General features: G+C 45.6%; 2 protein-coding genes across 5 annotated transcripts; one reads left to right on the forward strand and one right to left on the reverse strand.

The window, feature by feature from the left end:
- Positions 1–11,341: 11,341 nt before the first annotated feature.
- PPARGC1B (PPARG coactivator 1 beta) lies at positions 11,342–167,203 on the forward strand. 3 transcript variants are annotated; one of them, XM_064278095.1, is made up of 15 exons: positions 11,342–11,450; positions 100,791–100,964; positions 108,917–109,144; positions 113,316–113,417; positions 115,404–116,547; positions 117,589–117,625; positions 118,213–118,286; positions 119,662–120,442; positions 124,387–124,462; positions 126,616–126,737; positions 130,267–130,421; positions 131,356–140,235; positions 140,432–140,514; positions 146,588–146,698; positions 167,039–167,203. In XM_064278095.1, exons 1-12 carry the CDS (start codon positions 11,373–11,375, stop codon positions 131,454–131,456), a joined length of 3,072 nt encoding a protein of 1,023 aa, XP_064134165.1. In that variant the 5' UTR covers positions 11,342–11,372; the 3' UTR covers positions 131,457–140,235; positions 140,432–140,514; positions 146,588–146,698; positions 167,039–167,203. The 3 variants fall into 3 exon arrangements, with proteins under 3 accessions (XP_064134165.1, XP_064134159.1, XP_023406353.2); XM_064278089.1 differs by lacking the exons at positions 146,588–146,698; positions 167,039–167,203 and adding exons at positions 142,279–142,388; positions 145,495–145,606; XM_023550585.2 differs by lacking the exons at positions 146,588–146,698; positions 167,039–167,203 and adding an exon at positions 145,495–145,597.
- PDE6A (phosphodiesterase 6A) lies at positions 143,848–242,072 on the reverse strand. Of its 2 annotated transcripts, XM_023550591.2 has the most exons (22): positions 241,566–242,072; positions 227,917–228,069; positions 227,242–227,331; positions 226,485–226,625; positions 211,897–211,971; positions 200,305–200,369; positions 188,359–188,425; positions 184,851–184,898; positions 179,513–179,662; positions 178,906–179,049; positions 176,240–176,305; positions 175,906–176,052; positions 174,514–174,621; positions 173,113–173,222; positions 171,458–171,545; positions 171,185–171,285; positions 170,488–170,595; positions 153,332–153,395; positions 152,972–153,046; positions 148,230–148,313; positions 145,455–145,602; positions 143,848–143,927 (listed from the first exon to the last, which is right to left on the reverse strand). In XM_023550591.2, the coding sequence occupies exons 1-22, from the start codon at positions 242,037–242,039 to the stop codon at positions 143,848–143,850; spliced, it is 2,586 nt and encodes an 861-aa protein (XP_023406359.1). In that variant the 5' UTR covers positions 242,040–242,072. The 2 variants fall into 2 exon arrangements, with proteins under 2 accessions (XP_023406359.1, XP_064134177.1); XM_064278107.1 differs by lacking the exons at positions 226,485–226,625; positions 227,242–227,331; positions 227,917–228,069; positions 241,566–242,072 and adding an exon at positions 212,057–212,161.
- Positions 242,073–249,868: the final 7,796 nt, after the last annotated feature.

Below are 249,868 nucleotides of genomic sequence, written 5' to 3' on the forward strand. Positions count from 1 at the left end.
TAGCATGGTTTATTTTTTTCCTCTCACTTTTTTTTTATTGTACTTTAGGTGAAGGTTTACAGAACAAACTAGCTTCGCACTAAATAGTACATATATTGTTTTATGACATTGGTTAACAACCCCATGACATGTCAGTACTTTCCCTTCTTGACCTTGGGTTCCTTATTACCAGCTTTCCTGTCCCCTCCTGCCTTCTAGTCCTTGCCTCTGGGCTGGGGTGCCCATTTAATTTGGTTTTGTTTTATGGGCCTATCTAATCTTTGGCTAAAGGGTGAACCTCAGGAGTGACTTCATTACTGAGTTAAAAGGGTGTCTGGGAGCCACACTCTTGGGGTTTCTCTAATCTCTGTCAGGCCAGTAAGTCTGGTCTTTTTTTCTGAGTTAGAACTCTGTTCTACATTTTTCTCCAGTTCTGTCTGGGACTTTCTATTGTGATTCCTGTCAGAGCAGTCAGTGGTGGTAGCTGGGCACCATCTAATTGTACTGGACTCAGTCTGGTGGAGGATGTGGTAGTTGTGGTCTATTACTCCTTTAGACTAATCTTTCCCTTATGTCTTTAGTTTTCTTCATTATTCCTTGCTCCTGATGGGATGAGACTGGTGGAGTATCTCAGATGGCCGCTCACAGGCTTTTAAGACCCCAGACACTACTCACCAAAGTATATGTAGAACATTTTCTTTATAGACTGTTACGCCATTTGAGCTAGATGTTCCCTAAAACCATGGTCCCCATAGCCCTCAGCCTAGTAATTCAGTCCCTAAGGGAGTTTGGATTTGTCCATGGAGCTTCCATGACCTTACCCTAAACAAGTTCTGCTGGCTTGCCCAGTATTGTGTCTGTCTTACCCTTCATCAAATTTACCACTTACCTGTTGTCTGTTTAGTGTTTTTCCACCTCCACCCCTCTCTTCCCTCGAAATCATCAAAGATTGTTTCTTTTTGTGTGTAAAACTTTTCATGAGTTTTTATAGTAGTGGTCTCATACAATATTTGTCCTTTTGTGATTGAATTATTTCACTCAGCATAATGCCCTCCAGATTCATCCACGTTGTGAGATGTTTTGTAGATTCATCATTGTTCTTTATCATCACATAGTATTCCACTGGGTGGTGTATGTACCACACAGTTTGTTTACCCATTCATCTCTTGATGGGCATCTAGGTTGTTACCACCATGGTTTATTTTTGCCTTATATACTTACCATAATGAACAACACTGTCGTGAACCTCCTTGGCCACTGTTTTCTGTGCACATGTGTAGCTTTCTGCATTACCTATAACTAGGTGTGGAACTGAGCTGCTATGTCTTACTAATACTGAGGTTATCTCCTATTTTTTGCTTGACACACATTTGCTCCTCCTGCAGTTCTTCACTTGGATGTTCCACAGTCATCTCAAAACTCCCTCCAAGGACTTCTCCCCAAGTCATCTTTTCTCTAGACCCCCCTATCCACTGAAACCAGAAACTGGATATCTTGACCCTTCCTTTTTACCCCCCACCCCTCTTCTTACCCATCACCAAAGCCTGTTGATACCCACTCTAAATATGGCTTTAATTCATCCTCTCCTCCTTATTCCTCTTGTTACTGCCACTGTCTTGGCTCAGGACCCTCATCGCTCCCCTGGCTCTTCTCTCAGCTCCTAACTGGTCCGTCCCTCACTCCAGCCCCCAGCCCCTCAAATTTCTCCATGGAAGAACTTGTTACATCCTACAAATTGCCTATCAACTAGTCTCTCCCTGCATATTGTGGGAGTTATGTGAGAGCAAAGATTATATCATGGTCACAATGTGTAGGCCTGTAATACAGGGCCTGGCACTCAGCAGATTCTTAAAAAAATTTTTTGACTCAAAGTATGTATCAACATCATGCCTTGGTTTGCCAATCTTTTGAATCAGACCCTTGGGATAAATTCTCGGGAACATTACTGATGACTTAGGATAATGAACGTAGTGCTCAAAGCCCTATGTAAACTGAACTTAATCTACAGAAAACTCGAGTTCAAGTAGGACTGATAAGATGACCCTCACCAAGAAGTGATTTTCCCAAGGTCTCAAAGCCAGTAAGTGTCAGAGTCTAAAGGGCAACAGGTACTTGGGAATTCTTTCCCTCTGTTTGTCTTATTTGATGGGGATACTAAATTAAGATATTGCCCCTTTATGTTAGAAGACCATCTATTTCAATATTTCTGTTCTGGTATATATATATTTAATAAACTGCTAGAATTTACCCCACATCTCTGGGCCTTTGTTTCTCCATCTATCAAATGGGCATAAAGAGGGCCCTGTGTCTCAGATCTTCTGCTCTGTGGGCAGGTGAAGAAAAAGCACATGTTTTCACCCCATCCCTGCTTCATTATTCCCATGCTTGGTTCACAGTCATTTAGGTGCCTGGGGAAGGGGCAAAGAAGACCAGCACTTGCAAAACTGACAAACAGTAGTATCTGACTTAAAAAAAAAAAAAAAAAAAAAGCCCATTGTCATCGAGTCAATTCCAACTCATATCGACCCTATATGACAGAGTAGAACTGCCCTATAGGGTTTCCAAGGAGCGGCTGCTGGATTTCAACTGCTGACCTTTTGGTTAATGGCTGAACTCTTAACCGCTGTGCCCCAGGGCTCCATATAGTTGACTTAATAGCTGCTTAATACCCCTCACCTGGTGATTCAGAAGGCTTTAATCATTTGTAGCATATGAAAGAGAAAGTGATTTGCTAAAGGTATCCCCAAATGTAGTGTTGGTGAGTTCACAGGTTAACTCTACAGGAAGAAGGGGGCATTGCTCAACACAAAGACATGTCTTGCTTAAAATGGGTTTTCAAGTGCAAAAGTCCTCTTGCCCAACTCTGAGACACACAAATGGCACCATCTACATGATGCCTTCCCAAAGGATCAGTCATGAGAAGAAGTTCACCCTGTGGGTGCCACCTGCCCACTCCACACAAAATCTGGAGTCCTGGCTCTGCCTCCGAAGGTTGTATGACCGCGGGCTGCATTCTTCTACCTGTACAATGAAGCTGGTGGGTGTATTTGCTCTCCACTGCCCCTCCACAGTTCTAAAGTTCTCTCATTCAATGGAAGGTGGAGATGGCTTTCAGAATTAGCAATGCAAAGCAGGTACCTTTTAGTATCTCTTGGCCCAGGTTCCTGCCTGCTGGACTGAAGCTGGGGAACAGGTGAATGTCTGGCTCCCTGGCTTGGGTCACAGAATCACAGAGTTGTGGGTGGCTGGCAGGAAACCTCAGTGATTATCAGGACCTGTGTCCTACCTCTTGTTATGCTGAATATGGGCAGGGATGGCAGCTCTTTGGTTCACTGATTTATCCTTGGCACCTTGTGCAGTGCCTGGCACGTAGTAAACCAAACACCAACTCCATTGCTGTCAAGTTGATTATGACCCATAGCGACCCTATAGGATAGAGTAGAACTGCCCCATAGGGTTTCCAAGGAGTATCTAGTGGATTCGAACTGCCGACCTTTTGGTTAGCAGCTGTAACTCTTAACCACTACACCACCAGGGTTTCTGGCACATAGTAGGTGGTCATTAAACACCTGTTGAATGAAGAGTGGATAGTGTCCTGGAGGAGCCTATTAAATGCAGATTCCTGGGCCCACCCTGTTGTCGCTGTTAGTTTCTGTTGATTCTGACTCTTGGAGACCCCATGCGTACACAGTAGAAATGCATAAGGTTTCCATAAGGTTTTCAAGGCTATGACCTTTCGGAAGCAGATTGCCATGCCTTTCTTCCAAGGCACCTATGGGTGGGTTTGAACTGTCAATCTTTTGTCTGGTACTGGAGTGCTTAACTGTTTGTGCCACTAAACCAAAAAACCAAACCCATTGCCATCAAGTCGATTCCAACTTACAGCCATCCTACAGGACAGAATAGAACTGCCCCATATGGTTGCCAAGGCTATAATCTTTCAGGAAGCAGGTTGCCACATCTTTTTCTCACAGAGCGGCTGGTTGGTTCAAACTGCCAGCCTTTTGGTTAGCAGCCAAGTGCTTAACCACTATACCACCAGGGCACATTTTTGTGCCACTAAAAACAAAAACCCATTGCTGTTGAGTCAATTCTGACTCATAACAACACTATAGGACCGAGTAAAACTGCCCCATAGGGTTTCCAAGGAATGACTGGTGATTTCGAACTGCTTACCTTTTTTCGTTAGCAGCTAAACTCTTAACCACTACACCACCAGGGCTCCTTTGTGTCACTAGACATACTGAATCAGTGTCTCTGATTGCCAGGGCCCAGTTGACCGAATGCCCTCCAGTGTTGGTGCAGCGCAGCTAGAGTAACTGAATAAAGCAGTCTCCTATTTTCAGAAGGGAGAAAACGCTGATGTTTTTACTTTTGGGCATTTGTCGGTAGTGGCTAAAAGATTCAAGTCAAATAGGTTCATTTTGTTGTAGCCATTTCTGTGGAGCCTGGAGGAGCTCTGGGCTTCAAACTGGGTATGTGCAAGGTTCATTGCGCTCTTGGGAAAGGCAAGGCCGGTAAAAAGGCAGAGAAGTTAGGAGACCGGCCACGTGAAGTCCAAGTTTGGCATTATTATTGCCCTTCACTTGGAAGTTATAAAATGAGAAATGTGCCGCTGTTTCAGCTTGCCTGGAGTGGTTTGCTGGTGTGAGGTTTTTCTCAATCTTTTAAGCAACTGCTGCTTGAATCATGCAGACTTACATACCCCACAGACCTGGGTTCAAATCTCAACTTGGTCTTGGGCTAACCACTTTAGCCCTTGTTAAGCTTTAGTTTCCTCAGTCATAAAATGGACATAATAACACTGACTATTTGGGGTTGTTGAAAAGATTAGGGATGATAGAAGCTCTGTTATCTGGCACATGCTCAATACATGAGAGCTGCTAAAATCTGGCTGATACCTATAGACTGTCACAATACCTGGTCTGGAGGGGTCCGTAGAGGCCCGTCAGCCTAACTCTTTCATTTTACAAGTCCGGAGAAATAGCCTCAGAGAGGGCAAGCAAATTACGTATGATTTTTTGAGAAGGAATCCGGGGCTTTTAATCTCCATGAAAAACTTCAAATTCCTCATGAACTAGAGAGGCTGAGACTGGGGGTGGCCCTTGAAGGAATTCTGGGGACAAGATGCATTTGAAGAGAAAGCTAGATATCTCAGGTGAGACATTTTCTTGAGGGCTCCTAGCCAGCCAGAGGCCAGTTCTAAGGACACTAAGATGTGAAAGAGTCCCGAAGGCTGGACAATTTGTAACTTTTCTATCAACACTGGGATTTTAGAGACAAAAGGCTTTGGAGCCAAGGTCAGAGTTCTCTCTCTGAAGGGAGGAAGGAAGTTGAAGCAAGAGCTATTGAGACTTCCCTGGTGAGACCTTGTCTGGTACTGCAGTTCTGCAAGCCATGGCTAGAGCTGTCTGGCCTCGGGGACCCTCCAAATCCCACCTCTGGGCTATAAAGGGCATAAAAGTCAGTCAAGGGCCAGGCTGGATCTGGCAGGGATACATCTGGCTATAGGAAAGACCTCTGAAAACTGTTCCACACAGGGCCTGGACTCTGGTATTCAGGGACAGCGCAAAAAGCTCAGGAGAGCTGAGAGCTCATCTTTAAAGATGGTGGTGATAATGTTAGCGATGATGATAGTGATGATGGATAACCTTTACTGAGCACTTCGTATCTGCCATGCACACAGCCAAGTGATTACATGCATTGTTTCATTTAATCCTCACGAGAACCCTGTGTGGAGCAGTACCATTGTTATCTCCATTTTACAGATGAGGAACCTAAGATCAGAGAGGTTAAGTAAATGACCAAGGACACACAGCTAATTAGCACCAGGATTCAAATCCAGATTTATTGAACTCCAGAGTAAACCAAAGCACTGGAGGGAAAGAAAGTAACATTGGCCAGTGCCTCCAAAAGATATATATTTTATCCCCATTTTTATAGATAAGTGTTACAGATTGAATTGTGTCCCCCAAAAACATGTGTTGTAAATCCTAGCCTTTATGCCTGTGGTATTTCTGTTATAGCAGAACTAGATAACTAAGACAATTTGGTACCAGAAAAGCGGGGTGCTACCCTAACAGATACCTACAATGTGGAGGCAGTTTTGGAAATGGGTAATGGGTAGAGGCTACAGAAGTTTTAAGATGCCTAGTAGTAAAAGCCTAGACTGCCTTGAAGAGACTGTTGCCAGAATTATAGATCTCAAAGGCAATTCTGGTGAGGGCTCAGAAGGCAGTGAGGAAAGCTATGAACAAAGTCTGTTTTATCTTAGAGAATACATATGGCGACAGCAACAGAATGTGGCTAGAAATGTGGACGTTAAATGCGCTTCTGGTGAGGCTTTAAAAGAAAATGACGAACACGTGATTGGACACTGGAGGAAGGGCAATGCTTTTTATGCAGTGACAAAGAACTTGCCTGAATTATGTTCAAACGTTTGGTGAAAGGTAGAATTTAAAAGCGAAGAACTTGGATATCTGGCTGAGGAGATTTCTAAGCCACTTATAGAAAATGTGAGAGAAAAGAGATGGACTTAAAATGAACTGAGAAAAATGAAAATAGAACTTAAAGATTTGGAAAATTCTGTTGTATGAATTAAGGGTACATATCCTAGAATGTTCACCAAAGGCATGGCTACACAATCTTTTGTGTTAAAGAGATTAAGTCTGTGACTGATGGATCTAACCAACTACCACAGCAGAAAACCCCAGCAGCTTAGACTGAAGGTGGCAGAGAAAGAACAAAAGGAAAGAATGCTGTCTGCCTCTTGGAATTCTACAGGCAGGAAATAGGTCAAAGGAGCTACATCTGTTGTCCTCCAATAAAAGGAAAGGACCTTCCCTGTAGCAGCTTGGAGATCAGCAGAACTGTTGGAAGGAGCATGGGGAGCAGGGCCTTCTTGGACTCAAACGGTGGGGCCACGGTGTCCTGGATGTCAAAGAGTGGGGCCACAGCTTCCTAGGTTTCAAAGAGTCAGATCTTCGTTAACTTGGTTCTGGAGTGTGTGGCTGCTGTTAAGGTGTGCCGGGGGGATGGTCCTGCAGCCCATGGGGCAGAAGAACAGGGCCTGTTGGGGCCAAAGGGGTGGGGTTGCTACTCAGAAGGACTAGGAGAATGGGGCCACCCAAAGCCGAAGGAACAAAGTTGCTGTCCCAGTGGGCCTGGAAGGTGGGGCGGAAGTCCAGGCCTGAAGGGTCTCCACCCAGAATCCAGAGAGGGTGTTCAATACCCAGAATCTGGAGAACAGAAGATTATTTTCAAGCCTTGAGAGCTAATGCAATTTGTTCTGCTGGGTTTTGGACTTGCTTGGTGCTCATTATCCATTCTTTTCCTCCAATTTCTCCCATTTGAAATGGAAATGTCTACCTTGTACCTGTTCCTCCATTGTCCTTTGGAAACAGACAACTCATAGTCTAGATTTCACAGGTTCACAGACAAAGAGGAATTTTGCCCAAGGGTGGAATATGCCTAAAGTCTTACCCATATTTGATTCAGATGATTCAGAAAATGAGATTTTAGACTTAAAGTTGATTTAAGATTTTGGGGACGATGCGATGGGGTGAATGTGTTTTGCATGTGGCAAGGACATGAATTTTTTTTAAAGGGTAGAATGTTATGGATTGAATTGTGTCCTCCCAAAATGTGTGTTGTAAATGAGACTAAAGGGGCACACCCACCCAGGAGCAAGGACTAGAAGGCAGGAGGGAACCAGAAAGCTGGCAATAGAGAACCCAAAGTTGAGAAGGGAGAGTATAGACATGTCATGGGATTGTTAACCAATGTCATAAAACAATATGTGTACTAACTGTTTAATGAGAGACGAGTTTGTTCTGTAAACCTCATCTAAAAAAAAAAAAATTTTTTTTTGTAGTATAAAATAATTTTTTAAAATGTGTGTATTAATGGGTTGTCTTTCTTGTGTTAATAAGGTAAGAAGATGAGTGTAGAGTGTATCTTGAGTCCATCTCTTTTGAGATATAAAAAGAGATTAAATAAGGGAGCAGAGATGGGGTAGGATAGATCTCAAGACACATGGAGACCTCCAAGGAATCAGGAAACAGAAGCTGAAAGGCAAGGACCTTCCCCTATAGCTGATAGAGAAGCCTTCCTCTAGAGCCGGTACCCCGAATTTGGACTTCTAGCCTCCTAAACTGTGAGAAAATAAATTTCTGTCTGTTAAAGCCTTCCACTTGTGGTATTTCTGTTATAGCAGCACTGGATAACTAAGATAAAACATCAGAGCAGAGAGGGGAGGAACTTAGTGTTTTCCCCATGAGGTCAGGCACTGTGCCAACCACATTATATATTTTATCTTGGTCATCATAATATCCCTGTGAAGTAAGTGATTTTATGATCCTCATTTGTGTGGATGAGGAAACCAAGGTTTCAGAGACAATGACTTGCCGGGATTTGAAACGAGGCAGTCTGATTCCAGGGTCCATGCTCTTAATTTCTTGAGTTGCCCAGAATGAGATGTGAAAGGGGCTGGACTCCCAGTCTAGTGCTCCAAGGCTAGATGTGGGCTCTCGGCTGGAATGCATTGTTCCTTAAAAGTGTGCTGGCCTAGGCCCAAGGAGTGAAATCACACCCTGCGGTTCTGGGAACCTCAGCCTGGAGGACGAGGAAGCTCTTGCTCTGGTGTTCAAGTCTGAGCAGGTGTGCTGCGGACTCTCCCTCTATTTCCTTGTCTGGTGGGAGGGAACCCACGCAGGGTGGGTGAGGTTGGGCAGCCATTCTGAATGCAGGGCGGGAGGAGGGCAGGAGGCAGACATGTCCAATAAAATAGGCCTAAACCTTCCCGCCTTCTGCCTTTATCCAGGTAGTGCCCTCATCTCCTGCCTGTCAAATCGCAGGTGTGATGCTGAGTTCAAGGTTGGAGTCAGGAGACTTGAGTTCTAGTTCTGGCTCAGGCACTCACTTGATGTGCCCCCTTGACTCTGGCCAGTCAGTTTCCCTATCTGTACAATGTGTGTGTTATGGAGGTGGTGGAGGGGGGATCTCAATCCTCCAGGTTTTCAGTTAACACATTATTTATTAAGCATCTATTATGTGCAAGAGAGGAGCCCAGTGGCTAAGAGCTTGGCTGCTAACCAAAACATCAGCAGTTCGAATCCACCAGCCACTCCTTGGAAACCCTATGGGGCAGTTCTGCTCTGTCCTGTAAGGTCGCTATGAGCCAGAATCAACTCAATGGCAAACGGTTTGGTATATGCCAGAGAAGGGGCCCTGGCGGTATAGTGGCTAAGTGCTGGGCTGCTAAATGAAAGGTTGACGATTCAAATCAACCAGCCACTCCTTGGGAGAAAGACGTGGCAATCTGCTTCTGTAAAGATTTATAGCCTTGGAAATCCTATGGGAAGCTTTACTCCGTTCTATCGGGTCACTAGGAGTTGGAATTGACTCGATGGCAACAGGTTGTTTTTTTTTTTTTTAATGTGCCAGAGAAGTCCCTGCATGGCATAAATGGTTACGCACACGGCTACTAGCCGAAAGGTTGGCCATTTGGAAGACAGGCCTGGCTATCTGCTTTCAAAAGGTCACAGCCTTGAAAATCCTATGGAGCAGTTCTAGTCTGCACACATGGGGTCCCCATGAGTTGGAACTGACTCCATGTGCAACTAACAAGATCAACATGCCAGGCACTGGAGATAAAAAAAAAAAAAGGCAACAAATAAAACAACCAAACCTGTTGCCATCGAGTAGATCCCGACTCATACCCTATAGGACAGAGTAGAACTGTCCCACAGGGTTTCCAAGGCTGTAATCTTTACAGAAGCAGACTGTCACATCTTTCTCCTGCAGAGTGGTTAGTGTGTTCTAACTGAAGACCTTTTGGTTAGCAGCCGAGTGCTAAACCACTGCACCACCAGGGCTCCTCACCAGAGTGCAAAAGCAGACTCAGGCCGTGTTTTCATGGGGCTTAGATATCACTTTGAGGACTAAGGTGTGCCTGACCCAAGCCATGGTATTTTTAATTGCCTCATATGCATGCAAAAGCTGGACAATGAATAAGGAAGACCAAAGAATTGTTGCCTTTGAATTATGGTGTTGGCAAAGAATATTGCATATACCATGCACTGCCAGAAGGACAAACAACTTGTCTTGGAAGAACTACAGCCAGAATGCTTCTTAGAAGTGAGGGTGGCAAGACTTCATCTCATGTACTTTGGATATGTTATCGAGATGGACAAGTCCCTGGAGAAGGACATCAGGCTTGGTAGAGGGTCAGCGAAGAAGAGGAAGACCCTTAATGAGAGGGACTGACACAGTGGCTGCAACAATGGGCTCAAATATAGCGACGACTGAGAGGATGGCGGGCAGGACCAGGCAGTGTTGCTTACGTTCTGTTGGGTCACGAAGACTCGCTGGCAACTAACAACAACAGAGTATAGTTGGCAGAGAGACAAGGACCATATCATTACTGACACAAATGTCATTGCAACTAAAACCAGAGTTTTAAAGGAAAGGCGCTAAGAGCTAAGGGAGTCCATGACGGAGGGAGGAGTGGAAGGCTAGCAATCTGAGCAGGGGGAATGCTTAAGGATGGGGTCACTCGGTGAACGGTGCTAGGGTGGAGCTGTGGGAGAATACTCCATGCGCAGAGGCCTGTTGTGAGAGGGTTCATCTGAAGAACTGGGAGAAGACCAGGGGCCCTGGGGAGGCCTTTAGGGTTAGGCCATTTCCAGGCATTGTGAGCCATGGTAAGAGAAGTTATTGAAGATTTTTTTTTTTTTTTCTGGGTGGTGGAGGTGGCTGAGGGGGCTGCCAGAGAGAGAGAGAGATTGAGAATTGATCAGGTTTAACAGAATATGGGTCAATGCATCCTTCAAAGCACAGATAAAAATGACACCTCCTTCTCTAAGCCTTCCCTGATTTCTCCCACGTTTGCCCTGTGCTATTGCTCCCTCCTTCTCTGATCTTCCAGCCTGTCTAAAGAAACTCAAGCTTTCCAGGTAGTCAGTCCTGGGCCTCAGTTTCCCCAGCTGTACAGAAGCAGGTTGTCTCGAAGGACCCGCCCAGCGCCAACGCAACGTGATTCGCTCTGGCAGGAGCGGGGGGCTGCCCGCATTGCTGCGCAGGAATAGGGCTGCTAGCTGGGACACTGCCACTGGACTGCTGGCGCTTTCCCCGGGGCTGGGGGCTGCGGGCGCGGGTCGCGGTCCTCCTGGCTGCGCAAGAGCGTGGGTGCGCGACCCCCGACTCTGGCAGGCGCGCGAGGCCCCGCCCCCGCAGCCAGCGGCCCTGCGGCAGCCCAGGGCAGGAGCTCCGCCCTCCACCTCCTGCCGCCTCTTTCTCTCCTCCCCCCTCCCTCGCTCTCTCGCTCGCTCCCTCCCCCCCCTCCCGGCCGGCTCGGCACTGACTCCGCCGCACGCTGCAGCCGCGGCTGGAAGATGGCGGGGAACGACTGCGGCGCGCTGCTGGACGAAGAGCTCTCCTCCTTCTTCCTCAACTATCTCGCAGACACACAGGTACGGCAGGCCGGGGCCCAGGAAGGGGGTCCTGAGCTGCGGGGGCTGCCGCCGTAAACACGGAGGCGGGGATGCAGAGGTGGGCGCACTGGGGGATCGGAGGTTCCAGGCTGCAGAGCCCCCCTTCCAAGAGCCCTGCGATGCGCTCCGATACGGGGGCAGGGTCCTGTGGGGGTCCCCCTGAGCTTGCCGAAGCGCTGGGGGCGCTATAGTCATTGGGGGAGGGTCTAGCTTTGGCCGCTTGGAGTCCGCCCCCCCGCGGGCAGACTAGGGGTACCGCGCTTCCTTGGGGGAATGGAGCCGCGCCAAGATGTGGGGGACCCTAGGGCTGGCGTTAGGCGCTGGAGGCGCGCCCTTAGCGCCCGGCACTTGCTACCGTAGTTTCACGTGGACTTGTGGCTCCGGCACAGATGCCTTCCCCAGTCTCCGGAGCCCCCTCGTCCTCTAGCCTGGGGTTTCCTGAGTGCTGCTGCTGGCCCCCCGCGGCTCCCCAGCGGCGCCCGCAGCGCGGAGTTTCCTGCCAGTTGCCGACTGTAGGCAAGGGGTCTGCGGGGCACGTGGACATGCGGGCGGGTATAGCGCCTTCCTGGTTTCGATACTCAGCGGAGCCCCAGGGGGGAAAGCACGGCAGGATGGGGACAAGAGGACTGTCTGGGGGCGCCTAAGTCCCCCTGGTGCGCGCGGCCCTGGTTCTGCAGGGGGAAGGGAAAGCAAGGCGGCGTCCCGGGCTCCGGCTGCGCCTGGGAGCCCCACCAACGACACGCGCGTGACAGGAGAGAGTGCTCTGGTGTGCCGGGGAGGGCCAGGGAAGCTGGTGGCTTGGAGACAAGGGGGTGCTGCTGTAGCAGCCGCCGAAAATGCCTGCACAAGGCGGGAGTGAGCCTCCCACCCTTCCCCCATTATTCCCACCCCATGCCTGTTGCAAGCGTAAAGTTTGGCCCCAGAGTTAGGGCTTTTTCTCTGGGCGCCCGGCTGCCGGCCGCCCGGAGGCTTGGGGATGCGGCCGAGCTGGGTAGGAGACCCCGGATGCGGGCGCACGCCTGGGTTGGGAGAGGGGCCGCCGCACGGAACCGGGCGCGGCTCGCCGGAGCTGGTTTGGTACCTGGAGTGGAGGCGCCGGTGCCGGCTCGTTTTGCATAACACGGGGTGGGAGGGGGAAGCTGGGGGGCGGGAGGTGGGAGGGAAGAGAGGGAAACTTTGCTTCTTGTTATAATCTGCCTGTCTTTGGGCGGCAGCAGCTGTCATGGGACTGGGTGGGCGGGGAGAAGCTTGCAAGCTGACTCCTTGCGGTGAAACGCGACTTGGAGGGGACGCAGCAGCCGAGACGTTCAGCTGCGGGCGGACTCCGGGTGGCGACTCCGGGTTGGCGACTGGGACGGCGTGGCGTGGCGGGGTGTCGCTGAAAGGAAGCCCGCCGCGAGCCGGGAAAGACCGGCCCTCATCCGCAGCAGACGCTGCTGCGTCGGGGAGCGGCGGGGCCGTGTGGTTGGTGGTGGGCGCACTCGGGTGGGTTCGGGGTAGGGGCCGAAGGGGCAGGTGGCGTGTGATTGCGTTTTGCAAGACCGGCGGGAGCATAGCGAGCGGGCTGTGCTCGCGAATGTGTGTGTGTGTGCACACGCTGCGCGCTCCGGGCGCGTACCTTTACCTCTGACGAAACTGCGGTGGAGCTCCCGCCGCCGTCACCGGGTGCGGTCACAGGCCCCACGCCGGTGTCTGCGCCGAAGGCCGGTCTCAGCCCCAGCGCCTCCTGAGCCGACAGCCTGGGGCCAGGGTTACTTGGTCTGGGCAGGGCAGAGCTGCCTCAGGGAAAGAGTAGTCCCCGGCGCTCGTACTAGGGGCGTCACCAAACCTCTGGGCTAATAGGCGGGTGCGGGAGGCCTGAAATAGCCTGGAGACTAGTTAAGAAACCCATAGCAAGAATTGTCCACGCTGGATTTGATCCTGGATTTTAACTACGTCTTCAGTGTACTGTGGCTCACCAATAATTATTTGTTTTTTCTAGCCGCCCAGTGGGCCTAGGTAGCAGGGCTATTTCACTCAAGGAAAGTAGAAAATTGGGTAATCAGGTATCACCAGAAGCAATGCAGTGAAAGTTAATCTGGGACGTTTGCTTTTTTTTATTTAACCACGTGACAGGCCGAGGATCTCCTGGTGATCTTTGCCGGTCCAACTTGGGAAATGTAATTGATAGGGCGAGCTTTGTAGCCGCCCCTAGAAGGCTCATCGTGCAGAGCCGGAAAAGGACGTGGGCGGGTCATCGTTTGCCTCCTCATTTTACAGTTGGGGAAAGAGGCTGCGAGGAGTGAGTGGTTTGTACAGGACCATGCAGCCAGCGGGTGACAGAGCCACCCAGGGCTCCTGACTCCAGGTCCTGTGTGTTACCTCCAAATAGCACTGGACTTGGAGTCAGAAGGCCTGAGTGGAGTCGCCTTCCCCACTCTCTGGCTGGGTGACCCGGGGCAAGCCATTTGCACTCTGTGAGCCTGGTTTCTTCATCTGTCAAATGGGGCTGGTGGTGGCTGCATGAGAATCCAGTGGCAAGGTGGCAGGGTGAGCACTGTTTGCATGTGAGATGCCTGCTTGTTCCTGCAACCCCCTCTCCTCCTGCAGCCCCTCCCTGCTGGCCCCTCTGCCACCTCCAGTCTGTCTGCCTAGCCCCTTTGGGAGGGGTGGGGGAAAAGTGGTTGAAATGGTAATTCAGTGTCTTTGTCCGGAGACTTGTCTTTGGTGGCTAATCCGGGTTAGATAGAGGGGGGACTTATTGTTTAGGAGACTTAACTTTTACCCATTTGGGCCAAAGTACAGAAATTCCCCAAAATGGGCATTGTGAAAGGTTTGGGGCATGTCTCCCAAAGGACTTTGGGTTTGCTTCACCTTTGCTCAGGCTGTGCTCTTTGCCTGGAGTGTTCTCGTCCACCCGTCCTGCATGGCCTTTTCTCCAACGGGCCTTCGCAGCCCAGCCTGCCCTGCTTTCTCCCTCCTCTGGTTTTCTTAGTCTGTGTTATACAAGCAAGCACTTTGTGTATGAGTCCAGTGTCCTAGTAAGATTCTGGAGCTAGAGTTGGGCCTTTTATCTCTTTGTGCCTGCATGACACCTGTCACCATGCTGTGCCTTGTCCCTTTGGTCAGCCCTTGGCTAGGGACATGGATTACAGACAGTACAGCTGGGCCCTCCCCTGCAGAAAGAAGCCCCCAGGCTGGCGGGGGAGACAGCTGGGCCACAAGTGTGGGGAGAGAGGAATGCAGAGGGCTGCAGCTGTGGGCAAAGTCTTAGACTCCAAAGGCCACGCAGTAAGCCCACACTAAATATGGGTTGTTTGAAGTTACTTGGGACATCAATCATCAATCATAGATGTCCAAAATGTCAGAGCTGGCAGGAACTTTGTAAATCATCTGCTTCAACCCCTTATCATTAAAAAATTTAGTTATAAAAATGATAGAAAGTACTGGCAAGTATAAAAAAGAAAATTAAAAATAGGCAATAACCACTGTTAATTTTTGTATATACTTCTAAGCTTTTTTCTTTCCTATTGATTCATATAGATTACATCTTTCTTACAAAAATGGAATTGTTCTGTACAGACTGATTTGTAACTGGGAATCACACTGTTTTGTAACTTGCTTTTTTCTCCTCCAAACAGTATGCTGTGAACATCTTTCCCCATCAATAAATATTCTACTTTATTATTTTAATGTTTGCATTTTTTGAGGGTTGAATCAAATGTATTTAATCAATCCTTTATTTTTTTCTCCAATTTTTCTCTTGCTATTGTAAGCAATGCTGACATGAATATATTTGTGCACATGTCTTATTTCCTTCATTGAAATTCCTAGAAGTGAAATTGCTCTGTCAAAGGAACTGTACAGGCATTTGGTAAACACATTTCTGGATTGCCTTCTAGACATTGTGCTAATTTACACACTCACCAGCATTATGTGGAAATGCCAGGTTGCCTGTACCCAGATAGCTCTTGGCTTTTTCATTGTTTTTAATTTTTACCGCTCTGTTCATCAATAAATTATGTTGCCCTTATTGTTTTAATGTGCGTTTCTTTGGGTATCATTGACGCTGAACCTTTTTTCTGTGTGATTATGGGCCATTTGTGGTTTGTTTGGTGGAGTCCCATGTTTGTGAACTTGGCCCATTTTGCAGTTGGTGTCCAGCGCATCACCGTTCTACAGCTGGATCTGGGCATCTAGAAGGGGGTCCTGCCACCTGGAGAACTGGGAAAATTACTTCATGTCCCGGTGTTCAGTTGCCCAGTCTGGAATATTGCTGCCTCCATAGCGCTTGAGGCCAAGGCCTAGTTCTTTTCCAAGTCAAAGTTCTAGTCAAGTTGATGGGCAACTGTTGCTGGATGCATTTGCCCACCCTTTACCTGTGTTGAGACCAGGGGGAGTAATTTCTTCACTTCAGCCCAGAAGGGGGCATGTTTACTGGCTTTGTTCACAAGAGGCCTGGGCTCTGTTTTCTCTGGGGCTCCCTGGCTGGTGCTAATGAACGAATGGGATGCCTGTGAAACCCAGGAGAGGCAATGGCCCAGCAACTGGGCCCAAGGGTCTGTATTTCCCCCTCACCTAAGACCCTTTTCTCCCCAGCTGGTGCAGGACAGCCAGAAGCTCCACCATTGCCAGGATGTGAGTCACCCTTCTCCTTCTCTCTCTGGAAGAATAGAAGGAACACTGGTTTGAATCAGAAGCAGCCTTGCAAATGGGGACTTGGAGCTTGGGAGTAAGACCATGACAAGGGCATTCTGGGGTTAGCAGCTTTCTTTGCCTTCATCATCATCTTCGTCATCAACATTTATTGAGTATCCTCTAGGTGCCACTTTGCTAAGTCATTCATTTGCATTATCATATTTCATTCTATTAAAAATTCTACCACATATAGGTGTTGCTCTTACCCCCATTTTACAGAGGAGGATTTTACCATTTCTGAGAACTCGCTAACTTGCTGAAGACCGTCCCTTCAAGTAAGTGGTAGAGCCAGGATTAGTGGGTTTGCAGACTTCCTGACTCCCAGCGCTATAAAGACAGGGACGACTCTTTTTGTTCACCATTGTATCTGCAGCACCTTGAGTAAATGAAGGCACATTATATAACGAGCAAACAGAACTCATAAGATCTTCCACTTCTCTAGACCTCAGTTTCTCAGTCTGTAAAATGAAATAATAGGCCCTAACTCTCAGGGCTGGGAATTAAATATTTAATGTATATAAAATGAGCATTGACTTGCCACTCATAAAACATGGAAATCTTATCACTTTAAAGCACTTTGGAAGGGCCGGACCAAGCATAGAGCTAACCCTGATACATGCATCTTTTTATGTAAAAAAGGGGAGTATAATTCCAGTTATGTGAGGGTGAAGGGGGCAGCTGGGTAAAGAGAAGAGAATGAGCAGGTTCAGGTCCTAGCTCTCCTCCAAGGTAAGTTGAGTGTCTCATATCTATCCTATGGATATTCAATTGATGCAAAATCAATTGGACTAGACAGTTAGTGGACCTGACCTTTTAGTTTCTCTCCCCCCTCTTCTGGTCTAGAGCCTTGTCCATTTACCACTGGATATCTGCAACTACTATCAAACAGATCTTTGTCACACCAGGCTCTGCCCTCCCGTTTGTCCTTGGCCCTGGTGACAGATCAGTCCTCTTTAAAGTACATGTCTAATGTCACTCCCTTGCTCACACATTTCCCAGGGCTCCCCAGTACTTTTGAATTAAAGCCCAAACTCTAAGCTGGTGTTCAGGGGCCCTCAGGTACCCTTGCCTTTATCCTGCTTTCCCTGTGGGGTCTTGGCCCACCCCAGAATATGCCATCAATTTTCCTCCTGGAAGCTTAGGGTCATGCTGGTCTTTTCTGTTTTCTCTATCTCCATTTCCACCACTTCCATTACTCATCCTCTAAGACCCAGTTTGCCTGTCATCGTTTTGGTGACCTCTTCTCGCTCACCTCCAACCACAGCTGTTCCACTTTGGAGTCAGCCCACCTGGGTTTGAATCCTGGCTCTGTGATTTGCTACCTGAGAGACCATTGATGGGCCACATAACCTCTCTGAGCATCCATGCCTTCATGTGTGAAGTGATAACTAGTACTTCCCTTTTGAGATTGTTGTTCAGAGTCAATGAAAATCAAATGACACAATGGATTTAAAGCACCTAACACAATATCTGGCATTTAATAAGCACCAAATAATAGATATGTCTCTTCTAATATACATCACATTAAGTGTTATATTTAGGAAATCACTCCAGAAATATGAAGCTCTATGAAGGCAAGGATGTTTGCCTTTCATCCACTATTTTTTGCACAGTGAATGGACTAGTGCCTGGAACACAGTAGACACTCAGTAAATCTTCACTGAGTAAATGAATATGCTAGACTATCAGCCTCTTCAGGGCAGACACTGCTTCTCATTTTGTATATTCAGCCTTTGTATACATGAGAAGGGACGGACTAAAAAGTGGCTTCTTCTGTGCCTCACTGTTTACTGGAAAAGGCGAGGGTGGATTTGAGGCTCTCCAAAGGCCCTCCTATAGGGTCACTGTGAGTCGGAATTGACTCAACGGCAATGGATGGGGGTTTAGAGGCCCTCCCATGGCTGGCATGAGAGGGAGCTACTCACAGGCTGGGGTTCAAATCCCGGGTCAACCATTTAGTAGCTGTGGCACCTTGAGTAACTCACCTAACCTTTCTGTGCCTCAGTTTCATTACCTACAAAATAGGACAGAATAAGCCTTGTAGGGTTGTTGGGAGAAATCCCAATTTGTGGTAGTATTTAAAAGTCAAAATCCTCTCCCCATGGTTATCCCCACCATTTTAATGTATTCATAGCCTATGTGAACTTCAGTTTCCCCCACCCTCACCTGTCATTTCTAGGAAGCCCTTAAGGCTCAATGTCTTCTGCCTTTACCACTGACCGGAGTATGCCACTTACTGTCCTGTGGTGTCTGAGTGTACTTTTATCCCCACAACTAGATTGAAACCTCTGGAAGAACAGGGATAATTATTTTTATCCCTGACTAGCATTGTTGCCTAGTAAGTAGACAAATTTTTGAGCAGAAGACTGTTTTATATATTTAGGTGTCAGGTTCTCAGAAAACTACCTTGTATTTTAAACATTTTACTATGGGAAATGTCAAACACATACAGAAGTAGACAGTAGCAAGAATAGTATAGTGAATCTCCGTGTCCCCATCACTCAGCTTCAACCATTGTCAACTCATCACTACTCTTGTTTTCATCCATCGCACACACTAGTTTTCAGTGTGTATTTGTGAAGAGTCTGGAATGCTATCATAAGTTGAGATTTCTCTGAACAACTCTGTGAGGCCGGTTCTGTTCTCCCATTTTGTACATGATGAAACTGAGGCACAGACAGGTTAGATGAATTGCTGAAGGTCCCTCAGCTAGCGAGTGACTGACTCAGGCTTTGACTCTTGATCTGTGAGCAGTTTCCTGTCCTGCCAGGCTGGGGAGGGCCCTTGGAGAGCATCAAATCCCCCCCCCCAACCTTTTCCAGAAAAGGGGACACTGAGGCACAGAAGAAGAAGCCACCTAACTGGAGGAGGCTTAGGTCCCTGACTCCCTGACCAGTTCTTTTCCAGTGTCAGGAGTTAGAGTGCGCTAGGGTGGGGCCTTGGGGGAGGGGCAGGGTGGATAGCCCTCTGAGAGACTCTATTGCCCTGGGTGGCTGGGTTTTGCAATGGCCATGGGACCCTGAAAGAGACCTGGTGGTGCAGCGGTTAAAGTGGTTGGCTGCTAACCAAAAGATCCGTGGTTTGAACCCACCAGACGCTCTGCAGGAGAAAGATGTGGGAGTCTGCTTGTATAGATTTACAGCCTTGGGAACACTACAGGGTAGTTCTACTCTGTCCTGCACGTCGCTGTGAGTCAGAATCCACTCTACAGCGGTGGGTTTGGTGGGACCCTGGGGTAAGGTCCACAGGATATGCTGCATTTACTTCCTGTTCTCATTGTTCCTAAATACCTAAGACTCCACCACCTGGACCCCTTGCAGGGGGGGGGCGGGGAGAGGGATCTCTCATTAAATGCCCAGGAGCACCCAGTGAAGAGGTGGGATCAGCAGCCTGGGTTGACAGAGCTCAGAGAGAAGGGGCCTGGTCTGAGGTCACACAACAGGTTGGGCATGGGTCTCTGGGCTCCTGGTGGCAGCTGAACTCCTGGACTCCTTGCCTTTTTCTTTCCTTAGAGCAGAGAGTTGCTGCCCAGGTCTATAGTTGGACACCGGAGAGATTTTTACAAATGGGAGAGCAAAGTCATTGATTAATTACCCCCAAAGGCTTATAATTACTGCTGGGTCTTCTGGTAAGAAAACAAGCATTTGCCTTAATTGTTTGTTTAGTTGGCTAAAAGAGCTTTGAATCCTAGGATTGGGCTCTGCTTGGGGGAATCCCAATGGTTTGGCACAGGACTTCTCTGCACCTCAGTTTTTTCATCTAGGAAATGGGGCTGATAGTAACACATAATTGAAAGGGTGTTGGTGAGGACTAGGTGAGACAATGCCTGTAAAGTGTTTAGAAGTGCACAGTCATTAGTAGCCCACTGAGCTCTGGGTCCTTGATCTTGTGTATACCCTGAGATATTTTCTTTTCCTTCTGGGCTTTGGAGTTTCCTGTGGTTTAAGTCCATTGCCGGTGAGTCGATTTCAACTCACAGTGACCCTGTAGGACAGAGTAGAACTGCCCTATAGGGTTTCCAAGGAGCACCTGGTGGATTTGAACTGTTGACCTTTTGGTTAGCAGCTGTAGCACTTAACCACTACATCACCAGGGTTACAGGGTCACCATGAGTCAGAATCGACTTGATGGCACGGGATTTGGTTTTTGGTTTTTATGGTTTAAATCAGGGCTCTACCACCTACTAGCTGGGTGATCTTGACCAAGTATCTTAACCTCTCTGATCTCAGGTCATATGCAAAATTGGGGGTAATAATAGTATGTTCTTCTTAGAATACCTGTGAGGATGAATCATTGCCTGACATATAGTGAGCACTCAATAAATGGGAACCACTAAGATGATGGCAATGATTAAAATACATAAAAGCGAACTCTAGTGTTCAGGGAGTTGGGAATGCCTTAGAGACCATCTTGTTCAGTGTTCCCACACTGAAATGAAAAACAGGCTGGGAGCAGACCCGGGGATACCTTTGGGTCACACAGCAGAGGCAGGACAAGACCCCCAGCTGCTGTCTGCTTGGCCATGGCTGGCTTTGCAGGGCAGGGACTCAACTGCCTGGGACCCACTGTCTGGGAACTCAGCCGGGTGAGCCCTGCCTGGCTGAGATGGATACTCCCCGGCAGCTCTGCAGTCGTATTTTTTCCTTGTGATTGCCTGGCAGAACACAGTCATTTAGCAGAGGGAGAGCGAGGAGACCTTAGAAACCGGGCCCGGAGCAGTTGCAGCAGCCGGCCCACGAGTGGCTCCCTGATGTTGCCATGGCAAACAGCCTTGGCAACGTGGCTGCTCAAGCCTTTTTTTTTCTGGTCTCAGGCTCTTTGCGGGGAAGTGTAGTACTCAGGACACTGGGGAGGGCCTTGCCCTGACTCTTTGGCACTTAGGGTGACCTGGCCTCTAAGCTGCTAGGGATCACAGGCCACAGCAACTCTTGCTCAAAACATCTGTAGGCCCACCCTGCACGACCTGCAGAAACAGACTCCTGGGTATGGTATTATAGTCCTCAAGTGTCCAGCCATATCCACCCACCCATCCATCCATCCATCCGTCCGTCCGTCCGTCCGTCCCATCCGTCCCATCCGTCCCATCCGTCCCATCCGTCCCATCCGTCCCATCCGTCCCATCCGTCCCATCCATCCATCTGTCCCATCCATCCATGCACGTATTCATCAAATACTGTATGACCATGCCACACTGACCCGCTGCTGCAAGAGCAGAACAACATATTTTTAATATGGATCTTGATGTTTGGTACTCCCAGTCTGGCTTTATATGCAGTCATATCCTTCAACAATCATGATGGTGATAACAGTTAACAACCACTAACGTTTTCATGCATTACCTCTGCCTGGCCGTAAGCTAAATTCTTCACAAGTACAATCACATTTAATCTCACCAACCCCACGAAGTGGTTCCCCACTCTTATCCCCATTTGACATCTGGGTAGACAGAGGCCAGCCCTGGAGTTTGTGCTCTTAATCATGGTGCTGTTGCTGTTCTGCAGTCCCTCACTGTTCCAGGCAACCACCTGGGCCCCTGCTACGCAGTGTTTACCTCCCTTCTCCACTCCCCCAATCTCCAGCTCCATCCGTCAAGGCCCAGCTTGAGTGCCACCTCACTTAACTGCCCCCTTGCAGAAGTGTCCCCTTTTTGCTCTGTGGTCTCACAGCTTGTTACCAATATCTTGTGTGTCCTGCCGTCACTCTGAACTCCGCCACCCTGTGAGTTGACATCTACCTTCCAGACACCCCCAAAGCAGAACAGGCAGGGGAGACTGGCTAAAGAGGAGACCTTTGAATAGGCAGGGGAGACCTTTGAGGGGTTTGGACTTTTACCTGCAGACAGTGAGGAATCAGCAAAAGTTTTGATTAGTAATATTAACAGTAATCGTACAAAGTAGCTTACATTTATTTGACCACTTGGTATGTGGCAGACACTTAAGCCAAGATCCTTAGATGCAATATCTTGTTTATTACCACAGGAGGTTGGTACTATGATAGTTAAGAAAACTGAGACTTAGAGAAGTTTAGTATCTTGCCCTAAATCACCCAGCCAGGAAGTGGTAGTGCCGGGATTTGAACCCAAGTCTTCCTGGCTTCCAAACACATGGTCTTAACCACTGCAATGTGGCTAATCTGGCTGAGCACATGGAAAGGATTGGAATGGGGAGTGATGAGTGGCAAGGAGGAGCCATCTGTGATGTGGTCTGGTGGGGGGGCAGTGATGGGCCCACCCTTGGCCTCAGCTGTGGGAGTCGGTGGAAGTGAGCAGGATGTGTGTGGGCGCGGGGGGCTAACAGCGAGGCTAATGGGAGAGAAGGTACAGATAGGAGGGGGTGCAGAGTGGCTCAGATGGGGTACAGAAGAGGATTTGTTTGGGGAAGACATCCATTTATTCAGGACCTGCCATGGGCCAGATTCTGTCCCTCTCCCCAGCCTTCCCTGGAGCCTTGTTAAATGCAGAACTCTGATTCCTGCCTGTAATAACCTTTATTTATGTGTTTACTCTTTACTGTGCTCTCTTCTCTACCCAGTCAAGACCAAGCTCCCTGAGGACAGCCAGGCTGTCAAGCTGGTTCACCATCCCATCCCCTGGTGCCTTACCTATACAGTGGCATACTGTAGGCCCCCAGTAAATATTTGTTGAATGACTGACTGAATGAACAGATGATGTTTGACCTTCCAGAAAATTCACCTACCATTCGCCAGGCCCCCGGCCTAAAACAGGATTTTGATTTCAACCCTCAAATTAGTTTAGAGGCCCCTTCTCTGTGCTTGGGCGTGTGATAGGGTGTACAGGTGAGAGAGGTGCAGAGGTATTGTACCAGTCTCCAGAAGCAGCCCACTGCCCTTGTCTCCAAGATAAGACTTGTACATAAAGGAACCAAAGACAAACACTTTTTGGAGCCTCTGGAGCCCACTATCAGCATACACCTCCAGTGGGCAGGTCTGTGCAATGTTAAACCACTGTTAGGAATCCAGCCAGTTACAGGGGACTGCTCTGGTCCACCTGGGCAGGGGCTTGGAGTTCCAGGGATCTTGGTCCCTATAGGGAGGTGTCTGCGTGAATGAATCTGAATCTTCCAGATAGATTGAAACCAGCGCCTTACATGGGCCTCGTGTCTGTTGCCCGATCACTTATTCCGGAGGGAATGGGCAGGCTGGCTTCCACTCAGGAGGAAGAAATGGATCCAGAGAGGTGAAGGGGCTACGGAGAACTCTGGGACCAGTGACCACAGTCTCCAGCCCAAGAGGATTAACTCCATGCCTAATCACTCTTTGGTTCCCAGGACTCAGACCATTCCACTTATGATCAATGCTCACCCTTCCTACTTAGAGCCAGTTTGCTCTTGGTTTGCACACAATTGTTACATGCTTGGTTTTGGTAGTCATGCCCGGGCCTCGTGACATTAGATGCAGCCAATCAGTTCTGTTAGTGTGTGTCTGTGGAGGCATGTGAGTGGGGGGTGAGGTTCTACCAGAGGCACACACGTGGACTGCAGCCCTGAAGGCAGCTCGGGGCCATTTAACAAAGGGTCAGGGAGCCCCAGCACACCTCAGTTGTCCCCAAACTCTGTGAAAGTACAATGCTAATTGGTTATAAAGTTGGTGTATCATCCCCAAAGACAGGTATGTTCTGTTCAGTGTTCTCTGCTTGAAGAACAAGGAAGTGTGAAGAACGTTTTGATACTGCCATTGCAAATAGGAAGTCTGTCAAAAGCAGGAGTAAGTTTTGGCATTCAAGATTATCTATGAACTTTGTTCATTGTGAGCACGCATCATTCCTCCATGATGCCAGATAAGTAAGGAGTTAGTCTAGCCATAGAAGTCTCTCTGAAAATTACTGCGGTCTGCGACAGGAGGTATTGTCTTTTGTGTTTCCAAGGCTGCCAGGTAGTAAAAGCAGTAGGTGGTTGGGTGTTAGGCAGAGGCTGATTGGCCTCAAGAGATGGTGCAGCTTAGTGACTAATGAGAGCTTAGGCTTTAGAGTCAAATGGTCTGATTCAAATCTCAGGTTCATGATTTATTAGCCTTTATTAGTCGTGTGATGGAAAGAGCTACACAACTGCCCTGTGCTTTAGCTAGCTAGTTCCCAAAATGGGACTATTAATAGGACCTACCTTCCAGATAAGGAGCCCTGGTGGTGCAATGGTTGAGTGCTCAGCTCCTAACCAAAAAGTTGACAGTTTGAACCCACTAGTGGCTCTACGGAAATAAAACCTGGCCATCTGCCCCTGTAAAGAATACAGTCTACGAAACCCTATGGGGCAGCTCTTCTCTGTTCTCTAGGGTTGGTGTGAGTCGGAATCGACTCGATGGGACGCAACAGCAATTCACCAGATTAAGGCGTCTTGGTGGCACAATGACTAAGTGCTTGGTGGTTAACTGAAAGTTCGAAAGTTTGAACTCACCCCCCACACTAAGGGAGAAAGACCTGGCAATCTGCTTCTGTAAAGATTAAAAAAACAGCCTAGAAAACCCAGTGGGATATTTCTGTCCTGTCACACGGGGTTGCTGTGAGTTGAAATCAACTCGACACCACCCAAAAACAAAAGCTTCCCTGATGGCACCCTTGCTTTGGTCCTAACAAATCAGATAATATTTGTGGAGTATCTGATATTGTGTAACTGTTGGTTCTCTCCCCTCTCTGTTTTTCCTTCCTCAGCTGGGAGCACAGGGTAACAGTAAGTGTAGGAATGACAGAGAGCAGTGAGAAAGCCCCTGTATAAAGCAGGGCCCCTTCCTTATCTGGCAGGAGAGAAGTTGTCTTTACAGATGGAGAAATGGAGGCACAGGGAGTGACTGAATAAGATCTTGCAGCTAATCAGATTTCAAATAGTTGTCTTTAACCCTTTATATGCCCTCTTTGACCCTCTACTACACACTCACTCACGTAGGTGGGGTCACGATTATCTCAAGAATCAATTATCTCAAGAGCCGGATGGGTTGGAAGAGAGGGGAGGGGGCCTAAGGGAAAGTAAGTTATCTAAAGACCCTCAGACCCGTGATCATTTGAGAATCAGAATCCTTAAAGATCAGAGGGTGCTGCTGGAAACTGTCCCAATCCGTAGAGCAATTTAGAGGTAGCAACGGGACGAGAACCCACTTCTCCTGATGCCCAGTTCACTGCCCTCCCAGCTTTATGTGCTGCTCCTATAAAGTAGGCAGGGCGTGTCTCAAATGATAATAGAAGTAGTCCCTGGGCTAGTGTCTGGAGGCCTTTGCACTTGCTGTTCCCTCTGCTGGGAGTGCTTTTCCCAGGCATGGCCATGGCTTGCTGCTCTGTTACCTCCTTCAGGTCTAGTCACACGTTACCTCCTCAGGGAGGCCTTCCCTGACCACTCTGTCTGCCCACTTTCTATCGAAGGGGCCTATTCTATTTTCTTTACGGCATGTACCAATCCCAGGTATTTTCTGACTACTTAGTACCTCCTTGACCATTGGTCTCCCCTCTGGGAATAAAAGCTCCACAAGGGCTGGACATTCCCTGTCTAATTCCCACTATATACCCAGGACCTAGTCCAGGGCCTTGCACCCAGTTGACGCCTGCCAAATGCTTTGTGAATGAATGAATGAATCCATTGAGCCTTCAATCTGCCCTGAGCTCATTTAATCTTCCCAACAGCCCCAGGAAATGACTACTATCAGCCCCTTTCTGCAGATTAGGGACCTGAGGCTCCGAGGGTAGATGGTTGGGGGAGGTATCTCCTGTACTGACTGAGCCATGCAGGGGCCCTCAGGGGCTCAGTGGCCAGGTGTGACCAGGGCTCTGCCCCAACAAGTCATGCCCCAGTGCCCTAGTGACCTCCCACCACTTTCTCCCCAGAGTTGGGCAACAACTTCTCCCTGTCCCCTGGGTGCAGCTATTGGGTACCTGCTAGCAGTGCTCTGGGCCTCTAGCCTCCTTCAGCACTTGCTCTTTGTCCTAGTGGCGGAGGGAGTGGCTGCCTGGCTTGTATTTTCAGGATCAGCCCCCAGTAGGAATGTGGCAATCCCACCCTTAGCTTGCAGCCCCATCTCTGGGGTGGGGAGGGGGGGAGGGAGGGCAGGAATAGGGGTGGGAGTGGAGGAGCCCTGGCAAAGTAGCAGATGAACCCAGAGGACAATGGTGTAATCTTAGGTGGAGGCTTTGCCAGAGGTCCCTATCCCCAGGACCAGAATAGGCCCAGATTAGTGGGTCAACCCCTGGAAGAAGTAGGGTGAGCCTGAGTTTGTGGCCAAAAAAAAAAAAAAAACCAAACCCATTGCCATCTAGTCAATTCTGACTCATAGCAACCCTACAGGACAGAGTAGAACTGCCCTGTAGGGTTTCCAAGGAGTGGCTGTTTGATTCTAACTGCTGATCTTTTGGTTAGCAGCTGAGCTCTTAACCACTGCACCACCAGGGCTCCAAGCTTGTGGCCAGGAGACAAAAAATGAGAAAGAGATGGGTTTAGAATCCATTTCAGAAAGAAGAGAAAGACCTTTGCTCAGAAGATGACCTGACGATTTTCAGTGACACAGCCACAGGACAACCAGAGCAGGGAGGAGGTGGTTTTAAAACCCACTCCAGAATTAGATCTTTGCTCAGACAACCTGACTGTAAAATTGTGCTGATCCAGTCACAGGACAACCAGAGAAGGGGCTAGTTCTAGGTGCCAAAACGGATGCAGCCCAGGGCCTAGGTTTTGAGGGGCAGTGGGAGGCAGATTAGAGCAGTGATTAAGATCAGAGCTCTAGGTCAGGGTCTGAATCCAGGCTCTATCATTTTAAAAAAAAAAAACATTTAACAACTGTGTAATTTAGAACATGCTGCTTGTCCTGCCTGGGCCTCAGTTTACCTGTGAAATAGGGGTAATAATATTTATCTCAGTGGGTAGTTGAAAGTACAGGAGGGTACAATGTCTGAAGAGTTCAGTGCAGTGTCTGGGTGTTGTTTTTTATCAATAACAGTGACGATTAGTAGTGACTGAGTGATTTCACCGAGCCCTGGTGGTACAGTTAAAAGCTCGACTGCTAACCAAAAGGTCGGCAGTTCGAATCCACCAGCTGATCCTTGGAAACCCTATGGGGTGATTCTGTTCCATCCTAGGGTAGCTATGAGCCAGAATCAACTCAATGAAAATGGGTTTGGTTTTTTTGGGGGGAGGAGGGGGATGGTTTCACAACAGGGTTGATGGAAGAAACCGTAGACCTCACGAGTTCCAGAGCCCCGGCTTATCATTAGACACTTCTTCCCCTCTGTGTGGGAAGCTGGAGCTGCAGATTGGGACAAGCCCTGCTCCACACCCTGAAAGAACTGATCTGTAGGTGGTTGTGGAGGGTGGCCATGTAGAAGAGGGTGTCAAGGCATATCGTGTAGCAGAAAGAGTATTGAGGGATGATCAGGAGTTGGCTAACAAGGTGGGGAAGGGTGTCCCAGGCAGAGACCAGCCTGTCATGGAGCCCAGCAGATCCTGTGGGTGGTGAATAAACAGGGTATGACGAGGTGGGAGACATGAGCCCCTTCCCAACCAGTAGAGGATTTGAGCTGGCTGGAAGATGCCCCATGAGGCCAAAGAACAGACAGGATGAGCTAACTGTCTGGAAGGATCACAAGTGAGAGGCTGGCTGGGGCAGTGGGGGGTCTTGGGATGGCATCAGAAGGAGGGAACTTTGAGAATGACTAGGTTTGCCCCAGGCTCAAAGATAGGGTGGGATGAGCAGCATCACCCTGTGGTCTGTGCAGCTCATGCCCAGGCTCCAGGCCCCGGGCCCCGGGCCCCAGGTTCCAGGCTCCGGGCTGGATGGAGTGGGAGGCATTAAGGGATTTACATGGGGATTGACACAAAGTCTGGGACACAGCTTCTCATCTGCTGTCCTGACTGAAGTTCCTTGCCCAATAAAGCAGGAATCTCCATCATGGTGAGACCAGATAGAGCCCTCTGTGGGAGTAAGCCCCATGGAACCACCAGTTGCTCAATGAGAGGGCGAAGATTAGTTGCTTTATAGGTAAGCCCTCTATTAATTTAATGATAATAATGATAATTATTGCCATAGTAGCTAGTATTACTCTGATTAAACCAACCAGGTGCCATTGGGTTGACTCTGACTCATGGTGATTCCAGGTATGTCAGCAGAACTGTGCACCACGGGGTTTTCTTTCTTTTTTATATACATAATTTTATTTTGTTGTTGTTGAGAAGATACACAGCAGAACATACACCAATTCAACAGTTTCTACATGTACCATTTAGTGACATTGATTATATTCTTTGAATTGTGTAAGCATTCTTACCCTCCTTTTCTGAGTTGTTTTTCCCCTACTAATATAAACTCACTGTCCCCTAAGGTTCTCATCTAATCTTTTGAGTTGCAGTTATCAATTCGATCCCATATAGATAGTTCTCAAAAGAGCATAATGCTCAAGGCAGATATCTTTTTTTTATTATTATTATGCTTTAAATGAAAGTTTACAGTGCAAGTTAGTTTCTCATACAAAAATTTATACACACATGGTTATGTGACCCTGGTTTCTCTCCCAATAATGTGACAGCATACTCCTTTCCATCCCAGATTTCCCATGTCCATTCAACCAGCTTCTGTCCCTTTCTCAAGGCATAATTTTTTTACTATTTAAGCTAAACTATTGTTTGGTTTTCAGAAGACTTCAGGGGATATTTCTGGTTTAAGTTTTAAAGATTATCTCCGGGCAGTAGTTTCAGGGATTCATCCAACCTTCGTGGCTCCAGGAAGTCTCGAGTCCATGAGAATTTGAAACTGTTCTGTGTTTCTCTCCCCTTTTGATCAGGGTTCTTCTATGGAATCTTTGATACAAATATTCGGTAGTGGTATCAGGTCACCGTCCAGTTCTTCTGGTCTCATGGCAGCAGAGGTGGTTGTTCATGGAGGCAATTAGCCACACATTCTATATCCTCCTCCTCCCATTTCTGACTCTCCTTTTTCCTCCGTTGTTCCAGGCAAATAGAGACCAATTGTGCCTTGGATGGCTGCTTGCAAGCTTTTAGATCCTAGGCAGTATGCAGTGAGCTAGGAGGTAGTTCAGAGGCCCTAAACATGTTATCAGGCCAGTTAACTGGGATGTCCCATGAAACCATGACTGTAAACCTCCAAACCAAGGAACCAAATCCCATGAGGTTTTTGGTTGTATGTAATCAGCCTCAACAGCTACTCTTTTTTTTTTTTTTTGTCATCGTTGTAAATATATCTATCACACAACTTTTGCCAGTACAACTTTCTACAGGTATACAACTTATTGACAGCAGTTACGGTTATCAGCAATGCAACCCTAACCTTAATCAATGCGATTTTTCTATCACTTTTAACTCCCCCTTTCCCCTTCCCTCCCACCCCTGGTAACCACTAGTAAACTTTGTTCTCTATACATTTATCTTTTCTTGTCTTTTTATATAAGTGAGGTCATATAATATTTGCCCTTTTGTGATTTACTTATTTCACTCAGCATAATGTTTTCCAGTTCCATCCATATTGTAGCATGTACAAGACCTCATTTCTCCTTCTGGCTGAGTAATATTCCATTGTATGCATGTACCATATTTTGTTTAAACATTCATCTGTTGATGGGCATTTAGGTCGTGTCTACCTTTTGGCTATTGTGAATAGTGCTGCAATGGATATTTGGTATACAAGTCTCTGAGTCTCTGCTTTTAAGTCTTTTAGGTATATACCTAGGAGTGGAATTGCTGGGTCGTATGGTAGTTCTGGAGCCCTGATGGTGCAGTGGTTAAGAGCTCAACTGGTAACCAAAAGGTCAGCAATTCAAATCTACCAGCTGCTCCTTGGAAACTCTATGGGGGCGGTTCTACTATGTCTTACAGGGTTGCTATGAGTTGGAATTGACTCAATGACAGTGGGTTTGGGGGTTCTTTTTTTTGGTTTATGGTAGTTGTATTTTTAGTTTTTTTGAGGATCCACCTCACTTTTTTCCACAATGTACCATTTTGCATTCCCACCAGCAATGGGTAAAAAAAAATGTACCATTTTGCATTCCCACCAGCAATAGGTAAGTGTTCCAATTTCCCCATGTCCTTGCCAACATTTGTTGTTTTCCATTTTTTTTTGTTTTGTCTTAGCCATCCTAGTAGGAGTGAAATGGTATCTCATTGTGGTTTTGACTGACATCTCTCTGATGGCTAATGATGCATGAGCATCTTTTCATTTGTTTGGTGGCCATTTGAATGTCCCCTTTGGTGAAATGCGATTCAATGGCTGATTTTTCAGAAGTAGATCGCCAGGCCTTTCTTCTAAGGCACCTTGGGGTGGACTCCAACCTCCAACTTTTCAATTAGCAGCTGAGGGCAGTACCCATTTGTACCACCCAGGGACTCCACTATTGCTGTCTCTTTTAACGTATCACGGTGAAGTTCACAGAGCACTGTTATATCCATAATTCACAGGCCCAGGAGAATTTTCATTTCCATTTTATAGATGAAGAACCTGAGGCCCCAGCATGTTGAAATGACTTGCCTAACAAGGTCATTAGTGCAGGAACTCAGTAGGAATATGGGACTTGTGATGCCCCAAGTCTGTGTCCTTTCCACCCCACCACTCTGGCTTGTGCTAAGTGTCTCTCCAGACATCCCTGCTGAAACCCAAACAGACCCCTAATGCCTGGTGGGGAAGAGATGGTTTTTAAAATGCACCCTCATTTATTCATGTCTGTGCCTTGTCCAGACTGAGTTCCCAGGATTATCTTGAATTCTTGGAGCAACCATCCCCAGTTATTTTAGAGTTGCAACATCCTTCCATTGTATGATTTTGCAACAATCGCAACTGTGGAACTCCTCTAAAAAAGTGTAGTTTCCATTGATTCCTCTTTAAGAGTTGTTGTTATTGCCTTTTGCTGTTGAATTGATTCCGACTCATGGTGACCCCATGTGTTACAGAGTAGAACTGCTCCAAAGGGTTTACTTGGCTGTAATTTTAAGGGAAGCAGATTGCCAGGCCTTCTCTTTCTGCTACTGCTGCATAGATTTAAACTAGCAATCTTTCCATTACCAGCTAAGTGCAAGTCGTCTGTGCCACCCAGGGACCTTCTTTAAAAGCTAGGGAAGACAAAATCTTGTTTAGAGAATTTTGTAGCTGCTCTGGAGATTAGAGTGTCATCTCCAGTGACAGCAATGCTGCTGGGAGTTTGGAGGGAGTCCTGGGTTCAAATTCTGCCTATCCCTGTTTGCTGTGTGACTTTGGATAAGTCTTGCTGCCTCTCTGGGCCTGAGTTTCCCCATCTCTCCCATTTCTGCCACCTTGTGACTCCCTATCTTTGTATAGTGGAGCTGTCTTGGGGCAACACAGTCTGGGATTAAGAACCGTGGGGGCTCTTTTCCTTTTTTTTCCCTTGTTAAATAATATTTTATTGTGTTTTCAGTGAAGGGTAACACAGCAGTTTATATTCTCATTCAACAATTTCTACATAAATTGTTCAGTGACATTGGTTCTTCATAATGCATGAATGTTCTCATTATTTCCATTCTGGTTGTTATGTTTCCGTTAATCTAGTTTCCCTGCCCCTTGCATTCTCATATTTGGTTTAAAGTAATTGTTGAGCATCTGGTCTCATATAGGTTTTTTAAAGGAGCGCAGTACTTACGGGTAATGTTCATTATTTTGTGAACCAATCTGTTATTTATCTATAAGGTGACCTCAGGGGTTAGTTTCAGTTCAAGATTTGAAAAGTATCTCAGGGCAATAGTCTCCAGGAGTCCTCCAGTCCAACCAGTCTAGTAAGTCTGGCTTTTTTTTTTTTTTGAAGGAATTTGAGGTTCTGTTCCACATTTCTCTCCCATTCTATTAGGGTCTAACTACTGTGGCCCTGATTAAAATGGTCGGTAGTGGTAGCTGGGCACCATCTAATTCTTCTGGTTTCAGGGTAGTTGAGACCTCTTTTGATTTTGTAAGTTCTGCTTGGGGCAGAACCACCAGGTACTTGATAGAGAGCTGGAGATAGATGGAGCTAGGAGCTAGTTATATCTTAGATAGGTGAAGTGATTTCCTTACATTCAGTGGACGAAGTCACTTGCAAGTTCTCAACTACCCAGGTTGTATCCCCTTTCCTGGGTGACAGATGCTGACTTCTCTTTGAACTGCAAGTTGGAAGAAATTTGTCATGCCATCATGTGTCTTAAAAGAGTGGGTTTGGGCGGAGGAGGAACTCCAGGCAAGAGAATCCCAGATTTCCAACCTCCCCAGTGAATCACGGAACATTTGGATAAATCACTCCCGGGGGTGGAGAGATTGGGTGAAAATCAGGAACTTCAGGCCAGATTCTTTTTTTTTTTTTTTAAGGAACAAGTTATTCAAAATCCCCTACTGATAGATTATATCTAAAATGATTTCTTCCCTTTTTTCACAGTCCTATTTTATCTATCATGAATCACTTTTTTTTATCTGTAAAATTACCTTTTAGCTCTCCTTTTCCCCTTTTTAGTTAAAAAATATTTTAACAGGGGAGAGAAGGTGTCAGCAAATTCTTAGATACCCTGGGGGCTCTGCCGACTTGGCTGTGGATGCCGTTAGAGGCTCAGGATGGCCAGACTTGGGACCCAGCCCCTGGTGTCTTTCACGCAGAGCTGCTTACAAAGCTGTTGCTGGCTCAACCCCGAGGTCTATAATTATTTAAAGAAAGCTCACATCAAGTGGAAAAAGAGCAACCACACTTATCGTACCATGTGGTCAATAGGCAATTTAACACCAGGGCCACCCAACTCCCTCCGGCCCTCGCCAGCTGCCGGATTTTGCAGCCGGGTGGATTAGGTGACCAGGACTGATGGGCAGGACCATGTGCACGTGGTGGTGCCCATGTGGGACCCTGCATCTGCCTGTAAGACTTGGCTACATCCAGGGGAAGCTCTACTCTGAGCCCTGCAGAACAAGTCAATGTAAAAGCGATTTTGTTGAGCAAAAAGAAAGCTAATAAGGATTCTGAAATTGAAAAGTTAGAAACTTTATATAGTTATAGCTCAGACCTTTGTTTAAATGCTCCGTAATTCACCATTAATCCCAAAGTGTTTGGGAGATTTAACTCATTGCCGTGAATTCCTTTTTCATTTTATATTTTGGTAGTTTTGTTCAACAAATGTGCTATTTTTTTTTTTAGTAACATTAAAAAAATTTCAAGTGTTAGAGACTAACCTGTCAGAGGAAGTGAGACTACCTCCACCCCATAATCTCTTCCCACCAAGGAAAACCATTCAAGAATTTGGTATGTTTAAATGCCCTTTAGTGGACTATGTGATTATTTGTTTTAATGTAAATGGTATTTTTTCTTGTTACAAAAGTGAAAGGTGTTAGTTTATTGAGATGTGAGAGAATACAAATAGGCCAAGAAAGAAAAAAAAATTCCCCCCCAAACCTCACCATCCACAAATAACCAGTCAAAAGCAGTGCTTAAAAAAAAAAAAATTATAGGTTCCAGCTCCAGCCAAGCCTTGGACAAACTTCTCCTGCCTCCCAGGCATCATATATGGGCTGATTTCTGTCTGTGACCTTGAGAGGGAGAGAACCTAGACTGTGGTCAAGGCTTCATTATTGCCCATCCATCATGTAACCTCTTTTAGCCCCATCTCCTCCTTTATTCCATAGGAACAATGCCTGCATTGCTGTGAGAATGGACATAAATGGTTTGGGAAGCTAATTGCAAGTTGTAGAGTCATAAACAGATATAAGGCAAGTACTATTATTTCTCCGGAGCCCTGGCAGCACAGTGGTTAAGAGCTCAGGCTGCTAACCAAAAGGTGAACAGTTCAAATCCATCAGCTGCTCCTTGGAAACCCTATGGGGCAGTTCTACTCTGTCCTATAGGGTGGCTGTGAGTCAGAATCAACTCAACCACAACAGGCTTGCTTTGGGGGGTTTGTTTTTCTTTTTGGTTTATTACTTCTCCAGCCTGTGCCACCACAGCTTCTTCTGTTGCTGCCTGTTTTAACTCAGACGATGCCAGTTTTAGACAATATCTGATCACCTCCAGGTATTTCACATGACTGACATACCCCAAGATTTAATCACCCCCAAGGGTTGAGCTTTAACTATGTGCGGCATCTGTCTACATACGTGTTTGTTAATATGTACAGAGCAGGATAAACACCGTTGTTGGTAGGGAAGGTATTTAAACCCAGGCTTCCTGATTTAGAATCTGTTACTCAGCCGGACTGTTTGAAGTGTTAACTGATCTACCTTGTGATTCAGACTGCAGCTGGAGCAGACCCAAGGGGAAGAGATTGCTGGGGGTCACGCTGAGAGGCCCCCAGGAAGATCCAGCTGCCTAACAAGTTTATGTTCACACTGGCTCCAACATACAGCATGATTTCAGTGGGAAAGAGACACTGGACTTGCTTTTGTATTTATTTTGGAAAGGTAATGCATGACCTTAGTTTAAGAAATTATAAAAGTTACAAATGTTAATCACTTCTACCATTCTTGTGAACTTCTCCCCAGAAAAGCCCTACCACCAGTTTCTAATGTGTCCTTCTAGAGATAAACCATGTAGACACCAGCATATATATGGCGTAACTTCGTGCGCCCATTGGGTGGCACAAACATTTTAGTGCTTGACTGCTAGCTGAAAGGTTGGCACCTTGGAAGACAGACCTGGTGACAGGCCTTGAAAACCCCGTGGAACAGTTCTACTCTGCACACATGGGGTTGCCATGAGTCAGATTGACTTGACAGCAACTAACAACAACTTCTTGCCCCCATTTTTTTTGCACAACTCATAGCAAACTAGGAACGTTGTTATTCAACTGGCTTTTTTCCACTTAATAATATATCTTAAAAATGAGTATTTAAGGACTACTTCTGTTTTTGGCTTGATTGTAGTTTGTTTACCAGTTCTCTGTTGGATATTTTGTTATTACTAATTAATGCTGCTACTCGTCTACAGAGACTATCTTTGTACGAGTGTCATCTTGCACACATGTGAATATATACGTAGGACAAGTACTGCAGAGTGAAACTGCTGAGTTGAATGGCTGTGTGTATTTTAAATTTGACGAATATTTCCACAATCTCCTTTATAGAATTATGTCAGTTTATGTTCCCACAGAAATGAATGAATGAAAATGCTTATTTTCTTACACCCTTGCCAACACATCACGTTATTAAACTTTTTGACCTTTGTTAATCTGGTGTCTCTTTGGAGTTTTAATTTGCAGTCTTCTTCTCACAGTTAAGAATCACTTGTGTTTCTTTTCTTGTGATCTGTCTATTGGGTTGTTGATTCTTACTGATTTGCATGGAGGTGCTTGTTTTTCCCCACATTTCTTCATGTAACCCTAGGACCTTCTCAGGCTCCACCTTCCCACTGGCAGCCCAGGTTGCAGGAGAAAGCCCATTGGACAAGTGGTCAGGGTCCCAGATCCTGGTTCTGCCACCTACCAGCTGTGTGAGCTTGACTAAGTCACTTAAACTCTCTGAGTCATTGTTTCCCACTCTGGAAGGTGAGAATGTTAGTTCAACAGTAGGGTTGTTGGATAGATGGGATAATCAATGTGAGAGTGTTTCATAAACTGTAGAAAGCTGCTAAAACATAGTGTTGTATTAATAATTACTGGGTTTCAAGTAAATGATAAGATTTTTGATTCCTCAGGCTTTGGAGCTGGGTCATCTGGTTAAGCAGATGGAGAAAGTGAAGGCCAGAGGAGAATGGACCTGCCCAGAGACAAGAGTCTCCTCTTGTTGTGGGCAGTGGGCAGTTTCTTGGGGGGCATTCTGATTTTTACAGTAAATTATCCCAACTTCCTTGTCACCCTTACCCTCTCATGGGACTGCTGTGTGGCTGAGCCCTGACAGCCCACATTTTGGAGTTGAAAAATGTCCAGGTTGGAATGCCTGTTCTGCCAAACTGTTAGCTGTGGACCCTACACTAGGTAGGTGACTTAACCTTTTGCGCCATGATCTTCTGCTCTGTGGAGCCCATAGGCCTATTGAGAGGGTTAGCTGAGACGACAGAGGTAGAGCCCTGTCCATCGGGCACATGATAGGTGTTTGGTAGATGGTGTCATTATTACTCTTTGGCTTTGGAGCAGGCATGGTGGCATGGTAGTTAAGGAGCTGGGCTCTGGCGTCTGATCCCAGGGTTCGAAGACTTGCTATGCTCTCCCTTGCTGATGTGTGACCATGGGCATATGACTTCCCTTCTCTGAGGTAATAATAGGAATCCTTCCCATACAGAGTTGATTTGGGTTGAGGAATCCGTGGACTTTGTATAACAAGGGCTTACCACATAGGAGGCATTTAGTAAATAAATCAGCTATTAAAAAATACTTAACTGCAGTGCCTCTGGAGCCCTGGTGGTACAGTGGTTAAGTGATATGGCTGCTAACCAAAAGGTCGGCAGTTCAAATCTATCAGCTGCTCCTTGGAAATCCTATGTGGCAGCGCCTATTAGGTGCCAGCACTGGTCTAGATGTTGGTGATTGGGCAGAAAAGAAACAGCGTCCTTGGTCTAGTGGGGCTTATGTCCTAGTTTCTTTTTCCCTTGTTGTTGTAATAGTAACAACACCAAGGAACCCTGGTGGCTCAGTGGTGAAGAGCTACGGCTGCTAACCAAAAGGTCAGCAGTTCGAATCCACCAGCCGCTCCTTGGAAACCCTATGGGGCAGTTCTACTCTGTCCTGTAGGGTCACTATGAGTCAGCGTCGACTCAGTGGCAATGGGTAACAGCAGCATAGCAGCCTTGGGTTCTGGCCAGAGCCAGGTTCTGATATGGATTCTGCTGACCCCTGCCTAGAAGCTCTAGGACACACCTTCTGAGGGGTTCGGAGTTTTCCTGTCCCTGTAGACTCTGCAGAAGCCCTGGTAGCATAGTGGCTAAGAGCTCAACTGCTAACCAAAAGGTTGGCAGTTCAAATCTACCAGCTGCTCTTTGGAAACCCTGTAAGGCAGTTCTGCTCTGTCCTATAGGGTCACTATGAGTAGGGATCAACTTGATGGCAATGGGTTTGCTTTGTTTTTTTGGTAGACTCTACAGGTCTCTGCCTGTGAGATGCTCTTTTTGGGTATCCTCAGGAAACTTGACTTAGTCTGCCTCCCTCCTCCCCCCACAGGGGTAGAGCCCTACCTGGCTGACCTGTGAGCAGAAGGCATCCCACTGAGAGAGCTGTTGGCCTGAGCTGACCCTGGTTCTCTAGCTCTGAGCCTTGGATCTCCCTGACTTATCAGTTGTTCTGCCAAGGGTATGTTCCCTTTCATCCAGCCCTGTTTAATGCCAGTTTCCTGTGTGCCAGCCACTGTGCTCCAGAGTTTGGGATACAGCACTGAGCTATGCTCAATCCTGCTGTCAGGGAGTTGACCTTGGGAGGCAGAAAACAAACAAGGTGACTTCGGCTAGTGTTAGTCCCACTCAGGGAGTAAACCAAACAAGGATCTGTGATGGGGGTAGGTGGGCCACATTAGAAAGGGTGGTCTGGAAGTTCTCTCTGAAATGATATGTGTGCTGAGTACTGAGAAATCAAAAAGGATTTTTTTTGGGGGGTGAGGGGGAGTGTTCCAGGCAGCAGAAGCAGCGAGGGCAAAGGTCTTCAGTCGCCAAGCTTGTCATTCTTCACAAAATGCACGCGCTAATTGTGAAATCAGAACCAAGGGGAAGCTATGTGAGGCACTTTTTCAGAGTATGTGAGGTACTAGATATAAATCAGAGCAGACCCTGCCTGAGGGGACCGCCCAGCCAGCTTGGGCGAAGTGAGTGGATAAGTGCACTTAGACCATCACTGAGCTACAGTATTTATTTGAGATGAGTAAAATCCACATGGCCTTTGCAAGTTGCAGAATCAAGACCTTCTGGAATGCAGAGTAGCCCTGTAGGGCGTACTGATGGAGGGGGGCTTCCTCGCTGGCTCTCCATCTAATGGTGTCAGCGTCCGCGGCCACTGTCGACACAAAGTCAATTTCCACTCTTGGATCTGCGATTTAACGCCTGACTGCTCAGAGAGCTGCAGAGAGTGGAGGTCAGTGGGGCTAACTGGGTTTCTTAATAATAGGGAGGTTCTTAGAATTGAAATAGCTGGGGCCCGGGGCGGGTCATGATGCAAAGAAACTAGCAGAGCTAGACCAAGAGGGCTAGGCTGGAAGCAGGTGGGGAGGCCTGACGTGAGGGAGCCACCAGGCATGGAGCTGAAACAACACAGATCCTCGTACTTCCATGGACAGCGCTGCCCTGGGAGGGAGACCCCGTTGTCCTGGGAGCTTGGGTTCTACACAAAGACCAGGTGAGCAACTTGGGGCATTTTCTGGCCTGGATTACTCTCTCCTAATTTTAATGGTAGCCTGGGTAATGGGTACTTCTTCCCCCCAACTCGCTTATACAGCACTACCTGTGGCCAGCACCAGCTGGTGTCCGGGACAGGCCTATGGCATGACCGCCATGTGTAGGTACAGCTCACAATGGTAAGGCTAAAGGTTACTCAGCTACCCATGGCTTGGTAGACTCTGGCTGGGTAACCTCTGCCCTTGGGGCAAGTCCAGCCACACACCTTGCTCTAGATTTAAGTCCACTCACTCATTTGTTCATTCACTTCTTTCAATCATTCTTCCGTTTATTCATTTAATCCACAAGTACTTATTGAGCCATAGTCCATGCGAGGCTCTATGTTGGGTGCTAGGGGTACAGTTCTCAACAGGACAGACACATCCCTGCTCTCTTACAACCTAGAGTCTACTGGGAAGAGGAAGAGGCAGGACCTGTGGATTGCACACTTAGTATCCAAACTAAACCCGTTGCGGTCGAGTCCGTTCTGACTCATAGTGACCCTATAGTACAGAGTAGAACTGCCCCCATAGAGTTTCAAAGGAGCGCCTGATGGATTTGAACTGCCGACCTTTTACTTAGCAGCCGTAGCACTTAACTGCTACGCCACCAGGGTTTCCACACTTAGTGTAGTTATGATTATATTTATCATTGAAGCAGCACATAATGGTTAACGTTGTGAGGCATACCTCAAAGGAAAAGTACTAAGAGCTGGCCTGGGGATCAGAATCCATGCAGAATCTCTGGGGCAGAAATTTGCCAGGAAGGTGCCATCTTTTGGGAGCAAGAGGCCCTTTCTGGGCAGTTAACGACAAGCCTTGAGGGAGCTCCTCACTACAGGAATTCAAAGACAACCATATGCCCACTCTGCCCTTGTTCTTTTTCTTTTTAAATATTTTATTGCCATTTTAGGTGAAAGTTTACAGAGCAGTTAGGTTCCTATTTAACTATGTTAACAATTTGTGTACAACTTGTTCCATGATATTGGTTATGTTTTTTAACAGTGTGTCAGCATTCTTATTATTTCCATTCTTTTTGTTCTGCTTCCATTAATCTAGCCTTCCTACCCCTCCTTAACGTCTCATCTTTGTTTTAGGGTAAATGTTGACCATTTGGTCTCATATAGTTGATTATTTAAGGGAGCACAATATTCACAGGTGATATTGTTTATTTTAAGGAGCCCTGGTGGTATAGTGGTTAAGCACTCGGCTGCTAACCAAAAGGCCAATGGTTCAAACCCACCAGCTGCTCTGCAGGAGAAAGATATGGCAGTCAGCTTCTGTAAACCATATGGGGTATTCTGCCCTGTCATCTGGGATTGCTATGTGTCAGAATCAATTTAACGGCACACAACAACACTGTTTATTATATAAGCCAGTCTATTGTTTGGATGAAAGGTGATCACCAGGAGTGGCTTTAGTTCCACGTTCAAAGGGTATCTTAGGGTGATAGTCTCAGGGGTTCCTCTAGCCTTTACTGGTCCAGTTAGTATGGCATTTTTTAGGAGTTTGAGCTTTGTTCTACATTTTTCTCCCTTTCTCTCCACGACCTTCTATTGTGTCCCTGGTTAGGACGGTCGATAGTGGTAGCCAGGCACCATCTATGTCTTCTGGTCTCAGGCTAAATGAGGCCATGGCTTGTATGGCTATGAGTCCTAGGAACTAGTTTCTTCTTTGAGTCTTTGGTTTCCTTTATTCTCTTTTGTTACAGAGGAGTAAAGACCAATGGTTGTATCTTTTTGCCCTTGTTCTTGAACCTTCCTTCCATGCTCCATGAATGGAGTCTTAGGTCTCTACTGTGAGGCCATATTGTTTGTTCGTTAACAGAAAACAAAAATGTTTTAAAATTTAATTAATTAATTAAAAGAATTAAATCATCATTGAAGAAATTTAAGGAAATACAGATACACCCTCTGAAAGAAAATAAAAACACCCATAATTTAAGTATCTAGAAGTGACCACCATGAATATTTCTTTTCCATCTTTCTTCTCATATACATTTTTCTTTTAAGAAAATCAGATGATATTCTCTTGGTGACTTTCACTTAGCATTCTGTTGGGTATGTCTTTTCTATGGCCTTACAGTTTTCAGCCCATCGTTTTGATGACTAGTTGCTATTGAGTCGACTCTGACTCATGGTGACCCCGTGTGTGTCAGAGTAGAGCTGTGCTCCATGGAGTATTCAATGGCTGATGTTTTTGAAAGTAGATTCCTAAGGCTTTCTTTTGAGATGCCTCTGGGTGGACTCAAACCTCCAACCTTTTGGTGAGCAACCAATGTGTTAACTATTTACACCAACCAGGGACTCGTTTTGAATGACAGTCGTATAGTATCCCTCATGGATGTACCTTCAGATTCTGTTTTGTGGTTTGTTCCTCTGTCTCCTTGAAATCCAGTTGTGTGTTACTCATAACTCAGGCAAGTAATTTGACCCGAGGATGCCTCTGTTTGTTTGTAAAGTGAGGATAATAGCAGTATCTCCCTCTTTGAGTGGATGTAAGGGCTAACAAGCAGATAGGCCTAGTGTATAGCAATATGGCAGCTGTTGTTAATAGCTTCAAATAAGGCATACAGGGATATATTGGGGCCTTTGGGCCTTTTACCACCCACAAGCCAGGGAGACATGAGGGGTGGGAGGAGGTGCTATCATCCCCAACTGGATGGTTAGTAGTAGGAGACTCTGAGGGTAGAGTCACCTGCCTTAAGCTGCTGTTGAACTGAATTGGACTTGAGCAGCATACAAATGGAATTTGAGCCGAGCCCCAAGCAGGAGTGGGTGGTAAAGATGGAACTCCTGCTCCATCCCTCCTTCTCGCAAAGCAGGGGAAGTACATTTGGTTAAGGGTGACCCACATCCCGTCATCAGGCAGGCTTCCAGCAGCAGCCAGGGACAGCTGTGAGGCTGCTCCTTGGGAGTTGGCATGGGGCCTGGCCTCAAGAGCGCCCAGCTCCAGGCCTGGATATTGAGCCTCAGAGAGGCTGAGTTACTTGCCCAAGTCAGGCAGCTTGTTAGTGGCAGAGCTGATATTTGAACCCAGGGCCTTTCCACTCCATCTTCCATGTTAGATTCATTCACCTAGTGGGCGCTGAGCACCTATTATGTGCATAGAGCTGTGGGGGGACAGATACAAAGAAGGTGCCGTCCTTGCCAAAATGGCACAGGCATGTCATGCAGGAGATGCCGCAAGGACCAGTGATGGCACAGGGCCAGTGTCGGTTTCATGCCTTCAGCATACCCTGTGCCAGGCCCTGTGGACAGGGCTGTGAGCAGCTAGACCCACAGCAGATCAACAGACAGCAAACTGTTGAAGGGTTGAGACTGATGAACCCAGTAAGGGGAGAGCACTGCGTCGGCAGCAGATCCTGGGGAAGAGTTGCTGGGGGATGGAGGGAAGGGGTGGGCACTGAGATTGGACTATCCCAGCTGCAGTGCCCCTGAAGCCTCAGCATGATGTGGTAGCTAAGGGAATGGGCTTTTGACTCAGACCAACTTGGGTTCTGGGTCTGAGGATTCTGCCACTTAATATGCTATATGACTTTGGGCTAGTTGCTTCTGAGCCTTTTCAAGAGGGATGATATTACCTACCACACAGGGTGGGTGTAAGAATTAAATGAGAATAAGGAGACATAATGTATTATAGCAGCCACGTGGTTATCATCATCATCATCAACATTCTTCATTGCCATTATCCCTCATGCAGAAGTCTGGGATATACTTGACATTATTTGTATATTGTGAGTGAAATGTAAGTGGAGCCCAAATGCTATGCGAATATGACACATATTGATCTATTAACAATCTCATGCACCTGCCACAAAAATAAAAAGGGACCTTGGCATGCTGTATGTGGCTGCTCTTGGATAGAAGGAGCGGAGTTATCTGTGGAATTTTCCCCGAGGTCTAACCATTCGACATGGTCCCACAGTGTACAGCCAGTTCCTGCTGAGCATTCAAGGAGATCCTGCCCATCACTGAAGGAAAGGTAAAAGAAAAGGCTCCTTATGCCCTGACCTGAAGAACAAGCAGGAGCACGGAAGTTTCTGGAACCAGAAGCGTATTTCCCAATGCTCTAATTAAAAAAGAAGCACAAGGTGTTTGGATGAATTTGTTCAATGACTAATACTGGCTTGGGGTTCAGCCCCTTCTCACATTCCACAGCACTGTTTTGGTTTTGTGGGCCCTGGAGGCAGACTGCTTGGGACCTACTCCTGCCTCTACTGCTTATTAATTGGGTAGGCTACAATCATTGCTGTAACTTGGGGAGCACTGTGTTATCCCATGGACAACTGTGGACAATGGTACCAACCTCATCAGGATATTGTGAGGGAAAATAAGACAATGTATGTTTAAGGAATTTAGCGCTCAAATTTTAGCTCCTACGTCTGGGACTTCTGTCTTTACTGCACCCTCCTTAGCTCAGCCTACTCCTGTCTTGTTCTCTGGCCAGACCCTCCTTTTCTCTAGGTTCTCGTGAGGACCATTTATACCCATGCACATGGGTGCAAGGAATCCCTGGGTGGTGCAGTTAACACACTCGGCTGCTAATTGAGAAGGTTGGAGGCTTGAGTCCACCCAGAAGCACCTGAGAAGAAAAGCTACTTCTGGAAAATCAGCCATTGAAAACCCTGTGGAGCACAGTTCTATTCTGACACACATCGGGTTGCCATGAGCCGGAATCAATGTGACAGTAACTGTTTTTTTCACATGGATATAAAATGCAAGTGCGGTAAGCAGCAGAGAGGCAGGTAGGGTGACTTAGGTCAGGAGTCACATAGGCCTTTCTCCACCTGAGGTGACCTCGGCACACCTTCCCGCTGAGTCTGACCTGACCCATCCACCAAGTCCTTTCCTTAGAAAACTTTCCCAACTTCCTAGACCTTAACCTTCTCTCTTTTCCTGAGGGAGGATTTTGAGACTCTCTAGAATGGAAGGGGCTTTAGAGACCTTCTCATCCAACACCCTCCAGGGCAGGCTTTGGACCTTCTACCTGCTGCTTGCACGCATGGGCCCTATCTCCAGAGACAGCCTGTTTTGTCTGGGCACAGTGTTGGTGATTTGAGTTTTGAGCTGAATCTTAGCTTCTGTCCTCTGCCTTTCCCTCTGAGTGTGGAGACTCCAAGCCCCCTCTAGTCCCTTCAGAGAAGTGAGCTGCACTCCTCTGCTGTCTCCCTCTCGGCGTTCTGTGCCCCTGAAGCCCACCTCCCTGCCCCGGCCTTTGGCCCTGGTCTTGCAGTTCCTATTCTGGGTCCCGTGGACCAGCATGGTCCCTCAGGGGAGCCAGAAGCTAATCGATGGAGTTGAGAGCTTCACCTCAGCCCAAGGTCCTTCAGTGATTTCTGAACTTTCCTTTTTTCTTTATTAAAGTTACCTCTCCCTTTGGCTCTTAAGTTGAATAAAAGACATCCAACACTTTGCATGAATTTCTTTCTTTTTTGTCTTGGGGAATGTTGGTCCTGAGGGCTGGAGTTAACAGAGAAGAGAGAGCAACGGAAGCCAAGTCTCTTGTTGAGGCTGGGCCCTGCGTGTGACCGGGTGGAATGTGTATGTCCTGAGGATTCGGAGCGTGAGAGCCGGAAGGGCCTCCCAGATCATCTGCTCCGGGGCTTTTACCCTTTTTTGGTCATAGCCTCATTGGAGACTGTAGATAGTATAGACTTCCTTTACAGAAGAATGTCAAGACGCAGAAAAGTATGCATGTAATTTCATAAAGCTCTCTGAAAATAGGCCCCAATTAAGAACTATTTGAGTCCTTCCACCATCATTACACAGAGAAACTGAGGTCCAGAGAAGTACCCCCACACTTCACAATTAGTGACAGGTAGGCAGAGCAGGCCAGGGGTAGGGGGACAGGGGCATAAGTGCTGGGGGTCAGGAGAGGCAGGGCTGAGCAATGTGTGGGTGGGAGCAGAGTTTGGGGGGACATGAGCAAAGAGGACCCAGAGAGGCCTGAGCCCAGAGAGTCATGGTCTCCAGCCCCACAGAGGAGGCTGGGGTGAGGAGTACTTGGGAGTTCATTAAAAATGAAAACTCATGAAGTAGTGGTGGAATCAAGGCCGGCTCCAGTATGAGGTTGGGTTCAATCCTTGGCCAGTGAAGGTGCCAGACCTAGGCTGACTGGGATGTTGGGTTGGAAAGACCCTACAGACGCTTATGTTTTAGAATTTGACACAGGAAGAAACTGAGGCCCAGCAAGCTTAAGCGGCTGGGACAAGGTCGATGCATGTGAATGGGTCAACTCAGATACTCAAAGTGTGGCGCAGGTGATTTTTGGTGGCAAATGAATCATTATTTTCATGGTTAAGTATTTATTTAAATGTGTATTTGAGAAAATACAGCTAGTGCACAAAACTTGTTGCTTAGGACAAGTCTAAGGGGAAAAATGAGCGGATTTAAAGGCAGATATTAAGTAAAAAATAGTAGCAGGTTACAAATGGCAAAAAAACAAACCCAGACGTTGGTGGGGAGAAGCTTTATTCAGAAAGTAAAGGGGGAAAGAAAAAGGGGCTGTTATGGTGGTGGGGGAGGGGATACTACAATGGAGAGAACCCTCCCACCGCAAGATCAGCAAGAACCTAGAAGAATTAGTTAGGGGAAAAGAATTTTCCTTTATAGAGACTGAGTAAACAAGGTAGGAAAAAAGCCAGGTGTGGGGAAGTGAGATGAAAGGGTGACATCATGGGATAGTAAATTAGAATGTTTTACACTGAGGTCAGGCTATTCTTACAGGAGGGGCCCTAAAGACGGTAGCATGTTGACTCAGGCTGAGGGTCGGCCAAAGTTCAGGGACTTGAGGGAAGGGGAAAAGCTTACCCAAAGTTCGTTGTTGTTGTTGGGTGCCCTTGAGTCAATTGCAACTCATAGCAACCCTATGGGACAGAGCAGAACTGCCCCCACAGGCTTTCCAAGGCTGTAATCTTTAAGGAAGGAGCCTGGGTGGCGCAGCGCTTAAGCATTCGGCTGCTAACTAAAGGCCAGCAGTTTGAGCCCACCAGGCGCTCCGCGGGAGGAAGATGTGACAGCCTGCTTCCGCCATAAAGACTTACAGCCTTGGAAACTGTGGGGCAGTTCTACTCTGTCCTACAGCGTCACTATAAGTCAGAATCAGCTTGAGGGCAACGCTGACCTTCCGATTACCAGCCAAGCATTAGCCACCGTCCCACCAGGGCTCCTATTACCAAAGTTCAGTCAAAACAAAGCAGAGGGTAAGAAGTGGGCAAAGAAGTGGGAAGGTGACATGCGAACCATACATTCTAGACCCCACTGGGTTAATGACTGGCATGTCTGGCCTAGGCTGGTCCCAGAGCCCCCAAGGGTGGGCTGCAGATTCCCCTTAGGGCAGAGGACAGGATACAAACATCCTGGCCCCTGCTTCCTTCCTGGGGTGGGCTTCCTCCCAGGAATAGTACAGAGAAGGAGAGGTGGGGGGTGGGCTGAAGATACATAGGGCTTCCCCCCAGAACCCTGAGCTCAGGCTTCCTTCCCCTGGTGGAGCAGATGAGGGACTGGAGCCAGGTCTAGGTGGCTCCTAGCTCCATATAGGAGAACACAATAAGGACAATGCCATGCCTGATGCGGTTGTGGGGATCCGTGAGATACAGGGGCCCTTGGGTTGTCAAGTGATGGACTCCATTAGGTCTCGTTGTAGCAAAGTTGAGGGTGTCAGTGGTATTGCTGGTATAGAAACAGCAGAAGAAAGAGCTGGCTGACTTAGAAGGCCCATTTAAATTCCTCCACCCTAGAACTTATCCTAATACCCCTCTCAGGCCTTCCAGGCAGTCTGTTCCCAACCCCAGTTCACCTACATCACCCTGTTGATTTCCTTCACTGCTCTCACCCGATAGGATGAAGTCTGATTTACTTACTTGATGCTTATTGTCTTTCTTCTCCCACCAGAATATCAACCTCATAGGGATGCCTTGGGAGTGGGAAATGAGAAAATGTAGATGCAAAGTGCTTAATGACGGTATTGTAGTTGTTGATGGCAAAATGCAATAAGGAATTTCCTTCAAAGAAGGGAGCTAAGGCTCCGTTCAAAAGATGGGGCATTGTTAAGGGGGTGCCCTGAGGTAATTTGGAACTACCATTTTAAAGCAAACTAATCCTATGGACTGAAGGGAGGGAGGAGTTTTACTTTTCACTCTACTTAAGAAATAACTCCTTTAGATTAGGGAAGGAGTCCCTGAGCAACCAAGCTGTCAACATGTTCAGCTGTTAACTGAAAGATTCGGGGTTCTAGTCTACCCAGAGGTACCTTGGAAGAAAGGCCTGGCAGTCTACTTCCAAAAAATTGGCCATTGAAAACCTGTGGAGAACAGTTCTACTCTGACACACATGAGGTTGCCATGAGTCGGAATTGACTCCACAGAAGCTCGTGGTTTTTGGATTAGGGAGAAGAGACAGTCGGAACCTCATATCACCCTAGCTTGTGTCTCTTCTCCTCTGAGAAGAACCCAGGCAGTTAGCACCTTATTGGCGATACCAAGCCTGAGACCAGGGCCAGGGGAGCTGCCTGCAGCAGTTGGCACTTGGGACGGAGACTCCTGGAGCTGAGGGCAAACCCTCAGGGAGTAACGGGAGAGGTATTCATTCTTATCTGAGGTCTAACTTTAAGAGATACGAGCTATGGCCTTGGGGATGTCACCACCACCCCTCTGAGCCTCCAGTTCCTTATTTCCAAAAGTGGGGCTAACTATGCCAGCCTCTATACTGTTTTTAGGATTAGATGAGATCATATATTTAAAGCACTTGACAGTGCCTGGCACATAGCAATTGCTCAATTTATTTAAGTCTGCTATTTAATAGATTTTTAAAATGAGTGCATGTAGAAAATTTATGATTACTCATATATGTGAAAGGAGCCCTGGTGGTGCAATTGTTAAGCTCTCCAGCTGCTAACTGAAAAGTCAGTGGTTCCAATCTACCAGCCGCCCTGCAGGAGAGAAGACCTGGCAATCTGCTCCTGTAAAGATCACAGCCTAGGAAACCCTGTCGGACAGTTCTGCTCGGTCACATAGAATCGCTATGAGTCAGATCAACTCAACAGCAGCTAACAACGGCAGCCTGTGTGACATGAACAGAGCTATTACCTCTGAATTCTCAGGGAAAGTTTGGACCTTACGGTTGACTTTGTTGTTGGGAGATCTACCACCTTGTGGCGGTCTACCCAAACTGCAGATTCAGGTTATATTTTTTAAATTCTTTATTATTATTATTGTTGTTATTGTTATTTTGCTTGAATGGGGGTGATCTGAAGGAAGGGAACCAGTTATAAAATCTAAAGTTATGTGGTTACAGGGTAACCAGAAAGGAAAGGCCAAAGTATTTTTACCAGGAGATTAACCACAGAAAACCAGAGCTGACGGAGGATAAAGATCATCGAATCTATTTAACGATATTACTTATTAGCTCTTGCTCTAGGCTAGGCAGTGTGACTAGCACTTTGCATACATCCTTTCTGGTTCATTCTGCCTGGCAAGGTCAATATTATTAGCTCCATATCCTAAAAGGGGAAACTGAGGCTCGGAAGTAACTGAATGACTTGCTTAGCAATGCATAGTTCGTATATGGTAGAGCTAGAATTTGAACCCAGGCAAGAGTGCTGTAATCTTAACCTCTTTAACTGCCTTGAAGCCAAGACCAGGCCAAAAATCTTCCCAGTTCCTGGATCCCAGAGGGGTTAATGGGCAGCACTCTTGGTTTCTGCCTATAGCTATTCTAAAGAGAAGCACATAGTACTAGGAGTCTGGGCTTACGTCCTGTTGACCTGCCCGTGGTGTTGACAGAACACAGTGACACCATCATGATTTGATTTGATCCCACTAGAGGCAAATGTGGAATTATAAAATCACTCCTCCATCCCACCCCAAGGCAGGGTGTCTGGCCTCTTTGGGGAAGGTGGACGTGTGCTGAGTGGCTCTGAGACAGAAGTGGTCTCCTGCCTACACGCTGAGAACCTGGGTCTGGAACCAGTCCAGCAGGAGGTGGCAGCAGAGTGAGAAGGAAGCATCCAGTCTGCTCCTTTCCAAGTCAGTTTGGCTGGTGGTCCGGCCCTGGCGTGGCTGTCGTGGAGATGAGGACCAGGCCTCTGCATTGAGCCAGTGGAGAGCTGTCCTAGCAACTCTCTGGGCCCTGGCAAGGACGTCCACCCTGCGCCAGGGGAGGAAGTCTGCCCTGCACTAGGAAACAAGAGTCCTCTTTCTGTAAAGTTGGACATCTCAGCCCATTTCCCACGCTAGCTTGGCTAGGAGGGGAGGGTGCAGGTTGGGGTGGAAAGTCCACGGAGGTGGGCTCTGGGGCTGGGGGTGGGGGGTGTTTGTGCAGGAAGGTACAAGAGCCCACAAAAGCATTCCTGTGCCTCCAGCCTTTTTCCCTGCTCCAAGGGATGTGGTCTGTGTGAGGCAGCCTGGAAAGATTCCTTGATAATAAAATAATTGTTTATAAATGCTGGTTTATCCAGGGCTCCCAGGGGAAGAGCCCTCTTCCTGCCTTTTCCTCTGAGTTCATGGAGATACCAGGAATTTTGGAATGTGTGGAGAGATGCGTTAAGATGCACTCAAAGGCCTGGGGTCTCAGAATTTAGTGAAGGGTAGAATCAGTTACAGCAGGAATGTAGAGCTTGGTCTCCAACGTGAGTAGAATTCCAGAAACCTAGAATCCTCTCAAATCATAAATTCATAGATATCCTTTGGTCTAACTTCTCTCCCAGAGTAAGACGGTCTCCCTTAGCATCCTGGGAAAATTCTGGTCCAACTCTGCTTACACACCTCCAGGTACAGAGCGCTCATTCCCACTGGGGGTATCCCATTCCCTTTGGACATCCTTCCATTGAGCTGAACTCTGCTCCTCTGAGACTTTCTATTTTTTTTTTAATTCTTTTATATAGCATCTTATGTTCCTCCCTTACAAATGATAATCAAGATAAAAAGAAATTCGAATATTGATAAATTTGCTAAACGATAAACTTCCAGAGACCACAGGCCTTCGGAGAAGGGTTCTCACTGGACAGGAAGCTCATGGAGGTTGAGGGTGAGCCTTGCCTGCCCTTTGGCCTCTCCCCACAGCTGAGGGGCCCCTGGCTACTCCCTCCTCCTCTCTGTTCCTTCACTTCTTGAATGGGGATTAGTTTCCTATTGCTACTGTAACAAATTACTACACGCTTAGTGGCTTAAAACAACGTAGCTTGACTGTCTTACAGTTTGGAGGCCGGAAGTCTGAGATGAGTCTTATGGGGCTACAATCAAGGTATGGAGGGCCTGGGTTGCTTCTTCAGGCTCTAGGGGAGAACCTGTTTTCTTTTTCAGCTTCTACAGGCCACTCACATGCCTTGGCCTGTGGTCACATCACTCTAACCCCCTCCTCTCTCTTATAAGGACCCTTCCATTCCAAGGACTGTGATAAAAATAAAAATAGAGACTGTTTTGGAAATACAGGAGTTTGTTAAAATGACATGAAATGCCTTGAGAGACACCAGAGGAGCCATGTGGTCTTATGTGATTAAATGTGATATAGAATTGTTATAAAAAGGAGCCCTGGCGGTGCAATGATTAGGCGCTTGGCTGTCAACTGGAAGGTTGGTGGTTCGAACCCACCAGCTGCTCTGTGGGAGAAAAGACCAGGTGATCTGCTGACGTAAAGATTACAGCCTAGGAACCCCTATAGGGCAGCTCTACTCTGTCATATAAGATCACTATAAGTTGGAATCGACTTGATTGCACACAACAAAACTTTTATGGGGCAGGGCTAACCGAGGTTTATGTTGATAGGGATCACTCTGGAAGGGATGAGAATCCTGGACTTTGAAGGATCATTGTTATTATCATCATCATCTCAAAATTTCATATTCTAGAACCTTGAAGGAATTGAATAGCTGGAGAGGAGGTTGGGAGCAGCCCCGCTCCTAAGGTTTGTTGAACCTTGGCCAAAAGTACTAGTGGAGGCCCCAGCCACATGTCCAAGCTCCATTTGCCATTCCCCCTGCACACGGCCACTTGTTACTCTAGGGGTGCACAGCCCCCTTGGACAAGGGACCCCAGTATGAGGCCTGTACAGATCTTGAAAGCAGGCCCAGGGCCATTTAGGCAAGGAATTTAGAATCCAAGGTGCCTGGAATTTAGTCCAGAAGGGGGATTGGGGTTCAATGGGCAAGTCCCCTTGCCCCTGTGGGCTCCTTGCTCTGTGTGTGGGGGGGGGGTACTCTTGGAGGAGGACCAGAGTGACCTCTTCTTATTAAGCACAAGGCCTAAAGCAGGAGACCTGATTATCCAGGTCTGAAGGGCTATAACGGACTACTATGGGGGACACTCTAGGCTCGGTGTGGACAGAGGCATGGAGATGGGAACTATCTGGGTGTGGTCTTGAATCTGTGAGACCAGGTTTTGGAAGTGGGGAAGAATCGGGAACAATGTTATTATGCTGCACCGTGTGCTACATGAATTATAGTAAGACACGTGTTTTCCTTTTTTCTAACTTTGCATAGAAAACTATTGCATAGCAAACTGTATTCCTTTTGCTTGTTCTTTCTGTTGGCCTTTCTAGCAGTGGTAAGCAAAACACACTGTGTTCACTCTACCATGCATACAGTGATGTGCTGGTAAAGGCATCACGGTTGGCTCTGGAGTGGGTGGGGAGCCTTGATTTGTTGTATTGGTTGTTAGGTGCTATGAGTTGACTCCAACTCATGGTGATCTTACGTATAACAGAAAGAAGGATTGCCCGGTCCCGTGCCATCTTCATGATCGTTGGTATGTTTGAGTCCATTGTTATGGCGATTGTGTTGCTCCATCTCATGGAGAGTTTCCCTTGTTTTCGCTGACCTTCTACTTTACCAACCATGATGATGTCCTTTTCTAGTTTCTATGGTATAAGTTTTCCCATGATTGCCAGTTTCAGCATATCAGTGTGATGTCACTGAATGATGTCTGTGAGCTGGCTCCAGCGTACTTGTGTTTTCCATTTCTTCTTATTTTAATCCTTAAACAGCCCTGAGAGTTAGGTGTCATCATCCCAGATTTACAGACAGGACACAGGCTCAGAGAGGTGAAGGTTTCTACCCAGATCTGCTGGACCCCAAAGCCTGAGGCAATTGTGCCATACGAGTGTTCCCCGCTCCCCCACCCCCCTAAGACTCCAGGGCTATAGCCGGCATACCGCCAGAACTTTTATGAGAGGCTTGGCCCTCAAGGGGTACTGGGGAGCAGCGACTCAGCAGGGACCAGATGGGGTTGGCAAGATGGGGATGTTTTTGTTGTTAGGTGCCACTGAATCGAGTTTGACTCCTAGCGACCCCATGTGACAGAGTAGAATTGCCCAATAGGGTTTTTTAGGCTGTGATCTTTATGGGAGCAGACTGCCACATCTTTCTCCCACAGAACGGCTGGTGGGTTCAAACCACCAAGCTTTCATTTAGCAGAGGAGCATCGGGGCAAAGCGTGTGGTGGAGCCCCATGACCCTCTGGTAAGGGGACGGCATGGAAGAATGGGGAAGGTCACCCCCAGAGTCTCCTCATAGTAGTTGTCCTGCTACACTGGACCTCAGGCCTTCCCTTCCCCAGCAGTGCTGAGGTCAGTGAGGGCTGGTACACTTGGGGGTTCCGTCCCCCCTTGCTGTTGAGACCACTCATTTTCAACTTCATGTGCATTTGCTGCCCACTAGATTCACTCCTTTTTGGAATAAGCATGTGTTGAGTGCCCACCATCTGCCAGCGCCGAGCAGGTGAAGGTGGCAGGCCACGCCACTGCCTTCGTGGAAAAGGGTAGGGTAGGGGAAGACAGATGGTAATGAAGTATCTAAATAAATGTGCAGTTACACACACTGAAGAAGTGCTGTGAGTAGCACGTGGTGGTAGGAGCGCACCTGAGATGGAGGGTCAGGGTGGCAGTCAGCTGGACACTGGAAGGTGAGGTAGGAGCTGCCACAGAGGACTGGGACAGGCCTTCTGGGCACAGGAGCCGAGTGTGAGCATCTGAAGGACAGGGAGCCTGTCTTGCCTGGCATGATAGCTCAGTAGAGATGGGCTGACTGTGGGTAGGAATTTCCTGCCAAGCCCTCTGTTGATGTTTCTATGGGATCCTGCCTGCCCTGTGCTGGGCCCCAAGTGGTCTATATACCCCTATCTATCAGAAAGGAGGTATCCCGTGGTGTGCCTCAGGGTTCCAGCCAGAGCTCACCCTGTTTCCACCATTTTAGCACCAGTTAGGAGACCAAATGAAACACTTGTCCTGGGTCCTCTTTCAGCTCTGACCTGAATGCCCTTTGGGTAGAGGCCATGATGATATGGGTATTGAACCCCAGCAGGAAGTCAGGGGGTTGGCACCTCACAGCAACCATGGGGCAGACAATCTGGTGGAGCCCCCTGCCCCTCGTGGGGGGCGGGGGCAGCATGGCAGAGAAATTCAAAGAATGGGCCTGGGGCCTGGGTTAAAGTCAGAGTTGCTGCTTACTAACTGTGTACGCTTGGGCAAGTCCTTTAACCTCTCAGGTCCCCAATTTCCTCTCCTGCAAAATGGGGCTAAAATATTACATATCCCAGGGGAGCTGTAAAGTTCAGATGAGATGATACAGGAAAAGCACTTAGCAGTGAGCCTGGCACATAAGAGGGACTCAATAGATTTGCTGTTATTGTCATCCTTCTGGGCTCTGGTCCCATGATCACCAGCTTGACCAGAGCTATCATATTTGAGTATTAAGGGAGGGGAGGGGATGATCTCTAAAACTCCCAGCTTTGACATTCATTCACTCACTCACTTCTTCATTCACCATACATGCCACACCCCCTGTGAGCTAGGCCCTATTTGGGGTACCAGGTATTCAGGGATGAGCATGGCTGGGTGCCTGCACTGTGTATGGTCTGGCTGCTGGCCAGGGCCTGACCCTTACTGCCTCTCCTACCTTGTGCCCCTGCACTGATCACGGACACTCCAATTTACCTGGGTCCTGTAGACTTTCTCAGAAAATGGCTGAGATTCTCCTGGACCCGCTCACAGGAGTCACGGAGATGACGCTGTTGGTTTGGGAGCTGAAAAGGCATTTTGCCAGGGTTGGGGGCCTATCCCTGGATCTCAGGGTCCTTTGGGGAACTGGTTCACAATGTACATTCCCGGGCCCCATCCCCAGATAATTGCTCAGGTCTAGGTTTGTGACTGGGATATGTGTGTCCACAGGCCCCATGGCAGGTGGCTCTGATGCAGCTGGTCTGTAGCTTGCCACTTATAGGCCATGAATCCTTATTGAACAGATAGGAAACTGAGGCACAGGGTGTGACAGGGACTTGGTCAAGACTCCAGACTGGGTGATAATGCAAGACACTGAACTCTAGGTCCAGTGCTGCTCTCCCTGTCCAGCATGGCCTCTCGGGGAGGTTCATTGTCTCAGCACTTTCCAGAGTCTAGATTGACTGACCTGGGATTGGGGCCATGACCAAGCTGAGCAGTGTGTCCCCACAGTCAGAGAGTTGAGGAAGCTGCAACCAGTGCTGGCAGCTGTGGGTGGGTGTGGCCGGGAGGAACTGGTTTCACAATTCCACCTGGAATTGCCTCCCCTTTTCCCCTTTGGTGGGGTGTATTGATGGGCACCGAGGGGTGTGTGAGGGCTGTGTAGGGGGAGGATTGGGCAGCTCCCTGTGTTGGAGGGCTCTAATAGCCTCCTGGAAGCCCCACGTGGTTGACCTTTCACCCTGCCTCAGGGTTTTAAAGCTGAAGCCATACTTACAGCCTTGTTGGGGGTAGAGGCAGCTGAGAAGGCACTTCTGCAGGTCCGGAGGGGCAGGAAGCATAGAAGGATGCAGTCCCAGGTTCTAGTCCCTATTATCTTCACCGACTCATTGTGTAACCTTGGACAATTTCCAAAGCTCCCCAGGCCTTGAATTTCCTGCCCTCAAAGGGGCTCAATTATTCTTGCCCTGTCCACTGCCCAGGTTGCTTAGCAGATCCAACAGGGTGAGGCGTGTGGTGGCTTCCTGGAAAAGATTTTTTTTTTAAAGGCTTGACTGAGATGGCACATGATCTGAAACCCTCTTTCAGCACCCAAGACAGACAGAACTAATCAACCACCACACTCCAGACCCTGAACCTGGACAGGCCTCAAAATTCTTTGCAAAACAGTGCTTCAGGTACTCCTCCCAATCAACTGGAGCTGGCACTTGGGATAAACTCAATTTCTAAGATAACTAGAAAGGGATGCTGGGTCTGCAGCTGGGCACGCAATACACTGAGGGTGTCAGCTGGTGATACCCACTTCTCTTCCTCTGTCCCTCCACCACCCAGAGCTGTCCTAGGATGGGAGCCAGGAAGTACTCTGACCTCTGGATCTCTATAGCTTTTCTGATAAGCATCCGTCTTTGGACCTCCTTTTCCAGTTCACCCTTTCCCCCTCCAAAGGCAGAAGAGGAGAAGGCAGTTGTGGTAATTAGGTACACTGGACTGTCTATATAAGGAAATTAAATCATGTGAGATAGATATCAATTACTAAAGTCCTCCCTTCTTCCCTCGCCTGGCCTCCTCTTAACGTTCTTCCAACGCAACCAAGCTGTCTGGGGCCAACAGTGCCCCCTACTGTTTAGCATCAAGAGTGCACTGTCTGCCCACCCTCTTCTCCACCATCTCCTTTCTTCCCTACCATGCCATGATCCCACCAGCTTTTCTCCACTTTAGCTTCCTTACACAAGTATATTTTCAACTGTTTCTGCACTCTATTCTAGCTCTAATAGGTACCATAGAAAAGACAACAGCGTGTTGATGATAAGATAATGAGAGACCACTGGACCAGGAGTAGGGAGAGCTGGACTATATAGCCTCATCTCCATTGCTAGTTTACTGTATGACCCTGGGCAAGTTCCTCTCCCTCCCTGGGCCTTGGTTTCCCCATCTATAGTACAGAAAGTTTGGTTATGTGTAGTGTTTCCCGATAGGGGTGATATTGGCTTCTTAGGCTAGACAGTTCTTCATTGTGTGGGACTTCCCCATGCATCTGGGACAATTAGCACCCCAGGCTCCCAAGTCCAATCACTGTGCCAGCCTGGAATACCCAAATGTTCCCTGGTGGTGATACCACCCCTGGTTGGCAATCGCAGACCAGGAACTTGAGATCTTGTGTGTGGCGAATACTGGTTTGGGGAGAGTTAGGTGGGCAGTTAGGATGCAATGAAGACTCCAGGGGCCCTGGAAATGACCCACCCAGTCAGAGGCCACCACAGTAGAGTAGTAAGAGGCTGTGCCTCAGCAGTTAGCCATGGTTTCAAATCCCCGCTCTGCCCCGTGCTAGCTCTGTGGTTTGAGACAAGTTTGAACAGGACTGTGTGTGTGTGGTTCTCAGCTCATGATGAAAATAGCCCAGTAACCTTTTCCCTTTGGCAGCGGACAGGGCGAGGCTCCCCAGGTTCTCTCTACTCTGCCCGTACATGTATGCACATGGTCTTACTCTCCTGCCCGTGAGCCCTATTCTCCACCCTCTGCCCAGCTCTTCCATGATAATAAAAATCACTCCCAGTGTGTAACACTTTTTGGTTTGCAAGGGAAAGATTATTATTTGCATTTTACAGATGCAGGGCCTGAGGTTCAGAAAGGAAAGTGACTTAAGCAGCAAGGCCAAGGCTAGAACTCGGCCTGAATTCATTTTTGTTGTTGTCACTATTGCTGTTGTCGCCTTGTGGTTTGTTTCATCTGCTATTTATTGAGCACTTAGTACGCTCCAGGGCTTTAGAGTAAGTCTCTCAATTTTCCCAAGCACGTGCACGCGCGCGTACACACACACTGCCCAGTTTACAGATGTGGAATCTTCTCTTCAGAGAGTCCAGTGCATGCCAAGATTGCCTAGCTTGGCACAGCCAGGATCCGAGCCCAGCTCTCACTGCCCCCAGAGCCTGCCGCCCACCTCCTTCAGAAGGCCACCATACCTGGACTGTTTCAGCCCCTGCTTGGGCCGGCCTGAGTTGAGCTGACAGCCAGGAGTGGGAGGGGGCTTGCGTGGCTCTGAACCCAGGAGTGTGTTGGGAAATTTTGCTGCCCTCCTACGCTGGGAAGGCAGAGTTAAGTGGCTGATCCCTTTCGATCAAGGAGGCCTCTTCACTCCTTTTACAGCCTGGGCCTCCTCAGGAAACTGCTGGGAGGCCGGCTCCCCCCTCCCCCACCTGCATCCTATCTTCTTGCCTTCTTTGGTCCTCTCTTTCCACAAGGGACGCACCTCCCCATCCTCCTCCCAGAGCCTCTTGCTTCCCAAGAGGGCCACACTTGGAAGTAGGGATTTTAAAACTCTCTTCTTAAAACACACACACAGAGTATCAGCTGCTCACATGCATGGAATAGCATCCTGCGTCCTGGCAGATACTTTGTGTTTATAGAGATGGCATGAGGGGGGAAACCCCCCCGGATCCAGAGTGATGAGGAGACCCATATTCTCAGCCAGAAGGCTTCAGTCTCTCTGTCTTAGCCTCCACTCTGCAACTTGGCAACCCTGACTTGGCCTAGGCCAGAGAGACCCCAGAGGCAGTGAGAAGAGGCTGAGAGCAGAAATTGGACTTGCACGGCTGTCTCGTCAAGACTGTCCGCCATCTGGTGCTTGCATCCCTTTGCCATGCCCCAAGCAGCCCGTGTTTGCACACATCCAGCCATCAAGCCCTCACCGCCTCACCAGGCTGCCTGTTACCATCTTTGGGCAGTTCTGCAGCTACAGGGCTTCATTAGGATAAATGAGCTGAAATCTCAGCTTCTACCCATGGCCCTGGCTCAGTTTCTTGGAACCTCACACTGAGGCTCATCCCTCCTGCAAGTCATAGCCCTTTAGATATTTGAAGACAACTCTCATGCCCCCTTCCTCCCTCACCAACACCCCTAGGCACACGGCTTGGCTCTGTAACTGCCTGGCTGTACCTGGGGGACTTCAGGCAAGCCCTGCTCTCGTGCCCTCTGTGTCCTTGTTTGAAAGAAGGGAAGTATAACTGTGTGATCTCAGAACCATCCCCCAGTTTCCACAATTCCATGGAAAAAGATTATTCTAGAAACTTTCAGGGAGATGACTGGGACCCAGTGTCTGTGTTTTACAGGGATTCACTCGCAGGCCAGCCTTGTAGGGTATTGGTATCCTAGAAAGCTGTTATCCCCACCAAGACCTAGTTTTTGAATGTCACAGATATGAAGGGCCCAGTCAGCCCCTCCTTAGTAGGGTCTTCCTGGATTTCCATGGGCCACCAGATAAGGTCCAGACATCTTCTCATGACACTGAGGGTCCATCACGATCTGAAGCCAGCCCGGCTCTAAATCTGACTGCAGCCCATGGAGACAGCCCTGAACTTTGAATCCCTTCTCTGCCACATCTTAGCTGCATAGCCTCAGACTGGTCACTAAGCCTTTCTGGACTTGAGTTCCCCCATCTTTAAGCTCACAGTCTATCTGACCAATCTGTATATCTGAGTTTCTGCCTTAAGGAATTTAGTCTCTGTGGGCAGCAGCTTGAAGGGTAAATACTGCAGTAGGGATAGCAAAACCTGGCATGAATGCTGAATATGCTTGGCCAAGGCAGACACCGCTAGTCAATCACCACACCCTGATCCTGTATAAACCCAGTGCCTTCGAGCTGATTCTGACTCATAGTGACCCTACAGGACAGAGTAGAACTGCCCCACAGAGTTTCCAAGGAGCGCCTGGTGGATTTGAACTGCCGACCCTTTGGTTAGCAGCCGTAGTACTTAACCACTACGCCACCAGGGTTTCCAGATCCTGGATAGAGGCTCATATTCCTTACCCACACAGTGACAGCTACTACTAACTGATAGGACTTACCTATGAGCTAGACCCTATTTGCCACCCCTAAATAAAGGAAAATAATTATTAATCCCATTCATGGTCAGCACCAAGCAAATCACTCAGATAGTCAGTACATTAAGGGGAGTGTGTGAGTTGGCGGGGCTGCAGGTTGGGACAGCTGTGAGCTAAAGTAAGACTGGGATGGCTCCTTGGTGGAGGTGGTAGTGGGCTAAGCCCAAGAAGGGAGGAAGCGGTAGGCTGATAGAGGAAGAGGGAAGCAAGGAGAGCACTCCAGGCCATTGGCACAGCATAAGCAAATACCCAGGGGCAAGGGGGCTGGGGTGAGCACTTGCCTGGGAATCTGGTCCCAGCAGCTGCCACTTGTTCATTGTGTGACCTTGAGTAAGGCCGGCTCACTTTCTGTAAGATAACGAGTGATGAGTAGTCTGATGAGCTGTGCTAGATTTCACTGAGATGAACGTATGTACCTGCCTGGCACATAAGTGAGCAGGAACTGGAAAATAACAGGCACTTCTGTGTCTGGGAGTGGGGCAATCGCATCTGCCCTCAAGGTCCAAGCTCCAGTACCTCCTGCCCCTCCTGAAGTGTTGCTGGATCATCTCAGGCACCACTGCCCATTCCCTTCTGTGGGCCATGCAATGCTCTTGCATTCAGGAAGGTTTTTTTTTTTTTTGCTGGGGGGAGAGTCTCAAAAAGTCTTTATTCCATCATTTTGGTAAATATATTTGTAACAAAACACTTGCCATTTCAACCATTTTCACATGTACAGCTCAGTGACATTAATTATGTTCATCAGCTTGTTCAACCATCACCCATCTCTGTTCCTAAATGATACCATCCCCCTTGACAGAAGCCCAGTGTCCCCAAAGGATTGAGTCCCAGGTGGTTTTTATTGAGCATCTACTGCATCCCTGGACAAGGACATCTTACTGGTAAAGTAGAGGGTCAGCGAAAAAGAGGATGACCCTTAACGAGATAGATTAACATAGTGGCTGCAACAGCGGGCTCATCATAACAATGATTGTAAGGGTGGCGTGGGATGAAGCAGTACTTCATTCTTTTGTACATAAGGTCACTAGGGGTCAGAACCAACTGGACGACACCTAACAACAATGACGACTACATACCTATGAGTGGGAATTGATTCAAGGCTAGTGGGGTTTTTGGGTTACTGCATACCAAGCCTGAGGATACAACAGTGAGCTGCACCCATGGGGCTCACTGGAGACACAGAAACAAGACAACAAACCAACAGACAAAATGGTGACAAGCTCTGGGAGCCGAGGTAGGGGCATCGGGGGAGGCTTGATTGAAGAGTGACTTTTGAGCTCTCCTGGCAAGAAAGAGCATTGGAGAGAATCTGGAGGGCATGGTGTGCTGAGAGGAGGCTGGCATGTTGAAGCATGAGGAATGTGGAGAGGGGGATGGTGGGGGGGTCCCAGAGGAGGCAAGGTCAGGGCAGGCCCTGCCGCTGACATCAGAGGCCCCACTGTGCAGGGTCCAGCTGTTTTGGCCCCGATGTACCTGGGACTTGGAGTATTTAATCACAATGTCTCTGCTCTGAGCGGGGCTCATGGTGGTGCAGAGTGCTCCGTGGTGTTTGATAAAGGAGTGGATGGTGTCTGGGCAGGTCAGCTTCCAGACCCTCCATGTGCCTTGGTTTGGTCAGATTCCTACCATTTCAAGTTGCTATTTCCTAACACCCTCTGGCTGGCAGCAAGCGACTGACTGGTTTCCTTTCCCCAGAAGCAGACAGGAGATCTGGTTGAAAAGGCCTTCCTTCCTGGGCAGGCAGTGGGATGGGGAGCCACCTGGGATGAACTCCTGGGCCTGCAGGTGGGAAGCCTGCTCCTGCTGCAGTGTTTGGGGGCGGGATGATGGGGGAGCAGGGCCACATGAGGTTGGAGCAGCTCACGCTCACACAGCCAGGAGAGGGAGGCCCCAAGCCCAGGTTCTAACTCACAGACAAGCTGCGTGCACAGCAGCAGGAAGCCAAGTGTGGCCTGAGGCCTGGAACCAGGCCTGTAGGGTTCAGATTCTCCTCCTGACCTGTCAACAATCCACACCATGACCCGGCTTGCCTCACTTGACCTTGAATTGGGTGCAGAGTCCCAAGTCCAATATTACCTAGTATTTGGTGGGCAGAGCTCCAAACTGGGAGGAGGATGCCTGGGTTCTGGTCCTGGCTTTCCACTGTCTTCCTGCTGAACCTAAGAGAGGGCCCCCTCCTCCTCCTCCAGGCCTTGGATTTTTCATCTGTTCTGGGAGAGATTTGAACCTGGGTGTCTTCAAAGCCCTTCTTGCTCTGACAGTCCGTTATTCTGATTTTGCAGATCCTTGGCAGAGGAGGGGAGGGAGTGTGTGTTGTCTGAAGCATGATGAATCTCAAAAAATTATTGACAGCTCTGAACATTAGGCTATATTAATAGAGGTCTAGGGCCTAGGACAATGGAGCCCTGGTGGTGCAGTGGTTAAGAGTTCAGGGGCTAACCAAAAGGTCAGCATTTTGAATCCACTAGCCACTCCTTGGAAACCCTATGGGACAGTTCCATTCTGTTCTGTAGCGTCGCTATGAGTTGGAATTGACAGTAATAGGTTGACAACAGGTTAGGGCCTAGAACAAAGGAGATGGTTCTACCATCAAAGCAGGCAAACAGAAATACTCTCAGAGAAAGGTGAGCAAAAATAAACCAGATATTGTTCCAAATGGGCAAGGGCCATAGATGTGTGTAACCCAAAGGAAACAAGGGTCAGAGGAAGGCTTGGGGGCTTCCTGCAGACATTTTCTGGGAGATGGGTGGCACTGGTAAATGGAAGCCATAGGAGAGGTTCCAGCTCAGGCCAAGAAGGAGCTTTCCAAAAGCCAGAACTGCCCCCAGATGGAATGGGATGGCCTGCCTCAGATAGCTTCACTGTCATGGGAGGTATGCAAGGGCAGGTGGGAAGATCATTGGACAGGGTGACTGTCCTTTGTCCTTTGGGGCACTGGATTGGATGATTCCTGTTGGTTCTGGATGGTGGCCACTCTGTGTCCTGGGTTCAAGTCCATGGTGCCACCTTTTATGGCATGACCTTGGGAAAATCACTTAGCCTTTGTGTGCCTCAGTTTCCTCATGTGAAAAGGAGAGATAATACCTGTCTGCCTCTCAGGTGTATTGTAAAGATTAGTTGAGGTGATGAGTATGGAGTACTTTGTGTGTATAACCACAGAAGCAAACAAGAGATAATTATTGTTTTTTTTCCCCTCCACATTATCTACCTGCTACCATGCTGACATTTGGGTGGCAGGGTAGGGAGGAAAACCTGTTCTTACAGCTCAATCTGACCAATCTATATAACTGAGTTTCTGCCTTAAGGAGTTTAGTCTCTGTGGGCAGCAGCGTGAAGGGTAAATACTGCAGCAGGAATAGCAAAACCTGGCATGAATGCTGAATGTGCCTGGCCAAAGCAGACATCACTAGTCAATCACTGCACTCTTTCCTGCTGATCCTGGATATAGCCTCATATTCCTTACCCACACAGTGACAGCTACTGCTAACTGATAGGACTTGGCCTATGAGCTAGACCCTATTTGCCACCCCTAAATAAAGGAAAATAATTATTAATGCCACTCATGGTCAGCACCAAGCAAATGACTCAGTCTGTACATTAAGGGGAGTATGTGAGTTGGTGGGGCTGCAGGTTGGGACAGCTGTGAGCTAAAGTAAGACTGGGATGGCTCCTTGGTGGAGGTGGTAGTGGGCTAAGCCCAAGAAGCGGGGAAGTGGTAGGCTGATGATAGAGGAAGAGGGAAAGAAGAAGAGCACTCCAGGCCATTGGCACGGCATAAGCAAATACCCAGGGGCAAGGGGTGGGGAGCTGGGAGTAGGGCTCGTGGATCAGCTTGGGGCTAGGGTGAGCACTTGCCTGGGAATCTGGTCCTAGCAGCTGCCACTTGTTCATTGTGTGAACTTGAGGAAGGCCCACTCCCTTTCTGTAAGGTAAGGTGTGATAAGTTGTCTAGTATCCTCAAAGCTGTAAGTAACCTCTATAGAAAAAACCTTCTGTGAAGACTAACATCCCCAGTATACACACACACAAACACACACACACACACACACACCCTTCTTCTCTGAAGTAGTGGGTTCCTAATGAATGCCTTGTTGGTGGCAGCATATTAAAGTGAGATCCAAATGACTCATAAATCTGGGGGCTGGAAGCAGTAGCTACACCAGGATAGTTATCAGGGGAAGAAGCAAGACGTGGGTTGAGCGGGGCCTGGGCTTGACAGATTGCTGGGTTTCTAGAGAATAGAGCATTTTTCCTGAGGTCAGCGGAAGGTTTGGGTCCACAGCAGCTGTGCTGGGACTCTGGTCCCATGTACCATTTCAAGGCACCCTTTCATTCTTGGCCAAGTGGGAGGGGGCTCAGTATGGGCAGGGGGGCTGACAGGTTCTTATCTATTTATAGCTGGGATTTGGGGTCATGAGGGGGCTTGGGTGTTAGGATGGCCTGATGCCTGGTATTGCCAGCCAATCACAGGACGGCTGGCCCCAGGGTCCCGCACATTAGCAGGTGCCCTAATGTGAACCCACAGGACTGGCCTGGGTCCTGGCCAGATGCTCAGCATTCTCTCCTGACTCCCAGCGGGCCTCTGGGGGGCTGCCAAGTACCCACTGGGATGGAGGCGGGGAGGCAGAAAGGAGGAAGGAAAGAAAAGACTTGTGTGAAGACAGCTGGTGGGGTGGCCCAGCTGATGACTGAGCTTGGAGGGTGGACAGAAGGTCGTGGTGCTCAGGGCAGAGGTCGCTGGAGTGGACACCAGAACTCCTGGGTCTGTTATCAATGTCACGCTGGAGTAAGAGCGAGGTCCTTGGCCCATTCAGGCATATCTCACCCTTGGGACAGGTTTATTCCCTCCCTCCCCCCACTGCCGCCACACTCCGCACCCCCAAAGCCAATTAGTTAATTTCCACTGAGCCGCGCAGCCACCAACCAGATTAGGAGAAGTAACTTGTCTTGACTGATCAGCCCATTGCCCCATTGCTCTGTTGGAAACTCAGTTAAGGCTGTGCAGAGCTTTTCCTAAAGAGGACAGAGTGTCAAGGTAACCTTGATGATGACTGTCTGGGGCATGGGGCTGCATGGGAGAGACAGGACACATGGGCTGGAGTTGGGACTCATTCAGATTCTTTAGGTGTTAGGTTCCTCATCTGATCAATGAGATAACACCAGTCTCACAGGGATGTTTTAAGGACCCGGTAATAGGGTGTCTGTGAATCTGCCTTGTTGGGTGGAATAAACAGAAACATGGCTGTAGTCGCATGCGTTCTCACCACCTCACACACAGCTTTCAGGTACCTTAGACCCAATGTATCCAGAGTGGAGTGCCTCCTTGCACCACTCCCCAGCCTCTTCCTCTCTCTCTTCCACCCAGGTTGCTGTAGCCCTAACCCAGGAAGCCCTTCTTGGTCTTTCCTTCTTTCTTACTCCCCACGGCTGGCCATCACCAAGCCTTGTCAGTCCTGTCTATCTCCTTCTCTTCATTTTACTTCTCCCCAGAGGCCACTCTCTCACACTGGCCTCTTAGGACAACCACTGTTATGGGTTGAATTGGGTCTCCTGAAAATATGTGTTGGAATCCTAACCCCTGTAACCCTGCCTGGAAATAAGGTTTTCTTTGTTATGTGAATGAGGCCCTATCAATATCGAGTGTGTCCTAAACCTAATCACTTCTGAGTTATAAGGAGTAGAAAAGACATAAGGAAGAGCAAACAGAAGGGGAAGATAGATGCTGCAGAAGCTAAAAGAGATAAGGCTCTTTCCTCAGAGATGACAGAAAGCCTTCTCCTATGGCTGGTGCCCTGAATTCAGATTTCTAGCCTGTTAAACTGTGAGAAAAATAAGTTTCTGTCCTTTAAAGCCACCCACTTGTATTTGTTACAGCAGCGCTAGGAAACTGGACAGCCACCTAACTGGGCCTCCTGCTGCCATCTTTGTCCCCACCCACACACAGCAGCCAGAGCGAAGACCTGTCATGTCATGTCATGGCCAAACGAAACCTCCTCAGTGCAGCCCCATTGATCTTAGGGCAAAGGCCACCCTGAATGTGGTCTAGAAGTCCCAACAGGGTCTGGCCCCATGTATTTCACCCTCATCCCTCCTTGTCCCCTGACCCTACACTCCAGCTAACTGAGCTTCTCTCAGTTCCTTCTCCTCTTTGTGTTCTAATCAGCTGAGCACTGGTCTGAGGTCTCCACTGACTTGGCGGTGAGGACCACATCTTTTTGTCATCACTGTGTCCCCAGAGCCAGGTAGGTGCCTGGCAAAGGTTAGCACTGAAATAACAGTTTGGGAAAAAGGAAAGTATTTATATACTCTCTCCGGGTCACCAAGGTCTCTGGGTAATGCAAACAGTTTGCATTCAGCTACTAACTGGAAGGTTGGCTATTCAAACCCAACCAGTGGTACCATGGAAGAAAAGGCCTGGCAACCTGCTTCCATTAAGATTACAAGCAAGAATATCCTATGGAACAGTTCTACTCTGTAACACATGGGGTTGCTATGAGTTGGAATCGACACAATGGCAATGGGTTTGGTTTGTTAATTATAGGGGGTTCTCCATACTGATTTTAGGGCTTGTGGAGGTCTGGAGAGGAGACTCACCCAGGGCAGCAGGAACCCTGGGTCCCTGGTAGGCCTCTTCCTGTGTGGCTAGCCCCTCTCTGTGCCTCAGTCTCCATCTGTATAACAGAGGATTGGGCCAAATGCCCTCATCTAAGGACTTTTTAGTTCTAAAAGGCAGGACAGGAAAGAGGCAGAGGCAGCATGGACTTTGCAGCCAGACCAACCCAGATTTGAATCCTGCTTTCACCGCTTTTTGACTAGATGACCTTGGGCCTCTCAAAACCTCGGTTTCTTCATCTGTGAAGGGGGGAATAATCTTTTCTACCCCTTAGGGTGCTGTGAGAACCAAGTGAGATGGCATAGTGCCTGATAGTAAGCACTCAGTAAATGGTAGGCCTCCCCTCACCCTTTTGTAGTTTACAATCTTATGATGGAACTTGGCATTTGAATGTCTCATAAATCTTTATAATTGAGAAAGATTTGTTTTTCCCCTTTATTTTTTGGTGCCAAGTATTTACAAAGAGTCTGCGGCGCATTTGGTGGACAACACCTATCTCTTGCCCCCTGTTCTGTCTCTCCAAAGATTCTAGCCATTTCTTCATGCACAGGGGCAAATCATCTCCTTTTTGGTCTCCTGATGGTGCCACACGAGCAGTCCAGCCGTGTCTGTGGAGCCAGCTGTGGACTGTGAGTTAGTGTTGTGACTAGGAACAGATTACCTAATAAGCCAGGTAGGCATGGGCTTAATTGTGCTTACTTGCTAACCTGTAGTGTACAATTTCACCTGGGTTTCACTATGTAAATCAAAGAGAGTGAAATTGTGCGCTACAGGTTAGTAAGCAAACACAATTAAGCCCATGCGTGCCTTGCTTACTATAAGCTGGTGCATATCATGCTTACTGGTTAATTCAACCCTGGTTGTGACTGCTGGGGGCTGGTAGCAACCCAACCCAGTTTGTCATTAAATGAGGCCAGAGAATAGAATTGTTCATTGACCCTTCCCCCACATCTAAGTTAACTGCTCAAGGGTCTGGACTGGGTTTGGCTCAGAGTGAAGGCCAGCTGAGAGCCTGCATTTGACATCCATTCCAGATGGGAAGATGCCACATAGGGCTTGCTGTGCTTGGCATGCCCAGGTGACCAGCTGTGGCATGGAGAAGAGGAGCCACAGGGCCTGTGCGCCTGCTGGGTTTCTTTCCCACCCTTGTAAGAATGTGTTTAACTGCCAGACTCTCAAGGCTACAAGTGACACAGACCTGACTCAAAATCAACCCCCTAAAAAATTAGAGTTGATAACTGAAACTGTGCAGTTCAGGTTCAGGTGGGTCTAGGACTCCAGTTCTCAATTGTGCTTGTCTCTGAGGGCTTCATTTTCATACTGGCTCTTTCCAGTCAATGGAAAAAATGGCCACTGGGCCTCTTGTGGATTAGTTTAGCAACCACAACAGGGAAAGAGCACTTCTTTTCCAGTAGCACTCCTTAAGGCCCGGGGCTGATGCTCTTTGTCTGAGTAGGGAAACATGTTAATCCCTGAGTCAGTCACAATGGCTGAGAAAGGTCGCCTCTGGTGGCCCAGGACTGGGTCATGGGCCCATCCCTAGAGCAAGCATGTATGTGTGTGGGTTCAGGGGCCCTGACGCCCTGACCCATGAGACCTAGAATGGGATGGTATTTTTCTCCAAAGAGATGGTCCAAAGAAAAAACAAACTCAACTGCCGTCTAGTTGATTCCGACTCCTGCCCACCGGCTTGCTCCGCTTTACATTGAAAAACAACTCATTGTCTAGGTGGGATCTTTCAATGTGATTAGTAACAAATTACCTACAACACCTTTCACCAGGGTCTGTAGCCACACAGATGAAGCCTGCTGGTATGGAATGTGAAGGACATCTCCCTCCCCAAAGGCTGGTATGATTTAGCAGATACAAAGGCAGGGCTGTGGGGTGGCTCTACTAAGCAAGGCATCTGTGCCATGCGGTTTCTTGGATGTAGGGAAAGATGGATGCCGTTGTGGCCACATTCTACCCTTAGGGACACTATAACAAATGAGAGGGAACCATAGGGAGTTCGACACATATAGGGACATGGACTGGGGCTATGGGTACCCCCTGCCCCTCAATCCTAACTAGACTCGGAAATAATCTGAGTTTGGATAGAAGATTCTGTCTATACAATGAAAAAGTTGGGTTTGGTCATCTGCCACCTGCGATCAATTTGTAGTGACTGTCAAAAGTGCTGTGTTGAAGAGAGTCCAAGCTGTAATCTGGCTCAGCAGGGAAGAGGTCTGTGATTAAATAGCAATGTCTGCCATGGGTAAGGCGCTGAAAGTGATGGCGTATATGTTATGTATTAGCCATTCCTAGACTTCTTTTGAGGCACCCTGGTGGTGTAGGGTTAAGCGCTCAGCTGCTAATCAAAAGGTCAGCAGATCGAATCCACCAGCTGCCCACAAGAGAAACATGTGGCAGTCTGCTTCTGTAAAGATTTACAGCCTTGGAAACCCTATGGGGGCACTTCTACTCTGTACTATAGGGTCGTTATGAGTCGGAATCAACTTGACAGCAGTGGGTTTGGTGTTTTTTTGGTTTTAGACTTCTTTCGCTTGGAAATGTTAGGATTTAAGTCAGGCCTCTCACTTCAGACATGAATCAATAGAGCAAATGAGGGCAAACTCAGAACTCAAAAGGGAGATAAATGTGTGAGGCTCTCCTGGAACGTGACCTGAGAATTTAGAGACTTATACAGTTGGCTGTGTGTCCTTGTGGAAGTCATTTCCCTTGCTGAAGTTCACTTTCCTCATCTGCAAAATGGGACAAAGGATCCAATCCTGAGAACCAAATGAAGGAATAATTGTGAAATCATTTTATAATACTTACAATAACAACAGCAAGCAGTTAAATGACACTTTCTATGTGCCAAGCTCTGCCCTAAGTGCTTTACTCGTATCCTCAGCTAATCCTCAAAACAACTCTATGAAGCAGTTACTGTTATTTTCTTCACTGTTTAGACAACGACGCTGTTAATGTTAAGTAGCATGCCCAAGATCACACAGCTGTGGTCGAGGAGGGTTCAAAGCCAGGCAGCCTGGCTCTGGCGCTGCTGCTGTGAATCCCTTCATTACCATGGTGCTCGCTGTAAAATGTGAGGGACCTGAAGGGGATTGCTTGAAGCAGCACCTCCAGGTCCTTCCCTGCTTAGCAAATGCCTCGCTAACCCACTCCCTCATTAACGCCCACTGAGATGAAATTGGTCTGCTCTGGTCTATGTCAACCTTTCAGGGCCTGATGAGGTCTTTCTAAAACCTCATGGGAGGCAAGGAAAGGGAAGCAGCTAAACCTGAGGGTCCGTCCCTGATCTCCAGTCAGACTACCTGGGTTCACATCCTAACTCTACTACTTCCTAGCTGGGCAACTTTGAGCAAGTTACTTAACCTCTCTAAGCCTTATCTGTAAATAATAAGGATAATTGTACTGATTCTACAGGATTATTGTGGAGAATAAATGGGTTAATGTAAGGGGTTAGCAATGTGCTTGGGAACATATTAAATACTCATTGGTGGTGGTGATGATGATGATGGCACAGAGCTCAAAGGGCCTGAGATGATAAATGTGGGCTGCCCTTCTCAGGACTGGGCAGAGGACCAGGGCCTTTCTGCAGCAGCACTTATAATGATGCCCTGGTCAGCTCTGAGAAGATTCTCCCCTCTAACCGCCCCCCCAAATCAGCTCCTCAGAACATGGGGCTTGCCAACCCCTCGGGGTGTGCCTCTTCCTCATCCCCAAACCTCGGTAAGCTCACACTCTGCCAGCGCTGCCTCAGCCCCTAACCAGCTAGGTCCAGAGTGAGCTGGTCTGCAGCCTGCACTTCCTGCCCTTGAGGTTTAAAGAAGAATAATGAAAGGAGCACAAGAAGGAGAGATTGTGATTCTGGTCTGAGGCATCTGAGAGTGTACAAGTGCCCTTATTTTTGAACCTGGTGAAAGAAGCAAAGAAATGAATGACAGAGCTCACTGATGATTTGCTTTCCTATCGACCACTCTGAGGACATTCCCTTCTGTTGGCATGAGTCTCAGTGGCCCCAGCTGTGAAATGGGACCTGGCAACCCATGGGGAGTGTGTGAAATATACAGATTCCTGGGCCTCAGCCCAGACTTACAGAACCAGACCAGGAGTCTGGACAAGGGCCAGTAATTATTGGTTCATCACTTGGGGAGTGTGTGCTGTAAAATGCAGGTTCCTGAGTCTCTTCCGGAGATGGATTCAGGAACTCTGGGGTGGGGCCCAGGACTCTGCATTTCTAAAAGCTCCCCCAGGAGATCCTGATGCGGGTGGTCAGAGGACCAAACCTTGAGAAATAGTGAGTCTCTTCTTAAGAATAGTTTTTGCATCCTAGTAGGCTTTTCCTTGGCTCCCCTCTCTGGGCCACCTTGCCCTACCCCTCACTCTTAGGGCAGCCAAAAGATCTAGAGCTCCTGCTTAGGAGTTTCTAGAGCTTGACCAACTTCATCAGCTCCCATCCTTAGAGGCGCTTGCAAGAGCTCAAGAGCGTGCTTGCCCCAGATCAGCAGCTGGCTGAGCTGACCTAGGTGTAGAGTCTCCTCTGTGCTGGGATCCTGTCATTTCATTGAATTTTGACAGTAAAATTCAGTTTCTGCCCAATGGGTGCTGATTAAAGAATATTTGAGCTTAATAAACTTAGAAGGGAGTTTTTTGTGATAGGACTCCTTTCCTCCCTTCCCCCTGCAAACAGTCTTCCACAAAGACCCCAGGAATAAAGTAGTAGAGTAGCTCTGACTGGACTGGTGTCTGGCGTTCCCCTCCCAACTCTACCCACCCGCCATTTTACAGGTTAAGATAAGGAGGACCATATACCAGTCCAAACCAAACCTGCTGCCATCCAGTTGATTCTAACTCATAGCGACCCTAAGGACAGCGTAGAGCTCTCCATGGGGTTTTCAAGTCCATGCATAATCTTCACAGAAGGAGACTGCCACATTTTTCTTGTGTGGAGTGGTTGGTAGGTTCGAACTGCAGACCTTTTGGTTAGCAGCTGAATGCTTACCACTTCACCACGAGGACTCCTTATGTACCAGTACCTTGAGGTTTTTCCTTTTAAATATAAAAGGATACTATAAAAGTTACACTCATTCAGCAAACATAGGGTGAATGAGCACCCCATGCCATGGGGACCCCAGGACACAAATCACAATCCCTTGGCCTTGGACTCAGAGCCTTGTGGGGGATTCATGGGCAAGTGATGACAAGACCATGGGAAGGGCATAAGTGGGCCACAGGGTGCACCTTGGGAGAGACTTGGAAGGGTTGGGCCTTGGGACATTGTATAGAGAACAAAGTCACCCAGCAGGGGTGGTGGTGTGGAGGGGTGGAAGGAGGAACAACATGTACAAAGGTGCTGAGGTAGGACCCATTGGGGTGTTTGGAGTAAAAGGTAGGAGGGGCAGAACATGAGGCTGTAAAATGGGAGTTAGCAAATAGACCTTGAGTTGATAGTCCTTCAGGAACTGGCAGGATTCTTCCAGTTCTCCCTGGAAGACTGGGGGTGGGGGGTAGGGAGCGGGAGGGTAGGGGGGCAGGCCATGAGTTCCAGCTTTCCCAGAAGTCTTCCTCCTCAGGGCCTCTAAGATGTGGGGTCCCCTGCCCTCCTCACTCCTCACAGCAGCACCTGAGAGGCAGGAGGTGTCAAAGAAGGACCAGGACTATCTCCCAGTATGAATTTATTCTACCTTTGGGCCTGAGGGTAGAACAGGGCTGGGGAGGAAAGGACTGGACTAGGGATAGAGCCAGGATTCTTCATTTCATTTAAGAGATGAATTTTTATATGGACATGGGCACTTGGAAGCAGGGGTTCTAATCCTGGCTGGCTATACTGCTTTTGCTCTCTGTTACAACATTTTTGAGCCTCAGTTTTCCTATCTGCAAAGTGGAATGATATTAATTTCTGCCTTGAGGATTGTGGTTATGAGGCTTAAAGGTATGCTTATGAAGAATAAGAAACGGAATAAGGATAGACTTGATGAGTAGTCATATTGATAATTAAATCAGTCTGTGTTCTTGGGTGCTTGAGTCCCCTTTACAGTTTGCACTGGCAACTTCCATACAAGCACTTGAAAAGAGGAAATTACTGCCTTCTTTAGAGCATTCTTCCCTGTATGGAAAAAAACATGACTTCTACCCGCTGGTGTCTTGCATCTGTCCTTACACAGATAGATAAATAGCTGGTGTAGAGTCAACGCTGACTCATGGCAACAACAGAACAAAATGTTGCCTGTCATCCTCACAGTCACTGGCATGTTTGAGTCCATCGCGCTTATTGTGCCATTCCATCTTACTGACAGTCTCCCTCGTCCTCATTGGCCCTTTGCCATACATGATATTCTCCTCTAGCAATTGATTCCTCCTGATGACATGTCCAAAACAAGGGAGTTAGACAATGTTCTGTTATGATCCATAGGGTTCTCATTGGCTGATTTTCAAAAGTAGATTGCCAGGCCTTTCTTCTTAATCTAGAAGCTCTGCTAAAACTTGTCCACTATGGCCGACCTTGCTGGTATTTGAAATACCAGTAGCATAGCTTCCAGCATCACAGCAACATGCAAGCCACCACTGTACAACAAAAAGACAGACAGGTGGTGGGCCTCTGCCCTGAAAACCAAAAAAACCCAAACCTATTGCCATTGAGTCGAATCCAACTCATGGCAATCCCACATGTTCAGAGTAGAGCCACATTCCACAGGGTTTTCAATGGATGTGATCTTACAGAAGTAGAATGCCAGGTCTTTCTCCCTTGGTGCCACTGGGTGGATTCAAACTGCCAACCTTTTGACTGGTAGCTTTTTGTACCACCCAGGGACTCATCTGCCCTTGCTGTTGCTGTGTATTATTGAGTCAATCTCACTCATAGCGACCCTATAGAACAGAATAGAACTACCCCATAGGGTTTTCAAGGAGGGGGTGATGGATTCGAACTGCCAGGCTTTTAGTTAGCAGCTATAACTCTTAACCACTGCACCACCAGGGCTCCACTGTGCCACCAAGGCCCCCACAAATCAAGTTCATGCCTCTTCTCCATGAAGCCTGACAGTGACCCATTAGGGGAGAGGTGGAGCCCAGATCACTGGGTGAGGTGGTGGGTGTGCCCTCCATTCTATTCCTCTTCCTGGGGTCACTCCCACCCCTAGGCCCCCCTCGGACATCCTGTGGGGGCAGCTGCTGTTGCTCACTCTTTCCTCTTTGCCTTCCTAAGAACTGGGTGGAGGCTGTGGGGCTCCAGAAGAAGCCCCTGACTCATAGGAGATGTTTTTCTGCCAGAAGGGAGAAGTGATTATGTCAACTGTATCCTAAGCAGAGGACAGTCCACAGCTCTGTAAACCTGACCTGGACGTTAGAGACCCAGGGAAGGCACTTGAGGAGAAAGCAAGTCCTAGGGGAAAAACAGAAGGAAGTTGGTTTGTCAGAGCACCCGCTTCAGAAAATGCAAGTGCAGTGTTAATAATAACTGCATAAGGGGACCCTTGTTGAGAAGAATGCCCCGGCAATGCCTCACTTGGCATTCTTGCAACAAATGGTTGTAGGAGGACAGATCTCATGACACCCTGATTTCCCCATGCCTTCAAATACATCTCATTAGGCTGCCTCAGCCCTCTGGGATCAATTGCAGAACCCTGTGGTATAGAAAACCATGCACTGGTATTCTCCAAAATGATTCTCCTTCAGAGCCCAGTGACTTTTGTTTTAGGTATAGTTTTAATGAGCTCAGAGATCTGGCTGACCAGTCCACAGCAGGTTAGGAGCAGTACATAAGCAGAGAGGAGTGGAACTTCTTGAAGACAGCAGCCCACAGTAGAAAAACCGAGAACCTAATGCTGAGAACCTCAATGCCAAGAAGGAGGATGACCCTTGGACTGACCAGCTAGGCAGAGACAAGCGGTTCTGAAGACCCCAGTGCCTTGAGCACAGCACTGTGTCTGAGCAAAGGATCATGCAGGGTTTACAATGATCATTCCAGGGGTCAGCAAACTACAGCCCGTGGGCCAAATCCAGCCTGCTTTCTGGTTTTGTAAATAGTTTTATTGGAATGCAGCCATGCCCATTGTTTATGTATTGCCTGTGCTGCTTTTGCTCTACAGAGTTGAGTAGTTGCAACAGAGACCAGAAGGCTCAAAAAACTAAAATACTATCTGGCCCTTTACAGAAAACATCTGCCAACGCCTGATGACTTTATCCATCAAGGAAGGGTTAAACTTCAGCCTTTGTTACAGAAGCCCAGGAGGTGAGAAATCTCTTGGGGGAAGGATTTCCAAACAGACTGGCTGATGATGTTTTAGCTTTAATGAATGCTAAAAGTTTCAAATCATCTGGGTTTCGTAGCATTGTCAAATGCTAAGGCCAAGAAGGATGTTAGCCAGTGTGCAGTCTGACTCTTACGTCACATACGTGGAACCTGAGGCCCAGGAAGGCAAGAGAACATGCTTGGGAGCATGTGGTGGCAGGTCTCTGTCTCAAACCTAGGCCAGCGCACTTTGTTCCAATTTGCTGTTTTATTGCACGTGTGCACACAAGCAAAATTCTCTAAACAGTAAAATGGCAGAGAGGTGTGTTTGCTTGCAAAGGGCAGTTGCTTATTCTGTCCTTTCTATGCCCATTGCCTTTGCCTTAGGAGAAGGGTGGGCAGGGATTCCTGCTTTGCCCTATAAAAGGAGGCTGTTGTCCCAGCTAGGCCCATCCCATGGCAACAAGGCTAAAATGGTAACAGGGAGTTCTGTTTAAGGCCAGCCCCTGCACAACAGCTGCCGCAGCCCGCTGCTCATGAAGCATTGTCTGCTGAGCACCTGCCCTTCCTGCTGTAACCGGATTGGAATGCAGGGCACCAGTGTCTCCCTGTCTCTCCACTGGGCGTGTGGTCCTGGAGGGAGTCCTTTGTAGGGGCCAGGGCCCCAATGATGCTGTGTGCCACCTGTGCACCCTGTCTTGTGTCCAGAGCCATGGGGAGTTCACAAGAGGCAGCTTGATGTGGTCAGAGGCCAGATCTTTCATAAAAGATATTCCTTTCCTGGGCCTCAATTTCCTCCCACATAAAATAGCAGAGATGGACCCAGTTCTGCTCAAGGTTCCGTTCTACTTTGTTGTCCTGTAATTCTGGCATCTGTGCCTCCCTTGGAGAGGCTCTGAAACAAAAAGGATTTTGTCCTTATTCTAGCACAGAGGTTAAATTTTGCAGTTTAGGGAGTCAGATTTCTGGGGTTCCAGTCCCAGCTCAACCAACACCTAGCTAGGTGTTCCCGAGGGAAGTTAGAGAACCTCTCTGAACCTCAAGTTTCCTCATCCGCAGAGTAGAGGTTAAAGGGGAACCTGCCTCACGAGGTACCTGTAGCTATTGTTGTTCAGGCATAAGGTCGAGGGTTGGAATCAATGGCGATTAAGATCTTTTCCTACCCAGACACATCAGGGCTCGCTCTGGGCCCCTGGGCTCTCAGGCAGGTCTCCCTCTGTCCAGGTGTTGAACAGGGAATTTCCTAAGCGGAGGAGAGGCCACAGCTCTGCAAACCTGATCCAGAGATTAGAGGCCCAGGGAAGGCAGCTGAGGAATAAGGAGCTGTGGGGAGTTTCCAGGACTCTGCAGGCAGGTCTGAGTCCAGGAGGCTAAGCCTCCAACAGGTGTGGGTGCCACATCCCTCTGGCTGGTTGCCCAGGCAGACCTGTCCAGGAGGGGGCGACTTCTGAGCGGGGTGAGGTCACAGCATCCCAAGGCCTGGGGTACCGTCACCTCAGCCCCTACCCTCTACCTTTTTCTTTAGAATTGTCCATTCATGTCTTCTTGTTTGAATTTTTTTTTTTTGAGGGGGGTGGTGGAGAGGAGAAGGGATAATTTTGTGTGTGTGTGTGTGTGTGTGTGTGTGTGTGTGTGTGTGTATCTTGAAAGCAGTATAATACCATGACCAAGAACCTGACTTTGGAGTCAGACAGCCTTCAACCAGCTAGGGAAACTTACTGGGCCTCCTCAGTTTCCTCTTCTGTAAAATGGGAATAATAACAATTTGTGAGGATTTAATGGCATAATTGGTGTCAAAAGCTCAGCCTATTTTCTGACACAAAATAAGCCCACTGAGTAAAAATCTAAAGAGTGTCTGCTATACACCAAGATACAGTGGGAAGCAAGACAGACTAGTTCCCAGCATTCAGGAGCTTCCATTCGGGTAAGGGTAGACAGATAACAAACATTTGAACAGTATGAACAGGATTATTTCAGACAGTGATGTGGGCCATGAAGAAAACAAAACATGGCTATGTGATAGACAATGACAGCATGGTATGGAAGGAAGCAGCCAGAGAAGGCCTCTCTGAAGGAGTGACAATTGACCTAATTATCAGGAAGGCCAGCCATGCTAAAATGGCTAGTGCAAAGGCCCTGGGACAGTAGCCAGCCAGTGAGATAAACAACACTAGGATACATGGGGCCTGGTGAGTGAGGCAGGAAGTGGCAGGAGAGGAAGCTGGCTAGGTATGCAAGGGTCTTAAAAGTCTTGGATGTTTGGATTTTCTTCTAAATGCAATAGAACACCTTTGAAGAGTTTTATACAGAGGAGTGACATGATCTGAGTTACTTTTTTTAAAGATCATTTTGGCTGCTGTGGGAGAGACCGGCTTGGGGTGGGAGAGAAGCAGAGTAGGAGTGGGAGACTAGTTAGGTAGCTATTTTAAGAGTCAAGGAAGAGATGATGTTAGCATGCGCTGGTATGGTTACAACAGAGATGAAGAGAAGAGATTGGACAGGATATATTTTGTAGGGAGAGCAGATGGATGGATGTGAGGGTGAGGGAAAGTGAGGGATACTGAGTTCTGCTGCTGAGCAGCTGGGTGAAGGGTTTTGCCATTTACTGACATGGGGAAGACTAGAGGAAAAACTGGCTTGGGTGGCAATAGAATTCTGTTTGGACATAGGTTGAGATGCTGATAAACCACCCAAGTGAAGGTGTCAAGGAGGCAGGATTTGAAAGGGCTCCTTTGCAGGAGTAGCTGAGGACACGGCTGATGCACGGAAGGACACAGAGCTTGTTTTGAGCTGAGACAGCCTGTGTGCTTGCCTAACTGGGGCTTAACCCTTTTCCAGCCCTAAGCCTCTAGATTAGCTTTAAGGACCTCCCTCCCACCCAATAGCCTCGCATGACCCACATCCGTTTCTGAGCCCCTGATAGGCTCAGGGCTGCTCTTACTGCTCTCCCATATGACTCCTAATGGCTCACAAATGTAAGCCTGAACCCTGTTAGGTCTGGGGTCAGACCCCGGCGTACCCTAAAGAACATTTACAGAGCATGACAGGCACCGTACAAAGTGCTTTACAACTGGCCTTCTTAACCTTGGTCTGCTGACCCCAGAGGGACTATGGATAGAGTATAGGGAGTCTGAGTGGTACAAATGGTTCGAGCTCAACTATTAACCTAAAGGTTGGCAGTTCGAACCCACCCAGCGGTGCTTTGGAAGAAAGTCCTTACGATCTCCTTCCATAAAGATTACAGCCAAGAAAACCCTGTGGAGCAGTTCTGCTCTGTACCACATGGGGTCACCATGGGTTGGAATTGACTCAATGGCAACGGGTTTGGTTTTGGGTCGGGGGTTATATGTGGGTGTGAACTTGGATAGAAAGAAAATTTTAACTTTATTTTCAGTAAATTCTAACTGAAATTTAGTATTTCCTTGAATTAGGAATGTAGTTGACAAACTGTAGGATTGATACCTGTGACTTTGCAACCAATGCAAATCACAGATATTTTCATATCACATTTTAGTTGCTGCAGATGTCTAGAAATATTTGGGCCCAATGCTACTGTGAAATTAGGGTGATTAATAGACTTGCCCCTAGGTCTCATTCTACTGTAACATAAATTTGCTCTTTTTAATATTTTGATAAATGTATTTTGATATTGTTGGTTCTTTCGTAATCCAATGTATTTTATTTTTGCATTTAAAAACATTCTGAGAAGGGATCTATAGACTTTTCCAGACTGCCAGAGCAAACCATGGCTCAAAAAATGTTAAGGAGTCCTGCTTTACAAGCATGATCATCTGTCATTCCCAGTTTACAGATAAAAAGCTAAGGCTCACAAAGGTTAAGTACCTTGGCCAGGGTCACACAGATGGTTGAGTGGCCAAGCACCTATTAATGCAGAACTTTCTGATTCCCAGGTTGGTTCTTTACAGCCCTGTCACTGCCTCCAAAGTAGCCCCACCAGCTAAACCCAGAGCTGGTGTAAACAGAGTCTAGCTTTTGCATTCTAGTCCCTAACATACTTTTGTTTTTTATTATAGAAAAATGTTTTCCTTACTAGTTCAGTGACTTAGGCCGATATGCCAAATTTGGGGGATGAATTGGAGTTCTGAGAAGCGGCAGCATGCTCGTCCTGTGCCATGGAGTGTTTTCCAGCCCACCGCTGTGCTCCCTCAGTGGTTGTGTGGTCAGAAGTAGAGCAGTGTGGCCTCGGCTCAGGTGATTCTCATACTACCTTGTGGGGCAGGCAGTTCACTGAGCAAGTGTGAAAACCAGCTCAGGGCCAATGGGTGGCTTCGTTGTGGTTGCACAGCTCTAGCAGCTGGAGTCCAAGTTTAGGCCCTTCCCCTGCTGCAGCTTTGGTGTGGTGAGGGTGGGAATCGGGGTAAGGCGGTGGGGGAGGACATTGGGAGGAAGCTCGTGGGCAGCAGACCCTAGTCCAATCCTGGCTGTCACTAATTTAGCAGCATGATCTTTAGTACTTTACTTACTATCCCTGAGGACTTGGTTTTTCTCATCTGTAAAATGGAGTAGACAATGTGTCTACATCTACCTGCCTTTAGTTGGTTGTTGAATGGTTTAAACATGTCTGTGAAGTGTTTGACACAAAAGAGAGGCTCAAGAAAGGATGGCGATTATGGTTTGTGTGCGGTCAAGTCAATTTCGACTCATAGTGACCCCATGTGACAGAGTAGAACTGCCCCCATAGGGTTTTATTAGCTGTAATCTTTACAGAGGCAGATTGCCAGCTCTTTCTCCTTTGGTGCCACTGAGTGGGTTCGAACTGCCAACCATGCACTTAGCAGCCAAGCACTTAACTGGTGTGCTACCAGGGCTCCTTAGTGATTATTACGGGCCAAACATTACCAAGCTCTCAGAGGTCTTTAGTAGGGCCTGGGTGCTAAGGGGGGCCAGACTGCCTTGCTGCCTTGAGAGGTGAGATAGGACAATTGCTAAGCTTCCACCAAGGCCAAGAACCAAGCCTGGCCTGGTGGCCCCGCCTCAGCCACAGTGTCTTTCAGAGCTTCCTGGCTGAACAGTCAGGGATGTGGAGTGGAGGGCAGCCTCCACACCTCTTGTCCCTGACTCTGTCCTTTCCTCAGAGCCCCCTGAGTGGTGGCGTTATTTCATGTTTTATTCATTATTGAATACTTAGATTCAATAAGCAGGACCATGATAAGCAGGGGCTGATTATCTAATAGGCAAGGTAAGCACAGTGTTTACCTTGCTTCCCAGATGATCAGTAGTGAATAGTTTCACGTTTTTCCCCATATTAAAGGTTCCGCTTCTAGGTATGGCTGGCATCTATCTCTCTTCCAACACCACAGCACCTTCCTACAGAATCCAAGCCTCTTTTTAAATTTACAACCCCTCACAGGGACGGATTACCAAGTCAGCAAGGTAAACACGGGCTTACTGTGCCTGCTTGTTAATCTGCGGCGAATAATTTCACATGTTTTTCACCACATCTTACCTTACTTACTGGGTAATCCACCCCTGATGATGAAGTTTGGTGACCTCAGGGCCCAAATGGGCTGTCTGCTGGCATGAGCGGTATTTGAGTCATTTCCCAGGGACAAGCACTGGGCAGGCTTCCAGGAGCTGAATTTACCCTCTGATTCTCTGCTTTTCTCTTCTTCTCCCTACCCCCAAGCCCCATTTTCGTTTCCAACTCCTTTGGCTTCATGAAGCCATGGACCAAGATAGAAAGCAAAACAGTCATTCAGTTACCTGCACCTCCTGAGCCCCCACCTGAACAGAGGCTCAGACTCAATGTGGGGGAGACCTCGGAGCCTTGAGACACTGACCCAGGCCCTGGAGCACCTGCCTGGGTAGCGGCTCTGATGTGTATATGCACATTGAGAACACATGCTCAGTGGTGTAAGTCCCTAGAGAGATGATGCAGGCAGAACTCAGTAGAGACTGAGAGGAGACAAGCTGGGGCAATCAGGGCAGGCTCCATGGGGGAGGTGGCATGTAAATTAATGGGCCTTGAAGGATGAGGTGAAACACGTGGATGGTAAATAAAAATTAAACCCTTTAAAGAGTAAAGAAGGATATAAAATACAAAGTAAATGTTCTGTGACTTCCCACTCCAAGAAACCAAGTGCATTGCCTTCGAGTCGATTCCAACTCATAGCGACCCTATAGGACAGAGTAGAACTGCCTCATAGGGTTTCCAAGGAGCTGCTGGTAGATTTGAACTGCTGACTTTTTGGTTAGCAGCTGAGCTCTTAACCACTGTGCCACCAGGGCTCTGACTTCCCGCTAGCCCCTATTAATTCCTTATTCCTGTTCCCTCAAGCTCTTAATTTTTTTCTTGTTATCCATCTAGCAATATTCTATGGATATGCGAACCATCCATCCATGCATCCATCATTCGAAAAAAAAAAAAAAAACAAACAGGGCCATACAATATTAACTTTCTCTTTTCACTTGCTAGTCCATCTTGGCAATCTTCCTATAACAGGCCACATGGAGGGGGAGAGTTCTTGACCAGTGGTCTGAGAACATTTGTGGTCATTGCAGTGGCTGAAAAGGTGTCAGCAAGAGCTTAGATAAGAAAACTCACAGTATATATGGGCAATTTTGGCTTGAGAATGAGTGGAGGCAGTATTGCTTAATGGTTAGGAGCCTGGCCTTTGGATTCAGAAGATCTGGGGTCAAATCCCAATTCTACCTATGTGACCCACGGCAAGTTTTTTTATGCAAAGTTTCAATTTCCACATCTCTTTAATGGAGCTAATAATACCCTTTGGGACCACTGATTACTTTTAGCAAAAGCACTTTTGCTCAGAGAGGCACCAGGTAAACGAGAACAGCCACCCTGTTTTTGCTGCTGTGGTTGGGTGGCTGGGGGCCCTTGTGTGACAGGTAGGGCCAGGTGCATGCTGGGTGTTTCAGGAATGATATTTGGAGGGAAGAGGGGCAACCGATCGATCAGAGGCTCAAAATAGCCTGGAAGTGCAAGAACAACAATAAATAAATGGGTTCCGGATGCTTTTAAATCTTGGCATGTCCTGATCTCGGCTCAGCTGGTCCAGACAGCTTCATCAGCGTTTGCCGCCAAGGATGGCGGCGCAACGCCTCCCCTGGCCGTGGCCCAAAGCTGCTTTCAAGAAAATCAGATCTAGAAACGTTTGGATCTCTGGCGTCACGCCTGCAGGTCATGGATGTCGGCTGAGAACCAGTCAGCTTCAGGGGCTTGCCCCATGTGTGGAGGAGTCAGGCCGAGAGGATGAAGGGGAGGGGGCAGGGGCATGGCCTTGTAGGACAAAGTGAGTGAGGCATCCCAGGGATGGGGTCATTCATTCACTCCTTGCGTATTTATTGAGCACTTACTGTGTGCCAAGCCTTGGGGATACAGTGCTGAGCATTAATAAAATACCCATGCAAACAACTGTTTAATTACCACCTGTGATATGTTCTGGAAGGCTCGGGACCAGCCAAGGCTGTGAGAGGGAATAATGGGGGTCTTCATTTTTTTTTTTTTTTCATGTGGTCTGCAGGGCTCAGTGAAACTTCCCCAAGGAAGTAAAGAGTGGGGAATGTATAGAAGATAACCAGGCAAAGCATCTCTGTGTGGAAGGGTGTTCCAGGCAGAGGGAAGAGCTCATGTGAAGGTCCAAGAGGGCCAAAGGCAGAAGGAAGACTTCGTCTTAGTCATCTAGCGCTACTATAACAGAAATACCACAAGTGGATGGCCTTAACAAAGAGAAATTTATTCTCTCACAGTCTAGTAGGCTAGAAGTCCGAATTCAGGGCACTGGCTCCAGGGGAAGACTTTCTTTGTCGGCTCTGGAGGAAGGTCCTTGTCATCAGTCTTCCCTTGGTCTGGGAGCATCTCAGCATGGGAACCTTGGGTCCAAAGGATGTACTCTGCTCCCAGCGCTGCTTTCTTGGTGGTATGAGGTCCCCACTTTCTGCTTGCTTCCCTTTCCTTTTATCTCTTGTAAGACAAAAGGTGGTGCTGGCCACACCCCAGGCAAACTCCCTTTACATTGGATCAGGGATGTGGCCTGAGCAAGGGTGTTACATTCCCACCCTAATCCTTTTAACCACAGGTAGAGATTATGATTTATAACACATAGGAAAATCACAAAATGGAAGACAGCCACACATGGCCTAACCAAGTTGACACGTATTTTGGGGGGACACAATTCAATCCATGACAAAGACCAACAGGGCTAAGAGGTGGGATGGGGTGGGTTAATGGGTTAATGCTATAAAGTGAGACTGGAGACATAGGCAGGAGCTAGACTATGCAGGGCCTTACAGGCCACAGGACAGATTTTGGTCTTTATCTGAGAGTAATGGGAGTCAGCCAGAATATTAAATGGGGCCAGTAGGGTCTGATTTGCACCTTGAGAAGATGGCTGTAGATGCTGTGTCCAGCAGACTGGAGAGGGCTAGGGTGCAGGCAGGAGGTCATGACTGCCATTAAGGTACAAGTTGATGGTAGTGTGGATGCGTCCATCTCAGAGCTTGAATGGTTAACCCAGTGACAGGATGATGAAGACGGTGCAGGCAGGCCCAGCAGCCCAGAGAAGCTGCAGCTGTTCCAGCAGTTGCTTCAGGATTCCTGTGTAACAATCACAATCATGGTCATTGTCTTTTGAGTACTTACTATGCACTAGACACTACACAAAGCACTTCTCATTTATTCCTCGTAAGGGCCTTTAAGGGGTGGTTGGGACTATTATTACCCCCATTTTCCTGAGGCTCAAAGAGGTTAAATCACTCGGCAAGTTCACGCAGCTCAGCCCCTGACTGTCCAGTTCCTCTGGGTGACAGTTGCCTTGTTCAGTGTCCTCCAGGCAAGTTTGACCATCCTCAGGGCCTGGCCCACAATCCCAGCTTCTCCCTGGTTGCTCCGGTGACCCTCAGTGTCATGTCCACCCTGGCCACAAGGAACCGGTTCAGAGCTGTGCTGGAAAGGCATTGTCACACTTGGCCTGAGGTGACACACCATGGGGCCCTCATTCCTCTGTCCCTCCTGGCCTGCTGGCTTCAGGCAGCACATGATTCCCTCCATTAGGATGTGAGCTGAAATGGCTGTCTCTGGGTTTCACATGTCGCCTGCCTCCTGGGGATTCCAATGCTTGTTTTTCTTTTGCTTCTTTATTTCCTCTCTTCTCTTCCTTTCTCTCTGCTCCCACCCTATCCCCATCTGTTGCTGCCCCATGGGGGTCTTTCCCTCGCCTCCCAGATGTGCAGGCAGGATCTGGAATGGAAACAGAGGCCTTCTTCCTTCTTGCTTTTCAGAAGAAAAAGAAACTGGCGATTTAGGGAGCTGTCACCTGCCGGGTGCTGGGCTTGGCTCTTGGTATACGCGAGTGTATGTAACCCTCACAGCCATCTTGGGTGGTGTACACCTCATTATGTCTACAGATGGGGAAACTAAGGCTCGTGAGATTTAAGTGTGGAGCCCAAGGTCACATGCTAATGTCCAACACCTGATTTTAAAATTCTTGCGTCCCAAATTTGACCATGCGTATGAATCACCTGGGGATCTTCTTAGGATGCAGATTCTGACTCGGGAGGTCTGGAGTTCGGCTTGAGGTGTGCATGTCCAACAAGCTCCACGTGAGACTGATCTGCTGGTTCGTGGACCACACTGTGAGTAGTGAGGAGCTGGCAGGTCTCCCACGTGTCCTCCGTGATGCCAGTGCAGGCACACACCACCATGATGTCCCATCCTCAAAGCTCACCTCCTCTACCACTTTCCCCTTGGTAAGATTGCTGAAGGGGCACTTGAGGCTTTCCCGCCTTGTCCAGGATGTTATATGCTGACCCTACATGTCCTAGGGCCCCAGCTGACTGACCATGGTGTCCAAAGATGGCCAGTGTTAGAATATGGGGAAACTGAGGCTCAGAGAAGTAAAGGGACTCATCCAAGTTCCCATGCCAATAACACGGAGAATTCAGAGTTGTGACTCCCAATCCAGTGCTCTGTATTATTACTTGAATCTGGGAAGGAAGGTTCAACAAGGAATCAGAGACCTTAAGGCTCTAGTCCTGGTTCTTTCTTTAAGTTGCTGTGCAACTTGGGGAAAATAACTTCCCCTCTCTGAACCTCAGCTTCTTCATCTGAAAAACGGCTTAACCCCTGCCATGTTGTGAAGATCAACTCAGACAATGTCTAGTTTATAGGATAAAGAATTTTCATGAGTCTCCAAGCCCCCATTCCTAGTATGGTGGGGTAGACTACCCTGCAGGGAAGTGGGTTCAGGTGGCACTTACACACTGGTGTGCTTTTATTGGCGGGGACAGCACTCCCCTAAAGATCTCACTGCTGTGTATTTGAGAACTTCATTCCTGCCCATTTCCCATCAGACTGGGGTGATAATCAAGTCCTGTCTGATTGGTTCCCTTTCATAGTTCAGGGCCTGGTATACACCATTAGTGCATAAGACATAGACTGGCCTTGGCAGGAGAGCCTATAGCATTACAGCTCTCAGGGACCATCCCTATGATTTGAAAAAAGGGAATGGAAATGTGTGATCCATTGGACACACTTCCCCATGAGGTGGTTTACCTGTGGCTGAAGGCAAGCCCATGCCTCGGGGTTGAGGGGTCTGGTAAGCAGGCCTGGTAACAGGCCTACTTGGCTGCCCTTCTCCTCTGGCTCTCACTGATCATATGACTGGGGAGGGCCTGCTGGGGCCAAAAAGAATCTGTTTCCCACCAGCTTTATCTGGGAGTCCGTGGATCTGGGTTTCTCATCATCTGACCCACTGGAAAATGAAAAGCAGGAGTTTCCATAAGGGAATAAAAGGACACGGAAGGAAACCACCCCCCACCCCCACCCTGTAAAGGGGGGTGAGTGTGGGGAAAACTTGGTGGTTTCTTACAGGGCATCAGAATAGTGGGAAAGAGATGCCTCTGCCTCCCCCCCCACCCCACCCCCCCCACACACAAAGGTGACATGAGCACCTGCTCTGTGCCAGGCACTTTTGAGGGAGTGGGACTCAACAGGACAAGCCCAGGCCCCTGCTCACCTGCTGCTTATATTCCAGAGGGGAGACATATGATTTATGCTGTGGCTAAAACACAGCAGCATCCTCAACAGTGATGCATGGGTGGAGTGGCCGGGAAGGCCTCTCACTGCGACCGCAGTGCCGTGACTACTGCAGTGCTGGGGTGGTGGCCCAGGAGCTGGAGAAGTGGCCTAGGTGGAGAGCCCAAGCCAGGAGGGTTTGTTCCGTGAGAAGAAAGATGTTCCTGTGTCTGCAGTGCGGGGAGAGCACAGGAGGTGGTGGGAGGGGAGGCAGGGGCCTGCTGCCCAGGCCTGGCGAGGACTTTGGATTTGTGCTGAGGGCAGTGAGAAGTCAGGGAAGGGTTTTAAGCAGGAGAATAAGGACCAACCCTAGTCTCAGCTCTGCCTTCAGTTCCTTGGTGATAGTGGAGGTGCCCCTGCCATCCTTTAAGTCTTGCCCTTCTCCACCATGGGTGTGGACTAGTGATTCGTTAATTGGGCTTCCGGAACCGGTGAAGACTCTGAAAGGTACTAACAGTGTGTTCAGAACTTTTTCCCTCCCCATTATTTCAAAGTCTCATAGATAAACGGGCAGAGAGTAAAGAAGAGAACTTTTCCCCACAGAGTGTAGCAGAAAATAGTTTCAGGCTTAGGCCTGTATTCAAATTCTAGTTCAGTAAAGTCATGTTACCTCCCTGAGCCTCAACTTCTTCATCTGTAAAATAAGGGAATACCCACCTTGCTGGGTTCTCGCATGCCACCGAGAAGGTCTGAGTAGTGGACACCACATACTTTGGGAGAGACTTCTTACTCTGGGGTTTAGGTCTATGGTCATTTGAATGGAGTCAAGTTAATCTTGAAAAGCCCTTAAATTGCCTGTGAAATAGTGTGTATGGATAGTGTACGTGTGTATAAAAATAGAGAGTTCATATGTAAAATATAATGTCACTGTATTTCTAATATGTAAGAAAGAAATAGAAATTTAGCTTTTTATTTATCTGGTTTTTGTCCAAGCACATACTGTTGAATTCACTCAGTTAAATAGGAGTGTGATGAGTTGCCACTATATGGTTTTTGGTTAATAAAAATGGATAGCCTTATTAACTCTCACGTAATTCCTCCCGCTTCAAAGCCCAGGGCCCTCCCTGGTGGGGCTGGAGGGGCAGAGATCAGGAAGGGGGTTCCCCAGGGAGCCCAGCATGGGAACCACAGGACCAGATGGGCTGTCAGGCCACTCCCGGCTCCCACACTGTGCAGCAGCAGGGGCAGTTGAGCATTGCTGAGTCATCTCTCCCTTGGTCAGGCCGTGTGTTGGCTGACAAGCTAAGGCTGGTGTGTTGGTGGCTGAGCCCTGGCCTGGGTTTTTAGGTAGCTGACTGCAGCCCCTCCCCACCAGCCTGCTGGGAAGAGGGGATCCTCAGCTACCCACAGCCCCCTACCCACCCAACATTCCCCTCCCTTCTCAGAACCCCCAGGAGCCTGCCACCTAGGGCTGCCTGTCCTGGGTGGGGGTGCTGCCCCCCATGGACTCCCTGGCACAGCAGCAAGGCCATGATCTACCCTGGGCAGTGCTGGGCTGAAGATGTGAGCTGGCACCTCGCTGGCTCGTGGAGCATGACATTTCCTTATATGCCAGAAAGGGGCTGCTTGACCTTCACTCTCCTGCCAGGACCCTCTTTGTGCCCGCAGGGTTATTTATAACAGTGGAACCTGCAAAAGGGCTTCTCAGCTGAGTCCTGGCCCAGCCCCCTCAGTCCTTCCCACCAGCCAGGGCAGGAGACACATAAACAGAACCAAAGAACCTGGACACCATAGGATCCCAGAGAACACCTCCAGATGGAGTGTGCAGGGTGTTTTTAAGCCACCTACCCATGAGGGTGGCGACACATGCCAGTGCCCCCACTCCTCAGCGTACTCAGGTTTTAAAAAACCCACAAAATGTGGCAAGGAGGGAAAGCACCTGCCTGTTCACATTGCCCCAACTTGATTGGAATGGCTATGGTGGTCGCCCTGTCAGCGGTGTGGGATGGGCTCCTTTCCTAGGGCTAGCTGTACCGCTCTGGCCCCCTTCCCATTCAGGAAAGACAGCCAAATGTGAGTGGGCTTCAAAAGGAGGCCCTGGTTACAGGGAGAACCAGGGGTCCACTCTGGTCTCTCTCATTTTTTAAGCAAAAGCTATTCATTTAACAAACCCCTTTCACTATAAATAAAACAAGTTTTTTGCAACTCACCTAAAAATGGAATACCCCCCACCATAATGTTGGGGTATTCACTGCCTTTAAGACAAATTTCATAACATTGCCTTGCACAGGGACAAACGCTTTCCCATCCAAAATATCTCAGTGGCCAGGGCTGGGACAGTTCCACATCAACAGGAAGGTTAACAGCCCCATTATAGAGATGTGGAAACTGCGGCCCCACAGAGTGACATGACCCAGAACATGACCTGATCTCATTCTAGTTACCTTCACATACAGTAACTCTTCCACCATTTCTTCTCCACTCAGGGCTGGGACTCAGGTGAGACAAGGGAGCACTTGCCTCAGGTGCAAAATTTAGGTGTGTGTGTGGCGGGGGAGTTTGTCAAAACACTCAGTAACCAAGATAAATCATATTTTAATGCAATGTTTAAAAAAAAAATGCAAAAAATTCATGCTGAACAAAATATCAAAATTTTAAATAAAGGCAGACTCAGTACCCCCATCCTCATTGCCATCGAGTCGATTCTGACTCACAGCAACCCTACAGGACGAAGTAGAACCGCCCCATAGGGTTTCAAACCTGGGAGTGGCTGGTGGATTCAAACCTTTTGGGTAGCCGCTGAGCTTTTAACCACTGTGCCACCAGGGCTCCAGGCTCAGTAACAGTGCCGTGTGCAAAGCCATGCAGGGTCCTGAGGAAAAAGGAAAAATCAGGACTACTGATCTTGTCTTTATTTTTTAATTTTGATATTTTATTCATCATGGGTGTTCTTGCATTAATTTTATATATATTTTAAATAGCACATTAAAATATGATTTATCTTGATTACTGAATTTTTTGGTACCTGTGTAGAGTAGCCCTGTTGTCTCCCCCCTAGTCAGGGCCCTGACTTCACCTACCCGTCTGTGCAGTGCTGGGGACAGATGGCTGCCCTCCTCCCAGGGACCCCCGGAGCCCCAGGCCTGGAGGTCCTCATATACCAAGGCCTTTCAACCACTCCTCTGAGTGTCAAGAGAGCAGCTGAGGGTGGCATTTGATCCCCGCAGTCTATTTTTGTGCCTGCCCTTCAGTGACTGATAAAATGTTGTTCTCGGTAGAACTGATGTGATGAAATGGTGAGTGTTGATGTCAGGTGGTTTTTGTGATCATATATCTTCATTCTTGACCTCGCAGAGGGGCCTGGAACCAGGAAAGAAAATGAGCTCTCAGTGGTTTTGCCTCCGCAGAGTTTGATAAAACTAGAAATCATTATCTGGTAACTGAGATTGCTAGCCAGTCGGCCTTGTCTTTGAGACTGTGTGGAAAAAATTCACATGTTGTGTTCTCTTGCTTGTGTGCACTGCCCTTTACAGTTTATAAGGTACTTCCACATTTATTACCTTATTTATTGAACACATTTTGTTGTTGTTGTTGTTGTTGAGAATATACACAGCAGAACATATACCAATTCAACAATTTCTTCATGTGCAGTTCAGTGGTGTTGATTACATTCTTCAAGTTGTGCAGCCATTCTCACCCTCCTTTTCCAAGTTATTGAACACATCTTTATTGAGCACCTATTATGTGCCAGGTGTCATGCTAGTCACTGGGGATAGAGCAGGAAATAAGAAACACAGGCCCTATTCATGGAGCTACTAGTTGGGGGTGGCAACAACATTGTTGTCATTGGGCGTCATTGAGTTAACTTGGACTCATAGCAACCCCATGTGACACAGTAAAACTGCCCCATAGGGTTTTCTAGGTGGTTATCTTTACATGAGCAGATCGCCAGTTCTTTCTCTCAAGGAGCCACTGGTGGGCTCAAACCACCAACCTTTCAGTTAGCAGCCGAGTGCTTAACTGTTGCATCACCAGGGCTCCCTTTGGTTTGGCAACAATAAGCAAGTAGACAAATTTAATAATGGGTAAAACACCAGAGAGTATTTACCTGAGGAGTGATATTTAATCTGAGGTGGGGATGGTAAGAAGGAACCAACCAGTCATGAGTCGATGAGGAGAAAGAAGGCATTCTAAGCAGAGGGAGCTGCCAGCACAGAGGCCCTGAGGTGGAAACTCAAGCTACACTGCAGCTCCATGAGGGAGGCTGGTCTCTGGAGATGTGAACAGGCTGACTCCCTGGAAGTGGCAAGTTAAGAGCCAGGGCCAGGTCTGCCTCAGCGAATCTTAAAAACGTATACCTGTACATCACTTTGCAGTTTGCAAAGAGATTTCACTGCTGCTTTCATTTGGATTCAAGAGGGCCTTGAATTCAAGTGCATAAAATTGACTGCAATTGCAGGCAAACATAATGGGTGTATTGCTGCCTCTGAAATACCTTGCTCTCCTGTCACAGAAGATACTTCAACCTTTTATTGTTTCCAAAAAAAAAAAGACAGTCTTTCTGGATGTCAGGCAGCCGGGTACCTGCCAAGACCAGCTCCTGACAGATGCCAGGGTCCCTGCTGCTGCAGATGAGGGGAGGAGGGTATAGATGATGGCACCCTCTGGGGCCTAGGTGCCAGGGGAGAGGAGTTTGGGCTCTAGGAACCAGGACAGCCAAGAGCTGCCCCACCCCAGGTCATCTCATCGAGCAAGCAACAAGAGACTTCACAGATCTCCATGGATAAGGGGCTGCTTGAAGGCCACAGAGAGTGGGAAAGGAGGTTAGTAAGGGTGATAATACCTGCCCCAGGAGACTCTCAGCTCTGTCTTCCCCTTGCCTTTTAAAGAGGGAAAGATCTAACTAAGAATTTTTGGTGTATGGGCCACAGCTGTTGAGGAAGTAGCCTGTCATTTTGGAAAGGGACGGCGGAGATCCCAGCTTGTGTCCTGGCTCTGCCAAGAACTGGGCTGCTGGGTCTTGGATAACTCCTCGTTCCCTCTCTCTGAGCCTCAATTTCCTCATCTGTAAAATATGGGATTAGCCTCAAAAAGTGTTTATAAAGATGCTTCTAGTGCCCAAACCTCTGGTTCTGCTTTACAACCGTCTATTGTAAGGCATGGGGCCCTGGTGGCGCAGTGGTTAAGTGCTCAGGCTACTAACGAAAAGGTCGGCAGTTTGAATCCTCAGCTGCTCCTTGGAAACCCTATGAGGCAGTTCTCTTCCGTCCCGTAGGGTCGCTATGAGTCAGAATCGACGCAGTGGCAACAGGTTTATTGTAAGGCATTATTTCCAGTGCTATGGAGGCTGGAATCCAAGTATAAGTGTTGTTTGTTGTTGTTAGTGACCCCATGCACAATGGGATCAGACTATCGTGATCCATAGAGTTTTCATTGGCTGATTTTTAAAAGTAGATTGCCAGGCCTTTCTTTCTAGTCCATCTTATTCTAGAAGCTCTGCTGAGACCGATTCAGCATCATAGCAACATATGTAAGCCTTCACGGGAGGTGGCTTCACGTGGGCTGCATTGGCTGGGAATCTAACCGAGGTCTCCCACGTTGTTGTTGTTGTTGAGTGCTGTCGAGTCGGTTCTGACGCATAGCGACCCTACGTACCTCACTCAGAATGAAACACTGCCCAGTCCTGTGCCTTGCCCACAATCATTGTTATGCTTGAGCCCATTGTTGCAGTCACTGTGTCAATCTATCTCATTGAGGGTCTTCCTCTTTTTCACTGACCCTCTACTTTACGAAGCAGGGTGTCCTTCTCCAGGGACTGATCCTTCCTTCCTGACAGCATTGTACGCATGGAAGGCAAAAATTCCACCACTGAACCACCACGGCCACTCTGATGAGCTGGGGGTGAGCGGGTGAAGGGGAGGCTGTTCCTTGAAAAAAGCCGATTAAAATACAAAACCATAAAACAATATATAACAATGTTATTTCTTAATGAAGACATATGACATATGCATTCATTTTTGCTATAGGACTATTTGTTTCTGGTACTGTGGTTGAAATTCCAAGTAGTTTTTTCTGCATAGACCACAACACCCATAGTACCAGGACTCCAATTTCCAGTTTGAGGATTTATTAATTGAATCAAGAACTTAGACTCTTAAACTAATTTGCTCTGTAAACCTTCATCTAAAGTACAATTTTAAAAAAACTCATAAAAACTCCGACATGAATCTACTAGCCACCATCCTCCACAGGGCTAGGAGAAAGAAGAAAAAAAAAACCTTAGACTCTTGTCAAGCAACCTGAGTGCATATCCTTCTAGATTCTTGCGAATTTCTTGTCTTTCACCGTTGTCTCACCCACACATAATTTGACAGCAGGTTTTTTTTTTTTTTAAGTCAACTTGACTTTATCGAATCCTTCCACAGCATTCAACTTAGTTTTTCTCTATATTTCTTCTTTTGTTCTCATAGTTTATCGGTTTATGGGCCATTTAATTTTGTAATCATAGGAACAAGCAGGTTTGGGAGAAAATACAACTGACTCCTGGTAGACAACTGAGTTGGGAGGGCCAGAACCTGCGGACAACTCAGGGCAGAGCAGTCCAGCTAGGGTGCTGTGGTGCCGCCTTGGGCATTGGGCATCGTGATGGGAGGAGGTGGAGAGGTCTCATTAACCTGGCTAGTGGGCTAAGGGAGCTTCTTTTGTGCCAAAGGCTTGAGAGGGCCTGGTTAGGATTAGATTTGTCTGCAAGTAACAAAAAACAAAACAAGACCCGTTGCTGTTGAGTCGATTCTGACTCATGGCGACACCATGTGACAGAGTAGAACTGCTCCGTAGGGTTTTCTTGGCTGTAAGCTTTACAGAAACAGATCTCCAGGCTTTTCTTCCGTGCCACTGCTGGGTGGGTTTAAACTGCCAACCTAAATGTTAGTAGTTGAGCACAAACCATTTGCACCACCAAGGGACCCTGCAAGTAACAGAAACCCTCCTACCTCTTCCCCCCTCCCCCAAATGACAAGAAGTTCAACAAATTACGAGTCGAATTCTCTCTCACTTTCTGAGGTAGATGTCCCAGGACCGATTTAGAGCATTGCAGCGCCAGGAACGCTAGCCTCCTTCATCCTATTGGCTACCACGCAAAGCTTCCTTCCCAAGGTCACTGGTAACTCCTTCCCAGTTGACTGGGTCAGGCCAGGCCTTGTAGCCTGGACCGGGCACCAGACTTTGTCTTGCTCTCTGGGCTAGAGAACCCACTCTTGCCAGACCTGGTGACCTTCTGTTGGGTCACCGTATACTAAGCCCTGACCAGGCAACTGCTTGGCTGGGGCTTGGGGCCCAGCTCTGAAGGTCTGAACATCACTGAGATTGTGCTCTGCAAGCCCAGGGCCAGATGTTTCCACATAGATAGGGCCTTGAATGCCAGGGTGAGGTGTTCGGCCTTGAGTGTTTTAGTGAGAGAACTTTTCAGTGGTGTTCTGTAATTTTAGGCTGATCTTTCACTGGGCCCAAAGCCCCTCCACTTTGTCTATTTATTAATTATTTTTTAATTGTGATAAAAATATATATAACAAAACATTTGCCGTTTCAGTGTTTTTTACATGTATGGTTCAGTGACATTAATTACATTCATCATGCTGTACAATCATTGCCACTACCCATTTCCAAATTTTTCCAGTACCTTTAACAGAAACTCAGAGCCCTGGTGGCGCCGTGGTTAAGAGCTTCACTGCTAACCAAAAGGTCAGCAATTCGAGTCCATCAGCCGCTCCTTCGATACCCTATGGGGCAGTTCTACTCTCTCCTCACCATGAATTGGAATCGACTCCATGGCAACAGGGTTTCTTTTTCTTTAACAGAAACTCAGTGTCCCCTAAGTGATACTTTTCCCCTTTCTCCTACCTCCCACCTCTGGTAACGACTAATAAATTTTTGTCTCTATGTATTTGCCGGTTCTGGATATTTCATATAAGTGAGATCATACAGTATTTGTCCTTTTTTGACTGACTTGTTTCACTCAGCATATTTTCAAGGTCCACCCATGTGGTAGCATGTATCAGGACTTGATTTCTCTTTATGGCTGAGTAATATTCCATTGTATGTCTGTACTGTATTTGGTGTATCCATTCTTCTGTTGAGGGACATTAGGCTGTTGCCGCCTTTTCACTAGTATGAAGAGTGCTGCTGCGATAAACATTGGTGTAGAGGTATCTCTCTTCATTTCTACTTTTTCTGCAGCTTAGCTTTGTGTTTGTGGCTTCTCAGTCTTATTTCAGATGAGGCTACAAGTGTTTCTATGGGGACTAAGAGCAGTTATTCTTCCTACTATTCTCCTAGAAGCCTCCTTAGGAGTTTTATACTAATTTGGAAAAGATTGGGAAATGGGATTTTTTTTTTTTTTTTTAATGTTAGAGAGATGAATTAGTCAGGACATTTCCCACTGATAGGTGACAGAAACTCCAACTGGCACATAATCTAGAAAGGGAATTTATTAGCTCACAAACTGCAGAGTGCAGAATAGACTGGCTTCAGGCACAGCTGGATCTAAGCGTTTAAATTATTTTATCGGGAATCCATCTCTCTCCATTGCTTGGCTCTGCATTTCCTGAGCTGGCTTCATTTGCAGGCAGACTTTTCCTAAGTGGAGAGAATGATGGCCACCAGCCTCTCCAGAGTTAAATTTGACCGGCGGAGCGCCCCCATCCAGCAAATTCTTGGTGTTCACGCCGACCCACCCTGAACTGGTTGACCAGTTGTTGTGGCTCCTGGATGAAGCAAGTTAATTGGCCAGGCTGTGCTCCCCTCTGGGGTCCTGGACCACCTGGGTGTAGGAGAGGAGTGGCATCCCCAAGGGAAGATCCCCAAAGGAAGAGGCATGAGTGAGAGGCAAGCCAAGTAACAGATGTAGGATGAGAAGAGAAGAAAACATCTGTAAAATGAAATGGCTTTGTGGGAACCTCATGTGTACTTACCTCACTTCCTGCCTAGAAGGCAAATGGAGATGTAGAAGCATAAGTGTAGACCGGGAGTTCTGAGTGATTCGTAGCAGCTGCTTAAATTAAGCTCCGTGTTGAGAAGACTTGAGGCTCATCAGGAAGTAGAGTGGTGGCCTCTGCCATGGTTAGAGAGGAGGGAAGGTAATTATGACCAACCTTAGTGCCATGTACCTGCCATCCGAGCAGATCTCGTGGCAGGTCTGGGCATTCCTGACAGCAGTTTAAAAGGGAAAACTTTTGTTTCAGACTGTCAAGTACAACTTCTTCTGAGAGGAGGAGGTGCCAAGCTGGGGTAGAGCAGTATTTAGGTGCTCAAGGTGGCGGTGGCAGGAGGAAAGTCTGGCCTGGGTGGTGGCCCTGACCCTCCATCATCCCAGGCAGGCCCAGAGAGAGAGAGTGTGGCTGGGTTGGCAGGACACGATGTTTCTAACAACAGAAACCAGGAGCCATGATAGCACTGGGATCGAGTGGCTGGTCAAGGTTGAGGGAAAACAGGCTTGGGAGACCCCGCGTGTTTAGGACTGAGGATATGGGTCAGAAGCCAAGCTCAGAAGCTTTGGCCTTCCCAAAAAACAGTTGCTGTTGTGTTGACTCTTAGCTATAGTGGCCCACGTATGTCAGAGTAGAACTGTGCTCCAAACAATTTTCGGTGGCTAATTTTTTCGAAGTACATGACGAAGCCTTTATTCCGAGGTGCCTCTAGATGGACTTGAATCTTTTTGCTAACACCCAGGCACATTAACTATTCGCACCACCCTAGGATTCTTACAGCCTTAGTTTTCCCATCAGTCTAATGGGGGCACTAATCACTGACTACCTCCTGCATCTCGGAAAGGTGCCAATGAAACTAGTAGGGAATATCCCTTGGGAACCATGAAGTGCTACACCCTTGACCACCATTCATGAGCCTGACATGTGCGAGGCACCCAACTTATGTTACTTTATCTTTACAAGAACACCGTGAGTTAGGGTCCTTTTATTAGCCCCATTTTTTTAATAAAACTGAGGCTCCAAAAGTTACATCCTTACCCCAAAGAATTAGTGTTAGTGGCAAAACCAGGGCCTAACCCTTCTGTCCCCCTCATCCAGGCCTCTTCCCATTTCAAGACAGTCCTCTCTGCACCTTTGTCTCCCTCTCAGTAGATTCATTCATTAATTCAATCTTTCACGTCTTCAGTATATCCCAAATTCTACCTAATCTTTCCCCAAAGTCGACGCAAACACAGCATCTCAGAAACTATGTAAGTACAGAATTTTACCAAATGCATGAACAGGAAAGCCCCATAAAGTCTGTCTAGTTTTGTGTTCTCTGTTACAGAGGGACATATGAGAACCAGGAGGGAAGGTGACCCACTGAAGAACACATAGCAACTACTGGACGGGCCCAGAGTCCAAGCTCTATCCCATCATGCCCCCACCCCCTCCACTTCCATCCACTCAGTAACTCTGAGAATCTGCCCTGGGCCAGGCATTAAGCTAGGTGATTTGCTGATTGTACCCGGGAAAGTGGAGCCACCAATTTTTCCTGAAGATGCATTCTTTCTTAAGCAGAGAATCGATTTCCAACCAGATACACAGGCTTCCAATGAAGCCACTTAGGTGAGTCTGGACGAAACCCCATTAATCCACTGCCAGAGACATTTATCTCCCTGGCTGTGGACAGCCACAGCCTTGCAGAGAAGGGCTGTGTGTGCTGGTGCTAGGGGAGTGGGTGCCATAGGCAGGGCAACAGAGGGTGGGCTGGTGGTGGGATGTGAGCAGATGTGTGGCGAGGGCCTGGAGGAGGCTTGTCCACACGCAGCCAGGTGCACGGCGCAGCATGTTCAGCCTCACCCCTGTCCTTGTTCAGCCACCAACTTCCCATGTAACTTGGGCCTTTCCCAGCCCTTGTCTGAGCTCCATGTCTCCATCTTTAAGTGAGATGACCGGAATAAGCGGTCTTGGGTGTTCCTTCCCACTTTAAGAAGCAGAATGATGGATGAAGGTTAAGAGCAAAGGTTTTGTAGGGAGAGAGTGAGACTTGGGTTTGAATCCAGCTCCACCTTTCTGGGACTCTGTGCAAGTGACTCAGTCAAGTTGCGTTTCCTGGTTGCTAACATGGAGACAGTACTGCCTAGTCCGCAGGGTTGTTTTAGGAATCTAGTTCTTTTTTTTTAATTGCCGTCAAGTCGACTCTGACTCACCGCAACCCCACATGTAGAAGTCTGTTCCATAGGGTTTTCAATGGCTGATTTCCTTTTGGAAGTAGATCTCCAGGCCTTTCTTCCAAGGTGCCTCTGGGTGAACTCAAAGACCCAACCTTTTGGCTAGTAGCCAAGCGTGTTAACTGTTTGTACCACCCATGGGCTACAAGAATCTAATGAGAGGATGCATATAAGGCACTTAGCATGGTCCCTGGCATATAGTAAGTGCTCAGTAAGTGGTGGCTATTAGTTCTGTGGTGTGACTTCCTGGCTCCATTGGTGGGGCCTAAGGAAGGAGGCTGGTACAGAACAAGAAGGCCTCAATTCAGACCTTTCAAAGAGAACTGGGTCACCTGCAACACTCCCTCAAAAGCCTGTCTAAATATGGAGACGGCCAGAGAAATGAGTATTAATGCACTGCCTAATGGTTTTTAGCGAGAAAATGGTCTTAGGCCTAATTGACAAGGCCATGAGGCCGAGGTTTCTTTATTTTTATGTCTTGGATACGCTCTGAGTATGTCAGGCTGCTATAGGTAATCAATAAGCGTAATAGTCATGGCCATTTTATGGGTGTTTAGTAAAGGAGGTGGCATGGTTTTGTGGGCAGGACACTCACTAGATGACCCTGGACAAATCCACTACTGTCCTTGGGCCTCAGCTTCTACACCTATGAAGTGAAGGAGGTAGACCCACTAGATCGGGAGTTCTTAAGCTGGGTCTAGGAAGGCCTAGAAATAAAGTACGAATTTCCTGTGCACACATGCATTTTGGTGGCAAGTGTCCATAGGCATATCTCTGGTTCTTGAAGGGGCCTTTTACCCCCAAATTGCCCACAGTGACTCATCTGGGTGACCTCTCAGGGCTGCTGGGTCCTGGGTAGCCTGGGACTCTGAGACTCTGATTTAAACGTTACTTCTAAGCCCCAAGAAGCAAGTCCTACAGAGGTGGCTCAGAGCACGAGTAATGGCTCAGGAACATGTGGGAAGAGCTCCCAGAGAGCTGATCACCAGGGACCTTGCAGGCCAGGGAGGCCCCAGCTGCCCAGCACCCTGTGTCTCTGCTTTTGGGCCCCCCACCCCGCCACTTCTCAGGACCCTGGTGGTATCAGAGCAGATGTCCCCAGCCCCGCCATCGCCCCTCTCCTGGGTGGCTACAACTGCCTAACTTCATCTCCCTGCTTCTGTGCTCCTACCCCATCACACTTGGAGTAAAATCCAAACCCTTTGGAATCCCTACCTGATCTAGCTTCCACTTACCCCTCTGATGTTATCTGATCCCACCCCGGCACTCCCCAAACTGCAGCCTCACTGACCTCTGGTGGGTGCCTTGAATGTTCTAGGATTGGGTCTTGGCCTTCGCGGGTCCCTCTGCCTAGAACGCTCTTTCCCGCCTCTTTGCTCACCTAACTTTTCCTCCTTTGGGTCTCGACTTAGGTGTTAGCTCCTCCAGGAAGCCTTTCTTGACACCCCCTTTTAAGATAGGTCCCCTTTGTTGTCCTCTACCAGTGCGCTGGTGTCTTGGTTATCTAATGCTGCTATAAAAGAAATACCACAAGTGGGTAGCTTTACTAAAGCAAAATTTATTCTCTCACAGTCTGGGAGGCTAGAAGTCCAAATTCAGGGCACCAGCTACAGGGAAAGTCTGTCTCTGTGGGCTCTGGGGGAAGTCCCTTGTTATCAATCTTCCCCTGGTCAAGGAGCTTCTCAGCACAGGACCCTGGGTCCAAAGGACAAGCTATGCTCCCGGTGCTTCTTGCTTGGTGATATGAGGTCCCCATGTCTCTCTGCTCACTTCTCTCTTTTATATCTCAAAGGAGACTGGCTCAAGACACAACCCAATCTGGTAGATTGAGTCCTGCCTCATTAACCAACTGCCCATAATCCCATCTCATCGACATCATAGAAAATTTACAACACACAGGAAAATCACATCAGATGACATAATGGTGGACAATCTCACAATACTGGGAATCATAGACTAGCCACATTGATACATATTTTGCGGGGGGGACACAATTCAATCCATGACAGCTGGTGTGTTTCCTTCATAGCATCAACACAATGTGTAATGAAAGACTAATGCATTTTCTTACTTGTTGGTTTGCTTCCCCCATTATGATGTCAAATCACAGAAGAAGGGACTGTATATCAGCACCTATCACTGTGCTGGCTCATAGTAATGTGCTTGAATGTGCTCACTAGAAAGGCTAAAATTAAAATGACTGACAATGCCAAGTGTTGGTGAGGACGTGGAGCGAGCGAAACTTATATGGCTGATGGGAGTGGTATAAAATGGCACATCCACTTTGGAGAGCAATTTTGTACTTTATATAAACTTACACACACACTTATTAGATGACCTAGGAATTCTGCTCCTAGGTATTTATCCAACAACAACAGCAACAACAAAACCCAAAATCCATTGCTGTGGAGGTGATTCCAACCCATGGCAACCCCATAGGATTTTCTTGGGTGTAATCTTTATGGAAGCAGATCGCCAGACCTTTCTTCCGTGGTGCTCCTGGGTGGGTTCTAACCACCAACCTTTAGGTTAGTAGTTGAGTGTAAACCATTTGTACCACCCAGGGACCAAAGCATGTGTCTACACAAAGACTTACACATGAATAGCGTAGACTTACTCATAATCACCAAAAACTATTAACAAACCAATTGTCCATTTAGAACAGGCAAAAACAGCTGTATCCCCACAGTCTGATTGGACAGGAAGGCGAAAAAAGCTCCCAAGAGACAGCTGAGAGAATCCACCTGAGTGTTCCTTGGGGTGGTGGCAGGTGAGTAGTGGTGGTGAGCAATAGGGTATTGGGCATGTGGGGCTGAGAGAGAGAGATAACAGTCAGGGGCTTGGTTAGGGGATGGGGTTACCTTGGAGACCCAGAGCTTATGGCAGTGCCCGCATCTCTCTCACCTGCAGACTCCCCAACCAGGTTCAGAAGTGTGTTTATGGAAATCTTCTGCCTGACTCATGGCAGCCCCATGCACAATGGGATGAAACACTGCCTGGTCCTATGCCCATCCCCATGATCGGCTGCCATTAGGACTGTTGTGATTCATAGGGCTTTTGTTGCCAATTTTGAGAAGTAAATTACCAGGCCTTTCTTCCTGGTCTGTCTTAGTCCAGAAGCTCCACTGAAGCCTGCTCAACGTCATAGCAACATATCCAGGCCTCCATTGACAAATGGGTGGTAGCTGTGCATGACGTGCATTGGCCAGGAATCGAACCCAGGTCCCCTGCATGGAAGGCAAGAATTTGCACTGAACCATCAATGCTTCAGTCACAATTTAGAATCACATAATTTATCTGCGTGGTGATTTGTTTAATGTGGTGTTGCCCCTCCACGTGTTAGCTCCAAGAGGGCAGAGGTTTTGTCTGTGTCATGCCTGCACCCAGCACAGTGCCTTATCAGAGTACCTGGTGCTCAGTGTCTCTGGGCAGATGGAGGGCAGGTAACTGTGAGCAGGGGTAGTAGAGGACTATCCTTGGGGACAGAGACCGGGCCTAGCCTGGGAGTGGGGACCAGCCACTGAGAGAAATGCTGCATGCAGGATTCCTGCAAAACTCCAATTAAGACATTTGACCCAAATTTGGATAAAAGCCTTTTTCCTGTGTCAAGTTGAGCTAATAATATACATTTATTCATAATTTATGAGGCCTAGTAAGTGGGAACAATTAAGGAAAAGGCCTGGGCAAAATCTATTTCTTTTGTGTCACATAAGCCTTTTTTTTTTTTTTTTTTTTTGTTCTCTAAGGCAGTTTTCACCAGGGCTTCAAAGTGGTTCCTTCAGGTCAGAGCTCCTGCTGAGAATTTGCATTCCCACCCCAGATATACTGAATCTGAATCTACGTTTTAACAAGATCGTCTGGTGCTTCTTATGTATAATAAATTTTGAGACCCACTGCTCTACTAGTGGTTCTCAGAATTGGTCCCTAACCAGCAGCGTTAGCATTGCCTGGGGATTTGTTAGAAATGCGAATTCCCAGCAGGGGTTTTGAACCTGAATGAACAGGTTGGAAGCCCTGGTTTCCGCCCCTCTAAGGTCAACAGTTCAAATCCATGAGCTGCTTCTTGGAAACCCTATGGGGCAGTTCTACTCTGACCTGTAGGGTCGCTATGAGTCAGAATTGACTCGATGGCAACAGGTTTGGTGTTTTTGGTTTTTCTCTCATGAAGCACAGTTGTTCATTGTTGTTTGTTACCATTAGCTGACACTTATTGAGTACTAACTAAGCCAGGCTATCCCATTACCTACCCTTTTATGTAATCTTCACAGTGATCATACAAGGCCAAGATTGTTGTTCCCATTTCACAGATGAGACATTTGAGCCTCAGAGAGGTGAAGAAACTTGCCCAAGGTCTCACAGCTGGTGAGTGAGGATTATATATAATTCAGGTCTGCCAGAGCCCAGGGCTAACCTTTATTCTACAGTGGTCTGTTTCTGTGTCATCTTCCGAGCCCAGACTACCCCTGAAGATCTGCTGGGCAACGCTTCTGTTGGTGGCTGTTAAACTTGGGAGTTCAGAGTGAGACAGTGGTCACCTCTGAGTCAGTAGGTCTGAGGTGGGGCCTGAGAATTTGCATTTCTGACAAGTTCTCCAGTGATGCTGCTGGTCCTGGGACCTCACTTTGAGAACCACTGAATCAGATGATACTATTACCAGATTGCCCTAGGACTCCCTTCCACCTGGCCCACCCCCTCACTTTATCACCACTGTCAGGGGGATGTATAACCTTCCAGACCTTTTCCTGTGCATTTGCATATGTATTATTGTACATAGAGAAATGTGTAGTTTGATTTTGTTTCAGCGTCTTTACACGTGTCGGGTAAGGTTCTACATGCTGATATTCTACAAGTTGGTTTTTCATTGAGCATGTCTTGGAGAACATAGAGATCCGGCTCATTCTTTTCAAGAGTGCCACAGTATTCTGTGATATCCTGGACTTCAACTAAGATGTAGTTTTATTTACCCATAGCCTCACTGATCAGTGGTCCTCCACATTGTAGCCATTACAGATGGCACTTCAGTGAACATTCCTGGGAAATTCCTGAGAACATGGGCCAGTGCTTCTCCAGAGCATACTAACTGCTCAATAATGTCAGCAGTTATTATTGCCTTTTTTTTTTTAGTTGTTGTTTGATTATTAACGTAGAGGGATTGTTGCCTTCAAGAAACACCCTTTTAGGTGGAGGCAATTATGTAAAATAGTAGCTCTGTGTACAGCCTCTAGTAGACTTTTCAACAAAAGAGTTCTGGTGAGAGAAAAGAAGTACCATATGGCAGGGCTTTGAGGGATGTATAGGAGTGCAGAGGAAGAGAGAGAAAGTAATAGCAGGATTTGTATTACCAGGGCCTGGCTTAGCTCCTAGAACTTGGTAGACTCAACAATTGCAGCATGACTAAAGGGAAGAGGGGCAGGGCAGGCCTTTACATTTCTTGGTTGAGCTGCAAAATCAGACCTTGGCCAAGGGCAGCTGAGAATCCCTGCTCATAGCATTGTAATTGAGGGGTCCCTGTTGGGTCTAGCTATGCTCAGCTCCGACCTGCTTTCTTCCTTCCTGTCTCCTCAGGGTGGAGGGTCTGGGGAAGAGCAACTCTGCGCCGACTTTCCAGAGCTCGACCTCTCCCAGCTGGATGCCAGTGACTTCGACTCGGCCACCTGCTTCGGGGAGCTGCAATGGTGCCCAGAGAACTCCGAGACAGAACCCAGCCAGTACAGCCCCGATGACTCTGAGCTCTTCCAGGTATGTCCTCCACCATCTGCTCATGCAAAGAAGTCCCCTCACCCGCCAAACCTCTTTGGATCCTGGGTCTTGTCCTGGATCTGCGCCTCATTCTTTGTGATCTTGGGCAGCTTTTGCGCCCTTGCCAAGCCTCTATAAAGTGAGGGCTCGGAAGAACTGTGGTGTCTATGCCTTCTGGTCAGAGCTGAGCCCCGCTGCATGCCAAGCTGGGGTCTAAGTCCTCTATTCCCTGTATTGGATCATTGAATCATCATCACAACCCTGTGAGGCAGGTGATCACTTCCCCCATTGTACAGGGGAATATAAAATGGGGGAGAACAGAGGCTTGGTGAAGTTAAGTCATTTGCCTTCTCAGTAGCTGCATTGGATTCATCCCAGTCTGCCTGCCTCCTGAGCCAGACTTTATAACCATGACGACACCATAATTGGAATGACTCACATTTACTGAGCATCTGCTCTGTGCCAGGACCTTGTACGTATTAATGCATCTAATTCTCTCAACAACTCTCAGTGAGAAGTACCATTATCTCCAGTTTTCAGATGCAACCAGAGGTCTATTAAAAAGACGCAGAGCCTCTCGTGACCCTACGTCCCCCTATACCCAGGCCTTAGGCACACATGATGGTTGATATTTCCTTTCAGAAGGCCACTTGTGTGGAATAATATACTGCCTGGGCTTTGCTTCAGAGTAAAGCAAGCTCCGTGTGCACTTGTGTGCATGCATGTATGTGGCGGGGGGGAGCGGGGAGCAGGCATGGAAGGTAATAGATGAAATAAGATCAACCGTGTTGAAGCTGATAGCTGATGGGTACATGGAGATTCATTACTCTTTTCTTGAAATTTCTGCCCTGTGAAGATTGGGGGTAAAAGCCGTAGCTCCCCATGTCTACCTGGCAATGTTATAATAACAATAACATTGTTCTTATTGTTAGCTGCCATCGAGTTGTCCCCCAATTCACAGCGACACCAGGCACAATGGAGTAAAACGTTGCCCAGTCCTGTGCCATCCCCATAATCGATTGTGGATTGAACTGTTGTGATCTACAGAGTTTTCATTGGCTGTTTTTTGGAAGTAGATAGCCAGGCCTTTCTTCCTAGTTAGTCTTAGCCTGGAAACCGTGCTGATAACTGTTCAGCATAGCAGCATGCAGACCTCCACTGACAGGTAGTGGCTGCGCATGAGACACATTGGCCAGGAATCGAATCAGGTCTCCTGCATAGAAGCTGAACCACCACTACTTTCAAACAACAATTTGTTAGGTGCCATCGAGCTGGTTCTCACTCTTAGCGACCCTGTGTATGACAGAAGGAAACATTGCCCAGTCCTGCACCATCCTCACAATTGTTGCTGTGTTTGAGACCATTGTTGCAGCCACCGTGTCAAACCATCTCACTGAGGGTCTTCCTCTTTTTCGCTGACCCCCTACTTTACCAAGCATGATGTCCTTCTCCAGGGACTGATCCCTCCTGATAACATGTCCAAAGTAGGTGAGATGAAGTCTTGTCACCCTTGTTTCTAAGGAGCATTCTGGCTGTACTTCTTCCAAGACAGATTTGTTCATTCTTTTGGCCGTCATGGTACGTTCAGTATTCTTTGCCAACACCACAATTCAACAACTTACTGTGTACCAAATGCTGTGCTAGTGTTCCATGAGCACCATCTCATGTAGTCCTCCTGGTAGACTTTGTCACTCATTCTAGAAGTGTTTATTGAGCTGTCCCTGTGTGTCAGGCACTGTGTTCATCAGTGGACTTTACAGCCTAGAGAGGAAGACTTTCCTTAGCAATAAACACATAAACAGTGGTCACTCATGACAAGTGCACAGAAGGCCATGAACCTGGGGATGAGAAAAGAGCCTAAAGGCTGGTGGTCAGAGAAGACGTCTCTGAGGAGGAGACTTTCAGCTAGTAGTGGAAAGATGGGAAAGAGGCAACCACAGGAAGATCGAAGAGCAGGGGCGAGCATTCCTGCCAGAGGAGACAGTTAAGTGCAAAGCCATGAAGTGGGAAAGGCTTCATGTGCAGGAGAATCAGAAGGGCTAAAGAGTAGCAGCTTAGAGGAGGTGGGTGGGGGTCACCTTGTGGGCCATGGTAAGGAGTTTGGACTTTTCCTGAGACTCTTTTAACCTGTATGAAAAGTATTACTAACCCATTTTGCAGGTAAGGAAAATGAAGCTCCGAGAGGTTGAGTAAATTGCCAAAGGTCACACAGGCAGAACGGCAGGGGTGAAGACTCTAATATAGGAACCCAAACCCTTCACTACTACACCATACCCCTCAGCTAACCCTGTGAGGATTCAGAGAATGAGGGCAGCAGGCACAGTGGCAAGAGCACCGGACTAGGAGTTAGAGGACCGGGCTCTAGTTCTGGCTCCACCCAGGGACCTCCATTTCCTCCAGTAGGGAAGGTACCTACACTGTGCTGCTCCCTCCCTCATAGGGGGCCACCTTCCATAAAGTGCTTTGAGGTCAGAGAGAGGGGTTGAGATGCTACATGCTCCAGAGACCAATCCCCACCTAGACTGCTCAGGCCCCCAGCCTGCTCAGAGACTGGCCTAGACCCACCAGCAAGCCACTGTGGAGGTCCTACTAAAAAGCCAAAAACCAAACCCACTGCCATCGAGTCGATTCCGACTCATAGCGACCCTATAGGACAGAGTAGAACTACCCGATAGAGTTTCCAAGGAGTGCCTGGTGGATTCAAACTGCTGACCTCTTGGTTAGCAGCCGTAGCACTTAACCACTACGCCACCAGGGTTTCCGGAGGTCCTACTACATGCGTGAAATGGTTTCAGGCAGAAGCAAGCCTGGTGTGGACCCCGACCTTCCAGCCCTGCTCATTACACTCTGATTACACCCTGATGCACCCTCCATGCATATGGTTATTTGATTAGTGCCTCTCTTTCCCCCAAGACTGTAAACTCCATGGGCATGGGGACATGTCCACGTTGTTCATTATTGTATTCCCAAAGTGCCTGGCACTTTGTCAGGGCTTAATAAATTTTTATCAAATGAATAAATCCTTCATTGCGCAGCTCCTGTGTTGGCCCTTCCTAAGGCAGTTGTCGGTTACTTCCTTTCACGGGCTCCCATCATGTTTGTGTTTGTGTTATTACTTAGAGCCGTGTGTGTGTGTGTGTGTGTCTGTGTGTCTGTGTCTGTCTGTCCTTCACTTCAGACAGTGAGCTCCTTGAGGACAAAAAGACATTTTATTCATCCCTGGGGCCCTAGCACATTTTAAGGACTTAATTCCTACTTGTTGAGTGAAGGAACTGGTTATAATATTTTCTTTCCTGCCAAGGGCCAGACATGACCTGGTCCAAAACCTTGGGTTGGGATTCGAGGGTCGCAGGGACTGACCCTCCCTCTACCACCAGCTCGGACAGTCTCCTCATTTGGCCAGTGGGAATCATAGAGCCATTCTACCTACATCGCAGCCTTGTTGTAACAATAATGGTACATTGCTATGGAAACACACTGGGAGCGTGGAGAACCAGCCGCAGTGACAAAGATTGATGACTCTTTGGGGGCAAGGACATGGCCTTCAGTTGTATGTCCTTGTATGTCCGCAAGTCGTCAGGGCCAGGGGCACAACAGGCACTCAGAAAATATTTTTGGAGTGTACAGTTATTCGGTTGTTCTGCCACAATTTGCTGTGTGACCTCGGGCAAGTCATTCCCTTTGGTTGGGCCTCAGTTTCCCTATATAGGAATGAAGAAGGAACATGGACTGTATCAGTACTTCCTAATCCGTCATGTGTGTGGGCAGGGGGAGGGTATCACTGAGTCCTTTAGACCTGATGGAAGCTGTGGACCTCATCCCTGAAAAATGTGTAGATCCCCGCTTCCCTGGGTTTCCCAGGTCCATTTAAACCCCCTGAACAGGGAAGGATGTCTGAATGTTTTCCCAGCCCTGAGAGCCTAATTTCTGCGCTGTGACATTCCTTCAAGTCACTCTGGGCCCTCAGATTACTTGAAGGCTCCTTTCCTCCAGCTTGAGATCAGCTCAGCAAGGTTGGGGGTGGGGCTGAGTCTATTAATATTCCTTCCTCAGCTGATTAACTCTCCATTAATTTGCACTCCGTTGCCAAGCGGAGCAGAGAGAGTCGAGCTAATGGGCCTCAGGAAGAGGAGAGGGGCGGCTCTGCTCCCTTGTAATGTATTACCATAGGGTGCTGGGGCCAGCTGTGGGCAGGAGGGTACCTTCTTCCCATCCAGGGTTAAGGCCTGCCTGGCTCCTCTGAATCTGGAGCCACCCAGGGAAGAGTGCGAGGGGGCAAGGCCCTCTGTTAGCTATTTTTGTTTCTTCCCAGCCTGATGGACCCTTGGTATGGTCTCAAGAAGTGTTGCTCTGTAAGTCCTGGGTTCTAGTCCTTGATCCTACCTCTGGCTTGCTGGGCGATCTTGACAAGTCTCTTCCCTCCCTGGGGCTTCATTTTCCCCAGTCTGTAAAAGGAGACGTTTTCCTCCTGAGTGCCAGCTGCGATGGATTGGTAGTTGTTGCCTGGAGCAGTGTGTCAAGTCAAGAAAGATGGTGGCGCCGAAGGAGCAGGTGCCATGATTGATTAGTGATGCCTGCCATGAGCTAAGGAGCAGGAAGCAGTAGCACACGTGCCCTGAGTTTGGCATCCTTGGTTACTATGAGATCCCTAAGGGCCCTTCCTGCTTTGATATTTGTGATAACTCATATCTGGGCCATTTGCTACTCTCTCTGTGAAAGGGAATTCTCATTTCATCCAAGCCAGCCTTCCCTCTAGAATGTATTCTTTGAGACACTCCTCTCAGTCTCTCCCCATTGCCTAGAGGTGGTTGTTTTATTTATTCATTCTTCCATTCAACAAATCTGTTTGGGTGCCTCCATGCCCCAGGCTCTGAACTAGGACAGGAGCACTCTACAAAGCAGTTTGATCACCACTTCAAGATTTGGCCTTCACCTGACAGGGAACACAACAGAGAATCCCAGATGGAGCAGAAGAGTGGGGTGCAGACCTCAAATTCTAGTGAAAACACCAGACTTAATGGTCTGACTGAGACTGGAGGGACCCCAGAAGTCATGGCCCCCGGACTCTCTATTAGCCCAGAACTAAAACCATTCCTGAAGCCAACTCTTCAGACAAAGATTAGACTGGACTATGAGATATAAAGTGATATTGGTGAGGAGTGTGCTTCTTAGCTCAAGTAGACTCATGGCACTATGTGGGCAGCTCCTGTCTGGAGGCAAGATGAGAAGGCAGAAGGAGACAGGAGCTGGTTGAATGGACACAGGAAATACAGGGTAGAGAGAAGGAGTGTGGTGTTACATTGTAGGGAGAGCAGCTAGGGTCACATAACAATGTGTGTATAAGTTTTTGTATGAGAAACTGACTTGAATTGTAAACTTTCGCTTAAAGCACAATTAAAAAAAAAAAAAAAGATACGGCCTTCTTCATAACCTGGGAGGGAAGCTGGCCAGGGAAATGACTTGCTCAAGGTCACTCAGTCAGCGGTAGAGTCCCACATGGTCAGCCGCAAGAGTGGTCATTGAGCCCCCAGTTCCAGGATCTTAACTCCCATCGGGCTAGATAACTTGTTCTGGGAATGCAGGGTTAGGGGTTCTGGCCTGAGGGTTGAGGGAGCCTGTGAGTAGCCTAGGCAGCCAAGGGAGCCCCATTACACTCCAGAGTCAGTCAGTAGGTCCGGATTGGTCCTTGAGCTCCCGTCCCTGGGGCCTGGGTCAGGCCCACCCCTAAACTTCTTCTGACCTTCCTTTTATTCTTAGCACTGTTCCAAAAATTACAAACACGTTTGTTCTTCTCTCCCGGAGTCCCCCCCTTCGAATTACTCAGCTGCCGCTCCGGCTGCAAGGCCCGGAACAGATTTAGTGCGGCCAAAAGGCAGTCACGAGATGCATATTTCAGATGAACTTCCTGAAGAAAGGATAACAGCCTGACCTGGGATGGGAACGAGTGCTGGGGAGGCGTCATGTGACAGAAAGTGCCTTCTGCCAGAATGGGCCCAAGAGCTGGGGTTTACTAAATGAGGCGCTTGGGGCACCACGTAGAAGCCGTGTGATCTCTGGGCTCCAGGGCCATTGGGTGCAGGGGGTGGTGGGTTGGTGTTTGTGGTGGCTTGGGGGTGTATATATGGGTGGTGTGGGGGGTGCACGATGACCTTGGTTATAGATCTAAGACCATCAGGGAAGACAGAGCCTTGGTTCATCTGTGCATGGGTACACTTGGTACAAGTCCTGGCCCTGCCCTTTATTTGACCCTGCACAAGTTGCCGAACCTCCCTGTGCCTCAGTTTCCTCAACTGCAAAGTGGAGATTAGAATAGCATCTCCCTCACAGGGGTTGTGGTGAGGCTCCCTGAGGCAATATTTACAAAGCCCTCTTTCCATTCCTCTCCTCCTTCAAACTCTTGGCCCCAGGCCTTTGCACTGGGTTTTCCCTCTGCTTGGAACCGTTTCTCCTCAGCCCGTTGCCTGTTGCCTTCTCATCTTTCAGGCTTAAATTCCAGTATCAGCTGGTTAGAGAAGCCTCCTTTACTACCCTAAATAGCCTGCAAATCATCCTCACGTTCTTATTCTCCATGACAGCTCCCTTTTATTTTCTTCCCAGCCCTTCTCTCTGAAATGGTCTTATTTTTTCACCTGTTTACTCCCTTCTTCACTAGATTCTAAGCTCCATGAGGACAGGTGTGTATCAGACGTAGGATTCTGAATCAACAGTGCCCAGCACAAGACCGTGCACACAGTAGCCATTCAGTACATGTGTGTTAAGAGAACGAAGGGAAGAGAGGGGAGGGGGAGGGATTGCCACCACCACCACCATCATCAACATAGCAGGAATCATCATCGTAAGAGTAGCAGTAGTAGTAAAACCAAAAAAAAGCCAGGTGCTGTCAAATTGATTCTGACTCATGGCAACCTCTTGTGAATCAGAGTAGAACTGTGCTCCATTGGGTCTTCAATGGCTGATTTTTTGGAAGTAGATTGCCAGGCCTTTCTTCTGAGGTACCTCTGGGTAGACCCGAACCTTCAACCTTTTGGTTAGCAGCCAAACATGTTAGCCAATTTTACCACCCAGGGACTACCAAATAGTAGTAGAAATGAGTGCTTATTGGGTAAAAAAAAAGACACTATTTCCTAAACATTTTACATATATTAGCTCGGCAACAGGTTTAGGTTTTTATGAGTCAGAATCGACTTGATGGTAATGGTTATAACCTTATGGGGTGTAGATACTGCTATTATTCCATTTGACAGATGAGAAAACTAAGTAATATCTAAAAACTCAGAGTTGGTAAGTGCCCGAGCTGAGATTCAACCCTAGGCTTCAGAACCCAAGCTGCTGACTACTACGTGAACTACCTCTCCATGAGTGAATGGGGCAAGTAGGGCCGGGGCGCCACAGGGAATGGTAGCGGTTTTATCACTGCTGTGTTTATCACTACCATGGTTGAACCCTGAAGCTTCTGACCTCCATACTGCCTGGGTCTGGGTGGGGTCAAACGGGCTGGGGCCTGCAACAGGATGCTGTTGTGGAGTAGACCAGCCTCAGGTGGCCAAAGTGCTGTGTCCAAGGAGCTGGCTGTTGTCCTTGGCGGAAGAGTAGGCATCACTTAGGAAGACAGCCCTGTGCCCGAGGTCACAGCCTGATGAGTAACAGAGCTAACACTAGGCTTCCAGGGAAAGACCCTCTCCATTATCATCTGCTTCCAGCTTGTAAATGAGGCGCTCAGGGCATCACCCCGAAGCAGTGTGATCTAGAGTTCTGTGGTCCTTGGAGCTGATACCACATTTACTGGACATCTGCTATCCCAGGGGTACAGAGCAGATCTGGGGCAGTGGTACGTTGGCAGGAGGGCAATGGTGGGCAGCTGCGTGTGCAAAACTGGTTTCCACCCTGAGATGGCTAAGTCCACGGTGCTGGCTAACCATCTCTCCCTTTCCACCTTTTCTGTCCACCCACAGTCCTCACTTCAGATCATTGACAGTGAGAATGAGGCCTTCCTGGCAGCACTCACCAAGACCCTGGACGACATCCCTGAAGATGACGTGAGCCTGGCCGCCTTCCCGGCCCTGGACGATGACGACACACCCTCCTGTGCCTCAGCCTCGCCTGCCCCCTCGTCAGCGCCCCCCAGCCCCTCCCTGGAGACGCCCCCAGCCCCAGCCCCTGAGGGGGATGAGCTGTCCCTGGTAAGAATCTCTTTCCAGCTGCTGGAGTGGTGGTGGTGGCCTAGGGTTTTGTGTCTGGTTATAGGGGTGGTAGGTGCAGAGCAATCAGCCCCAGCCCCCTAGGGGTCCCTGTGTGTTACTGGCAACCTGGTTCACAGCAGAGATCCTGGGTCTCTCCTTTCACACCTGTAAAGCTGGATGAACTACAGAGAGCTTTTACCTGGATTCTGTAGGCCCTTTGGGATGGCGTGGGTCAACCTTTGGTCTGTGTTAAACCCTTGAAATTACATGGAAACATTTTTTTCTAAAGATTATACACCCATGTGGCAAAAATCAAGAAGCAGCTGTGGACAGTAAAAAGCAAAACCTCCTTGCCGCTTTGCCATTGCTTTTTCCTTCCCGGGAGGTAGCCAGTGGTTGCTGATCTGTTAATGTGACTTTCCTATTACACTTTTTTTTTTTTTTTTAACTGCGAATGGGAGCCTACGTTATACACTGTTCTGTACCTCGCTTTTCTCAGTTTCCTGTGTCTTGGAAACTCTTCCAGATGAGCCTGTATAGCTCTGTTTTATCCTTTTTGTTGTCTGTGTAGTATTTCTTTGTAAGGATGTACCATAATTCATTTAGCAGTCCCTGTTGATGGGTATTTGTTGTTTCAACTGCTCCATTGTCCCACACAAGTAAGTGAACAAATTCCTAGAAATGGGATCCTTGGGTCTACAGATATGTGAACTTTCAGTTCAGGCACATGCTTCCAGAGTGCTCTCCTGAGAGGTCGTACTGGCTTACAATCCAACCAGCAAAGAAGTTCAATGCTGTCTGTACCTTTGTATGTGGAACGTGGAAATGTGTGTGTGGAATCGCAGTTTTCTGGGGAGAGGTCTCGGCTTTTCTCAGATTCTCAAAAGGGTCTGTACCCCTAAAGTTGCTGAGAGCAGTTGCCGTCTACCCCGAGGCGAGACATCGTGGGGTAAGAAGTCTAGGCTTCGCTCAGTCTGTCTTGGGCTCTTCAGCTTGGAGCTCCTTGGGGCTGGCAGGACTTAGCTAGAAAATCAGCCTGCTGGAGCTGAGAGGGCTCTTAGGTCATGAAGAGTTTGGGCCGGAAAGGCTCTTAGTGACTATCAATTTTCGGGAAACTGAGTCCCAGAGTAGAGAGAGACTCTCCCATGGTCACTCAGGGAGTCAGTGTACCAACCCAGACTAAAACCCAGGTATTCTGGTTCCTGGTTCAGGACCCTTTTCCTTGTTTCCTACTGCCCTCAAGCTTTCTAAAGCAGTGTGAAACAAATATTTATTAAGCACCTACTGTATGCTGGGCACAAAAATGTGTTCATTCCCATATTATTGCTCCTGCTTCCCTTCAGACTGGAATCAGCCAGCCTGATCTCAGCCCCACCAATTAGCAATTGTATGTTCCTAGCAGTTAGGCCCGGATTGTAACCTCTGTTTGCCTCAGCTTCCTGATCTATAAGGTGGGGTTAGTAATAGTGCCCATCTCAAAGGATGTTAGGAGGATTACAGCATGTAAAGCACTTACTACAGTGCCTGGCACATAGAAGTTGCTCAATAAATGCCAGCTAAATAATAGCACTGGTACTGCCATTAGCAGTCGTATCAACAATAATTCTCAGTGCTGTTTCTGCATGGGGCCTATAGAGAGAGACCAAACCTTGGAGAGGCAAAGAGCGACCCCTACTGGTGAAATGTTATTTCTCTCCCATGCCTAAGACTGCCTTCATTCATTCCACACACATTTATTGAGCACCTGTGTTCCAGGCCCTGGTGGTGCAGTGGCTAAGAGCTCAGTTGCTAACCAAAAGATCGGCAGTTTGAATCCACCAGCCTCTCCTTGGAAACCTGTGGGGCAGTTCTACTGTGTCCTATAGGGTTGCTATGAGTTGGAATGGGTTTGGTTTGGTTTTTGTGTTTCAGGCAGGGGTTCAAACCTCTGCTGATAATTTGCATTTCTAACAAGTTCTCTGCTGAGAATCTGCATTTCTACCCCAGATATACTGAATCAGAATCTACATTTTAACCAAATCCCCAGCTGATTCTTATGTATAATTTCCTGAGAAATTGTTAGAAATGCAAATTCTCAGCAGGGGTTGAAACTGGAACAAACTGGTTGAAGTCCTGGTTTCAGGAACAGGGCAAACAGACTCACCATGTAGATTCCTGGCATACTGACAGAGTTCTAGAAAGGCTCTGAGAAGTTATCTAGTCCCTAAATTTTTAATCTGGACCCGTGGACATCTGTGCATTTTTCTGAAATCTGCAGCTTTTATCCTATTCTTGGAAGAATTCCTAAAAAAAAAAGTTTAGATCCATTCATTTAGTCAACTTGCTCTGCATTTTACCAATGGGGAAATCAAGGCTCAGAGAGTGGGAAAGGACTTGGTCAAGGCCTCACAGTGAGTTGGGGCTGAGCTGGGGCCAGAGCTAGGTCTCCTTTCTCCAGTCCAAGGATCGTTCCCTCTCCAAAGTCAGAACCACAGCCACCTGGGGCTGTAGGGGGAAAATCCTAGCTCCTAGGGAGAGTGTGGAGTGACCTTTTTTCTAGTTCCTGGGCCTTTGGCACTCCTTGCTGGGGAGATTTGGGGTGGTACATCCCCCAAGGAAACACTTGGTGCTGTAGTAAAACCCATCATGTTTCTCGTCTTGTTCTCACCCTTGGCTATGGTAGGATCGCAATGCCAGTGGACCTTCCACGTGTGCTCAGCTTCTGCTCCCTCAGCTTGGAGACCCTCTGTGTGCACCTGCCCTCAGAGGCAGAGGCAGCCCAGCTATATAGTGACAAGCTTGCCCCTGACATGTCATGTGTGTGCTTTGACGAGTCTCTCTCCTCTCTGGGCCTCGGTTTCTATACCTTCATATAAAAATGTTCAGTTAGATAAATAACGTTTTTTTTTTTTTAACAAGGTCACTTTATTCTTTTTCTATTAGAAACTCAGTAGAATCTAATAATAGTCTTAATACCAAAAAAAAAAAAAAAGCCAAACTCATTGCTATTGAGTCAATTCCAACTCACAGCGGCCCAATAGGACAGAGTAGAACCACCCCATAGGGTTTTCAAGAAGTGCCTGGTGGATTTGAACTGCCAGCCTTTTAGTTAGCAGCCGAACTCTTAACCAGTGCATCACCAGAGCTCCAATAGTCTTAATAGTTTCTATAAAAATGTGAAAAGCCAGGCAAGCTTCCCTTTGTGTAAAAATACCTGGGCGGGTTGGAGAGGATATATACATATATGTCCTTGTGTAATCAAAGCCCATCTTGTGTTAGGTTCACAAGAAAGGGGGTAACAGTGGATGCCTCTGGGAGAGAGAAAGAATATCTGGGCTGGGAGGGAGACTTGCTTTTAATTGTCCAACCTTTAGTATTTGCAGTAGAGTGTTTTTTTTTTAAAACCACTATTTTCAATCATTACTTTTAAAATTTAAGATGTTAATTTTTAAGGTAGTATCAGGGGTTTGAACCAGAATGAACCAGTTTGAAACCCTGCAGCCAGAGTACATGGTCAACAGCACTGTGGGGAGAAGCCTGGGCACAGAGCTGGTCCCAGGACTGCCACACCCTGACCCTGGTCACCAAAGGACCACAGGAAGAACACAGGGAGGGCATTGAATAACTTAGGATAATGTTCCCAACATGTTGAGGGCAGAAGAGAGATTGTCTAATGTCCCAAACCCTAGTATCCCAATACAATGTAAATCCTTTTCGGAATTAATAGCAAGAGAACACCTGTGACTTGGAGAAACCTAACCAGGTCTTAGGTAAGGTCTGTCCTTTCTACTTGTTAAAATATTATGTATATAATTTATTGGAATGCTTGGCACATACTTGTGGTACAGTAAAACCTGCAAAAGCCGGAACCTGTGTAAGACAGAAACCTGCCAGAGACAGCAAACTCAAATATTTTCCACTAATAGAAAACAAAAAAAAGTGGTAAGATTGCACTCTGTCAAAGGTGGAAAACTCATGAGACAGTTCTGGCTCTCACAGATTTCACCATACATATACACACATACAAAGTCTGGAAGGTTGGGTACCAAAATGATTCTTTGATGTGGGATTCTACCTGATTTCCCTTTTGCTTATTCATGTCACCCAGGGGTTCGAACCAGAACAAGCTGGTTGGAAGCCCTATCTGGCTGTGGGTCAGCCTGAGCTCCTCTCCTCTTTGCTTCTCCTTCAGCTGCAGAAGCTGCTCCTTGCCACAAGCTCTGATATCCAGAAGGAAGGGAACACATGGCGGCAGGCAGGCCCCAGGTCCAAAAGCCAGCGGCCTTGTGTCAAGGTATTTCTTCACCTGCCCAAAAATCTGCCCTGGGGCCCCAGGTAGCTTCTGAGAGCTGCAGCCTTCAGCTGTTGTTAACATCAAGTTCTTCAGTCGGCTTCCAGCGTCTCTTCTTGTTCCTCATACACCCCTTGTAGTTGATGTAATGGGCATTCCTTCTTCAGGCCCAGCCCAGTTTGGGGTTCTAGAATGATCTTTGGACTTCCCATATACTTTTAAATTTTTTGGCCGAGAGTCTTCTGTATGTCAGGCACGGTGGTAGATGTTGTGTTCAAGCAGGGACAAGGAAAATGTGGTCTGCCCTCATGGGGCTTATATTCTAGTGGGGGTTACAGACCGAAATGTAAAAACATTTAAAAGATGATTAACTGACTAGGGTAAGGGGCTGGAAAGTGAGCAGGGCTGGGAGGGTGGGAGATGGCCTGATCAGGGAGGTGTCCCAGAGGAGGTGACCTACCAGCTGGGAGTGAGGGATGAGGAGGAGCCAGCCATCCCCCGGTGTAGGGAGTGAGGGGGGAGCATTCCTGGTGGAGAGTGGGTGCCTGGCGGGTTAGAGGAACAGAAAGAAGGCAGGTACTGGAGCTAGCAGGAAGGAGCACAAACCCAAGAAAGCAGGACCGAGATCATGGTAGGCTGCGGGGCCACAGTAAGGAATTTGGATTTCTGGGAGGCCATTGGAGGGTTTAAAGCTCTGTGGCGAATACCCAGGGTCAAAGCAAGTCCCTTTTACTGCCTTAGCCTCGGCCTTCCAAGGAGAGTTTTCACAAGGGGATCTCCAAGGGTTCCTGATACTCAGAGCCTACACTGAACCTGCTCCACCCATCCCTCTAGGAGATGGTGGCATACAATCACATACCCTCAAGTGTCAGAATGGGGGGTGGTTTGGCATCCAGGTCCCTCTTGGCTATGCCTCAGTGTAGAAGGCCCTCCCTTGCTGGGCTCTGTCCTGCTGGTCCTGGCTGACCCCCTGAAACACAGACCCCTTCCACCTTATAGGGTAGGCAGCACCTAAGCCCCTTTGTGAGGCCAGTGCTTTGCCCTCTGGGGGACCAGTAAGCTCCTCAGAGAGGTGAGGCACACTGGCAGCCACTCTAGCCCCAGCAGAGACACGGCTTGCGCTGGGAGAAAAGCCTCTGGGTGAGCAGGTGGGAAGAATAAAGCTGAGAGGGGCTGGCTGGAGCCAGATAGCAAATAGTCTAGAAAACCTGGCCAAGGAGCTTCCCCTTTATCCTGAGGGCTCTGGGAAGCTACAGGACAGTTTGGTTGGTTGTTTTTTTTGTTGGTTTGTTTTTAACAGCTTTATTGAGGTGCCATTTACATATCATAAAATTCACCTGTTTTTCGTAATGGGAGAGGGTGATAACTAATGGATACTTTTTTTTTTTTGAGGTGATGAAATGGTCTAAAACTGTGGTGATGGTTGCACACTATGTAAATTTACTAGTAACCATTGAATTGTACACTTTAAATGGATGAACTGTGTGGTATATGAGTTATATCCCAATAAAACTGTCACAAAAAGAATTTTTACCTGATTTAAAAATTCAAATCAGTGATTTTTAGTAAATTTACAGTTATGCAGCCATGACCATAGTCCTAGTTTATAACATTTCCATCATCCCAGAGAGATCCCTGGTGCCCCCATTTCCAGTTAATCCCTGTTCCCACCCGCAGCCCCAGGCAACCACTAATCTACTTTCTGGCTCTATCACCGAAGGGTGTGGGGCGGGCAGGATCAGGGCCTTGGCAGTGAATCCAGAAAGGTCTGCAGGGGCCGGATCCATGGCCGACAGGCCTGTTAGGAGGCTTGTCATCCCTTCATTCCTCATCGACTGAGCACCTACCAGGTGCCAGGCTCTGTGCCGGAGGCTGGGAATACAGTGAATGAAACCTGGTTATTCCGATGACCCAGTGGCTGCAGGGATGGGGCAGTGGGGAGGAACAGTATGGGGCCCTCTCCTGACTCTGGCCTCTTTCCCTCTCTAGATGGACAGCACCCAAGACAAGAAGACCCCCCTAACTCAGTCTCAGAGTCGGAGCTGTACAGAACTGCATAAGCACCTCACCTCAATGGTCTCCTGCCCCCAGGCTAAAGCCCACTCCCCGGAGAGGGGTCTGCAGCCACTACCCCCCCTGAGTCCCCGGCTCCCTGCCAGGGAGGATGAGGAGCCGGGTGAGGACTGCCCGAGCCACCAGTCAGCCCCAGCCTGTCCCCGGGACTCCCCAGCACCAGGCAGGGCAGGCCCCAGTGCCCAGCTTTCCCAGGAGAACATGCAGGCGATGGTGCAGCTGATTCGCTACATGCACACCTACTGCCTCCCCCAGAGGAAGCTGCCCCTACAGGCCCCAGAGCCCGCCCCCCAGCCCTGCAGCAGCCCCTCCAAGCAGGTCAGAGCCCGGCCCCAGTCCCGACACCCCTCCAAAGCATCCTGGGCTGAGTTCTCCATCCTGAGGGAACTTTTGGCACAAGATATCCTCTGTGATGTCAGCAAACCCTACCGCCTGGCCACGCCTGTCTACGCCTCGCTTACACCCCGGCCGAGGCACAGGCCCCCCAAGGACAGCCAGGCCTCCCCTGGCCACCCATCCCCGGTAGAGGAGGTAAGGATCGCAGCTTCACCCAAGAGCACAGGGCCCAGACCGAGCCTGCGTCCGCTGCGGCTGGAAGTGAAAGGAGGTGTCCACCGGTCTACCAGGCTGCAGCAGGAAGAGGAGGAAGATGAGGAGGAAGAAGAGGAAGAGGATGAGGAAGAAAAGGAAGAGGAGGAGGAGGAGTGGGGCAGGAAAAGGCCAGGCCGAAGCCTGCCATGGACCAAGCTGGGCAGGAAACTAGAGAGTTCTGTGTGCCCCGTGAGGCGTTCAAGGAGGCTGAACCCCAACCTGGGCCCCTGGATGACATTTACTGATGAATCCCTGGTCCCTGCAGAGCCGCAAGGTGCTCTGCCCTCACTGTGCCTGGCTCCCAAGGCCTACGACATGGAGGGGGAGCTGGGCAGCCCCACGGATGAGGACAGTGGCCAAGACCAGCAGCTCCTACGGGGACCCCAGATCCCAGCTCTGGAGAGCCCCTGCGAGAGTGGGTGTGGGGATACGGATGAGGACCCCGGCTGCCCGCGGCTCCCTTCTAGAGGTAGTCAGAGTTGGTGGCCTGCAAGAGAGGGGGCAGGGATGGGGTGTGGCATACCCCACTGGACAAGAGCCAGGAGTCCTGTGTTCAAGCATGCCCCATGTGTTGTGCTATATTGGGCAAGTCCCTTCCCCTCTCTGGCTCTCCAATCCCTTTCTGTACCCTGGGATAGTTGGAGAGCAGATTTTCAGGCTATGCCCATCCCTCTCTGAGTTTTGCCATCACACATGAGCCAGGTGCCATTAGATGAACAAGGAGCAAGATGGCTGCTTTCCTGGGGCTTATGTTTTAGTGGCAGACACAGGCAATAAAAAAGTAAACAAAAGAGGAAGATAATTACAAATTGTGATAAGTGCTATCAAGAAGTCTTACTGGGTGATGCGGCGACAAAAGGCGTGAGTCATAGATTCAGCTCGAGTCATAGATTCAGCTCCACAATGAAGTTGTTGTTCTTTGTTCATTTCCAAATATAAGAATGGTGATAATAATAGTGATGATGATGATGATGATGGTTATTTATTGTGCACTTGCTGTACCAGGCACTGGTCTAAGATTTAGCAGGTTACCTTCATTGACTCCCCACAACAAGCCTACGTGATAAATCGCGTTACTCCTGTTTTAAGATGAAGAAACTGAGGCACAGAGATATTTCAAAATCAGCCCAGCTAGTTAGTCCTGCATCTGTCTGATTAGTGGCAGAGCCAGGATTCAAACCCACAACTGCTGGACTTTGGAGCTGGAGCTCTTCACACTGTGCTGCATTGTTTGGCCAGCAGGGGTCGCCTTCATACCCGACCTGCTCTTTCTCCAAAATCAAGTAGTTGAGACCAGCCCTTAATGTTGCTGAGACCCCAGGGTAGAAGGTGGATTGGAGTTGTTCCTGCCCCTCGCTAAAAATTGCAGGGGCATCTGCTTTTGGGCCACATGCCTGAAAGGCAGCTGTGCTTGGTTCCAAGGGAAGTTCAGAGGTCTCTTCCAGAGGGGAAACATCTGTTAGTGATGCTGTGTTGGCAAATCTTGTTTTCTTTTTTGTCTTCTTTTCAGACTCTCCCAGGTGCCTCATGCTGGCCTTGTCACAAAGGTAGATTTTTAGAAATTGTTGGTAGATTATTCCATGAGAATTTGTCTTGGTGGGTGTGGGAGGTGGTGGTGGTTCATCAGTGCCCAGGCTCCTGCCCTGATTGCCATGTGGGGTCCTCAGAAGCTGCAGTCCCCTAGAGGGGAGTTTGATTTTAGAAACTGGCCCCTGCAGGCTGCTCTCCCCAGGGAAGAGATGGGGAATTAAGACCTCAGGCCATTTCATCAGCTGTCTCCTTTGAGATACTGGACTGACTTCTTCTCTCCATGGGGAAGAACTGAAAATGCTGTGTAACTTTGGGCAAGTTCCTTTCCCTCTCTGGGCCTCAGTTGCTCCATCTGTAAAATAAGAAGGCTGACGAAATTTCTCCCCTCTCCACCCTCCAGCAATCCTCTGCTATCTCCTAAAAAAGATGTGCAACTTTGAATACCTCTGACAGCCAGGGTGGTGCCCCCCACAAATTCTCCCCAGGCCCCAATTCTGTGAGCAGCAGAACCAGGGTCCATCACAGTCTCCCCTCATCCCCCTTGAGTGCTCAGGGACGTGGGAACCTGCTGCTGACTGGCCTCTTCCCTTTCTGTCCTCCCTAGCCCCACCAGCGACCCTCCTTTTGGCAAGAAGAACTTCGAACAGACCTTGACAGTGGAGCTCTGTGGCACAGCAGGTGAGCCAGGGGCCCAGCTGGCTAGACCCCTGGCAGAGAATTCCCCACACTAAACAGCATCCCCAGCATTGAGAGGGTGTCCTGTTGAGCCCACCCTGTCACCACTCCACAGGGCGTGCTGGGTTTTGAGGTGCACAATGAGGGCATTATGAAGAGGGCCGGGCCTGGGATCAGCCACTCAGCCTCCAGTAATCCATGCATAAAGTGTTATCTGGGTCGGAAAGGAAAGAGATAGAATTCTGCCCCTGGAGGAGCCTGGATACAGAGACACACCACCATGATGAACACTGTTCAATATCCACTAGTTCAAAAGTATGTACGGTGAGACCTGTGAGAGCCAGAGCTCAACAGACTGCCTTGTTTTTCTGGGCCTCTCAAGTTTTCCGCCTTTGACAGCGTGCAGCCTTACCACTTTTCTCTCTTTTCAGTGGAAAATATAGTATTTGAGTTTTCCCTCTCTGACAGGTTTCTGCCTTACACAGCTTCCAGCTTTCACAGGTTTTACTGAACATGAGTTCTGGGCACACGAGGAAGGAGCAGGTGTGGCCTCAGGAGACTTTGCCAGCTCCCAGACCAGGAGACATTTGAGCCGGGTTTGAAGGATGAGGAGAAGTTGGAAAGACAAAGAAGGGCACCCTGCTAGCTGACTTGGCGCAAGCAAAGGCATGGAGGAGTGAATATATAGGCTGCGTCAGAAGGCACTGGTCACCTGGGTTGCTAGACAGTAGAATCAGAAGGTCAGGAAAGAGCAGTCACAGGAGGACTAAAAGGCAGGTCGGGGAGGCCGAGGAGTGCAGGCTGAGGTGTGTGATCTTTGTCCTGTAGGCATCAGGAGCCCCAGAGAGGAAGAGCTGGGCATGGTAGAAAGTTCCCTGTGGTGTACATTGGGGAGAATGGAAGACAGGCTCAGATGCAGGAGCCCTAAGGACACTATGGTGGTAAAACCCAGGTGGGGGGTTTTACCTGTGGTACCTGCCCCCTCTTGACTCTGGGAGACCCCAGAGGCATTTAGGAGGTTCAGTTGGGAGGGCTCATAGAATGACTGGTTGTGGAGTAAGAGGAGATATCTTGGGTGATGTGGAGGCTTTGGGTACCATAAGCAGGCTACAGAAGGGATGGCAAATAGATTTCATGTCACATGCTAACTCCAAAGGATTGATGATGGCTTCCCAGAGCCCTGTGTCGAGCACTGGGTCCCAAGCGAAGTCCAGGCTCAACTCGCACTGCAGTGATCAGTCAGTGATGTCTGCCATCACTCTGGGTTGGAGGAGTAGTGGCGCATATGCCTCTTCTTGGCCATCCCAAACTAGAGACTTAGTGTCCGTTGGAGAAGTGATTGGTCTCCCCTTCACATGTTTCTTCTCTGCTTGGGTAGGACTCACCCCACCAACCACGCCCCCCTACAAGCCCACAGAGGAGGACCCCTTCAAGCCCGACGTCAAGCACAGCCCAGGAAAAGACATAGCTCCCAGTCTCCCCTCCTCTGAAGGCCTCCAGCTTGGGGCCACCACAGGGGCTGCCCACAAGCTGCCAAGGAAGCACCCAGAGCGTAGCGAGCTCCTGTCCCACCTACGGCACACTGCAGCCCCGCCGGCCTCCCAGGCTGGCCAGAAGCGCCCTTTCGCCTGTTCCTTTGGGGACCACGACTACTGCCAGGTGCTCAAGCCAGAGGGCGCCCTGCAGAGGAAGGTGCTGAGGTCCTGGGAGCCATCTGAGGTGCACCTTGAGGACTGGCCCCAGCAAGGTGCCCCACAGGCTGAGGCACTGGCCTGTGTCAGGGAGGACAACAAAAGCTGTGATGCCAACGCCCCCACCAAGGACAGTGTGCTGCTAAGAGACCACGAGATCCGTGCCAGCCTCACCAAGCACTTTGGGCTCCTGGAGAGTGCCCTGGAGGACGAAGATGTGGCCTCGTGCAAGAGCCCCGAGTACGACACCGTCTTTGAGGACAGTAGCAGCAGCAGCGGTGAGAGCAGCCTCCTCCTGGAGGAGGAGGATGATGAGGAGGACTCAGGGGTCAGCCCCCCTCGCTCTGACCACTGCCCCTACCAGAGCCCACCAAGCAAGGCCAGTCGGCAGCTCTGTTCTCGCAGCCGCTCCAGCTCCGGCTCCTCCTCCTGCCGCTCCCGGTCACCAGCCACCCGGAGGACCTTCAGGTATGAATGGGTAGCTTTGGGAGGGACAGTGGGTACCTGAGGGCCCTGGTTCCCAGGGTGCCAGAGGAGGGAGGAGCCCTGTGATCTGTGCTCTTAAACCAGGGCAGTATCTCTCTATGTGGCCCATGTCCTGGCCAGGGGACCTGAAGCCTGGTCTCCTTCTTGAGGGAGTTGTAGGCAAGTCATGGAAGCCAACCAAGCCCGGTGTGTGGCAGCCAGGAGTATCCCCAATGCCCTGACCTCCAAGAGAAATTAAACCCATTTCCAGGCATTTAGGCCTCACGTGTAAATGAGCTTATGCATCATTCATCTGTGCCGCTGCCTTTGTATTTGTACAACCGATAGGCGTTGTGTAAACACCATCCCCACACAGTTTAAAGCCTACGTGACATTTACATGTAAAAGAAAGATTGGCATAATTCTAATCTGTGTGCGGGAGCGGGGTGGGGGAGGTGGTGGAAACACCTAGTCTGAAAACAGTGGTAACATCTATTCCCATTTCTCAGTCCTGCCAAGTTCCACTGTGACCTCCAGCAGGCAGCCACCCCAAGAGTTCTACCTTGGCGCAGGAATGATGCATCATGAGCCTGTAGGCTCATACCATCTTTGCTCACTGAACCAGACTAGAGAAGGAGCCAGTCCAAAAGTCAGCTGGGGAGCTGGGCAGAAAGAATGGAGCTTGGCATATTTGGTGGGGACTGGTTGCTTCTATCTCTGATCACAGCAGGGCCTGATTCTTTCCAGCGGAGGCTTGAGGAGGGGCCATATGCCTGAAGTTTACTTTGCCTTAGGAACCACTAGATGGTGCTCTTGAGTCAAGAGCAGTGCAGTTGAAGCCCTGGAGGGTCAGTTAAAACCAGGGCTTTGAACCTGTTCTGCCAGGTTCCGTCATGGCCAAGGAAGCAACACCAAAACAGGCTGGAATTTTAAAAATTTGACTGAACCAGAACAATAGTTGGTACAGGAAAAATTACAGGTCGAAGCCCTGCTAGAAACCTAGTCTCCGTCTTAGAAAACAAGGGTGTAGCAACCAAATCTCTCGCCTGTCTGATTTTGAGCAGAGTCGGAAACAGCAGTGCTCTGCTTAGAGATGGCGGCAGACTGAGCAGCTTGAATGTACGCACTCTCCACAGTTCTGCCAATAATCCAGTCTCACACATCAAGCTCCTGAAAGGGCTCACTGCATCTCTGCCGCGTCTCCTATTCCAAGGCTTTGACTTGTTATTTTTCCCATTTCGGTTATCATTCTGGATCACCCAGATTGTCAAAATTCAGGTCTGTTCCAAATTCACTTTGTCATCCATGACTGAACTGTTTCGAAACCCTGGTTACAACAGATTGCTGGCTGTACTGTCTGATTTGGTAGATCTGGGGTGGACCCCAGAATTTGCATTTTTAACAAGTTCTCAAGTGATGATGTTCCCAGAGTACCATATTCTGAGACCAGAGCTCAGGTGACATAAAGATATTTCTTAGAAAAGGACAGCTTTATATAAGGAGCCCTGGTAGCACAGTGGTTTAAGCACTTGGCTGCTAACTGAAAGGTCAGCGGTTCGAACCCACCAGCTGCTCCACTGGAGAAAGATGTGGTAGTTTGCTTCCATAGAGATTACAGCCTTAGAAACCCTATGGGGTAGTTCTACTCTGTCTTATAGGGTCTCTATGAGTTGGAATCGACTCAATGGCAGTGGGTTTGGTTTAGGTGGTATATTTATATAGCTACACCAATGACACGTGAATATTTCAAAATTTTGTTAAAACAAAGGCCCCTCTCTTCATTAAAATGTACATATACATCTGATCAGGCAGTGGTTCCAGGTTCAGAGCTGCACCAGAAACTCGAGTTAAGAAGTCCAGAACTATCTGTTACTCAGAATGAGTGTTCCCTAGCGACATCTCTAACAAGCTGCTCTCCACAACCAGGAGCCATTGGTCAGAGTCTTCTTCTGTCAGACCTCTCTGGGCCTCTCTTCTGGCCCCAATCTACTTTCCTCTGGGATAGCACCTGCCTTGCAGCCTTCTGCAGTCAAGGGTTCCTCTCTAGTCTTGCTTTGCTGTGACTAAGTTGCTCCATCTGCATGTTAGGCAGTTACCTCTGTGGTGGTTGCTCGGAGCACTACCATGTCTCTCCTTATGGTGAGGCAAGCCCCCAAGGCCAGAGCTGGAGTTCCCCAGCCTCTTTCCTTTCCTGGCCAGTACAAGGGTGTTTGGGCGGGGCAGGTATCATGGGCTTCCCTGAGAGGAGCTGGGGACCTCTCTAGAAACCCCAAAATTCTTTTTCTCTTCTCACTTTTGGGCCAGGTTCAGAGCTGGCTTTTTCTGCTCACTGAGGAAGTTGGTCAGTTTGGTTCCTGCTCAGTTGCCTAGCAGTGCTTAAAAAAAAAAAAAAAAATTTAGTATCTGGTAATCCTGGTAAACCCGGTAATCAGCCTTCTCCAGGCCCACCTTTCTTTACTTCGGCTGTTCTGAGCTGGTTTAACAACACAAACCCTGAACCCCACAATGCCTTTCATTTGCGCTAAGCTCTTCAGGTGGGGATGGTCTCCTAATTATATCACAAATGGGTGATGATACTATTATATAGCACTTTAAAGCTCACAAGCCACATCCCTTGTATTACCCTGTTTGAGCTTCACAGATGCGCTTAGAGGGCATATCTGCCTCTTCTCCCGATTTTATAGATGAGGAAGCTGAGGCTCAGAGAGTCAAATAGAAAAATACAGGAAACATGTATTGAGCCGTGCCTAAGTGTTTATATGCATTTTCTGATTTAATCCCCACAAATGGCCCAGGAGGTGGGTACAATTGATGATTGCTTTTTTACAGATGAACTGAAGCTGAGAGGGTTTAAGTAACTGGCCCAAGGTCACCCAGCAGGGAAATGGAAGAGCCAGGACTCAAACCCAGGCTGTCTGACTCAGACCTCCTGTTCTCATCCTCTGTGCTGTGCTTCCCAGGAGGACATGGACAGTGTTTGGTGAAGCCAGGACTGGGCCCCACCTCACACCCTGAGCTCCATCCATCCTCAGACTATCCCCTGTGGAGAAGTGGGGGCAGCACAGGCAGGCATGGAGGGCTACCATTGGGTGGCACCAGGGGCCTCCTCGTGCTCCATGGGTTGGTTAGCCTGATAGCTCCACTGGGTCTAGGAGCTGTGATGGGCAGGGGGGTTGTTCTTGGCTAAGGGCCAACCAATGAAGGCAATGGGCCTAGAGTGAGAAGACCTGCTTCCAGCTACTGGCTTCCCCGCTTTTTAGCATTAGGCAATCCTATATCGAACCTGAGCCTCAGGTTTCTCATCTGGAAAAATGCGAAAACACAAAGACTGCATAGGACTTTTTCAGCAAGTCAAATAAGATAATTGATGTGAAGCAGACGTGATTTGTTCGGTTCAAATCCCTGCCGAGAATTTGCATTTTGACCCCCAGATATACTGAATCAGAATCTACATTTTAACAAGATGCCCAGGTGATTCTTATGTATAATACATTTTGAGGACCACCGCTCTGCTAGTGGTTCTCAGCATTGGTCCCTAACCACATTGCCTGGGAACTTGTTAGAAATGCAGAATTTTAGCAGGGTCTGGAACCTGAAGGAAGGAACCTGTTCGAAGCCCTGATTGATGTGAAGGGGCTCTTTCTACCCTCATGACATAGAAAGGTGCGGATCCGAGGGTTATAATTAGCAGCACAGGCTCTGGCAATCTAGTCCTAGAAGCTGGCAGAGGGAAACTAGAGAGGCGCAGGTTACACCCCACTAGCCCTGGCTGTCACTGCCAAAGGGAGAAAGCTGGGTTTCTGCAGGAGGGAGTTTTGGCATTTCTGCCCTCATGAGCGAGCCCCAAAGAAGCATCCCTTGCCTCCTGGAGCGACTCTGACCCCTGCCCCGCCGCCGCGGTCTCCTCCCGAGAGTTGAGTGCCTCTGCTTTGCTTGTTCACTGACAGATGTGAGAGCAGAGGGCCGTGTTCAGACGGAACGCCAAGCGTCCGGCACGCCAGGAAACGGCGGGAAAAGGCCATTGTAAGTGATCTGGGGCCCCGGAGCCCGGAATGACTGGGGACAAGCAGGGCGCCAGGAGGTGCAGGGGGCTTCGTGGGGCCGAAGCCCTTTGAGGCCAGCTGGTGAGCCCCTCACCTTCAGCCCTTGCCTGGGGAAGGAGGGCCACTGCCTGCAGAGCACAGTTATCTTTCTTTCATTTGAAAAGCACAAGGGCCATCAAAAGGTGGTGCCATGCGAAGTGCAGCCACTAGACTGGCCTGGAAGCTCGTTGTTGCTGTTGTTGTAAGGCTCAGTTCCAGGGACCTTGACAAGGCCAAGGAGGCAGGCTGTGCAGGGAGCAGAGCCAGGCCCACCAGCGACAACCAGCCCTGTGACCTTGGGCAGGTCTCCCACCTTCCTTGAGCCTCAGTTTACTCATATGTACACAAGGGCATTGGCCTTGTGCTTCCTAGGGGTTCCCACTCCCCCATCAGAGCTAAAAGACCAAGAGAGTCTGCCCCTTCCTTCCTGCCCACCTCCTCAACTCCTTCCCAGCATTAGTCCACAGGCCCTTCCTTGAGGGCTTGCCTAGTGAACCTACTGCAAAACACCCTCCAAGAAAATACATCGGGGCACTGCAACAAGGAGCCAGAGCCAGCCCTTCTGTGTCACTAGAAAGGAGGGAAGGAAATGTAGGGCAGAAGCACAAAAAGACAGACTCCCACTTAATATTCCCCCCACAGTCCAGTCCTTCTAGAGGTACACATGAGGTATGCACACCCCCGGAGGTACACAGCTGTGTGCAAACAGGTACTCAAAACAACAAGATGTGCAGAGAGCAACTTCTTGGAGCCCATGTTGGATCACTCAACAGTTAATATACACCTGGCACTCGTCTAGGCCTGGGCGGACAGTGCCCCACTCCCATGGTTGGGCAGAAGGGAGAAAAATACAATAGACTCATAAGGGCGTAAACAACGTAATTACAGATTGGGATATGTGCTCTGAAATTGACGCCATGTCTCAAACAGTCGTGTTATGACTGGTGGGGAGGACGCATTACCTGGGTGGCCGAGGAGGGTATCTTTAAGGTTCTGAGGCGTGAGGGTTGAAAGGAGCCAACCAAGCAAAGACTTGGGGCAGGGGGATGAGTGAGGCAGAGGCAGGAGGGAGCTTTATTAATTCAAGGAACTACAAGAAGGCCAGTTGGGAGGGGTTTGATTTTTGTACTGAGCTGAACCTGGACATACTGTGGTGTGGGGTGCACAGTTCATGTGACTTGACAGCAGATCCCTGCTTGGGGACCCTGGGCCTGTGCTTTCTTCCTTGCCGTCTGTGGTGCAGGGTGGAACGGCTGGAGAATCAATGGCTGTAACCTGTTCCTAAAGAAAACCCATCCCAACCGGAAACCATCAGCTTTGCCCACAGGAGCACAGGTTTCTAGGAACAAAGCTGGAGATTCTCCAGCAGGTTGGAGCAACTCTTTCAGCAGCCATGGCTTAGCTAGACCAAGTCAAGGAGGAGTGGTTCCAGCCTGGACTCCCCATCCCCTCAGCCAGGCTGTTCTCGGGGCCCATGACATAGCACCAAGCTCACCTGGAGGTGACCCCTTGTTTCCCAGTGTCTACACTGTGACTTCAACTACTTTGGCTGAGCAAAACCAAAGATAGTGGGAGCATGGGTGACTCCAGTAGCCCTAATGCCCCCTGTTCCTTGCCGTTCTTTGCAATGACTTGAACTCCTGCAAATGACTGGGCTCCCAGTACTTCTTGCCCTATTGCCATCCTCAGTTTTTCACGGTTCTACCCCAAACCTTGCCCATTACCAAAAAAAAAGTCTTAGACTCAAACCACAAATGTGGAAGCTACTGAATGTGTCATTATATCAGTGGTGATGAGTCCTCTTCTTCCTCAGCCCAGTCTCTGCTTATCTTCTGCCAAGTCCTACAAGTAAGCACTTGCCTTCCTTTGGGGTCCACTTCCCCATCTGACACTCCGCAATTCCCTCCTCCAGCAGGCAGGTCCTTTGTTATAGTGATCATCACTGTCCTTTCTCTGACTCCAGCCCCACCTGGTGTCACCTGCTCAGCCAGTGCCATGACTGGGGACGAGGACGCCATGGGAGCCCACCACCAAGGGGGTCCCAGGATGCCAGGCGATGACTGGGCCCCTCTGTGTCCCCTCCTTCCCGAGCAGGGTGAAGGCCGGGTCGTGTATGTTCGAAATCTCCCCAGCGACATGAGCTCCCGCGAGCTGAAGAGGCGCTTTGAGGTGTTTGGTGAAATTGTAGAGTGCCAGGTGCTGATGAGAAGCAAGAGGTGAGTCCAGTTCAGTCCTTCCAGAGAGTGGGGGGTGGGGGGGAGTCCCAGAAGATCCCGAGAGTATTTGTGGAGCAAATTTCACTAAATCCACAGCCTGGACCTAGGACCCGGAGACGGCCCTATAATGATGATCGCGCAACCCTAGTAACAGCAGCGAGCATGTTCTGATTGTTTACAGAGTGTGTCTTAGCTTCCTAGTGCTGCTGTAACAGAGATACCACAAGTGGGTGGCTTTAAAGAACAGACATTTATTTTCTCACAGTTTAGGAGGCTAGAGGTCTGAATTTAGGGCACCAGTTCTGGGGGAAGATCCTTCTCTTGCAGCGTGACTTGGTCCCTCAGCGGTCTTCATGTGGCATCTGTCTTCCCCCATTTGTGCTTGTCTCTGTGTCTCAGAAGTGATTAGGTTTAGGACACACCCTGCATTGATATGGCCTCATTAACATAACAAAGAAAACCCTATTCCCAAACGAAATTGCATCCATAGTTATATTTAGGGAGGAAGGGAGGGGTGAAGGACACACAGTTCAGTCCATAACAGAGTGCCAGGCGGTTTCCGTGTGTTCTCTTATTGAAGCTCTCCAACATACTTGCACAGATAGATGTACTCATTCTTTCTATTGCTCTCCTTTCTGGGAAACTGAGAAAACTTAACTGAGCAGCTAGTTAGTGACAGAGCCAGAACTGGAGCCCATGTATCGGCTTTAGGCTCTGAGTGCTAGAGATGGTGTGGGGAGAGGGGAAAGGCATGGGGGGATGGGCACAAACCTGTGGCTGGCTTGAAGCACACTTGCTTGGGGACCTCACTGCACCTCCAGCTCCACATTTTCCACATCCTGTTACTGTGCAGTGGGAGTCCCAGGTCTCCCGTTCTCTTAGGCAGCCCTATCCTTTCTTACTCACCTGGGGAGGCAGCGCTTCATCTGTCAGGGAGTCTGGAAAAAGAACGGTATGCACAACTTATTTGTCAAAACTTATATGTCAAAACTTTTGTCAGTTTTGAAATATTTTTAAATTATTTCCTATTATACCTAAGTTATTACCGTTTTTAAATTCTAATTCTTGAAAAGCATTAGTGAGAAAATAATTTCATGCATAAGAGTCATCACACAAAATAGAACTTGTTTTGAGTTCTGTGCAGGCTTCAGAACATCAGATGGAAATAACATGTAAAAATAAAGGAGGATGGAGCGTTGAGTTTCAGTTCACAGCGATGGAAAAATGGCATTGATTAAGGCTAGGGCTTCACAGCTGATTGATGTAATTGCTGTCAATAACTTGTATACCTATAAAAAGTTGAATTGGCAAAAATTGTGTGATAGGTATATTTACAGCAACAAAAAATAGGAGCAGCTGCTGAGGCTGCTTATGTACAACCAAATACCTAGTGGGATTTGGTTTCTTGGTTTGGAGGTTTAGGGTCATAGTTTCATGAGACATCCCAGTTAATTGACCTAATATCATATTTAGTGCTTCTGTTCTAGCCATTGTGTAGTTCCTGGAGTCTTAAAAGCTTGCAAGTGGCCATCCAAGACACAGTTGGTTTCTATTTTCCTGGAGCAACAGAGGAAGAAGGAGTGTCAGGAATAGGAGTAGGGAATAGAATGTGGGCATAATTGCCTCCATGAACAGATGCCACCTATGTCATGAGACCAGAAGAGCTAGATGGTGCCTGGTTACCATTATTAAATGTTTTGATCCAAGATTCTATAGAAGAATCCTGATCAAAAAGGGAAAAATGCAGGACAGAATTTCAAATTTGCGTGGAATCGAGACTTTTTGGAACCATGGAGGTTGGGTAAACCCCCAGATAATCTTTAAACCTTAAAGTAAAAATATCCCCTGAAATCTTCTTAAAACCAAACAATAGCTTAACTAGTAAAGAAGGTCTGCCTTGAGCACTGGACTATTTTAAGATCTATCTATCTGGAATCAGCTTGGCAGAGTACAGGGTCAGCGGAAAAGAGGAAGACCATCAATGAGGTGGATTGACACAGTGGCTGCAACAATGAGCTCAAGCATAACAACAATTGTGAGGCTGGCACAGGACCCGGCAGTGTTTCGTTCTGTTGTGCGTAGGGTCGCTATGAGTCGGAACCGACTCGACGGCACCTAACAACAACAACAAATCTCGGATCAAACTGACATCACCAGCTTAAAAGATTGTATGGGAAGCTTAAGGGGCAGTGTGTTTGTTAATAGGGGAGGAACAACTCAGAAAAGGAAGGTGAGAATGGTGGCACACCTCGAAGAACGTAATCAATGTCACTGGATTGTACATGTAGAGATTGTTGAATTGGTGTATGTTCTGGTATGTATATTCTCAACAACAACAACAACAAAAAATAAAATAAATTTCTAAAAAACAACAACAAAAGGAGCAAATTAATCTCTAAAACAGAGGGATCAATTGATGAAGATTGAAAAAGCACGTAAGACCTTAAAAAAGAAAAAGGCTTGGGCACAGTTTTAGACATTTAAAGAGGCAGAAGAATTCCAACTTTGCCCTGGCTCGGTGTCAGGAGATATGACTTAGTGGACATTTATTATAAGCCTGTCCTGAGCAGAGGGTAGTGCCACATTGTCTCTGCCTTAAGGAGTGTACAGGTTAACAGGCGCACATATCAGTCAGGATTCTTCTCTTGTAGTTCGTGGAACTGACTTTAGACTCAAGTATGCTCACCATTGCCCCCACTGCCTTGGCATCATTCTCAAACAGGCTTTCCTCATAATGGCAAAGTGGCTGCCTGTTGCTAAGCCTACCTCCTGCTAGCTTAGAGACCCGGAAGCAGGAGTCTCCCTCCCAGTTCCAGTAAAGACCCAGAGTAGATTATTTGGGGTTCAGATTGGGTGATAGGCTCACAAATTACTGTGGCCATGGAGGACCACAATCCTGTGACCTTCCCTGACACCTCGAGTGGGGTTGATGACCACACAGTACTATTATAGCAGATGTCTCCCATGAAGGATAAGATATGTACAAAATACCAGTGATAGTAGGTAAGGTGAAGGCCAAGTTAGCAGCCAAGAAAGTGGTATCTGAGGCCAACTTTGAAGGATGCACAAAATTTCAACCAGGGAGTGGTCAGATGGGGGAGTAGGTGTGGCAAATCCAAGAAAGCAGGAATAGGGAGGGAAACAAAGGAAAGTGTTCAGAGCATCGGCTTAATGTCAGAGAGGCCTGGGTTTGAATCCCTGCACTACCACTTGCCTTTAGGCCAATTACTGAACTCACAGAGCCTGTTCCCTTCTCTGTGAAGTGGAGGTAACAACAGTAGCCACCACGCAGGGTCATCTGAAGATGGCCGGAGGCTATGTGTGGTGGCTGGTACCTGGAAAACATTCAATAGATTAACTGCTCTTATTATTATATTACAGAGGTCAGTGTAGAGATTGTCATCTCTACTTGGGGGACCTGGTTACTGTGTCATGGCAGCTTTCTGCTCCTTATCTACTAGTGGGCGGTATGACAGTGACCACCAAGCCAGCCAGCCCAGTGGTATGCTCCCCTGTTCTCTTCCCGCAGAGGTGAGAAGTATGGCTTCATCACCTACCGGTGTTCTGAACATGCCGCCCTCTCTGTGAGGAACGGCGCTGCCCTGAGGAAGCGCAATGAGCCCTCCTTCCAGCTGAGCTACGGAGGGCTGCAGCACTTTTGCTGGCCCAGATACACCGACTACGGTAAGCACACGAGGCCTTGCCACAGTCTGGCAACACCCTCAAAGCATGAGAGGTAGTAACTTCCTTTAAGGAAACCCAGACTTAAAGCCCTTTCTGGACACGGCTCCCACACCCAGACCCCAAAGTGCTGACTGGTGTGACTTTGCAGCCACTTTGCCTGGAATGTACCATCTTGTTTTTCTTCTAGTCTCTAGTTCATCTTGTCCTGTCCCAGGATTGGTAACAGAGGGAGATTCGCGTCTCTCACGGCCTCTTTTGGAAGGTCCAGTCTTGTGTTTCCACCAGTTGACAGACCATAACTACCATATCTTTGACCTCACAGGACCAGCTGCCACCCTGCCTTTTTGAGAGGGCATTTTATAGTGAGCCCTCTCACAGGAGCAGCCTTGTCCCTTAGTGGACCACACTGAAACAATGTTGTCACCATGGTCTTGCATTTGGGGACAAGTTGGTGAAGAAGGGCAAAGAAGTAAAATTCCGGGAAGAATTATTGGCGTAGGGGAGGACAGCCTGGTATAGCCCCCGTAGTACATGGGCTGGGTGTCAGGAAACCTGGGTGGGCTCCAGGCCAGGCTTCGCTCCGCCTGGCTGAATGTCCGTTCATGGGACTCCATTTCTCTCTGTATACAATGAGGGCATTCTAGGTTTGTTGGCTTCCATTATGTGACTTCTACAACAGAGAACTAATGGGCGAGAAGCCGGGGAAAGTAGGATTACAGGGTATCAGGGCTGGAAAGCAGCTCTGAGGTGCTTCGGGTCAGACCCCCTTCATTCTGTAAACAGGGCAGCTGAGACTGCATAGTGCTCCTTGTCTCTGAGGCCGTGGGTACATCCCCTCTATGAGGCTGACTGTATGTCAGATGATTCAGTCGTCTGACCTTTCTCAGTTGGCACTGTCTTCTCCTCTCACTGACTCCTCCCCCCTCCTCCCCAGATTCCAATTCAGAAGAGGCCCTTCCCACGTCAGTGAAAAACAAGTACGAAGCCATGGATTTTGACAGCTTACTGAAGGAGGCCCAGCAGAGCCTGCATTGATAACAGCCTTAACCTTCGAGGAATACCTCAATACCTCAGACAAGGCCCTTCCAATATGTTTACGTTTTCAAAGAAATTAAGTATATGAGAGAGCAAGCACGAGAGAGAACACACGTGAGAGAGAGACTTGAAACTGCTGTCCCTTTAAAAAAAAAAAAAATCAATGTTTACATTGAACAAAGCTGCTTCTGTCCGTGAGTTTCCATGGTGTTGACGTTCCACTGCCACATTAGTGTCCTCGCTTCCAATGGGTTGTCCTGGGTGCCCTTCTCAGTTTCCCCTTCCTTCCCAACTGACTTCCCCTCGTAGACTTGCAGCTGTGTTCACCATAACATTTCTTGTCTGTAGTGTGATGATGAAATTGTTACTTGTGAATAGAATCAGGATTATAAACTCATTTTTAATTGAAGAAAAAAGTATATCCTTAAAATAATGTATTTATGGCTCAGAAGTCTGTGCCTGGGATTATTGTATTGCTTCCTTGATTTCTTAACTATGCACTGTCATGAGGTGTTTGCCACTGAGCTGCTCTGCTCCCCTTGCCAGACTGCCCTAGAAATGTAGGCTGGTCCCCAGGGCAAACGCAGCCTGCAGCCACACTTAGGAGCAGTGGAGAGAGCTTTCCTGGCCTTTTCCACTAAACCCATGCCAAGCCCTGCCCTGTCTCTTACTAAGCAAGTTCAGGTCAAATTACAATCAGAGTCACCATCTTGTGCCCAGCTCACATTTACAGAGTTTGTTCTTGTTCATTGGCGCTACGGACCCTCATGTAGCTTGTAAGGAAGGCAGGGTGAGCTGTGTTATTCCAGCTTTCTAGGTGAGGAAGGCAGTGCGCCGAGGGGTGAAATGACTTGGCCGAGGTCTACCAGTGAGAGGGTAGAGCACTGGCTCAGGCCAAGTCTCCTGACTCCTGGTGCTATGCTCCTGTAGTATTAGGGTAAAGATGCAGTTTCAGGGACAGATAGAGGCGAGTTCAGTTAAATTGGGCAACAAACCAGAAGCCTAAGGGTTCATTTTGGGGATTTAAGTCAACCAGTGACTCCCCAGCCTTAGAGTTCAAACTCTGGTGCGTATCTTGGGCTTACCATCAGCTTTGATCCGGAGTGGTTCTGTGGCTTGCCCAAGCCTGTGGACGCTCAATCAAAGCTTCCCTGACATACCTGGCAGTGATACAATCTGGGAGCAGCCATCCTTTTTTGGTCAGCCAACCAACCTATCCATTATCTTTACCTTTCTTCATTTGTAAAACTGTTCAGGGGAAGGAGGACAGATAGGGGAAGCCAGAATATGAGGGTTGGGGATGGAAAGACAATCACCAAGTTTCCTTCCACCTTAGAAAGCATTCTAATTGGGCTTTACTTTAAACTTTGTGAGTAATGTCAAAACCATGTCCAAGTAGGATGTTCTGCAGGTGCCTTGGGGGCCATTCATGAAGGAGAACATGGCTGTTGCTTCTGCTTCAGACACAGCAGCTCCTACATCTCTCACACATCAGGGTTCCTTGGGAAGGTTTTGTATTAAAAAGGGAAAAAAAGGTCCCGCTGCTTGAAAAAAGCTTGAAAATGACTCATTAAACTGAACGAGCTTATTTAATCTGTTGCTAATACCATGCCTATCATTTAGGAATTTTTGTTGATATATATATATTTTTAAGATTCTCAAATACCTCAGTGGGTGAGCTAGGCTGCTGATCTTGTCTGGGATGGTAAACATACCCCAAGTCCACATAGAAAGCTTTGGAAGGAACAGGGAATTTGAATCTTGTGTGTCAAATCACTTGACCTCTCTGGGCTTCAGTTTCCCTTTCTGTGGAATGAATTGAGGGGGAATTAGGCAGGTTGATTTCTAAGGTCCCTGCCTGTCAGCTCTAAGAGTCTTAGTTTCTTCTGCTAATTCGGTGTTTAGTTCAAGATAGCAAATGCATGGCACATGTGCCACTATTTCCACATCTTGGTCAATGGCAGGCATAACTAAAGGATCACAGCACTCATGTTTTTTGAGTCTGGACATGTTAGAATCCTCAACACTGTGCTCTGAGCAGTCATTACTAATTAATCAGAGTTTAACCTATTTGACATCCTGGTCTAATTTTTGAAAGGTGTCCATCACACAGAACCATATTCTGGCTGGGTTTTAGCAGTCCACAAGTCTGACTCATCCTTGCCTGCCATATCGTCATCTATGAGAGAGAGTTCCCCTAAGGCCATTCCTGGCACAGGAATCCCAATACCACTGTCACACACCTTCACGGTGGTGGGCGAAGTGGGAGAGAAGCAGCAGACATGGACATGTTTAGGGAAGGCAGTGCACCGGACGGTGAAATGACTTGGCTGAGGTCCACAGCCAGAGAGAGCATAGAGCACTGACTTAGGCCAAGTCTCCTGACTCCTGGTGCTATGCTCCTGTGGTGTTAGGGTAAAGATGCAGAGCTTATGAGAATATACTGAAAAGGGACTTTCAACAATACAGATGTGAACATTCTCTTAGTACCTGTTCACTGCCCAGCACACAGAAGGCACACAATAAATGATTATGGAACGGGGTAGAAAAGAATTTAAGTCCTTGTTCTGCCTCGAGGTCCTAATTTGCAGCAAGGAGTAAAACTGAGATTTAACCCCATGAAAACCAGTAGGAAAAGGCACTAGATTCAGAGTCTAGAGAGCTGGATTGAGACCTGACTCCACCAAGAACTTACTTTGTGGCCTTTGATAAGTTCCTTACCCTCTCCGGAGCCTCAGCATGCTAGAAGGAGTTGGACTAGATGATCACTAAGCCCTTCCTATTTGCTGCTTCTTTGATTGCACTAGGCCGAGGGTTCTACATGAACTGGTGGTACTTCAGAGAAAAGAAATGCAGGTCTTTGCTAGAGGCCAAGATTCCCCTTGCCCTTCTGAGTCAGCTGAAGCTTCCCTTTAACTTCAGATTAACACAGGGCACTCTAAGTTACTTAGACATTGGCCCTTGAGCAGAGCAGAAGACCTGAGTATGGCATTGGGACATGATGAGATCAGGGCTAGGGCCGCTGATGTAGTTTCTGTTCGCCATCCCACTCATAAAAGGCTACAAGTTCTCAAATTGACCAACCCTGCAGACAGTCTCAATTTGGAAGACTCATTCGGTGCTGTGTATTATTTACCAAGGAGACGCCGAGGTCTCCCCAGGAAAACCATTTAACCTTGGTCTCTTTCCCACCAAATTAAGGAGCAACCCAGAGGGAGCAGCTGCCTTTGGCAACCATCTCCTAGTAGCTCTGTCCTAGTATTTGCTCTCAATGATGTTTACATGTGATTGCCATAAAAGCTTACTGTAGACTGTGTCGATAGTTGCCCATGCTAGGCAGGTCATACTGTCCATCTCTGTGCCGTGCTGGTGTTTTCCAAAAATGTCTAATCCAATCACCAAGTGGAATTCTTCCATCTCCTTCCTCAGTCAATTCAAGGCTGAATCAGAATCCTCACTCTTGGGGGCTCTGGTTACTGAAGGAAAATGCATCAAAGAGGTAAAGAATATGAGTGGATGGAGTGTAGCTAAGGCTCCTATGCCCCTTACCCCATCACACCCTGCCCCCCAGCCAGAAAACCTGCCTCTTGCAAGTCTGAATCACCTTGAGATCTCGAAGCATTGTGTGTCACAGGGGCTCGGGAGACAGGCAGGGCTTCAGGATGGGGAATGCTCTGAATTACAGACTCAGGACTCAAGTCCTGACATGGGAAGGGCTGCAATAAGAAGTTTTGCGTTGCCTAAAGCCTGTGCTTTTTGATTTTTGAGAGCGATTTCTCCTGGGCGTATGCAGTGTGCCTGCAGAGAAAGCTATGCAGGTTGATGGGTGGAGGGTGCAGGGAAGGGCATCTGCAGCCAGGTCCATGGCCTGGTCCTGGCCTCGGGGTCAGCTGAAATCCCGACTGACCCTACAGCCTGAGAGGCAGGTCATCCCAACTATGAAGCAGAATCAGCGCTAGAGAATTTGTTGATCTGATTCACCGAGGTCAAAATTGCAGTATTTTTCTTCACATCTGAGATTTGGCAGCTGCCCTCACTTTGAGGGAACCCCATTTCCCAGCAGCAGATTTGACCAAAGAAGGGAATCAGGTGAATGTACAGTAACAAATAAAGTGAACCTAGGTAGTGCAAATGGCTAATGCACTCAGCTGCTAACCTAAAGGTTGGAGAGTCAAGTTCGCCCAGATCTGACAATCTACGTCCGAAAAATCAGCCACTGAAAACCCTGTGGAGTGCAGTTTTACTCTGACACACATGGGGGTCGCCATGAGTTGGGGTCGACTCAAAGTCAGCTGGTTTTTAATGGTTTCCTTGGTCAAAGAAAAGGAACCCCTTGACCCCTTCCCACCTGGGCAAAGGGAACAGATTAGTACTTAAGTGCAATATGTTAACACTGGTTCCCAAGTCCCCACAGCGTTTGTGCACACAGATGGGCTCCAGGGCAATTTGCTGAGTCTGGAGGTACAGGGTAAGTGTAGGCAGAACATGGGAGCTGGGAGATCCGTGTGCACAGAAATGCCCTCAACCCAACAGACAATGAATGGGTGGGGGAGCCCCAGGGAGCTGCTGCAGGAAGTAGACAGGCAGATTTTGCATTGAACCATTAGAAGCACTTTGAGAAATAACACACCACCTCCGCCTGGCTCCGTGTCTCTACACTGGCAAATGTGGGTCTCCTTTGGCTGTGTGTAGTCCACTTCCGGGGATTGAGAGAGGGTGTCGGGCAGGGGGTTAGTGTGTGTGTATTGGGGGAGGGAGGAGCAGAGATGCCGTCCAAGATGACAGCAGCAGGAGAGGTGATCCATGAGCCAGCAACCTGCTGGTCTCTTTGTTGAGGGCCTAAGAAACAGGGTTTAGATCTTGGTGCAAGCACTTTTGTTAAAAAAAAAAAAAAGAAAAAAACCCTGCCAACTGGATTGGGTTTGTAGGGCAAATCATTTAACTATAAGCCATCTCAGAGTGAGAAACCCCAATGCAAAGGGACCTGTTTCTGTATTTACTGTGTGACCTTTGTCGACCTCAGTTTCCTTATCTAGCAGATTAGGGTGTCGATTGGGATGAATGCTAAAGTCCCTTCCACCTCCGATAAGCTCAGATTCCCATCCTGGAGCACAGGGAAACCATGGCTAGCCCGTTAAACCAATTTCATACTCCGGCTGTGCCCAGCTTACGTTCAGGGTGAGAGTTCTCTGCGAGGTAACCAACAGCAGCAGCTCGGAACGCACACAGTTCTGGCTGAGTTACCTTATATGAGGAGGCCGTCTCCCCGGGCCAGATCTAAGCCATAGTTCCTAGTGGGGATGGTGAGATGTTAAACCGCAGCTTGGCTAGGTGGCTGTGTGGAATCTCCCATTAGCCTTGTCATCATCCCTACTGAACATCTTTTAATCTGAATGTTGTGACCACTTGGTTGTATCTCTCTTGCTCTCAGACCAGACTAGCAATACACTTGTTTTTTTGAAACAGCCTAACTTAGGAATTTTTCACACGTTTCTTTTCAAATGATTGTGAAGCATATGGGGCAACAGGAGGCATCGATCATACTGCATATGTTTAGGGCAGCTTGTGTTTTTTGTTTCTTTAGTGGTATAGCCGCAGTGACTGAGGTTTGGGATTTGGAGAAACTTCAGATTTTCCATTTCATCTGAATGCCTTTCACACCCAGAAGCAGCATAGAATCCAACTGCCCAAGTTTGGGGCTTGGAAAATATGGTATTTATAGCTGGTCTGGCCCTGGTCTGTGCAACAGTCCTCAAAGAAGTGTTTGTATAGCTAGCACCCCCTCCGTGCTGTACTTGTTGCCAAAGGATCCTCCAAGGAAGCCTAAAAGAGCCTTCTGTTTTTGCTTTTCCTGCCTTGCTTATTGGTTACTTGTGAAGGGGATTGGTCAGTTCCCACCTCAGTACTTTGCCTTATCAACATCTAGTCGCCATCTAGTGGCCAAAGATTGTATCTACCAGCTACCCAGATGGAAGGCAAATAAATCTGCCATCTTGCTGTCCAACACTATCTTTGGGAATGAAGTCTAATGGCATAAGCAGAGCTGTCTGTGTGTTGACAGCCCAGTGTAACACTAGGGTCAGAAGACTCCAGAAGCAACCACGCAGACTGAGAAATGCACTAGCTATCCTGTGGGCAGAGGAGACAAGAGTGGACCTTCGTGTCCAGGTGCCCAGGAGGGGTTTACTGTAACTGCAATACTGGCAGCCCAGCTGCTGCTCTTGTTAAGTGAACCTCTGCTAGGTGGCCCACACTATACCCTCGGGACAAGCCAAGAGGTGAGAATTCTGTGGGGGGCCTAGCTATGGCCTTTGATGTGGTCCACCGAATAGCCAAACAGGTTTTTTTGTTTGTTTTTGTCTCTTGTATTTAAAAAATCTTGTCAAATACGTTTTTGTGTTAGGAATAAAAAGTCATAAACTCTTCCCAACTTTGTTTCTTGAGGGATGTTGTGATTCTGATGGAAACAAGTTGGAAATCTCAAGGGGAGCGTGGTCAGGGTTGTAAGTGGAGCAGGGAAGAGGACCACTTGAATTTCCAGACAATTTCTGGGGAAGATGACCATCCAGAAGTCCAACTCAGTACAGTCTGCTTTGGAAATTCGCACTCCCGCCCTCCACCTCCTTGTGCCACAACGTTAGCATTGGCTTTGAGCATCTGCTTCTCCCAGGGGCAGCTGCTAATGTTGAAACCAACACGAGATTCCTCTCCCCAACCCCAGATTTCTAGAGAGATGGTGTCTGTAGCTAGCCTTAATAGACTGGGCAAGGTGGTCCCTATGGTCCCTTCAGCATTTCCAAAACTTGGACTCAAATCTTTTTCTCTTAGTGTGACCATGCAGCCTAGAGAATTCTGAGCAATAGGGAGCCAGGGCTTTCCCTGGCTCTGTGACAGGGTCAAACCAGGGAATGGCTAAACTCGTGAGGTTTTGGCATCCCCAGGGGTACTGCCGTAGGGGGCATTATTTATTAGGAAGCTCAACAAGGTAGCTACAGCCTGGGATGCGTGAATGTAAGGCTGTGTTTGTATGGGTGTGTGTATGTGCACGTGTGTCTGTGTTGTGTGTGTATGTGTGGAATTACATTGATGCATTTCTTGAGAAAGGTGCAAGAATTTCACCTACACAGAGGGACACATCTGCTTTGTTATTTATAATAGAAAGCTAAATTTTAATTTTTTAAAGGACACTGCTAATGATTGAGAATCGAGTTTTTAGTTTTGCTATTTTTTTTAATTGGTAGAGGATTTTTATATATTTTTTCCATTTTGTTGGGTTGTGTCCTTATTTATATAAATACTTTATCTGTAAGAGGCAAGGAAGAACCCTTCTTTGCTTTTAATTATTGTGGTTGTCATTGTCCCTATTTTATTTCTGGTGTGATTTATCTGTCTACCTTCTAAATGAGAAAATGTTTTCCTGTATTTGTACATTGTCAGATTCTATAGTTTCATAGATAATTTAACCAAATTGCTCTATGTATTATTATTCCGTGAGTATAAAGTTCTATTTTAACGTCTGTAAATACTTCAGAACTGGCTTCTTTTCTCAAACTCCCACTGGGGAGTTATTGTTTACATCACAAAAACTGTAGAATCTCTATGCTCATGTACTGTAAATAGTGAAGTGATCTGCTTATAAATAAACTTAACAAATACACTATGGAGATTAAAAAGGAAATACCACCCACAGCCCTGCCCAGGTGTGTCTTTATTGGTCTGGTGTGTGCCTGTTGGGGTAGCTCTGTCCACTAAATAGGGAAGAGAGTCCAGTTTCAATGTCACTTCCTCAGAAAAGCCCCCGGTCAAGGTTTGCCCCCACCCCACCGATACTCTCTGTTCACTTTTAAAACACTTTGTTCAGTTCACAGCACTTTTGGGGGTTTATAATGCCCATCCGGAGTCCATGAGTGGAGCAAACAGTTAATGCGCACGGCTGTTAAACAAAAGCTTGACAGTGTGAGTCCACCTAGAGGTACCTCAGAAGAAAGGCCTGGTGATCTCCTGAAAATCAGCCATTAAAACCCCTGTGAAGCACAGATTACTCTGACACACATGAGGTTGCCATGAATTGGAGTCAACTCGATGACAACGGAAAAAAAAAAAAAAGGCATGCAGACTTACCTCACATAACGGTTGTTCCATTAATGACTTTCTGCTATGACTTTTGTAAAGTTAAGTAACCCTGGTGATGCAGTGGCTAAAGCAATTCCTCTCCAGGGGAGAAAGATGTGACGGTCTGCTTCCTAACAGATTTACAGCCTTGGAAACCCTGTGGGGTCACTATGAGTTGGAATCAACTTGACAGCAGTGGGTTTGGGTTTTGGGTTTGTGAAGTTATACCACTTTTTGAACCAGGACTCCCTCTTTTGGTATATCAACACTTTCATATAAGCACACTAAATAGATTTACTAGAAGAGATATTTTGACTTTGTAATTTTAAGCAAAAACACTCGTTGATTTACAATTACAAAACTTCCTGATCAGGGTGCTATAAATCAGATTTGAATTGTTCATCACATTTGCGTGAACCCGAAACATTTTTCTTTGCTTGCATATTCCAGCGAGAGGAAGGAGGAAGTGGTCATTCTAAGACTCAGTCTTGTTCGCATGTATCATTTCCTCATGTCTCAAAGCACTCCCGTATCTAGACTTTACCTTACCCTAAAGCTGTATTTTTGTGCTTTCGCTTTTATTTTTAAGTGAAGTTTAAGTGCAAAGGTGCCCATGAGCCCCAAAGGGGTTGAAACGTTGGCAAAGAAGATTATACATAAACGACAGGTAAAATGAACCATTGCATTTCATGTTATGTACAAACTGTTTACAAATTGTTGTCTGTTGTTTATATAGACTCATTTTCATTGTCCAGGTGATTTATTTTTCCCATCTATGAAAAATGCTTGGATTTCTTTAGGCAAGAAGGGAACACATCATGATTTTTCCCTTTAGAATTAATGGGGATGTTTTCACTTAACAGCAGGCTTCTCTGGCGTGAGTTACAGTCATTCATGAGGACGTCTGTGACTGATTCCTTGGTATCTGTCACTCCCTCACTAGACGGTAAGTTCTAGAGGAGCAGGACTGCTTCTCCCTTGGATGTGGGAAGGAGCAGGGGCAGCCAAGAGGGTCTCAGCCACATGTAGGTGACAGTGTGGTGACATAAGATCCTCCCCCTGCTTCCCTCTCATTCTGGTGTGAGACGATTATGACTAAATGAGTTGGCTTGTTGGGCATGCCCAGTTCCCCCATCAATCAAGACTTCCTGGGTGGGTGAATGAGTGAATCCAACCCCATGGCCCGATACTGTGTACAGTTAAGGAAGGCAGCCCAGCCAAAAGTCACAAAAATAATCCATTGAATGGTGCAAGGAATCTACTGGCAGATTGAGAGCCTCAGGACCTGAGTTGGAGACCCAGCTCTGCCACTTCTATATTGTATGAGCTGGGGCAAGCCATCTCTTTGGCCCCTGTCCCTCACTATGAAGTGAGGTGATTTGCTTAGTTAGACTCAAAAGTCCCTTTATGTTCTAAAAAAAAGTGAATTCTCAGAAGCAGTGTGGTTGTAAGCTGGGAGTCTGCTGTCAGGATGCTTGGCTCTGAGTGCTCACTCTACTTACCATCTGGGTGTCCTTGAGCAGGTTTATTAACCTCATTGAGTCTCACCATCGGTCTTAGTCTGAGTTCTCTACAGAAGCAAAACCAGTGAAGCATATGGAAATGTATAGGGAGAAATTTACTTCAAGGAAATGGCTCATGCAATTGTGAGGGCTGACAAGTGCTAAATCTATGGGTGAGGCAACAGGCTAAAGACCTCCGCTGGCTCACGTAGTTTCAGGGGCTGACGTATCCTAAATCTGCAGGTTGGGTGGCAGGCCGGAGACTCCACATGCCTACATCCCAAGAACTAGAGCTCAGGAGACAAGAAGAGTGCAGGGTCGAGAAAGAAAGGTGAACTTGGCCAAAACATCCATTTATATACTGGGAGCAGGCCACGCCCCCACATCAGATCGTAAAATGGAAGGTGATTACATAATGTGTGCCAAACCACTGAGAATCAAAGTCTAGCCAAGTTGGCACATAACATTAACCATTACGCCATCATTTGATAAACGGGGCTACTAAGAGTTTCTACCCTGTGGGGTCACTGCAGAGATGAGATCATGCACAGTACCTAGTACACTGTAAGCACTTCATAAACGTTAGCTGTGATCCCATTGTGCACAGTCTCCTGCTAACCATAGCCCTGAGAGAGTGGCACGGCAAGGATTATGACCCTCCCCATCTGAGAGGTGAGGAAGGTGAAGGAGCAGAGGGAACCTACCCAAGGGACTTAGAATTGTAGTAGCAGAGCCAGGACTAGGAGCATCGATGCCTGTAGCTGGGTAACACGTATATCTCTTTACCTTGCTACAATGTGATATGTTTAGGGACATGTTACTGCTTAAAAGACCTGTGCTCTTAGAATGTCGATTTCAGGAGGGCAGAAAATCTAGCTTGGGAGTTAAAAGATGGTCCCAGACCCAGCTCCCTGTTGACATCATGGCCTGAGATATGGGCAAGGCTCATGTGTCAGGAGCCCAGATTAATCTGCTGTGGAAGTCGCAGGGATGTGTGCCCTATACACTGTGTTCTCTGTGACCTTGGGCATCTGCTTCTGGAGGGGAGCTAGGGAGCTGCGCCATGAACTTGGCCCAACCCTGTCATCCTCACTGGCCCCCAGTTTCCTCCTTTACATAAAAAAGAGGGGAGAGTAGATTGGTGGTTTACAAACAGTTCAGCAAAACCTTGTGATTCCTCTCATTAAAGCAACTGCTTTTATATACAGGCTTCTGTATAACACTCTGTCTGGAAGAGCTCTCTCTAGAGCTGATGTCCATTTATGGAAGAACAGGGGACAGAAGAACCTGTTCTATGCCACCACAAGGAAGCAAAGAGGTAAATCCAGAATATAGGACATTGTGAGGACAACTGACTCTTTCTGTAACAAGCCACTAGCAAAGAAATAAAAGAAGGGAGGACTGTGTAGATTAAAGGAGACTTAAGGGACATAACTATACTTAACGTGTGAAACGAATTTGGATTGGATTCAAGCAAACCAGCTGTAAAAGACGTTTTCGTGACATTGTGAAAATTGTTGATGGACTGGTGTCACTAGTTGCAGACACTGTAATGGACTTGGTCTGCAGGATACGTATTAAGGAGTACCCTTGGACCAACACCTGTGGAAGGGAAAGAAAAGAAATAGAAGGAAGCAGGAGTGAGCAGAGGGAGTAGCCAATCTGCAATGCAAGCCGAGCCACAGCCTCAGTGGACCTCACAGGGAGTTCTGAAGCTAGAATAGCCCTTCACAGTTTTCCTGTATTGGGCCAAGATGGCCTGGCCTTTACACCTGACATGGGCCAGTCAGTGGGTGTGGGCCACCCTGGGAAAGGCCGTGACCCTGGGCAAAGCAGCTCCCTGTAGTGGAGGCAGTCCCTGAAGGGGCTTGTCTGAGGTTTGTCTGCCAACAGCGCTCACGGCCACAAGGCCCACAAGTCCTTCACTGAAGGGGAGTTTGAGCAGCTCGTCACAGCATCCACCATGAACAAGGGATCACTGTTCCATTTGTTACATGTGATAATGGTGTGGTTATGTGAGAAAACGCCCATACGTCTTTAAAGATGTGTTATGGAGGGGTGAAATGACATAATGTCTGGAATTGCCTTCTAAACACTTCAGCTAAGAAAAGAGATACTGAAGTCACTCCTGAGGTTCACCCTTCAGCCAAAGATTAGACAGGCCCATAAAACAAAACAAGACTAAATGGGCACACCAACTCAGGGGCAAGGATGAGAAGGCAGGAGGGGACAGGAAAGCTAGTAACAGGAAACCCAAGGTCGAGAAGGGGAGAGTGTCATGGGGTTGGTAACCAATGTCACAAAACAATATGTGTACTGATTGTTTAATGAGAAACTAATTTGCTCTGTAAATCTTCAGCTAAAGAAAGAGAGAGATGAAGCAAATGTAGCCAATCTTGATATGTTGAATCTGGGTGATGGGTATGTGAGACGTCGTCGTACAATTCTCTACTTTTGAGAATAACTGAAACTTTTTAATAATAAAACATTAAATGGAAGTATAAGAACAAAAGTGATTCTATGCAAGCAGGTGAATCTAGCATTAATTGTTTAATTGATGTCTATGAAAGATAGAATATTTGTTTTAGCTCAATAAAAGTTCTCAAGGCTAAAAAAATGTTTGAAAACCACTAGATGAGATGTAAGCTAAATTCTCTTTTGGCTTTAAAATCCTATGAGTCTTTTACTTCTCAAGAAGATGTGTGGTTTTCCACTAACTTGGGTAATCACTTCCCAGGAAGGGTAGTGCCATTCCAGTAGGACAATTCCCGCTGGGGCTACTGGATGCAGCAGGACTTGGATGCGGGTGCGCCCCCTCCTGCACCGGGGTTCCCCCCAGGCTGGTTTCCTGTGGCTCCTGCAATCAGACAGGAAAGAGAACACACCAGGTGAGAGGAGGCTGTGGTGGGCTTCCCCTCACACCTGGTTCGGACTAAGAGTTGCAGACTCAAGGGCCTTCAGAGGCCAACAGATAACCATACATGCAGAAGGCAAGCCAGGTATAAGGAGAATCAGGAAAACCGAGAATGTTTCTCTACTCTAAGAGAAATAACAGCACAAGCATGTTGATAAATGGCAACCAACACTTGGTGCCAATGTCTGGGAAACAACAGGGAGTGGTAGAGACTGATAAACTGGAGAGAGCCTCTGTCCCATCCAGAGAGGTTGGTTGCCACTCATCTCCAGCCAATTATGATGCAGAGATGCAGGACAGGTGTGGCCAGGTCTTGATCTTTTAAAAAGAAAAGCTGGGAATCTGGATTTCTAAATATGAACTATCCCACTTTTAAAATGTGGACAGCAAATTCAAATTGTTTTTTAAAAATGCAAGCCAAAAAAAAAAAAAAAGACATCAGCTAGCCACAAGTTTGCATAGATCTGCTACTAGTCCAAAAGGTAACGTGCAAATTAGAAAAAATGCTCTTCCTCGAGACATTTTAATGCCATTTTCTGGAAAACTGTACTAACTATACAAATGTATGATGACTGTAATGTGTAGGCCGCCCCTGGAAGTATGGAAAGCACAACTTAAAAAACTGTAGGCGGGGACTCTCTGTTTGCAGCTGCCAGTTTAGAATCGCCCCACACTGCCCGGAGCAGAGCTGGAAACCTGGCAGTGACCATGTTGAGGGACGTGTTGAGGGATGACTGTGCAGAGGAGGGCAGTCAGGGTGGTGCAGGGACTAGAAGCCATATTCTGTGAGGGAACCAAAGCCAAACAACCAGTTAAAAAAAGTGTCTTGGGGAAGGGGGAGCTGTCAGGTGGAGAACAGAGAACAGGCCAGCCCTGTTTGACTCCTGAGGGCAGACTGTGGCCACTAGGTGGAAGCTTCAAGGAGAATAATTTCAGTTCAGTGTAAGGGAGAGCTTTCTCACAGTGGTACTAAATGATGGTGCCATGTAAAGTGGTAAGCCCTCCGTCCCTGGTAGTGTGCAAACAAAACCTCATGATGGTACAGATGGGATTCAAACATCAGATAGAAGGCTGGAAATATGACCTCTAAAACTCCTTCCAACCAATAATTCTAGGTTTTCCTCTTTTGCCCCTGACCTTTGTCCACAAACTTAGAGGGGCCCATGTCCTTAGAATCAGAGCCTGTCCTATACTGGGGGAGGCAGTCTAGGAATCCCTGCTGGGAGGCCTAGAGCATCCCTCAGCCTCAGTCATGGGAACCAGCCTCTGCCACTTACTACCTGTGCCACTTGGCCATGACTTTTCACCTCTGTGAGCCTCAGTGCCCTCATCTGTAGAATAGGGCGATAATAGGTCATCGGAAGGTCTAGATGAGACCACATGTGTGAGGCTCTGAGGATACACTCAGCCACCCTATGAGTGCGAAGTGTGTGGGAGGTTGGGACTCCCCATCTTCCCCTTTTCCGAAACCTTGTTTGGCTCCCTGATGTTTCTGTTTCTCCTCCTCCAGCGCCTTCATCTTGGCGTCATATTCATCAGCAAGCATCTTCCACTCTTTGCGGTTGTTGGTGATTCCGTCCAGCATGGGGGTGATCTCCTCATGGAAACGGGAGAATTCCTGGAAGACAGAGAGAACCTCTGGTGTAGGGTGGCTGAGAGGTGGTCATGCTCCTAGGTCCACGTTCAAGGGGACAGCATAGTTGGAACTGCCCAACGTTGGAATGAGTGGCCTAGGAGATAGCAGGCTTTCCTACACCAGCAGTGTGCAGGCTGACACTGTGAGGCCTCCAGTCAATAGAGTCACATCTCTATCCTGCTTAAAACCCTTCTAAGGCACCCACTGTCCTTTGGATGAAATCCAAACCCCTTATGATGGTTAAGATGGTGTGTCAACTTGGCTGGCCCATGATTCTCAGTGTTTTGACAGCTGTATAATGTGATCACTTTCCTGTTGAAATCTGACATGTGATCACCCCCGATGGAATCTGCTGAGTGGTACTGGCGGGGGTGGGGCCTGTGGTGGCTCACCACCTCTTAGCCTTCATCTCTCCGCCTTCCACTATGGACTTCCCTTTCCTGCTTGCCTTGCAAAAGTTGTTGGCTTGTTGTGGATCCAGCAGCTGTCTCTTGTCTGACCTCTGGTTCTTGGGACTTGAGCTAGTAGCTTACCTGTCCATCTTGGGATTCGCAAGAGTCCTGCTTCCTGACCTGCCTATCTTGGGTTCGCCAGCCCCTGCAGCTGACTCAGGAGAAACCTCGTGGTCTTGCCTGCCCACCTCGGGGATTCCTCGACTGTCACAACCCGTGAGCGGGATCCCCGCTCTCCAGCCTGCTCATCTTGGGTTCACCAGCTTCTGCGGCTCCATAAATTGGGAAAGGACTCTATCCTGATCCAAGGACTTGGGACATTCCAACCCGTACAATTGCCTGAGCTGTTTCCTAATATAAATCTCTCTAAATACATTTATACGCATTATCGGTTTTGCTTTCTAGAGAACCCAGCCTAAGACACCCGTTAACGTGGTTTTCAAATCCCTCCACAACCCAGTCTCCTCTTGCCCTTCAAAATCTCGAAGCCTCCAGTCACTCCAAATCTCTTTCAGGTTTTGGAGGCCTCTTCCCTTCCGCAGGCTTCACACAGGTTTTGCCTTTGCTGGGACGCTGTTACTCCCCTCCTCTTCCTTTAGGCCTCTGCTCAAACGTCATCCCTTCAGGTAAGCTTTTGCTCACCCTGTTAGAAGTTCCTAACCACATCTCATTTGTAGTGAATCCCTTTGACTGTCTCCCCAGAGGCTGTGAGTCTGGAGGGCAAGGACATCATCTGGCTAGTTCACTGGGATAACCCTGGCCTAGCGCACCATCTGGGGCACAAAGATACTCAGTAAATATTTGCTGAATGAAATCAGATGTTGAGAAGATGATTCTTAAGGTTTCTGCCAACTCTAAGAAGCCCTAGTGGCACAAAGGTTAAGCATTCAGTTGCTAACCCAAAGATTGGTGGTTCAAACCCACGCAGTGGCTCTCTGGGAAAAAGACCTGGCGATCTGCTTCCATAAAGATTATAACCAAGAAAACCCTATGGGGCAGTTCCACTCTGTCACAAGGGGTCGCGATAAGCTGGAATCAACTCGGTGGCACCCAACAACAATTTATAATAAATAAAAATGATAAAGAGAATGAGAAAGAAGATAGTGCCTCATTGGAGCACAGCACATTACAGTTTATAACACATATTATCTCCTTTGAGCCTCAAAAACTACGAGGTGGGAAAACAAGATTCATCATTCCTACAGTTTTTAGGGAGGAAATCCAAATTCAGATTAATGGAGTAAATTTGCCCAAGGTAAGAATGGAAAATCTGGGGCCTGCCACAGAGGTCTTGTCAGAATCAGTGACAATCAGAGCTGCCTGGGTTTGGGCCCAGCTCTGCCATGCCTGTGTGACTTCGGGCAGACTGCTAACGTCGTTTAGCTTCAGCCTTGAAATCAGTACAGTCATAACCCTGGTCATGGGGTTGTAGTGATAACCCGTGTAAAGTACTCAGCCCACTCTCTCTCAATAATATTACTGATGGCTGTGTAGAGCAGTCAGCTCCTCTGCCCTGTTGATCAGAGGACCCCAGTCCATCCGCATTAAATCAGAGCCACACTCGTGCCCGCTCTGGAGCATCTGCACTTCTCCTTCCAAGCAGAAGAGCAGCCACTTGCACAGCAGACAGAGCACCTGCAGTCAGGAATTCGGGCTCTAACCCTGCCTCCTGGCTGACTCCAGGGACACTGGCCCAGTCATAGCCATAATAAATTTTTTAAATGGGAAGTGGATGGTGGGTTTCTCAAGATGGGGACTTTAACATTGAGCAAGAGCTCAAAGAGGAATTCAGATTATCATTTGAAGATTGAGTTACTTTGGCTTATCAAATTTCCATCAGCTAGTGAAGTTATTTTTTTTTTAGTGAAGTTAGGAGAGCATGTGTTTGCTATATTTCCTCTTTCCCTGTCTTAGTCATTTGTTCCACAACTATTTATTGAGCACTTAGATGTGCCAGGCACCAAGCTCAGGGCTGGAGATACAGCCACACAAGACCACCTAGAGCTGTCTTGGGAATCAAATGCCATCAGAGATGAGAAGTGCTTTGTAAAGTATCGCCCACTGGACCCTTGCCACAGTTTATTATTCCTGATACTTTTTGGGAATCCTGGATTTATCAATGATATGTTGTTAAGTCTAAGGAAAAAAAGGACTTACCTTGTAGACAAAGGTGCAAACAAAATCAATGAAGCCGACCTGAAGCTTGGGGAGTTCGTCAGCCTTGTTTCTGTCCATCATGGGCTGTCATGAGGGAGAAAGCGTTAAATGTGCTGGGCACCTGCTGACCTGATGCCATACAAGGGATTTCCACCCTACATATGAAGTCTTCTTGCTAAAAAGATTGAACCCCAAAATCATCAAATCTGCAGATCCAACTAACAGTTTGAGGAAATATACGGAATAGAGGAACATATTAAATAACACCATGAAGGTACAATCAGCCAAGTCCAGAATATGGGAAACTCTACACAACAACAGAAGATCCAGTTTCTTCAACAAACAAATGGGATAGCCCCCCACCACCACCCCCAAAAAAGGGGGAATTGTTACAATTAAAAGAGACTTAAGAGACATGACAACCAGAGGCAGTGTAGCTCTTGATTGGATCCTGATTTGAATAAACCAACTCAGTTGTTCCTCTTACTCAATTAGGGAATATGAACAGAGATTGAGTATTAGACGATATTAAAGAATTATAATTAATATTGTGAGTGTGATAATGGTATTGTATTTGTATGCATGTGTTTCTTTGTGTTTTAAGTTCTTGTCTCTTAGAAATACATACTAAAATATTTATGTAAGAAAGGACATAACATCTGGGGTTTGCTTTAAAATACTCCAGTCAAAAGAGAAAAACAGGTGCATGGGGGGGATACAGAAATCAAGAATGACAGACTTCTGTTAATTGTTGAATCTGTCTGATGAGTGCATGGAGTTCATTACATATTTTTTAAAGTTTTTAAAAAAGAAAGGAAAAATAAGTAAATCAGTCAGGCCCTTACTGTTCATATTCATGGCACTTACCTGCTCCTCACAGCATTCCAATCCCCCTCAACTCCACCGCAGCCTCGTGTGGTTGCCCTAGCATCCTTAGCACACTTTGACATGGCCATCCCTTTCCCACATCTATGATTCTGTCCCTAAAACAGCTCTCCTTTTTACCCTTCCTCTCTAAGCTCACCTCTACTTCCCAGCACTGCCCTGAGGGCCATGGCCTTGTCTCTGGTAGGAAGCTGGCTGACTGCCCCAGTCAAGTTCACCATTGACAGGTTTGCAGCTTTACAAGTTCCTACCTCCCTTGCTCTGTGCTGTTAGAACAGGACGAGGGGAGATGAACTCCTAGACTGTTGAAACTGAAAGGAAACCTATGTTTCAGTGTCCACCACTATGTAGAGTAACTAAAGCAAAAGAAAGAAATGATGAAGTAAAATAACTGAACAGAAGATTTCAAAGGGTAGCTCAAGAAGACAATGTAAAGTATTAATGAAATGTGCAAAGACCTGGAGTTAGAAAATCAAAAGGGAAGAACATGCTTGGCACTTTTCAAGCTGAAAGAACTGAAGAAAAGATTCAAGACTAGAGTTGCAATATTGAAGGATTCTATGGCCAAAAAACTGAATGACACAGGAAGCATCAGAAGAAGATGGAAAGAATACACAGAGTCACTGTACCAAAAAGAATTGGTCGACATTCAGCCAGTTCAGGAGATAGCTTATGAACAAGAACCAATGATACTCAAGGAAGGAGTCCAAGCTGCACTGAAGACATTAGCAAAAAACAAGTTTCAAGAAATTTATGGAATACCAGTTGAGATGTTTCAACAAATGGATGCAATGCTGCAAGTGGTCACTCATCTATGCCAAGAAATTTGGAAGACTCTAATCTGAGACCAGAAGAACTAGGTGGTACCTAGCTACCACTACTGACCTGACCGGCGACACAATAGAAGGCCCCAGACAGAATGGGAGAAAAATGTAGAACAAAACTCAAGTTCCTAAAAAGAGGCTTGCCCTACTGGACAGATAGGGACTAGAGGAACCCCCAAGACTATCACCCTAAGATAATCTTTGAACTTGGATTTGAAGCTATTTCTGCAGGTCACCTTTCAGCCAAATAATAGATTGGCTTATAATATAAACAATATCACCAGCGTGTAATGTGCTCCCTTAAACAATTAACTATATGAGAACAAACCGTCAACGTTTACCCCAGAGAAAAGAAGAGAAGGCAAGGAGGTGAACAGAAGCTAGATCAATGGAAACAGAACAAACAGAATGGAAATAATGAGAATGCTGACACATTGTAAAAATTGTAACCAGTGGCATGGAATAATTTGTAAAAAAGAAAATTGTGAAATGGAAACTGAATTTTCTGTGTAAACTTTAACCTAAAATACAACTTTGGCAAAAGTTGTGTGATAGATACATTTACAACAGCAACAAAAAAGAGTAGCTGCTGAAGCTGCTTATGTACGACCAAACACCTTGTGGGATTTGGGTCCTTGGTTTGGTGATTTAGAGTCATGGTTTCATGGGACATCCTAGTTAACTGGCCTAATAGCATGTTTAGTGCTTCCATTCTACCTCCTAGGAAACCCTGCTGGCGTAGTGATTAAGTACTATGGCTGCTAACCAAAAGGTTGGCAGTTCGAATCCACCAGGCACTCCTTGGAAACCCTGCGGGGCAGTTCTACTCTGTTCAATAGGGTCGCTATGAGTCGGAATTGACCCAGCGGTGATGGGTTTTGTTTTGTTTTGTTTTGTTTTGTTTCGTACCTCCTGTTTCATTGCATAATGCCTGAGGTCTTAAAAGCATACAAGTGGCCATCCAAGGCAAAATAATTGGTCTCTTTACCTGGAGCAACAGAGGAACAAGCAGAGTCAGGAACAGGAGGAGGATAATGGAACATGTGGCTAATTGCCTCCTTTGTCATGAGACCGGAAGAACTGGATGGTAACTGGCTACCATTACTGAACATTGTGATCAAAGATTGCATAGAAGAATCCTGATCAAAAGGTGGAAAATGTAGAACAGATTTTCAAATTCTTATGATCTCTAGATTTTCTGGAGCCATGGAGGGTGGATGAACCCCTGAAACTATTGCCCTGAGATAATCTTTAAGCCTTAAACAAAAAATATCCTCTGAAGTCATCTTAAAACTGAACAACAGTTTAGCTTAACTAGTAAAAACAGGTCTACCTTGAGTATTATACTCTTTTAGAACTATATGGCATCAAACTGACAACAGCAACTTAAAATATTAGATAGGAACCTTAGTGGGCAGTGAGTTTATGATAATGAGGGAGGAACAACTCAGAAAAGGAGGGTGAGACTGGTTGTACAACTCAAAGAATGTAATCAGTGTCACTAAATTGTACATGTAGAAACTGTTGAATTGGTGTGTTTTGCTTTGTATATTCTCAACAACAACAAAATAAATAAATAAATAAAAGATATTTGGAAAACAGCTACCTGGCCAATCAACTGGAATAGATCCATATACCTACCTGCCTCTTCCAAAGAAAGGTGATCCAGTGGAATGTGGAAACTATTCAACAATATCATTAATATCACACACAAGTAAAATTTTGCTGAAGATCATTCAAAAATGGTTGCAGCAGTCCATCAACAGGTAACTACCAGAAATTCAAGCCAGATTCAGAAAAGGACATGAAACAAAGATATCATTGGTGATACCAGGTGGATCTTGGCTGAAAGCAGAGAAAGATATTTACCTGTGTTTTACTGACTAAGCAAAGGTATTAGACTGTGTGGATCATAACAAATTACAGATAACATTGTGAAGAATAGGAATTCCAGAACACTAAATTGTGCTCATGAGGAACCTGTACATAGACGAAGAGGCAGTTTGAACAGAACAAGAGGATACTACATAGTTTCAAATCAGGAAAGGTGTGCATCAGGGTTGTATCCTCTCACCATACTTATTCAGTCTGTATGCTGAGCAAATAATCCAAGAAGCTAGACTATATGAAGAAGAATGTAGCATTAGGATTGGAGGAAAACTCATTAACAACCTTTGTTATGCAAATGACACAACCTTGCTCAATGAAACGGAAGAGGACTTGAAGCACTTACTGATGAAGATCAAAGGTTACAGCCTTCAGTATGGATTACACCTTAACGTAAAGAAAACAAAAATCCTCACAACTGGACTGATAAGCAACATCATAATAAACAGAAAAAATATTGAAGTTGTCAAGGATTTCATTTTTCTTGAATTCACAATCAACGCTCATGGAAGCAGTAATCGAGAAATCAAACGATGTATTGCATTGGGTAAATCTGCTGCAAAAGACCTCTTTAAAGTGTTAAAAAGCAAACATGTCACTTCAGGCTAAGGTGCACCTGACCCAAGCCATGGTATTTTCAATCGCGTCACATGCATGTGAAAGCCAGATAATGACTAAGAAAGACTAAAGAAGAATTGATGCATTTGAATTACAATGTTGGTGAAAGATATTGAGTATACCATGGACTTCCAGAAGAATGAACAAATCTGTCTTGGAAGAAGTACAGCCAGAATGCTTCTCAGAAGCAAGAGTGGCGAGACTTCATCTCACATATTTTGGACATGTTATCTTCTCAGTCCCTGAAGAAGAACATCATGCTTGGTAGATGGTCAGCGAAAAACAGGAAGATCCTCAACGAGGTGGACTGACACAGTGGCTGCAACAATGGGCTCTAACATAGCAATAATTGATAGGATGGCATAGGTTGCTATGAGTTGGAACTGACATGATGGCAACTAACAACATATCTAGGTCAGACCCAGTTCACATCTCTGTTTCATAGCACATCAGGGCGAGGTCACATCTCTACATCGTGATGAGGTCACACATGCCTAACATTAGGCTGACTTCCCCTCTCGTACTCACAATGGGATTCTGTTGCAGCACCGTGCGCTCCAGGTCACCTTGTTCCCAGAATTCAGCAGCGACCAGCAGAGCTACCTACAACAGACAGGATTCCACAGTCAAAGCCCTACCTGCTACCCCTGTTCCCACCCCACATGGGTTGTCAGCTCAGCAAAAAGATAAACTCCACCCTACCCTCACTACCCACACCCCCTACTTGGTGTCATTAGTGGAGAGATCTGAAAGTGATTTCCACGTCTTTGCAGAGGAAGATAAAGAAAAGGCGGACTGGGTCTGGGGCTGGGTTGAGAGAGTCCAAGCCTCATGTCTTGTTGTCACCAGCAGTGGGTTCCCCTCCTGCCAGTCAGAAGGAGTCCGTACCTTGCTCTGCACCTCCCAGGGCTTGGTTATGGCCGAGAGATCACAGGCGGTCATCATCATGGCCCTGGGTACACAGGACACTGTCCATCAGTCCAGAGCCATTTAATGCTACACATACTGATTAACTCATTTATTTCTTCTTTTTTTGCCCCCGCTAGTAAGTGACCTCATCCCACTGTGGAGAGAGGGGTCACTTCCCCATTCCACCTGAGGGCTGGGCTTTGAAGTCAGACAAATGTTTAAATCCTGCCTTGGTCAGTTACCATAGGTTTGATATTAAGGAATTACATCAGCCTCTCCAAGCCTCAGTTTCCTTGTCTGTAATAATAGTGGGAAGCATTGGTGCTTCTGTGGTAGAGTTCTTACCTTCCATGCGGGAGACCTAGGTTTGATTCCTGGCCAATGCACCTAATTCTCAGCCACAACCTCTCTGTCAATGGGGGCTTGCCTGTTGCTGTGATACTGAACAGACTTCAGGAGAGCTTCCAGACTAAGACAGACTAGGAAAAAAGACCTGGAGCTTGTGAAAATCAGCCAATGAAAACCCTATGGATCATCATGGGGATGGCACAGCATCAGGCAGCATTTTGTCCCCTTGTGCATGGGACTGCCATGAATCAGGGGCTGACCTGGAGGCAGCTAACAACAATAACAATAATGGTACTTTCATCACAGAGTGGGTGTGAGGATTAAATGAGATGATGTGTATAAAATTCTCAGCACAGTGCATAGACGTAGTATGTGCACAATAAATATTGACGATTATTATGGCCATATATTGGGTTTTAATTATGCACCTGGCACTGTTCTAGACATATGATAAACATCAAATTCATTTCAATCCCATCACACCTTCAGAGGCCCTTCTTTCCTGTATAGCGTAAAGCAATATTTCCCAGCCTTTTTCTCATCATCCTCCACTATGGAGCCTTTTGAGACTTTTTTTTCCCTGACCCTTCCCTCTGAAATTTTAATGCCCCAAATACACTGTATATCTCTTTGTGTACAGACAGTGTAACAGTGAATATTTTTCACCTTCATGAGAACCACTTTTTGCCCCTTTGGAGGCAATATCACTCCCATTCAGAAAGTGTGCAATAGAGAGAGAAGTGTGGCCTTGGTTATTGGGGTGGCCTTGGTTATTGAGGTGGCCTTGGTTATTGTGGTGGCCTTGGTTATTGAGGTGGCCTTGCTTTAGGAACTAGCAGAAGGGAGTGGCGGAGGGAAAAAAAGGATCCAAAGGTAAACTCCTAAAGGACTTTCACAATAATACGAAGGTAAGGCAGGAATTAGTACAAGGGTAGAAACAATATAAGACAGAAAGGGAGGAGACAAGGACAATGAATTGTTGGAGCAAGCTGGGTGGAACTTGCGAAGGCATTTCAAAGACACTGGGCACAGTGGCATGAATGCCTGGGATAGTGATCCAGGGCCAGGTAGGGTGGGTATTAAATTCCAAGCTGGGGAGTGGAGACTGTATCCAATAAGCAGGGAGAACTACCGAAGGTGTAGGGCCTGGTCATGACCTCATCAGAGCCCAGCCGCATTGCAGGAAGGGATGTTGGCAGCATGTGTGGGATAGAGCAGGAGGGAGAGAAGGAGCAAGAAAGGAAGGAAGGAAGGAAGGGGAGATGCGGCTGTAATTTCAGACCTGACCTGCAGCAGTGCCTGTGGGCTGGGGGAGCCAGGAGGTGAGGGCAACCGAAGTGGTGACCCATGGGCAGGGGCTGGGGAGAGAGAGGAAGGAGAGGGAGGCCTAACTTGCTGTGTGGATGATTTTATAATTAACCAGCTGTATCTGACATAACATAAGCTGCTCTGGGAGGTCTAAAGAGTTACTCATAAAAAGTGAACATATTTAAATAAAATCTTTAATGAAGTAAACCCTCAAAAATTCATATAATTCTTTAAGTCAATAAGCTGTCAGAAATGTTTCTTAGAAACACCTTTATACTTTGTATTAGCTTTGAAATACGTGACCTGTGCTTAATGTTAAAGACATTTTAAGCTCACTGTCAAATACATTAAGCAGATAAATGCTCAGCGCTGCATACAAGAGTGATCGGTTTCCTGTTGCCTGTCAGTGTCCACAGTTGGAGTCCACAGGTGTGGTTTCAGGAGGGTGCTGAATGTTTCCTTTCCTTGGCTGGAAGGATCATGTGAAAACTACTCCCAGCCAAACTTGGGGAAACACACCTCAGTGTTTTATAGACTTGGTGTGTGCCTGGGATGGGAAGGAGAGCTCCAGGTGGCAGAAAAGCCAGTCCGGACCCTTGTGCCTTAAAGACAAGACATTACATTCACTTCAGCACCTTTCCCCTTATATTCGCTGGGGCCCAAGGTGCGGTGTTAGGTATTGGGGGTCTAGAGAGGCCTACACGGAGCTCACAGTTACTCAAGGAATACAGCAAAAAAGAATAGAAAAAAGTCATCACAATATGCTAAATGAGATGGCAGAATAAAGTACAAGTTGAAAAAAAAATCCAAAGGTGAGAGTAACAAACTCAGTCCAGGGAGCACCAGAGAGGTAACAGTGGAGCAGGGCCTTGAGAGATGCACGGAAGCTGTCTGAGAGGAAGAAGAGGAAAGGGTATAGTAGGGAGAGGTACATGGGAGGGTACATGAGATTGCCACAGGGCAGAGGACTGTCCAGGAGGTGGATGGTAGGGAGTATTCATGTATCCATTCTTGTACAAAATTATACATATGTGCACTTGTGTGTATGTGTGCCAGATGCTATGCAGGAGCTGGGTTCACATGGTCCCTGCTCTCAGAGAGTGTGCAGACTTGTTGGAACATCATAGTTTTTTTTTTTTAATTTTTATTGTGCTTTAAGTGAAAGTTTACAAATCAAGTCAGTCTCTCACACAAAAACTTATACACACCTTGCTACATACTCCCAATTACTCTCCCTCTAATGAGACAGCCCACTTCCTCCCTTCACTCTCTCTTTTTGTGTCCATTTTGCCAGCTTCTAACTCCCTCTACCCTCTCATCAACCCTCCAGGCAGGAGATGCCAACATAGTCTCAAGTGTCCACCTGATCCAAGAAACTCACTCCTCACCAGCATCCCTCTCCAACCCACTGTCCAGTCCAATCCATGTCTGAAGAGTTGGCTTCGGGAATGGTTCCTGTCCTGGGCCAACAGAAGGTCTGGGGGCCATGACCACCAGTGTCCTTCTAGTCTCAGTCAGACCATTAAGTCTGGTCTCCTTATGAGATTTTGCAGTCTGCATCCCACTGATCTCCTGCTCCCTCAGGGGTTCTCTGTTGTGTTCCCTGTCAGGGCAGTCATCAGTTGTAGCCAAGCACCATCTAGTTCTTCTCTCTGGTTTATGTGGCCCTTTCTGTCTCTTGGGCTCGTAATTACCTTGTATCCTTGGTGGAATATCACAGATATATCACACAAATGAATGTAAATGTACAAGCAAATAACTTTTCTGAAGGAAAGGAGTTCTAGTCCACGAAGCAATATCATAAGAGAAACTGCAAGGCCAGGGACAGCTTCTCTGAAGAAATGGCCTTTGAGTTGATATCTGTAGGAAGTATAGCTGTTAACTGGTTAAAGAAGGGAGTGGAAGAAACACAGCAAGTGCAAAGGCCCCAAGGAAGGAAGCCTGGCACATACAAAGTGCTGGAAGGTGGGTAGAAGCCCAGGGAAGAGCTGGGGGGAAGGATAAGGGAAGTTCTAAGAGCTGTGCAGGGGAGAGCAGACCAGCCATGCAGGGTGGGGGGTGGTCTTCATGCTCAGAGCAATGGGAAAAGACATTGAAGAGTTTGAACAAAGGGATGGCCTGGTTAGATTTGCATTTGACAAAATCACTGTGGCTTCGATGTGGAGGTGACAAGAGTAGAAGCAGGGAGCCCAGGTAGGAAGACATTGCAGGATCTGGCCAAGAGATGGAGGTGATGAGAAAGAGAAGTGTTCAGATAGACATGGCACTTAATAAGTAACCTCAACAGGACTTGTGATAATTAGACATGTAAAGTGAGGAGGAGAGAAATGTCACAATGGAAGAGAGTAAAGGCCAACATGGTTATAATGCAGGAAAGCATGGAGACCTTGTATGCTGAGAAATTCGAACCTTATCCTCTGGGTGGACAAGAGTCATCAGGAGGAGAGGATTGATCTTAAACCAAAAAATATTCCCCACAGTCTTTTTTTTTTTTTTTTAACAAAAGAATGTTGTTGTTGTTAGGTGTCGTCGAGTCGGTTCCGACTCATAGCGACCCTATGCACAACAGAACCAAACACTGCCCAGTCCTAAGCCATCCTTACAATCGTTGTTATGCTTGAGCTCATTGTTGCAGCCACTATGTCAATTCGCCTCGTTGAGGGTCTTCCTCTTTTCCACTGACCCTGTACTCTGCCAAGCATGATGTCCTTCTCCAGGGACTGATCCCTCCTGACAACATGTCCAAAGTATGTAAGATGCAGTATCTCCATCCTTGCTTCTAAGGAGCATTCTGGTTGTACTTCTTCTAAGACAGATTTGTTCGTTCTTTTGGCAGTCCATGGTATGGTTGATACTCTTTGCCAACACCACAATTCAAAGGCATCAATTCTTCTTCGGTCTTCCTTATTCATTGTCCAGCTTTCACATGCATATGATGCAATTGAAAATACCATGGCTTGGGTCAGGCGCACCTTAGTCTTCAAGGTGACATCTTTGCTCTTCAACACTTTAAAGAGGTCCTTTGCAGAAGATTTATCCAATGCAATGCGTCTTTTGATTTCTTGACTGCTGCTTCCATGGCTGTTGATTGTGGATCCAAGTAAAATGAAATCCTTGACAACTTCAATCTTTTCTCCGTTTATCATGATGTTGCTCATTGGTCCAGTTGTGAGGATTTTTGTTTTCTTTATCTTGAGGTGCAATCCATAATGAAGGCTGTGGTCTTTGATCTTCATTAGTAAGTGCTTCAAGTCCTCTTCACTTTCAGCAAGCAAGGTTGTGTCATCTGCATAACGCAGGTTGTTAATGAGTCTTCCTCTAATCCTCATGTCCCGTTCTTCTTCATGTAGTCCAGCTTCTCATATTATTTGTTCAGCATACAGAATGAATAGGTATGGTGAAAGAATACAACCCTGACGCACACCTTTCCTGACTTTAAACCAGTCAATATCCACTTGTTCTGTCTGAACAATTGCCTCTTGGTCTATGTAAAGGTTCCTTATGAGCACAATTAAGTGTTCTGGAATTCCCATTCTTCACAGTGTTATCCATAGTTTGTTATGATCCACACAGTCGAATGCCTTTGCATAGTCAATAAAACACAGGTAAACATCCTTCTGGTATTCTCTGCTTTCAGCCAGGATCCATCTGACATCAGCAATGATATCCCTGGTTCCATGTCCTCTTCTGAAACTGGCCTGAATTTCTGGCAGTTCCCTGTCAATATACTGCTGCAGCCATTTTTGAATGATCTTCAGCAAAATTTTGCTTGCGTGTGATATTAACGATATCGTTCTATAATTTCCACATTCGGTTGGATCACCTTTCTTGGGAATAGGCATAAATATGGATCTCTTCCAGTCAGTTGGCCAGGAAGCTGTCTTCCATATTTCTTGGCATAGACGAGTAAGCACCTCCAGCGCTGCATCTGTTTGTTGAAACATCTCAATTGATATTCCATCAGTTCCTGGAGCCTTGTTTTTCACCAAAGCCTTCAGAGCAGCTTGGACTTCTTCCTTCAGTACCTGATCATATGCCACCTCTTGAAATGGTTGAAATGGTTGAACATCGACTAATTCTTTTTGATATAATTTTTCTTTTTTCTTCCTCCATTTAGCTTAATTAGTAAAGAATGTCTGCCTTGAACATTGTGCTCTTCTAAAGAATTATATATGTGGTATCAAATTGACAACAGCAACTGGAAAGATTAGATAGGAAATGTAGGGGGCAGTGAGTTGTTAATGGAGGGAGAACAATTTGGAAAAGGAGAGTGAGAATGGTTGCACAACTTGAAGAATGTAATCAATGTCACTGAATTGTACATGTGGAAAGTTTTGAATTGGTGTATGTTCTGCTGTGTATATGCTCAACAACAACAACAACAAAATAAAATAAATTTTAAAAAAGAGAGAGAGAGGAGGGGACTGATCTTGATGGAAAAACATCGGAATATTTCATGCCAGCCTTTGGAATCAGACAGAGTTGAATTAGATCCTGACTCTTCTTACTTGCTATGTCAAGAGCAAGTGACTTAATATATTTGAGCTTTGATCTGTTCATTTGTAAAAATGAGATAATCATATGAGGTTGGATCATATGAAATTCTGATTTTGTGGGTCAAAGACAGTCAAAAGTTGGTAATTTCATATGATTCAGGATACTATATCCAACCTAAGGGTTATTGTGATGATCAGATGAATTTGTAAAGTGCACCCCTTGTCTTCACCTTCATCGTCATCGCTTTCATCACATTAACCCTTCAGGGTTGTCCAGGTGTGTAGAGCTTGGCAGACTCATCTTCAAGGCAAATGTCTCTTCCTCATCTCAGCTGTGAAGCTCAGTGACACTTCTTCCAGACCTCTGGCTGAGCACTGGCAGCATTCCAGCCATCCCATTGCCTACACTCATTCAGATCCTCCATGGATTTACACCTGCCCAGGGCAGGGGAGTGGGAGGGGACAGAGATCCTTTTGGGAAGGTCTTAGAAGCTGCTAACCAAAAGGTCAGCAGTTCAAATCATCCAGGCGCTCCTTGGAAACCCTATGGGGCAGTTCTACTCTGTCCTATAGGGTCTCTATGAGTCGGAATCAACTCAATAGCAGTGGGTTTGGTTTGGTTCTGGGTTTAGAGGAACCTAAGAAGGCTGTGGGTAAGCAGGAGAGAGGTGGGGGGGGGTGACTTGGGTTTCAGTCCTTGATGTTCCACTAATGCCTGTGTGACACTAGGTAAGTCATTTTGTCTCTCTGAGCCTCACTTTCCTCATTTGTAAAACACTACAACAGAATTTGGCAAGCTTTTTCGGTAAAGGGCCAGATAGTGAATATTTTAAACCATAGTCTCTGTCACAGCCACTAAGCTCTGCTGTTGTGATGCAAAAGCAGCCACAGGTGATACATAAAGGCAGGGTTCTTATCCATTAGGCAGAGTATCCAGGGCCATGGTGTTTTTAGGGGCCCAGGAAAATGTTTTAGTTTTTAGTTAAATTTAATTAATTTAACTTTAATTAGAAAATGTTCTAATTTTAATTTCTTTTAAATTTAGGAAAAAATGATATAGTAATAATGAACATATAATAATGAATCCAGCCTACACAGTCATACCCCAAAAAACTAAACCCGCTGCTGTCAAGTTGGTTCTGACTCATAGCGATCCTATAGGACAGAGAAGAACTGCCTCATAGGGTTTCCAAGGCTGTAAATCTTTACAGAAGCAGACTGCCACATTACTCTTCTGAGAAGTGGCTGGTGGGTTCAAACTGGGGACCTTTCAGTTAGCAGCTGAGTGCTTAATTACTGTGCCACCGGGGCTCCTAGAGCACAGTCATGAAATATAATTTTCATATTTTTTTATGGAGGAAGGATCCAGGAAAGTAAAAGTGCTTAGGGACCATAAAAATCATAATGTGGCCCTCCATAAAGGAACAAAACTCGTTTATGGACAATGAAATATGAATTTCACATAACTTTCACATCATAAAATATTATTCTATTGATTTTTACATTATTATTAAAAAATGTAATAACTATTGTTAGCTCATGGGTGATGGGCCTCACAACCCCACCACTGGAGAACCTCTAAGCCCCTTCAAATCATGGTCTAGTTGGACTGTCAAGAGTGAAATTTAGAAAAAGTAGAGAGATAAAGGATGTCATGAGAAATAGGAAGTCATACCTTCATTCTAGAGTTATTTTAACATCTTGGTCCTAGAGTAACAAGAAATAGCTATGTAAGAACCTAGTGCGGGTCAATTGGCTTAGGATGTGTCAAGGGGTTAGGTGTGGACCTCAGACCAGAGGAAGCTTACAGACATAAATAAGCCAAGAGAATCAAGGTACATGAGAGGAAGTGCCTACCGCCACCATCCACTATAAGCAACGCCGCACAGCATTCCACATACCCCAGCTCAGCCTTCATGATAGTCCATAAGGCAGGTAGGTAGGTAGACAATAGACAGATAGATGATAGACAGATAGACAGACAGACAGACAGACGGATAGACGGATAGACCGATGGACAGATGGACGGATGGACGGATGGATAGCTAGATAGCTGCTTTTGTGTCGACTTCAACTCATAGCATCCTTATGTACAACAGAATGAAACACTGCACAGTCCTGCATCATCCTAAAAACTGCCCGCATGTTTGAGCCCATTGTCGGGGCTGCTATGCCAATCCATCTCACCAAGGATTTCTCTCACCCTTGCTGGCCCTCTACATTATCAAGTGTGATGTCCTCCCCCAGCAGTTGATCCTCCCTGACAACTGTCCAAACCAAGTGAGTCAGACAATGTTCTGTTGTGATCCATAAGTTTTCATTGGCTAATCTTCAGAAGTAGATCACCAGGCCTTTCTTCCTAGTCTGTCTTAGTCTGGAAGCTCTGCTGAAACCTGTCCACCATGGGTGACCCTGCTAGTATTTGAAATACCTGTGGCATAGCTTCCAGTACCACAGCAACACACAAGCCACCACAATATGACAAACTGTGGGTATCCTCATTGAGCAGATAAGGAAACTGAGGAACAGAGGTAAAGTAACCTGCCCAAGGTCACACCACCAGTAAGTGAGAGAGTCAAGACTTGAACGCAGGCTGTCTGGCACCAAAGCCCACTCTTGTTACAGCTACACTCTGCTTAGGTATAAATTAGCTCTAATTATGTGTCTAATCACCTAATCCATGAACCCCCAAATTCCTTTAGAGCAGTGGTTTTCAGCTGGGGGTGATTTTTCCCCCTTAGGGGACACTTGGCAGTATCTGGAGACATTTTTTGTTATAACAACTGGGGAGGGGGTGCTACTGGCACCTAGTGGGTAGAGGCAGGGACGTTGTCTGGCCCAAAATGTTAATAGCACTGAGGTTGAGAAATCCTGCTTACTGCTCTCATTTTTGTTGAATAGCTACCAAAAGAATTTTTTAAAATGCTTAACTTCTCATGTATTTTTTAGTTGACATCTTAAAATTTTCATCATAAGCTTAAATATTTGCAAAGGATCTAATATACAGCACATTATAAATATTGAGATTTTAAAATAAAATTGTTACATCATTCTTTAAATACAAAAAAAAAAAAAACTAAATAGCATAGCATTTTGATACCAACCATCATCCATTTAAAAACACAAGGACAAGCTCTTCTTTAAAAGTTTGGAATTTTACACCCTTTCTTTTCTCCTAGGAGTCCCTGGAGCAAACGGTTAATGTGCTAGGCTGCTAACAAAAAGGTTGGAGGTTCAAGTCCACCTAAAGGCACCTTGAAAAAAAAGACCTGGCAATCTATTTCCAAAAAAAGCAGCCATTGAAAACCCTATGGAGCACAGTTCTACTGTGACACACATGGAGTCACCACAAGTTGAAATCCACTCGATGGCAACTTTTTTTTTACTGGTTTCCCCTTTCTCCTTAAACTTGTATTCCTACTCAACTTCCCTCATAGAATTCTATCCTAACATAATATATATCCTAATTTAATATATATAATATCATATGTGTATATATAAATATCCCCCACGTGTTTGTCAGTTTGTCGTACTGTGGGGGCTTGTGTGTTGCTGTGATGCTGGAAGCTATGGCACCGGTATTCAGATACCAGCAGGGTCACCCACGGAGGACAGGTTTCAGCTGAGCTTCCAGACTAAGACAGACTAGGAAGAAGGACCTGGCAGTCTACTTCTGAAAAGCATTAGCCAGTGAAAGCCTTATGAATAGCAGTGGAACGTTGTCTGATATAGTGCTAGAAGATGAGCCCCCCAGGTTGGAAGGCACTCAAAAGATGACTGGGGAAGAGCTGCCTCCTCAAAGTAGAGTCAACCTTAACGACGTGGATGGAGTAAAGCTTTCGGGACCTTCATTTGCTGATGTGGCACGACTCAAAATGAGAAGAAACAGCTGCAAACATCCATTAATAATTGGAGCCTGGAATGTACGAAGTATGAATCTAGGAAAATCGGAAATCGTCAAAAATGAAATGGAACGCACAAACATTGATATCCTAGGCATTAGTGAGCTGAAATGGACTGGTATTGACCATTTTGAATCGGGAAATCATACAGTCTACTATGCTGGGAATGACAACTCGAAGAGGAATGGTGTTGCATTCATTGTCAAAAAGAACATTTCAAGATCTATCCTGAAGTACAATGCTGTCAGTGATAGGATAATATCCATATGCCTACAAGGAAGACCAGTTAATACAACTATTATTCAAATTTACGCACCAACCACTAGGGCCAAAGATGAAGAAACAGAAGATTTTTATCAGCTGCTGCAGTCTGAAATTGATCGAACATGTAATCAAGATGCACTGACAATTATTGGCAATTGGAATGTGAAGGTTGGAAACAAAGAAGAAGGATCAGTAGTTGGCCTTGGTGATAGAAACAATGCTGGAGATCGAATGATAGAATTTTGCAAGACCAATGACTTCTTCATTGCAAATACCTTCTTTCACCAACAGAAACAGCGACCATACACATGGACCTCACCAGAAGGAACACACAGAAATCAAATTGACTACATCTGTGGAAAGAGACTATGGAAAAGCTCAATATCATCAGTCAGAACAAGGCCAGGAGCCAACTGTGGAACAGATCATCAATTGCTCATATGCAATTTAAAGCTGAAACTGAAGAAAATCAGAGCAAGTCCACGAGAGCCAAAATATGACCTTGAATATATCCCACCTGAATTTAGAGACCATCTCAAGAATAGATTTGACGCATTGAACGCTAGTGACCGAAGACCAGACGAGTTGTGGAATGACATCAAGGACATCATCCATGAAGAAAGCAAGAGGTAACTGAAAAGACAGGAAAGAAAGAAAAGACCAAGATGGATGTCAGAGGAGACTCTGAAACTTGCTCTTGAGCGTCGAGCAGCTAAAGCAAAAGGAAGAATTCATGAAGCAAAAGAACTGGACAGAAGATTTCAAAGGGCCTCTCAAGAAGACAAAATAAAGTATTACAATGACATGTGCAAAGAGCTGGAGATGCAAAACCAAAAGGGAAGAACATGCTCGGTGTTTTTCAAGCTGAAAGAACTGAAGGAAAAATTCAAGCCTTGAGTTGCAATAGTGAAGGATTCCATGGGGAAAATATTAAATGATGCAGGAAGCATCAAAAGAAGATGGAAGGAATAGACAGAGTCATTATACCAAAAAGAATTAGTCGATATTCAATCATTTCAAGAGGTGGCATATGATCAGGAACTGATGGTACTGGAGGAAGAAGTCCAAGCTGCTTGGAAGGCATTGGCGAAAAACAAGGCTCCAGGAATTGATGGAATATCAATTAAAATGTTTCATCAAACAGATGCAGCTCTGGAGGTGCTCACTCGTCTATGCCAAGAAATATGGAAGACAGCTTCCTGGCCAGCTGATTGGAAGAGATCCATATTTACGCCTATTCCTAAGAAAGGTGATCCAACCGAATGTGGAAATTATAGAACAATATCATTAATATCACACGCAAGCAAAATTCTGCTGAAGATCATTCAAAAACGGCTGCAGCAGTATATCGACATGGAACTGCCAGAAATTCAGGCCAGTTTCAGAAGAGGACGTGCAACCAGGGATATCATTGCTGATGTCAGATGGATCCTGGCTGAAAGCAGAGAATACCAGAAGGATGTTTACCTGTGTTTTATTGACTATGCAAAGGCATTCGACTGTGTGGATCATAACAAACTATGGATAACACTGTGAAGAATGGGAATTCCAGAACACTTAATTGTGCTCATAAGGAACCTTTACATAGACCAAGAGGCAGTTGTTCGGACAGAAAAGGGGATACTGATTGGTTTAAAGTCAGGAAAGGTGTGCGTCAGGGTTGTATTCTTTCACCATACCTATTCAATCTGTATGCTGAACAAATAATACGAGAAGCTGGACTACATGAAGAAGAACGGGGCATCAGGATTGGAGGAAGACTCATTAACAATCTGCGTTATGCAGATGACACAACCTTGCTTGCTGAAAGTGAAGAGGACTTGAAGCACTTACTAATGAAGATCAAAGACCACAGCCTTCAGTATGGATTGCACCTCAAGATAAAGAAAACAAAAATCCTCACAACTGGACCAATGAGCAACATCATGATAAACGGAGAAAAGATTGAAGTTGTCAAGGATTTCATTTTACTTGGATCCACAATCAACAGCCATGGAAGCAGCAGTCAAGAAATCAAAAGACGCATTGCATTGGATAAATCTTCTGCAAAGGACCTCTTTAAAGTGTTGAAGAGCAAAGATGTCACCTTGAAGACTAAGGTGCGCCTGACCCAAGCCATGGTATTTTCAATTGCATCATATGCATGTGAAAGCTGGACAATGAATAAAGAAGAACGAAGAAGAGTTGACGCCTTTGAATTGTGGTGTTGGCGAAGAGTATCAACCGTACCGTGGACCGCCAAAAGAGCGAACAAATCTGTCTTAGAAGAAGTACAACCAGAATGCTCCTTAGAAGCAAGGATGGAGAGACTGCATCTTACATACTTTGGACATGTTGTCAGGAGGGATCAGTCTCTGGAAAAGGACATCATGCTTGGCAGAGTACAGGGTCAGTGGAAAAGAGGAAGACCCTCAACGAGGTGGATTGACACAGTGGCTGCAACAATGAGCTCAAGCATAACAACGATTTTAAGGATGATGCAGGACCGGGCAGTGCTTCGTTCTGTTGTGCATGGGGTCCCGATGGTCGGAACCGACTCGAAGGCACCTAACAACAACATATATAAATATAGATAATAAATATATGCTGAAGCATATACAAAAATACATATGCTTTAATATATATACATATATGCTTAATATATTTCTATCTATATACTTTGAAGTCTCTCATTTACCACCCTTTCAAACTTATTTGCAGCCAAATATGTACATTAATTGAAATTATATAATCACATTTTTTTTCCATGACCCTGAGCTTCCAAATGTTACATTTTTTTCTTTTGGATTAAGTTATTATCATCACTACACAATTAACCAAAACAACAAAACATGTTGCCCATTTTTGTAAATAATTTTTGAAAACTCAAAGTAAATTTTTTTTTGAAGTTTATCTCTTAATGAGGTGGGTTGGGGCTGTGTTTTAAAACCAGTTAATGAATGACTATTTCTTATCGCTAGACTGAGATAGGATTTAGCATCTATGTTATGCCCAGTTTTCATTTTTGTACCTGTAAGCACTTGGACACCATGGGAACAGAAGGAGTTTTGTTATAGCAATATTATTCAATGTCATGCATTTAATTGTGTCCCCCAAAAATACGTGTATCATTTTGGCCAGGCCATTATTCCCAGTATTGTGTAATTGTCCACCATTTTGTCATCTGATGTGATTTTCCTGTGTTGTAAATCCTAATCTCTCCCTGTGGCTAATGAGGCAAGATTAGATTATGTTAGAGGATTAGTGTGGGATGTAACACCCTTGCTCAGGTCACATCCCTGATCCAATGTAAGGGGAGTTTCTCCGTGGTGTGGCCTGTACCACCTTTTATCTTAAAAAAAAAATTTTTTTTTTTTTTAATATAAAAGCAGAGGAAAGCTGGCAGAGAGGCAGGACCTCACACCACCAAGAAAGAAGCACCTGGAGCACAGAGTGTCCTTTGGACCCAGGGTTCCTGCACTGAGAAGTTCCTTGACCACGGGAAGATTGGTGACAAGGACCTCCCTTCTGAGCCAACAGAGAGAGAAAGCCTTCCCCTAGACTTGCAGCCTATTAGGCTGTGAGAGAATAAATTTCTCTTTGTTAAAGCTACCTACTTGTGGTATTTCTGTTATAGCAGCACTAGGTGACTAAAGTACTGAATTTTTTTTAATTCTTCTGAGTTAAATCTTAAAAATCAGACTGTGATCATTATTCTGAATGACCTATCAGCTGACGATTCAATTAGATTCTCCTTCGTTCTGTTGAAAGCAAACATCATAATCATTCACTTTCTCAATTTCTGGGAAGAATGCCAGAATGATTTGACTAAGACTTCTCATATGACTAGTTAGTTATTAATTATATCTGTTACACTTTCTCATAGGGGGACTTTGGTTAACCCAATATGCTCAGAACAGGGTAGGTAAATTAAAACATTATTAATGTTAATATATTTTTCCAGTGTTATGTTTCTGATAAAAGGTTTTTAAAATCTTATAACAAGTTTTAACTATGTTTTCATCAAAACCTTGAAACTTCAGATTAAACTCATTTAATTTATGGAAATATTTGCATGTAACATAATTGGAAATGCCAGTCTCACTGTCAACTAAAGCAGCCAAATCAGACTTCATTTCTGTCACCAAGATTCTGACTTTATTTTTCAGTTCAATAAACATACGGCTGTCATAGGGATGACAGCCACCTTATTTTTATATTTCTAATTCTAAGGTAGGTAGACAGGTAAGTACAGGGACAGACGGATGGATGGATGGACAGACGGACGGATGGACAGATGGACAGATGGGTGGATAGGTACAGGCATGGATGAAATTGGGCACTGCCACGTTCAGTACTTTCAGTAATTACTGATGGGTCTTTGCTCTGATATCACACAGCTATCCCCCAGGAGTCATACATTCTCTGCAGAAAGCAAGACTGTTCAATAAAAACTGCCTTTGTTCCTTCTGCCTCAGTGTACAACCCAGGACCAAATCCTCCATTTCCAATGTCTTGGTTTGCTTTTAGGAAAATATATATATGAGACAGGGAAGGCCTAAAACCTTTTGTTAAAAGAACCCTTGGACACACCAGTATTTCAAATAGTCCCCTGTTTGGTGCCACAGAGGTTTTGCACCTAGGACAAGTAGGGGTGCAGGAAGGGGCAGAGTTTGCCTTATTTTGTGAAGTAAAGGAAGAATGAGGACACTAACAATGCCTCGCCTACTCTGCTTTCTCAGAAAAAAATTAATATTAAGAAAGAGCATAGGGAGCTTGAAGATGTGAACATTGATTCCCTTGAGGATATCCATACCCATATATGCCTGGAAAGGCTTGGGGGTGGGGGTGTTGGTGTAGGTGTGCCTCAGTCTGAAGACTCCTGCTTATGATGACTTTGGAGTTTACAATGATTAAGGTACTGACTTTTTTTTTTTCTTCTTTATATTTTTTGCATTTTGGAAATTCTTCCGAAGAAACTGGAAATTCCTTAAAAAGAACTTTATTTCCCTTTAAAGGCTATATGACATTTCAAAGTGTGAAAGCACACTAGTTTATTTAACCCAGTTCCCCACTGATGGGTATTTAAATTGTTCTCCATCTTTTTTTTTGTGATTATAAATGATGCTGCAATGAATAACTTTGTATATACTCCTTGAAGTGCCTGTGGGAGAATATCTACAGGGTAAATCCTGGATGTGGGACTGCTAGGTCAAAGAGGACAGGTATTTACAATTTTGACCAGTATTGCAAAATGGCCATTCATAAAAGCAATATTTTACACTCCCACAATGGCGGAGGTGATTGCCTGTTTCCCCTCACCCTGCCCAATACTCTGAAACTATTCTTTTTTAATTATCTCACACTTTTCTCTCTCTATCTTCTCATTTTCTCTTAAAATTCTTGATTTATCTAGAATTTCTTTGGGTATAAGAAGTGAGATAGGGATTTAACTTTATGGCTACCCAATTGTTCAAATACCACTTATAAATAGCCCACCTTTTTCCACTGGTATAAAATTTGCATTTAGCATATGCATAGTCCAAGTAGTCTGTCCCATTGACCTAACTGCCTAGTCATGCCCAGGACTGAGCTGCCTTTAGTACTGCAGGTTGGCTGTTATTTCTCTTCTATTTCAGATTTTTTTTTTGTTGGGGGGTATTCTTGCACACTTATTTCTCATGAGAATTTTGAGATAAGGCTCCTAATTCTCAAGAAAATAAAGTAGATTTTTTCTTGAAATCATCTTAAATGAGTAATTAATTAGGGAGACTAGAAAACTGCCTAATATTAAGCACTTTTATCCAAGAACAGGGTGTTCTATTATTCAAGTCTGCTGCTGCGCCATTTTGAAGTGTCCAGTGAGGCAGCTCCTGGTCTTTCTCGGTGCAGCTATAACCTGAGTCTGTTCCCTCGTTCAGTAGGAACAGGTCACACTGTTATCCAGAATCAGGGGATCTTTGTGGAGGCCTAACTGGACAGCTGTAGGGCTGAGGGAGGGCTGACTTGCCACTTGCCCCACATCCTTTGCTCTTTCTCGAGCCCATCCCAGCAGCCACCCCTTGCAACATTTGTGACTTAATCAGGCCTCATCCCCACAGGAGCATCTGGGGGTAAAACAAAATGCTTGGTATTCCCTTGGGAATTGGTCAGGCTTTGTCTCCCCTTGAGGTCCCTCTGACCATCACCATCTATGCCCAATACTTATCACAGAGGAACAAGGGGAACCACTTGGCTTGGGCCTCATATTCACAGAAGGCCTCAAATTTACACTTTTCACCTCATCATCAGTTGTGGAGAGTCATGGAAGCACATTGGGAGAACCAAAGGAAGATACCAGACAACTTAAAATTTGAGTCCTATTACCAGCCCCCACGCCAGCCAATAAAAACACATCTTGTATAAACTATGTATGTAACTAATTTGTGAATAGCACAGCCACATTGCAGGGCATCACCATATGTAAGGGAACATAAAAAAAAAAAATCAAGCCTATGTATTTTGAGTGACATATATCTCTCAAATCATAACTCATATAGTGCTCTATGTTTCATAAAAAACTTTTAATTTACATCACTTTGTCACCAAAATTCTGGTTTATGACAGAAATACTTCAAATATTGCACTTCTTGTACAGAGAAATAAAACAATATCATCTTGTATTTTTTGTGCTAAAATAAAGATCAAACATATACCATAATTTCTATAATTCTGTGCTGCCTCAGCAATTGAAAGTGTCCCAGGGCTCTCTTGAGGGTGACCAAAGCTCTCAGTGCAGCATCTCACCTTATGACCCTGGGCTTAAGAGGTTCCAGGTTCAATCCCTATCTCAACTCACATAACGATTTCCTTCCGTGTCTGCTCCAGCATCATGTACTGCGTCCACTCCCGTTCATTCTCGTATGTCTTAGACTGATCCACGATCTTTTGGAACATCGTTCTCTTCCTAAAAAACACACTAGTTTGTCAAAGGGAGCAAGTCTTAGAATAAGGCAATGCCTGGGCTTTCTAATGCTGGTTGTTTCAGAGGGAGGCAGAAATTACAAATGACAACAGAATTAACAAAGCAAGGTTAAAAGAACCAAAGCTAGGAGTGAAGACCTAGGTTCTAGCCTAGACTTTGCCATTGATCTGCTGACTGACTTTGATAACTCTATGGACCACAGTTTTCCCATCTGTACAATGTGGGTAATGGTATCTAACTCCAAAGGCTATAAAAAAAAAAAAAAATAGTGGGAGTTAATACACAGCAAAAGTGCTGTGCATGGCATGTGTTGGTATGTGCCGTCAAGTCGATTCCAACTCATAGTGACCCTATATGACAGAATAGAACTGCCTTATAGATTTTCCTAGGCTGTAATCTTTACAGGAACAGATTGTTTGGTCTTTTCTCTCATGGAGCAGCTGGCGGGTTCAAACTGCTCAACTTTTGGTTAGTAGCTGACTACTTTAACCATTGTGCATGGTTATAAAGCAGATCGAAATCACTTGGAAGTACTGTCATTGTTATTATTAAAATAAGACAAAATACCAACTTGAAATACAGGGCAAGATCCGTGGCTATGATCGCAATGTCCATCATGTGGATCGCATGTTCATGCTGCCTGCGATTGAGGTTTTGAAAGATATTCAGGCTCTAAAGAGAAACCCAGAGGAGAGATGTGAGAAGGGATGCTGGCAGTAAAGTCACCCAACTACTGAAGGTCACCCCAGATAATAGTGGAGCACTGCCTGGGTACACCCAGGCTCTTTGTGAGATGGGGGCTCCCACCCAGGCCCAAGGCCAGTACCGAAGGCCCTCATCCTACCTCGTCTCTCAGCAATGTTTTGCCAAACTCCAAGTGGTGCCTTTCCAAGATTGAGGAGCCATGGAGCTTGGCCAGTGGGTTCTGGGATCTGCATGAGAAAGGGAAAGAGACCAACATGGAATGGCCAAGATAGAGATTAAAGACCTCATCTAGTCTTGCCACCTCCCAATCTTGTAGGCAGAGAGGGTGAAATCCAGAAATGAGAGGGACTTGCACAGGGTTACACAATGAAGCAGTGGAAACATTAGAACTAGACATCAGGTCTACTGGCTCTCAGTCTTTAGCTTTCTCCACAGGTGATACTGAACCTGTTTTGGGTCATGAACTCTGTAGAGAATCTATTGAATAGTGTGAACCCTTACCCCCAGAAAAAGGCACAAACACACACAATGCCATCTACAATTTCAGAAATTTATGGATTCCCTGAAGTCATCCATGGACATTGGCAGTGGGCCATGCTTCAAAGGTCATCAAGCTGCCAATCCTCCATGCCTGAGTTCCACAGTGTTTATTCATTTATTTATTCAGTAGGTATTTGTTGAGTACTTACTATGTGCCAAACACTATGCCTGGCATTTAGACTCCCTCAATGTAAAATTTAAAAATAGCCTTTAGCATCAGAGAAGTATGGGAAAATTAGAAGCTCAGAGAAGCATGAGTTTCCAGTGCTGGTTTGCCATTTAAGACTGTGGTCCCTGGACAGAGCCTCAGTTTCCTCATCTGTAATATGGGGATAACATTAGTCCCTGCAATGCCCAGCTCACAGAGTGATCATGAGGCTCCAACAAGACCGTGGTTCAAGGAGTGTGCTTCAAAGGCTGTCTGGAGTGTAAGCTCTATGAGGACAGGGTCTGTGTTTATTTTACTCACTATAGTGTCTCCTTTGCCTTGCACAAGGCCTGCTACACACTTATTAGGAGCATTGGAAACACATGGTGTATGAAGGAACCATTATGGGTTACTAATATCTTGGCTGAGAGTAGTTAAGTGGGTAGGGAAGGGAAGGAGGAGAGTAAGGGAGTTATGTTAGTTTATTATATGTATTATATATTAGTTTCCTGTTGCTCCTAGAACAAAATATCACAAATTTAATGACTTAAAACAACACAGATTTATCATTTTATATCTCTGGAAGTCAGAAGTCTAAAATGGGTGCAAAGGGTTGCATTCCTTCTGCAGGCTCGAGGGAGAAATCCCTTTTCTAGCCTTTTCCAGCTTCTAGAGGTCACCTATATTCCTTGGCTCTGGCTACTTGCTCCTGGCTTCCTCCATCCTCAAAGCCAGCAGCATAGCATCTTCTATCTTCTTTGACCAAATGCCTACCTCTTATAATGACCCTTGTGACTATATCGAGCCCACCTGGATAATCCAGGATCATCTTTCTATCTCAAAATCATTAATGTAATTAAACCTGCAAATACCCTTTTGGATGTAAAGTAACATATTCCCAGTTCCAGGGATTAGGACATGGACATCTTTGGGACCCACTATTCTGTCTCCCACAGGAGTGGACCCAGATCCCGAGGGCAGGAGGAAGTAGGAAGCTGTGGACAGCAAGACTTTCTCTTGACCCGTGAGGCCTGTCCAGAGGCCTTTCAGAACTGGGTAGTAAATTCCTGGGTGGGGCTGAGTGGGGGCAGTGAGGGCTGGCTCACTTCATCTGGTAGAGGTTGTTGGTGCCTCTGTGGTCGATGTCGTGACAGAAGGCAGCTGTGACCATGGCCAAGGCCTCCAGGTCAGTGAAATATCGCTTCAGCTTTCCTGTCTAGAAAAGGCAATCAGAAGTGCAAGTTACTGGTTTTGTGTGGAGACTGGAAGCAGGGCCCAGAGGGCAGATGTGAGGGGGAGGAGCCAGAGCTTAGCAATGTGGATCTGGTCTTAGCTCTACCCTGATTAGACATTTGCCCAAGACTGAGGGGTTTCCTGGGATGTAGGACTTTCAGTGCTAAAACTGGGGCAGTCCTGGGCAAAGACAGCGGTCACCCTCCTCCTGAGTGATCTTAGCTGGTCCCATTCCACTCCGGGCCTTGGTAACCCAATCTGCATATTGGGTGTGGAAGGCGTTGGACGAAATGATTCCTGAGAAACTTGCAGCTTCGGGTTTCAGGATTTGGAGAGTTTTTGAGCATGGCCAGACTGGTAAAGCAAACCTTCCAAACCTGGTCTACCAGTTTTAAGCAGAGCCCAGAGGAATCTTCCCCTGGGACTTCTTTAAACACTTAACTCGTCTCTTCTCCTCGTTGTAGGAGGGACAGGGTGAGCAAGAATTCAGAAGAGGCGATACTAATTGTGACCCTAAGAAATCAGTGGAGTCTAAACAGTGTCTTGTTCTATGGTGGCCTGGCCAAAGTTCTTGCCTCAGGGCCCTAATTCCTGCTCTGGCCTGTTCATTCCAGCTTGGAAGGGGAAGGAATGAGCCTGAGGAGCCTGGGCAAGGGCAGGTATTTGCATTATAACCTGGATGGGGAAACAAGTGAAAAATAGAGGGTTCCAGGTCCTCTGAGTCAAAAATACTGACACAAATACACACAAAGTTATGTCCATCTATTCCAAGGACATGCATTGCAGTACTGTTTGTAATAGGGAGAGATTGTAAACAACCTCCATTTCTCACAAGAGGGGGCTGGGTAAAGAAAGTATGATATATTTAAACAACAGGTACCATGGGGACATAAAAATATGTCATGGAAGAATGTGACTGATATATTTTCAAATGAGGAAAGCAAATAACAGAATGTCATTCCACTGGTTATAAACAAAATAAACTGCATGTGTCCCAAATGTCTGTACACTCCTAGAAAAAAAATTTGGAAGGGGTTAGGCCATGGAACTGGGTTTAGCAATACACTGTAGCTTTCTTTCATTTTTTATTTTATAGGCGTCTCTAGTCTTTGAATTCTTTTATGCTAAGCATGTACTATATTTTGCATAGTCTGAAGAAGCAAAAAAATTGAGAAAGGAGAACAATGCCGCCACTGCCACATGGAGTCATCTGTGCAGGGTCCTCTGGTATGGCAGGAGACCCAGCCACTGCAGCCCCGCCAGCCCCACCATACCATCAGCAAGGAGAACATGGTCTGTCCCACGTTGAAGCCATGTCGCCAGTTGTGGTAGGTGATCCTGCGGTAGCCCTTGCTCAGTGAATACATGAACCGCACCAGGGCCTGCAAACACACAAAAGGCAGTGAGGTGGCGCATGCCCTCCTGAGGCCTGAGTCCTCCAACCCTGTCCTTGGGCCAGAAGGTAGGAACCAGGAATAGATGCAATAATGCTGTGCAAGCACTTGGACCACACTAAATGGCACAACGGTTGGGCACTTGACTGCTAACTGAAAGGCTGGCACTTCTAACCCTTCCAGCCGCTCTTCAGAAAAAGACCTGGCAGTCCGCTCCCATAAAGATCACAGTCCAGAAAACCTTATGGCGCAGATAACCTCCACGGCTCATAAAGACTACAGTCTAGAAAACTTTATGGGGCAGATAACCTCCACAGCTCCTAAAAATAACAACAAGAAGTACTGTGAAAATGGACGTTGTTATAAAACAAGGTAGATGTGACTCATTCCACCTATTCCACCCACTGCGCTTTATCAGCAATTCCCAAACTGTGCTCCACAGAGCTAGTGTCCTGGGAGAAGTAACACGTGCTTTAACCAGGGGGTGGGAACAAAAGGGTTCTTTAATTCAGTGGTTCTCACACTGGAGTGTGCTTCAGAATCACCTGGAGGGCTGGTTTATCACAGAGTTTCTGATTCCGTGGAGTTGGGAGTGTGTGTGCTTGAGAGAGAGAGACAATTTGCATTTCTGGTAAGTTCTCAGGTGGTTCTGATGTGGTCCTAGGCAACACTTCAAAAACCACTGTTTTAATCAAACAAGCTTAGGAAATTCTGCACACTCTCATCCCCACCCCCAGATTCACAGCCCACATTAGTAAGGAATCCTTGCAGGGATTAGTTTAAATTGGTTTAACCCATATCTTCTCTCTAGTTTGACTATGTCATTGTTGTTATGTTCTGTCTAGTCAATTTCAACTCAGCTATAGGACATTTTTTTTTATAGGACAAAGTAGAACTGCCCCATAGGGTTTCCAAGGAATGGCTGGTGGGTTCGAACTGCCGACCTTGTGGTTGGCAGCCAAACTCTGAATCACTGTGCCACCAGAGCTCCTGTTTGACTTTAAGACCTTTGCTTTCATTGCATCTATTCAGGGTCTTCAGAACTCCATCCCTCAGCACCCGCTACGAGAAGCCCATTGCTCTGGGCGCTAGCCCCAAGACACGACAAATCAGAGGAACTGTGTGTCTCTTTTCAGGTAAACGACTCATATACACAACACGACTAAGGCTTTAAATCCTAAAAGCTGAGGGTACACTGTTTTTAAGATAGTTAAAAAAAAAAAAAAGGCCATAAAGAAAGAGGAAACTCCAAGATGTTTGTTTTGCCCTCACCTCCTGCGGAATGTGGAATTTATCCACTACTTTCAGCTCATAATACATCTGTATCCCGCATTTCACCAGCTCCAGTTCCGTCAGGGGCAAGTCACTGAAGTGGAATTTATTAATTTCATATTTCTCTGCATCCGGCAGCTCTTCCTGCTGTAGAAGGAAGAGAGTTAAGTATTAGGGGATGTGAAGTGTTCCTGGGTCTCTCCCCTGCTCATCCAGCCCTGGCCAGGTATCGGGTCTGCTGAGAGGGCCAGGGCGGAATGGAATGGATGTGCTTCGCAGAGGAACACGTGTGCCCAGGAGCGCCCTGCAGCTGTTAGACATGGTGCCAGCTCACCAGGATCTCAAACAGCTCTTCTTCTTCACAATCCCATGGCTCCTTTCCATACACCTCTCTTGTTTTCTGCCAGGGTCCAAAATAGCAGAGGGAGAAAAAAAAAAAGGTCATTCATTGCATTTAAAGCCTAAATATGTCTCCACTTCTCCATTTCAATTTTTCTCCTCCATCCAAGGTCCTTCCACCAGATTCACTAACTCAGAGAGGCTGCTGTTCAACATTCAGCGATGAGGAAATTCAAGGTCATGGGCTTGGAGCCATAGACCTGCATCCAAATGCAAGCTCCGCCACTTACTGGCAGTGTTAGTGAATGCCTCTGATCCTCAGTTTCCTTATCTGCTAGATGGGGATAATAAAAGTACTTAACTGATGGATTAAAATTAGATTGTACAATATAATTTATTAAAATATGTGTACAACTAAATTAAGTGATGTATATAAACCACTTAGAGCAGTGCTTAATGCATAGTAAGCACTAATACAAAATTATGTTGTTATAGATATTTTTATAGTTATTATTACTGACTGGGAGTCAGGTGATCTTGGCCCTGGCCCTGGCTCTTCCTCTCACTTGCTTTGTTACTTGGGGCAAGCTCCTTCTCTTTCTGATCCTATTTCCCCATGTGGGAGGGTGGAAACTGGATCCAGTTACTTGTTTCTGATTTCTTGACTCAGAGCAAAACCTGTTCCTTTTTAACTGAGGCTGTGTCTCCAAGGGGTCCACACATCCATCATTTGGCTTAATCATAGGCCAAGTCAAGCAAACCATGAGGCAATTCATCCAAACTAAATGTTTTCTCCTCTGACTTTATCAATTATTGGGGTAACATGATCATTTCATATGATATCCTCCTACATAAGAAAAGGTCTCAGAAGACACTGGCCTGTGTTGTTTCAACTTGTGAGACCTATAGACCAAGGTCTTGAGGGCTTAGCTGGAGATCACATGCAATGCCACGTGGCTAACTCACTTCACTTTTGGAATCTTGATCTCTTTGAGACTCAAATCCCAGGAATGATTAATCACTGACACTCATATACCTTTGAAGACATCTGGTCCAATTTTCTACCCCAGGTAAGACTTGGATGCCTCTCATGATGTGGTACTTACCACCTCCTGAGGCAGTCCAATCTTAAGAGTGACAGAAATTTCTGATTATCCTGATAAAGGTTAAGTGAGGCCTATCCACCAGCTGGGTGATTTGGGAACCATTTACTTCCCTCTTATGGGTCTCAATTTCTTCATCTCTGCAATGGGAATAGAAAACCTTACCCTGCTCATTTACTGGGCTGATATAAGCATCAAACAAGATCATGGGTGTGAAATTGCCTTGTAAACTGTTAAGGTGCTGAACCTATACAAGGCCTCCCAAATAATATCTAACTCCCTCTGAACTACTTTGATCACCAAAGTCCTCTCTCGTTTGATTGGATCTTCTATGTGAGTTGCTCCACAGGAGGGAGGCTCTGAGATACTGACTGTGATGGTCAAGGTTGTGGGTAAACTTGGCTGGGCCATGGTTCTCAGCTGTTTGGTTTGGCAGTTATGATGTGGTTCGGCAGCTATGTAATGATGTAATCACCTCCATAATGAGATTTGATATAATGTAATCATCTCCATGATGAGATCTGCTATGAACAGCCAATCAGTTGGAAGTGAGTTTCCTTGGGGATGTGGTCTGCATCCAATACATGTGGACGTTCTAGCAAAGCTCTTGGGCTTTTGGTTGCTCTGAATCCTGCAGCTGGCTCCTGTTCATCTGACCTCTGGTTCTTGGGACTTAAGCTAGCAGCTTACCTGCTGACCTTGGGGTGCGTCAGCCTCTGCAGCCTGTGAGCCAGCAGCCTGCTGTCTGACCGTTGGTTTGCCAGCCCCTGCAGCCACATGAGTCAGGAGAAGCCTCCAGTTTGACCCATGGACTTGGGACTTCCAGCCTCTACAACTGCATGAGCCATTTCCTTGATATGAATCTCTCCCTCTCTCTCTCTTTATACACACACACATACATATATACACACACACTTTACTGGTTTTGCTTCTCTAGAGGACCCAGTCTAAAACACTGACCATTGTCCATTATTCTGTCAGATAGAGCTTCCTCTTAGAGTAAATGCTGTGGTTGGATAACCCCACTCCTAGCACCAAGTCAGACCTGAACAGAGTAAGAAATGGAGTTTCTAGAGCTGTCAAGCCAAGGCCCCAAGACTGAAGTGACCCTGCAAGGGACAACTGCTCCCCAGGCAGGGGCAGATTAACCATTAAGCAAGGTGCACATGGGCTTACAGTAAGGAAGGTACACATAAGCTTACTTGTGCTTGTTTACAAATCCATAGTGCACAATTTCACAGGTAAAATTGTGCACTACAAATTAGTATGCACAAGTAAGCCCATGTGTACCTTACATATTAGGCAATCTGTCCCTGTCCCCAGGCCATGCAGAGTAGCCATTATATACCACTGTCTGGCACTCACTCATCCATCCATTCACCTATCCATTCATCCAACTTTGATTGAACATCTCTGTGCTAGGCAGGAGTAATATAACAGTAAGCAAACCCACACCCAGTCCCTGCCCTCATAGAGCTTCAAGTCTAGACTTAGTCTATCCACATTTTCCAAGGCACAGTCTCTACTAGAGTAAAAACATGAAGAGAAAATAACTCACCAGGATTTTCTGGATTTCTTCATTGTCACACTTCACATGATATTTTACCATGTCCTGGAAAATGTCCTTCCTGTTTTCAAGTTTGTTCATGGATTCATAGGTGTCAGGATTTAGGACAGACCAGCCCAGGAATTGAGTCAAAGACTGAAAATAAAGAAAGGAAGAACCGGAAACAGAACACTCAGGTTTGGTCCTGACTCTAACATAGGGCAACACTTTCTAAGCCTCAGTTTTCTCACCTAGAAAACGGATTTGATAAGTCATGTGCTGCTCACCTCGCAGTTATTGCAAAGATAAGATAAAATAATGAAGGTGAACATACTTTAAAAATCATAAAATACTGCACACACATAAGTGTCATTCTTATGAGTAATAACTTCACAAAAAGGGAACGCGGATTTCTATGACAGCATGTAGCAGTGCAGAAGCGAAAGGGAAGAAACTGACTGTGAGGCTGAGCTCAGGACAGCTCAGCAAGGTGAGCTTCCCACCCCTTCATGTGAGAGGGCAGCAGTGCAACAAGGCCCCACGTCCACCTCTGGAAGCCAAGCTTGGCAGCAAGTTGACTCTGAATCTCATCAGCTCAAGACCTCCTATCCGACCATACCTCCATGAGGGTCTCATCCATTTCATCAAAGGGTTTCCCATCTTTACGATTGTAAAATGTGGCCACCCCAACGATTTCTTCCTTCTTGTTCACAATTGGCATAGAAAGGACGTTTTTAATCATCCATCCAGACTCATCCAGAGGCTCTTTCTACAAAAGAAGAGCCAGGTTAGGTTTCCAGGGTACCAGGGTGCAGAGGCAGCTGTGATGGATTTCACACTGCATAGTGACCCTGGCAGAGACCTGCTTGGCTGAAAGGAAGCAGCAAGAGGACAGAACTTGTTGGATTTTGCATGGTTTGGGTCACCAGTCACATGCTGTGAGCAGACAGCCTGTCTGGTTGAAGTTGTTTAAGCCAGTGTAATAAGAGTATAATGATTAGCAGAACCAGCCCAAGGAGGTCGTGTTTCCCTTTCAGATATAAGAGCTAACTGTAGGGGACTGGCTTAAAGGGGCAATGTTGGTGACTCTTATAACTTTGAATTAATAAGCTAGGTAATTACCTGCACCTTTTGCCTCTTGACCTGACGTTCTGTGTTACTTTTGGCATGTTATTTCATCTCCTTGGGCTGCAATTTTATTATCTATAGATGGGAACAGAAAGAGCCCTGGTGGAGCTGTGGTTAAGGGCTCGGCTGCTAACAAAAAGTCCATGGTTCAAACCCTCCAGCTGCTCCGCAGGAAAAAGATGTGGCAACCTGTTTCTGTAAAGATTTCAGTCTTGGAAACCCTATGGGGCCATTCTACTCTGTCCTACACGGTCACTATGAGTCAGAATTGACTAGACAGCAGTGAGTTTTAGATGGGAACAGCGACAAGAGTACGTGCCTCATGGAACAAATAAAGAAATACAGGTGAAAATTCTTGGTCAGTTATACAATGCCTTGGTGAGTCATTTCCATCTCTCTGAGTCTTACTTTCATCATTTATGAAATAGGGATAACCAGACTTGAACTTTTCTAGATTCTTTTTTCCATTGATTTATCAAACATCTACATTGTGCAAGAAACTGAATTAGAAGCTGGGAAACCAAGGCAAATAAGGCACAGAACTTATCCTTGGGCTGCTCATAATCTAGGGGAGGAGGGGGGGGCGTTAAACAAGCAATTATACTGCAGTGTGGGAAGTTCTGTAAGAGAGTTTTTTTTTTGTCATCAACAGAATAGTTTAATAAAATGTGGTATGTTTACACAATGAAATACACAGCATTGAAAATCAACTGCAGCTATAGGAAACAATACAAAAACAAAACGCTTGAAAGAAGCAAATCACAGAAGACTACATACAGTATGTGTCCTTTTTAAAGTTAAAAAGACAAACCAAACCTATAAATGTGATTTTTTTCTTTTTTTAAAATATTTTTTATTGTGCTTTAAGTGAAAGTTTACAAATCAAGTCAGTCTCTCACACAAAAACCCATATACACCTTGCTACACACTCCCAAATACTCTCGCCCTAATGAGACAGCCTGCTCTCTCCCTCCACTCTCTCTTTTCATGTCCTTTTTGACAGCTTCGAACCACCCCCGCAACCCTCTCATCTCCCCTCCAGGCAGAAGATGCCAACATAGTAAGAGAGTTATTTTTAAGGTACTGTGGGAACCAGAGGACGGAAGCAGATTAAGGGAGGCTTCTTGGAGTAGTTGAGTTCTCCAGTTCTAATGTTCCTAGAGTCTTAAAGCAGTGAGGTTATAATAATTATTATTTAAATAACGCTGGAAAGTGAGACATGGCTCTCTCAGCACTCGGTGGGACAGTGTCTCCAGAAGGATACAGAACACAGCCGGTGAGCCCAGGGAAGAAGATCAGGAAACTTGAGTTCAAGGCCAACTTTCCCCCCAACTCTCTACCTAACCATTCCTTCCCTCTGAAGGCCAAGGTAAGGAGACAGATTTTATTGAAAGTGAAATGAGAAACAAGTAAAGATTTTATTGTCGTTGAAAATATACAAGCAAAACATACACCAATGCAACAATTTCTACACGTACAATTCAGTGACTCCAGTTACAACCATTCTTACCCTCCTTTTCTGAATTGTTCCTCCTCCATTAACATAAACTCATTATCTCTTAAGGTTCCTGTCTTATCTTCTGAATTGGTGTTGTCAATTTGATACCACATAGATAGTCATTTAAACAACCACAATGCTCAAGGCAGACATTCTTTACTAATTAAGCTAAACTATTTTTTGTTAGAATGTGGAGATTATTGAGCAATATCGTTAGTATCACACACAAGTAAAATTTTGCTGAAGATCATTCAAAAATGGTTGCAGCAATACATCCACAGGGAACTGCCAGAAATTCAAGCTGGATTCAGAAGAGGATGTGGAATGAGGGATATCATTGCTGATGCCAGATGCATCCTGGCTGAAAGCAGAGAATATCAGAAGGATGCTTATCTGTGCTTTGTTGACTATGCAAAGGCATTCGACTGTGTGGAGACTGTGTGGATCCTAACAAATTATGGATAACATTGCAAAGAATGGGAATTCCAGAACACTTAATTGTGCTCATGAGGAACTGTACATAGACCAAGAGGCAGTTGTACGAACAAAAGAAGAGGACACTGCATGATTTAAAATCAGGAAAGGCGTGCCTCAGGGTCGTACCTTTTCACCATACTTATTCAACCTTTATGCTGAGCAAATAATCCCAGAAGCTGGACTATAAGAAGAAGAATGTGGCATCAGGATTGGAGGAAGACTCATTAACAACCTGTGATATGCAGGTGATACAACCTTGCTTGCTGAAAGCAAAGAGGATTTGAAGCACTTATTGATGAAGATCAAAGACTACAGCCTTCAGAATGGATTACACCTCAATGTGGAGAAAAGAAAAAATCCTCAGAACTGGACTGATAAGCAACATCATGATAAATGGAGAAAATATTGAAGTTGTCAAGTATTTCATTTTACTTGGATCCACAATCGACACCCATGGAAGCAGCAGTCAAGAAATCAAATGACGTATTGGATTGGGCAAATCTGGTACAAAAGATCTCTTTAAAATGTTAAAAAGCAAGGATGTCACCTTGAGGACTAAGGTGTGCCTGACCCAAGTCAGGGTATTTTCAGTGACCTCATATGCATGTGAAAGCTGGACAATGAGTAAGGAAGACAGAAGAAGAATTGATGCCTTTGAATTATGGCATTGGCAAAGAATACTGAATATACCATGAACTGCCAGAAGAATGAACAAACCTGTCTTGAAAGAAGTACAGCCGGAATGCTCCTTAGAAGCAAGGATGGTGAGACTTTGTCTCAAGTACTTTGGACATGTTTTCAGGAGGGACCAATATCGGGAAAAGGGCATCATGCTTGGTAAAGCAGAGGGTCAGCGAAAAAGAGGAAGACCCTCCCCGAGATGGACTGACACAGTGGCAGCAACAATGGGCTCAAACAGAGCAATGATTGTGAGGACAGCTCAGAACTGGGTAGTGTTTTCTTCCGTTGCAGTATGGTCACTATGAGTCAGAACTGACTCTACAGCACCTAGCAACAACATTTTTTGTTTTTAAAGAAGACTCCAGGGGATATTTTTTGTTTAAGGATTAAGGTTGAAAGATTATTTCAGGGTAATTTTTAAGCAGGAAAGTGACTTGATTCAATCTATGTTTTAAAATCAACTACTCAGGCTACTTTGTGGAGAGGGCAAGACCAGCATCTAAAAACTAGATTGCATTTGACTTACCAATGTAGTTAAACTGCAACAAACTGGATGACTTGGATAAAAACCAAGTTCTGGTGTGTTAATGATCAGTTTGGAGTCCCTGGGTGGTGCAAATAGTTAACTTGCTCAGCTACTAACTAGAAGTTTGGAGATTTGAGTCCACCAGAGGTGCCTCGGAAAAAAGGCCTGGTGATCTACTTCCAAAAAATTACCCACTGGAAACTCTATGGAGCACAATTCTATTCTGACACACATGGGGTCACTATGGGTCCAAATCAACTAGACAGCAACAGGTTACTGGTTTAATGATCAGGTCAACAACCCCTAGCAATTGTCTGAGCTTCTCACGTTGACTTGGTCAAAATCTTAACTTTGAAAGTATATTCCCTCTAAGTTCTTTCATAATGTTCTTTAAGGAGTAAAAGGCAATTCACTAGTTTTCCTAAGAGTCACTTTTATTTTCTTCTTAATTACTTCCTGATTGTTAATGACTTGTTTTTCCTGTACCTAGCATGCTAAGGTCAACAAATATTGACAGGGCACCAAGAGCTGAGGATTTTGAGAAAGGTAAGACCCAGACCTTGGTCAAAGGAAGCTGACATTTACTGAGAAGAATAGTCTAAAACATAGCTAAGGATAAAAAGAAATAAAGTAAGGGAAACAGAGTAAGAAAGACAAACTCCCTTGCATGGCCTTCCAGGCCTTGCATGATTGGCTTCTTTCTACCTCTCTAGAATCTTCTGCCATTCTCACCTTACTCTCTCATTCAGATGTGTTGGCTCACTCTAGCTCCTTCCAAAAAGCCATTTCTTTCCTGCAGTCTTCTCCCTCTCTTGACTGCTCAAAGGTAATTTCCTTAGAGATACTTTTCTTGATTCCTCCCAAATTAAGTCAGGTGCCCTGAGAGAGACCCTCCTCTATCCCTCTGCCCTTCTCCTGACAAACACTCTGTGTGCCTCTCCCCCATGATCACAAGATCATGAACTCTAATCCACCATGGTAGCCTCAGAATCTAGCCCAGTGCTTGGCACAGAGGAAGCCTTCAATCAACATTTGTAAAAACTGACCAAACAAAATCAAATGAAATACTAAAGAATATCCCATGAAAATTCCAAAGAGACAGAAATCGTATTCAGCCATGGGCATCAGAAAAAAATTTCACGGAAGTAGTAGCATTTGAGGTTGTCATTAAAGGGCTGAGAAGGTACAAATAGGAAATGATGGGTGGGGAGGGAAGAGCATAAGCAAAGAGTCTAAGGCCAGGAAGGAAAGGATGTGGAATGTTAAAACTGAATAAACCAGTTGCCATCAAGTCAACTCTAACTCATGATGACCCCATGTGTGCCGGAGTAAGGTTTTCCATGGCCAGTTTTTCAGAGGTAGATTGCCAAATCTTTCTTCCAAGTTGCCTTTGTGTGAACTTGAGCTTCCAACTTTTGGGTTAGCAGCCAAGCTCATTAACCATTTGTACCACCCAGGGACTCCCTAAAACTGAAGGCGACCTTGGAAACTCGTGCCCCACTTTAACTGGCATGTGACCTTTTTTTCCACTCATATTTTCACTTTGTTATCAATAGACTGGGTGAATTCTAATGGTTATTTTGTTGGGGGAGGGGGGAGAAGGGGTGGAAACTATATAACTAAGACAGCAAATAGAAAATGACTTACCTGGAATGCAAAAAAGTCTTCGGAAGGAGCATTCATGATATTGCAAATCTGAAAGCCATGAGGGAGAATAATGGAGCTGTGATTAGACCTGATAGAGTACCCAGTGAAGCAATGCATACTATTTTCCAAAACACAACATCATTGCCCAAGGCAGTCACATTCTTTTCATCAGGTAGACATACCTGAGATGGTTTTGAGGCTACTAGACAGAAAAAAAACACCTTAGAAACATTACTTCCTACCATTTGCTTGGCTCGCGAATCATTTACAACCTTTGAAAAAGTTAAGGTTATACTTTGTGATTACTAATAGCAGTACAGTATCCCATTTTGTTAGGTATTTGGTTTGTGTCCAATTATTTTTATTAATATAGATAATGCTACTATAAACATTTTGGATCATTTACATTTGGGTTTTGTTTGTTTTGGCAAGAAGGGGTCATTTCCTTGGCTTATAAGCCCCAAAGTAGAGTAAGAAATGAAAGGTGTTGTAGCTCTGGTTAGGTATGTATTGTCAGATTCCTCTCTCTAAATTGGACCAGTTTACCTTACCATGAAAGACACTTATCTGATCCTTCCACAGCCCTGGCAATGGGCACTGTGTATAGTTGTATGATGTGTGCCCTGCACAAAGGTATCCAGCTGAGGGGGCAACTGCTTGCTGAAATCCAGCCTGTGCCCTGTTTGTGGAGCTGTGATCCTGACCTTTCTCTATTTGTCCATCCAGAAGGGGTAGTTTTCTCCAATTCTCACAAAAACATCATTTGGGCTCACAGCAACTCTGCCTGTCAACACAGTCCTTAACTGTCCTATGGTCTTGGAGAGTGAGCTGTCCCTCCTCCTATTTGAGGACCGCCCATCCACTGCAGCATCCCTCTGGCCTCTCCTGGGATCAGCTTCATCAGTTGTCATTGTTCTCTCCTGCACTTCAGACCTCTCCCCTAACTTCTCTGAGAGCTCAGTTTCCTCAGCCCAGGAGCATGCTGGAGTCTCTCACATCCTTAAAAAGGAACTCTTCCCTTGTCCCTCGTGGTCCCCAGAGCAACCACCTCTGCTTTCTCTTCCTCTTTTATCTTGTGCTCTCTACCTTCTCATTACCCATCCACTCCTCAGCAGACCACACACTGGTTTTTGCCTTCATCTCGCCACCAAATTTGCTCTCACGAAGGTCACTGATGACCTTCTAATTGCCAAACCCAATGGGGGTTTTCAGTTCGTACCTCACTGAACCACTTTGCTGCATTTGGTCCTCTCCCTCTTGGTTGAAACTTCCTGCTTCCTTGATTTCCATGACACTGCCTTCTCCTGGTTCTCCACATGTCTCCAGCACTCCTTATGTTTCTCCTTCACACACTCCTCTTTCTCCATCCAGTCTTTAAATGCTAGCATCCTCTAGTATGTATTCTGCCTAGGGTCCACTGCCCTTCTCCCTCTCCCTGGTGACTTCATAAACACTCATGGTTTCAATTACCATTTGGTCCTAGTATCTTCCAAATCTCCATCTCCAACCCCCTCTCTCCCCACAGCACCATATCTTTGTCTACTTGTTAGACCTCTGCTCTTGAAAAAGGTCTCAGCCTCACCTTGTCTGAAACTGACCTCATCATCTTACATTCAAACCTGGTGGCAGCACTATCCCTCCAGTCTAGAAGCTGAAATTGGATTTGACTCTTCTCTGTCCCTTCATCTCTGCTTACAATCAACCTCAAAGTCCTGCCAGTTTTACCCTTTCAATATTTCTCAAATCTGACCCCTGATCTTCCTCTCTATACATATTCGTTGAAGTTGTCAGGAGTATTAAATGAGTAAATTTACTCAGTGGCTGCCCACCCACTGCACCAGAGCCTGCCCACCTACGTAAGCATTCAGTGGCAATAAGTTAGCACTTTTAGCTGTCCTGGCTTTGTTGAGACTCTTATCATCTCTTGCATGGAAAGATGCACTAGCCTCCTCACTGGTTGCTCTGCCTGCAGTCTCAGCCCCTTCAGGTTTATTTTGGATGGAGCTGTAAGAGTTATTTTCTAAAATGAATCTGAGTCATCTTTGTATCCCTATATCCAGTTACAGAGCCTGGCACATAGAAATACTCAATAAATAAACACCGTGGTACATGAACAGCATTACGAGTGACCATGCCAATCTCCTCCTTAAAAACCCATCATCTGTAGATTAAAGTCCCAACCCCTTGACCCGACATCCAAGGTCTACTGTGATCTGGCCTCTCCCTATCTCTTAAGCCTCTCTGCTCACCATCTTCCTACTTACAACCTATAGCTCCAGTGACCCTGAACCAACACACCATGCTGCTTCAAACCTCCACACTTTCGACCATGCTGTTTCTTCAATCTGGAATGCCCTTTCCTGCCCCCACCAGCCTAAGACATATTTATATTTTAAAATTCAACTCAGATGAACACACTCTAGAAAGTCTTTTCTGATGTTCTCAGGCTGATTTAGATGTCCCCTTCTCTGTGTTCCCAGAATATGTCACGTACATCCCTATTGTGGCCTTATCACACTGTACAATAAGTATCTGTTAATAAGGGTGTTTCCTCATTTGACTACGAGTTTCTTAAGAGCAGGAACTGTATCAGAGTCATCTTTGTATCCCCAGAGCCATTTACACTGCCTGACGTACAGAAAATGATCAAAAATAAACACTCTACTACATGAATACATGAATAGCACTGTGTAGTGTGTGCCTGGGGAAGGATATAGAGATGACCAGGCTCAGATCCTGCCCTCAAGGACACCAAGTATTGTCTGAGGTGGGGGGTGGGATGTATGTGTGGGTGATGTGCAGGTAACAGACATGACCCTTCTCCCTGAAGCAGGAGATACTCTCACTTCACCCTTGCCCAAGTGGGTGAGGCATGGCAAGACATGAAGCGTGTGGGCTCTGCTGTATAGAGTCCCTGGATAGCGCAAACGGTTAATGCACTCAGCTGCTAACCAAAAGGTTGGAGGTTCCAGTTCACTCATAGACACCCTGGAAGAAAGGCCTGGTGATCTACTTCAAAAAAATTGACCATTGAAAATCCTATGGAGCACAGTTCTACTCTAATACACTTGGGGTCACCATGAGTTGGAGTTGACTTGATGACAACTGGTTAGTATGTAGCATGGCTGGAAGTGCCATGGGGATGAGAGGTTGGAAGTGGTAATTATGTCTCTGGTATGAAAGATTGGAACTTAGTCTCTGGTAGATGAGCCAGGCATTACTTTGTCCCTGGCACACATGCATAATCATCTTTAGTTGTCTGTGGACTGTGTACTTTTTCATCTGAGGATTATGTCTCTCTGTATTTCATATTTCTTCAAGGGTCAATTCTCTGCTCATCTCCTTAGGTCAAATGTCAAGTGAATTCTAGGTCAAGCTTGAGAAACGAGCGAACTAGGCTTTTGGGGGCCCACATTTCCCATTATTTCTTCCACTCTCTTGATGGAAATCCTTTTGCTCTTCCACCTCATTAAAAACTCTCCCCCTTCAACATTGTATTACTACTTACCAGGCCATTTTGGGCAACATAGGTAGGGAGCCCACTTACTAAAGCCCAATGATCAGGAGGTGGGTTCCTGTAAAGGTCAAAGGCAAATGGTGATTTAGTTGTTGTTGTTGTAAAAATATATATATAACACAGCCTTTGTCCATTCAACATTTTTCACGCGTATAATTTCGTGATATCAAGTACCTTAATCATATTGTGCAACCATCACCAGTAATCATTGCCAAATTTTCCATCACAAATGGTGACTTCTGATGCAGGTACAGTTAGAACAGAATAAGGAGATAGTGTGGTTTAAAGTCAGGAAAGGTGTGTGTCAGGGTTGTATCCTTTCACCATACTTACACAACCTGTACACTGAGCTAATAATCTCAGAAGCTGGACTATATGAAGAAGAATGAGGCATCAGGATTGAAGGAAGACTCGTCAACAACCTGTGTTATGCAGATGACACAACCTTGCTTGCTGCAAGTGAAGAGGACTTGAAGCATTTATTGATGAAGATCAAAGACCACAGCCTTCAGCATGGATTACACCTCAACATAAAGAAAACAAAAATCCTCACAATTGGACCAATAAGCAACATCATGATAAATGGAGAAAGATTGAGGTTGTTAAGGATTTCATTTTACTTGGAACCACAATCAACGCCCATGGAAGCAGCAGTCAAGAAATCAAATGACATATTGCATTCTTTAAAGGGTTAAAAAGCAAATATGTCACTTTGAGGACTAAGGTGTACCTGACCCAAGCTATGGTATTTTCAATTGCCTCATATGCATTCAAAAGCTAGACAATGAATAAGGAAGACCGAAGAAGAATTCCAAAAAACCAAAAACCAAACCCAGTGCCGTCGAGTCGATTCCGACTCATAGCGACCCTATAGGACAGAGTAGAACTGCGCCATAGAGTTTCCAAGGAGCACTTAGCGGATTCAAACTGCTGAACTTTTGGTTAGCAGCCATAGCACTTAACCACTATGCCACCAGGGTTTCCTGAAGAAGAATTAATGCCTTTGAATTATGGTGTTGGCAAAGAGTATTGAATATACCATGGACTGCCAGAAAAATGAACAAATCTGTCTTGCAAGAAGTACAGCCAGAAAAAAAAAAAAAGGAAGTACAGCCAGAATTCTCCTTAGAAGCGAGGATGGTGAGACTTCGTCTCAAGTACTTTGGACATGCTATCAGGAGGGACCAGACCCTGGAGAAGGACACCATGCTTGGTAGAGAGTCAGTGAAAAAGAGGAAGATCCTCATAGAGATAAAATGACACAGTGGCTGCAACGATGTGTTCAGACACAACAATGATTGTCCGGATGGTGCAAGACCAGGCGATGTTTTGTTCTGTTGTGCATGGGGTCACTATGAGTCAGAACTGACTGGACTGTACCTAATAACAACAACAGTTGGATTAAAAAGTTGAGTCTGGGTCTTTGCCCTCCCCAGACTCTGGTGACTCCCAGCCCCCACTTATATTCACTACATCTGACTGAGCTCCAAATATTGTCCAAGCACCTTAATGCCATAATTTAGACATTGAGAAAAGGATTATAAATATATTTTACTGATTGCCCTCTGAACTACTACCCAAGAAGACAGACAATATTTATTCAACAAATTATTATTGGCTACTGAGCAAAAATATACCATCACTTCTCTTATGAAGTTAGTAGATTAATACTATGTAGCAAGTCAGGCAACTCATCTCTGGTGAGCTCCTACCATGTACTACAGCTAAGTGCTTTACATATTTATTCCTCATAACAATATTACAAATTTCGGTATTATTGCTTTTTACTTGTTTATTGTAAGAAAAAAATACACAAACGGAAAAGTACATTAAAAAACTTCATTGTTATGAAGTGAACATCTGTGGAACCATACCCAGGTCAAGAACAGCACTACCAGCACCTTGCAAGCCTTTGACTTGCGCCTCCCAGTCACAACCTTCTCCCTTACTCAAAGTTAACCATTGTCTAGCATTATGATACACCCTCTCCTCACTTAGCTACATGGTTAGGTTCCAAAGACCAGCTCGTTATGAGAATCAGTGTTACGCAAAAATGGGTGATAACCACATTAGATCACAAAATGGAGGATCACTGCCTCATTACACAACTGTCAAATCACATCATTACCTAACTGCCAAATTACATCATTATGTAACCACCAAACCACTGCGAATCATGGTCCAGCCAACCTGACACAGAACCTTAACCATCAAAACCAGCATTACTCTTGCCTGGCACCTCTGCATTCATTACTGTTTGTTACTGCCAGATGTAGGTCATTAATATACAAAATAGTTGCATAATAGATTTTTTACTCTTGTCATAAATGTGACATGTTGGATAACGCGATAGTCAATAAGTGAGGAGAAGGTATAATTACATTCTTGCATTTCTGTAGTCTTGCCACCTATGTATGCTTTCCTATACCCACTAGTTTAATTTTGCCTGTTTTTGAACCTCAGTAAGATGGAATAATACAATGCATATTATTTTGAATGGCTTCTTTTTCATGTAGCTATAATTCATTCTTTTTTATTGACTCACAACTTTCCTTTTTATGATTATACCACAGTGTCCCCATTCAATTGTTGGTGGACATTTTCCCCCCAGTTTGGGCTATCATAAGCAGAACTGCTATGAACGCTCTGCATATGTGCTCTCAATTCATATGGTATATGCCTAGGAGTATTGTTGCTGGGTCATACCTTCAACTTTCTATGTAGTATTAATCTACTAACTCCATGAGAGAAGTAACAGTATCTGTTTTTGCTAAGCAGGCCAAACCGCTTCTGAAGTGATTATACCAACTTACAGTCTCATCAGTAGTATATTAGAGTTTTCTTTGTTCCACATCTCTGTAAATAAATATTTTCAGACTTTTAAAATTTAGCCCTTCTGCATTATGTTGAGTGAAATTAGCTGCAAAAGGACAAATACTGTATGAGACCACTATTATAAGATCTCAAGAAATAGTTTAAACACAGAAGAAAATATTCTTTAATGGTTATGAGGGTAGGAAGGGAGGGAGGGAGAGGGGTATTCGCTAATTAGTAGACAAGAACTATTTTAGGTGAAGGGAAAGACAACACTCAATACAGGAGAGGTCAGCACAACTGGGCTAAACCAAAAGCAAAGAGGTTTCCTGAATAAACCAAATGCTTTGAAGGCCAGAGTAGCAGGGGCGGGGGTTTGGGGACCACAGTTTCAAGGGACATCTAGGTCAATTGGCATAATAAAATCTATTAAGAAAACATTCTGTATCCCACTTTGGTGAGTGGCATCTGGGGTCTTAAATGCTAGCAAGTGGCCATCTAAGATGCATCAACTGGTTTCAACCCACCTGTAGCAAAGGAGAATGAAGAACACCAAAGATACAAGGTAATTATGAGCCCAAGAGACAGAAAGGGCCAATAAATCAGAAACAACATCAGCCTGAGACCAGAAGAACTAGATGGTGCCTGGCTATAACAGATGACTGCCCCGACAGGGAACTCAATAGAGAATCCCTGATGGAGCAGGAGAACAGTGGGATGCAGACCCCAAATTCTCATAAAAAGACCAGAGTTAATGGTCTGACTGAAATTAGAGGGACCCTGGAAGTCATAGTCCCCAGACCTTCTGTTGGCCCAAGACTTGAACTATTCCCAAAGCCAACTCTTTAGACAGGCATTGGACTGGACTACAGGATAGAAAGTGGTACTGGTGAGGAGTAAGCTTCTTGGCTCAAGTGGACCCATGCGATTATGTGGGCAGCTCCTGTCTGGAGGGGAGATGAGAAGGCAGAGGGGGACAGAAGGTGGCTGAATGGTCACTGGGAATACAGGATGGAGAAAAGGAGTGTGCTGTCTCATTAGGGTGAGAGCAACTAGGAGTACATACCAAGGTGTATACAAATTTTTATATGAGAGACTGACTTGATCTGTAAACTTTCACTTAAAGCACAATAAAAATTGAAAAGAATTTAGCTCTTCTGGCAGAATTTCAGGAAACCCTGGTGACGTAGTGGTTAAGAGCTGAGCTGCTAACCAAAAGGTGGGCAGTTCAAATCCACCAGACACTCCTTGGAAACTCCATGGGGCAGTTCTACTCTGTCCTGTAGGGTTGTTATGAGTCAGAATTGAGTTGACGGCATCGGGTTTTGTTTTGTTTTGTTTTATGGGGCATTTTTGTTTGTTTGTTTCTTGGCAGTTCATTCAGTCATTTATTTATTCAACATTTATTGACTGCATCAAAAAAAAAAAATTTTTTTTTTTCAGTCAAGGACACCTGAGCTACTCTGCAGTAACAAACGCCCCCCATATCTCAGTGACTTAAAACAACAAAAATTTATCTCTTGTCAATGCTACCTGTCAGTCTCAGGTTGCAGGGGGTCTGCTCGGCCTGGTCCTTACTCAAGGGTGAGGGCTGGCAGAGCCCGCATCCTGTCAGCTATCACCCGTCACCACTGCAGGATGAAGGGCAGTCACACGCTGGCTCTTAAACACTCCTCTGGAAGTAACACATGCCATTTCCATCCACTTTTCTGGAGACAAAACAAATCACATAGCCATTGTGGGTTGGGGGAAGAAATGTAGTTCCGTGTGCCTGGAAGGGGGAGAACAAGAAGTACCAGCAGAGAGCCTAAGAATGCTTCACTTGCTGTGGACCAGCAACTGTTTTAGATGCTCAGGGTATATCAGTGAATAAAACAGGCAAAACTCCCTGCCTCTGTGGAGCTTACGATCAGTGGAGGGAAAAAGACAATAAACATCATAAACTGAGGATGACTGCTTTAAATGGGATGGTCAGGGTACGCCTCACAGAAATATTTGACAATGACACTTAAAGGAGGGGAGGGAGTGAGCCACTCAAATATCTAAAGGAAGTGTTCTTGACAGAGGAACAGCTCGTACCAAGCCTATGCAGGAGCACACCTGGCATGTTTTACAGGGAGCTAGGAGGCCGGAAGCACACCTGGCATGTTTCACAGGGAGCTAGGAGGCTGGAAGCACACCTGGCATGTTTTACAGGGAGCTAGGAGGAGGCCAGAAGCACACCTGGCATGTTTCACAGGGAGCTAGGAGGCCAGTGTGGTGGGAAAGGGAGTGAGTGAGGAGAGCAACAGGAGCTGAAGTCTGAGAAGGATTAGGGGCCCAAACGAGGAGGGCTTTAGTGATGAGGACTTTGGCTTTCACCTTGCATGGGATGTCAGGAGCCACTGGGCAGTTCTGACTAAAGATTTGAAAGAGTCACTGTCATGGATTGAATTGTTTCCCCCCCAAAATATCTGGCAGCTTGGCTAGGTCAAGGTTCCCTTGTATGATTGTCTACCATTTTATCTTCTGATGTGATTTCCCTGTATGTTGTAAATCCTATCACTATGATGTAATAAGATGAATCAGTGGCAGTTATACTGATGAGGTCTACAAGATTAGATAGTGTTTTAAGCCAATCTCTTTTGAGATAGAAAAGAGAGAAGCGAGCAGAGAGACAGGGGGATCTCACACCACCAAGAAAGCAGTGCCAGGAGCAGAGCACATCCCTTGGACCTGAGGTTCCTACTCTGAGATGTTCCCAGACCAAGGGAAGACTGATGCATCACAGAGCCGACAGAGTAAGCCAGCCTTCCCTTGGAGCCAGCGCCCTAAATTTGGACTTGTAGCTTACTAGACTGTGAGAGAATAAACTCCTCTTTGTTAAAGCCATTCACTGTGGTATTTCTGTTATAGCAGCACTAGATGACCAAGACGGTCGCTCTGGTTGCTGTGTGGAGAACAGACTACAAGGGGAACAGTGACACCCAGTAGGAGAGAAATGATGGCTCAGCCACCCTCTGTAATAAGAAAGCACATGACCCCCTGTTTCCAGGGTCAGTTTGCATGTTACCTTCTGAAATGGCTGAGGCTTTGTTGGCCCTGTTGTTCTCTCCAACCTGGGTGGGCCCTCTGTAGCCATGGGTAGCCAATTGCCATCAAGTTGATTCCAACTCTTGGCCACCCCATGTGTGTCAGAGCAGAGCTGTGCTCCACAGGGTTTTCAATGGCTAGTTTGTTGCTGTTTTTTTTTTTTTTTTAATTTTTCCTCTGCAACTTTCTTTTTTGTGAAGTGTTTGGTATATATTTGGGGCCATCATTACCATCACTAATTTATGAATTTTTTTATTGTACTCCATATGGAGGTTTACAGAGCAAATTAGTTTCTCATTAAACAACACACATATTGTTTCGTGACATCGGATGCCAACCCCACAACATGTCAACACTCTCCCCTTCTCGACCTTGGGTTCCCTGTTACCAGTTTTCCTGTTCCCTCCTGCCTTCTCATCCTTGCTCCTTGGCTGGTGTGCCCATTTAGTCTCACTTTGTTTTATGGGCCTGTCTAATCTTTGGTTGAAGGGTGAACCTCAGGAGTGACTTCACTACTAAGTTAAAAGGGTGCCTGGGGGCCATAAGTCAGAACTGACTCAGCCGCAACAGGTTTGGTTTTAGTTTGAGGGGGCCATACTCTCAGGGTTTCTCCATTCTCTGTCAGACGAGTAAGTCTGGTCTTTTTCATGTGAGTTATAATTTTGTTCTACATTTTTCTCCAGCTCTGTCTGGGACCCTCTATTGTGGTCCCTGTCAGAGCAGGTGGTGGTGGTAGCCGGGCACCATCTAGCTGTGCTAGACTCAGTCTGGTGGAGGCTGTGGTAGTTGTGGTCCATTAGTACTCTGGACTAATTTTTCCTTTGTGTCTTTGGTTTTCTTCACTTTCCCTTGCTCCAGACGGGGGGAGACCAGTTGAATATCTTAGATGGCTGCTCCCAACCTTTTAAGACCCCAGAAGCTACTCACCAAAGAAGGAAGTAGAACATTTTCTTTATTAACTATGTTACGCCAGTTGAGCTACATGTCCCCATAAACCATGGTCCCCAACCCTCAGCCCAGTAATTTGGTCTCTTAGGGAATTTGAACGTGTCTATGAAGATTTCATGACCTTGCCTTGGTCAAGTTGTCCTGACTTCCCCAGTATTGTGTACTGTCCTACACTTCACCAAAGTTACCACTTACCTATTGTCTACTTAGAGTTTTTCCCTACCCATCATTCCCCCTCCTTCATAACCATCAAAGAGTGTTTTTTTCTGTGTGTAAATCTTTTCATGAGGTTTTTATAATAGTTGTCTCATATAGTATTTGTCCTTTTGTGATTGACTTATTTCACTCAATATAATGGCCTCCATATTCATCCATGTTGTGAAATGTTTTGCAGATTCATCATTGTTCTTTATTGTTGCATAGTAATTCCATTGTGTGTATGTACCATAGTTTGCTTATTCATTCATCTGTTGATGGGCACTTCGTTGTTTCCGTCTTTTTGCTATTGTGAATAATGCTGCAATGAACATGGGTGTGCATATGTCTATTCGTGTGATGACTCTTATTTCTCTAGGTTATATTCCTAGGAGCGGGATTACTGGGTTGTAAGGTATTTCTATTTCTAGCTATTTAAGGAAGTACTACATCATTTTTCAAAATGGTTGCACCATATTACATTCCCACCAGCAGTGCATAAGAGTTCCAAGCTCCCCATAGCCTCTCCAACATTTGCCATTTTCTGTTTTTCCTTGATGAGTGCCAGAATGTTGGGGTGAGATGGTATCTCATTGTAGTTTTGATTTGCATTTCTCTCTTTTTTTTTTTTTTAATGGCTAGTGATCGCCAGCATTTCCTTATGTGTCTGTTAGCCACCTGCATGTCTTCTTCAAAGTGTCTGTTCATACCCTTTGCTCATTTTTTAATTGGGTTATTTGTCTTTTTGTAAGATCTTCTGGGATTTTGATTGGGGCAGAGGATGATAAAAATGTATTAATTCTATATTCCAATTATACTGATAATTATGTATAATGATAATATAAATGTATCAAATCTATAAATTGATTTGGAAAGAATTGATAGCTTCATAATATTGAGTCACCCATCCATGAACATTGTATGCCTCTGCATTTATTTATTTTCTTTAATTCTTCTCAAGAATATTTTATAATTTTTCCATAAAAGTGTTGCCTATGCATTGGAATAGACTTGACAGCAACAGGTTTGGGTTTTTTTTTTTTTTTTTTTTTTTGGTTTATCTTTAGTTAGATTCATTCTTAGTCACCTGATACATCTTGTGCTATTGTACATGGTTTCCTTTTAAAGTTTATATTTTCTACCTTTGCTGCCAGTATATGTAAGTGCAATTGAATTTCTGTTTGTTGATTTTGTATCCAGTTACCTTGGAAACTCTCTTATTAATTCTAATATTTCATCTATAGATTCTTTTGAGTTTTCTACATGCACAATTACATAATCTTTTGAAATATATTGAGATTTACTTTATGGCCAGTATATAACCAACTATTGTAAATGTCGTATGTATACTTGAGAAGGTTGAGTAATTTATAGTTGGGGTGGAGTGGGTGGGATGCAATAGTCTATCCATATACATTAGGTTAAGTTTGCTAACTGTGTAATTCAAATGCATACATTCTATTTGTTTTCCTCAGCTTCATCTATCAGTTAGTGAACATGGATTTGTCTATATCTCCTTGTGTTTCTGTCAGTGTTGTTTTATGTTTTTTGGGGTCACGTTATTAAGTGTATACAAACTTAGAATTGTAACATCTTCATGTGATATCAAGGTGGCTTGACCCCTTTATCATTAAAAAGGAGCTTTGGTAGTACAGTGGCTAAGAAATACAGCTGCTAACCAAAAGGCTAGCAGTTCAAATCCACCAGCTGCTCCTTGGAAACCCTATGGGGCAGTTCTACTCTGTCCCATAGGGTCGCTATGAGTCAGAATCGACTTGACGGCAATGGATTTTTTTTTTTTAATCATTAAAAAGTGACTATATCTCTGCTAAAGCTCTTTGGCACGAAGTCTATTTCTATCTGATATTAATATAGTTACACCCATTTTCTTTTGATTAATATTTGCATGATATATCTTTTCCATTCATTTACTTTCCACCTTCTGTATTATCTTTTAAATAGTTCTCTTATAAACAGCATATACAGTGTTTTATCAAATCTAGGAAGTAATCAATTCTTCGATGAATCATTATTTTATGCAACACTGAGAAAGATAAAATTCAACCAATTAATTTGTATGCAATGCTTTTTGATCACTTACCATTTTTACTTTATTCATATCAACAGAGCTCTTTTAGCATTTAGATATACATTTTTTATTTCTATTTTATAAATGTCAAAAAGAGGAAAACTGTGCATCTTAGAATCAATGAAATGTGATAGATTTCATCCTTATCCAGTCTGGCAATCTTTATCTTTTATCTGGAACATTTAGTCAATTTATATTTAAAGTAATTATTGATATATCTGGATTTAAAAATCACCTTAATGTATGGTCTCTATTTTTCCCACCTGCTCCATATTCTTTTTCTAATCCTTTATACCTCGCCTTCCTTGGAAACCCTAGTGGCATAGTGGTTAAGAGCTATGGTTGCTAACCAAAAGATCAGCAGTTCAAATCCACCAGGTGCTCCTTGGAAATCATATGGGGCAATTCTACTCTGTCCTACGGGGCCACTATGAGTTGGAATCGACTCGATGGCAATTTTTTTTTTTTTTTTTAGTTTGATTAAATATTTATTTACTATTTGATATTCTCCTCCATTAGTCTGGACGGCATATACTGTGGCAACCATTAGGGATGTTTACAAATATTCTGGTTCTCTCTCCTGGGAAAATGGAAGGATTGTATTCTCCGCCCACTTAAACTTAAGTGTGGCCATATGACTAGCTTTGGCCAAGGGAATGTGAGCAAAGGTGACATGTGTCACCCTGAAAGGGACTTTTTAAGAGCCTGTGTTTTTACCATGTTCTCTCTTCCCTTTGTCGAGGTTAGTCAACTTCACAATGTTCAAAATGGTGACTGTTCTATCAGCCTTAGCTCCCACCTGTCTACAATCAATACATTGTAGTTACCCCCACCCCCACCCACCAACTGGCAGTTGACATGGAGGTAGATAGTAAAATAAATCTTTGATGTTTATACCACTAAGATCTTGAGGTTTTGTTTCCACGGCATTGCCTAGCCTATCGTGATTTGAAAATTGGTATCCGAAACAGGATGCTGCCATTCGCTCACACACACACACAAATTAAAATACATGACTTAGTTGTTAAATGAAATAAAAATGGAGTCATGTGGTTGACAAAACGGTATCAGCAGTCAAGAGGACAATGCCTCTAAGACTTGTCTTTACTGAAACTTAAGCTTAGCTTTCCTGTAAATCCACCTTCATTGGCCAATGAGATTCTGACTTCACTTCCACCATGGTTCACCAATGAAATCCTGACAGTATTTCAATAGTAAATTGTATAAGCCAATCAGAAATAAACTTCTGCTTCTGTATTTTGTCAATATAAGCCAATCTCTGCTGATACTCGGTGGAGTACTTTTCCGCATGTGATATGGTGCTACCCAATTCATGAATCTTCTCCCTGAAGGATCCTCATCTAATAGATGAATTTCATTATTAACTCGGTTTGTTTGGCATAGTTTAGGACTGGGTGGGGCAGTAGGGTAAATATTATCAGAGGCTAGAAGAATGTGATGCTTGAGGAGCATGGTGAAACCTGAGGGAACTGTGATGTGTGACACAGGTTAGACAAGTTTTAAAAAAAAAAAAGGAAAAAAAGAGATGAGTTTAGAAAAGTACCAGTCAGTCCTCCTGTAAACAGGAATGAAGTGGAATAGTGAGAACCCAGAAATTCAGGAACTTGAGGCAACTTCCCATCCCCAATCAGTAAAAGATAAACCTGAGAAATGGTTTATCTGAGTGACAGATGACCTGATGACCAGGATCAAGCCAGCATGGCGTATTCCTCCACTGTTTAAAGATTAAGGCAGCATAAAATAAATCACAGTAAATCCTTTCTGTTGGACAAAATAGCTCAGGGAAAAGGAACTAAGGGGATGGCTCTCCCACTGAGCTTGATGGAGCCTCAAGGACCCTACAACTAGGTTTTGAAAGACTTACTATGTCTCAGGACCAGAGCTGTGGGCGTTGCTCTTGGCACACAGAGAAGATTCAATAGATAAGAAGCCACCTAAGTTTTTGAGAATGCTTTAGTGACAAAATACAGAAGCAGAAGTTTAGTGACCCAAAAACCCAAAAACTACAAGTCCAAGTTAAAAAGGTTTGTAGCCTTAAGCCCCAACCACCTATGGGCAGGCTCAGGGCCTTGCCCTCTGGGAGATCCTTCCATTATCCTCCTCAGTCATATCTGAAGAGCCATTAGAATATATGCCCACCTTGGGGGCTGAGACACTCTCTTAGCCAGCTTCCTGCCTTTTTTGCCTACATGGACCCCAGATGCAGTTCCACAGAAAGCTGAAAAGCACTGATCTGATCCCATATTCTGATTCCTATAGATTCCCATTCTGTAGATGGGAAACAGAGGCCCAGATAAAAAACCAAAAACCAAACCAGTTGCTGTGGAGTAGATTCTGACTCATGACTACCCCATATGTCATAGAACAGAACTACTCCATAGGATTGTCAAGGCTGTGACCTTTTGGAAGTAGAGCACTAGGCCTTTCTTCTGAGGCACGTCTGGGTGGGTTTAAACTGCCAACCTTTAGGTTAGTAGTAAAGCACTTAAATGTTTGTACCACCCAGGGATTCCTGCAGCCCAGATAGGTAATTTATTAACACCAGATCTGGGATGCAAACTCAGAGCACTGACTCAGAATCTGACACACTGTGACTGTGATCAAGTCTCTTCCCCTATTTGGGCCTCATTTCCCATCTTGTATAGTTCTTTCCACCATTCTGCACTGCCTCCTTACTGACCTCTCTGCCTCTAACCAAATGTGTGGCCTTGGGTTTGGTTAGTGTTGATCTTGGAATGAGTATTTTATAGACATGGATAACTTGCCTACAGTTATACATGCTTTGAGATGGAACTTACGGGATGACTTTGATGTCCTCTTTGCCATGCAGGATGTAATCAATGACCTTGTAAAAGTTGATTTCCTAGGAAAAAGAGACAGAAAATCATATGCCTTAAGAGCTAGAGACAGAGCCTCAATAGGAGAGTGTCCATGAAACATGCCGTGTTCTTAACCATTTGCCCTGTAGTTTTCAGAAAGCATCAAGCATGATCAAACTCCCTCTAAGCTGACTGTCCTCAGGTGACTGATGGGACTCAAGGCTCTCCTCCTTGAAACCAGCTCAGAGTGGCCAGGCGGGGGCTGAGATCTGGGGTTGGTAAGATGGGTGAGAAGTTTTCCAAGGGGACCTGGAGGTTGAGTTCAAGAAGAAAGAGATAAAGACTACTAAAGACTAGGGAGAAGGGGGAGGAAAAGAGGCACCCGTCCCACTTAGAATCCTGTGAACCCAGCCATCCCTTAGGTAGGGCTCACCTTCATTGTCATGGCCCCCTTTCTCTCTCACCTCACCACTCAGCTGCTCTTTGCTGAGTCCTCTCTTCTAGGCCTGCCTTCTCAGTCATGGCCGATGCCTCCAAACAAACTTTCCACCTCTTCCACCCTTTCTGCCTCCCTGTACCATTAAAACTCTCATTCTCTTAAAGTTCCCCCTCTCCCCTTCCCAGTTGCTGTCAGGTAAATTCTGACTCATGGAGGCCCCATGGAAACCCTTGTGGTATAGTGGTTAAGTGCTATGGCTGCTAACTAAAAGGTTGGCAGTTCAAACCCACGAGGCACTCCTTAAAAACCTTATGGGGCAGTTCTACCCTGTCCTATAGGGTCACTATGAGTTGGAATAGACTCAATGACAATGGGTTTGGTGGGTTTTTGGTCTGGAGACCCCATGTGTGTCAGAGTAGAACTGTTCTCTATAGGGTTTCCAATGGTTGTGACCTTTTGGAAGCAGATAGCCAGACTTTTCTTCTGAGGCACTTCTGGGTGGATTTGAACTGCCAGCCTTTCTCAGTTAGTAGTCGAGCATTTAATCATTTGATGGGCAGGTTAGCAACCATTTTAAAATGGGAGAACTTAGACCCAGAGAAAGGAAAGGACTCATTATAGCAAGCAGTGAGCTAGAACCCAAACCTAGGCCCTTGACTCCTAACTCAGTGCTCTTTTTGCTCTGCCACTTAAGGCTAATAGCTTAAAACAGTGTTTACTCTCTGTGCCACTAGGCTAGAGCAGGGCCACTTAAAGCATGCTCCCTGGTCTGGTGCCATTCAGTAAACTATTTGTCAGCAGTCCATGATAAGATAAAAACAGAAATTGAGAGTCAGAGTTTAGAAACTTTTATAACAATTAGAATGAGTTCATTTATATCTGTTGAATCTAATAATAAAAAAAAATGGGACTTGTATTTTATGTCTTTTTACAGTTTCATTTTTCTAGTTACATATTTTTGTTTTTTATCGCAGTAAATATATAGGTAACAAAACATTTGTCATTTCCATACTCTTAGCATGTACAGTTCAGCAACATTAATTATGTTCATCAAGTTGTTCCAACTCACAGAGATTCCATGTGCGCCAAGTCCTAATATTTTTGTTTCTTTTTAAAATTTTATTTTTAATCACACAAGAAATCATGGATTTGTTATTTTTGAAACTTCAAGGGAGTAGTAATATATTTTTAATCTAGTAATCTATATTTTTTAATATACAGCCATGTACTGCATAACATCCTGTAGGGCAATAAGTCCCTGATCCCACAACTTTTTTTTTTTTTTTTAAGGAAAAGCAACTCTCCTTTCGTTTATTATTTCCCTCCCCCCGATGGTTTTAAGGAGCCCTGGAAACTCACACTGGCTAAGAGGCCAGCTGCTAACAAAAAGGTTCGCAGTTGGAATCCATCAGCTGCTCCTTGGAAACGCTATGGGGCAGTTCTACTCTGTCCTATAGGGTAGCTATGAGTCGGAATTCATTTGGCAACTTTTTTTTCAAAGACCCTAAACTGCCAGAGTGAATGAGCGGTAGGGCTCCAGGGCGCATCCCAATCCCCGCAGCGCCTCTGCCTCCTCCTCAGTCTCCTCCTTCTGGCTTCATTCACCCTGGCAGCAGAGGTGCAGCCCTTCCCTCTCGGTGCAGCGCAGAGCCTGCCACGGCTCCTCCACTCCTGCACTCCTGCCCGTGGGCCCTGGTGAGGGCGCTAGCGCCAGGCAACGGTGGCAGCTGCTGCCATGATCAGGAAGTGGCTGCACCAATAGCGCTGCAGCAGCCAGGGCCGCCACCTCAGGCGCTCCCCCAGCGCCGGCACACTTTCTCCCCACCAGGTCCCCAAGGCCACCTCTCCACTCCCCCGCCCCTCCATCCCTGCCTTGCTCCCAGACATCCACTAAGTCCTGATCCGGCTGCTGGCACAGCCTCCACCAAGCAGGCAGCCGCACACCCGGCAAGGCCAGCCTCCTATATCCAGTGGATACAGCTCTCCAGCTTTGGCCATTGGGCTCCCCTAAAGTTTCAATGTAATAGGCTTTATGGGGGTTGGTTCATAACTACGGATTGTACTGGAACTGCCTGTATATAATATGGTGTTGACACAACATCCAAATTCTGTAATTTCTTATTTCATAGAACGTATAATCAATGTTAAGCAACGCGTGACTGTATGTTAAATCACTAGTAATATATTTTCTAATCATATTTTGAAAAGTATCCATAAAATGGATTGGAAACTTTAAAAATCCGTTCCTTTACTACAAGCGTTCTGAGAAGCATAGCACTAGAGATTTAAATCCGACACCTGGGCCCCACCCCAGGCCTCCTGACTCACGATCTGCACAAAGAGGATTTCTCTAATCCAATCAAGCCTGTCTGAGAGCCATTTGGTTGATAGGTGATTGATTGTGACCTTCTTCAGACTCATGAGGGAGAGGCTCCACTCCTCACAGCCCATGGCAGCAGCAATGACCAGATACTTCCAGGAGGCACACTCTGGCTAAACAGAAGGCAGAGGCTAGAGCTGTTTCAATGGCATGGGCCACTGTAGGGGTAGTGAGCTGCCTAGACTAGGGAGCACCCTAGAGGAAGACTAGTCGAACCTTGTAATATGATGAAATGGAACTAAAACTAGACCTAGAGTGAAAATACTTGGGTTCTTGTCTCTAATACTTGTCCTCCCTGGGTTGGGGTGTGTTTGTTGTTCAAGCAGCAGAACCCTTTTCCCAAACAAAGCATGGAACCTAACCATATAAAGCAGATAAAAGTCGTTGTTAGGTGCCCTCAAGTTGATTCCGACTCATAATGACAGTGTATACGACAAAACACTGCCCAGTCCTGCACCATCCTCACAGTCGTGCTATGTTTGAGCCCCTTTGTTGCAATCACTGTGTTAATCCATCTTGTTGAGGGTCTTCCTCTTTTTCAACGACCCTCTACTTTACCATACCCTCTCCAGGGACTGGTCCCTCCTGATAACATGTCCAGAAAACATGAGATGAGGTTTCACCATCCTCGCTTTTGAGGAGCATCTGGCTGTACTTATTCGAAGACAGATTTGTTCACTCTTCTGGCAGTCCATGGTATATTAATGGCATTAATTCCTCTTCAGCCTTCCTTATTCATTGTCAGCTCTCAAATATATACGAGGTGATTGAAAATACCATGGCTTGGGTCAGGCACACCTTAATCCTCAAAGTGACATCTTTGCTTTTTAACACTTTAAAGACATCTTTTGCAGCATATTTGCCCAATGCAATACACTGTTTGATTTCTGGACTGCTGCTTCCATGGGCATTGATTATGGACCCAAGTAAAATGAAATCCTTGACAACCTCAATATTTTCTCTGTTTCATCATGTTGTTTATTGGTCCAGTTGTGAAAATTCTTGTTTTCTTTCTGTTGAGGTGTAATTCATACTGAAGGCTGTAAGTTATCTTCATTAGTGTCTTAGTTATCTAGTGCTGCTATAAGAGAAATACCACAAGTGCAGGGCTTTAGCAAAGAGAAATTTATCTTCTCACAGTCTAGTAGGCTAGAAGTCCAAATTCAGGATGTCAGCTCCAAGAGAAGGCTTTCTCTCTCTGTCGGCTCTGGAGGAAGGTATTTCCAGTCAATCTTCCCCTGGTCAAGCAGCTTCTCTGGTTCAGGGACCCCAGGTCCAAAGGATGAGGTGTGTTCCCAGCACTGCTTTCTTGGTGGTATGAGGTTCCCAACTCTCTGCTTACTTCCCTTTCCTTTTATCTCTTGGGAGATAAAAGGTGGTGGAGGCCACATCCCAGGGCAACTCCCCTTATTGGATCAGGGATGTGACCTGGTAAGGGTGTTACAATCCCACCCTAATCCACTTTAACATAAAATTCAATCACAAAATGGAGGCCAACCACAGAATACTGGGAATTGTGGCCTGACCAAGCTAAAACACACATTTTGGGGGGACATAATTCAATCCATGACAATTAGTAAATTGCAGAATACCAGAACGATGTTTACCTGTGTTTTATTGATTACCCAAGGGTATTTGACAGTGTGGATCATAACAAATTATGGTTAACAGATAAAAGTAGAGCTGCCCTAATACAAACAGCTCTTTGTTCTCACTCCCTTTCTTATCTTTCCCCTTCCCTTTTGGCCATGGTCAAGGCAGCACTGTGGAACTCTAGGGATCTAAGGACAATCAGAAAGGAAGAATACCAACCAGACTAGATGATCCCTAAAATTCCTCCCAACTGTGATTCCAAACCCTGGGTGGCGCAGTGGTTAAAACCTCAGCTGCTAACCCAAAAGGTCAGCAGTTCGAATCCCCCAGCTGCTCCTTAGAAACCCTATGGGGCAGTTCTTCTCTGTCCTATAGGGTCACTATGAGTCAGAATTGACTCAATGACAAAGGGTTTTATGATTCAAAGATTGTGGTTAGATACTCAGCAATATCTCTCAAAGACAAAATGCACATACCTTTTGACCCAGTTATTCTATGTGATAATTGTTATTATATGTGATAATTGATCCTATTGATATATTTCTAAATGTGGGTAAAAACACTGTTTGGCCCACCAAGGTTCTCAGCCAGACTCCTTTAAAAAGTCTGGGGACAGTTTAATATCCATCATTAGGAGAGGGGTTAAACAAATTGAGCACCTACATACAGTAGATACTTTGCATGTCTCTGGAGCAAGGCTACTATAAATATGTTGATAGAGAAAGATGCCAAGATGTACAGTTAAGCGAAAAAAGCAAGGTGCAAAATAGAATCATCACAGTTGTCGACAGCGGTGGTAGCGGTGGAACACAAATACATACGTATTTACACATACGCACACATATACGTATTGTTGTTAGGATTTTATCTTAGAAAAATGTTAGAGAGATGCTTAGTTTTGTCATGCATAAACTCTTTTAGTTTCTTGCAAGGTAGTTACGGCAAGGCACACAAGTAAGACCTCACAACACTCACTTAGAACCACAGAATCAGAATTAACAATTACAATTGCAATGTTATCTTAATGGTTAGAGTCCACATCTTTAGACTTTAGGCTTTTACCTTTAATGAGAGGTCTTGGGAGGAAGGCTTAATCACAGCTCGAACTCAGCAGAGGTCCCTTGCAGCTAGGGTCTGTGGTCAGCAGTGGCAAACAGAATCTCAGTTCCTTCTCTGCCTTCTCTCAGTGAGCGAGAAGAAATTTAGGGTTTATATGTGAATTTATCACCTTGGCTCCATACAACAAGGGTAGTGTGACATCAAAGACTAGTATGTTATATCTTTTCTTCATAGTTAGAGATCTGCTGAGTGATGCATCTTTTCTTCAAGGTTACAGATTGGGAGGTTGTTTAGAGATTAATTAGGTCATTTTTTCTTGTGTCACAGCATGCTGGGTCAAAGTGAACTTAAAGGTTGTTGAAATTGTTTACATACTTCACATGGTTCTATGTCCAAGTTTAAAAATGTCTAGATAACTTCTAGTGATTTACAGGTTTCTAATGACTTACAGTTAATGTTAGAGAGCTTCCCAAAGGTAGACATATTTCATTTTATAAGATCATATTATGAGTTCTTATACATATGTTTTTTTTTAAGCATAATAGTGACTTACATCTTACGGGATTTGAGATCTTTATAGAAATGTACTGAACACATATACATATATAAACACATACAGACACACATACATAAATATTTGGATATACACCGACATTCCTGGGAAGATGAACTACTAATGGTAGCTGCCTGGAGGAAGAGGAGGAAGAAAAGAGGCTTGCTTTATGTGATGTACCCTTCTGAGCAGTGTCAGCTTCTCACTATACTCATATATTACACTTTAAATAAATATAAACAAATTTTGTTAAAAATGTTTTTAAACAGTGAAGTTGTACCCTATAAGCAGTTCTAGAAAGCAAAGATGACCACCTATGTGCTGGGACTGTGGTAGAGCTAAATTTCAATCTGGGATGGGGAGGAGGCAGAACTGTATAGACCATCTTCAGTCTTCAAGTTAGGGCCATCTGTCTTTGGGCCTGTGCTGGCCTCCAACCTCCCAGGCAAGCTCTCTGCTCACTGGGCCTGGCAGGCTGCCCTATCCAGGGTTCTCTGTAAGATTCTTTTTAGAAAGGTTAGAAATGGACATTTTGTGAAGCTCACAGGAGAATCAATTTGTTTCCACAGAAAGCAACAAAAAGATCAGTGTGCTACAGTTTTCTCCACGCACTGAAGCTCAGCCAAGTTGTCTTCAAGTCCATATTAATGTAGGAATTCATCCATCACGGAAAAGTCAAAACTGAGCCGTCAATGAGCACTTTTGTTACCTTCCACCTGAGGAGATGACACTATAACATAAGGGTCTTTGAGATAGCCCCAAACACAGCTGTAGCCAAAGCATTGTACATGGAAATACACTAGTTTTAAAAGAAGTGCTATTTTTTTCCCCAAAAAGACTAATAAACACACATAACTTTTTCATAATTAAAATACACACACAACATTTTATTTTTAAAAGGAGGTAAAATGAGGTGTAGTTGCTACTGGAGAACTTTAGGCTCAGGATTTGGGGAGGTTAATTCATTAGAATCTAGACAAAGGCTGTATTTCTAACGTAAATGTGGCAAAGTGTGAAGGCACTGTTAGAAGGCTAAGGGGGCTGTTAAATGGCATGATTATGAGTATAGTCATTAAAGAGAAGAGCATCTTTGGTTTCAATTTGTGCAAATAATTTGATCTCTCTGAACCTCAATTTCCTCATCTGTAAAATGGGGATAATAAAGATTGATGTTGGATGCCATCATGTTGATTTTGACTCATAGCAACCCCATGTGACAGACTAGAACTTCCCCACAGGGTTTTCTAGGCTATAGTCTTTATGGAAGCAGATGACCAGGTCTTTCTCAGAGCCGCTGGATATCCCCTTCATAAACTTGTTGAGGAGAATAAATGACATAATCCAGGTAGAGTGCCTGGCAGATAGTCAGATTCAATTGAGGTACCTATTATTATATATTTGAGTGCCTGCTGTGTGTCACTGTGTGACTTCGGTTGCCACACCCCTACTAGGTAAGTTTGATTATCTGCACCTTACAGATGGCAAAGGTGAGGCTCAGAGAGGATTCCCAAGCCATACAGCTACAGCGTGAAACTGGGACTTGAACGCAGTCATTCTCCCTCCAAGCTCACAATCTTTCTAGGAGATCTTGTCACATTGTATCTAGGCCTCATCTCAGCCTATGCATGTTTTCCCTCGATAACTGTGTCCTAGATCTAGAACTGACTTTGGAGATGAGTTCAGTGACAGCATCTAAAAGGGGAAATCAAGGTCCTGGGGGATTATTTGACCTCCCCAACCTCACCCTACAGATTAGTAGCCAAACTGAAGACCTTTGTCTTCCAGACCATGCATGGCCTTTTCCATCACGACCTAATGCCTCTGACTAAACCCTGGAGGTGTCAGGGTTAAGAATTTGGCTGCTAACCAAAAGGTCAGCAGTTCGAATCCACCAGGCTGTCCTTGGAAACCCTATGGAGCACTTCTACTCTGTCCTATAGGGTCACTGTGAGTCAGAATCGACTTAATGGCAACGGGTTTGGTTTTGGTTTGAGCCCTGGGAAAGAAAAGCCCTAACTAACCGTGGGTGTGCTAGTCACTCCAGTGAAACCAAACTTTTTGAGTTGATCAAACGATGAGCTGCTCTTCCTAGGGTGGTATCAGTGAGAAAATGTCCCATTCAGTTCAGTCTTGAAGACTGGGATGCTTCAGGGTGAAGAGTCAGGTAACTTAGAGCCCAGCATTTCTCTGGCTGTACTGGAGTTGGATATGATCTCCTGTGACCCTAATATTCTCCAGCATGTTTTCTCCTTTTCAAAATGGGTGACTGAGAGCTTGACATAACTAGCGCCATGATGAACCTATAAGTTTGTTTTGTTCTTTTTTTGCCTGCCTTCTACTTCCCACATAGCTTTATTAATGACTTTGTTTTGCTCTGTCCGGCCACCTGTGGCTTACGACCCCCCACAGGGGGATTAGAGCCCAGATGTCTGGCATGTGTATCTTTGGCCTGATAAGGAGAGGTCAGGCATTTATCTCTTTAGTCTGATAAAGAGTCTCTTGTAATTACTTTGTAATGAACAACTCATCTGGCCATGACATCTGCATGCTACAAAGACACTTCTGATCTTTGTAAAAAATCATATATAAGCTCTAATGAAAAAATGCCTTTTGGGGCTCCATAGAGACGGGCTGTGTTGCTGTCAGACCACCCGTTGGTGAACACCTCATAAATAAGCTTTCTTACTCTTTCGGACTTGGAGTGAGTTTCACTGGCTTGACTGCTCCAGGGCATGGACCCTAATCCGGCAACACTCTGACCTAAGGGCTTAGCCCAGGGAGCCGAATATCAAAGCAGCCAAGGAAATTGAAGTTAGTGATGTTGGAAATTTATGATGATCTCTATTCTACTTCCTCAACTTCTATCTTTCCAGAAGATTCAAGACCAGCTCATATGTGAATTGGAGAAAAAGCTCAGTGGCAGCATGTGGACAGCTCTGCAGAAAAGTGTGCACGTACTAACATGAAAATGCTGTACATAAAAAAAGAAAAGTGTCCCCAAATGGTTTTCAGACAACAGTGCATGATGCAAGCCTTGACTCAGTCTTCTTAAGTGAAATCATGAAATTGTATGGGTGAAAGAGTAATTTGAAACTGGACTAAAACTCCATTCGGGGCAAGGCCCTGGTGCTTCCTTACCCTTCCAGGCCTCAGTTATGGTCATTTAGTCATTTGTCAGCTATTTTTTGAGCCTCAGGTCTGTTTCCTCTGATTAATCTCCACATTCTCACACATATCATTTCAATCATAGTCTCTGAAGTGTTTGTACCTCATTTTTTTTAAAGAGAGAATTGGATTAGACCAAAGGTCACAAACTCAAATACCTACAAGGGCCTGATAGAAATATCCATGAGAGGAGGGAGCCAGGTGTAAACCACAGGGAGCGGTAGGAACTGTGGTAAACTGGAGAGCTCAGGCCTCAGTCCTCAGAGGCAGCTGCCACCCAGATCCAATCAAATGCACCCATAGGATTGTGGATCCAGCTCTGACTGATCTTCCACTTTTTCAAAAGAAATTGAAAATCCATGTATTTATGGGGAATATCTTGATTTGTAAGTACAGGTAGTCCCTGACTTACAGCAGGGTCCTGTTTGGACCACTCTGTCGTAAGTCAATTCTGACATAAGTTGAATACTTCATTTAAAAATTTTTTTTTCATTATTATTGTCCTTTATTATCAGTATCTTTATAAGTCCAGTAGCATTTCCCGGAAACAGCAGCGTGATTCTGTCTTTAAATGCCTTGAAACCAGGTATCGATTTCACCTCTTTGTGAATATAGGTTCATTCTGACATCCTTTTCCAAAACAAGTCTGTTCCGTCCACATTGAAAATCTGCTGTGGTAGATATTCTTCATCTTGTATTATCTTGTCCAGCTCATCCTTGAATTTGTTGGCAGCTTCAACATCAGTGCTTCCTGCTTCTCCAGTTATGTGCATGTTATGTAAGCCAAGTCCGCATTTGAAGTGATGAAACCAGCCCTTGCTGGCATTAAAGTATTGGTGGTAGTCTTCTCCTCACTGTTCTTTCAAGTTTTCAAAAAGGCTGCATGCTTTCGTTTGAATATTCGGTAAACCCATAGGAATTCTCTTCTGGATTTGGTCTTCTGGACAAATCATCAGCAGCAGCTTCTCCAACTCGTGGATTAGCCCTTGCGTCTTCTTTGTTAAAAGTCTTGATTTTATGCCAGTCGCTCCTTGAACTGCCTCCAAAATCCTAGTCTTATCCCTAATGATTGTCAAAATGGTCAAATGAGACAATCCTTCTTCACATGTGATTTTACCAACTTTCTTTCTGCTCCACTATCATAGGTCTTAATGATCTTCACCTTTATATCCATGCCTACAGCTTTCCCCACCTTTTTTGGATTAGAACGTTCAGTGGCATGACTTCTTCTGCTAGACTTATTGTTGGGAAATAAGCAGTGCAGGTGTTACAGTTAGAGAAACTGGAACAACTCAACTTCAAATTAACAACTGATTCTTCTTATGGTACAAAATGCTGATCAAGCCTGGCCTATAATGAAGTTTGTGTCAATATGATAACCATGAAGTCGGAGTCGTAACAACTGTCGGGCACTCATGCAGTTCAATTGCCATCTGTCTTTAGTGTTGAATATCGTTCAACTTTCTGTTATGACTCCTGACACTGACACTGACTTCACTGTAGGCCAGGCCATAGCCTGCTATATGAGTGTTTTGAACAGTAAATCATAAAATTAAACATCTGTGAATTAAAATCTGAGAATTATAACATCAGCAAATTACACACTGCAACATTGTATGTAGTGCATATTACTAACAATCAGATGTACCAAAAAAAAAGGATGTTCACAGGTGTGGTTCACTGTAATCTGAATACATCATCATAAGCTGAGGACTATCTGTATTAGTCACCAATTTAAATTTAAAAAATTAAAAAATCTATGCAGCCAAGCTCTGGTGGTACAGTGGTTAAGAGCTCAGCCGCTAACCAAAAGATCTGCGGTTCGAATCCACCGGCTGCTTTTTAGAAACCGTAGGGGCAGTTCTACTCTATCCTATAAGGTCACTATGAGTCTGAAAGTCTGAATTGACTTGATGGCAATGGTTTGGTTTTGGTATGCAACCAAGCAAGTGTACCTATTAGCTGGAACAGGCCTTCTAGCTACCAATTTGTACATGCTATACATTGTCTTTAAGGTTCTTTCCAGCCCCAGTTGTCTAAGGTTCTAAATTCCTGCTGGGTGAATTCTTGAGCAGGTCGCTTGACCCCTCTCAGGGTCTTTGTCTGTGGAATGAGGATATCCATTCCTGCTTGGTCTACCCCCACCAGACTGCTGTAAAACTTCAGCAAAATATTAAAAACACTGCAAATTACAGGACTTGGTAAATGCGAGGAGTTATTACAACTTCAAGGGAGACTATCCAACTCAGAGAAGATAAGCAGTTATATGTTTTTAAAAAAAAAAAAAAAAAGTCCTTCAGCAGAGTCTACAGTACCTTGCATTTGTATTTCATTATACATCTAACTACTATGAAAAGGGCAGAGAGAGATCTAGAGACTTACCCTTCCATCCGGAGTCCTGGGACCAGAGTAGGGTGGAGCCTCACCCATCAGGACGGGCCACACATCAAAAAATTCCTAGGAGTGAGAAAAACAATTGTTACATGTTTTGAAAATATATCAAGAAAAAGAGACTAAGAAATTGTCATTGCATAGGACCCACCTGTATGAGACATCTCTCTCTGAAATCCGAAAAGTGGGATAGCTCCCTGAAATCTAAGCTTGGAAGAGCTACAAGGCTGGTGAGAGTTAAAGGACGTCGATCACATCAGCCCTTGAAAATATTGATGAACTGGGCCTGTCTAATCATTAGGCAAAACCATGGGTACTGAGTTGGAGCACCCGGTCAGTGCTGTGGGACTTAAGAAGGATAGTGGCGTCTCTATGGTTAAGCAATATACCTCAGGAATGCCAAGCATGTACTCAAGGATTTAGCAAACAACCTAAGCGTCCAACAAGTGGGAGTTATTAAATCAATTTTGGTACTTCCATTAACAATGATGTTACAGACATGAATGTATTAATTGAGAAGGTGTTCATAACATGTTGATGAGTGAAACTGTGAGGTGGCAAAAAATAGATAACATGAGTCCAATGTTCAACTATAACTAGAAAATGCTCTAAAAGAATTCACAACAAAGCATTAACAACTGGTTTTCTCTGAGTAGTGGGAATGAGGCTATAATTTATTTAGTCATGTTTCCATAATATACTTTTTTTGCTTTTGTTATCAGGAAAACATATTTTTTTAAGAAAGAAAACAACAATGCCGCCAAATTTGAGCAGATGGACCATATCTATGGCAGAGTAGTGGGGAGGGACAAATAGGTGGAACACAGGGCGTTTTTAGGGCCCTGGCTATTCTGTATACTACTGTAATGATGGATGCGTAACATTAAACACTCATCAAAACTCAGGACTGTACAAAAGGAAGAGTGAATCCTAATGTGAACTCTGGACTTTAGTTAATAATAATGTATCAATCTTGGTTCATCGGCTGTAACAAATGGCACCACAAGATTGCAAGATGTTAATAGGAGAAACGACGGGGCTGGGGGGCGGGGTGCAGATGAGAACTATATTTACTTTTTGCACAATTTTTCTATACACCTAAAACTGCTCTAAAAAATGAAGTATATTAAAAAAAAATACACACATGCTTATAACACTGCCAAATATGGACAGACCTATATCTGGGATCCAACAAGAAGAACAACTGGGCAAGACAGTGGCAGAAAGAAGAGAGAAAAGGGCAAGCAAAGAGACGCACCGTCACGCAGCCTCAGGAGAAAAAGCAGACGGGGACACAACAAAAGGCTCTTCTCAGCCACTTCTCCTCTGACTTCCCTGCCAGACATGGGCCGCGAAGCTTGTGTTGGACAGAGCCTGGGCCTGGCAGAGGACTCTGTCCTCAGGTGCCCTCTCTGTTCTTCTGAAGGTGTGTTAATATTTAGGGACAGTGATCCTTAGAGCTGGGTTATTGTGGGTAGGTAGCCAAGACCCCCTTGCTCCTTGACTTCGCTCTTATTTGAATATGTACTTCATGGTGGTTTGCTTATTTTAATATTATCCAGAAGACCAGCAGAAGATAGTCCACATGAAAACCAGGTTGTATTTCCTCACCCTTCTGCCCAGTTGGACTCTTTTTCTAAGAATAGTAAGAAGTTCTATTCAGGGCAAAAATGTGAACTGGAGGCCTATCTGAGCTGTGCAACATGCCTGGTGCTAGATATGCAGAAATAAATAGGCACAGTTCCTGCCCGGGAGGGGCTTACTCTCCTCTGGAGGAATCAATCAAGTACGCAAGCAGCTCTAACAAGGTAGCTGGGTAAGTCCAAAACATTTACGGAAGGAGAATCCAAATGTTAGAGGCTTCCAGGAGAACTGGGCTGATAGCTTCTGTGACGAAACACAGAGAGAAATCTGAAGGTGGACCCAAGGAAAAGCAGAAGTTGTCAAGCAAGGAATAAGGATTTGGGTACAGAGTGGGAGAGTGGGACATATTTATGATCTTCCTTCCTTCTTTTTTTTCCTTAAACTTTATTGCAATATAATTCAGACACCATAAAACTCACCCATTTAAAGTATACAATTCAGTGGCTTTTAATGCCAATAGCTCAGGTAAGAAGCTTAGTTATCTGGGGCAGTGGTGGGGCGGGGGGGCAGGGGGCGGCAGTGTCTTAGAGTAATTTTAAGCAGCCCAGCCCAACTCTAATTGCTAGTTGTTCCGTCTTCTGGAGATGACTAAGTCAGAATATGCTCGCTTAAATGTGGAGCAGGGGGCAGAAAACTACAACATACAGCAGTCTAAGTGTGTGGTCAAATGTTACTGCAAACTGGGTAGTTTGAAATGAAGTCTTCTGAATTCAGCCACTCAGAAATTTTTTTGGTTAAGAAGGAATCATTCATTTCTGTGAATTCATTCACTTGCTACTTCCTGAAGGAGTAGCAAATGGCTTGTTACTGTGCGAAACAATATTGCAGAGGCTATTGATGGTTCAAGAAGTTGCAGAAAACAAACGGATGGCTGCACTAGAATCAGAATCAGAGGTTCCCTAAAATCGGCGTGTGGCACCAGAATCACTTAGGGAGGTATTTTGAAGGCAAAAATCAGAGTAACAGATCCATGTGCATACGGAAACCTGATATACGAGAAAGTGAGATATCCAAAAGGTGGCATTTCAAAGCAGTGGAGAAAGGGTTGACTATTCTTTAAATGGAGAAATATGGCAAAAAACAAAACTTACCCCACCTCATACCATATACACATATAATTTCCAGATGAATGAAAGATTCAAACAAATTAACCAAAGCTATAAAAATACTAGAAGAGAAAACTATTTCAGATTATCTTTATAATACTGGGGTTGGGGAAGTCTTTCCTAAACAAAATCCAAAACACTGAAGTCATAGAAGAAAAAGTGAACAAATTTGACTACAGGAAAATTTAAATCTTCTGTGTGATGAAAGATGCCATAGATAAAGTTAAAGTATCATTCAACATACATGCCATATATGACAGATACATAATCTCTATCATATATAAAGTACTCCTTAAAATTAATAAAAAAGGAATACCAAAAAATAAAAAACTAAACCCGAACTCGTCGCCACCAAGTCAGTTCTGACTCATGGCAGCCCCACGCGGTACAGAGCAGAACTGCTCTACAGGGTTTTCTTGGCTGTGATCTTTGAAGAAGCAGATCACCAGGACTTTCTTCCGCAGTACTGCTGGATGGGTTTGAACTACCAACCTTTTTTTTTTTTTTTCATTTAAGGTTACTATATAATTATGACCGTATGGGGCAGTTTATATTATTATTATTACATTTATTGTACTTTAGATGAAGGTTTACAGAACAAACTAACTTCTCATTCAACAGTTAGTACACATATTGTTTTATGACATTGGTTAACAACCACAAACCTTTAAGTTAGTAGTTAAGCACAAACTGCGCCACCCTGGGACCCAAGAAATAGATAAACAGCTTAATTTTAAAGATGGGTAAATGATACATTTGGGAAATATGTGGAAGATGAAAAATCAAATCATAAATAACCACAAAAATATATTTACCCTCACTAGTAATCAGTGCAAAAACAATTAGACAGAAAAAAAGTTACCATGTATCCATTTAGATACGAAAAACAAAAAGATCTATAACTACCAGGATTGGCAGGAGTTTGAGGAAATGGGATCTTTATGCACCTCAGTGTGAATGAGAATGTAGAACAGTATAGCCTTTGGGGAGAAAATTTTGAGAAATGCAAAATAAAAAAATTATCTTGGTAATTCGTCTTGTACAACTCTATTCTATAGATATTCTTGCTCAAGTGTGCAGAGATTTAACTCAAAGGTTGGTCATGGCAGCACTGTCTCTAGTTATAAGAAAATTTAGAAATTATTTAAATGCCCAACAATAGGAGAAAGGAGAAATTAATTATGTTATGTCCATACTATTCAAAAGAATGAGGTAAATCCATATGGGCTAAAGAACAAAGAAAGAGAATTTCTACTTCTGTTAACAGTGACTAGCTTGTTTCTGACCAACCCTCCAACTGAGAAGAATTATAAAAGCTGGACTGTGTGTATGTGCGCGTGGTATTTGAAGGAATTATAGCGCTAGCAAGGCAGCAAGGATTGAGTTGCCAGGATCCCAGATGGAAGGGAATTCCAGAGATTTGAGCTTGATGTTTCATTCTACTTTTCCTCTTGAGGCACTTGCTAATAACAAAAATACTATTGAGCAGCTAAGAAGCTGAACAGAGCTTTCAGCAGAATTACTGGATAAAATTGGAGTTCACGGCCTGCCAAAAAGGAGGGATCCTTGAAGACACCCCAGGCTTTCAGCTAGGGTTCCCTCAAAATGCCTCTTCCCTAGGAGTAGAAGTGAACCAAAAGTTGACCAGCCCTCACAAAGACTAAAAAGATCAACCTCAAATCAGCTCAATTCCTGATTGGATTAAGGTGCTCTGCCTCTACCCTGACTGCTTGCCAGAAATAAAATACATGCCTTTTGGAGAAAGAGACCACCACCCAGAGTTTCACATTATTATTTATCATACATCTATCTAGCATTCCAACAAAAATAATCAGGCATGCAAAAGACAAGAATTAACTGAAAATCAAGAAGAAACAGATCACAGAAACAGGCTCCTAAGAAATATCTACAAATATTGTTGCTATCAGACACAGACTCTGAAATAACTGATTATGTCCAAGAAACCAAATACAACATAGAGAATTAGAAACTACAAAAAAGAATGAAATGGAAATTCTAAAATTGAAAAATACCTGAAGTTAACTCAATAAAAATAAAAAAAAAAATTTTTTAATAGCCAATTAGAGCTAAGGAAGTGATTAGCGGAAGATAAACCAGAAGAAATGTTCAGACTGAAACACAAAAATGCAAAAGAATGGAAAATACAGAAAACTGTGTAAGAGACATAAAACATGGTGAAAAGGTCTAACATAAAATAACAACAGACTTAGAGGTCTTACACTACTAGATACCATGATATTTTATAAAGATACTGTAATTAAGACAGCTTTGTAAACCAAAGATTCTGACTCATAGCGATCCCATAGTACGAGGTAGGACTGCCCCACAGGGCTTCCAAGGCTGTACTCTTTATGGAAGCAGGTTGCCACATCTTTCTCCCATAAGACAGTGTTGTATTACAGAATAGATAAATACACCCATGGAACAAAGCAGAGAGTACAGAAACAGATCCACACATAATATGGACACCTGTTTGATGATAAAGGTATAAGAGAGAAAGACAGTCTTTTCCATAAAGCAGTGGGGAAAAGACGGTCTTTTCAATAAATGGTTCTGGGACAATTGGATATCCATATAGAAAAAAAATAATATTGACCCTTCCTCACACTATACATATAAACAATCCCAGGAAGAATACAGAGAAATATGTGAAATTTAAAACAATAAAGCTCTTAGACGTTAACCTAGGTGAATATCTTTATCATCTTGGAATCTGGAAAGATTTAAGTAGGACACAAAAATCAATACCCATAAAGGAAAAGATTGATAAATTGGATTATATTATAATTCAAAACTTCTCATCAAAAGACTTCATTAAGAAAATGAATCTATAGAATGGGAGAAGATATTTGTAATACAGGTATCAACAAAGGACCCATATCCAGAATTTGTAAAAAAAAAAAAAAAAAAAACTCTTACAACTCAGTAAGAAAAGAAAATACAACACAATAGACAAGTTTGGAAAAAACTTGAAAAGGCACTTCACAAAAAAAGATATCTAAATGAATATAATAAACCCCTGAAAAAGTGATCGGCCTCATCAGCCACTGTTGTTGCTTTTAGGTGCTGTCTGACTCAGAGAGATCCTATGTACAACAGGTTGAAACACTGCCTGGCCCTGCGCCATCCTCACAATTGCTGCTATGTTTGAGCCCATTGTTGCAGCCACTGCGTCAATCCATCTCATCGAAGGTCTTCCTCATTTTCACTGACCCTCTACTTTACCTAGCATGATGTCCTTCTTCAGGGACTGGTCCCTCCTGATAGTATGCTGTCATGGCTTGAATTGTATCCCCAAAATACATGTGTGAACAGAGAGAGAAAGACTTCGCCTGGAGCGGGCACCCTGAATTCAGGCTTCTAGCCTCCTAAACTGTGAAAGAATAAATTCCTGTTTGTTAAAGTCATCTAGGTGTGGTATATCTGTTACAGCAGCACTAGATAACCAGGACAGAATTTGGTACCGAGAGATACCTAACAGATACCTAAAATGCAGAAGCAATTTTGAAACTGTGAATAGATAGAGGCTAGAAGAGTTTTAAAGTGCCTAATAGTAAAAACCTACATAGATTGCCTTCAAGAGACTGTTGATGGAATTACAATTCTGATGAGGACTCAGAAGGATGTGAGGAGAGCTATTATGTTGGAGACAATGCAGATGGCGAGAGGCAGCAGCAGAAAAATGGCAGCAGCAGAAGCAGGAGATTAGTGCAAGACAACGCTGAAGCCAACCCACAGAGCAAGAGAGCTGAGTGCCTTTGGCAGGAGGCTTCCTGGCCGAGTAGGGTACACCTGAGCACTTAGTGGTAGAGCTAAAAAGCTTTGGAACACTTGTCCCAGCAGGGCAAACTCAAGTAGTGAAGCCAGAGAGGCTGAGAGACCAAGGAACCAGGAAGCAGAGCTGCCTCAGTTTCTAAGGGTAGGGCTACAGCAACTGGGGTCTCAAAGGGTGGAGTCACCACGCAGATGAACTAGGAGAATGGGGCCACCCGAATGCAAGCGAGCAGTGTTGCTGTTCCAGTGGGCCTGGAAGGCAGAGCTGAAGCCCAGGACCAAGGGACCTCCACTCTTGTGGCCAACATCCAGAGTCTGGAGGGCAGGGCCATTGCCTAAATGGTCTCAGAGAACAGAATATTATTTTCAAGCCTTGAGAGGTAATGCAATGTGTTCTGCTGGCTTGCTCGGTACCTGTCACCCCTTCTTTCCCTCCAATTTCTCCCATTTATAATGGAAATGTCTAGCTTGTGGCTGTTGCACCATTGTACTGTAGAAACGATTTATATTCTAGATTTCACATATGGAGAGGAATTTTTGGATTTTGGACTTGGAGTTGAATTAAGACTTTTGGTATGATATGATGGGGTGAATATGTTTTACATGTGTCAAGGACATGAATTTTTGGGAGGCCAAAGGGTGGAATGTCATGGATTGAACTGTGTCCCCAAAAAATATGTGTCAACTTGGCTTGGCCATGATCCCCAGCAATGTGTGATTGTCCACAATTTTGTCATCTGATGTGATTTTCCTATGTGTTGTAAATCTTATCTCCATGATGTTAATGAGGCAGGATTAGAAGCAGTTGTGTTAATGAGGCAGGACTCAATCTACAAAATTAGGTTGTGTTTTAAGTCAATCTCTTTTGAAATATAAAAGAGGGAAGACAGTAGAGAGCAAGGGGGACCACATTACTACCAAGCAAGAAGAGCCAGGAGAGCTAGTCCTTTGGACCTGGGGTCCCTGCACTGAAAAGCTCCTAGACCAAGGGAAGATTGATGACAAGGAGCTTCCCTCAAAGCCAACAGAGAGAGAAAGCTTCCCTGGAGCTGGCACCCTAAAGTCGGACATTTAGCCTCCTAAACTATGAGAGAACAAACTGCTGTTTGTTAATGCCATCCACGTATGGTATTTCAGTTATAGCAGCGCTAGATAATGAAGACACATGCCCAAGTATGTGAGATGAAGTCTTGCCATCCTCACTTCTGAGGAGCATTCTGACTGTACTTCTTCCAACACAGATTTGTTCATTCTTCCAGCAGTCCATGGTATATTCAATATTCTTTGCCAAAACCATGATTCAAAGGCATCAATTTTTCTTCAGTCTTTCCTATTCATTGTCCAGCTTTCACATCCATATAAGCCAATTGAAAACACCAAGGCTTGCGTCAGGTGCACGTCAGTCCTCAAAGTGGCATCTTTGCTTTTTAACACTTTAAAGAGGTCTTTTGCAGCAGATTTGCCCAATACGGTATGTCCTTCAATTTCTTGACTGCTGCTTCCAAGGGAGTTGATTGTGGAGCCAAGTGAAATGAAATCCTTGCCAATTTCAATCTTTTCTCCATTCATCATGATGTTGCTTATTGGTCCAGTTGTGAGGATTTTTGTTTTCTCCATGCTGAGGTGTAATCCATACTGAAGGCAGTGGTCTTTGATCTTCATCAGTAAGTGCTTCAAGTCCTCTTCACTTTCAGCAAGCAATGTTATGTCATCTGCATATCACAGGATGCTAATGACTCTTCCTCCAATCCTGATGCCATATTCTTGTTCATATAGTTCAGCTTCTCAGATTATCTGCTCAGCGTACAGATTGAATAAGTACAGTATGGTGAGAGGATACAACCTTGATGCACACCTTTTCTGATTTTAAACCATGAAGTATCCCCTTGTGCTGTCCCAACGACTGCCTCTTAATCTATGTACAGGTTCCTTATATGTACAATTAAGTGTTCTGGAATTCCCATTCTTTACAATGTTATCCATAATTTGTCATGATCCACAGTCTAGTACCTTTGCATAATCAATAAAACACAGGTAAACATCTTTCTGGTATCTCTGCTTTCTGCCAAGATCCATCTGAGATCAACAATGTTATCTTCATTCCATGTCCCTGGTTTGACTTTCTGGCAGTTCCTTGTTGATGTATTGGTGCAACTGTTTTTTTAATTATCTTCAGCAAAATTTTACTTGCATGTGATATTAACAATAGTGTTCAATAATTTCTGCATTCTCTTGGATCACCTTTCTTTGTAATGGGGAAAATATGAATCTCTCCCAGTTGGCTGGCCAGGTAGCTATCTTCCAAATTCCTTGGCATATACAAGTGAGCACTTCCAGTGTTGCATCCATTTGTTGAAACATCTTACTGGTATTCCATCAATTCCTGGAGTCTTGTTTTTTGTCAATGCCTTCAGTACAGCTTGGACTTCTTCCTTCAGCACTATCGGTTCTTGATCATAGCTATCTCCTGAAATGTCGACCAATTCTTTTTGGTACAGTGGCTCTGTGTACTCCTTTCATCTTCTTTTGGTGCTTCCAGGGTTGTTCAGTATTTTGCCCATAGAATCCTTCAATATCGCAACTTGAGGCTTGAATTTTTTCTTTAGTTCTTTCAGCTGAGAAGTACCAAGTGTGTTCCTCCCTTTTGGTTTTCTAATTCCAGGACTTTGCACATTTCATTATGCTACCGGAATAGGGCCCATGCCCTGGAGCAGTCAAGCCAATAAAACGTGCTCCAAGTCAGAAAGAGAGAGAGAGTTCATTAGGAGGTGACACCAAGGAAGAGTCCAGCGGCAACACAGGCTGTCTTTATGGAGTCCAGAAAAGCAACTTCCATATCAGAGCTTATGTATCATTTTTGCAAAGATTACGTGTCTTCAAGGATGTAGCCCACAGATAGTCAGATGAGTATACATCACAAAACCACTACAAAGAAACTCTTTATTAAACTAAAGATATGTATGCCAGATATCTGGACCCTAATCTTTATGTTTGTAACTGGTAAAAAAAAAAAAACTTACATAAAAATATCTTGGCTAGTGGAACTGGCCTGCCAAGTTTACTCTGACAGAGATAAGGAGCAAGAAGAAAAGTTGCAGACCAAAAATGCCGGACAGCCTTCCTAGCTGCAGTCTTGCAGGCTTAAGGCCATCTCCCAAGAGAGTAAAGAAGAAGAGGGAGATCAAGGCTGCAAGAGCCAAGAAGGCCCAGGACCCCTTTGGAAAGAGACTGGTGCAGCAGGTGTAATTAAAAAAAAAAAAAAAAAGCACCTTGAAAATGAGAGCATAAAAAATGCCAAGCCAAAAAAAAATGTATAGGTTACTTAGAGTATCATTACAGCATGAATTATGTCAAGTTCCCAATCACCCATTTTGAAAAGAAGAAAACATATTTCAAGGTATTAGGCTCACAATTATAACACTTTACTTTGTCTTCTAGAGCCACCCTTTCAGATCTTTTGTTCATCTCTTTTACTTAGTCATTTCTGCCATTTGTTATAGCTACTCTGCATTCAAGAACAAGTTTCAGAGTCTCTTCTGATCATCCATTTTGATGGTCTTTTCTTTCTTTCCTGTCTTTTTAATGACCTTTTGCTTTCTTCATATATGATGTCTTTGGTGTCATCCCACAATTCATCTGGTCCTTGGTCATTAGTGTTCAATGTGTCAAATCTGTTCTTGAGATGGTCTCTAAATTCAAGTGGGATATACTCAAGGTCGTACTTTGGCTCTCATGGACTCGTTTTAATTTTCTTTAGTTTCAATTTGAACTTGCATATGAGCAATTGATTGTCTGTTCCACAGTCGGCCCCTTCTTCTGAATGATGATATTGAGCTTCTCCATCACCTCTACAGATGTAGTCCATTTGATTCCTGTGTATTTTATATGGCAAGGTCCACAATGTATAGTTGTTGTTTATGTTGTTAAAAAAGGCATTTCCTCTTGAGTAGGCCTTTGGTCTTGCAAAATTCTGTCATGTGATCTCTGGCGTCATTTCTATCACCAAGGCCATATTTTCCAACTACTGATCCTTCTTCTTTTTTCCAACTTTCACATTCCAATCACTAGTAATTCATTATTAATGATGTTGATTGCATGTTTGATCAATTTCAGACTGCACATGTTGGTAAAAAATCTTCAATTTCTTCATCTTTGCCATTAGTGGTTGGTGGAGAATGTGTATTAATACTCTAAAGAGATAATACTACACACCCAACAGGATGGCTAAATCGGTCAGGCTGACAATACCATGTATTAGTGAGGATGTGGAGCAATAGGAACCCTCATATATTACTAGTGGGAGTATAAGATGATGCAAGCATTTTATTACCCAGGAATTCTACCCCTAGGAAAACGCCCAACAGAAATAGGTACAACTGCGTACCATGTACTAGAATGTTTATAATATCAATATTCATAATGGCTCAAATCTGAAAACTCAAATATCCATCAACAGTAGAATACATAAATATGTTACAGATTAGTCAGATAATGGAACATTCCACAGGAGTTAAAATGAACTGACACTACATGTAGCAATATGGATGGGTCCTACAAATATAATATTGAGCAAAAAAAGCCTGACGAAAGAATATGTACTCATTATGGATTGAATTTTGTACCCCAGAAAGATATTTGAATACCTAACCTCTGCCCTGGTGGTACAGTGGTTAAGAATTTGGCTGCTAACCACAAGGTCGGCAGTTTGAATCCACCAGTTACTTCTTGGAAACCCTATAGCGCAGTTCTACTCTGTCCTATAGGGTCGCTATGAGTTGGAATCAACTTAATGGCAATGGGTTTTAACAGGTAGCCTCTGTCCTGGTGGTGCCGTGGTTAAGAGCTCAGCTGCTACCCAAAAAAGGTCAGCAGTTCAAATCCACCAGCCACTCCTTGGAAACTTTATTGGGCAGTTCTACTCTGTCCTATAGGGTTGCTGTAAGTAAGAATCGTGGCAATGGGTTTGGGTTTTGGGTTTTTTGTTTTCTTTGGACTAGAAGCTAAAAGAGACAAATAAGGACCTTTTTCTAGAGCTGATGTCCTGAATTTGGACTTCTAGCTTCCTGAACTGTAAGAAAATAAACTTCTATTCTTTAAAGCCACCCACTTGTGGTATTTTTGTTAGGGCAGCACTAGATAACTAAGACAGTACTGTATGGGTCTATTTATATGAACTTAAAACACAGGCAGAACGCTGAAGTTCAGAATAGTGGTTTCCTTCAGAGAGAAGGGTGTGGAAATAACTAGAAAGGGGCGTAAAATGGGCTTCTGAGGGATTGGTAATGTTCTATTTCTTCATCTTGGAGTGGTTACATGGGGATGCTCACTCTGTGATAACTAACTGAGCTATTCACTTAAAATTTGTGCTCTTTTCTGTATACGGAGCCCTGGTGTCACAGTGGTTAAGAGCTCAGTTGCTAACCAAAAGGTTGGCAGTTCAAACCCACCAGTGGCTCCTCGGAAACCCTATGGGGCAGTCCTATTCTGCCCTATAGAATCGACTCGACAGCAATGGGTTTAGTTTTTTGGTTTTGGCTTTTTTCCTGTATATATATTTCAATATAAAAGCTTATTTAAAATGTTAAAAATAATCAAAACTCAGCAAAATTTAAACATAAGGTTTATCTAGAGCAGCTATTCTATGTGTATATAAACTGCTGACCTTTTGTTAGCAGCCCAGCTCTTAACCACTGCGCCACCAGGGCTCCATCGTATGTATATAAGGAAACCATTTTGATTTCAGAAAAAACAAATGGCTCAGAGAAGCTAGGTACAATAAAGTTCATAAAGAGAAGAAAAAAAAGTTGCTGTTGAGTTGATTCAGACTCAGGGTAAAGCTGCCCCATAGGGTTTTCAAGGAGTGGCTGGTAGATTTGAACTGCTGACCTTCTGGTTAGCAGCTGTAGCTCTTAATCACTACAGCACCAGAGCTATAAAGATAAGAGGAGGGAGGAATACAGAAAGAAGATCAACTATTGGTTAATCATAACAAGATCTATTGAACCCTACCCCTTTCCTTTTACTGAAATCAGCTGATAAAAAAAAAAATTTTTTTTTTAAAATCAGCTGATACCAGGTCACAAAATGGTCTCTGTCCCTCCACCTAGCCATATCTTTTGAAATTCAAATTTAGTAAACCTGGCTTCTAACAGGAAAGGAAGGCTTTGTAATTTTGGGTGAAAGAAAAGCCAATATGGGATTCATTTTGGTCAGGGATTTCTTTAAAGTGAATACTTGGTTTCTTAAGTAAGAAAACCCCAAAATCAAAGCAAGACATCTGCTATCAATTTCTCTCTTTAATAAAAATAATCCACGTGTGTTATGGAAAATTCATAAAAAATTAAGTAAAAAGGATGGACTCTCAATATTGAAATTGTTAGGAATTTCATTTTACTTGGATCCACAATCGACACCCATGGAAGCAGCAGTCAAGAAATCAAACATATTGCACTCTGCAAATCTGCTGCAAAAAACCTCTTTAAAGTGTTAAAAAGCAAAGGTGTCACTTTGAGGACTAAGGTATGCCTGACCCAAGCAATGGTATTTTCAAACATTTCATATGCATATGAAAGTTGGACAATGAATAAGGAAGACCAAGGAAGAATTGATGCCTTTGAATTATGGTGTTGATGAAGAATATTGAATATACCATGGACTGCCAGATGAATGAACAAATATGTCTTGGAAAAAGTACAGCCAGGATGATCCTTAGAAGGGAGGATGGCGAGACTTCATCACATGTACTTTGCGCACGTTATCAGGAGGGACCAGTTCCTGGAGAAGACATCATGCTTGGTAAGGTAGAGAGTCAGTGAAAAAGAGGAAGACCCTTGATGAGATGGATTGACACAGTGGCTGTAACAATGGGCTCAAACATAGCAACAATCATGAGGATGGCCCAGACCAGGCAGTATTTCATTCTGTTGTGCTTGAGGTCACTATGAGTCGGAGCCCACTTGATGGCACCTAAAAACAACAGTTCAGTAAATGGGGCCTGGTATTTTTAAACAACTTCTCAAAAGATTCTGATGCACTGCCAGGTTTGGAAGCCTCTGGACTAGCTCTAAGATCTTTTCCAACTGCAGCTTCTGTGATTCATTTATTCACTCAGTCAAATATTACAGGGCGTACTTGGCCTGTGTACCATGCTCACCATGACAAGTATGCAAAACGAAACTGAGAAGAACCCTATGCCCTGGGTCTTTTGGTCAGAAAATCACAAATCCAGATAACTCAGTGCCAAGGCAGAGAATGATCTGTCCCAGGAAGCAGGAATCTATGAAGAAAGAACAATGCTGAGAGTTGCTATGGGAAAACATTGCTGGCAGCCACACTGAGCTGCAAATATGGCCCCTGATCATTCTGAGGGACCAGGTGTAAGCATCTGGCTCCACTTCAATTGCCTGGGTCATCGTGGGCTTGACAAACCATAGAAAAAGAGTTTCCGTCCATGTTCAGTACATTTTCTGAGAATTCTTAAAGTTGGCAACTTCCTTCTTTTGGACTTTCAACTTATATAGGAACTTCTTTATCTCTTTCCTTCACCACATCATCAGCCTTCTTCTCACACATGTTTTCTTTCAACTGACTAGGGAAAATACAGGAACCTGGTGTCACAATGGCTAAGCACTCGGCTGCTAACAGAAATATTGGTGGTTCGAACCCAGCAGCTCCACAAGAGAAAGACCTGACAATCTGCTCCCATAAAGATTACAGCTCAGAAAATCCTATTGGGCAGTTCGACTCTGTCACATGGGGTCACTGGTCACTATGAGTCAAGTTCGACTCAATGGCACATAACAGCAACAGGGAAAATACAGGTTGCTTTTATTCATTTTGCCCGAGGTTGCTTTCCCCCTGAAATGCTGGTACTCCTCTCTTCAATAACAGAAAGACCTAAGTAAAAGTTTCCACAACCACCCAAATTCTCCCATCCTCTTTCCTGTGCAATGAACGGAATGGGTGGTAGGAGTCTGAGCCCCATTCAGCATGCATATAACCATTTCTTAGAAACGCTTGTTGAAGTTTTCTCACCTTCTGCTTAGTCATGTCTAAGAGACCCACAGAGTATCTGTCACAGTTGAGGAAGGCACGGACTGTATACAGGGCTTTGTGGAATTGTCTCTCAATGTCCGTAAGCTCTTCAAACACTTTGCTCCCAGACCATAGCAGTATCTGAAGAAAACATATATATTCAAAGTTTTTGAAGCACAGAGCAACAATTTATTCAGCTAGAGAGTAATAACAATTCTGTAAAGCTCTCTAGAGTTTCTCTCATTTAATCCTCACAATAACCCAGAGAAGTTGCAGGGTAATTATTCGCATTTTATAGATGGAGAAAGAGGTTCAGAGAGGCAAAGTGACTGGTCTGCTTATGCCAGATTCAACTCTTTTCGTTACCTTTATCTTACAGGTTGTTAATAAAAATAACAAACATTAACTGACTACAAGCGTCCTCATACATTATCTCATTTACTGCTGATAATAATTCTTTGAGGGTGTACCATAATTATTGTCCATTTTCAAATGGGAAGACTGAAACTTGGAGCAGTTAAGTGACATGCCCAGAGCTGGTAAATGGATGAGCAGAGATTCAAACCCAAGAGTTTTCTGACTTGAAAATGTGTACACATAACCACTCTGGGATACAGCTATAAAACATCCACTGCTTTATAATACTAGGGATGCAAGGTAGAGATTGTCTGGTAGTGCCCAGGTATCTTCACCTGTCTTTCCAGCTGTGACCACATCAATGCTTCAGTAAAAAGGCATGTCCAGGCCATCCCCTTACCTGGCCACGCCGAGTCTCACAGTTGTGCAGGTAACTCAGGTGGAACACCTTCATGATCAAATTTGCAAAATTGAGGTACTTCAGGAGAATCTAAAAATCAAGCAGCATGAGGAGAAGTAGATGAGAAGAAGAAATTCCTCCTCTGGCTCCTTATACCATCAGCAGATGTCCAAATATTTTAAAAACTCCATCAGAGGCAATTTAGGCAGATGGGTCATAGAATGCAGAATCATAAAACATTGAATTATAAGAATGTAAAATTCACAGAATGTTGATGTTGATAGGGGTGTATTAATGAAAAAAATAGCTACTATTCACTGAGTTTGCGCTCCCTGTGATAAGTGATTTATGTACATTATTTTATCTGATCATCACAAGCACCCTGTAAAGTGGATACAATTATCATCTCAATTTTTCAATAAGAAAACTGAGTTTGAGAGGTAAAGTAAATCGACTAAGTGAACAGCTAGATATTGGCAGAACCAGAACAATTAGCCCTATAGTCTTGACTTTAAAGTCCATTCTGTTAACTATTATACTGTTCTGCCTCATTTGGAGAGCATCTCCTGCCTTACAGATGGGGAAACTGAGTCCAGGGCAAATAACAATGTCTGGGAATCTTCATGAGCTAGAGGAAAATGCTGGCATGACTATCCCCAGCAGTTTCATCCTTACCTCTTCATCTCTCTTGGTGAAATGGGGCCCATCCACTTTATTCACGGCCATGATTACGGCTACTACATCTTTCCCATTCATTATGGGGGAAGCCAAGATGTTCTTAGTCTCATATTCTGTGACAGTGTCCACAAAGTCACAGAAATGCTCATCCTGAGGAAAGGCAGAGACAAACATGGGTGAGCAGATGAAGAGTGAAAATGATAAAAGAACCCAGAGCCCTGGGACCCATACCATGATGGTGTGGGGGTAGGGTGAACTAGAGGGCTCATCATTCTCTTGGTAACAAAGCAGGGAAGACATTTCCATCTACTCCACTTCAGCAGCCTCCTTCCAAGATGCCTTACTAAATGACTCAACATTCCTCAAACGTTCATTCATTCATTCATCACTGAGCTAGGGGCAGGGCCACCAGAGATCATTCCTGCCCTGGAAGCCCCCCAAATCCAGTAGAAGTCACTCTGAGACACAACCCAAAGCATTGTGGGGCTTGGGGTGGGATGGGGAGGTAGGTAGGGCCGGGAGTGACTTTTCCTGGGGAGGGAAGTTCGGAGGAGCCTTTCTTGAGGTGGTACAATTAAGCCCAAAATAGAAATCTGAGAGAACGAATGAGGAAGGTGGGGAAAAGACCTTAGTAAGTATAATAATCACAATCAGGATTACACATGGTGCTTTACCTGCACCATCTCACTTTAATGCTCCCAGTAACGCTATGAGATAAATCTTTTTACAGAAGGTGCAGTGTGATGGATTGTTTTTGTGTGCCCTTTCTCGCCACGGTCTTGTTACTCTCACACAGGTGACTGAGTGGGGCTGAGCAAATAAGACAATTGTGGCCCACCAAGAGGATTGGTGGCCCTGGTGGCCCAGTGGTTAAGAGCTGGGCTGCTAACCAAAAGGTCAGCAGTTCGAATCCACCAACTGCTCTTTGGAAACCTTATGGGGTAGTTCTACTCTGTCCTATTGGGTAGCAATGAGTTGGAATTGACTTGATGCAAATGGATTTTAAGGAGATTTGTCAGTTTTGCCATCCCTCTAGGCGTAAAAGATGGCCAATTTCAGAGCAGAAGAGAGGATCCAACCACAAAAGGAAAGACAGCCAGGAGTAGAGTGCATCATTTGGCCTTGGGATCCCTACGCTGAGACTCTCCTGGAACCAGGAGACTGAGATAGACAGAAGAGAGAGAGAGAGCTGTAACACTGAAGACAAGGAGAAATGGAAGCAGAGAAACAGCAGCAGCAGGAGAGACTGGCAGGAGACAGTGTGGTTGGCTTCCTGGCCCAGGGATGGAAAAAAGGAAGTGCTTTTGGGCAAGAGGCTTGCTAGAAGAGTAGGGTGCCTCCAAGCACTCAGTGGAACTAGGTTTGTTGACCCAAGGAGCTAGAGCTGAGGGCCTTTGGGCTGAGGCTTACTGGCAGAGTGAGGTGCCTCTGGGCTTTATTGGCAGAGCTAAAAGAGATTTGTAACACTTGCCTAAGCAGGAGCAGAGGCTGAGGGGCCAGAGAGAGGCGTGCCTGCAGGCACAGCTGAAAAGAGGATGTACTAATGGAGGAACTGTATTCTGAGTGTCCTGAAACCTGAATTGTAACCTGTTACTTCCCTAATAACGCCATAATTATGAATATTGTCTGTGAGTTCTGTTTGGCCATTGCAATGAATTATTGAACCCAGCAGAGGCATATGGGGCCCTGGTGGTGCAGTAGTTAAAAGCTATGGCATGCTATGGCTGCTAACCAAAAGGTTGGCAGTTTGAATACACCAGCCACTCCTTGGAAACCCTAAGGAGCAGTTCTTCTCTGTCCTACAGGGTCGCTGTGAGTCAGAATCGCCTCAATGACAACGGGTATAGCAGAGAAGTAGAGAGTGACGCAGGAGGGACGGGTGGTGTTAGAACTGGTATAGATGGCTAAGAAAGGAGGCATGTCTGACCTCCACTTCCTAGGAATCAGCCTTGGGCTGTTGACATTGATTCTCCTTCCCGCTTGTGAAATTAGAGGAAGATAGACACCATTCCCACGCCATTTTTCAGAAGGATAAACCAAAACCCAAGAAGGTTAAATTCACTGTCCGAGATGACACTCCAGAACCTGCCCTCAGCTCTGCTGCCTCTCAGGGAAGTTTGAATAAGGCTAGGCCTTGGTCCAGAACACTGAACAAAAACATTTGGTATTTTTGGCTTTTTACATAATCTAGTTCTAGCACCACGCAGTCAGTCCAGCAGATACCCCCGTTCCATAAATCGTAATTAAAGACCCAATGCGTATCAGACCCTATGGTAAGTGCTGAGGATACAGGGGTGTCTAAGACCCAGGCCTGCTCCCAGATAAATCAATAACAGTAATACAGGTAGTCATAACTTGGCTCAAGGCTGTGCAAGTGCAGAAAAGCACACACTTCCACCCCAGGCCCAAAGCAGCCTGGGGGCCAGGGTAGGGGGCAGCACAGTTTCTGTGGTCAGAATGAGGAGACAGACTGAATTGTTGTCTTAAATTCAGAATAATCCACCTTTCTGTCTCCTGGTAGCACTGTGAGGTTTCCCAGCTGTCAGCATTGCTTGGGACATGAGCCAACCCAGATGTGCACGGTTCATGCTGTTCTGAGGCTGGAAATTTCCTCCACAGAGCTGACTCACAAGGCCTCTCTAGAAGTGAGTCTACAAGGCCTCCCTGCTGCTCTTCCCTAGGATTCATGAATTCAGAGTGGGATGTTCTACATGTATGAACGTCTCTCCCAGTTGCTCTGGGATTGAATAAACAGTCAACAGCATTATTGCCAAAGGAGCTGCTTTAACCCAGGTGAAGGGTAAAGGAATTAGGAGAAGCCTGTCCTGCCTTACTTGAATTAGCATTTGAGGATTAAGCAAAATCTCTAAGGAGGCATTAGCCAAGAAGGGTTTTCTACGTCATTCTCTGAGAATACTTGCTGATGAATTTCTAAAGACAGATCTGGTTGGAGCATGCTCAGGGGCATTTCATGAAGTCAGCTCAGTTGCACAACATTCACCTCCATCAAGAAGAGCAAACACTTGGGCCTCACCTGAGCCACATGCTACTAAATTTACCAAAAGCCTCTTTCTCACCAAGTTCTCAGCCTTGGAATACCCCTCACAGGCACTCCAGCTTCCAGTTGACTGTCGTTTATACAAACGTTGTCATCCCTATATTTTCAGCATAAAGTATTATTTAAAAACACACACACACACATCATAGAACCTCAGATTATCCAAGGCAGAAGAGGACTTTGATGCCCTTTAGCTCAAACCATTTATTTTAAATCCCAGGGATCAGAGTTGCAGCAAGAGAGAGTCCAAAGCCATTCATTCACTCAAAGTCAACCAGCATTCACAGAGTGCCTTCTGCATGCTGGTACTGTTCTAGACTCTGGGACTACAACAGTCAACAAAGAGGTGAACTTCTTGCCCTGCTAAAGCTTACATTCAAAGGGGAGACAAAGACCAAGTAAAGAAATAGCAAGCATTCTCCCTACCAGTCATGATAAAAGGATGGCAGGGTGAGGCTGTCTTAGAGTTTTGGTGGTCAAGGAAGCTTCCCTGCAGAGGGACTGCTGAGCTGAGGGCTGAAGCATGAGAAAGAGCCAGGAATGTCAAGAGGATTCCAAGTGGGAGTACATAGAGGGCAAAGGGCAGGAGGTGGGAATGGGCTCAGCTAATGTGAGAAGCAGAAAGACCAGTGTTGAGAGGGAGCATGGAGAGCAAGGGAGCTAGAAAAGTGGACAGGAGTTAGATCAGGCAGGGCCTTAGAGGGTGCCGGAAGGAGTTTGGATTTTATTCCAAGTGCAATACCACATAGCTTCTCATGCCTTTCCCAATTCCCCTTTTTAAACATCCACAGTGCCAAGCTCAATTGTGTCCCATAACAAAATCTACTACTTACTGAATAATAATGATGTATTAGACCCAGTGCCAGATAACTTACCTGGATTATCTCATTAACTCTCACGTCAGCCCTGCCACATAGAACTGTCGCCTTCCTGGTTTTATAGACAACTCACCTGCTGGCAGGTAGCAAGGTCACTCCATTTATTCATTCACTCATTGATTCATTCATTCATTCATATTTACTGAGCTTTGGCTCTCTGCCAGGCACTGGATTTGCTAAGACCAGTAAGATGAGTTTGCCCCCATTGCAGAGGTGTGGAGGGGGAGCAGCGGGTGGCACTTGCCCCCAGGCACAAGTCCAAGGGGGTGCCAGATGAGGTGCAGAATGATATTCCCAGGTGCTACAAATATGACTGAGGCAGCCGGATAAGAAGCGGAAGGCGTTTCTGCTGACTCATTGTTGCTATCAATGTCTATTCATCTTGAAGTTGTGGGGCAGGGGGTACGCCCCTGGGTGCTCAAATTAGGGCGCAGGGGCGCAATTTAGAGACTGCTCCCTGGGCTCTGTTACCCTCACTATGTCCCTGCCCTACTGGGTTCTCACAGTGTAATGGAGGCATCACGTAAAGCATGGACCCACATTTCAAACAATAATGTGAAGTAGTCCCTCACAGGATGGAGCCTCAGGGTACCCTGGGGTACCAAGGAAAGAGGGGCTAGTTCCATGATCAGGCTCAGGAAACGGCTCAGGGCCATCAGTACTTTGTCAGTAGTTGAAACCTCCCTGGATTACAGTTTCTCCTTTGGTAAAATCAGTGTTGGACCAGGTCCTCCTTGAGGTTTCCTTCTAGGCTAGCATTCTGGGTCCCAGGTTTCACAGGAAGGGTCAAAGTGCAGGAGGAGACAATACATGTCAGATCCTCTGGAAATAACAGCCCTCTCAGGTTCAGTCTTCAGAAATGGGGCTTGCTGGGAAAGGGTTATATCATGGATTGAATTGTGTCCCCCCCCAAAAATGTGTCAACTTCCATGGTTTGAGGGGACTTCTAAGTAAATTGGCAAAATAATTCTATTATGAAAACATTCTGCATCCCACTTTGAAATGTGGCGTCTGGGGTCTTAAATGCTAACAAGAGGCCATCTAAGATGCATCAATTGGTCTCAACCCACCTGGATCAAAGGAAAATGAAGAACACCAAGGTCACACGATAACTAAGAGCCCAAGAGACAGAAAGGGCCGCATGAACCAGAGATCTACATCATCCTGAGACCAGAAGAACTAGTTGGTGCCTGGCCACAATCGATGACTGCCCTGACAGGGAGCACAACAGAGAACCCCTGAGGGAGCAGGAGATCAGTGGGATGCAGACCCCAAATTCTCATAAAAAGACCAGACTTAATGGTCTGACTGAGACTAGAGGAATCCCGGCGGCCATGGTCCCCAGACCTTCTGTTGGCACAGGACAGGAACCATCCCTGAAGACAACTCATCAGACATGAAAGGGACTGGTCAGTGGGTGGGAGAGAGATGCTGATGAAGAGTGAGCTAATTATATCAGGTGGACACTTGAGATTGTGCTGGCATCTCTTGTCTGGAGGAGGGATGGGAGGATAGAGAGAGAGGGAAGCTGGCAAAATTGTCACGAAAGGAGAGACTGAAAGGGCTGACTCATTAGGGGGAGAGCAAGTGGGAGTACGGAGTAAGATGTATGTAAATTTATATGTGACAGACTGATTGGATTTGTAAACGTTCACTTGACGCTTAATAAAAGTTAATAAAAAAAAAATGTGTCAACTTGGTTAGGCCACGATTCCCAGTATTGTGTGGCTGTCCTCCATTTTGTGATTGTAACTTTATGCTAAAGAAAATTAGGGTGGGATTGTAACACCATCCTTACTCAGGTCACCTCCCTGATCCAATGTAAAGGGAGTGTCCTGGGGGTGGGGCCTACAGCACCTTTTATCTCTCAGGAGATAAAAGGAAAAGGAAGCAAGCAGAGAGTTGGAGACCTCATACCACCAAGAAAGCAGCATCAGGAGCAGAGCGCATCCTTTGGACCTGGGGTCTCTGTGCCTGAGAAGCTCTTTGGCCAGGGAAGATGGAGGACAAGGACCTTCCCCCAGAGCCAACAGAGAAAGCCTTCCCCTGGAGCCAACACCCTGAATTTTGACTTGTAACCTACTAGACTGTGAGAAAATAAATTTTTCTTTGTTAAAGCCATCCACTTGTGGTATTTCTGCTATGGCAGCACTAGATGACTATGATAGGTTATCACTGATTCACTCACTCAACAAACTGTAATGAGTACCCACTCTGTCCCAGGCACTGGACTAGGTGCCAGGGACAGACCTTGTGGTACTTTCCGGCTAGGAGAAAGGGTAAAGAACTAATATACCAACAATTAAATACTGAATGGCGTGTAGGGTTGCCATATTCACCAAATAAAAATAAAAGATACTCAGATTTGAGTTTCAGATAAACAATGAATAATTTTTAAATATAAGCAAGTCCCAAATATTTCAGAGGTATACTTATACTAAAAAATTCTGTGTCATTTATCTCAAATTAAAATTTAACTGGGTATTCTGGACCTACCGGTAGGTCTTCCCCAACGAGATCCCGAGGATGAGGAAGAATTTTCTAGAAGGAGGGAGGTACATTACAATCCTAGGCAACCTCTCCGTTCTTGGTCTCACATTTTAAAGATGCAGTGATTGTAACCATTTCCCAGAAGTTTTAGAGAGCACTGAAAGTTAAAAGTATCACTTGTGTATGGTTCAGGGATGCAGATACAGTCTGCCCATCTTCCTCCTCCTTCTCCACCCAAGCCCCAGTCACTGTCCAGACAAAGCTGCATCCTGCCCAGAGTCCTGAGCTGAGTAAGATTTCTCCAGAGGAACAAAGAGAAGCAAACACACGCAAATGCTGAGTACACAAGGCTGTTGGCCTAGATGGACTCCGGCCTGGAAGCCTCCAGGGAAGCACAGGGTGTACTTCTAAAATGAAGTTTGAGGGCTGAGCAGGAAATAGCAGATAGTCACTTGGCCCACGGACTCAGCAAATTCTTAGAACGCGGTCTTTCAGAATCAGACAATTTTCAATTCCTTAACATCAGAGTCCACAGAAGCTCTCCCCATGAATAGAATCTACACTGGGAACTCCAGGAAAAGAAGACTGGATTCTTCTCCAAATCCCACAGAAGTCTGGTAGAGCATTCATCACTTAGAATAGATTCTTAAGAACAACAGCAAAACAGTAATGATAATAACAAGGCATAGAAGCTGCCATTATGAGCCATTACAGAGTGCCAGGAACTGTGCTAAATGAGAAATATTTCTCTCGTTTAGTCCTTACAACAAGGCTCTGAGGTAGATATAAACTGAATATATCTACAAAATGATAAACTGTTTTAAAAGCTACAAAATGAGCACCAGATAAGCTAAGAGATTGGCCAAGGCCATATTCTTAGAAAATGACAGTCATGATTCACGCTAAGATCTGTCTCTCAAAGTGCATAGTTTTACAACACTTCATTCAATGCCAAAGGATCCCTGGTGGTGCAATGGTTAAACACTTGGCTACTAACCAAACCTTTGCAGTTCAAATCCACTATCGGCTTCATGGGAGAAAAGGTCTGGCAATCTGCTATCATAAAGATTTTGTTGTTGTTAGGTACTATCAAGTTGATTCCAACTCATAGTGACCCCACATACAACAGGATGAAACACTACTCCGTCCCATGCTATCATCACAATTGTTGCTACATTTGAGCCCACTGTTGCAGCCACTGTGTCAATCCATCTTATTCAGGGTCTTCCTCTTTTTCACTGACCCCTTACTTTTTTAGCATGATGTCCTTCTCCAGGGACTGGTCCCTGCCGATAATATGCCCAAAGTGTGTAAAACAAAGTCTCACCATCATCCCTTCTAAGGAGCATTATGGCTGTACTTCTTCCAAGACAGATTTGTTCATTCTTCTGGCAGTCCATGATATATTCAATATTCTTCGCCAATGTCATATTTATCATCATTCATTGTCCAGCTTTCACATGCATATGAGGTGATTGAAAGACCATGGCTTGGGTCAGGCGCACCTTTGTCCTCAAGGTGACATATTTGCTTTTTTTTTTTTTTAATAATTTTTATTGAGCTTTAAGTGAACGTTTACAAGTCAGTCTGTCACATATAAGCTTATATACACCTTACTCCATACTCCCACTTAATCTCCCCCTAATGAGTCAGCCCTTCCAGTCTCTCCTTTCGTGACAATTTTGCCAGTTTCTAACCCTCTCTACCCTCCTATCTTCCCTCCAGACAGGAGATGCCAACACAGTCTCAAGTGTCCACCTGATACAAGTAGCTCACTCTTCATCAGCATTTCTCTCCTACCCATTGTCCAGTCCCTTCCATGTCTGATGAGTTGTCTTGGGGAGTGGTTCCTGTCCTGGGCCAACAGAAGATTTGGGGACCATAACCACCGGGATTCCTCTAGTCTCAGTCAGACCATTAAGTATGGTCTTTTTATGAGAATTTGGGGTCTGCATCCCACTGATCTCCTGCTCCCTCAGGGGTTCTCTGTTGTGCTCCCTGTCAGGGCAGTCATCGGTTGTGGCCAGGCACCATCTAGTTCTTCTGGTCTCAGGATGATGTAAGTCTCTGGTTCCTGTGGCCCTTTCTGTCTCTTGGGCTCATAGTTATCATGTGACCTTGGTGTTCTTCATTCTCCTTTGATCCAGGTGGGTTGAGACCAATTGATGCATCTTAGATGGCCTCTTGTTAGCATTTAAGACCCCAGACGCCACATTTCAAAGTGGGATGCAGAATGTTTTCATAAGAGAATTATTTTGCCAAATGACTTAGAAGTGCCCTTAAGCCATAGTTCCCAAACCCCTGCCCTTGCTCCACTGACCTTTGAAGCATTCGGTTTATCCCGGAAACTTCTTTGCTCTTGGTCCAGTCCAGTTGAGCTGACCTTCCATGTATTGAGTATTGTCCTTCCCTTCACCTACAGTAGTTCTTATCTACTAACTAATCAGTAAATAACCCTCTCCCACCCTCCCTCCCTCCCCCCCTCGTAACCACAAAAGTATGTGTTCTTCTCAGTTTATACTATTTCTCAAGATCTTATAATAGTGGTCTTATACAATATTTGTCCTTTTGCCTCTGACTAATTTCACTCAGCATAATGCCTTCCAGGTTCCTCCATGTTATGAAATGTTTCACAGATTCATCACTGTTCTTTATCGATGCGTAGTATTCCATTGTGTGAATATACCACAATTTATTTAACCATTCATCCGTTGATGGACACCTTGGTTGCTTCCAGCTTTTTGCTATTGCAAACAGAGCTGCAATAAGCATGGGTGTGCAAATATCTGTTCGTGTGAAGGCTCTTATTTCTCTAGGGTATATTCCGAGGAGTGGGATTTCTGGGTTGTATGGTAGTTCTATTTCTAACTTTTTAAGAAAATGCCAGATAGATTTCCAAAGTGGTTGTACCATTTGACATTCCCACCAGCAGTGTACAAGAGTTCCAATCTCTCCGCAGCCTCTCCAACATTTATTATTTTGTGTTTTTTGGATTAATGCCAGCCTTGTTGGAGTGAGACGGAATCTCATAGTAGTTTTAATTTGCATTTCTCTAATGGCTAATGATTGAGAGCATTTTCTCATGTATCTGTTAGCTGCCTGAATATCTTCTTTAGTGAAGTGCGTGTTCATATCCTTTGCCCACTTCTCGATTGGGTTGTTTGTCTTTTTGTGGTTGAGTTTTAACAGAATCATATAGATTTTAGAGATCAGGCGCTGGTCGGAGATGTCATAGCTGAAAATTCTTTCCCAATCTGTAGGTGGTCTTTTTACTCTTTTGGTGAAGTCTTTGGATGAGCATAGGTGTTTGATTTTTAGGAGCTCCCAGTTATCGTATTTGCTTTTTCACAATTTTGAAGAAGTCTTTTGCTCTGCAGCAGATTTGCCCAATGCAATATGTTGTTTGATTTCTCAACTGCTGCTTCCATGGACATTGATTGTGGATTCAAGTAAAATGAAATCCTTGATAACTTCAATCTTTTTTTTTTTTATTGTGCTTGAAGTGAGAGTTTACAAATCAAGTCAGTCCCTCATACAAAAATTTATATACACCTTGCTGTGTACTCCTAGCTGCTCTCCCGGCAATGAGACAGCACACTTCCTCTCTCCAACCACCCTGTATTCCCCGTGTCCACTCAGCCAGCTTCTGTCTCCCTCTGCCCCCTCATCTCCCCTCCAGATAGGAGCTGCCTACATAGTCATGTGTATCTACTTAAGCCAAGAAGCTCACTCCTCACCAGTATCATTGTCTATTTTATAGTCCAGTTCAATCCCTGTCTGAAGAGCTGACTTTGGGAATGGTTCCAGTCTTGGGCTAACAGAAGGTCTGGGGACCATGGCCTCCGGAGTCCTTCTAGTCTCAGTCAGACCATTAAGTCTAGTCTTTTCACGAGAATTTGAGGTCTGCATCCCACTGCTCTCCTGCTCCATCAGGGATTCTCTGTTGTGTTCCCTGTCAGGGCAGTCATCAGGTGTAGCTGGGTACAATTAGTTCTTTGGGTCTCAGGCTGATGTAGTCTCTGATTTATGTGCCCCTTTCTGTCTCCCAGGCTCATAATTACCTTGTGTCTTTGGTGTTCTTCATTCTTCTTTGCTCCAGGTGGGTTGAGACCAACTGATGCATCTTAGATGGCACTTGCTAGTGGATAACTTAAATCTCTTCTCCATTTACCGTGATGTTGCTTAGTGGTCCAGTTGCAAGAATTTTTGCTTTATGTTGAGGTGTAATCCACACTGAAGGCTGTAGTCTTTGGTCTTCATCAGTAAGTGCTTCAAGTCCTCTTTGCTTTCAGCAAGCAAGGTTGTGTCACCTGCATATTGCAGGTTGTTGACGAGTCTTCCTCCTATCCTGATGCTTCGTTCTTCTTCATATAGTTCAGTTTCTCTGATTATTTTTTCAGCATACAGATTGAATAAGTATGGTAAAAGGATACAACCCTGATGCATACCTTTCCTGATTTTAAGTCACACAGCATCCTCTTGTTCTATTCAAACAACTGCCTCTTGGTCTATGTACAGGTTCCGCGTGAGCACAATTAAGTGTTCTGGAATTCCCATTCTTTGCAATGTTATCCATAATTTGTTATGATCCACACAGTCGAATGCCTTTGTATAGTTAATAAAAATCACAGTCTAGGAAATTCTATGTGGCAGTTCTACTCTGTCTTATAGGATCCGTATGAGTCAGAATCACCTTGACAGCACACAACAACAGTCCAATGCCAAGGAGTTCTGGCAGCACCATGGTTAAGCATTCAGCTGCTAACTGAAAGGCTGGCAGTTTGAACCCACCCAGCAGCTCTTCGAGAAAAAGGCTTGGCGGTTTGCTCCTGTAAAGATTAAAAAAACCTGTTGCCATCAAGTCAATTCTGACTTATAGAGAGCCTGTCGGACAGCGTAGAGCTGCCCCACTGGGTTTCCAAGGAGTGCCTGGTGGATTCGAACTGCTTACCTTTCGTTTAGCAGCTGTAGCTCTTAACCACTGTGCCACCAGGGTTTCCCCTATAAAGATTACAGTCTAGAAAACCTTATGGGGGCAGTTATATTCCGTCACGTGTGGTCATTATGAGTCAGAATTGACTCGATGGCACTTAGCAACAACAACAGTCCAATGCCCTCATTTCATGATAAGGAGGAAGTATAGAAGAGCAGAATGATTAAGAGCATGGGGACAAAGCCAGAGTGCCTGGGTTCTAATCTGTGTTCTGCCACTTTCTATCTGTGTGACCCTGGGCAAGTTATTAACCCTTTCTGGGTTTCAGTTTCATTATCGGTAAGACAGGGATAATAAGAGTTACTATGTTATACAGTTGCTGTGAAAGTGCAATGAGCAAGACAATCCTTGTTGGCTACAATTAAAATCTGGAGAGCTGAATGGAGAAAATCTCAAGCCACTTGGATGAGTCCTCAGGAAAGCCATGGCTACCTGAATGCTCAAGATGGAGATGAGAGAAGAGAGCAACTTTTGGGAAATGCAGTCCAGTGTGTTTCAAAGAACACCGTTTCCCATAGAGACAGTCTGTGCTTCTTATCTTGCCAAGGAACCCTAGTCAAAAAGACAACTCTTTTGAATTCCTGCATTAAGGGATGTGAAGGCCAAGCTCTGCCTCTAACTCTTTGGTGACCTTGGGTGAGCCCGTTCTCTCTTCCTGGCTTCGGTCTCCTCATCCATAAAATGAGGCAGTTAGACAGGGAGATCTCTGTGGCTCCCTCCCTCTGCACTTTTTATGAACCTTCATCTGAAATAGGGGCCAGTGGTGGTTTAGTGGTAGAATTCTCACCTTCCATGTGGGAGACCTAGGTTCTATTCTCAGCCAGTACACATCAGGCACAGCCATCATCTTTCATATGTCTTCTGTTGATGAGGAAAAACACATCCCCCCTGTGACCCACCAACCGGAAATGCATTACCTGAATCTAATCTCCTCCAGACAAGCCCAAATGGACAGACATTTCTGTAAAAGGGATGGTGCAAACAGATAAGTGCTTGGCTACTAACCAAAAAGCTGACAGGTTTGAGTCCGCCCAGACACACCTTGGGAGAAAGGCTTGGCAATCTACTTCTGAATAATTAGCCACTGAAAACCCTATGGAGAATAATTCTACTCTGATACACATGGAATCGACTCAGTGGCTACCACCAACAACTCCACCACCCTTCAAAAATGTCAACATCATGAAAAAACAAAGACAGACTGAAAAAAGTGGGATGCAAAATGCAAATTCTAGTAAAAAGACCAGACTTAATGGTCTGACTGAGACTGGGGAGACCCCAGAGGATATGGCCCCTGGACTCTCTGTTAGCCCCAAACTAAAACCATTCCTGAAGCCAACTCTTCAGACAAAGATTAGACTAGACTATAAAACATAAAATGATACTGGTGAGGAGTGCGATTCTTAGCTCAAGCAGACACAAGACTATGCGGGCAGCTCCCGCGGAGGTGAGATGAGAAGGCAGAGGGGTATAGAAGCTGGTTGAATGAACATGGGAAATCCAGGGTGGAGAGGAGGAGTGTGCCGCCACATTATAGGGAGAGCAACTAGGGTCACATAACAATGTCAGTATAAGTTTTTGCTTGAGAAACTGACTTGAATTGTAAACTTTCACTTAAAGCACAATTAAAAAAAGAGAAAAAAAGAAAAACAAACACAGACTGAGAAACTATTCCAGAGTTGAGGAGACTAAAGAAACAGTGCCCTAACGGGCATATTTGAGACAATTGGCAGAAATCAAATATGAACTGTTTATTAGATAAGAGTTTCATATCTATGTTACATTTCCTGAATTTGATCATTGTAGATATGTAAGAAATACCTTTGTTTTGGCAATACAAAAGGCAAAGCAGCATGAGGTCTGCAACTTACTCATAAATGGATTAGGAAAAAATGGAGGTAGAAAGCAAATGCAGCAAAATGTTAACAATTGGTGAATTTCGATGAAAAATATACAGCTCTTTGTACTATTTTTAAACTCTTCAGTTAAGTTTGAAATCTACAAAATAAAAAGTTGTAACACGTGGGGTCACAGTGAGCTGGAATTGACTCGATGGCAATTAACGAGGTAGAGAGCAGTATATAGAATTACAAAGTTGTAAATAAATAAAGCACCAAGTCATCATCAGCCCAGTCTTGGAGGTGGCAGCTCCCCACCCCACTCGCATGCCCCAGAACGATGTGCCTCACTGCCCTTGTGAACCTTCCTCTAACGGGGAAGAAAGTACCTCTCCTGTGCTGGGGACGTTGGCGATCTTTTTAGAGTGTGCCACATGGCCCACCACACCCATGTCCAGAGGGAAGACAATCTCCGAGTCTGGCACGACCAGGCAGTCCTCCAGGACCGCATCCTTGTGGACGTTGAAGAGCCGCGTGGCTAGCTCCGCAATGCCATTGCGGATCCTGTACATGAAAAGGCTCATGCGGTCTGCCTGTAGGAGGAAGCACAGCTTCTTCATGACATTGAAGATGCATTTCTCAGTTTGTAAATTGTCCTGAAAGTCCCGCAGGAGGTCAAAGATTATTTCACTCTCCTCCACACTGCTCAGTGGGTGGTAGGTGCTGAAGTCCACAGCTGCCTCCTTGGTCCCAAGGAGGTCCGAGACGACCTTGGCCCGGTAGTGGAGGTTGTAGTATTGTTTGGCAAAGCCAATATTTGAGTCCAGGAATTTCTCCACCTCCTCCTCTGTCACCTCAACCATGGCTGGGAATTCAACTAGCTACCTCCGTGGAGGAGCTGAGGCTGGCAGTTCTGCAGTCCACAGCAAATCGAGTCAGAACGCGTTCTACTCCAACCTAGACTTCTCTGAGTCTTTGTAAACCTCACTGAGATGGCCACACAAGAGAGGGAGTGATCTGAGGGGATTAGGTCATTAATATTTCCCAAGAGCAAGGATTATGAGGATCAGTGTGTTCCAAATTCTGCTCAGCCCCAGATGGGACAGGTTGGGAGTTCTCTTTTCCACCTTGGTCTCCTAATAGCTGAGAAGGAACTTGCACAGAGCAGAAGGTGGGCTATACACCCCAAAAAGGTGACGTCTCCAACTGCAACCATAAACAACCATCAACCTATAGATATGTTTTCTTTGTCCTGTATGGCATTTTTCTCAAACATTTGACATTGAAACCTAACCTTTAATATTTAGGAGATTTGTTTGGCTTCTCTTGGAGACTCAGAAGATCTAACAATGCCACATCCACATTCTCACATAGCAGGAATGGCTGGAACTGGGGGCAACTGCCCACCCCTCTCCCTGCGTTTTGAACATTCATCAGTAAACCTGCTTCTTTCACTTACATTACAGGTCTAATACCTATGAACCCAGATTTCACAATGACTACATTAAAGCTTTTCCCAACTTTAGATTTCAATGATTCTCTAATTTTAGTATTCTAAGAGCCCTCATAAAAACAATACCCCTTTCACAGTTTTTTTCTGTTATGAAAGTAATACATGTCCACTGTAGAAAATACACAAAATCGACAGTTAAAATCACCCCATAACCCTACCACCAAGAGGTAACCTTTAGTTAACGTTTTAGTTTCCGTCTTTTCAACAGATGCTTAAACATATGTTTCCCTTCCATGCCTTGATCTTTGTCTTGGCCTTTTCATGATTTTTTCCTGGCTCCAGCCTGGTGCGCCACCAGGGCTTCTTTGGGGATTAGCTGATCACAAATGTACACAATAGGCTAGATGCTTTTAGCTCCAGTGAATCTTGAAATACCAGAATCCTCCTTGAAGCACCCCTCCAGCACAGTAGGGCGAGGTGAAGAGTGCTTTCCTTTCTCCTGTACAGCTGACTTTAGCTTCCGTGAATATGTCTGCTAGAGCCAGGGATTACTACATGGTACACAGCAGAATGTGTGATTATGTAGACTGTTGCTAGCACTTTGAACTTTATAAATGAACCTTATTGGAAAGTAGATTATGCTTCCTTTATTGTAGACTGTAATAAATTCTTGGGGTACTGCACCCTATCAGCACTGGGTATGTGGGTGGGCCACTTGGTCTGGCGACCCAAGCAGCAGATTTGACTTTCTCAAAATGCTCCCACCATACCTAGTGTGAGCCTAACTCCCTCTGTCCAGAATGCTCTTTCCCAGCTGTCTGTATGTCAGCTCCTTTTCAACTTCCAGGTCTCAGCTCACACTAGTTATCTGAGTTATCTTATCCCAAGTAATTCGAACCATCTCCCCTCCACCCAGTTCCTGCCCTTCATGTCATTCTGTTTCCTTTATTACATTTATAACTACCAGACATTATCTTGTTTGTGTTTTGTTTTCTTGCCTATTGTCTGACTTCCCCACTATACTATGAGGTCCACCAGGACAGGATCCTGTCAGGAATGATTCCTTAGTGCCTTACAATAGTGCCTACCACATCCTTGGTGCTCAATAATGTTTTAAAAATTATAAGCCCTATATTCATTTGTTTAAAATTTAGAAAATATCGGAAGACACAAAGGAGACAATTCAAATCAAACATAATCCAGATATTACCACTTCCAGTATTTTTGTATGTCTTAATTTTTTTTATTATATATATCTCTATCTATCTGTCTGAGGCTGAGTTTTCTAGAGAAGCAAAACCAGTAGAGTGTATAAATACACATACATAGAGATTTATATCAAGGAAATGATTCATGTGGTTGTAGGGGTTGTAGTCCCAAGTTTGGGAGTCAGGGTGGAGGTTTCTCCTGATTCACGTAGCCGCAGGGGCTTCCTTGATAGGAAGGTCAGACAGCAGGACTCTGGCTCACAAGCTGCGAAGACCAATGAATCCTAAGATTAAGATTGGCAGGCAAGATGGCAGGTAAGCCGCTAGCTGAAGTCTCAAGAATCAGAGGTCAGACAATCAGTAGTCAGCAAAAGCCCATGAGGCTTGCCAGAAAGTCTACCTATATTGGATGCAGGCCACATCCCCAAGGAAACCCCCTTTCAACTGATTGGCTGCCTACAGCACAGCCCATCATGGAGGTCATCACATTATATCAAATCTCATCATGGAAGTGATCACATCATCATACGACTGCCAAACTACATCATAACTAACTGCCAAACCACTGAGAATTATGGCCTAGCCAAGCTGACACACAACCTTAACAATCACAATCTACCTGTTGTCACCTTGGTACCTGTACACATCTCCTGAAACCATTTATAATCTCTGAATAAGACAATTATAAAGTCATACTTGCACTTAACATGATACAACAACACACATACAACTAAATACGCATTAGCCCTGTTTACATCTTACACAAGTGAAGAAAACAAAAATATTTGATGCAAACATACAGGGCAGAAGTACTCATAACAATTACAGTCCTCCTTTCTGCAACTGGTCACCTGGTCGTAAATGGTATTTAGAACTACCTTCTTCCACCACTCATTCCATATTCTTTTTGCCCTCAGCAAGCACCTCAGCTGGCTGTGCTTCTTTGACTGGCAAGGTGGCCCAAACCTTCATTCCTGGGCCATTAGTAGTCAGGTCAGAACTGGACTGATGTAATTTTCCATTGACTTTAATTATAGGGCATGGTAGTACTGAGATGCCCTAAGGGATCTCCTGCATTGCAAACATAATCTTCTTTACCTCCATTATGTAATATCAATCTGATTTCCTCTCGGTAACCAGTATCGATCACACCAGCCAATATGGTAACTCCCTTCTTTGCCTGTTGATCTAGAGCCATAAAAATAAAAAAAGGAGCCCAAAATGGCCCAGTGGCATTCTTAACTTTCATTTCAATGGAATCAGTGATGTGTCTTTAGGTGGGAGCATTCCTCCCCTTGGAATGAAGACCTCTAGACCCACAGAGCATAAGGTTGAGGGGACTCTATCTATCTATCGGTGTACCTATATATTTCCAAATATCAGACCATACTATAACCTGCTTTTTCCACTTACAAAATATCATGAACATCTTCCAAAGCTATCTCTGATTTTTTTTAATTAAGCTTTTTTCTGATTAATTTTTAATGGCCAAAGAGCTTTCCACTGTATGGATGTATCATATTACCATAGTGCTACCCACTAAGGCAGTTTCTCAATCTCAGCCCTATCCTATTGAACACGTTGAGTCAGATAATTTTTTGTTGTGGGATCTGTCCTGCGCATTATATGATGTTTAAGAGCATCCCTGACTTCTACCCATTAGAAACCAATAGCATCCTCCCTGACTTTCAAGCTGTGAGAACAAAAAATGTCTCCAGACTTTGTCAAATGTCCCTTGGAGAGCCAAATCACATTTGATTGAGAACCAGTGTCCTATATCTAGATATGTAGGTAATAATTTTGAAGTGTTATAAACAATGCTGTAATAAACACCCTATATTTCATAGTAAAAATACCCAGATGTGAAATCCCAGGATTTGGTCCCCATACTCCTTCCTACTTCATTTTCTACAATTCTACAAGGACTCCAAGTTCTAATGCTTTCATTCCTTCTGTCTTCTGCATCTTTATTCTTGCTCTGCCTCCACCTGTCCCTTCTCATCCAGTCCAAATGCCTTTACCTTCATGGATTCTTCTTTGATGCCCCAACTAGAATCTTCTCCTACTTGAACCACCAAACTACTTGTTTCCTTCCATTGTAACGGGAGTTTATACATTCTATATTACTTATTTTTATTGTTTCTCCACATCTCTACACTTATCAAACAGAAGTTTCTTGAGGATAGGAGTAAAATATTATCCACTTTTTTTACACCCCCCCCCCCCCACCAAAGTGCCCAGCCCAGGTCCTTTCTTATAGTATGCCCACCAGACTTAGTTCTGTTAGGGATATAACAAACTGCTTTGCAGGAAAATCTACTTTTACCTCATTTTTCAATATGCCAGAATGAGGAAGGCAAGCCTGTTGAAAAACTTCAGTTCTAATTGTTGGGTGGGTATAGAAAAGCTGGTATTTGCAGCAGGTCACCCACCTCCTAATATACCTATTAAATGGTTTTGATTTCAGATGTTAGTGGAAGGATCCAGGAAAGAAATTGGAAAGCCACAAGTTTCTTTCTTTTTGTGGGAGGAGGTGGGGATGGGGTGGGGAGGGTGGGCTTCCAGTAGGGTTGGAGAGACCGTGTGGGGCAATCTAGTGTAGAAAACAGCATGTACTACTAGAAAGAAGGCATGTCACTGACTTATACTATGACCTTAAAATAGTCTCTTCCTCTCTCAAGGCTTCAATTTCCCTACCAACAAAATGAGGGAGTTGAATACTTTTATCTCTGACACTCCCGGCGCCATGACTCCGGCTGGGCTCAGAGTGAGGAGGCGCTGGCCAGGAATGGCTGACAGGTACCACAGGCCTTGCCAGAGGACTCGCCTGGAATAATGTTGCTGTTGTTAGTTGCCATGGAGTTGATTCCAACTCTTGGCCACTGCATGTGTGCAGAGTAGAACTGCTCAACAAGGTTTTCAAGGTCGTGAGCTTTTGGAAGCTGATCGACAGGGCTGTTTCCTGAAGAGCCTCTGGGTGGGTTGGAAGTGCCAACCAAACATTTAATGGTTTACACCCCCCAGGGACTCTTGCCTGGAATAACAGTAGGTACTATTTACTTAGAATTATCTTTACTCAAAAATACAATTTCAGAGATGAGGAAAGTGAAGCAAAGGACCACAGGTGATTTTAAGACTCTGAGGCTAGAGGTAAAGGGAAGTGGGGGCAAATGGGACCAAGCAAGGAAAAATGGGTCAAGTGGCAGTATTTTGTGAGGCAGCTTTTTAAAAACCCAGGACCAGCTTGAATGTGAACAGACTGATCAGTATGTTAGTGGCCACCACAAATCCCAGTGTTCAATGAAAAGCTCTACACAGGTTACCCACATTTGCCACTCCTGTTAAGAATGATGATGAAGGAACTGACAATCTTCAATCGGAAGGAAGCTCTGAAAGGCTGTTGCAGGGAAAGGGATACCATTTTGTTTAGGGAGGTCCCGACAGCAGGACAAGATAGTGGAAAAGAGTCATAGGTACCTAAAGTGCTTAAGAAGAGGAGCTCTGGAGTTAGGTCTAGGGTGTCTGACTCTATCCTTTGCTGAATTATTTAATTTCTCCTGGACCTCATTTTGCTTGTCTGTAAAATCAGAATAACTTAACAGGGCTGTTGTAGAGATGAAATGAGATACTATATTATATACTGCAAACTATGGACCTGGACCTGGTACATATTATTTTGAATCATATGAAACTACCATTATTTGACTGTTTTTATCCTACAGAAACAGTAAATTGATAGAGTTCAATTTAAAAGATACCCATTGCCATCTAGTTGATTCTGACTCTACAGGACAGAGTAGAACTCCCTCATACGGTTTCCAAGAAGCACCTGGTGAATTTGAACTGCCCATCTTTTTTGGTTAGCAGCCATAGCTCTTAACTACTATGCCACCAGGGTTTCCCAGTTTAACAGAAGGCATTCAATTATCCTTAGCTATCGTTAACTATCAACAGACAGCGGTTCAAAAGATTAACTGGATTCCCCTAGAGGTAGTGAGCTCCCTGTCATTGGTGGTAGGCATGCTGAGGATATGGTAAAGAATATCCAAACAACTGTATTTACATAGGAAGATAAATCAAGGGCCAGCAAACCAGTAAGGAAGCTGTTGCAATATTCCCAGCAGAATGAGGAACTGCCCTCTGATGGAGTTGACAGAATGGAGAGGAGTGAGTGGGGGTAGAAGCAAGAAGTAGAATGTGGAAGATATGCTTGCTGACTAACTGGGGGAGGGAGGCATAGGAAACAATAAGTAGTGCAAGCTTGGGTCGTTTGTATGTCACTGGGCCCCTGTAAGAAACTCATCACGGATGTCCCCTTCAGGACATTTCGCTGACCTTAAACGCTTATTTAGCTTCCCTTTCCTGGGTGTAAGTACTGGTTAAGAGCTATGGGTACTAACCAAAAGAAGGTAGGGAGTTTGCATCCATCAGGTGCACCTTGGAATCCCTTTGGAGCAGTTCTACTCTGTCCTGTAGGAATCGACTCCATGGCAACGGGCTTGGGCTTGGCTTCGGTAGAAGGCCTTCCCCTCCATGCTTGCCAAACCACACCTCTCTCTGAAGCCAAAGAAGGGTAGACAAAGTTTGCTTTGCTCTATCAGCTACCTCTAGTAACTCCGGTAACAGCCTTGTTTGTCTCCACCCTCCTTTCATACTTAACCTTGGCTCACTCCCTATATTTAATTTGTTTTTACCCTTGACCTAGAGTTGATACCAAATCTTAATATCCTGCTACCTGTTGATTTAGTGACTTTTTCAGCTACTTCTGTTTCCTGTTGGATCTATCTATATCTTGGTGCATGCTCAGCTTGTCTTTGAAGAACTTTGTTTAACCTTGAGGGTCTCTAACCTGGGGTCCACGAATGAGCCATGTAAAAGTCTGTGTTTATGTCCATTTTTCTAAAGCGCAGATTCTGAACGGGATCTGTAACTCAAAAAAGGTTAAGAACCCTTGGGTAATACTGAAAAGTCAGGTAAAATCAGGTCCTAAATCTACGCTTTTTGATCATAGTAGTACAAAGGCAACAGGCAGGAGGGTACACCTGGGCTGTAGAATCGTAACAAGCTGTGTTTGAATACCGATCCTGTGGCTTTTGCTTTGATGTTGTTGATTAATCTCTCTCGTCTCAATTTCCTCATTAGCAAATTGTGCATACTGATGGTATTTATCTGAGCTGTGTATTTATATATGTATTTATACAGAGTTGTGCTAAGGATTAAAGGTTGTGTTTGTAACACACCTGATTAGTGGCCAGCTCTCAGTAAATGTAGCCAAGGATAATGATAAGGCAAGCTACGTATGTGACAGTGGTATTTTGTGGAAAGCGTATGTAATGCAGATATACTTATTCTCCGATTTTCTTTAACCAAAACTTTTATTTTTCTCTTTATAAAAGTAATACATTTTTGTTGTAGAAAACTGAAATATTCAGTGAAACAAAAAGAATAAAAATCAGCATGCAAAGAAACACTTTGGTAGAAATTCTTTTTTTGTAATCACATAATTATAATTGTTAAAACAAAATTTTAAATAAAAACAAAACAAAATGTGGTTGTTCAACACATATTTCGTTTACATTTAACAATATATGTAGACAGCTTTTTGTGCCATTAAACGTTCCTTTACCATACAATTTTTTAATGGGCTTCATCGACTTCCATGGTGACTGTGCCATAATTCATTTAACCTACTTCCAACTATTGGTTATTTGGCTGGTTTTTTTTTTTTTTTTTTTTGCTATTCTTGATGAGCATTTTTGTAGTTATACCTGTTCACACTTGCTTATTTTCTTGTCTTCTTAATAAAAAATTTGACCAGAAAGACAGAACAAAGAGATTGCTAATCCTTTAAGATGTTGTCCTGGCTATCAAAAAGGGATGAGAGTTTAAATAAATAACGGTAGAGTCAGTATTTTAATGCAAAGGTTATGTTTCCTTTTGGGTGATCATCTCCCTCAGCCCCTAGCACTTGTCTCTGAAAGAACAAATCTGGGGGCTGAGGTTTGTGATCACCATGAAGCCTCGAAAACAG

Source organism: Loxodonta africana, chromosome 2 (genome assembly GCF_030014295.1).
Source record: "Loxodonta africana isolate mLoxAfr1 chromosome 2, mLoxAfr1.hap2, whole genome shotgun sequence".
Classification (NCBI taxonomy): Eukaryota; Metazoa; Chordata; class Mammalia; order Proboscidea; family Elephantidae; genus Loxodonta; species Loxodonta africana.

Coding starts and splice junctions, on each gene's coding strand:
- PDE6A (XM_023550591.2), bottom strand. CDS start 242,039: ATGGTTGAGGTGACAGAGGAGGAGGTGGAGAAATTCCTGGACTCAAAT. Junction 227,332..227,916: donor TCACCAAGAGAGATGAAGAG/GTAAGGATGAAA, acceptor CTTGATTTTTAG/ATTCTCCTGAAGTACCTCAA. Junction 153,047..153,331: donor CCTGGGAGGTGCAGAGCAAG/GTACGGACTCCT, acceptor TGTCTGTTGTAG/GTAGCTCTGCTGGTCGCTGC.
- PPARGC1B (XM_064278095.1), top strand. CDS start 11,373: ATGGCGGGGAACGACTGCGGCGCGCTGCTGGACGAAGAGCTCTCCTCC. Junction 118,287..119,661: donor GGAGCTCTGTGGCACAGCAG/GTGAGCCAGGGG, acceptor CTGCTTGGGTAG/GACTCACCCCACCAACCACG. Junction 126,738..130,266: donor GTGCTGATGAGAAGCAAGAG/GTGAGTCCAGTT, acceptor CTCTTCCCGCAG/AGGTGAGAAGTATGGCTTCA.